Consider the following 281,617-nt stretch of genomic DNA (forward strand, 5'->3'; position numbering starts at 1 on the left):
CCCCATGCGTGGGTTGCCCAGCAATCCAGCCATGCGACTCTTGCACCCTTAGGGTGCTCTGAGAACGTGGCCAAAGCAAAGTAATTGAGAAAATGCCCCATCTTGTGTCATGGTCAGAGGTCCCCACAGGAGAGTTGCGTGGGCCCCAGGGGTGGCAGGATGATAGCTCTCTTTGTTGCACACTGTTCTTTTCTCCAGGGAGGGGCAGGGACGGGAGGAGTTCAAGTACCAGCCTCTGTGAGGTGTCCGCCATGATTGACTCTCCACCCCTCCCATCCTGGTGTGGAAGGCACTTCCACTGCCAGACTCCTCCTCCCAAGATCTGGTGTCTTTCAGGAAGCACCACCATCCTCTGTCAGGTGCTGATGAGCATGTATCGCAAACGTGAATACCGATGGAGACTTTTCTAGGCAGCAACTTATGCCCATGACCATATCATGTATTTCATGTCACATCATATTACACTCTATAACATAACATATGCAGATGCACTCGGAGAGGGGGGAGGGGGGTCTCCACCTCCCCGGTTGGCAGGTCCACATTTTTCAGCTCTTCAGCTCTAGTCTGGTTGGAAGCACATGCCTTAAAATACTAACAGTGGTTCTCTCTGAGCGGAGCGATCATGGATGGCATTCATTTTCTTTGTTCTTTTCTGAACTGTCCATTTAGATTTTTTTCTATCAATACTCATTAGGGCAAAACAGTGTGTCTGGCTCAGAGAAGCTGGGTCCCAGCACCCAGCTCAGTGTTAGGCACATAGTAGGTGCTCAGTAAAGGTGTGACCGAATAGCAGGTATTACGTTTCTGGACTCTGAGGGGCTGACTTAGCAAGAACAGGCAGCGGCTTTTGCGCCCTGGCGCCTGTCCTGCTCCACGTGGACACTGCCAGGTCCGGCGCCCACGTTTCCGCTTCTGCCCGGCGCCCCGGGACTGACGCCTGGCGGGGCGGGGTGTCTGGCGCCGGCTCGGTGCCCTGGCCCTCTGCGATCACTGCTGCCGCTGCAGCCCGGGGCCGCCCCACCCGTACCCGGGAGGGGAGGGGACCAGAGTCATCGGGAACTCGCCCAGGCGCCCCCGCCCGCCCGTCTTTTACCCGCTGCTTCCTGTGCCTCCCGCAGCCTCTCCTAGCCTCCCCCATCAGGCTCGCTTTGGGACCTCGCATGCCCGGTTCTGAGCCTCTCCCCGCGGAGCTGCTTCCCCCCGAAGTTCCCAGCAGGCTCCCCCCGCCTCCGCCCTGCAAGCAGTTGGGTCTAGAGGGTCCCACCACTTGGGTAAGACCCCCCCTGCGCCCCTCCCCTGCCTCCCTGCCTGGGAAAGACTGCACTCCCTAGGATCCCCCTGCTGCTGGCTTCTCCTCAGCCCCAGCACTCTCTCTAGGCAGATCTGCCTCTACCCCAGGACTGGGTTCCAGACAAGCCTTTTGGTGCTTGACACACTTCTTGCTTGGGCAGGCTGAGGCATGAAGCATCCTGCGATTTGAGCTGAGCTGGGCGGGCCTCTCACCAGGATGGGGGAGGCTGGCTCTGGGAAGGGCCTGTGGACTCACACTCCAGAGGGTGCAGCCGATGCTGACTCACTTAGATCTGGGGTGGGTGGGGGAGCCCTAGCCCTTGTTGTGAGTAACCTCCGGCACAAGGGTCCAGTGTGAGGCTGGGTCCAGAGCTTCAGCAGCTGGGCCCAGGAGTTCGTTCTGGCCCCAGCAGATGGAGGTGCTGAGTGGGGCAGGAAGGGCATGTTTGAGCCCACTGGTCAGGATGGAGTTTAGGATTGGCTGGACAGGTTCGGTACTCTGTTCATGCATCCCTAATCTGGCCTCCATGGCTTGTTGGCAACCCCCCTCCCCCCCCCCCTCCCGCCCATCTCTACCACCTGTGTCTTCTCTCCTCTGCACTGTTGAACTGGCTTCCCACTGCTTTCTTTGCCCAGTTTCTCCACAGAGGGCTGTAGTTCTGAGGGGCTCTGGCCTTGGAGGAATGTTGATGTCACCTCTACTTCCTGTATCACCGCCTCCTTGCTTTGTTCCTTCCTCCTGTCCCCCTTCTGTTTATCTCAAAACTTCCTTTATTCTGCCATGCCAAACCGAAGGGGCCCCCAGAAGGAACTGGAGTCTTTAGACTGGAGAGTAGGAGAGAATGACATTCCTGCACTCATTCATTCTTTCATCCATTTATTCATTCATTCATTTGATCATTCATGTACACGTGTGTTTATTCCCATTCATTCACTCACACATTCCCTTGTTCTTTCACATTCAATTATTCCTTCATTCTTGGGACACTTATACTGAGCATCTACTATGTTCGAGGCCCTGAGTGTTTGGTGGGGGCAGGATACTCTGATGAATCACCTCCATCCCTGATGTCAGCCGTTCAAGGTCAAGAAGGAGAAATTAGCACAAATCAGCCCAACTTAAGAGAAAAAGCAGTATGAGAGAGAGATAAAGGGCTGTGAAGTGTGTGCGTGTGTTTGTGTGTGTGGAGAGGGTACTGAGAAGGAAGATGGAATTTTCACTTAGGAGGAGCTCAGAAGACTTCCTGGAGGTGGTGCCATCTGAGCCAGGCTTGATGGGGGCCAGGGTTGGGATGTAGAGCTGTCAGAGGGCATCAGGGAACAGCGGGAACAAAGGAAACCCCAGGTGTGTGAGGGGACAGTTGGGAGCTCTTTTCATGGCTTGAGACTATTAGAAGAAATAAGTCTGGATGGGGAGGCCAGGGCCCGGTAGAGGACAGGACATGTGCTCCCATCTCTCTGCCCTCTGTCAGGCCAGGGGAGCAGCCGCGTTCTGGGTGACCCAGAGCCACGATCATGGGGTACTAGCAAGATCCTTGTGGCTATTAGAGTTCTTTGATTGCTCAGCAGTCTTAGCCAGAGTGAGCCCTTCAATCTTGGATGTAGGTAAGTGGAGCCTGGGGTAGTAGATGTGTGTATGGAGCAGGAGAGAGCTCTAGGTTCTAGCCCATGGAGGGGTTCAGCTAGGGCAGTTCTGAAAGTGGGAGTTGGAGTGGATGATGTCAGAGGTCCCCAGAGAGTCTGTGGTCCTATCTGGAAAGGCAGAAGAGGGAATTCCTGGGAGTTTGGTTATGTATTCACTCATTCATTCCCTCCTTTGACCCTATACCACTTCCTGACTGACTTCCTCCTTCCTTCCTTCCTTCCTTCCTTCCTTCCTTCCTTCCTTCTACCTTCCTTCTTCCTTCCTTCCTTCCTTCTTCCTTCCTTCCTTCTACCTTCTTCCTTCCTTCCTTCCTTCCTTCCTTCCTTCCTTCCTTCCTTCCTATCAGTACTAAACTCTTGTTCTGGACAGACCCTGTGCTGAGGACTCAGGTGACTCAGATCAACTCCCTGTCCATGTGAGTTCCCAGTCTCATGGGAGAGACAGACCCGTGCCAGAAAGTGACAACCCAGTAACACTGTGGCATATAAATGGAGGTGACTCCACTGTGTTTTGTCACCGAGTGGGGTGGTACAGCTGAAGAATTAATGTAGACATTTGTCTTCTAGCCAGGAAGGCCCCATCTGTGGGGCCAGATGAAGGATGTCACGTGGGAAAAGAAGCGTTTGTGGCAGAAAATACTCAGGGTTCCTGGGGCTTAAAAGGCAGGCTTTCCCAAGACATGGGACTCCCCAGAAGCACACTTAAGGACCATGCCTTTAGGCCATGGGCACCGCAAGCTCATTCCACACCAGAAATGAGCCTGTAAGATTTGAGAACCTCTAGAGAAGTCCTTGGTCAGCATAAGCTGTAGGCAGTTGTGTGGAGTGGTGGTTACACTTGTGGGCTCTAGACTTAGATCAGAGTTCAGATCCTTAGGCTAACTCTTATCAAGTGCATGCCTTGGGACAAATGACACTTTGCCTCTGGTTTTCCTCTGTAGGAGAATGATAATCATAGTACCTTCCTCCTAGGATGAGGCCTGAAGGTGGTAACCTCTATGACATGCTTGCCCAGGGTGTGTGAGGAGAGCTATGACGATGGCAGTGATGATAAGAGTGATGTACAGTCAAGAGCTGTCCCACAATCTCTGGGTCTCATTCACCCTAGCTGAAAAATGGGAGGGCTGGCCCAGCTCACTGGCTCTCAAAGTATGGTCCGTGGACCAGTAGTGTCAGTATTACTTGGGATCTTATTAGAAATGCAAATTTGGGGCATCTGGGTGGCTCAGTTGGTCAAGCATCTGACTTCGGCTCAGGTCATGATCTCACCGTTCGTGAGTTCGAGCCCCGTGTTAGGCTCTGTGCTGACAGCATGGAGCCTGGACCCTCTTCCAGTTCTGTGTCTCGCTCTCTCTGCCCCTCCCCTGCTTTTCTCTCTCTCTCTCTCAAAAATAAACATTAAGCACAATAATAAAATAAAGAAATGCAAATTCTTGGGCTCTCCTGGAGCTTTACAGGAGATGTGGCCCAGCAATCTGAATTTTATTTAAAAAAAATTTTTTTTTAACGTTTATTTATTTTTGAGACAGAGAGAGACAGAGCATGAACGGGGGAAGGTCAGAGAGAGGGAGACACAGAATCTGAAACAGGCTCCAGGCTCTGAGCTGTCAGCACAGAGCCCGACGCGGGGCTTGAACTCACGGACCGCGAGATCATGACCTGAGCCGAAGTCGGCCGTCTAACCGACTGAGCCACCCAAGCACCCCTAAAAAAATTTTTTTTTTTAATTTTTTTTTCAACGTTTTTTATTTATTTTTGAGACAGAGAGAGACAGAGCATGAACGGGGGAGGGGCAGAGAGAGAGGGAGACACAGAATCGGAAACAGGCTCCAGGCTCCGAGCCATCAGCCCAGAGCCTGACGCGGGGCTCAAACTCACGGACCGTGAGATCGTGACCTGGCTGAAGTCGGACGCTTAACCGACTGCGCCACCCAGGCGCCCCTAAAAAAATTTTTTTAATGTTTATTTATTTTAGAGAGAGAGAGTGTGCACTAGCGAATGAGCAGGGGAGGGGCAGAGAGAGAGGGAGACCCAGAATCCGAAGCAGGCTCCAGGTTCTGAGCTGTCAGCACAGAGCCCGACGTGGGGCTCGAACTCACTGACCATGAGATCACGACCTGAGCCCAAGTTGGACACTTAACCAACTGAGCCACCCGGGCGCTCCGCAGTCGGAATTTTAAAAAGCCCTTCACATGATTCTGCTGCAGGCTGAAGTTTGGGGACCACCGACCTCACTATCACTTAAGACCTCTTCTGTATCCACTTTTCCAGGACTGTGATTCATCTAGGCACGTGGCATGTTTCCTATGTTTAGGGCCCTGGTCTGGGGGCTGATGGGAGAGGGCACAGAGATGAGTAAGATATGGTGTCAGCCCTGAGGGGGCTCCCGAGTGAATTGGGAAGGGGAGGCAGATCCCTATGGAAATATTCATTGAAGTAACGGACCCGACAGAACTGCCAGAGAGATACGAGTCAGTTCCATAATAAAGAGCAGAGAGGAGAGAGACCTTTCTCTTTCTCTGCAGAGAGCTCTGGTTCTCTGTTGCTTGTTCCTGACAGTATACCGATTCAACCTTGCTGGAGTGCCGCTCATAAGTCTTACTGAAGTCTCTTGTATTTTGTGCCTTGCTGTGGGGTGGGGTGGGGTGGTCAGGGGTGGTGATTCTAGACAACTTCTCGCAGACTTTGGGTAGCTCACTTTTCATCCCCGGCTTCAGTGTATCCCTCTGTAAGGTGGGGGGACCAGACTGAGTCCAGTGAGTCTGGGACATTATGGACTGCCGGGGAGGGGGCAGGCTGGGGATCAGAACCTCTCCGGGTTTCCATTCCCTCATCTGCACAGCGGGGCCCTGAATTGCCCTGGCCCCCTGCCTGGATCCAGTGAGATGAGCTTTCCCTTCTCTGGGCTGTTTTCCTTACCAGTCGAGAGAGGTCTCATGATTCCTATCCTGTTCACTTCACGTGGCTTTTAGCATGTGGAACATGTTCTTCATTCTCAGAACTTCTTGAAGCCCCAGCCCTGTTGCCTGGCATTCAAGGTCCTCCTCGACAGATTCCCAGCTTTTTTTTTTTTTCCTGCAAGATGAGAATCCATACTTCCTATTACTGCATCCTGTTCTGTTCCTGTTAGGCCTTCTATCTCATCCCTCTTCTCAGCCTATCCAAACCCATTCAGTCTTCAGGCCAGAGAGCACCACCTCCTCCAGGAAGCCTCCTAGATTGCCCCAGCCCTCCATGCCCTCCTTGGACCATCTTGCTGTCTTTTAAGGTGTGACTTTAATTTCTCACTTGGTGACACTGGACTGCTGGGTCTGTTATTTCAGGGGAAGCCTTGAGCTCACAGGGGTGGACATTAAAGCCCTTGACTCTTAGAGCAGGGAGGCCCAGAGACAGGAGGGAACTTGTTGACAGTCACACGGCACATTAGTGAGAGAACCAGGCCCAGAACCCAGGTGTCTTAGGCCTGGGGGCAGGGGCGGGGGGGGGGGCGGTGGAGATATCATCAGGTGTGTGGGGAATGAGCTAGAGGCAGTGAAGGGCAGAGGCCTCAGATCCGGGTGACCTGTGTTCCAACGTGGCTTTGTACTCGATAGCCGTGCCACCTGGGGTGTGTCACCTACCCTCCCCAAGGGACCTTCCGGTGGGGTCGGAGTGAGGACCGGCACCAGGCCTGGCGCACAGTCGGTGCTTGGTTATTGTGAGGTGCTCGTTATTACTCCCGACCCATCCGTCCACCCCAGCTCCTCTGCCTGGCTCTCGCGTGCCTTCTTCTCTTAGCCACCGAGGACTTTATTTTATGGCCCCGTCGTGAAAAGTCCAATGTCAGCGTCAAGGCCTCCTCGTTAAGCCTCTTGCAGAAGTGAGAGGGAGAAGGGAAAAATCTGGGTGGTCTCTAAGTTGGTAGTGGCTACGGAGGGCCCCGGGGCGGGTGCCCAGGGGGGCTGAAGCCTGTGAAGCTAATGAGGTGAGATTTAGCAGATGCCACTTTAAGAAAAGTCGCATTGCTCATTGTAAGGAAACGAGGGGGTGTGCCCTGTCCCTGGCCAGTAGCTGCACTGGGCTGCACTTGGGGGCAGCACTCCCAAGGGTGAAGAGTCCTAGCAGGTGGGGCTGGTGTCTCTCCGGGAGGCTGCTGGCAGCTCCCTGGCCTCCTGCCACCTTCCAGCCTGACCCCTTGTGGACAGATGGAAACCAGGTGACCATTTGGCCAGGCTAACTGGCTGGGGACAGGAAGGTGGGAACTCCGGCCCCCTAGGAAGGACCCTGGAGCCGAGAGACCCCCTGAGAAGGATGTCAGGGGCTGGAAGTGGGCTGGAAGCGACCAAGTCTGGCTGTGGCTGGAAGCGAAGTGCAAGTCCGGCTAGGTGCCCAGTGGGCGGGCACAGGGCCCCCTGACATGGCTGGGGTCCAGTTGGCAGCCTGTCTCCTTCCTCTCCACCAGGCGGGCACAGGAGCCTTGGGAGGGGGTGCTCTGGGAGGAGGGGGGCAGAGGGCAGTGTGAGGACGGGCAGGACTCAATGATAACAGCTGGGCTCAGGAGGGGCGGGAGCTCGGGAGGAGGAGCAGGAGGAGAGGCCGACAGGCTTCATTTGGAGCCAGAGCCTGGCTGTTGCTCAGGTTACCAGTGTCTCTCTCAGAGGGTGCGACCAACGGTGTGACCAGCTGGTGGGGTCTCGCCGCAATGATCCAGAATGTCGGAAATCACCTGCGAAGGGTATGGAGGGCGGTGGGCTGGGGGCTGATTGGAGGCAAAGGAGAGGGGGCTGGAGGTTGCGGGGGTGGGGGTGGTCCCGAGAGAAGATCGAAGTTTCCAGTTTAAGTCAGAAGTTCTATGGCTTCTCTCTCATTTTCCACGGACCACTTTCTAGCTCTCTTTGAAGGAGGAATGGCAGAACTCCTGGGCTGGTTTATTAGAAGCAACAATCCCCAAACCAGCCCCAGGGGCCGTTAGCTCCCCCGAGGGCTGGCTGTGTCTGAGCTGGACGCTGTCTGCGTCTGGAATTCTATTCTGGGGGTGTGGGTTTCTCCCAGCGGAGTCCTGTGCGTGTGTCTGCTGCACATCTGAGCTCCGTGGCTGTGCGTCGCGCTGGAGTTCAGGGCTCGAAGGCCTTGACGCTGAGAGATGTTACAGGGCTGGGGAGGGGGTGTGTGAGTGGGCGAGGGTGTGGCAGGACCAAGCCCCGGATTCTCAGGGACGATAACCTCTTTCAGAGAGCAAGCTTAGGACCAGGCGTGGGCTGTTGGAAAGGCGTTCTGCAAGGTGTCCTGGCAAGACCACGTTTCCCTGGAATGTCTTAACGAGGACTTTGGAGCTGAGATTAGATACTGAGGCATGGGACAGACCCAAGTGTTCATCACCGCCTGGCGGGTTCCTTTGATCTGGTGAAATGACTGGCAGGGGTTGTGCTGAGCATAGAGTGGGTGTCCTCTGAGGATGTTTTCAGGAAAGCCTTTTGTGAAAGGGGCAGGGGTGAATACATCTCTTACTTATCCCCTCCCTCCGTCTGCATGACGGCCGCTCACCTCAGACCTCGGCACCCTCACCACCCAGGACGCCTTCTCCCTGCTTCCCCGATTCCACAGCCGGCCCCTCCAATCGCCCTCCACTGGAGGGATGCTTCTAACGGACACGTGATTATTCCCCACCTGCTCAGCCGGCTGCCTTCAGTACAACGTTCACATTCCTTACCTGCTACCAAAGGATCTTGGTAATCTGCTTCTGCCTGCCTCTCCCCCCTCATCCTTCCTTCCCGAACCCCTGTGCATTCAGCGTGGTGGCCACACTGAACTGCTTGCCACTGCCTCAGTTGACCACGTTTGTTCTCCTCTCTGTGCTGTGGTCTGTACTGTGCTTTTTGCTCGGGGGGCCCCCAGCTTCTTTCTGCCCCCTGGAAAATTCCTTCTGGGCCCTCAGATCTCAGCTTAGATGCTGTCTCCTCTAGAAAGCCTTCCTAGATTTCTCAGGGCACAGGGAGCCTTTGTGTTAGTGCCCATCTCTCCCACCAGCCAGTGAGTTCCATGAGGCTGCTCTTGGTGTGCCCGGCGGAGGGCTGAGCACGGTCAGGGTCCCGGACAATGCCTAACGAATGAATGGGCACAGGCAGCTTCTCCGTGAGGCCAAGGGTGGGATCTGAGAAGCAAGGTCCCATCTCCTGAGCACGGGGCAGAGAGCGTTTTCCAGGCGAGGCTATGTCTTGGGCGCTTCATGACTTTTTCCCCATTGATCCCCATCAATAACTGGGAAGAAGGCAGTGGAGAAGGGATGTATCATCATCACCGTTTTACAGAGATAACAGTATCGTAGTAGCAAATCTGTACATAGTGCTGGCCACACTGGGCACGATACCAAATGCTTTGTATATATTAATTCATTCCATTTTCTGCGAGGTAGGTATAGGTATCATCCCCATATCCCAGATGAGGAAACTGAGGCTCAGAGGGGTTGAGGACTTGCCCAGGCTCAGGATCACACTGGCAGGAGGTGGCAGAGCTGGGATTTGAACTCAGGCAATCTGGCTCCAGAATCTGAGCTCTTAGGGAGCCCGAGGCTCAGCCCAGCAAAAGCCCAGAGAGATTCCAGCCCACACATTCCGAGTCTGAGCCCAGGCAGCCTTTTGCTTCCCCAATACTCTCCTGCCCGCTCTCCTGAGCTGGGGAGTGGAGGTAAGTATGGGGGTGGAATTGGGCTCATAAGGTGGCATGGGGGACCTCGTGCCGGTTGAGAACACTCAAGCCTTGATTGCCACCTGTGGACCATCTCCTGCACACAGATCTGTTTTTTCCTGAATTCTCTTAGTTCCCTGGGAAATATAGGACGGTTTGGGATGATTTTCTGGGTTGTTACCAAAGCTGTTTTTAATGAAAAGCAAGCAAATCAAAAAACCCACTGGGGACATAGAAAGCCAGGTTGACTGGGAACAGAAGGGAGGCCTCAGATAACCCGTAAGCTTTGCCTCACAGGCTTTGGGGGCCCTTGTCAGTATCCTGTGACACTACAGACACGGGCGTTTTGGAGTTAGGTGGTTCTGGCTCTTACCTGCCACTGGGTACCCAGTGAGCTCTCGAAACACGTGGATGAATGAATGAATGAGGCGGTGAGTCTGCTGCCCAGCTTGGGGAGCAGGGTGTGGGGGAGGAACGCTGCTTGCCTGTCGGGTGGTGCCGGGAAGGTCCTCCTGTCCTGTGTCAGTCCTTGCCTCTCTGAGTGGAGACCCTCTCCTTCCCCATCCGAAGTGTCAGACTGTACTGGGGACTGAGTCCCGCGCTCCTGGTCTGGCAGGGATCTGCTGGAGCCCTAGTGGGAAACTGGGAACCTCTGCTCAGCCTGCATTCTAGCCTGGTCAAGGTCACCTCCCGGGAACTTTATTTACTCTGGGGAAGGTGATGGGGCTGTTTATCCCAGCTCCCCTGAGGAGCCCTGCACCCTGGTAGTGTTGCCAACAGGGTGGTGGCAGATCAGAAAGAGCCACGGGTATCTGCACACATGCTCATGTGTCCACCAACCTACACGCTGCTCCCAAGCCCTGGCAGTGATCCCACTGCTTCACCTTGAACCTGAGGACAGCTGGAGGTTCTCTTCCCCGGCCCAGCCAGCCCCCAGCCTCACTGAGGGTCTAGTTCAGGGTATGAGGAGGTTTAGGCACAATGCTTGGCCACCCCTGGATTAGAATCCTTTCTTCACCCCATGGCTCCCCATCTCTGGTTGTTCTGTGAGGTTCCCAGCCTTGACATCCTGGGGTTCAGGACTTTGGTGAAGGGCTTGTGTACCATCTTGAGGTTGGTCCTCACAGTGAAAGGCAGGGGCCTGTCTGCCTGGAGGACCCCGCTGTGTGGTGAGGAGGGGAGACCCGCAGGAATAAAATGACATGCCTATCGTATGGTATGAGGGCAGAAGCTACCGAACGGATGAGTGACTATGAAAGCTCAGAAGGGCGCTGTTGTGCCCGGAAGACTTCCTGGAAGAAGAGGCAAGACTCAGACACTTAGTCTGAGCCTGTTCAGGAGCCCCACGCGAGCCCTGGTCTCAGCCACGGACAGACACCCTTAGCGGTTGGAGTCTGGAGGGCTCTTCTTCATCCTTCAACACCCAGCTCAGCCATCATTTCCCCTTCCAATCTGCATCCTGCCTGCTTCCAGAATTAACGGCGTCTCCTCAGGATACTGTGCTGATTACAGTTGTTGCCTCCACAGGGATTAGCACGTGGCAGGTACTGAGTACTCTGTGATGAACCCAGGCTGCTGTGTGGAGACACAGTGAGCAAGTGTCGAGTCGTCTGCCTGGGGTTACACGGCTCTTAAGTGGCACTGCTGAGATTAAGCCCAGATTGTTGGAGAACTGGGAGCTGGGCAAGAATGACGAGAGAGGTTCAGGGGAGGGCTCTCTGAGCTGGCGACAACGAGGCAGAAACCTAGCAGCTGAGGAGACGGCCAGGGGAAGAGCTGGAAGAGCATTCCGGGCAGAGGGAACGGCATTCAGTTAGTTGCAGGCTCCGTGGTGTGAGGGGGCTCGGTGCGTCTGAGCTACCGAGTGGAGGCCGGTGTGGCTTGGACAGGAGTGAGCGTGGAAGGGACTGAGGTAAGGGTGTGATGTGCTGCAGGCTGGGGGTCCGGCCCTTATAGGCAGGGTTTGGGGTTTGGAGTGCTGGCAGTCGTATCGTCCTGCCCGCTAGCCTGTGTGGTCCTTGGGGACGTGCTGGTCCCAGACTTAGTGCCAAGGTACATAGTCCCTGCACACTGTGCTCAGAGAAGCTCAGAGACCTAGGGAAACACATCATCATGGCTCCTCTCTGTCTGGCCAGCGCCATGAAGGTCCTAGCCACCTTCCCATCCACACCCTGACCGCCCATAATAGGAAGGTGGCGATAGGCCCGGCACGCTGGTACAGACAAGGCGCAGAGAAGGGAGATGCTGTACCTGGGCTCGTACGGCTGGCGCGAGACTTGGCATCCCTACCTGCCAGGCTGAGACACCCCTCTTCCAGCCCCTCTCCTGGCCAGGGCGACATCTGGAAACTCTGTGCGTCCAGAAAGTGGCCTCACTGTCACACTCAGACCCACCCCATCACAGCCCAGCTTCACGCACTGGCAAATGCAGATTTGGGGCTGATCACCTGCCCCCCACCTCACACACACCAGGGTCTGGGGACCTGTGTCTGGTCCAGGCCGGGCCAAGTATCGCCAACATGTCTGGACAGCTGCTCACGAGTCTGGAGAGCTCACTTTAGGGACATTGACTGTCTTTACCCTGTAGGCCTTCACTTCCTCATCCGTGAACCAGGTCTGTTCCTGTCCATCTTGCTAGATCGTTGGCAAGATTAAAGAGTTGGGAGGAGTGCGGAGCCTGGCACACAACAGGCCGTGGTAAACGTTGGTCCTTCTCTTTTCATCTCTACTGGACTTCAGTTCCCTTAGTGTTTCAAAGCCAGGGTCAGTTGGCTGGATGAGATGGTAAAAACTAACTCGTTGTTGGGTACCTGCCACGTGTCAGACACAGTTAAACGTCTCAGTAGCTCTGCTGGGCTAGTGGTATTCGTCTGGTGTGACATATAAGAAGACCAAGGCTCTAGCCCTGAGCCACTCGGAGCTAGTTAGAGAATTCAAAGTCTTGTCTGAGCCCAAGTTACAGCTGGGCAGGGGCCCGGGTGCCATGGCTGTTCTCCTTGTCCTGGGCCGACCTGGCCGAGCGGAGAAACTGACACCTCTGCCTCGTGCCTGCCCTGTCCTGTGTCTCCAGGGACAGATGGTGCTGTCGGCTGGATGCTCTGCCAGCTCCCCTGGCCGCAGACCTGCGAGCTCCTGCCATTCTCCAGGAGCAGGCTCCTTGTGTGCGGGCGGTGGCATCAGGGCAGTGATGGGAAGGACCAGAGCCTGGCAATTTGGGGACACTGGGATGAGTCAGACTGGACCTGTCCTTAGGTGCCCGCAGGCCGATGGGGAGACAGAGGGTGGGACACACTACTGATGACAGCAGAGCGTGGCCAGGCTGTGACAGACGGAAGCCCAGAGGTGGCCCTTTACCAGCCGAGGGGGGCAGGGCAGGATCCCTGGGGGAAGTGATGGGTTAGCATGGCCTTGGGGGCCTTTTCAGGTCAGGAAGCCCGGTCCAGGCAGAGGCATCCGTGCGTGAGATGTGGGAAAGAACTTGTTCCATTAGCAATGGTGAGAGAATTTGGCAGTGAGCCCTTGAGGAGTCCCTCTCTGGCCCCCTTGCCCATGTGATACGTATATCCTGACTGGGGGCTCCTTCAGTAATAATAATTTGCCCTCAGCACATCAGACATTAATTAATTAATGTCAGTAGACATTAAGCATGAAGCATCTCTTTTGGAGAGGTGGCTTTGGTGGTAAAAAAAAGCAAAAACCCAGCTCCAGCACTGAGGGCAGAGTGCCCTTAGGCAAGTCCTTCAGACAGCCCGGGTCTCAGTTTCCTTTCTTTTTTTTTTTATTTTTTTTAAATTAAAAAAAATTTTTTTTTTAACGTTTATTTATTTTTGAGACAGAGAGAGACAGAGCATGAATGGGGGAGGGTCAGAGAGAGAGAGGGAGACACAGAATCTGAAACAGGCTCCAGGCTCTGAGCTGTCAGCACAGAGCCTGATGCGGGGCTTGAACTCATGAACCGCGTGATCATGACCTGAGCTGAAGTCGGACGCTTAACCGACTGAGCCACCCAGGCGCCCCTCTCAGTTTCCTTTCTTATACAAGAGGGATAATCGTCCCTCACAGAGTTTTGGCGAGGGTTACATGGTAGTATGGATACAAAGCCATTATATGATGTATATAAAGGCCTAGAACATGGCAGGTACTCAAAAAATTATCATCGGGGAGGGTGGGGGAGAAGGGGAGATGTTGGGCAAAAGGTCCAAACTTTTAGTTCTAAGAAGAGTAAGTTCTGGAGACCTCGTGCAGCGGCACCGGGACTACCGTTAACCATGTATCACAGACTTGAAATCTGCTGAGAGAGTAAATCTCAAGCGTCCTTATCCGCAAGGGTGACTGTGAGGTGACATGTGTTAGCTTGATTGTGGTCCTCGTTTCATGGTGTATACGTGTATCGCAGCATCACGTTGTGGGATCTAAATATATACAATTTGTATTTGTCCATCACTGGGACACCAGGGAGCCATGGGACCTGGCCCCGAGTTCAAGGAGTCTCTTATCTTCTCCTGGGTGCACCCACTTCATAGACTGGGAAGCGCCGTGCATGCCTTGTCCTGTCTGGCTATTCAGAAGCCCAGCGGGTCGGCCGCTGGCGCTGGCCGCAGCAGCTTCTCTGCTGTGGCCCCGAGAGGCCCATCCCTCCGGATGGGCTGCGCGCTGCCCGGGGTGGGGGTGGGGGGAGCGGTGGTGACGCTGAACCCCGGGCCTCTCCACTCCTTTTGGTGACCTCTAGAACAGGCTGCGATCTGCCCCCGGGGTGTGGCCCTGCCAGGTGTGGCCCATTCCCAAGCCCAGGAAGTAGTCAGAGGTCAGGAAGGGAGCGGCCCTTAGGCCTTTCTAAAGCAGCCTCAGGCTTCCAGCACTCTCCAGGGCTGAGCTGAACCAGGTGGGTCTCCCTTTCCGTTTGGTCCCTTAGGGAGGGTATGGAGAGACCTAGCTCCTGTCCTTCTCTGGGGATACTACCCGCTGTGAACTGTGGGTGGGTGGGGGTGGGGACAGATAAGTGGTCTGGAGTCCCAAGACTCTGGCTGGTTCTGGGCTAGAGGATAGCGGCTACTTCTTTCTTAGCGTTCATTTCCATGTCTATAACTTGGGACTGCGGGGTAGTCGTGGTCCCGGTCACTTGAGGCTGCTTTGTGCCAGGCAGGTTAGCACCATGCTGGCCTTGACACAGAGGAGCCGAGTTTTAAGATTGAGGCTTTGGGGGTCATGGGGGACGTGGGGGACGTGGGGGAGGGGGGCTGGAGAGAGGAAGGGGCCCAAAGACTAAGTGAGTTTGGGCCAAGGAAAGGGGCAAGCCCAGCATTGCTCCCAGCACCCCCACTCCACACCCCAGGGCCTCCTGGGACTCTGAGTTTACCTGATCCCCACCCATCTTGCTTAAGACTAAGAGAAGGTGTGTTTCATTGTGCAAACTGATTCTCAGCAAGGCAAACAGGAGACTGAGAGGGACTTCTGAGCCTGCTACGCCCTCTGGATGGGCCACTGTGAGGGTGATGATGGTGGTTGGGGTGCTGAGGTCCCTACAGCTCAGGGAGACGGACTGGTCAGAGACCACCCCACCTTCAGCTCTTTCTCCGTATCACCCAAAAGGCAATCCATGGAATATCTCCAAAGTGCCAGGCTTTGTCTCGGAAGTCCCATGGGCTGTGTGACGTAATCTGCCTCCAGGGCTGGCCACGCCCCCTGCGGCACCCCTGCTGGGCTCTGGAGTCACAAGAACCCAAGCCACTCTCCCCTCTGCCTTTAAAAGTTTTTTAAATGAAATGAAATTACGTTTATTTAAGATATTAACGTTTGGTGTCTTAAATGTTTATTTATTTTTTTTGAGACAGAGAAAGAGAGCGAGCGGGGGAGGGGCAGAGAGCGAAAGAGAGAATCCCAAGCAGGCTCTGTACTGTCAATGCCAATGTGGGGCTCGAACCCACAAACAGTGAGATCATGACCTAAGCTGAAACCAAGAGTCAGATGCTCAACCGGCTGAGCCACCCAGGTGCCCCTATTTTTTTATTTTATTGACAGCCCGCCAGTGGGAGGGAGGGGCAGAGAGAGAGAGAGAGAGAGAGAGAGAGAGAGAGAGAATCTTAAGCAGGCTCCACACTCAGTGCAGACAGAGTCTGATTCGGGGCTCCATCTCATGACCCTGGGATTATGACCTGAGCTGAAATCAAGAGTTGCTCTGTCGGTTAAGCATCTGACTCTTGGTTTCGGCTCAGGTCATGATCTCAGGGTTCATGAGTTTGAGCCCTGAGTTGGGCTCTGAGCTGGCAGCGTGAGCCTACTCGGGATTATCCCTCTCTCTCCCTCTCTCTCTCTCTCTCTCTCTCTGCCCTTCCCCTGCTTGTTCTCTCTCTCTCAAAATAAATAAATAAACTTAAAAAAAAAAAAAAAGAGTTAGATGCTCAACGGACCAAGCCACCCAGGTGCCCCTCCCCTCTGCCTTAAAAAAAATTTTTTTTAATGTTTACTTATTAGAGAGAGAGAGAGAGAGAGAGAGCAGGGAGGGGCAGATAGAGACTTGCATGTTCTACCCACAGAGCCAGCCAGGTTCCTCTCCCCTCTGCCTTTTACTGGCCATGCGTCCTTGGGTGGATCTTTCCATATTCCCCGAGTTTCCTTTTCCTCAACTATGAATGAGGACTCCTGCTTCAGAGCGGAGTGGAGATTCAAGGACCCACAAGGACTAGGCCTGGCACACAGTAGGGACACAATAGATGGCAGCCATAGATTTCTAAAATGGGATCTTCAAGCTCCTGAGAGGGCAATTCTTGGACAGCCTGTCTGTTAGCAGCTCATTGGCTCAGAGAAACCCCTCTCCTCCTGGCTGTGTCCCATCAGCATCCAGATGAGACTCTGGTACCTCCTAGCCTCTAAGCCAAACAAGATCCCTCCCCTCTACCCATGTCCCTCCCCTTCCAACTACTTTCTGGTTTCTTTGCTCCCCTGTCCTAGAAAAACCTCTGCAAGAGTTTTCTGTGGTCCCTGCTTCCACTTCTCTACCTCTCATCCTGTCCCTAGTCCGTGACTCCTGTCCTCGCCCTCCCTCTGCCCCCTTATAGCTTCTCTGCTCACCTGCTGGGACAGCTCAGCACCCCGCACCAAGAGGCACCCTCCCCCTGGAGACCCACCCTCTCCTTGTGTCTTTGCAGCTCACCCAGGGTCCCTGTGGTACCCTCTGCATGCTGCTCCCTCCCACCGACTTCTAAATAGCTCTGTCCTTGCTCTCTCCTTGGATGATGTCTGTCCTACTTACTGTGGCTGTGTGGCAAACCACCCCCACACCTAGTGGCTTCAAACAGGACCTGTTTTATTGCATCTTGAGATTTTGTGGGTCAGGAATTTGGGCAGGGCTTGGCTGGGTGTTGGTGGAGGTTACTTGGCGGTATTCAGCTGGTGGATGGGCTGGCCTTGGGAATCCAAGTATGGCATCACTGGTATCTGGTCCCGGGGTAGGAATGGCCAGAGGACTGGGCCTCGCTGAGACTGGCCACCCTGCTGTTCCTCTGGCAACCAAGCTTGTCCCTGTTCTTCCTTGGGATCTTTGCACCCTCTGTTCCCCTGCCTGGAACGCTGTGCCTCCAGAGCCTTGCATGATCGCTCCGGCTCGTCATTCATTCGGATCTGGGCCACGAAGCCTCCTTGAGTACCTAGCTCAAATTAGATCTCCTCATCCACCCCTTTCTGTCTTCATCTCATCCATTGTTTCTTTTAGCACTTTTTACTCTCTAAAATGATCATGTTCCTTTGCTTGTTTATCGTCTGTCCGTTAGAGAACATGTTTAATGTTGTATTCCCAGCATCTCGAAGGGATGAATGGGAGTTTTAAAAAAGATTGATGTTGATCCGTAGCCAGAATTGGCCTCTTTCTAACCTTGTGCACCCCTATTTGGTCTTGTGTGTGTGTGTGTGTGTGTGTGTGTGTGTGTGTGTGTTTAGATTTTATTTTTTAAGTAATCTCTATACCCAATGTGGGGCTCAAACTCATGACTCCAAGATCAAGAGTCACATGCTCTACCAGCTGAGCCAGCTGTCCCTGGTCTTAGTTTTGTATTTTACTGAGACCCTCCTGTCTTCTGACCTGGCCAGCCCTCAGATTTGTAGCCTGAAGCCCGTCACCAGGCCACATGTAATACAGCCTCCTTGCTGTCCCCCTCCTGCGGGTTGTCCTCCCATGCCACCCCTCCCCTGGACTCCCCCTCCCAGGGCTGGGTCTCACCCCGCTGGAGGCTGCCTCCTTCCTGTCACAGAATCCCCTGCCCTAAACGCATCCCCACCCTCCACCGTCACCACAGCAGAGGCCTTCAGCAGCAATTGTCACTGTTGTAGACGGATGAAATCGTGAGGACACGCTCATCAAGGTGGAGCAACCCCAGCAGCCACATAACTTAAAGAGCAACAGAAAAACTTAAATGCAGGCGGATACCACGAATCTTGTTCATTTCATCTGCTTGGTTTTATGTTTATATGTTACAGCCTTTTAGGTGGCCATGTGTGACTGGGTTTGTCTTCGTTACAGCCATTTGGTCAAATGTTGAACGGACCAGACAAATGTGACACTCCATTGGAGATACCTCCAGGTTTAATTTAACACATTTCCACATTTTTATTGAGCATTTACAATGTTCTGGGTCTGTGCAAATGCAAAATGCACAGAATGTGTCTATTCCTGTGGCTCGAAGTAAATGGCTTAAGGTTATCCAGGGAGACTGAGGAGGGGCCAGGGTTCTAACATAGCTTCTGTCCACTGGACCTTGCTCCGGCCCTCCTGCTAGCCCCCTGGCCTTCCTGTTTGTTTCCTTCTCTCTGTCCTGCTCATTGTTGCCTCAACAAACCTTTCTCGAATTCCTCTGAGACAGTATAGGGCATGTGGGGACAGGTATGAGAAGGCCATCTTGAAGCTGGAGAACTTGGGGCCGAGGGAAGGTTCTGGAGTGTGGTGAGTGCCTGGAGAGAACCATTGGTGCACCTGTTCAGCACAGCAGCCTCTGCCAGAGTCCAGGCCCAGCTCTGGGTCTCTACCCCTTCGGCCTGGTGACTCGGGGCCTTAGAAGCAGCCCCTTGAGGTTGGTGTTCCTTTGTTAGGCCTGTTCTGAGGCCTGGTTCACGCCTTGCCGGTGTAAGGAATGCGTCCATGGATAACGTCAGAGCTCTCACTCAGGCCACTCTGCTTAGGGATGGTTTCTTGAACACTTTAGGGAAGAAAACGTTGGTGTGCTGTGTGAAAGGTGGGCCCGGGGCAGGCAGGAGAACTGGGGAGCACGGGGGGGGGCCTCCTGCTGAGGGTGGGAGAAGGGGCCCCACCTGCTGGGGAGGACAGGACCCTATCCCTTGCACGAGGGGCCCGCAGGGGCTGGAGAAGGAGCTGGGGCCTCAGAGGGGCCTTGGGCTGCCAGCTTCCTGGGCTGGGAAGTCCCAGCCCGGGGCCAGAATCCCTCCAGCAGGGCTGAGAGCAGCTGAGGCCTGAGGAATGTGTGCAGCAGGGGAGTTGGGAGGGGGCGCCTTCCTGCCTCTTTACTTCTCCCTCTGCTGAGTGCCTGTATCTGTCTCCTTGCTTCTCCTTGCTGCTCTCTTCCCTCCCAGCCTCTGTGCTGTGACCCCAGGGTTTCCTATTCTCTCTCTCTCTTCCCACCTTTTCCTCCTTCTCTCTCTGTGATCTCCCTTCTCCCCACTTCTCCCTTCTGGCTCTTTCTCCCTCTCCCCTTTGCCATCCTGGAGGGTCTTGGGGTCAGGTAAAGGGGCAGGATCTTGGGTGCCTGTTGCCATGGTGACCAGAGGCAGGTCTGGTGGCAGTTTTGGCTCTCTGTCAGGGAGCACAGGCAGGGCTGTGATGAGGGGAGAGGCTGGGCTTTCTCTCATTGTCCCCACAGAGCCCACCTCACTGCCACGGGCTCTAGCATGGGGGTGTTGCCCGGGAATGTGGGTTTCTGGCTGGCTACTATCAGACTCGTCTCCCCTGAAGGGCCACACAGTGGGGGCCGATCGCGCTGGGGGTCAGATTGCCTGTTTTCAGATCCCTCCTACCTCTTTCCGGGGTTTACTGGAGGTAGGCGGAAGGGGGTAGCAAACAGCCCCAAGGCGGGGAGCGTCAGGGAAGCAGCAGTGAGTGGTGTGGGGGGCACAGAAGAGCTCCAACAGGCAGGTCCACTCCTCAGTGGAAGGGTGTATGTCAGAAAGGAGTGAGCCCCCCATCTCTGGGAGTGAGCAAGCTCATGCTGGACCCCCGCCAAGACGTGCGGTAGCTGAGACTCTTGGACCCGAGAGAGGTAGTCTAGCCGACACCAAGTGTCCTGAGATCTGAGGATTCACAGAGTACAGTGTTCAGCTCTGAGAGCTTGCGGGTTCCTCACCGGTGGCGGCCACCTCCCTCCCTCACAGGCTGCTGGGCCTTGAGCATCCGTGGGACAAGTGCCTTGACCCCAGACAGGGCAGGGGGACCGGGTAGTGATTACCATCGCTGTTGCCTGCAGTGAGGGGAGGAGAGCGTGTGTGTGTGTGTGTGTGTGTGTGTGTGTGTCCGTCCGTCCTGGAAGGGCCCTCGACTGTGGCACAAACGTGCGGGATGCAGCAGTAAGACGAGAGTGGCCCAGCAGCCTCGGCCTTTGAGTCAAACAGACTTGAGTTCCAGCCCCAACTCTGCCCTTACCGAGCCTCTATTTTCCCATCTGCAAGATGGAGAGAACAACAGTGGATAACAGAGCTGTGTGTGAAGATGAAATGAGATGGTGCATACAGCACAGTACCTGGCATATGGTAAATATTTAAAGAAGGTGGGAGGGGCTCCTGGGTGGCTCAGTCAGTTGAGCATTAGTTTTCGTCTCAGGTCGTGATCTCCTGGTTTGTGGGTTCGAGCCCCGCGTCAGGCTCCGTGCTGACAGCTCAGAGCCTGGAGTCTGCTTTGGATTCTGTGTCTCCCTCTTTCTCTGCCCCTCCCTGCTTGTGCTCTGTCTCTTTGTCTCTCAAAAATAAATAAACATTGACGGGGCGCCTGGGTGGCTCGTCGGTTGAGTGTCCGACTTCGGCTCAGGTCATGATCTCACAGTCTGTGGGTTCGAGCCCCGCGTTGGGCTCTGTGCTGACAGCTCAGAGCCTGGAGCCTGCTTCTGATTCTGTGTCTCCCTCTCTCTCTGGCCCTCCCCTGCTCATGTTCTGTCTCTCTCTGTCGCAAAAATAAATAAAAACATTTAAAAAAAAATAAATAAACATTGAAAGAAATTTTAAAAAGAGACGGTGGGAGGGTGACTGCTCTCAGTCTCCTCTGCAATTTTATAAATGAGGAAGGTGGGGCCAGAGAAATGAAAAACTGTGCTCCCAGGCCATGGGTCCTTCGTCGGGGGGCACACTGCCAGGGCAAGGCCCAGACAGTACAGGGGGGTGGGCGTGAGAGTCCGTGCAGGGGGGCCACACGCAGCCAGTGCCTCGTCCTCCAACTTCCACACAAGCTCCCTCAGTGTATCCCCTTGTTCCGTGCGACTTGCCATCTAGACCTTGGCTCCAGGAGGGCAGGGCCCACTCCGGCAGGCCCCCCTCCGACTCACAAGAAGCGAACCACCACCATTTACCAAGCACCTGCCATCTGCTCCCTCCTTTGCACCTCAGGACAGGCTGCAAAGTACTCCTTTACAGAGAGGGAGGGGTGCGTGGGGGTGCCTTGCCCTTGAACCGGGAGGAGGGGAAGCAAGTTGCCTGGGGCCCCTGTGCTTCTGAGGGCAGGTCTGGGATTCACGTGTATTCTGCCCACCTCCGGAACCCACTGTCCCACGCTGTCTCTGCTCCCCATGGTTCCGTTTCCCCAAAGTGAGAAACCAAGACCGCTGACAGCCAATTGCCCCCTCACATGTGCACAGCACTTCACAGTTAGCCGGGTGCCTTTGGTTTGGGGACCTCCCTTAATTCTCATGCTACTCTTGGATGCAGATGGGGTGGGGGTATTTGGTTTTTTTCTTCCCCCCCCAAGGAGGAAACAATTTCTCAATAGCTTACCCAAGGTCTGCCTGACTCTGAAGGCCTTTGGACAGAGAGCCGCCCATGCCTGTTTCCCTGTCCACACAAATAAGCAGTTTGTAATCCATCTCCAAAGCCCTTCCCACCCTCACAGTGGACGAAGGGGCTGTGGTATAGATGGAGGCTAGAGGTCAGCACTCTGTGCTTCAGAGCTGGGTGACCTTGGACAGGACTTGGGACTTCTCCAGGCTCGGGTCCCCTGTGTACCTTCCCAGGGACAATGCCTCAAATATGAGGTATGAATGAGAAAGCATTCAGAAAATGCCCTTCTCACCCCATCTGGCCCCTGGCAGGCTTCTCAGTGGGACAGGGGGAGTTTTCAAGATGACGTGGCTGAGGGTAGGTGTCAGATTTCAGACAAGGTTATTTTTACCCTTGGGGGTGGAGGAAGGCAGGTGGTGTTTAGGCTCTCTGTTCTAGAATGGGGTGAGGGTGCAGGAGTGGGAGTGGGGTCTCTAGTGGGGAACCTCACCTGACCTCATGGCCGGCATTCTCCCTGGGGTGAGTGTCTACATGGGGTGACACTAGTGGAGGTTGGGGACCCACTGAACAAACTCATTCACTTGGTCCACAGTGAGCCAGGTGCTGTGCTGGGCCCTGTGGACTCCAGGAGGAGAAAGACAGGGCTCCTGCCTGTTGTGTCTTCTGGTCTAGGCCACCCAAATACTCCCACGGTGCACTGAATGTTGGTGGAGTGGAGAGTATTAGAGAGGGGAGGTACGTGGTGCCAGGATCATGAGAGTGGGGAAGAGGTGATGGACACGGGGGGTGAGTAGGTTTTGCAGAGGTGAAGAGCACTCTAGAGAGAGGGACTGGCATAAGCAAAGGCCCTGTGGTGGGAGGTGTGGCAAGCCCCTCTGCGGGGCCTCATGGGCCTTGGTAAGGAGTTCTTCCTGTATGCCAAACCCTTCATGGTTAAAAAGAGTCTTGGAGACTATCTAGTTAAATATCCCACTTGACAGATGAGCAAACTGAGACCTAGACAGCTAATCATGAAACCTAACATTTTTACCATGCTAAACACTCTTGCTTCCAATATCTTTTTTAAAAAAATGCATTTGACATTTTATATTTAAGTTAAATTAGCAGACTTCCCTGTTATTTGTCTAAAATGGTTACTCTTAAGAGTTAAAAAATAATATTAATTTATCAAGGTGAAATACACATAACGTAATTAACCATTTTCTTTTTTTTTTTTTAACGTTTTATTTTTAAGATAGGGAGAGACAGAGCATGAACAGGGGAGGGTCAGAGAGAGGGAGACACAGAATCTGAAACAGGTTCCAGGTTCTGAGCTGTTAGCACAGAGCTTGACGTGGGGCTCGAACTCACGGGCCATGAGATCATGACCTGAGCCGAAGTTGGCCACTTAACCGACTGAGCCACCCAGGCGCCCCAACCATTTTCAAGTACAGTGCAGTGGAACTTAGTACACCCACTACCTCTATCTAGTTCCAACCTTTCCATCACTTCAAAGTGAAGCCCCTTAACTTTTAAGAAGTTTCTCCCCTTTCCTCCTGGGGACAGGAGGACCCTGGTGACCACCAATCTGCTTTCTGTCTCCATGGACTTATCTGTACTGGGGAGTTCATATAAATGGAACCATTCACTGTGTGACCTTTTGCATCTGGCTTGTTTCACTTAGCATGAGGCTTTGAAATTCATCCACGTTTTACGTATCGATCATTCCTTTTCATTACTGACTAATGCTGTGTTATATGGATATACCACAATTTGTCTATCCATTTATCCGTTGACGGACATTTGGATGCTTTCCACCTCTTGGCTGTTACGAATAGTGCTGCTATGAACATGTGTGTATATGTATTTGTTTGAGGCCTTGTTTTCAGTGCCTTTGGGTATATACGTAGGAATGGAATGGCAAAGTTATATGGTGTTTCTATGCTCAGCTTTTTGAGGACCTGCCAAACCGTTTTCTATAGTGGGTCAAACATTTTATATTCCCCCCAGCAATGGGCAGGGGTTCTGTTTTCTCCACATCCTTGCCAACACTTGTTATTGTCCATGATTTTGGTTATAGCCATTCTAGTGGGCTCACTGTCTTTTATAATCCTCAGTATAACTTCAGGTTCTTTTATTATGCCCATTAGGCAGATGAGGAAACTGACACGTGGAGAGGTAAAATAATTGTCCAAGGTCTTCTGGGGATGAGGAACTGATAAAAGTCCCCTTGATGTTCAGTTTTGTCCCATGTCCCATGAAGCTCTACTTCTGGAAGGATGGGGCTACCCTGAGGAAAGCTTGTCCTTAGCTCAGAGTTTCAATTGTACCCCATACCCCACCTCCCTTCCTCATCAGAGTGGGGGTGTAGGGCAGGATTAGAAGGTTGGTGGCCCTCCCATCCCCCTCTTTCATACTGGGAGAGCATAAGAGCTGGCTGTCAGAAGAAGGGGGAAGCCCAGTGCCTGATCAGCCTGTGCCAGACTCTGGGCTCTGGACGGAGACTCAGGGTCCTGGCCTCTACTCTTTTTGGTCACTGACTGGTTGCATGTTTGGAGTCATTTGCTTCCTCTCGCTGAGTGTCAGACTGGAAGAATCTCTTCCATCTTCCCCGTCTCCAAGGCCCTTGAAAAATCTGTAGAAATTCTGTAGACATGTAAGTGGACTTCGGCTTGCTCAGAAACAAGGTATCTGAGTTTGCTCACCAGTAAAATGGGTAGAACAACAATGCCTCACGGGGCAGATGTAAAAATTACTGAGATAACACATACGAAATTTCTCGGCATAGAACATGATGCACAGCAGGTGTTCAGTAAATGTTAAGCAAGGGACTGGTGTGGGAGACGCTTAACACAAAATGTTGGTCTCCTGTTCTACCTTCCCCACCCCATGATCGTGAAAAAATGTCAAGTGCCAACACAGCCTGTGGCCAGAGGCAGAATGAGGATGTTTGTAGAGGGCACTGGGGACCATTGTTTTATCCTATAGAGTGAAGATATGATCTCACGTTATATGACAATCAGAAGGCGACGGGACAGCCCCCTGGTGTCCTCCTCCCGGCCCTGAAGCTGGTTTCGTGGATGGGAGCTCTCTGCTTTTAACTCTATGAGTTTGGTACCCACTGCTACCCCTTTTCGCCTTTTTATGTCTGCTGGGAATCTCAAGGTGAAATGCAATTCTCTCTGGCCGCATCTTTGTGCAACTGGATTCCCTTATTTGGTTCCGTAGCTTTGTTTGCATTTCAGCTCTGGGTGCCTGTGGGGTCTGTGTGCTGTGCATGTGCAGGCTGCCTCAGAGCCTTTTTTGGGAGGAAGATGGGGGAATAGGCCCAAGGCGGAATTTAGGATGTTGACAAATGTTGCCGCTTTGCTAGTGGGAAACCTCCAGGAGGCCACCCTGTTTCTCTGAGAGGCTGGATTCCCGCTTTGTGCAGACAGGGCGTCTAGTTTGGATGGCTTCCTCACGCTGCTCGGAGTGGCCTGGCTCAGACCATCAGGCCTTTCATGAGGCCTGGCCGGTGGCTCCCTAGGGTGGGCCAAAGGCTGCTTCTCCCTGCCCCCCTGGGGCCTGCCTTCTGGTCCCCACCCCCTCAGGAAGTGGAGAGGGAGGAACATGGGCTTTGCAGTCTCCTACACAGGCCTGAATGTCTGTTCCGCTGTCACTGGCTTTTTGAATTCTCACCAAACCTCTCAAAGGGGCTAACAACCCCTCACAGGGTTGCCCTGATGTTCTGGTGAACTCAGATGAGAAAGTGCTATGTAAACAGTCAGTGTGAACTATGTTTGGGTCTCTCCCAGCTATATTTCTGTGGAAAGCCCCAACTCAGCTTTATAATGCTAACAGTAAGTGCTCAATAAATGTTGGTCATGGCGGGGGTGGGGGTGGGGGTGTGGTACGAGCCTTAAACACTTAATCTCGTTTCATTTCATCCCCACAATGACATACGTACCAATGAAGTGCATGTTATAATCCCATTCTTCCAGCCGAGGAAACTGAGGCCCACGGAGGTTGGGCAGCTTGCCCAAGGTCACATGAGTTAGTTGTGGAATCAGACTTGAACTCAGGCCAGACGGACCCCGGTGGCCTGTGTACAGTCTCGTGTCATGGTGGGTCGGTTGAGAAGTCACACAAGCCTGCTCTTCCCTGCCAGGATAGGTGGGTCTCCTCTGCTCTAGGCCTTTTCCAGATGGTTCCTGAAGGCACTAAGATCTCCCTCACTGGTCTTGTTTCCTGGCTCATCACTGTGAGTCACAACCTTCTCTGGGAGTTTTTCCCCGGTTTCTAGAGACTCCTTGGCCCCTCTCCCTCTGACTCCACCCACACAGGCACTAGTACTTTCCTACCTGCTTCTTTTTGCCCTCCTGGTCCCATCCCCTGAGCCACTGTTGTTCTGTTCCCCCTTCGTGTCCTTTCTGCCCCTTAAACCATCCTGTCTTCACATCTCAGCTCTGGGACCGCCCTGTCACCAGCGTTTTCCTTCCTTTTCCTCTTCTGTAGGTTTTATTCGGCACCTGCTCTGTGGTAGGACTGAGTCTGTCCCTGTCCCAAGGGAATGCCTATCTGATGAGGGGGGTGGCTGTCAAAACAGTGACTACACAGTTTGGTTGGGACTGTGATGGAGACAGATGAGGCTGTGGGGCCAGGGAGGCCCCAACTTTCTTTGCGGAAGAGGTGGTGGGGGCTTGAAGAGGGAGGAGGAAGAGCTTACCCGGCACACAGGGCAGATAAAGGGATTCTAGGCAGAAACAGCACCCACATGGTGGGGAAAGGAACTGGGTAAGAGTGGTGCTCTGAGGAATGGCATGTGGTCTAGACCTTGGGAGAGCAGCTGCTGGAGGCCCTGGCAGGAACTTTATCCTGAGAGCAGTAGGGAGCCATTGAGGAGTCTTGAGCAGGGGAGGTGTCTGGTCTGGCTTGCTCTTCAGAGAGGTCTGTGTGGTCCTAAGGGACAGAATGAAGTCCCACAGTATGTGGGGGAAGGGGGTGAGTGCATGGGTGGGTGGGGCTGTAAAGGCCAGACCTAGTGGTCCTGTAAGACAGGGTACAGAAAATTATGGTTGTCGTGTTGGTGGATTTGCTGTTTGGGAAGATCCTTCTGGTGCTTGTGGAAGCTAGAAGGAGGTGGAGAGACTGTAGGCCTGGGGACAGGCTGTGGAGACAGTCTAGTGAGCAGGCAGTGCCTAGCCAGGGCCTGAGCTGTCAGGGCAGAGGGGGAGCCTGAGAGTTTAGGGAAGGCAGGTCACTGACTTGGTACTTAGGAGAGAGAGGACATCGAGGTCGTCTGTTTGTGTGGGGTTGTTGTCAAATCGTCTAGAAGGAGCCCTGGCCGAGGGGGGCTCATCCTGGCTCCTCAGCTCTATGACCCTGGACCAGCCTGTCCCTCTGTGTGTGTCAGTCTCCTCAGCTGTGAAGGGATTGGGCAAAGTGGCCTCTCCTGCTCTGACGCAGCAGGTCTGTGACACGGGATGCCTCCTGTGGCCCGGGAGGAGGGACGCAGAGCCCATGGTGTAGCCAGCTGAGACCTAGTCTGGGATGACCAAATCTGGCCAGGTCTGCTGTGGTCTGGGCCAGCCGCAGTCACATCTGCCATCTGAGAGGGTACATCTCTGACCCCCAGGTGCCCTCTCCACCTTTGTAGCAGGCTCTGCCCTCCCTGTCAGCTGTCTTGGCTCAGCCTGCCTGGCTGCTGCAGTCCCTGACTCCATCCAGGGCCTCTGCTCTCCTGTGACTGGCCCTGGGAGGAGTGGCCTGGCTCTGGGGCCCCATTGGCCAGAGCTTGTCTGGGCTGCACACGCCCCTGTCACCCAGGCTGGCTGCCTGCCCACCTTGGGATAGGAGGAGGGCCAGCCTGGCCTGCCATGGTGTGGGCAGACTGCCTTAGAGCCAAAGAAGGAGTTGGAGTCTGAGAGGCTGTGCCTGGGCCCGCCAGTGCTACTCTGTCCCTTCTACTCGTGCTCCAGCCCAGGGGCTCTGGGCCCCTCTCTTTGAAGAGACAGGGGGACAGCCACAGCAGGTCTTGGCCCTCAGTTTGCTTGGGAGCTCAGCCCTGCTCAGAAGATCACGCTGTTTCCTGTCTGACAGGGTGACAGGACTTCTCAGCTTCCATTTCAATGGAAATGTCAGCTGGACATGCTAGAACCCTGCGGGGTTAGAGTCCAGAATCCTGAAACCAGAACTGGGGGTACCTTAGGGATTGGCAATCTTCCCCTGCCTCTGCCTGCCCAGCGAGTCACAGATGAGGTTCAGAAGGGGAGGGGACTTAATCCGGAATCACATAGCACCAGAGGGACAGGGCTAGGATTTGAACTCAAGTCTGCCTCTGATCGTCCCTCCACAAACCTTTGGTGAGGGCCTACTGTGTGCCGGGACCTTCTAAGCATAAGCACTAAGCAGGAGCTTCTCAAAGGGAATGGACCAATTTATCTTTGTTCTCTCAATGTTAGGTCCAGGGTAAAGGAGAAATGCTTGGTGAATGAATGAATGATTGAACAAGGCCAAGGTCCTGCCTCCAGGCATGTACAGTTCAATGGGAGGGCAGGGACTCTTTTTCATAGAATAGGAAATAGGAGGCTGGTGGGAGTGGAGACTGAGTAGGTGAGAAGCAGAGGGAGGACTGGACCTCAGGTGTCCGGACCGCTGGTCTAGGGCTTTTTCCGTCCTCACTTTCGTCTTTTGTAAAATGGGGTCAGCAGTCCTCACCCTCTGCCTTCCTTGGGAGGATCCAGTGAGGTGGCAGATGTGAAAACAGGTTTGTAAAGCAGAGGCGTAGTGTGTAAGGCTTCCCTGTGTGTATGCCTGGAACTGCCCAGAAACCCCCGATGGTCTGCTCCCTTTCTTCTGACCACTCACCCTCTGTGTCTTGCCTCCCCCATTTCCCTAACTTACTCTTTCACTTCTTTCTGGAATGTTCTGCCCAGAACAGAACCCCTGGTTGTGGCATGGGTTTGGGAAGAGCGTGGGTAAATGGAATCTGTCTGCCTCCTCCCTCTGCCATCTCCCACACCCAGAAAGGCAGCCACATCATGCCGCAGCCCCCCCCCCCCACCCGTGCACAACAGGCCGGAAATGCCTTGGCAGTGGTTACCATGGTGATGGGTCCTGCTGCTTGGACCACAGTGGCCTGCCAGACGCCAACAGGAGCCTGCAAGCCTGGCAGCCTGGCACCCTGCAGGCCTCTTCCCAGGCTGCTGGGGCTGGGGCTGCCCTCCTCTCTCTCCTCGGAGTCTGGCATTGTTGGTCATACCCAGGGGCCCTCGGGAACAAGATGCCTCTCTGGGAACCCAGAAGCTATTCTGGGTCAGACAGGCCTGGTTTGAATCCCACTTCTGCCCCTTGGGGGTCAGTGACCTTGAACAAGTCACCCTGGCGTGCTTTGAACGTATTGAATTAGCTACGGGAGCCTCGTGGGGGAGGTTACTCAAGGAGCATGGACTCCAGCACGAGAGCCGTCCTTGACCCCGTGTGCGTCTGTGGTAGGGTCAGCGTCGGGTCATGGCACTGGTTGCTGCTGAGTCCAGGCCCAGGGCCCTGGATTCTTCTCAGCCCCAGGAGCAGACCGTGTAGTGTGGGGGGTAGGACCTCGGGCTTTGCAGCCAGACCTTGTGCCGCAGCCAGACTTTGCCACGTACTGGGACCTCCATTTCATCACCTGTAAAGCGAGGGCACCAGTGAACCTACCTCAGGCTTTTGTTTGTTTGTTTGTTTGTTTTTGCATGAATAAAATGGAATCAGGACACGCAAAGTGCTCAGAAGAGAGTATTTGCCGCTTAGTAAGCGCTAGATCAGTATTGGCAGCGGCTGTTATCATTGCCATGAGAATCGGAACTTGTGTCACTTTTCTCACACATGCAGGTGTCCCCAGCTCTCATTCACGGCCTCTTAGGGACAGCGGGCCAGAGAGACGGGAGGCCCCCCCTTCCCCAGCCCACCCCATCCAGGCCGCTGTCGGGTGCTCGTCTACCCCTTCCGCCCAGGGAATGAGGCAAGCCGGGCCCTGGGCAGAAATTTCACCTCAGTTCAGCAGTTTGAGGATTTTCTTGGCTGCTTCGCCAGCTGCAAGCTGCTGTGGCCCTGGCCTGGTTCAGACAGCTGCTCAGGGACTGCGTGAGCGCTCCTAGTCATAAAGCCAAGTGCTCGGGACAGGGGGACACCCAACGGGGGTGCTGCCTTTGGTGTCGTCTGCAGAAAGAAGGAGCCCGAGGAAGGGCCCTTTGGGGGTGAAACAGCGGCTGCTTCTTGGACTACTTTATTGACAACAGATCCCCAGGCTTGACTACTAGAGGGCTCACCAGGCCTCCCTGCAGAGAGAGGGGGAGTCTTGCAAGAATGAAGGTCAATCTGAGGTAGACCTTGAACCAACTGGCCCACGAGCTGGAGGGAGAAGGACTGGATTCCCCTCCCCCTCCCTGAGGTCCGAGGTCCTGTGAACATGAGGTGCTGGCCAAGAGGAAACTGGGTGGAAGTGGCATCCAGCGAGCCTCCTGGGGTCTGAGGGTGGTGGCCACTCTTGGAGTTCTCTTGGAGTTGGGGTCTGGCGGGAGGTGTCCCCGGGGCGCCGTCCGCTCTCCCTGTGGCAGTCGGGTCTCAGGTCGGACGGACCCCGGAGATCCTGCAGTGAGCTGACCTCCCGTCCCCACCTCTTCCCAGGGCTTCGCCTCCGTGTTCTCAAGCCGCATGTCCCGGAAGTCAGCCTCGCACGCAGAGAAAGACGACGGTGCCATGGCGGGCGGCGAGGGGTACCGGAACCCCACCGAGGTGCAGATGAGCCAGCTCGTGCTGCCTTGCCACACCAACCAGCGCGGCGAGCTGAGCGTCGGGCAGCTGCTCAAGTGGATCGACACCACGGCCTGCCTGTCCGGTGAGCCCGTGCTTGGTGCAGCTGTCCTCCCACCGGTGGCCCCCCCACCCAGAGGGGAGGCCTCCGTTATCAGAGGCGGTCACTGGCCCTCCCTAGCGCCGTGCTCCTTCCTCGTCCTGCCCTTTGCTCGTACTGTTCCAGCCGCCTGAGATGCCCCCTTCAATTTCTCCACGCTCAGCTGGGGCCCGCCCTCGCTCCCCCAGACCTCCACAGCTCTGTCCCTGCACCTTCTGTCCCTGCACCTTCAAATGTGGCTGCTCTGAGACTGGCCCGAGAGTGCCCTGAGCAAAGGCCACTGCTGCCTGCCTTGCTGAGTTGAGTGGAGCTGAACTGAGCTCTGAGTACTCTCCCACCCGCAGGGGGCTCACCGTCCAGTAGGGGCACAGATAGGTGATCTACCTGCCCCCCAGCACTGGGAAAGAGACAGAATCGGGTCTGTGGGAGAACAGACCAGAAGCCGTGACCCAGCCCTGGGGACAGGGGAGGGATTCCAGAGGGACTAAGGTAGTGAACGCAGTCCTGCCAGTAAGAATGACTCGGGCAAGGAAACAGAGGTGGGTGAAGGTGACTGGACCGGGGTACGGCACCTGAGCGGGCCGAGAACTAGAATAGCCCAGTGTGATCTTTCATTCATTCAACAGCTGCTCATGGAGTGTCTCCTGAGCCAGGCACTGGTCCCAGGCTGGGGCACCGCAGTGAACAAGACAGGCAAAAATCCTTGCCCTCAAGAAACTTGCAGTCTGGCAGAAGGGAGAGACCCCAGATGGACAAAACCTGGATAGATAAGCAGGGTCAGGGCGCAGTAAGCGAGGTGAAGAAAACTAGAGAAGGGTGGGTGTGGGCAAGGAGGCACAACCTTAGCTCTGGCCGCCTGACATTTGATCAGAGGCCTGGTGACAGGGGGATGATGCTAACCCACGGCTTTCTTCTGATGCCAGCCGAGAGGCACGCTGGCTGCCCCTGCGTCACCGCCTCCATGGACGATATCTATTTTGAGCACACCATCAGGTAAGTGGCCCCTCCTGCTCCTTGGTCCCCCTGGTCTGCCCACCACCAACGCAGGGCTCCTCCTCCCTCTCCCCACCTGGTCAGCCTGTGAGCCGTGCAGAGCCCTGGAACCTGACTTGACAGACCGAGGGCCTTTGCAGAGCAGGTAGTGGCCCATCTGCAGGGGCTCTGGGAGAGGCACGGGCTAGGAGCTGGGCTGCTGCTGGGTGCTGCGGGGTGGGTTCCCGCGGCCAGGTTTGGAGTTGGACGTTGCTGAGGCGGCATCATGGGGTGCTGTGTGACTTTGGGGTGGTAGTCTCTTTCTCTGGGCCTCAGTTTTCTGATCTGCAGAATGGAAGGCATTAGTCTTAAACGGTGCATATCTTTTTGAACTTGGACATTCTCTATGGGTCATTGGTCACTTGTAGAATGTTTCCTAGGCAAGGTCCCTTGGAAAAGCCTGAGTCAGAAACTTGGGCCATTCAACTTCCGCTTACATGCCTCCAAGAATGAGGAGTTCACTACGTTGCAGTTTGTTTTGTTTTGTTTTGTAGTTGCTTTTTAAAATGTTTATACTGGGGCACCTAGGTGGCTCAGTCAGTTAAGTGTCCAACTTTGGCTCAGGTCATGATCTTGCGGTTCGTGGGTTCGAGCGCCATGGCAGGCTCTGTACTAACAGCTCAGAGCCTGGAGCCTGCTTTGGATTCTGTGTGTTTGTCTCTCTCTGCCCCTCTGCCGTTCATACTTGCTTCTCTCTCTCAAAAATAAATAAACATTTAAAAAAACCAATAAACTGTCTACACTGATGCAAAGCCCTCAGCCCAGCCTTGCAGGGGCTGCATATGGTGTTTTGGCCTCCACTCCTGCTCCGAAACTCACCATCATTGCCTAGGACATCAAATGCCAAGGATTGAGTCAGGGCTTTCTGGGTACCAGCACGTTGAGTTAAGGAGAAAATGTGGCCAATTCCTGTCTTCATTTATTCGGTCCTTTGTCACTACCTGCGCCTGTTCCTGATCAAGGCCCACGCTGGGTTTGGGGTATGCAAAGTCAACTGGAGCATGGTCCCTGTGCCCCAGGAGCTCCCATTTGTGTAGGTGTAGAAACAGAATTTGAATTCAAGGGGTATGTGCCATGCTAATCGTGATCTCCGACACATGGGTGCTTTGTCATACTCTAAATATCTTTTATTTTAGAGTAGTTTTTAAAAAAAGTGCTTCTTTATCTATTTTGAGAGAGAGTGGGAGTGAGTGCACAAGTGGGGGAGGAGCAGAGAGTGAGAGGGAGGGAGGGAGAGAACCCCAAGCAGGCTCCGTGCCATCAGCACAGACCCTGACACGGGGCTTGATCCCATGAACCATGAGATCATGACCTGAGCTGAAATTAAGAGTTGGTTGTTCAACTGACTGAGCCACCCAGGTGCCCCTAGAGTAGTTTTTGATTTACGAAAAAAAGTTGTAGCTCAGAAGATCATACAGAAAGTTCCTATATACCCTACAGCCAGTTCCCCTGTTATTAACATTTTAATTGGTGTTGTACCTTTGTCACTATGAATGAACTAATATTGATGCTTAATTTGTAATGCTTTTTTAATACATTAACCTATTTAATCCTCAGAACAATGTTGTGAGGTTCTGGCTATGAGTACCCTCATTTTACAGGTTAGGAAACTGAGGCACAGAGAGGCAAAATAACTTGCTTAAGGCCGGGTAGCTAGTGGAGGACCCAGGAACCCCGGAACTCTTATTCTTAACCAATGGGATGCATTTTCTGTATGTCTGGGGGTGAGTGTAATGGCATAGGGGGTAGTCAAAGGGGGCTTCCTGGAGGAGGTGTTTGACCTGGCTCAGTACCATCAATACTGTATGTAGGGACACTTGGGAGGCAAGGGGAGCTCTGTGTCTGGGCCAGTTCTAGGTCTCTGCTGCCAATGCAGGTTCTGGCACCCAGAGTAGCTAGGGAGGAGAGGGCTGGGGGTGGGGAGTGGGCATGCATGGTGGGTGGACCCGCCACAGGACTCAGAGAGTGAAGGTGAGTCTGGGTCGAGGAGGATGTGGGTGGAAGGGCAAGCCAGAGAGGATGCTGGGAAGGAGGGCAAGCTGGGGATGGGGTCAGGAGCATGGTTGGTGGTCAGGAGAGGCCTGGCTGCACCTGAGGAAAACTGGAGAAGTTGTTTTGTTTGTTTGTTTGTTTTTGTTTTTGCCATTTAAAAATATTTCAAAATGTATCTCTAAGTGGTAGGAACTGCTTTTGTTTTTTTCCATTTTTAAAATTTAGTATTCTATTAAAAAATTTTTTTTCTTTTAACATTTATTTATTGTTGAGAGATAGAGTGTGAGCAGGGAAGGAGCAGAGAGAGAGGGAGACAGAATCCAAAGCAGGCTCCCAGGCTCCGGCTGTCAGCATGGAGCCCGACGCGGGGCCTGAACTCAGGAACTGCTAGATCATGACCTGAGCTGAAGTCAGATGCTCAACCAACTGAGCCACCCAGGCACCCCTATTATTCTATTTTTTAAAGTTTTATTTATTTTGAGAGAGAGAGAGAGAGAGAGAGAGAGAGACAGAGCGAGCGAGTGCAAGGGAGCCTGGGGCAGAGACAGAGAATCCCAAGCAGGCTCCACACTGTCCGTGCAGAGCCTGACGTGGGACTTGATCTCACAAACCATGAGATCATGACCTGAGCTGAAATCAAGAGTCGAAGTCTTAACCAACTGAGCCACCCAGGCGCCGCTGTTTTCATTTTGTTTTGCTTTACGGTTATTTTTGTTGTCCAAGCCTAGATACAAATAAGGTTGCAACTGATTGCTGTGTCCCTCAAGTCTTTTTTTTATCTATAGGTGCTACGCCTCCCCCCAGCACCCTGTCCCCTCACCATCTCTCTCCTGGTCATCTGCCCTCTTAGTTCTCCATCATCCGGGTTTTGCTGTTAGCATCACTGTGGTGTCATTTAACATGCTCCTCTGTCCCTTGACAGTAAATTGGTCCTGGGGAAGGGCTTGAATGGGGCTCAGACTTGTTTGTGGGAGCTGCCTCTGTGATGTGAAGATCACCTGGAGGGAGTGTTGGGGGGCTGGAGGCTTAAGGTGGCCCCCGAGGAAGTTGGGCAGTGGCCCTGGGGAAGGAGTGACCCTGGGGAAGGAGCCGGTTTTGGCTTGAGCTGTGGGATGGAAGAGAGTCAGGAAGGAAGAAAAGCTCAGGAGTCCAAATGGGTGTCTGCTTGGCTTTGGAGATGGAGGAGGAGGGAGGAGGGGGGTAGTTGGGGGATGAGGAGGAAGGGGAGGAGAAAGAGAGGAAAGAGGAGGAGGATGAATAGGAGGGAGAGGAGGAGGAGGGGGATGAAGAAGAGACACCAATCTCTCTCTTTTTTTTTAGCACCACAGAAAATAGACTGTTATTTTTATTTCAGGGATCATGGAATTTTTTTCCCAATTTCTTATAATGAAAACTTTCAAAGTTATAGAAAAGTTGCATAGTGCAATGATCACCACCAGCGAGATTCAAGAATTAACATTTTTTGCTACATATGCGTTATCTATATATGGATAAGTAAATACACAGACTTCTCTCTGTTTTTTTCTGAACTATTTGAAAGTAAGTTGCAGATATCATGACACTCATCCCTCCATATGTCAGCACACATCTCCAAAAAACGACAGTCCCTTCCACGGGGACCAGTTAGGACCGCTAACAACATGAACAGAAATGGACAAGTCCTTGGCAAACATGAGCTCCTGTTATTCACGGAGCTCCCAGCACCGGCTCTGTCTTACCTCCTCTAGCCTGACCCTCAGTAGTCACGCCTTCTCTGTACTTTATAGACAAGTAGATAGGCTCAGAGAGGCAAAGTGACTCATCCCAGGTCACACGACTCAGTAGTGTGACAGTCATGGTAGAGCTTGGCTGGAGCCCAGGCCTTTGTGGTTCTTGCCACTGTGTCCACTGCCACCCCTTGACAGGAAGTCCCCTTGGAAGGGACCCTTCCTAGCCTTGGGGAAGAGGCTGTGCCTTTGGGAAAGAAATTAGCCCTGTGCTGTCCATGTTTGTGGCCCAGGCACAGAGAGGTGAAAGGACTTGCTCAAGGTCACTCCAGCCTCTGCCTCCTCCTCATAGGCTATCAGCTGGGCACACTCTGTGCCTCCGGTTAGACACAGAGCAGGTGAGGTGGCCCCTCTAGGGAGTCTGACTGTTTATCTGGACACGGGAATTATTCCAGAGGGACAGACTGCACCTGGAAAAGGTGGGGCCGGTGTAGTCAACAGAACAGTCTAGAACCCTGACTCCGGCACTTTTTAGCTGGGTGGCCTTGGGCAAATGGCTTATCCTCTCAGGTGTTCAATCCACTCTAATGTAAGCTTGTCAAGCTTATTTGGAGACTCTAATGAGGTAATGCTTGGGACAGCGTAAACATTCTTTAATGTTTCCATTTTCCTTCCCACCCCTTGTTTATAGTCCCTTGCACGTAGTAGGCATTCAGCAGATGTGGGATGCGTTCATTCAGTAGGCCACTGTCTATGGAGGACCTACCCTGTGAGGTGTGCTAGGCCTTGAAGTCAATGGTGAGCAAAGCAGATGTGATCCTTGCCCCAGTGGAGCTTAAGGATTGTGGGGGAGACAGAGGCCCCCTCTGTTGAAGTGTTGGGAGGATGAACCACATCGGGCTTTGGGTGGGGGCAGGTTCCCTGAAGAGGGGACTGTGGAGCCACAAGCAAAAAGAAGCTTGAGCATTCACTGGACAAGGGGGAGATGAGTGAAACCACGCCCCCTCTCTCAGCCTCCACTCTCCCACCTGTACAACGAGGTACTAACACTATCTTGCCAGCTTGCTTTGAGGACTCGGTGACATTGCCAATGTGACCATGCTCCATAAGCCATGACATTTCTCTGCCAGTTGCCTTCAGCAGAGGCCCTGCAAGTATCTGGGGCCCCTCTTCCCTCACTCTATCCCCAGTGGAAGGCTCACCTCCTGCGCTTCTCTCCCCAGTGTCGGACAAGTGGTGAATATCAAGGCCAAGGTGAACCGGGCCTTCAACTCTAGCATGGAGGTGTGTGGGGTGGGTGCTGCCTAGGGGTGGGTAGGTGGGTGGGTAGGTTTTCTACCTCTTCTCCCTACTCAGCCCCCAGCCTGGCCACACTCATACCCGCAGAGCCCTGGTCGAGGCAGTAGAGTTTTGAAACAGCTGGCAGGGCTGGGGGGATCCTAAGGATCTTCCTGTCCAACGTCCCTAGCACAGAAGTGAAACTGAGGCCCAGGGAGGGGAAGAGGCTTGTCCCAAGTCACCAGGTCACGTAGATTCTAATGTGCGACTGACTTCCAGTCTCCTTGGTCTTCACCCTTAACCTAAGACTCTCTTCAGCAGCCAGGTGGTCACGGGAAAGCAGGGAAGGCAGCTGCCATGCCTGACCCTGGAGGCAGCAGGACTGGAGTAGGGAGAGCCTGAACTGCAGTCCATTAGCTTACCTCCCATAGCCTCTGTCTCCCCATCTGTGAAATGGGAACATGAGTCCTATGCTGCAGGGTTCTTAAGTGATGCACAGGGCTCTGTGAGCTCTGTGGACGCCAGGCTCAGGCCATGTCCCTCAGCTGGGCCACTGAGGCTGGGGCAGCCAGACTGCCTCTGGATATGCCCTGGGTACCCCCCAGATGTCTGTCTTTTCAATGTAGCCTACGTTTTACCTACTTTAAGTCCTTTGCTAGGTTCAGTCTCATTTTCATTCCCTCTGTAACCCTGTCAGGGCAGGTATGCTCACTCCCATTGCATTCATTCACTCCCTCATTCATTCATTCATTCATATTTTAAGCAGGCTCCATGCCCAATGTGGGGCTTGAACTCATGACCCCAAGATTAAGAGTCACATGCTCTACCGGCTGAGCCAGCCAGGCATTCCCATGCTCACTCCCATTTTATAGATGAGGAAGCCAAGGACCAGAGAAGGGAAGTGACTTGCCCAAGGCTTTCCAGGGATCCAGGGGTAGAATCAGAACCTATCCCAGGTTTCTGGCTGTCTAGACTCAGTAAGTGATAGAAGAATATGAGGTCTGGCCTGGGGTGGGACTTCCTGTCTCGTTGAGCTGTGGAACCTCAGGTCGGGAGCTCTGTTTCTCCCCTCCTCACTCCTCCCACCCTTTCTTCCTCTCCAGGTGGGCATCCAGGTGGCCTCTGAGGACCTGTGCTCCGAGAAGCAGTGGAACGTGTGCAAGGCCTTGGCCACCTTTGTGGCCCACCGGGAACTCTCCAAGGTGGGGGCTATCCCCGGCTGCACAATGCGGCTGGACCACCCGGGTGCTTGTCAAGGCCGGCCAGGACCAGGGTGGTGAGGCTGGGGACTGACCGAGGGGTGCAGGTGGGGGTGCTTCAGGGAATCCACAGCCCCCAGAGGCGGCTCCCCCTGCCTGTGTTCAGACCCCAGGCACCTTCCGTCTCTCCTCTTCCCCACCTACTCCTGTGTGTCTCACACGGGGATTTTTCAGGCCTCATCATTCCCTCACACGTCCTATAGATGCCCCTAGTCCTGGATGCCTTTGCCCAAGAAATGGGACTGGGGCATTTGGAGGGTGAAAGTGATGTATCAGTCAACACGGAAACAGGAAGATGGGGACAAAGAGGGCACAAAGACTTGTAGCTATCCAGCCGCCCCAAGTGTGTGACGATGCTGGGGCACAGGTACTCCTGCTGTTTCAGGAAACCCGTCCTGAGCACCCCCTGTGCCAACCCCCGCCCACAGGTGAAGCTGAAGCAGACCACGCCGCAGACGGAGGAGGAGAAGACCGAGCACAGTGTGGCGGCCGAACGGCGGCGCATGCGGCTGCTCTACGCGGACACCATCAAGGACCTCCTGGCCAACTGCGTCATTCAGGATGGTGAGCGGCCGTGGGTGGGGAGGGCAGCGGGCATGCTACATGCCCCCTCTGTCCCAGGCCCCCAGTGGGCAGAGGGAGGAAGGGAGTCTCCTTGGAACGTCCACTCACTGTCCTGATGGCCCTCTTGCTTCAAAGTCTGCTTCAGGGAAGGGGCTTTTTGGGCCTCTTGCTCAGCTCCCGGGAGCCGTGAAGATGGAATTAGGACGTCAGGAAAACCCTTTGTTATCCAAAACGTGTTGGGGAAGGTACCGTTGAGTGTGGCCTTGAAGACTGTAGGTTTTTTTTTTTAAAAGCACATATATATATGAACACATAGATATACACACATAGATATATACACATATATACATAAATCATATAGATATAAATACAGAATAAAAAGCAAGACTCTCTCCCCCCCAGAACCCAGGCTCCCTCCAGTTACTCATTTTGGGAGATCTTTCCAGAAGATTCCCTGCATATTTAAGCATGCTGTGTATTATTTAGCCCTCTCTTTTTACCCAAAAGGGAACATACAGAACATACTGTTCTGTATCTTCCTTCCTTCCCCTTGAAAGTACATGTTGGAGATTGTTCTATACCAGCACACAAAGATCCCCTGTGGATGAGGAGGATTTTGACAGATGGAGAGATAGGGAAAGGTTTTCCTGACAGAGAGCACAGGCTGGGCAAAGGCCCAGAGGGGTAACCTTGGATTCACTCACCAGTCTCCAGAGCGTTAGGATGTGGAGTCTTCCTTGAAACCTAAAGGAGGCAATTAATTATAGGACAGTTCAAAGTGGTCCAGCCGCCCAGGGTGGGAGAGAGCAGGTGCAACCAGCTGCCTCAGTCAAGCAGTGAGAGGGGCTCTGAGTTCTGTGTGCCTTATGTATGCAAGGTCTGGGGGCTATGGCTTGGGCGGGGGGGGGGCTCCCAGCTCTTCCTACTGTCATTGAGATTCCCCAGGGCCACCGATCCACTGCAGCCCTCCTAAATCCCTCTTGTCCTGATAGCCCTTCCACACAAAGGTTAGTCCAGATGCCTTAGCCTGGCATCTGGGCCCTTGGCGGGCCATGCCTCTTCACCTGGTGCTGTCCTCCTACTTGCCCTCAGCTCCAACCCAGCCACGGCCTCATTGCTTCCTGGGACTGTCCTACCTGCCCGGTCTCCAGACCTTGGCTCAGGCCCCCTCAAGCTCTCCCCTCCCTGTCTGTGGCATCTCGGAGCAGCCTGCAAGCCAAGCAAAAGGCCACCTCTCTGATGGGCCCTCCCTGACAAGTCTCTCCCTGGCACCTCTTTGAGTTGGGCGGGTGGGGGTCGTATCAGTATCTGCTCCTCTGACCCGCAGGGGCCCTGCCCACTCTCTGGCCTCTCCTGCTGAGGATCTCCTGATGCCATCGCCCCAGAGGGACAGGGCCTGTCGGGGAAGAGGGAGGGAAGAACTATCCTTTTGAGAGTCTGTCTCCTGACTGCGGTGCCAAGCACTCTTGGGTCACGACCATACTCCATCTGCATGACCCTGTTGGGCTGGGTTTGACATCTGCCCCTTCACAGCTGAGGACACAGGTTCAGAGAGGCTTACTTGGCTGGCCCGGGTCACACAACCTGAACCTGAGGTTCAGACCCAGGTGTGTCTTCTCTCAAAGTGGCTGTCCTGCCCACTGCCCCGAGACAGCCTCCTCTCCCCCGTCCCGTGTCCTCCTGTTCCTCACCCAGGGCCAGCGCACGTGGTGCTGAGTCAGTAAAAGAATCTGGATGACAGAGATCGTGCTGGTGGCGGGGCCCCTGCGTTTGCCCAGTGGGAGGGTCTGCCCTTGGGAACTTCTCCCCTTCCCACCTCCCTCCCTCTGTCCTTCCCGGTCAGATCTGGAGAGTAGAGACTGCAGCTGCATGGTGCCGGCCGAGAGGACCCGTGTGGAGAGCGTGGAGCTGGTGCTGCCCCCCCATGCCAATCACCAAGGCAATACCTTTGGGGGCCAGATCATGGCCTGGATGGAGAACGTGGCCACCATCGCAGCCAGGTGAGGGGAGAGTGTGCTGCCTCTGCTTCCCTTCCTTTCTCTCCCTTCTTCCCTTGGCCAGCTCCCTCTGGGCGGGGAGGGGTGGGACCCCCAGCTTGGCATTGACATTCAAGGCTTCAGGAGCTTGGCTGTTCTGTTAGGGTAGCCCGGGGCTTTCAGACCCAGAGAACCAGAGAGGAGTGGTTTTCTGTGAGCTGGCCTTTCCTTCCTTGTCTTAAAAAAAAAAAAAACCCAGGGTCACCCGGGTGGCTCAGTCGGTTAAGCACTGACTTTGGCTCAGGTCATGATCTCATGGTTTGTGGGTTCGAGCCCCGCATCCAGCTCTGTGCTGATAGATGAGAGCCTGGAGACTGCTTCGGATTCTGCGTCTCCCTCTCTCTCTCTGCCCCTCCCCTGCTCGTGCTCTGTCTCTCGAAAATAAATAAGCATTAAAGAAAAAATTAAAAAAAAAAAAACAACCCCACAGTCCCACTGCCTACATTGGAAATGCCAAGCCCTTTGGAGCTAGGGCCTCCCCTTGACCTGGCCCTGCCTGCTGTCTTCTTGTATCTTAGGTCCCCAGGTGCACGTCAAGCCATTTGCCCTTCCCCACCCCCTCCCTGAATTCCCAGCCTCTGCCTCTGCTCCTGCCCTAACCTGCCTCCGTGCCACCTCGCTACTTTTGGTCTGCTAAAATCCAGGAAGCCTCTCTTAACGGTTCCCTTCTCCCTACGGGTGAAAATAATTCCTTCCTTCTTCTATAATCTCTGCACTTGTCTGGGGCTTGTTTTTCTCTAAATATTGGGGTCTTTTTTTATAGTTATGCTAATGGACTTTCCCTGACTGATGCCCTAGTACCTGCATGACTTTGTATTTGCGGGGAGTGTCTTCCTCAGCCAGGGGGATTACCCCTCACCTCTGAAGAGCCTGGCTCGAACGGCCCCTCCCCTGTGTTTACCCTGTGGGACACAGCGCATACGCAATGCCATTTTGGGCAGCCCTATCTCAGAATAAGTTCACAGCGCAGATAGTCACGGCAGGCTTCCTGGAGGAGAGCTCTTCAGCTGGGCCTTGAGTGACAAGTAGCTTTGGGTAACCGGGAGGGGGGTGTTAGGTAGTAGAAGCAGCAGGTGCTGGGCGTAGATGTTGAAGGAAAATGGGGAAGGGATTTGCCCCAAGCCCTGTTCTTTCTTCTGTCCCCTCAAGCTCAGCTGCTTGAGTGCACATAGACCTGACTGTTCTAAGCTATGAAAGGGGACTTTAGTTCTGTTCTTCTGGGCAGAAGTGTCCTGGGCCAGGTGGGAGTGGGGGGGCCAGAGGGCGGTACATGTGATTCTGGGCTGGGTCTGTGGATGGGGGCAGGGGGAGAGTCTGGCCCAAGCCCGTGGCTGAAGCACCAGGGGCTTTTGTCCTGTCTCCCCGCCCCCAGCCGGCTGTGCCGAGCCCACCCTACGCTGAAGACCATTGAGATGTTCCACTTCCGGGGCCCCTCCCAGGTTGGGGACCGCCTGGTGCTCAAGGCCATCGTCAACAACGCCTTCAAGCATAGGTAAGGGGAGGGACCGGGGCCCCCCCGGGGGCTGAGGGTTCTTCCTGACCCAAGAAGGGGCCCAATTGCAAAGCTGCCAGGGACGCTTCCCCTTGTAGACGAGGCCTGTGAGGTCTAAACCCTGCCCGGCTGCTGGGCCCCTTCACCATGACCGCGTTTCGGCTCTGCTGTTCCCTCCTCTGGATTCCCCAGCCCTGTGCCTCCTGTTGTCTCGGGATCGTATCCTATGCTCTCTGTCTCTGTCTCTCTTCCCAGCCCCTGCCTCTGGGCCTGCCATGCTGTGCATGCTCAGATCACAGGGCCAGTGTTCTCTCATTTGTCAAATCCGTTCCTACCTTTTCCCTAAAACAACAATTAGGTCCCAGAGCCCTTAATTTGGAATGAATCCTGCTACCTCCAAGAAAGCTTACTTTAAATATCTGTCTTTGTTGGTGATTTCAAAGATCATCGTGTAGTTGTTAAAAGTGAGGATGCCAGGCTCCTGGGGTTCGAGTTTGGCTCGCTCCTTACTGGCTGTAAAGGCTGGACTTTAGGCAAGTTTCTCACTGTCACTGAGCTTCAGTTCTTTTGTCTGTAAAATGGAGCTCACCACAACTAAATCCTAGCTGTGAGGGTTCCATGAGGCGTTACTGGTGGCGTGCCAGAGAGAATGTTCAGTGAGGGATTATTACTACTGTCATCGTCATTGTTCACAGTCTGACCAGCACACATCCTGTGGCTGTGCAGGGGAAAAAACCCTGAACCAGGAGCTGCGAGGCCCCGTTTCCAGTCCAGCTTCTCTTCCAGACTGCTGTGTGACCTTGGCCCAGTGATTGCCCTATTCTGGGCCTCGGTTCCCCCTCTGCATAATGACCACATTCTGGGATCATAGAGCCCCCTAAGTGAGGGGGTGTGGGGGCGTGGACAGGTGTGCGTGCACATGTGTGTGGGTGCATGTGTGCGTATGTGCACGTGTGTGTTGGGGAGGGGACGTGGGCTCAGGAGAGTCTGTCCAGCATGGAAGCAGCCCTCCCTCTCTCTCAGCATGGAGGTGGGCGTGTGCGTAGAGGCTTACCGCCAGGGTGCTGAGACCCAACGGCGGCACATCAACAGCGCCTTCATGACCTTCGTGGTCCTAGACGCGGACGACCAGCCTCGGACTCTGCCCTGGATTCGGCCCCAGCCCGGGGTGAGTGGCACCCTGCCCCGCCACCAGCTCCCCTCCCTCTCTGCCCAAGAGTGGGGGTGGTGCGGGAGTGATGGGCTCAGCCCTGCCCCTCTGCTGGGGCACAGCCAGCTCTGAGTGCCTTGTGGCCCCTGGAGATGCCCTTGTGCAAGGCAGGCACCTTGGCCTAGCTCATGGTTAGGTGTTGACAGGCATTCGTGAGCCTGCAGGGTTGGAAAAGCACGGGCTTTGGGGGCAGGGGTGGGTTGAAACTCTCCTCTTCCGTGTTCTACTGGGTGCCCTCTGCAAGTTTCTGGTCCCTGCCAGTAAAGTGGGTGTATCTACACCCCTGCCTCACAGGGATGTTGTGGGGGAGCTGAGGGACATTGACCCTGTGCCTGGCTGAGCCCTGTAGGCACTCCATAAATGGTGACCATTACGAGGAGGTGACAGGAGAGCAAGAAGCACAGGGACGAGAGTCAGGGGCTTGGGTTCAAAGGCCGTCTCTTAAAAAATGCGACCTTGTGCCTCCTGTGGGCCAGTCCCCGGCTTGCTTCTGGGAGGCCTGGGGTGACCTTGGAGGAGCACTCCCTCTCGCTGGGAAGGCCCCCCACCCTGCCTGCCGGCCTCACAGGGCTGAGCACTGGCTGTAAAAACCCCCCACTCCACAGCTGGGTGCTGGGCAGTTGACATTGGTGGGGTGGGGGAGGGGAGGAACCGGCACATGAGGGACCGTGCCATTTAATGCTCACGAGTGAGGGGACATTAGAGGCAGTGGGTGAGAGGGTGGGCTCCGGGTCAGGCCATCAGGGTTCTGTTCCTGGCCCCGCTTCTTACCCCTGCCGCCTTGGGCAAGCCACCAACCTTTCTGTGTCTCAGTTTCCTCCTCTGTGAAATGGGGATAACATGAGTCCCAACTTCAGAGAGCTGTTGTGAGGCTTATTTGAAATTTTGCCTGGGAAGTGCTTTAGAAGAGGCCTGGTAGCAGCAAGTGCTCGGTAAACGTGGCTTCTTCCTAGCATTGTGAGTGCCCTTGGGGATCCCCTGGTGCAGAGGAGGAAATCGAGGTCCAGCGAAGGCAGGTGGTGTTCCCAAAGTCGCTCAGAGCCTGAGACCCTCTGAGCTCAGACTGAGCTGGAGCTCAGAGACTTGGCACTTTGCTGTCCAGGTTGCCTTGACTCTGGCTGCCCCGGTGAGACCTGAACTCCATTTTAGGGCTGAAGGACCTCCTTGGGCCCGTGGGGGGACAGAGGGTAAGGGGAGCGGGGAGGAGGGTGCGAGCCGGTTGTGTTGCCCGCATTGTAGTCCGTCCCTGCGTCTCTCCCCAGGATGGCGAGCGGCGGTACCGAGAGGCTAGTGCCAGGAAGAAGATCCGACTGGACAGGCAAGTGTGGGTTGGGTGGAGGGAGGGGACACGGGTTCAAGGGCCATCCTCCTGTTCCCCAGGCCCGGGGGACTTGCATTTCTTCAGTGCCGCCCCTGTGCTGGGCACTGGGCTGGGCCCTTTATATCCACGCAGCCTCACTACACTGCGGTCTTCCTGGTCCATTGTACAGGCGAGGACACTGAGGACAGAGGGGTTAGGTGGCCATGGGCACACAGATAGGAATGATGGGCAGAGTGAGAACTTGAACCTGGCCGGGTCTGGCCAATTCTAAATCCTGTGTTCCTTCCTTTGATTCTGATGCCTGTCGGGCAGACGAAGAAAGAAAGGTTCTGGGGCACCTGGGTGGCTCAGTTAAGTGTCTGACTCTTGATTTCAGCTCAGGTCACGATCTCACGGTTCATGAGTTCAAGCCCCGCATTGTGCTCTGCACTGACAGTGCGGACTCAGCTTGGGAATCTCTCTCCCTCTCTCTCCGCCTCTCCCCCACTTGCTCTCTCTCTCTCTCTCTCTCTCAAAATAAATAAATAATATTAAAAAGAAAGGTCCTGAGAGGAGATACAGTTGCTCAAGATGCACAGCCAGGTGTGAATGACTCTGCTGTCAGAGCACTTTACCGACCTGAAAGTGCTGGAAATGTACTGGGGTTCACCATCTGCGTTAATGGGAAAAGGGTGCATCTGTGGAGCACCTACCAGTGTCCTCCTGGCGACCCTGTAAGGCAGATGTGACTCCCAGTCCCCTGTACAGAGGAGGACACAGAGGCGCAAGGGTGAAGTTGCTTTAGGCAGAGCCGACTGCTCAGTAAGGGTGGGGGCACCGAGCCTGCACCCGGCGCCCTTCCCCGCTGCCCGGTCCAGCTCCACTTGTGACCAAGTCTGGATGGTCCCAGCTGCTCTTTTCTGTTGCCCCGCTCGCTAGTCTGCCTGGCCAGATAGGAGTCCCTCCCAGCCTGCTGGGCTGAGCACAGGGAGTGAAGTCTTCTGGAAGACATGGGCTCCCAAGGGACCATGGTTGTCTTTTTCCCTCTCCCAGGAAGTACATTGTGTCCTGTAAACAGACAGAAATGCCCATCTCTGTCCCCTGGGACCCGAGCAACCAGGTAAGACTTCCTGCTCTGATTGGACAGTTCTCAGGCCCAGGGTGGGGGCGGGGGGACCCTGACTCTCCCTTCTCGTCAGAGTGGGTTTGGAAGTGGTCCAGAAGGGGACAGGATATTATGTCGTGCCTCAGGACTGGTACAGTTAGCAAAGGGCTTTCCCCTGTCCCTCTGTTTGGCTGAGGGAGCTGAGGCCCCGAGAAGACGGTCACACAGTGAGTCTGCCCAAGGCTGGGCCTCCTGTCCCGAAGCCCAGGGCCCGGCACCCACCCGCCTTCAGAGTTCGATGTGCTTTCCCTCAGTCCAGCACGGCCTCAGCACAGAGCCCCTCAAGGGGAGAGCGTGAGGCTTCTCTATGTGCTCTGTCCAGGTGTACCTGAGCTACAACAACGTCTCCTCCCTGAAGATGCTCGTGACAAAGGACAACTGGGTGCTGTCCTCGGAGATCAACCAGGTAGCCGATCCCATCCACCCAGCAGAGGCGACTGATCTCAAGCAATAGAGATTCCCTCAAAGCACTCATGTCATAAGGGGATTTCTTAAAAGGATTTGGATGGGACCATGAAACCAACCCAGTTATAGAAACACCGCTGCTCCCACAGGGCCTGGAGTGGAGAACCCACAAATCTTCCTCTCCTGCCTGCCTACCGTTTTGCCCCCAACCTCTCATCTCTGCTGCTCTCTGCCCTGCCGCTTCCTCCCTCTCTCTGCTCCTTCTTCCCTGTAGGGTTGGGGACAGGGGACAAGCATGGGTTGAGGGAAAACATGAGCTTTGCCCATGCCCTGGGGAGAGTCACTTCCCCACCTGTGACATTAGGGGGTTCAGTGGGCGCCTGACTCTAAGGATCTACTCCATTGTTGCCTCAGTCATTGTTTCTTTTTTTTTTTATAATTTTTTTTTAACGTTTATTTATTTTTGAGACCGAGAGAGACAGAGCATGAACGGGGGAGGGTCAGAGAGAGGGAGACACAGAATCTGAAACAGGCTCCAGGCTCTGAGCTGTCAGCACAGAGCCTGACGCGGGGCTCAAACTCACGGACCACGAGATCATGACCTGAGCCGAAGTCGGCTGCCCAACCGACTGAGCCACTCAGGCACCCCAGTCATTGTTTCTTGAGATACCCTCCTGTCTACCTGTCCTGAATTCTCTCAACAGCCCATTTTCATGGGGATGGGACTAAGGTTCAGAGAGGTTGAGTCACTTTTTTACAGTCACACAGCAAGTCAGTGGCAGGTTTGAGCTTCTAGCCCTGGTCTCCAGCATCGGAGTCAGCCCCCCCCCGCCCCCCGCCCCCAGCATAGGCTGGGGAGGTGGTGCAGGAACGAGGCCGCCCTCTGTCCCATGCAGGTCCGCCTGTACACCCTGGAGGACGACAAGTTCCTCTCCTTCCACATGGAGATGCTGGTGCAGGTGGAAACAATCCAGGCCTTCCTGCTGCTCTCAGACCTGCTTCGGAGGCCCGAGTGGGATAAGCACTACCGGTGAGGGCCAAGGTGCCAGTGGGGCAGGGTGCTTTTCTCAGGCCTGTTGGGAAGGTGGGCCTTCAGGGGTGTCCTTCTGTCCTTCTGTTCTGTCCTTCATAATCCCCCATTATGCTTGGCCCCTACTGGGTGTCGTCCGGGCGGGCGGGTGGGAATTACAGTTATGCGTTCAGTTCGGTGGGTGTCAGAGTCAAGGGCGTTCTGAGCCCTCAGGGAAGGGACTGAGCCTGGAATTGGAGTTGGAGGCCTGGGTTTAAATCCTATTTCTGGCCCAACTGGCTGTGTGACCTCAGGCAAGTCACTTCCTTTCTAGGTCTCAAGTTTCCCTCTTCTTAAAATGGGTACTTGAAGTGTGGGTCATGCACCTGCACTCTGGATAGATCAGTGATTTTCAAACCATGTTCTGTGGGGTCCTGTGTCCCCAAAGAAGGCTCAGGGACCACTTGGGGTGGGGGGTAGAACGCTGAGGGGGCAGGTGGGCCCCTTCCCAGACTCAGGGTAACTAAAGGAATGGCCGATTTGATGAATTCACCCAGTTTGCCAGCTCTTCTTATGGATATGTGCATGCATATGTTATTTTTGAATGTAGTGAGTTACTGACTATAAATGTTATTCCTGTGAATACATTTGTTCCCTGAATTTACTGATTCTTCAGGCGAATATTTTCTTCCTGAATTTAACCAAGGAAGAGAAATCTGTTCTTAGGAAAATAGCCAAAATTTCAGTGTTTAATATGAGAATGTTAAAGTTGAAACTGGTATTTTTTCAAATCCCTTTAAAGTCATTTTCTGTTGTGCCAACACCTTACTTTGGGGAGTTCTTTGATCATTTCTCCAATTGGCTGCTTATGAGGAGCCTGTATTCCTGAGCATCTCCATAGGGAGGGTCTGTAGGTTTGGCAAATTGATTTTTGACCAATTGCCTTCCCCTTTCTACTCCCATCTAACTCACCAGCGTGGGCCTACTTGTGGCTCTTTCTACACAGGCTTTCTGTTTAAGGTTTTGGTGCAAAAAAGGCTGTTGTTTAAAAAAAAAAAAAAAAAAGCCTTGGTCTAGGTGACCCCAGGCCTGTTGGCAGTGACATTCTACAAAGCCAGGAGGTGATTTGGTGGTGGATGTTGGGGGTGTTGGGCCTACGATAGGAAGACTTCTTGGAGGAGGCAGGCTGGCGTGGGCCTTGAAGGCCAGGTCAGATCTTGACCCTTGGTGGGATTGGTGGGGAGAGTGTCCCAAGGGGAAAGGGAACCCCTAGCTGCTTCCTCCCACCCCACCGATAGCATCCTGTTCATGAGACAGCCTCTGAAGGTGAGTGAGAGAGCAGGGCAGAGAGTGGCGGGTTTGGACATGGTCGTGTGTGTTTCTGTGTGGATGTCCTTGTGTGTGTGCACGTGTGTTGGTGTAAGCCTCTGCGTCGTACCTGGACACATATGTGCAGCATGCCCGGGCCCAAGGGGCGGAACTCTGGCACCTGCCAGTACGAGCACATCTCAGCCTGAATGGCTTTGTGGCTGTGGGCAGGTTATTTTCTGAGTCAGCCCCTCATGTGTAGGGATACTGAGAGCACCTCCTGCATGGGCCACTGTGGATTCAAGGACACAGTGCATGGAAAGCTCTTAGAGCAATGCCTGACACATGGCAGGTGCTCACAACCAGTAAACTGTCCCACATCGGTGCGGGCGTGTGCACCTGCAGACAGGTACAGACACCGTGGTGTGTGTGTGCACTGGTGGGTATCTGTATGTCTGTGCACGTGTGTACGCTCACAGGTGTGCATGTCTTTGTTCCCATGTCTGTATGTGTGTGCATTTGCCTGTGGACGCGTCTGTGTGAGCTCCTGTGCGTGTGTGTGTGTGTTCATGTGCAGCTTGGCCTGGCCTTTCTGCCCTCCTGTGGTCCCTGCTGAGCAATGTAGGTGGTAAAGTCCCCCAGACGTCTGCTCAAGAAGGCTGCGGCATGGGAAAGCCTGGGCCAGTGTGACTCCCTTGAACCCTGATCTCTGGGCCTCCCTACAGGAGCGTGGAGCTAGTGCAGCAGGTGGATGAGGATGATGCCATCTACCACGTCATCAGCCCTGCCCTTGGCGGTGACGCCAAGCCCCAGGACTTTGTGATCCTGGCCTCTCGGCGGAAGCCGTGCGACAACGGGTGGGTGTCCGCCTGCTGAGGTAGGAGGCGGGCGGGGCTCGTTAACCCCCACCCGGGAGGGGGCGTCAGCTTAGCCTCAGAGCTCTGCTTTCTGCCTGCTGCGGACTTCAGGCACCACTTGGCTTTTCTGGGCTGCCGTGGCCTTGCTGTGGGTAGAGTGGAGGACGAGGGGACACATCTCCCCTCTGGCCACTTGTGCTCTAAGGCGGGGTGGCCTGTGTCCCTGGGGTGGTGAGGCTGCCTCACCCCGGTCATGGACAGTCCCTTGCTCATGTGGCCACCTCCTTGGCCTCACCCCCTGAGGGCGCCATGTTGGCTGAAAAGTGGGAAGGCTGCCTGCCCGCTGTGTCAGGATAGTCGGCATCACTTCCGCTAGAGACAAGCACAGAAGAATGAAGCATGAAATCCCAAAGTGTGTGACTCCTTCGAGTGGCTGCAGTGGAGGGGCTTTTCCAGAAGATGTACAGTAAAGCCAGGCTGGCTCCTGGCAGATTCAGGGCTGCTGGCCCACAGGTGCCTCCTCTCTCTAGCCTGGTCCAGAGCCAGGCCTCGGGCCTTTAAGAGTTTATGGGCCTTAGACTCTGGTGAGAATGTCTGAGTGGAGGGGGCTCTGGAGCCTCAGCTGGGAAGAGCAGGCCCTCATCTCCTTGTGTGCCCCTCTCTGCCCTTTGTCGGCTCCAGGGACCCCTATGTCATCGCGCTGAGGTCCGTTACACTGCCCACGCACCCCGAGACACCAGCATACAGGCGCGGGGAGACCCTCTGCTCAGGCTTCTGCTTCTGGCGAGAGGGGGACCAGCTGACCAAGGTGAGGCCCAGTGTACCCCTCCCCCCAACAGTGCCCCCAAAGCCACATGCGTGTCCAGAGCTCTGTGCTGCAGGCTCAGTCAGTCCCATACCTGGGCCCCACCTGCCCCCCCCCCCACCCCCCCAGCAGGCTCTCTTCTAGCTTGGGGCAGCCTAAGAGTGTCAGGGGCTGAAAACAAGCCTTCATTAAGATCTAATCTGTGCAGAGACAAGACTCCAGGGTCTCGGAGAAAGCTCTGGATGCTGAGGGCAGAGGCCTGGGTTCTGATCTAAAATTCAGCTCATTATTTACTTATATACCTCTCTCGTCTGGGAAGGCTTTATACGGCTCTCAGGGCCCATAAAACTCAGCAGGGCAGCCAGTGCTAATTGAAAATGCGGGGGAGGAGGCTGAGAGCGAGCGAGGGCGGGGGTACTGCAGCTCCCCATCCTTGAGGCACCGCTGCATTAGGACCCCAAGACTCACTCCGGCAGGGACTAGGCTGGTGTTCGCTAACTTAACACCCTTAACCTGAGGAGCTTCTCAGCACGATCCCTGGGCTTATTTCTAACTTGTTTCTACGACCCTGGAGTATCACCGTTTATCCACGCTGGGCTCTGGACACCCAGTCCCTGTCCTCCGGAACCTCCTTCATCTGCCAGAGGAGGCACATGATGACAGTGTCCTGTTTGTCAGTCCCCAGAACAGAGGTCAGGGAAGCCTGCTGGAGGAAGTCACAGTGTGTCACCTTCTGTGGCCCAGGGGTGCTGGCTTGCGTTTTCTGCCTTCCCTGCCCACCTCACGCCCACCTGGCTCCCTCCGGCCCCCCGCCCAGCCTCCCTGAGTGTGGCTTCCTGTCCTGCAGGTGTCCTACTACAACCAGGCTACCCCGGGCTTTCTCAACTACGTGACCACCAACGTGGCTGGTCTCTCTTCTGAGTTCTACACCACCGTCAAGGCTTGTGAGCAGTTCCTCTTGGACAACCGGAGCGATCTGGCCCCCAGCCTCCAGACCCTCTAGGCAACCCTCAGTGGCCACCTCCTGCCCACGCCCACTCCATCCGGTCCCCAGGGACAGGACACACGTGCAGTGCATTGAGGAAGGCAGGGGCATTTATTCCTTCCCGTCCCCCCGCCCCGGGGGAAGCCTTCACCCAGGGGTCCACCTGCCCAGCACCACTGGGCGCTCAGTTCCTGCCAACGTCCGCCAGCAAGTCTTCACGGTAGCTCCGGGGCAGCCTGTAGTAGATTCGGGTCTTGTCCATAGCCCTGGCCGCCAGCAGCGCTGCCCGCACGGATGCATAGTTGCCCCTCAAAGGGCTGTGCTCCACCGTGACAGTGGCCCTGGGGGAGGCGGCCAGCAGCCTGGCCACGACTCCAGCCGTGTTCTGGCCCAGCAGTCCTGCATGCAGCTGGAAGGACACAGGCTGCCAGAGAGCCCGGCACAGCTCCAGCATATCTTCAAGCAGCTGTTCCCTGTAGCCGCTGCCCAGCGCCTCCACGGGCCAACCCGGTGCCACTGTCACATGGGGGAAGATCTCAGCCACAGCCGTAAGCAACTCCTGGCCGGCCAGGTGGCCAGGGACTGCAAAACTGCCATGGGAGACTGTGGCCCCGATCCACACAGGCCGAGGCAGGTGGCCGAGTGTGGCGAGATGGGCCAGCATGGCCAGGGCTGGCCGGAGGGCTGAGGGCTCTGCTACGTGCAGATGGACACCCCAGTGTCCAGGATGCCCAGCGAGCTGCAGCAGGCAGGACTCCAGTGTCAGGGTGGGGCCTCCCGGGGCACGCACGATGGGCACCGGCTCCTTGGCCGCAGGCTCCTGGAGGCTAACGTTCAGCAGGATCATGCCTTCTCTGTCTGGAAGAGGCAGTGCAGACAACAGTGTCAGGAGCTGGGGTTATGGTGGGGTGTCAGAGGCCCTTGTGAAAGGGGTGGTAAAGGAGAAGCTGGTGCTCCATCTACTGAGATCTGTTGATTGGTCCAGGCTCCGGGTGGAAGGGTTGCTTTATAAATGTGCCCGGGGCTCGTAAGGATGACGTGATCAGCTGCTAGCTCAGCTCTTGGCCTTTGAGCCCTGGGGCCTGTGCCTGCCTCTCCTGCAGCAGATATAGGTCAGGGCTCAAGGGCACTGAAGGCTAGGAGTCCCGTGCTCTTGATAGCCCTGTACTCCCCCACCGTGGCATCCAGCCCGTTGCCACGGTAACAGAGACCCTAGGTTCCTACCCCAAGCAAAGGAACCCCCCACAGTTTATCTAGGAGCACAAGGGCTAAAGGCAGACCTTACCTGGGAGGCTAACCATTGCTGTTCTCCCGTTGCCCTGGATGTCAGGAACCAGCCACTCCACGCTCAGACCGTCTCCCTCGGGGGGCTGGAGAAGAGGGATCAGGCTGCCTCCCGTGTAGTAAATTCGCTTCCGCGTGGCATTCGCTGTGGGACCCCAAATTGCCAAGGTGAAGCGGCCACCATTCACGGAGTGCCTTCTGTGCACTGTGTCTACGCGCATTCTCAGCCTCACAGCAACCCGCCAGGCTTGCTTGCTCCAGTGGCGTCCACTGGAGATTATAAGAGACTTACCCAAGGTCCCACAGCCTACGAGCAGAGTTGCTGGGGTGGAAACCTGATGGAGCCCCAAGCTGGAATTCCCCCTCCCCTCCCCTAGATGGCGCCTGTGCAGGAATGTTGAGAACCCGATGGGTTCCCTTTGGGATGGCTTAACTGCAGGCTCTCCTAGGTTCAGGGTCAAGGGAATGAGGGGTCTGGACAAGGGAACAGGTAGCATCTGGGCCACTGATTAGTGGGTACAGTGGAGGGGGGCAGTCTCTGAGGAACTATGCTGTAAGGGAAAAGTACATGGGGTTTGGAATTTGCTGGGTTCCAATCTAAGCTGTGCTATGTACAAGCAAATGACTGTGTAGATACTTAACTGCTCTGAACCTCAGTTTCCCTATCCGTAAACCAGAATCACAGCTTCCTGGATATGAGGCTTGCCCAGCATACCATACCGAGGTCTGGCACACGATAGGTGCTTGAAAGGATTCCTCGACCCCGTTAGACCCAGAATTTTCCCCTTCCGATGCCTCGCCCCTCCAGCTCTGCTCCAGTGTCCACCAAATGCTGCTCTATGCAGAATCCAGGCCCACCCTCCCCCTTCCTGCCCGCCCACAGCCCTCCCTACCGGCCAGCTGCTTGAACTGCGACAGGACAGGCTCGAAGAGGTCATAGTAGACTTGGTGAGAGGCACTGTTGTCTCGGACATAGAGGAGATCGTCCACTGACACGGGGTCCGAGGCGCCCTGCCACAGCGTCAGGCTGTACCTGGGGCCCAGAGAGCCAGCTCAGCACCTGCCTGGGCCCAGCAAGTTCCTCAACCCCACTCCTGTGCTCAGAACTGGACCCTAGCTAGGCAGGAATAGAGCATCTGACCTCCAGCTTCCCACCAGCCCCTCCTCCCTGAGAACTACCTCCTCCTCAGGGGCAGAAGGAGCCACAGAGCTTCACGAATGGAGAGCAAAAGCAGAGACTGAGAAGGACGGAGGGGATGGCCCACCCTGCCTCCTCACTGGGAATGTGTATTTCTGGTCCTGTCTTAGGGAAGGGACAAGGACAGAAAGGGGTGGATACAGGGCCGTGGGGGAGAAGTTAGGTGTGGAGGGGGAAGGAGACAGCCTTGGGACTCCTGTGGGAAGTGGCTGAGGAAGGTGGGGTTGGGCAGCTAGGAGCAGACTGCAGGAGTCCAGATGGGGGTCCCTCAATTCCTGCAGGATCATCCTGGGCAGAAGTTGCAGGTGCAGGCTATGCAGGGCACAGCTGGCTCCCATGGGCAGAAGACTTCATTAGGTAGATGTTATCCATCAGTGGACTGGCTGCCTCAAATGATAGTGAGCAGCCTGTCACCAGAGGTATACAAGCAAAACCAGGGCCGTAGTAGAAGATGTGAGCACCAGCGGGTATTAGACAAATGTGTTTAAGTGTCTGGAGGCATCAATGCCTGGGCGTGGGTTTGGTGGGTCAGGGGCTAAGGCAGGGGCCTGGGAGTTTTCACCTCTGAGATTGGCCCAGCAGCCAGCTGAAGTGGGGCCAGGCAGCCCGCACCATGACAGCCCGCACGGGGAAGGTGACCTTCTGTGGCAGTGCTCCCACCAGTCCCTGCATCTTTTCCACCATGGCTCTGGTGTATGTTCTGTTCGGGAACAGGGGCACATAGAGGGTGGTCCAACCCGGAGACAGGGTGGCCTCAGGATAGTTCTCCTGGACCAAGGCCAGAAACCTGCAGAGAAATCAGAGACACTGGTCTTTGAGAGTGTTGCTGTCCCCTTCCCCGTCTCCTGGGATCCCGTCACCGTGCTAGGAAGTGACAAGGCCCGGTGAATATAGAATATAAGGACAGAAGCAGAGTCCTGAAGAACATAAGGGACTTATTTAGGTCCTATAAACAAGGCACGGACTTTGGAGTCAGGGGTTCTAGGTTCCAGGTTCGGGTCCTGACTCTGTAACCTTGGGCAGCTCACTCAACCTCTTTGATTCTCAAAGATGGCGTCCCTTTTGGGAGGGCAGGGCCTCTGAAGAGTCCCCATCTGGACCGGGGAGACAAGCCAGGGCCCCCCGATGTGGGAATTTGGACTCTGCCAGCTGTAAGTCTCTGAAGCTTCAGATTTTATTTTTAAATTTCATTTAAACTTTGCCCTGATAGAAATTTTAATAGAGAAATAACATGACCCTCTCCTCCCTAAACTAGTGAGTGAAATCAACACTCCAAGAAGATGAGCCATATTTATCTTGGGGCCACTGACTGCATTGTCCCAACTGCTGCTTTCCAAATGCATCTCAGTTTGAGAATCACAATAAACACTGGATGGATGGATTGTTGGCTGGCTGGACAGATGGACAGATGGATGTTAGAAAGGCCTGGCTTTGAATCTTTGCTTTGCAATCATTAGAGTTAGGCCAGTCGCGTAACTTCAACGAGATTGTTCTTCTGTTAATAAAATGAAAATAATAGCACCTACCTCATTCTCTTGATAACTCAAGTGCCTTTTGAAACAGGGGCTGGGCACATAATAAACATTCAACAAATTGAGTCTTGATTACTGGTCAGCTTTCTCTTCTGCAAAATGGGGGGGGATACTCCTAACTTGGTGTTGCTATGTAAAGGTCAAATTGGACACACTCTCTTCTTTTGTGTGGCCCTTCACTATAAACTGTGGAGCACTGTGCAGCTGGGCTGTGTGACGGCTGCTGGTGGCAGTGCCGGGATTTCAGGGGGGCTGGGAAAGGAGTTAGCACTTTTAGACTTTTTTCTAGCAGGCCAAGCCCTGCCTTGGTCACTGGGGATACAGAGAGGACTGGGCCCTGTCTGCCCTCCAGGAGTCCACAGTGTAATAGGGGCTGTAAACCTGTCATCGGTAGTGACAGCCCAATGAAATCAGGGCTGTGTTAGGAGGGAAGTGTGGAGGAAGGCTCTCAGCAGCCTGGGATGTCAGGGTCGTTTTTGGAGGAGGTCATGACGGGGCCTAGCTTCATCAGGAAATGGGGGAAAAGTCAGAGAGAACAGCACGTGCAAAGGCTCAGAGGTCAGATGACAGGGTGTGTCTGGAGGTAAACTCAGTAAATGTGCCCTGAGCACTTTCTGTGCCAGATGTTGAAGGAAGCGGGCTGGATGCAGCTGGGGCAGAGAGGTGAACACTCACTGTGTGGCATTGACCTCGATTGAGATGGGCACATTGGGGCCCCTCAGGATGTCGGCATTGATCCACACAGGTCTTCGGACTCTCCCGTCCTCTGTGAGCCGCCGCAGGAGGGCCAGGGAGGGGCCCACAGCCTTGAGGCTCTTGAAATCCAGTTTGATGCCTGTGGGGAGGGGGCCAAGAACTTGGGAAAATGGCCTCTCGTGCTCAGGGCAGAAGGAACCGGCAGACTTGACTTCCTGGAGCAGTGAGAGCAGGTATGGTGTGTGTGTGTGTGTGTGTGTGTGTTTGGGGCTGGGAGCGGGAGGAGGAGAGAAGTCAGGCACCAGATTCCAGCTGGGTGAAAAGAGGGCTTTCAAACAGGCAGAGCTAACCCAGAGGAAGGACCTGCCTCCGGGGAATGAGCTTCTGCCCCCGCCCCTGGGGGAGAGGGGGAGGAAACAGAGGCTTGGACTTGGGCTGGTGTAGGGGTTGTCAAGCATCTGATGAAAAGAGACCATGGTTCTTGGAAAGGGCAGGCTTGGAGGGTCCTGAGCCAACTGAGTCTGTGCGGGGAGGGGGGGGGGGTCACTTAGCCTGCAGGGAGGGGTGTTTGAGTAGAAGAGGGCAATCAAGGTAGATGAAGGGCCCCTGTGAACACAGGCCTGTCCACTCAGGCAGCCAGGGGCCGGCGATGAAGAGAACTGCAGGGGCGAGGCTGGGAACTGGGAGAGGGGTGTGGAAAGCCAGGCCAAGGAGATGACGCTTTGCCCGAGGACAGTGGGGAGCCATGCAGGGCTAAAGAGGGGTGTGGCATGACAAAATGGGCATTTGGGAAATCTCACTCAGATGTGCCTGGTGGCTGTGGTGGAGGGAAGACTACAGCGGCTGAGTTTGGGGACGGCATGTGGTGAAAGGGTGAAGGACGTGGGGGGAGGTGTGAGGGGGATGCCTTGATGCCTAGATTCAGATGGCAATTGGCAAAGGGACCTGGGAGGGAAGGGCAGAGTTGGGCTCTGAACAGGCTATACCCAATTTGGAGGATTCAGGAGGGAACAACCTGAACGTGTTTGGCACTTTGCCACCCCCCACCTCACCTGGAATTCTCTGGGCCACTAGGGCAGGAAAGCTCAGACAAGGAGCCAGGGGAGGACCCGAGAGCTGGGGAGCTGGGGACGGGCTGAGAGAGTCCTCACCCTTCTGTGAAGAGGCCAGCACAGCCTCCAGCCACTGCTGCAGGGTGTTGTCGCTGTAGATGGCTGGGGGGTGTGCCATGACTGGGACTCCTGTCTCATTGACCGTGTTGAGTCCTTCTATGGTGACGTCTGCCTCCAGGACCATGGCGTTGCCTGGGCAAGAGGCACAACTTGATCAGTTCCTTTAAAAAAATTTTTTTCCCATCACCAAAGCATCATGCATTTATCAAAGAACATTTGGAAAATACAGAAAAGCAGGAAGAAAAAATTCATCCACATTCCCATCATAGTTCACGTTCGGATGTATCTTCTTCCATTTTTGCCTACATATGGTTTTTATACAATTGAGACCACACTACATTTGTAATTTTTGATCTTTTTCTTTCAGTATTATGGCATCTTCACAATCTTCTATGTCTTATTAAAAAAGAAAAATGGCTACAAAAACTCTGGTTGTGGGTGCTCACCACGATTTAGTTAACCACCTCTTATTCCTGAGACATTTTGGTAGTTTTTAATTTTTTGCTACTAACAAATGATGCCTATTTTTATCCTGACTTTTGAATTATTTCTAATCCCTACTTGTGGAATTTGAGGTAGGGCCATGAAGGGTCATTTTTAAAGTGTAAATTATTGGGGCACCTGGGTGGCTCAGTTGGTTAAGCATCCAACTTTTGATTTTGGCTCAGGTCATGACCTCGTGGTTTGTGGCATTGAGTCCTGCATCGGGCTCCGTGCTGTTGGTGAGGAGCCTGCTTGGGATTTTCTCTCTCCCTCTCTCTCTGCCCCTCCCCTACTCATGCTCTCTCTCTCTCTCTCTCTCTCTCTCTCTCTCTCTCTCTCTCTGTCTCTCAAAAAGTACATAAGTAGGGGCACCTGGGTGGCTCAGTCAGTTAAGCGTCCGACTTCAGCTCAGGTCATGATCTCACAGTCCATGAGTTCAAGCCCCGCATCGGGCTCTGTGCTGACAGCTCAGAGCCTGGAGCCTGCTTCGGATTCTGTGTCCACCCCCCCCCCCGCCCCTCCCCTGCTCATGCTCATGCTCTGTCTCAAAAATAAAAACATTAAAAAAAATTTAAAAAGTAAGTCAACATTAAAAAAAACTAAGTCCATATTATCACATCACTGTCTAGAAAAGTTGTTCTGATTCATATTCCCACCTGAGGTACGTAAGCTTGCCCATCTCCTTGCACCCTTACAGCACGGAGCATTGTTCTTTTCAGTTTTCAATTTCGATTTTTAAAACCCTGTCCTCCAGAGTTCAATCTAGGTGAGAGTTAAGGCCTTCCCAACGGAAGCAGACCGGGAAGACCCTGCCAGGGTCACTCAGCATTTGGGGTGTGCAGTGGAGGGAGGGAGGGGTCACGTTCAGCTCTGCAGCATAACAGACACTTGGCATCAGCAGGGGCCCTTTCTCCTGGTTTGCACTCACAACCTCCTGACCTCTCACCTCTAGCCTGGCTCCCCTTGAAGTGCATTCTCTACACACAGCAACTAGAGTGAGTGTTCTAAACATGTACGTACCTGATCACGTCACTTCCTATAAAAAACAACCAAACAACAGCCCCACCCGTTGCCCTTAGGATCAAATCCAAACTCCTTGCCATAGCCCTTGTGGTCCTGCATGGCCAGGCTTAGGCCAAGCTCACCTTAAGTCCCCCTCTCCCTGATCTCTAGGTTCCAGCCCCTCCAGCTTCTGCAACATTAACGTGCACACAAATCACACAGGCACTCTTAAAATTCAAATTCTGGGGGAGCCTGGGTGGCTCAGTCAGTTAGGCATCTGACCCTTGATTTCAGCTCAGATCATGGTCCCGTAGTATGTGAGATCGAGCCCCACATGGGGCTCTTCACTGACAGCGTGGAGCCTGCTTGAGATTCTCTCTCTGCCCCTCCTCTGTGCGTGTGCTCTCTCTCAGACTAAAGAAATAAACATTTAAAAAATATATTAAAAAAAATTCAAGTTCCAAGCAGTGGGATCAGGGGTGGGACTGAGATACTGCATATCTAACCAGCTCCCTAGCCATGCCCATGCCCTTGGTCCATGGACCACACTTTGAGTAGTGCTAAGGCTCGAATTTGTTGTGTGCTCCCATCTCTGGGCTCTTGCTCATGGATGTTGCCTTGGCAACACTCTTTCCTCTGCAGCTTTACTAGGCCACCTTCTGCTCATGTGTTAGTGTTGGCTTAAAATATCACTTCCTCAGGGAGGCCGTGCCTGAACCCCATGCCCAGTCTGACTTAGTCACCTGCTTCTGTGCTACTTTTTTGAGTGCTTGGCCCCATGTAATTGCTCACTTAGCATCAACCTTCCTGATTGTAGGCACCAGGGAGCAGGGTCCAGGTCTGAATTGAACATCACTTGAATTTCTGGTGCCTAGTTGGTATCAGGCCTCAAAAAAAAAAAAAAAAAAAACAAAACAAAAAAAACAAAAAAAACAAAAAACAACAACAACAAAGAGCTTCACAAATGGTTGTTGAATGATGAACAATGGAGTGAATTAATGATAGAAAAGTCAAGATCAATAAACCCAGGTCCAGAAAGGTTAAAGAAACAGCTTGGCCAAAGTCAGGATTTTTGCAGATTTCTCTAGAATCTAGGTGCCTGGATTTCCAGGAGGGGAAGGAAGGTGAGTGCCAGGCTGTCCCTGGCAGCCAGCTGGGCATTTCACATCATCGCATTTCATCCTGTTATAGATCCTACTTCTAGAGTGTGGGACTCCCTGTTGGCAAGGTGGGGATGAGCCTCCCCAGGCCATGAAAATAGGACATAGGTGTTAAAGCACGTTGTTACACTGTAAAGGGCTTTATGAAGGCGGCCTTCATTTTGATGAGCACAAATTTCTTTCTCATCTTAACTTTTGGTTAAGATGCAGAGAGGGGGGCGGGGCAGGGGGGCGCCTGGGTGGCTCAGTCGGTTAAATGTCCTACTTCAGCTCAGGTCATGATCTTGTGGTTTGTGAGCCCCGTGTTGGGCTCTGTGCTGACAGCTCAGAGCCTGGAGCCTGCTTCAGATCCTGTGTCTTCCTCTCTCTCTGCCCCTCCCCCGCTCACGCTCTGTCTGTCTCTCAAAAATAAGCATTAAAAATTTTTTAAAAAAAGACGCAGAGAGAGGGGTCCAAAAGGCTTGGGCCCCGGTGAGGCCCAGAGAAGCCAGGCCAGAACCGGATGGGGGTGCAGGTAAGAGGGTAGCTCATGAGAATGGATGCGTAGCTGTCTCCTTCCCCATCCAGTGGGGCCGGTGCCAGTCTCGGGGAGGCAGGGTGCATCAAAAGCCATCTCTGAGCCCTGGTGACCTTCTGATGGTGCCTCCCTTAAGGTGCTGTGAGCCCGTTGGAGACAAGGTCACATCTTACTCATTTCTCAACCTTCCCCTGGAGATCGACCCAGAGCAAGGGCCCAGCCGCACACTCAGTGAATTGGACTGAAGACCGGCAGAAAGTACATTCTGGACCTAACCTGCCTCCTTGGGATTGCCACCTAGACCCAGCTTCTTCCTCAAAAAAGCCTTCTGTCTTGTCTTGCCCTCGAGATGCTGAATCTGGGGGGCCGCCGTGTTCGGGCGGGGTATGAGGAAGGGACAAGTGAGGAGGGAGGGAGGGCTGTCTCCTGAGGGGACAGGAAGCTCCCGAGGCCTCCCCCCATTCCACCCCACGTGCCAGGAGGCTCTACACAGCACAGCCAGGCAGGACAGCACCCCGGCCGAGCGGGCAGGCTCTGGACCCAGATTGCGACCTACTGGTCCCAGCGCTCCTGTTTGCAGTCTGTTAACTCTGGCAGGTTACTGGACTTCTCTGGGCCTCCTTTTCCTCACTCACAAGAATTATTATTTAATGGAGATAGCCTTGGTTAGGCATTCACCGAGTGTTAATCATTATTCACATGGAGGAGCTCACGGAACTAGAGTGACCGTACCTCTCCCTTTGCCTGAGATAGCCGGATGTATTTCTGTTGTCTCCGCACAATTTTCTTTTTCGTTTTTGCTTATTTTTATTATTTATTTTGAGAGAGAGAGAGAGAGAGAGAGAGTGTGTGTGTGTGCACAAGTGGGGGGAGAGGCAGAGAGAAGGAGAGACGGAACCCCAAGCGGCTCCGTGCCATGAGTGCAGAGCCTGATGTGGGGCTCAGACTCACAAACCGTGAAATCGTGACCTGAGCTGAGATCAAGAGTCAGACGCTTAACTGGCTGTGCCACCCAGGTGCCCCATGTTGTCTCCACATAATTTTCGGTAATGATTTCTTTCACTATCGGAAGTGCCCTGGTTCGGATGACAAATGAGACGGAAATTCTACCAATCCGTATTCTGCAGAGGGAAAAAGTGAACTGCAGACAGGTGACGTCACCTGTCCCAAATCACTCTGCCAGTAGGGGGCCAAGGGAAGACTTGAACCTGGTTCCGTCTGCCTCCCAGATCTTGGCTCTGGCCCCTCCTCTCCACATGGAAGTCATGTCCAAGATGATTTCACCAGCCTAACCTTGCCCCTGGGTCCCACTCGGTCCCCACCCCAGCTGTGGCACCACCCTTCTCCTAGAAGCCTACTTCGGGGCTCTGGCAGGACCCTCCGGGAGAAAACTGGGCCTGGGGTTCTCTCCGGACCCCCGAAGCTATGCTAAGGGGTACCTCTCCCTGCTGCTTGCTATTGGGCACTGCCTGGTTGGAGTCATTGGCTTTCTTCTTGGCCAAAGTCCTGCTATAGTGGGGCCGGATCGCTTGTCTGCTACCCCAGGGCCGCTGACTGGTTGCCATAATCAGTCCGAACTGGAGACTCAGGGGCATTACACAATTTGCTCAGGTTTTCACAGCTTCTTTTTGATAGCACTGGGCCTCAAACTCACATGTCTTCTGGCTTCCACAGGCTAGGCAGGGACAGCTGTCAGCTGGCAGGTGGTGGAGGGGGCAGCCGGGACGGAGGGCAGGACACGATGACTTTGGAATCACACATCTGGTTCTCGCCATAATGCCGCCTCGTAGGTGGTGCCGTCTCATCCCCACCTCTGCTCTCCCCCCACCTCCTCCACCCCCGCCCTGGCCTGCCCCAGTCCTGGCAGCCAGACTTACTGCTTAGGGCAGCCCCCATCTCCTTCTGGCTGTTGGCAGCGTGGTACCAGGTGACCAGCAGGCCATCTCGTTGGCTGATCTGGCCGAGGCTCTGAAGGTAGTCCAGCATGTCTGCGTCCGGGCGGCAGGCTGCTTCCTGCTCACAGCCTGGCATGAAGCCCAAGGGGTCCGTTAGCATCGGTTGTCGCCTCTGCCCAAGACTCCTGTCTGTTCATCCCACTGACCCTCCCCGGGCTCCCAGGGTGTGTCCAGCTCTCCATCTGACAGCGAGACAGGGGGTCTCGGGGCCATCAGCGCTGTGTGTGAGAGCAATGTGTGGGCTCCTGGGCACAAGGGGACCCCAAACCAGCCTAGGCAGTCAGGACGTTCACAGAGGAGGGAAATTTTAAGGGGGCCTTGAGGATGGGTGCAAATGGGATAGGAAAGGGGGACTGGGTTGTTCCTGACAGAGAGAACAGTATAAGCAAAGGCTGGGCCCGAGGAAAGAGGGTGGTCACCTAGAGGAATAACCACTGGCTTGGTACAGACGGCGGTGGAGACATGGTGTGGGCAGCATTGGAAAGGGGCATTGTGATCAGGTTGTGAACGGCCATGAACGCCAGCAAAGGGGTTGGCTGTGTGCTGAGGGCAGCGAGGGGGTTGTATTTAGCAAGATCTCACGGGCTACAGAGTGAGCGCTGGCTGGAGAGAGCAGGCTGCAGACAGAGGCCGTCTGCAGGCAAGCCGAGGCAGGGGTCAAGGACCCCGGAGGCCGGGGTGCCCGGTGGGCAGGGAGGGTAGAGGGGGCGCAGGGTAGAAGCCAGGTGCTCTGGCTACAGACACGAGGCAGAAGCGAGAGTGGAGGCTGCCCCCCAGTTTCCGCGGGAAGGGAAGGGGAAACGGGCATGGGGGGAATACGAAGTGAGCTCTGTCTTCTGAGTCTGAGATGCCCACATCATCTTCAAAGGAGAAGGCCCATTCAGGGGCCCAGGAGGGAGGTCTGGGCCGGGTGGGCAACCGGAGCCTGGTGGAGGAGGAGGGGAAAGTTGATGGGGCCTTCTGCTGGGGACAGAGTCTCAGTGGGGGACGTGGGATGGGAGAGGAGGCTGTCAGAGTGGGCGACAGGGAAGCCAAGCAGGTGGCACAACAGGGAGGTCCCTACCTGGCTGGGTGCGTTGCTGCAGCACGAAGCTCAGGACCATCCCAAAGGCGAAAACCAGAACCACACTGGCACTGCCGATGAGGGCCCACTTGGTCTGCCGGCTGGAGCACCTCTTCTTACACGCCATGATGATCCTCTCTGTGGGATGCCTCCCAGCTCCTCAGGCCCAGGGTCCCCAGAGGCTCCCTGTAGCTAGGATCCCGGGGGAGGCAGGAGCCCCATGCGGCATCCACTTCTCCACGGAGACACTCCAGCTCCCGCAGGTCAGGAACGTCTAGGTGCAGAGACTGCCCCTGAGGCTCCTCCTCCCTCCCTCCCCTCCTCCTCTTTCCACACCCTCCCAGGATCTTAACGAATCCAGCAGAAAGTCCTAACACCTCCACCACAAACTTTGAGCCCTTCGAGAGGCCAGAAAAGGTTGGACCAACCCCCCGTCCCCTGCCTTTCCGTTCCTGCCTGGGAGTCGGGATACTGCCCACTCGACCTTGCTTTCCTGGAGATCGGAGCAGGAGTCTTCCCCTGTGCAAAAGGTGGCAGCTGGATCGTTCTTTTCCGTATTCTGCCCTGCCCCAGGAAGTCACCAAGGTCAGGCAAGGGTTGATGACAAGGACAAATTAGATGTGCCCGAGGCATATGAACTTTCCTTCCATCCCAGATTGTGGTTGACAGATTATCTACCTGAGATTGAAGGTGATAGGCTTGGCGTGCTGGCCTAGGTTACACAAGCCACTCCTGGGGCAGTGAGTCCACAGGGTAGGGGCTGAGTCACCACCTCACTCTGAGGGTGTCCTGGGGGCCCCTGGCGTGGGAAGTAAGTTAGAGACTGTCCCTACATCAGGGACCCTGGAATTTAAATGAGTCCAAGAATCATCTGTAAGGTACACAGGGACTTTGGTTTACAGAGGCTCGCAGAGAAATCTGTCAGGGCCACTGATTGACTGATTCAGAAGCACAGGCACGTGTGTGTGTGTGTGTGTGTGCGTGCGTGTGTGTGTGTGTGTGTGTGTGCGTGCATGTGTGCCTGTTAAGACTATCTAGAATGATGAATGATGCCCAGGTGGGACGATGGAGGGAATCTGGGTGGTGCGGAGCATGTCGGGAGGGAGTTTGGTTCAGATCTCGTGGGGTCATGGGGGTCGTGGGTCATCGCTGAGGAGCTACCAAGGAGGACCCTGGACACAGAGGCTGGGGGCTTGGGACCAAAGATGAAGGTGAGAGCATCATTTCCTGCCCTACCACAAAGGGTCTTTCCAGCCAGTACACTGTGTGTTGCTCGTCATTCTTGGGAAAGATGCCAGTGAGCTCTGAGCTTCCCTACCTCTCTTGGCTCTGAGGTTTCTGCAGGCTGCATCTCGGAGGAAGAGGGACCTTATCCAGCTGTGGCTTTCTGGTAGGCAGAACAGCTCTGAAATGGACACCAGGCTGCCAAGGACCCCCCTATGACACTTCACACGAGACAGATAACCAATTGGTTGCTGAGCCCCGCTCTGTGTGCGGCACTGTGCCAGGCTCTGGGGGCCCCCCCGTGACATATTGTAGGAGAGAAGAAACCAAGGGGTCTCAGGAGGCTCTAGCATCTCGTATGTAGAGCAGCCATTCTAGGGCTGGTGCTGAAGGAGGGGGGTTCAAGCCTGTAAGGATGTCAGAGCCGGCAAGCGCCAATGGCAGGGCCCCCAAGGGGAGCAAGATGGGTCAGGGAGGCACGGGGGGGATTCGGAGCACAGAGGAGGAAGCCAGTCTCCTGGGTGGGGCAGGTGGCCTTCAGAAGAGGCATGGCCTGAGCTGACCTGGAGAATCATGGGGACAGGAACTAGGGGAGGATGTTCCAGACAAAGGGGAGTGCGCAAAGTCGTGTGGGAGAGGCCTTGCTTGGGGACACGGGCAGTACAATGTGACTGGATCACCAGGTGGGAGTGGGGGTGTTCAGGGAGATGGGCCTGGGTCACCCTGATAAAGAGCTTGGCCCCAACCTGCACAGGGTGGGGAACCTTCACCTATGGGAAAGCAGGAGAGACTTGCTTGGCTTTGCATTTTGGAGGGTGATTCTGGAAGTTGGTATTGAGAAATGGCGGGGGGAACTTCCAACTATCCCTAACACCTGGGCTGTCTGTTTTAGCACCGCCTCCCTCAGCCGTGTGACTTCCCCCACTACACCACTCAGAAGGACAAAAGGCTCACTAAGGTGTGAATCCCAGCCTTTGTTACCTGGGTCACTTTGATACATTACTGACCCGAAACAAGAGGGTGTTAGGAAGCAGCAACATTTCAGATGGGGAGCAGGTGTCTTTTGGAAGGAGGCTCCGCCCACTGGCCCTGAGAGGCCCCTTCCAGCTTTCCCTGAGGCTGCCCCTCCTCCCCTCCTTCCCCAGGGGAGCTCATCAGAATGTGGGGAAATGCAGCCTTGAGGTTCCCCAGCTAGGAAGAATGACTGATTGTTCCTGAATCCAGCTCACGAATGTTCAACTCACACTAGCTGGGGCCCGCTGGACCTTGGGGAGAACAACACGGACGCTGCTTCTGAGGCGTTTAGAATCCAGTTGCCGTGTTAAGGACGTGGGAGCAGAGAGAAGGCCCCTGGCCAAGACAAAGCTGTCTAGAAAGCTCCCTGAGGGAGCCGGTGGTTGATCTGGACTTTGAAGGGTGGGTAGGATCTCTTAGAGACAAAATGAAAGCTTATGATCTTCCCCCTTATAGCAGTGATATAAGAAAGATATTGGAAAATTCAGAAACATCGAAAAAGGAAATTATTTGGAAATGAACAGTGAGATCCACTAACCAGCTGTAACTTGTCTTCATTTTGTTGAAGCTCCTTCCAGTCTTTTCAATGCACACTTATTATTAGTATCTTTGCTTTGTTTCGCCTTTTCTAGTGGGCGTATTAGTTTTCTATTGCTGCTGTAACAGCATGGGGCAGGGAGGGAGGCAAGAGAGGCCAGGGTAAGAATAAGACTCATTTCTGCGGCAAACACCTTCTTCTGCAAAGACCTTGGGTACCAGCTCTGGGCCAGGCTTTGGGTGCCAGGCAAGCAAAGATGAAAAGACATCATCTCTGTCCTTAAAACATCCTCGCTATAATGAGGGAAATAAGCAAGTGACTAGAAATCTACAGCATGCTGTCATAGGTGTTCTGAGCTATGCTGTAAGAGCAGAGGAGGAAGCCTTAACCCAGCTGTGGGGAGGGCATCATGGAGGGCTTCCTGGAGATGATACCGCTTGCATTTTGACAGACAGGTAGGAGTTATACAGGTGAAGTGGGGAGGAACTATCCGCAGAAAAGGGGGCCCCCAGAAAAAGAAAGACGAACACAGCTTTCTCGACAGAAGAAAAGGCACTTTGGGTCCTCAGCCATCTTGTGAAAGAATGTAAGAACAAACAGCCGCCTTCAAGTCAGGACCTAGCCTCACCATATTCAGAAGTGAGGACTGACGTGTTGCACATTCTGAGTTCTCTCCGCAGGATCTAAACCCCTCTGAACACTGAGATACCGGACCCACCGGAGCCGGAGAATCGATGATGCTGACCCTTGCAGGTTCTCGAGATTTTGACCTGGACTCAGTCACCATCAGATGACTTTTGCCCCAATGCCATGCTGTATTCCCCATTACACAAACCCTTTCATGGATTCCTTAGCTGAAGAGCTCCGCGATTTTGTTGTTTGAGGAGACACTGCTTTGGGAAAGGTCCCTGGTGTCCTCCTTCTCTTGTGGCAGGTAAAACCCTTCCTTTTCTTATTCTTTGCCTTGGCTATGTCGTTTGGCTCAACACCAAGAGGTGAACCCAGTTTGGGGCAACAGAATGGAAGAGAAAGGAGACTCCAGATGGAGGGAGCATCATGAGAAAAGGCACCGAGGCAGGGATCATTACCGTGAGTTCGGAGATACCACCGTGTTGCTAAAGCAGAAATTGTGGAGGAGGAGATGGTGGGAGATGAGACCGGGTAGCAATCCGAGCAGTGTAATGAGCTAGACACACTAGTGGACAAACCTCCCGTGAAAACAGCTTAAATGCTGGATGAAATATAATAATCTTTTAAAGTGTATCTCTAAGCTGATGAAAAATGACGCACAAACAGGAACAGGAGCTCTAAGAGGCAAGCAACTGTGAAGGCTGACTTTTGTCCCGAGGAATTTGGCCAATCCCTGGTGATGCTGAGTTTCCACTCTGGTAGCTGTACAGATGGGGTGACAAGGGATAAAGCCTAGGGCCCCCTCCAAAGCGAGGATTTTAGTAAGATACATGAAAATGGAATCCAAAGGCTGCACTCTTGGTAAGGGTGCACCAAAACTGGTGGGTTTGGCCTTTGGTGAGTTAAAAATATTCCTCTGGGGGCTCCGGGCTGGCTGAGTCAGCAGAGCGTGCGACTCTTGATCTTGGGGTCATGAGTTCAAGTCCCACACTGGGCATGGAACCTACTTAAGAAAAATAAACTCCTCTGAAAATTATTAACCACAGGCTGTCCCTCACACTGGTCCTTGGTCCAAATTCATACCACCTAAGTGGTCCAAAACCACTAAATGGTGGAATTTAGTTTAAGGTACTCAGTCGGTGGTGCCCTAAGGCAACTAGCAGAAGAAAAAACAAGTCTTCTCATGAGGAACATAGCTTCAACCAGGACTTAAGGAATTCCCAGGCAAAGAGTCAAGGAAAATGAACAGCTCAGAGTCTGCAACCCCCAAAACTCATAAGAAAACAAGGCCCCATGAGTGAAAATTGACAGAAAAGGAAACAGCAGAATCAGACCCACAAAGTCTTTAGAAGTCAAAACGACCAGACATGGGATAAAATAATGTGTTGAAAAAAATTAAAGCTGGCTTGAAAATATTAACAAACAATAGTAGATTATATAGAGTGACCAAGCAGATTCAAGAGGGAGCCAAACAGAACTTCCAGAAATGAAAAATACAAATAAAATAAAAAAGCTTAATGGGAAGACTTAACGTAACTTAGACATAGTTGATTAGAGAATTAGATAAGATCTATCCAGAAATCAGCATAGAAGAATCAAAGAGATAGGAAGTATGACGGCGAGAAGGACTAGCATGCATGTAATCAGAGTTGTAGAAGAATCGAGAAAGAACAAGGGAAAGGCTATAACAACAGCCTATAGCCAGTAGCCTATAACAATTTGTGGAAAAGTCTCCAAATGATTGAACACCAACCCCCAGATTTAGGAATCACAATGAATCCCAAGTAGGAAAAAATAAAATCAAAAGCAATCCATAACTACATACGTCATAGAAAAACTGCAGAACACCGAAGTCAAAGATCTCAGAAGCAGCCAGAGATAATAGGTCAATCACTCCAAAGCTGGCAAACTGACCTCTCAAATAGTGTACTATCATTATTACTATTGATAAAATAAAATAAAATGAAATAACAGACACGCTAGAATTCTACATGCAGTAAAAATAGTTTCAAGAAAGAGGATAAAATAAAGTTGTTTTTCTCTTAAATTTTTTTTAATGTTTATTTATTTTTGAGGGGGGCAGGGGCAGAGAGAGGGGGAGACACAGAATCCAAAGCAGGCTACAGGCTCTGAGCTATCAGCACAGAGCCCGATGTGGGGCTTGAACACATGAGCCGCGAGATCATGACCTGAGCCGAAGTCAGATGCTCAACTGACTGAGCCACCCAAGCGCCCCAAGGTGTTTTTTTTTTTTTCCAAACAAAAAATAGCTTACCACTAACAAACTCTTCCTAAGGAAATGATAAAGGCCATTCTTCAGGCAGAAGGAAATTGATCCCAGATGGTGCATCCGAGATTCGATTTAAAAAATGGTCAGCCAATGTACTGGTTAAGCCTAAACAAACACAGATCACATAAAACAATAATGTCTAATTGGTAGGATTGAAAAGACAGACCCAGACTAAAATAAAGGATGACACTAGCCTAGAAGTTGGTAGGCCGCTGGCTGGACTGAAACTTGCGGTTTTCGTTTGTTGTTTTTTCTGAAGCTGGATAACACTATTAGTTAAGTTTAGACTTTGCCAGGCAAGTATGCATGTTCACATAGCTAGCGTAACCCTGGGATAGGGAGCTTCCACGCAAGCAGAAGAGAGAAAAGCAGAGCAAGAGAAGGAAGGCAAATTCAGTAATCCTAAAATGAGTAAGAAAAAAGAAAAATAAGAAAAAAATTTAAAAGGAGAGATTCTACCTTTAGTAATGGCAAAGTGCTCCTATTGGACCAACCCTCCTGGACATAACAACTGTGAACTCTGGACAAAATATGAAAAACAGCTACCTGGGGGCACCTGGCGGGCTCAGTCAGCAGAGCATGCAACTCTTCATCTTGGGGTTGTGAGTTCAAACCCCACATTGGGTGCAGAGATTACTTAATTAGAAAGAAAGAAAGAAAGAAAGAAAAGAAAGAAAGAAAGAAAGAAAGAAAGAAAGAAAAGAAAGAAAAGAAAGAAAGAAAGAGAAAGAAAGGAAAGAAAGAAAGAAAGAAAGAAAGAAAGAAAATTGTACAAAGACAAGCAAAATACAACTACCTGAAGATTCTGGAAAAAGATAAAAAGCAGGAAGAGACAAGGGGAAACAACATTTGGAAAGAAGCTACCACATGCAAAAGTATGAAATCTCACAAATAGTATTCAACCAAAGAAGCTAGAAACAAAAGGGTATGCGCTGTATAATTCTACTTAATGGAGCACAGAAACAGGCAACTCTAAACAATGGTGTTAGAAGTTGGGACAGTGGTTGCCCTTGGTGGGGGATAGTGACTGGAAGGTCTCTGGGGTCCTGGTAATGCCCCATTTCCAGGTCAGGGTGCTGGTTACATGTGTTCACTCGCTGGACGAAAATTCATCAGAATGGGCATGATGCGTGCAGTTTCCTGTATGTATATTGTGTTCTAGCACGAATTAACAAAATCAAAAGGGAGGAGAAACACATAGGCAGGAGCAGACTGAGAAGGGGTCTCCACGCCAGAGCCAAGAGCTTGGACATGACCTTGGGGGCGGTGGGAGACACTGAAGGCGTGGGAATGAGTTGTCAGGGAGGCTGCAGGATGGTGGTGGCTGTAGCTCGTGGGAGAGCTTGCCCTATGTGACATGATTTAGAAGACTGGCCAAAATCTGGGCTTCCAATGGTGAGGACCTGAGCCAGAGCAGGAGTGTGTGGGGTTGGCTTTGGAGACAAAATTGGAAGGACCTTTGGTTAACTGAGTGCCAGAGAAGAGAGGGACTTAGAGGTGGTTCTTGGCAGAGGCTTGTCACTGCAGCTGGAGAGCGGGTGAGGGGCTACTGGGGCAAGATGAGAGTTTCTGCCGGAGGAGGATTCTGCTGAGAAAGAAAACTTGGTGATGTTGGTTGGTAGGTCACGTGGAAGAGGCGGCAAGTGGGCGGGACCTCTAGGAGGGAATTCACCGTAGAGCGCTAAGGCACCCGAGGTGGGGACTTGGGGTGATGAGGCCAGATTTAATGACCTGGGTAAATGGGAATACAGCTTAGTGGATAGTTCTATTACAGCTTTTTAAGTGGTACCCAGTGAAGTTTTTCTATGTAGTCACTGGTAATCTTAATCAGCTTAGTTTTTGCTCGGTACAAAGCTTTTCTTTAGCAAGATAATGGTTGCTCTATTTCCTTATCCTGGAATCTGGGTTTCATGGTCTGGGGCTCCTGACCCAGCCCTCATCCCTGCCCTACTCCAAACTGTTATCTGTGCCTTAGGTGAGGAGGCAGGGTGGAGTAGGGCAAAGATAAGGGACTTGCACAGTGTCTTAGCTCTTGACCTTGGGCTAGGATTTTCCCTCTGTGGGTCTCAGTGTCCTCAATGTGGACTGCCTGATTCCAAAGCCCTTTGCATACACCCCGCTACCCACAGGCTTCCCTCTCAGGTCTGCTGTGCCCCAGACCTGCAATGCTCCTCAGAACCAGGCTGTCACCCCAAGATAAACAAAGGCGTAAGATCATATGGTAAGGGGCTTTATGGGGAGGCTTGAATCCTGGGCAAGGGATTTGGCCTTCATTTGAGTGAGGTCATTTCTAGGCAGTGGTTGAAGGCCCTTCTTTGAAAGGATAGCTCCCTGCTTCTATCTACCGTGTAGCATGAGCAGGGGCCTCATTGGCTGGGAACTCCTGAGTCATGGTGACCTCACAAAGACCACAACACGGGCCTGGACTGGGGGGAGACTAGGTAAGCTGAGGGGTGGCTCTGGGAAGGTCCCAGGGGTGGGGGCATCCTCCACAGCCTGCACAAGGCAGTTACCACCTTGACCCCTCCCCCCTGGGGAAAGGTCTTTCCCTTTTGGCTGTAATTCTACAGTTAGAACTTCATATCTTTGGCTTAAGGCTGAATTTTCTGTTGCCATGTGGATGCCCCAGGTGGAGGTAACACATCGAACTTTCCATCAGCAGCTCAAGTCTCATGGAGAAAGAGTTTAGGCTTGTTCTGAGAGCATGGCTGGTGGGAGTTGGGGGAGGTGAGAGGGAAGAGGATGTGAAGATGAAGGAGGAATGCCATAGATGGGGTGGTGGGGTGGGGGGTGGCGGGGGAAGAAGGCAGAGAACCTGGAAGCCAGACTTGGTCTTTATCTCAAGGCCCCCTAGCATATCCTCACCAAAGAGATGATAAGATGAGCATTCATGGAGGTACCACTGGGGGCCAAGTGCTATGATGATCATTATGTCCATTATCCATTTTATTCCCTCCACTAATCTTGTGCACTGAGTATTTAGATTGATACAGAGCATGTTGAGGTTACCTGCCCTTGCTCACACCACTGGTGAGAGACAGAGTGGGTTTCAAATTCAGGTCTAGCTGACCACAAAGCCCTGGATTTGTGCATTATAGCTGGGCATCACTAGACTTTTATTCTAGGGTTGGGGCCTAAGTGGCAGAGGGAATGGAGAATGGAAAACAGGAAGATGTGGCTTCACTGAGTGATTCATGCCTCAAAAATCTCTGGGGTGTTGTAGAAAAAGCTGTCAGTGGAGAGGACCTGGGTTTGAATTCTGGCTGCCATTTTCTGGGGCTTTGCAAACATTACTTTGGATTCCTGAATAGTCTCACTTACCACGCCAGTAAGTGAAAATAATGATACCTATCTTGAAGAGTTGTCATCCACCCACCCATCCATCCATCCACCCATCCATCCCCTCACTCCATGAGCATTTCTAAACCTCCCCTGTGTGCTAGGTATTGTGCCACATGCTGGGGAAAAAAGAATAACAAAACAGCCAGAGATTGACCAAGCTCATTTTTTAGAGTAGAGACATATGAGTGAACAGAGGGATACACTAGAACAGAGTGATCACAGGAGGAGGGCACTTCACCCATATTTGAGCATCCCAGGAAGACTTCCTGGAGGAAGGGACACCTAAGCTGGGATCTAAAATGTTAGATGTTAGGGATGTCTGGGTGGCTCAGTCGGTTAAGTGTCTGACTTCGGCTCAGGTCATGATCTCGTGGTTTGTGAGTTCGAGCCCCACGTTGGGCTCTGTGCTGACAGCTCAGAGCCTGGAGCCTGCTTTGGATTCTGTGTCTCCCTCTCTCTCTGCCCCTCCCCACTCACACTCTCTCTCTCTCTCTCTCTCTCTCTCTCTCAAAAACAAACATTAAAAAGAATTTTTTTTAATATTAGATGTTAGCCAGGGGAAGTGATAGAGGTTTGGTTGAGTAGTCTTGGAGAAGTTTGCAGGAAGTGGAAAGAATATTTACAAAGACCCTAAGTCAAGAAGGAAGCCAACATATTTGAGGCACTGGGAGAAGTTGAGAGTGGTTCAGGTATGGGGTGGGGAAGGGAATGTACGTAGCTAGAAAGATGGAGGGGCCAGGCCTGTGGGCTGAGGGCCCTGGTAAAAGAAACACAGACCTCAGACTGTAGATGAGGATGTCTCCACCCGTGGTCTGCACACCAGCTATGTGATAATCACAGAGGTGGTAGGGGGAGAGCTCAATAAAAGTCTAATTCCCCTCAGAGGTGCAAAGCAGAGGCCCAGAAATCTATCTTATAAAAAATGTAAGTTTTACCTACACCCCATCATGTGAAAGCCCGTGAGAAGTCACAGAGGGACCCCACAGGGGAATAACATGGTTTGATTTGCATTCACTTTTCCTTTGTCTGAGAATATCTATCTCCTCTTCATTCCTGAAGGATAATTTTGCCAGATACAGAATTTGCAGTTGACAGGTTTTTTGTTTTTTGTTTTTTTCTTTTTTCTTTCAGCGCTGGAAAAATGTGTGCAACTTCTTTCTGGCCTCCCTGGTTTCAGATGAGAAATCCTCGGTCATTTGAATTGGTGTTCTCTGATAGATACTGCTTTCTGGTTGCTTTTAAGTTGCTTTTCATTGTTTTTAGTTTTCAGAAGTTTAATCATGATGTGTTTGGTGTCAATGTCTTTAGGCTTATCCTGTTTGTGGCTTTCTCAGCTCCCTAAATCGGTATGTTTATTTCTTTCACTAAGTTTGGAAAGTTTTCAGCTATTACTTCTCTGAATATTTTCAGCATCTCTGGAACTCTGATGATAACAGTGTTAGATATTTTGTTTTGTACCAGGTCTGTTCATTTTTTTCAGTCCCTTATCTCTGTTATTCAGGTTAAGCGAATTTCATTGATCTGTCCTCAAGTTCACTGATTCTATCCTTTGTCACCTCCACTCTCTTCTTGAGCTCATCCAGCAACTTAAAATGTTTTCAGTTGTGCCTTTAAAATAACATCTGTTTTAATTTCAATTATTGTATTTTCATAACTTCTATTTCTTTGCTGAGATTTTCTAGTTTTTCACTTGCTTCAGGAGGATTGGTAATTGCCTGTTGAAACATTTTTTAATGGCATTTTTATTTTTTAAAATTTATTTTTTAATAAAAATTTTAAAATGTTTATTTATTTTTGAGAAGGAGAGGGAGACAGAGCGTGAGCAGGGGAGGGGCAGAGAGAGAGGGAGACAAAGAATCTGAAGCAGGCTCTGGGCTCTGAGATGTCAGTACAGAGCCCAACGCAGGGCTTGAAACCATGAGATCATGACCTGAGCCAAAATCAGACGCTCAAACTGACTGAGCCACCCAGGCGTCCCTTTAATGGCATTTTTAAATGTTTATTTATTTTGAAAAAGAGAGAGAGAGAGAGAGAGAGAGAGACAGTAAGGGAGGGGCAGAGAGACAGGGATAGAGAGAGAATTCCAAGCAGGCTCCATGCTGTCAGCGTAGAGCCCAACGTGGGGCTCAATTTCATGAACAGTGAGATCATGACCTGAGCCAAAATCAAGAGTCGGATGCTCAACTGACTGAGCCACTCAGGTGCCCTGAAGCATTTTTATAACAACTGCTTTACAATCATGATCACAAATTCCAACATCAGATTCATCTCAGTGTTGGCATTAGTTATCTTTTTTCGAGATGAGATTTTTTAAGTTTTTGGTATGATGAGTAATTTTTGACTGTGTCCTTGACATTTTGGATGTTATGTTAAGAGACTTTTGATCCTACTTAAACCTTCCCTTTTAGCTGGCAATCAACCTGTTAGGGCTTAGAATGTAGGTTCTGGCCTGCTTTTATGGACTGTAGTTCTTTCTTTTTTTTTTTTTAATTTTTTTTAACGTTTATTTCTTTTTGAGACAGAGAGAGACAGAGCATGAATGGGGGAGGGTCAGAGAGAGGGAGACACAGAATCCGAAACAGGCTCCAGGCTCCGAGCTGTCAGCACAGAGCCCGACGCGGGGCTTGAACTCACGGACCATGAGATCATGACCTGAGCCGAAGTCGGCCACTCAACCAACTGAGCCACCCAGGCGCCCCAGTGGACTGTAGTTCTAATGATAGTTTTCAGAGCCTTGGTATACTTTTTTCTGCTGGGCCTCTTGTTCATTCCTGGTGATGCTGCCTGCAGGGGCAAGAAGGTGCTTCCCTTGATGGCCACCTGTTGCCACTGGGATGCCAGGAGCTGTGGGACCTAGTATATTCTCTGCCACTGGGTGGAGAGCCCCGAGATCCAAGGCTCTGCTAACACTCCTCCTGCAGGTGAATTGGCTTGCCACTGTCCTGGATATGGAATGGGGATTAGGGCTCCCCACTGGGGGCCCATCTCTGTTGGGCTTCCCCTTTCCTAGTCTTTTGGCCAATGGGAACAGGCTTTTCTTCCTCTGCATCTGTGTTGCAGTCCTCTCTGGTGTCCAGTTTGGGATATATGGGAGATAAAAAGAAAACCCTGGGGAACACACCCAGTGTCATCCCTCAAGTCCTGAGGTTCATAGCTAGTCCACTGCCTTCTTTCTAGCTTTAAAAGTCTTCTTATGGTTGTCAGTTGAATCATTTCCAGGATATTTAGTTGTATTTGGAAAGGAGGAACAGGGAAAAATGAGTCTATATCCTCTTGCCTGTTACATGCATTAGAAAAAATTGTGGTACAATATACATAGCATAACACTATTAGTGACATTGAGTAACTTCATAATGTTGCACAACAACCATCACTGTCTAGTTCCAGAACATTTTTGTCACTCCAAAAAGTAAGCCTGTACCCAGTAAGCAGTCACTTTCAATTCTCCTCTTTCCTTGGTCCCTGGCAACCTCTTTCTGCTTTAATCTGCTTTTAGTCTCTCTAGATATGATTATTCTAGATATTTCACATAAGTGGAATCATACAATATGTGGCCTTTTTTCACTTTGTATATTTTCAGTTTATCCTTGTTTAGCAAGTACCAGCATGAGACTCTTTTATGGCTGAGTAATAGTCCGTTGTATAGATGTACCACTTTTGTCTATCCATTCACCAGTTCATGGACAGTTGGGTTGTTTCCACCTTTGGCTCTTGTGGGTATGCTACTATGAATATTTTTGCACAAGTTTTCGTTTGAACACCCATTGTCAATTCTTTTGCGTATGTGGTAGGAGTGGAATTGCTGGATCAGATGGTAATTCTGTTTAACTTCTTGCAATACCACCAAGTTGGTTTTTACAGAGGCTACACCATTTTATATTCCTAGAAGCAGTGTTTGAGAGTGTCAATTTTCTATGTCCTTGCCAACTCTTGTTATTTTCTTTTTAAAAATTTTTAAAACTTAAAAAAAAACATAACCTCTATGCCCAACGTGAGGCTTGAACTCCCAACCCCAAGACTGAGAGTCACATGCTCCACTGACTGAGCCAGCCAGGCACCACTTCTTATTTTCCATTTAAAAAATTATAGTGGGTATAAACTGATATCTCATCATGGTTTTGATTTGCATCTTCCTAATGACTAGTGATGTTGAGCATATTTTTGTGTGTTGTTAAATATTTGTATATCTTTGGAAAAGTGTCCTATTCAAGTTATTTGCCCATTTTTAAATTGGATTGCTTGTCTCTTTGTCGTCCAGTTATGAGAGTTCTTTATGTAGTCTGGATACTTGACTCATCAGAAATAGATCTTACAAATATTTTCTCCCATTTTGTAGGTTGCCTTTTCACTTCTTGATGGTGTCTTTTAACATTTTTTTTTAAGTTTATTATATTTATTTTGAGAGAAAAAGAGCACAAGCAGGGGTAGGGCAGAGAGAGAGAGAGAGAAGGAGAGAGAGAGAGAGAGAATTCCAAGCAGGCTCCGCAATGTCGCGTGGACCCCAATGTGGGGCTTGAACTCACAAACCGAGAGATCATCCCCAAGCCAAAACCAAGAGTCAGATGCTTAACTGACTTAGTCACCCAGGTGCCCCAATACTGTCTTTTGATGCACAAGTTTTTAATTTTGTTAAGGTCTAATTTACTCTTTTCTTTTGCTGCTTGTGCTTTTGGTGTCATATCTAAGAAACCATTGCCAGATCCAAGGTCGTGAAGATTTACCCCTATGATATCTTCTAAGAACTTCATAATTTTAGCTTTTATGTTTAGGTCTTTAATCCTTTTGAATTAATTTTTGTATATGGTGTGAAGTAAGGGTCCAACTTTATTCTTTTGCATGTTGAACCTAGTTGTCCCACCACCATTTGTTGAGGAGACTATTCTACCTCTTTTGAATGGAATTGGCATCATTGTCAAAAATTAATTGGCCATTTGGGGCACCTGGGTGGCTCAGTCAGTTGAGCACCCAACTTCAGCTCAGGTCATGATCTCAAGGCTTGTGAGTTTGAACTCCGCATCAGTCTCTCTGCTGTCAGCACAGAGCCTGCTTTGGATCCTCTATCTCCCTCCCTCTGCCCCTCCCCCACTTGTTCTGTCTGTCTGTTTCTCTCTCTTTCAAAATAAATGAACAAACTTAAAAAAATTAATTGACCATAAATGCATGGATTTATTTCTGGACTCTCAATTCTATTCCATTTGTCTGTATGTCTATCCTTATGTCAGTACCACACTGTTGAATGAAGTTTTGTTTTTTGTTTTTTGTTTTTTTTACTTTTGTTTGCATTTATTTTATGCAGAATTTACTTCCGGGCCATAAGTTTTTGTTTCTTCAGTTTCTTCTGGGATATCTTTTTCTTCTGTGCAACTTCCTCTTCTGGTTTAGGAATAATCTGCTCTTTTTCAGTCAGGATCATCTCAGGGTGGCAGGGAGCGCTCATGTATGGATTAATCCAACAGTGAGCCCTGTAAGTTCTATGACACATCTTGGGGGCTTTGTTCACCTGGATGTGCTCAACGCTGAGAGAATCTGCATCTAAACCCTTAAGTTCAGCATTACTTTCTGCATTTTTAAGTGTGTGCAGTAAAAATTCAGCACCCTTTGGGCCACCGACGCTGTGTCCAGCCCCACTATTTGGCCTGGGCACACCTACTAATTCCACGACTGTAGTTACAGAATGGCACACATTGCTTCTACAAAGTGACATCTTTCAGATACCTGGTGGCTTTTTGGATATGCATACCTTGATGGTATGAGTAGTTTCATGTATGTTCTTAAAGTGAACACAATTTCAACCTCTTGATTTATATGATTTTGTTGAGTTTTCTGGACCAAGTGAATAGTGAACCATTTTCAGAGATCACCTCAGGCCACTCTTGAGTGCACTTTTAAAGACAATTTAGCTCAGTTTGGATAATGGTTTGTTGGGAGCAGTCCTTAGATACAGGAACCCTTGTTTCAAGTGCAATGTCAAGACCCAGACTTAAGCAATGGAAGCTGCACTAGGGTCTGGCAGTGGAGATGGAGATATGGGATGGTATTTGGGAACTTTTCTGGAGCCAGAATTGGCAGAACTTGGCCAAAATTGGGTACAGCAAATGAGAGAGTAGTGAAGGATGATATCATTTCTGGCTGTAGTAGTTCCAGTTCCTGGAAATGGAAGAGAATAGGAAGGTCTGATTTAGGAGAAAGATAGCAAGCTCTGTTTTGTATTCTCTAAGTGTGAGGTGTCCCAATATCAGATGTGTGTGTGTGTGTGTGCATATGTGTGTGTGTGAGTGCATACTCATGATTGCCTAACATATTCCAGGCCCAGCATCTAATAAACGTGTTCTGAATGAGGAACTGGATGATTCACTGATAGTTACACCTCCTGAGGGCTCCACCAACCCTTGTTCAAGTCCTGGAAGGGTTCAATGAGAAAGGATGGGAATCAGTCAATGATTCTCTCAGTCTTGGACAGGATTTGCTAGCTGTTTTACGGCTGTTCTCTGCACTCCCTAATTGGGGCCCAAGGCTTGGAAGCAAAGGCCCATAGGTAGCCTGTGGCTGTTGAGTCAGTAGTGAGCTCCTTTGACTCCCTGTGTCCCATCAAAGCCCCAAGAATCCCACTCTTCCCAATGCACAACGTCCCTTTGGTGGAGGGTGAGGCATGGGCTGCCCCAGTCACTGGGGCATCTGCTGTGTCAGGGAGGTAGAGGTTACTCTTTTCCACAGCCCAAACCACTCAAGCCTTTCAAAATCCTACTCACAGCCTCATAGGCTGCACTTGATGCATACTTTTCCAGCTTGAAAATGCCTGTCTTTGATAACTATGGTATGTGTGTGTGTGTGTTTGCAAGCACACGTGTGTGCATACACACACACAGCATGCACACAGGTGGGAGTGGTGACGAAGGGAAGATCTAGGGTTTTTGGAACCTGAAGATTAAAAAAAATGTTTTTTAATGTTTTCATTTATTTTTGAGACAGAGAGATACAGAACATGAGCAGGGGAGGGGCAGAGAGAGAGGGAGACACAGAATCCGAAACAGTCTCCAAGCTCTGAGCTGTCAGCACAGAGCCTGACGTGGGGCTCGAACTCACAGACTATGAGATCATGACCTGAGCTGAAGTCAGACACTTAACTGACTGAGCCGCCCAGGTGTTCCAGAACCTGAAGATTTTTTTTAAGGCTCTTCTTTAAGTAAAAGAAGACAAAAGTGTGAACACAAACTTAAGTGCAGTACCCTTAGTAAAAGACTGTACAAGCAAGGAGTTCTGGATTTTTACATTTCAGGTAGTATGTTTCAGGCCATATGTTCTGTGCCAGGCACTGAAACTATAACCACTCTAGGTGGGAGGCTTTATACTTTCCATGTTAGAGAATAGCAGGATGAGGGCCAGAGGGGGAAAGTCTCTTGCCCAAGTACACTCAGACTAGTAAGAAGATGAACCCAGAACCATCTGACTCCAAATCTCTGGTCTTTTCAAAGCCAAGCGATAGATGCACAGCAAAATTTGTAGAGTGAGTAAATGATTTCGTGAATGGGTTAGTGTATGAATGAATAAGAAATGAGTAAGTGACAAAATGAGCAAGTGAAAGAATAAATGAGCGAGTAAAGAAGAAATAACGAGATGAAGTAACAAACTTATTCATTGAACAGTGACTGTGTGCCAGGGGCTGTGTTAGACTCTTAGAGATCTTGCTGCCTAGCGGGGAAACGTGTGTGATGGGGGAAGTGGACCAGATACCATGGGAACTTACAAGTGGACCTCACCTGTCTGGGGGAACTAGAAGGCTCTTAAGCTGAAATTTGAAGGGTGAAGCCACAGGTGCTGGCCAGGGGAAGGAGTCTGGAGAAGGGTATGCCCAACCTTTGGAAGGCCCAGACCTAACCCGGGAGCCTGGCTCTTTGGAGACACACAGAAGAGTTGAAGGGTGGTGGAATGGAATGGGGAAGGGAATTTGGAGGGGCAAGAAGGGTGAAAGGGGAGTTAAGACCAGACACAGAAGGGCCTTTTAGGTCCTGCTGAGGATTGGAGATGCTGTCCTGAAGACGATGGAAAGCCATGGAGGAGTTTAGGTAGATGGGTGGCATAAGGAGATGGTCTTGGCTTCCCTGAGGGCCAGTAGGATGGGTGGCCTTCCTCTCCTTGACCTCCACTTCCTTAAGTATGTAATGGAACAATAGTATCTAACTTCCAGGACTCTGTGTGTGTGTGTGTGTTGAGGCGGGGGTGGGGGGGGCAGCATTTGGTTAGCAGGAGTCATGGCCGGCTTGTAGACTTTGCTCAGTAAGCATTGAGAAAACATATTTCACCTGACTCAGTCTTCTTCTGTCGTCTCCTCCCAGGGGCCCATTCCTGCTTAAGAACACCATGAATGCAGGTGAGCTGTCCCAGTGAGTCCCACAGGGAGAGGAGCCCAAGTGTGGAAGGGGGGTAGGGTGGGGGCACCGGGGAGCTCACCGGCAGGCTGATTGCTGGGGTGAGGCAGGCTGTGGTTTTGAGGATTGTCCTGGGTTCTCCTCCATGTGGCCTGCCTCACCCAGAACAGGCAAACTGTCAATGGCAGTGGGCAGCTCTACCAGGGCCGTTTTGGGAATCTAGTGTCACAGCCATTTGCAGAGTAGTTCTAGAAATTTAGGCTGGAAGTAGGGTAACCTGTAAGGAGGCTCCTCCTTCCCCTTTTCTACCTTTGGTGGGTAAGGCCTCATTTGTCTGGTATTTGTGGACTTCTACTCTATACCTGGCACTGTGCTAGATGCTGGGGATGTCCCAGAGACTAAGGGAGCACAGTCCTTGCCACCTCTAGCACAGGCTAGAACACTAAATGGGTCATTGGAATAAAGTAGGATGAATATTTTCCTGGGAGGAGTGCGCTTGGCAAAGCACAGTGACACGAGGTTCCGAGCCAAGGGAACTGTATTTGTTAAGGGCCCATAGCTGAGAGGAAGCAGGGTGTGGTCAGAGAAACCCAGGGGATACAGCTGGCACTGAGAGCACGAGGGGGAGAGCTGTGTAGATGTGGCTGTAAAGGTGGACTGGGCATGGTTACAAGGACCTGGGAAATCACACAAGGGCCTTCATCCTAAGGATAGTGGGGAGCCGTGGGAAGGTTTTAAGCATGGCTTAAAAGGTGAAGTGTGGCTGAATTTGCTTTTCTTCCTCTCAGGGGCATTGTAGGGAGTTCAACAGTTGGCTTTTGGAGAGAAGGGGCAGTGGCATTGAGAGACCTCCAGACCAGGCATGGCTCTGAGCCCAGGGGCTAATCTGGTCCTCTGTGAAAGCTCGAACATGACTCCCAGTCTCAGCCTGGCAGAGGCCCCAGATTCAGGCTCCAGCACTATCTCTGAGCCCCACACAGACATGGGCCTAGTTCCTCTCTTGAACCCACCCTTGAATCCTGGCTCAGATCTTGTTCCAGACCTCAATTCAACTCTGAGTCCTGTCTCAGAGGAGGCCCCTGGCCTGGTGTCTGGTAACACCCCCAGGCCTGGTGACAGCCAGACTGTGCCCCCAGTCTCCCTCCAGATCACCACTTCCCACTCTGGTGAAGCCCTGGGCCTGAATTCAAATCACGTCTCAAGGCCTGACTCACAAGGGGCCCTGGGTCCAGCCCCAAACCTTGTGCTGAGCCCCAGCTCTACTGAGGCCCAAGATCTGAGCTCAGGGAAGCACTCTGGGCTCAGTTCTGAGGAGGCTTTCAACTCTCTCTCAAGCAAGATTTTTGATGTGGGTCAGAGTAACTCCAGTCCTTCCAGGACTGATGCAAACCCATTTCTAAGGCCCTATTCAAGAGAAGCCCTGGTGGTGGGCCACTGCGTCTGTAGGTCAGGCTCAAAAGCTCTCCTTATTCCAACCTCAAATTCTTCTCTGGACTCTGACTCCAACCAGCTACACAGTGTGGGCTCAAGAAACACCTCCAAGCTGTACCTCAATGCGGGTCCAAGTTCTTGTGGGACCCTGATCCCAGATGCCAACGAGACCATCACTGTGGTTTCACATAACAGCTCTGGATCTGTCTCAAAAGGAGTTTTGGGTACAGCCTGGAACACGAGTTCCAAGGGAACCATCAATGTGGCTTCAAATAACAATCTCAGGTCTGACCTGAACATGACCATCACTCAAGCCTCATGCTTGACCCTGATTCCTGGCTCCAGCAATAGTATCAGCCTGCATTCCAGCACCCGTGGACCCAGCTCCACCCTTTCTCCACCCTCGTGTATGACTCTGCTCTTGGGCTCCAATGAGACTCTCAGCCTGGGTTCCAGCCTCATCTTCAGTGACACCTCTACCCTGACACTGAGCAGCCAGCAGGATTATTTTGAGGACAATAGCATCCATGCCATACCCTTGGACAAGAATCTGGGGAGCTGGGATGAGATGGTTGGCACTGAGACAGGCCAGTTCTCGCTGGGGTTCCCCACCTATAATACCATGGACAAGGACACCACAGCCTTCCAAAGCATCCCAGGGGGTGAGTATGGCAAGGGTGATGGCCCCAGAGAGGGCAATTCCCTGGAAGAATTTTGTATTCAGTCTTGCAGGGCAGGGAGTTGGGGGGAGGAGAGGAGAGGAGAGGGGAGAGGAAGGGAACAGCATACGATGGACAACATGCAATATATTAATTACCCACAAGAGATCCAGTGCTCAGACTCTGCTTGCTATGTGACTTGGGACAAACTACTTTCTATGAGCGTCAATTTCCTTAACTGTAATATCCCCATGTCATAATATTTTTATTATGTCCAAATTATGTGTCCAATAGCTAACAATACATTTCTTTTGAAATGTATGCCTCTTTCTTTCTAGTTAAATTTCATACCTGGCTTCTCGGGTTGCTAAGTTTGACGAGTGGAGGGGCTCCTGGGTGGCTCAGTCGGTTGAGGGTCCAACCTCAACTCAGGTCATGATCTCATGGTTTGTGAGTTTGAGCCCTGTGCTGGGCTCTGTGCTGACAGCTCGGGGGCTGGAGCCCACTTCCGATTCTGTCCCCCTCACTCTTTGCCCCTCCCACGGTCGCGCTCTCTCTCTCTCTCTTTCAAAAATAAATAACATTAAAAAAATGTTTGACCAGTGGCGCATGCAGACTCTGGGCTCAGCTCACTTCTGTTGAGTGTTTGATATTCCAACTTGAGCAACGACTTGAAATCCTGTCTGGAGCCTGTACCTCACCTGTGATATGCAGGAGTTCTATAAATTAATCCCTTATCAATTTTTTATGTAAAGATCTTTTTCCAATTATTTATATCTCCAAATATTTTTGTTTGTTCATGAGCCAATTCCATATTGTGATTTTTTTAAAAATACCACGGCTTTGTAAATATGTCTTTATAAAGATATAGTATGTATCTGGTAGGGTGGGAATTCCTCTTTGAAGTTCTTCTCAAAATTATTCTGAGGACAACAGCATCCACCCTGTGTCCTGGAGGTTATTAGTAGACCCCCTTTCTTCCATATACATTTTATTATTGTCTTTAATTATGTTATTTTTAAAAATTATTTATTTATTTATTTTTAAATTTTTATTTTCTAAATTTACATCTAAATTAGTTAGCATATAGTGCAATAATGATTTCAGGAGTAGATTCCTTAGTGCCCCTTGCCCATTTAGCCCATCCCCCTCCCACCACCCCTCCAGCAACCCTCAGTTTGTTCTCCATATTTAAGAGTTTTTATGTTTTGTCCCCCTCCCTGTTCCTATATTATTTTTCCTTCCCTTCCCTTATGTTCATCTGTTTTGTCTCTTAAAGTCCTTATATGAGTGAATTCATATGATATTTGTCTTTCTCTGACTAATTTTGCTTAGCATAATACCCTCCAGTTCCATCCACGTAGTTGCAAATGGCAAGATTTCATTCTTTTTGATTGCCGAGTAATACTCCATTGTATATATATACCACATCTTCTTTATCCATTCATCCATTGATGGATATTTGGGTTCTTTCCATACTTTAACTATTGTTGATAGTGCTGCTATGAACATTAGGGTGCATGTGTCCCTTCGAAACAGCACACCTGTATCCCTTGGATAAATACCTAGTAGTGCAATTGCTGGGTTTTATTTTAGTTTTTTAATGTTTATTTATTTTTGAGAGACAGAGACAGAGACAGAGACAGAGCGTGAGCAGGGGAGGGGCAGAGAGAAAGGGAGACACAGAATCCAAAGCAAGCTCCAGGCTCTGAGCTGTCAGCACAGAGCCCGATGCGGGGCTCAAACTGCAAACCTCAAGATCATGACCTGAGCCCAAGTCAGACACTTAACTGACTGAACTACCCAGGTGCCCTTATTTTTATTATTTTTTTAAGATTTTGTTTTTAAGTAATCTCTACACCCAACATGGGACTTCAACTCACGACCCCTGGATCAAGAGTCATATGCTCCATTGACTGAGCCAGCCAGGCTTCCCTTCCGTATGCATTTTATAGTATATTTGTCTAGGTCTTCAAAAAGCCTTTCTGGAATTTTTATTGGAATGTTATTAATTTATCCATTTATTCAAGTTCTTCTTTATGTTGGATATATCTTTTGCTAAAATTAAAAAAATTTCCATATAGATCTAATGCCTTTTTTTTTGATAGGTTAATTCTTAGGTACTTAAAATTTTTTTTTTAACATTTATTCATTTTTGAGTGGCAGACAGAGACAGAGCATGAGTGGAGAAGGGGCAGAGGGAGGGAGACACAGAATCTGAAACAGGCTCCAGGCTCTGAGCTGTCAGCATAGAGTCCGACACGGGACTTGAACTCACAAGCTGTGAGATCATGACCTGAGCTGAAGTCAGACGCTTAACCGACTGAGCCCCCCCAGTGCCCCTACATATACCACATCTTCTTAATCCATTCAACTGTTGTTGGATATTTGGGCTCTTTCCATAATTTGGCTATTGTTGATATCGCTGCTATAAACATCGGGGTGCATGTGTCCCTTCAAATCAGCATTTTTGTATCCTTTGTATAAATTCCTAGTAGGACAATAGCTAGGTTGTAGGGTACTTCTATTTTTAATTTTTTTTTTTGAGGAACCTCCATACTGTTTTCCAGAGTGGCTGTGCCAGTTTGCATTCCCACCAACAGTGCAAAAGTGTTCCCCCTTCTCCACATCCTCACTGGTGTGTCCTGAGTTATTAATTTTAGCCATTCTGACCGGTGTGAGGTGGTATCTCATTGTTGTTTTGATTTGTATTTTCCTGATGATGAGTGATGTTGAGCATCTTTTCATGTGTCTGTTTGCCATCTGGATATCTTCTTTGGAAAAGTGTCTGTTCATGTCTTCCACTCATTTCTTCACTGGGTTATTTATTCTTCAGGTGTTGAGTTTGGTAAGTTCTTTATAGATTTTGGATACTAACCCTTTATCTGATAGGTCATTTTCAAATATCTTCTCCCATTCTGTGTCAGTTGTCTTTTAGTTTTGTTGATTGTTTCCTTTGCTGTGCAGAAGCATATCTTGGTGAGGTCCCAATAGTTCATTTTTGCTTTTATTTTCCTTGCCTCTGGAGATATATCAAGTTAAGAAGTTGCTGCAGTTGAGGCCAAAGAGGTTGCTGCTTATTTTCTTCTGTAGGATTTTGATGGTTTCTTGCCTCATATTTAGGTCTTTCATTAATTTTTTAATTTATTTTTGTGTATGGTGTAAGAAAGTGTTATAGTTTCTCATTTTTCTGCATGTTGCTGTCCAGTTCTCCCTACATCATTTGCTAAAGAGACTGTCTTTTTTCCATTGGACACTCTTTCCTGCTTTATCAAAGATTAGTTGGCCATGTATTTGTGGATCCATGTCTGGGTTCTCTATTCTATTCCATTGATCTATATATCTGTTTTTGTGCCAATACCCTTACTGTCTTGATGATTACAGCTTTGTAATACAGCTTGAAGTCCCAAATTATGACGCCACCAGCTTTGGTTTTCTTTTTCAACATTACTTTGGCTATTTAGAGTCTTTTTGTGTTGATACAAAATCCATACAAATATTAGGATTGTTTTTTCTAGCTCTGTGAAGAATGCTGGTGTTATTTTGAGAGGGGTCTCATTGAATGTGTAGATTGCTTTGGGTAGTAATGATATTTTAACAATATTTGTTCTTCCAATCCATGAGCATGGAATGTTTTTCCATTTCTTTGTGTCTTCCTCAATTTCTTTCATAAACTTTCAATAGTTTTCGGCATACAGATCTTTTACATCTTTGGTTAGGTTTATTCCTAGGTATTTTATGGGTTTTGGTGCAATTGTAAATGGGACCAATTCCTTGATATCTCTTTCTGTTGCTTCATTATTGGTGTATGGAAATGCAACTAATTTCTGTACATTGATTTTATATCCTGCAACTTTGCTGAATTCATGTATCAGCTCTAGCAGTTTTTTTTTTCATCTGGTGGAGTCTTTGGGTTTTCCATGTCGAACATCATATCATCTGTGAAGAGTAAAAGTTTAACTTCTTCTTTGCCAATTTGGTTGCCTTTTTTTTCATTTTGTTTTCTGATTGCTGAGGCTAGGACTTCCAACACTATGTTAAACAACAGTGGTGACAGTGGACATCCCTGTTGTGTTCCTAATCTCAGGGGGAAATCTCTCAGTTTTTCCGCATTGAGGATGGTATTAGCTGTGGGCCCTTCATATATGACTTTTATGATGTTAAGGTATGTTCCTTCTATCCCAACTTTCTTGAGGGTTTTTTATCAAAAGCGCTGTTGTATTTTGTCAAATGGTTTTTCTACATCTATTGACAGGATGATATGGTTCTTATCCTTTCTTCTATTAATGTGATGTATTATGTTGATTGATTTGTGAATATTGAACCAGCCCTGCAGCCCAGGAAGGACCACTTGATCATGGTGAATAATTTTTTTAATGTACTGTTGAATTTGATTTGCTAGTATCTTGTTAAGAATTTTTGCATCCATATTCATCAAGGATATTGGCCTGTAATTCTCCTCTTTAGTGGAGTCTTTGTCTGGTTTTGGAATCAAAGTAATGCTGGCTTCATAGAATGAGTTTGGAAACTTTCCTTCCATTTATATTTTTTGGAACAGTTTGAGAAGAATAGATAGTAACTATACTTTAAATATCTGGTAGAATTCCTCTGGGAAGCCATCTGGCCCAGGACTCTTATTTGTTGGGAGATTTTTGATAACCAACTCAATTTCTTTGCTAGTTACAGGTCCGTTCAAATGTTCTATTTCTCTTTGTTTGAGTTTTGGTAGTGTGTGAGTGTCTAGAAATTTGTTATTTCTTCCAGATTATCCAGTTTGTTGCTATATAATTTTTCATAGTATTCTCTTATAATTGTATTTCTGTGGCGTTGGTTGTGATCTCTCCTCTTTCATTTGTGATTTTATCTATTTGAGTCCTCTCCTCTTTTCTTTTTGAGAAGTCTGTCTATGGGTTTATTGATTTTGTTTATTTCAAAAAACCAGCTCTTAGTTTAAAAACCAGTTCTACTGTTTTTTTTTTTTGTTTTTTTTTTTTTGGATTCTATATCACTTATTTCTGCTCTAATCTTTTTTATTGTTGTTGCTATTTAAAAATTTTTTTAATGTTTATTTTTGAGAGAGAGAGAGAAAGACAGAACACAAGCAGGGAAGGGACAGAGAGAGGGAGACACAGAATCTGAAGCAGGTTCCAGGCTCTGAGCTGTTAGCATAGAGCCCAACACAGGACTCGAACTCATGGGCTGTGAGATCATGACCTGAGCTGAAGTCGGACGCTTAACCAACTGAGCCACCCAGGTGCCCCAATTTCTGCTCTAATTTGTCTTACTTCCCTTCTTCTGTTGGCTTTGGGCTTTACTTGCTGTTCCTTTTCTAGCTCCTTTAGGTCTAAGGTCAGGTTGTGTATTTGGGAACTTTCTTGCCTGAATCGTCCTCTTAGGACTGCCTTTGCTGCATCCCAAAGGGTTTGCACTGTCGTATTTTCATTTTCATTTGCTTTTATGTATTTTTAAAATTTCTTCTTTAATTTCTTGATTAACCCATTCATTCTTTAGTAGGATGTTCTTTTTAAATTAGTTTTCTTTATTTTTGAGAGGCAGAGAGAAACAGAGCACATATGGGGGAGGGACAGAGAGAGAGGGAGACACAGAATCTGAAGCAGGCTCCAGGCTCTGAGCTGTCAGCACAGAGCCCGATGTGGGGCCCAAACTCATGGACCGTGAGATCATGACCTGAGCCAAAGTCGGATGCTCAACAGACTGAGCCACCCAAGCACCCCTTTAGTAGGATGTTCTTTAGCCTCAATGTACTGGGGGGCTTTTAAAAGTTTTTCTTGTGATTAATTTCAAGTTTCATAGTGTTGTGATCTTAAAATATGCATGGTATGATCTCAATCTTTTTGTACCTTTGGGGGCTGTTTTGTGACCTATTATGTGATCTATTTTGGAGACTGTTCCATGTGTACTCAAGAAGAATGTATATTCTGCTGCTTTAGAATGTTTATTTATTTATTTTTGAGAGAGAAGGAGAGAGAGAGGGGAGACAGAGGATCCGAAGCAGGTTCTGTACTGACAGCAGAGATGTATTCTGTTGCTTTAGGATGAATGTTCTGAATATATCTGTTAAGTCCATCTGGTCCAATGTGTCATTCAGAGCTGTTGTTTACTTTTTGATTTTCTGCCTAGATGATCTGTCCATTGTTGTAAGTGGAGTATTAAAGTCTCCTACAATTATGGTATTATTATCAATAGGTTTGCTTATGTTTGTGATTAACTGGTTTATATATTTGGGGCCTTTCATGTTGGGGGCATAAATATTTATAATTGTTGGCTCTTCTTGATGGATAGACCCCTTCATTATGTTATGATGCCCTTCTTCATCTCTTGTTACAGTCTTTGTCCTAAACTCTAGTTTGTCTGAAGATAGTATGGCTACTCTGGCTTTCTTTTGACATCCATTAGCATGATAGATGGTTCTCCATCTCCTTACTTTTAATCTGCATGTGTCCTCAGGTCTAAAATGAGTCTCTGGTAGGCAGCATAGAGATGGATCTTTTTTTTTTTAAATCTATTCTGATACTCTATGTCTTTTGATTGAGACATTTAGTCCATTTACATTCAGACTGGTTATTGAAAGATATGAATTTAGCGCTATTGTGTTATCTGTAGATTTCATGTTTGTTGTGATGTTCTCTGGTCCTTTGTAGTCTTGTTGCTTTCCACTCAGAGTCCCCCTTAGGATCTCTTGCAGGGCTGGTTTAGTGGTCATGAACTCCTTTAGGATTTGTCTGTCTGGGAATGTCTTTATTTCTCCTTCTATTTTGAATGATAGCCTTGCTGGATAAAAAATTCTTGGCTGTATATTTTTTTCTATTCAGCACATTGAATATTTCCTGCCACTCCCTCTGGCCAGCCAAGTTTCAGTGGACAGGTCTGCTACTTACCTTATGTGTCTACTCTTGTAGGTTAAGGCCTGTTTGTCCCTAACTGCTTTCAGAATTCTCTCTTTATCTGTATCTTGCCAGTTTCACTATGATATGTCATGGTGTTGACTCGTTTTTTGTTGATTTTGAAGGGAGTTCTCTGTCCCTCTTGGACTGGATGCCTGTTTTCTTCCCCAGTTTAGGGAAATTCTTAACTATAATTTGTTCAAATAAACCTTCTGCCCCTTTCTCTCACTCTTCTTCTTCTGGAATTCTTATGATACAGATACTGTTTTGTTTCATGGAATCACTTAGTTCTCTAATTCTCCCCTAGTGATCTCGTAATTTTGTTTCCCTCTTTTTTTCAGCTTCATTATTTTCTATAATTTTTATCTTCTACTTCACCTATTCTTTCCTCTGCTTCTTCCATCCTTGCTGTCACTGTTTCTAGTTTATTTTGCATCTCAGTTATAACATTTTTAAATTCATTCTGACTAGATCTTAGGTCTTTGATTACTGCAGGAAGAGTTTCTCTGGTGTCTTCTATGTTTTTTTCAAGCCCAGCTACTAGTGTTATGACTATTATTATAAATTCTTGTTCAGATGTATTATTTACATCTGTTTTGAGCAATTTCCTGGCTGTGATTTCTTCTTGGCTTTTGGGGAGGATTCCTCAGTTTTGTCATTTTGGCTAAGTTTCTGGTTTTTGCATGTTTTGAAGGCTTGTTATGTTTCCTGCACCTGTAAGTACTACTGTATTAAAAAGGGGTCATACACTGTCCAGGGCCTGGTGCTTCAGGAGGTGTTTTTGATATATGTGGGATGCATTCTGTTGTTGCATTTTGGCTGCTCTATCCCACTGGTCAGTCCTCTGCAGAGCTCCTCCTTGCTTGTAGTGGGGGTGGTGTGCTTTGATTTGTTCATGGAAGTAACCCTGGGGGAAAAAAAGGAAAGCAATGGGGAGCCTGATCCCACAAAAAGAGAAACATGAAAAGAGAGAAAAGAAAACCAAAAAGAGAATAAAAAAACTATAAGGCTAAATCCAGAGAAGGAGACAGGAAAATAAAGAAGAAGAAAGAGAATAGGTGGAAAAAGAAAAGAATAAAAATGGTCAAGAAATTATATATTTATAATTTGATCAAAAACAAATCAAGGGCGCCTGGGAGGCTGTCAGTTGAGAGTCCGACTTTGGCTGAGGTCGTGATCCCAGTTTGTGGGTTCTAGCCCCTTGTTGGGGTCTGTGCTGACAGCTCAGAGCCTGGAGCCTGCTTCGGACTCTGTGTCTCCCTCTCTCTCTGCTCACCCCTGCTTGCACTTTGTGTCTCTGTCTCTCAAAAATAAATAAACATTAAAAAATTAAAAAAAAAATCAGAAACTATGAGCCTGATTCCCAAAGAAAAAAAAGAAGAGTGAAGAAAGAAAAAGAAAAGAAAAGAAAGAAAGGAAGAGAAAAGAAAAGAAAAGAAACAAACAGTTGTCTGTTGGTGCCTGGGACGTGTGGTTGTGCTGGTCTGGAGGAGAGGCTGGCTGCCTTGAGTCAGTAAGTCTGGCTCCAGTAGATAAACATTTACCAGGTGCAGAGGGGCAGGGTTTGGTGTAAGCGGGTCTGCCTCCACTGGGGGCTGCTGTGCTGCTCTCTGAAGTCCCACCATATTGGTGTTGGGGGGGAAATGGCGACACCCCAATCTCTCCTCCACTGAACAGTTATCTCAAGCCATGCTATTCAGGCAGCCCTCACTGGGGCAGGCGGCTGGCCCTGCTTCACAGTTCTCCCTCACTTCCCAGGAGCTCACCTGGGATTCAAAACCCCAAGCCTTAAAGGGCCCTGCACCATGTGTCTCCTCTTCCCTGTTCCAGAGTAGAGGCGCTCCGCCCTTCTGATAAAAGGCCTTTGGGTGGCACCTGCAGAGTCTTTTATCCTTGTGGAGGCAATAAACTCTTCCCAAAGTACCTTGGAAGGGGACTGTTCTCTCCCAGTGCACCCCTGAGATCCCTACACTGTGCTCTGCACTCTAGGGCCTTCTCCCTCCTCCCCAGGAGCGTGCACCATGGCTCCAAGCTTTGCTTCGGAGAGAGTTGTGCACTTCTGAACCTCTGAGTTTCAGCTCATAAGGCTGTCTGCAAAAAAGAAAAGGGCACTCTCCATATTTCCCATTCCCCAGTCCATGGTACAGAGAGGCTTTCCTCTTGTGCTAATCCAATGCTGCACTTTCACAACCCTCTTGCTTTTTTTCCCTTTTGTCTCTCCACAGAAAGGGTTCCCTCCCCTCTGTGCCTATACCATTATATCTCTCCCAGTTCACATACACGCACCTTGATCCTGCCAGGCTCTTTCCCTCCAACTGTGGAGATCCTCCTACCGCCTTACAGATCAATTTCCTGGATGTTCCAAGTGATCTGACCTCAATACAGCTGTGTTTGAGGGATGAGGAAAATCTTGGTCCCTCTACTTCTCTGCCATCTTAACTCGCTCTATCATATGTTATTGTCCAACACAATTCCTATTTTGAATATTGATGGTGCTGATGATATAGAGCAGCTTTAGGCAGGTTGGTTTTTTCTTTAACCAGCTTTATTGAGATATAATTTACATAAAATTTATCTACTTGATGTATACAACTTAATGGTTTAAAAATATACATGGTGTTATTCAGCCATTACCACAATCAATTTTAGAACATTTTCATCATTCCAAAGAGAAACCTTAGACTCCTTACATGTCATTCCCAACCCATGACCCCCAGCCCTAGTCAACCACCAATCTACTTCCTGTCTCTATAGATTTGCCTCTTTCGAACATTTCATATAAATGGAATCATACAATATGTAGTCCTTTGTGATTGGCTTCTTCTACTTAGCCCAATGTTCTCAAGGGTCATTCATGTTGTAGCATGGATCAGGACTTCATTCCTTTTTATGACTGAATAATATTCCACTGTATGGATATACCACATTTTGTTTATCCATTCATCAGTTGATGGATATTTGGGTTGTTTCTGTCTTTTGGCTGTTTTGAATAATATTGCTCTGAACATTCATGTATAAATTTTGTATGGATATGTTTTCATTGTTCTTTGGTATACACCTAAGAGTAGGATTGCTAGCTCATATGGCAACTCTGTGTTTAAGTGTATAATTCGGCGGCATTAGTCACATTCACAATTTGTACAGCCATTACCACTATCTAGTTCCAAAACTTTTTATTACTCTAAACAGAAGCTCGTACTATAAAGCAATAGCCCCCTTGCCTCTCTCCCTAAGCTCTGGTGAACTCTAATCTATTTTCTTTCTCTGTGAATCTGCCTACTCTAGATATATCATGGAAGTGGAATCATGTAATATTTGTCCTTTTGTGTCTGGTGTATTTCACTTATCATAATGTTCATCCATGCTGTAGCATGGATCAGTACTTCATTTCCTTTTATAGTTGAATAAAATTTCAAATGTGTATTACACTTTATTTGTCCATTTTTACCCATGGGTGGGCACTTGGGTGTTTCTACTTCTAGGCTATTGTGACTCAGGCTGCTGTTATATAAACACCAGTGTGCAAATATCTGTTTGAATCATTATTTTCAATTCCTTTAGATATACCTAGGAGTGGAATTGCTGGACCACATGGTTGTTCTATGTTTAGCTTTTTGAGGAACTGCTAAACTATTTCCCAGAGTAGCTGTACTGTTTTGCATTTCCCCCAGCAACGTACAAGGGTTCCAATTTCTGCACAACTAATCTCCCCTTGCCAACACTTGTTATTTTTCAGAAACATTTTTATAATAGACATCCTAAAGGCTGTAAAGTGGTATCTCATCATGACTTTGATTTGCATTTCCCTAATGACTACTGATTTTGAGCATCTTTTCATGTGCTTATTGGACGTTTGTATATCCTCTCGAGAAAAACAGCTATTCAAATCCTTTGCCCATTTTCAAATTTGGTTGTTTTTTGTTGTTGAGTTTTAGAAGTTCTTATATATTGTGGCTATTACTTCCCTATCAGATGTGTCATTTGCAACTGTTCTCTCCCATTCTGTGAGTTGTCTTTTCTTGGTGGTGTCCTTTGATGCACAAAAACTTTAAATTTTGACGAAGTCCAATTTGTTTATTTTTCCTTTATTGTCTGTTCTTTTGGTGCCATAGTTATGAAATTATTGCCATATCCAGTGTCATAAAGTTTTCCTCCTATGCTTTCTTCAAAGCGTTTTGTAGTTTTAGCTTTTAAGCTTCGTCTTCGACTTAATTTTTGTATGTAGTGTGAGGTGGGGGTCCAACTTCATTCTTTTGCATGTGGATATCCAATTTGACCAGAACTATTTCTTGAAAAGGCCACCCTTTCCACACCGAATGGTCTTGGCACCCTTGTCAAAAATCAGTTGACCACACATATGAGGGTTTATTTCTGGGATCTCTATATAATTCCATTGGTCTATATGTCTGTCCTTATGCCCAAACCACACTGTCTGGATTCCTAGAGCTTTGTAGTAAGTTTTGAAATCAGGAAGTGTGAGTCCAGCACCTTTTTTTTTTTCAAGATTGTTTTGGTCATTTAGAGTCAATCTTTGCTGTTTAATAGTAACGTTTCGTTCATTTGCATTTTAAAAGACAATGTATTTTCAAATTGCATTAGCCTTTTAAAAACTTTTCCAATATGGGGCGCCTGGGTGGCTCAGTCAGTTAAGCGTCCGAAGTCAGCTCAGATCATGATCTCATGGTTCGCGAATTTGAGCCCCCTGTCGGGCTTTGTGCTGACAGTTCAGAGCCTGGAGCCTGCTTTGAATTCTTTGTCTCCCTGTCTCTCTGCCCCTCCCCCACTTCACATTCTGTGTCTCTCTCAAAAGTAAACATAAAAAAAAAAAAAAACTTTTCCAAGGTATATAACATGTATCAGTAAAATATGTAAAGTGTACTACGAATCTCAAGCGTACAGCTTGGTGAATATTTACATCTGTATACATCTTGGTAACTATCACACAGATCAAGACATAGCTCTTGGGGAGCCTGGGTGGCTTTGTTGGTTTGGCGTCCGACTTCGGCTCAGGTCATGATCTCGTGGTTCGGGAGTTCAAGCCCCACTTCGGGCTCTGTGCTGACAGCTCGGAGCTTGGAGCCTGTTTGGGATTCTGTGTCCCCCTCTCTCTGCTCCTCCCCCATGCACACTGTCTCTCTCAAATGAATAAACGTTTTTTTAAAAAAAGACAACCAATTTGACAATAAATTTCATATATTAAAAAAAAAAAAAAAAGACATAGATCTTTTCTGGCAGCCCAGAACCTCCCTTCTGACCTTTTCCATTCGATACCCCTTCTTCTGGGGCAGGGTTTCTCAACCCTGCTGTTATTGACGTTTTGTGTTAGAGAATTCTCTGTTGTGTGGATGTGGGTGTGGGTGTGGGAGGGCTGTTCTCTGTGTTGTAAGATATATCCCTGGACTCTACCCAGTAGATGCTATTATTATGATACTCATATTTTCCCCAGTTTGGCCAATGGGATTCCCTTTAAGCAAGCTTTTGTGTCTCTCTGACATGTCCCCATCATTCCTTAAGTAAGCTCTCTTCCTTTTTTTCGGGTACAAGATGTCTCAGCCTTGTTCTGTACTTTCTTGCCCAAGTCCCAGACTCAGCCATTTCTCCAAGGAGCCTTGTTCCTTTCAGTGGAAAATGGTACCTAGGAGACAAGATCTTGGAGGAACCTGTGTTCACTATGCTTGGTGACTCTGCTTCTCCCTATCGGCTCCTCCAGAAGCCTCTAGTGGCCAAGGTGGCCCCGAATAAAGTTCCACGCACTTAAAGGCCCTCAGCAGGAGAGAGGCCATTCTCTTTTTGGGTTTTTAAAGCTCACCATTTTTTTTTTAATGTTTATTATTTTTGAGTGAGAGAGACAGAGGGACAGAGAGCAATCAGGGGAGGGTCAGAGAGAGAGGGAGACACAGAATCTGGAGCAGGCTCCAGGCTCTGAGCTGTCAGCACAGAGCTTGATGCAGGGCTCGAACTCACAGACCGCGAGATCATGACCTGAGCCGAAGCTGGCCGCTTAACGGACTGAGCCACCCAGGTGCCCCCATCCCCCTCAGTGTTCTTAAATAAAGGGCTCTAGTGGTCCTGTTCAGCTAAAAGCCCATCCCTGGGCCAATCACCATGGCTGGCGGCATGGGATGCTTTTACTGGCCAAGCTTGGGTTCCAGGCCCACCCCTATCTGAAGAGGGGATGATGGGTGGGCTTGCATAATTCATCACCTGGCTACGTGGAAGGGGTAGCCCATGGGGGAGAAGGGCCTCTTTCACCAGAAGAACGATGAGGAAATCCAGGGCTGACAAAACAGGGCATCTACTCTCACAAATCAGAGTTTAATTACACATTGTGATAACAGCCAAAAGAAGAGAATAGGATGATGCACAAGAGGACCATAGTGAGCCCTCCTTTACCCTGCAGGTCAGGGAGACCTCTCTGAAGAGTGGCAGGCAAGCAGAGATTTGAACAAGAGCCCTAGCTGGCCAATGGGTTACGGTAGTCGAGTGGCACCGCGTGGGGTGTGGTAGTAGAGTGACTACTGGGGCAAAGGCCCTGATGGGGAAGCTTTCCCTGGTCTGGAAGGAGGATAGTATGGCGAGAGCATGGCGAGCAAGAGGAGAGCAGCAGGAGGTGGGCTGGGGAGGCGGGACAACAGCGGACACTGAGGGCTTGGAGGCACTGACAAGCATGGCCCATTCAGTGGAGTGGGTGCCCCTGAAGCCTTTTAGGGAAGGGAGCTCAGTCTGGCTGCTGGGGGAATAAAGATTGGAGGGGCCCAGTGGGGGACGGGAGACAGAACTGTGGCACCAGAACTGCAACGTATCCTTACTCTCCCTCTTACCTCCTCATTGAAACTATGACATTCAGGAGCCTTCAGTGAAGTAGTGGCCTCATGCCTGGTGGACATGCCGGGGAAGAGAGACGATGGCACCAAGATGGCTCTGGTATGCTTCCTGCCCACCCCCCCAGATGACTTTCCTGGGATGCCCCTCCCTCACTCTTTGGCCCCAGCAGACCCCATTTCTCTGCCTGGCTCTTCTTTTCTCCATGGGACTCATCACCATCTGATGTACAATATGCTTTACTAGTTCATCTTACTTTTTTGTTAGCCTATCACTCTGGAATGTATCCTCCATAAATCAGGGATTTTTGTCTCCTCGTCACAGCTCTATCCCCAAAATCTAGACCAGTGCCAGGCACATCGTAGGTGCTCAATAAATGTTTTTTGGACAACTGAACCAACTGTGAGAGGGTCTCTAAAAGGGGAAGAAAGGCTAGAAATGGCCATTTTCAGGCCACATTCCCAACCCAGGTCTGGGCTTTGGGAGGCCAGAGAAAGTCAGCATCTACAGGACTTGGTGAGGGCCAGTGGAGGCAGACTGGACAGGTTGGTGGACACGAGTGTGAACACATGCAGTGTGGGGGGAGACTGGCTGGCAGACAGAACCTGGAGGTGGGGGATCCACCCAGGCCGGGCCATGGAAGAGGGAGGCCCTGCCCTCAGGCTGCTTCAGAGGCAAGCTCCAATCCCTGGGGTGGCACAGGGTGGGGGATGGAGAGAGGGTGACAGGACTAAGAAAAGGTCTTGCATTTTGGGAGCATTGGTCTTCATCACATGGCATTCTTCCAGTTGTCTCCCTTACCGCACTGGCTCTTCTCTCTTTCTCATACTTGCCACACTCAATCCTGCCCCAGGGCCTTTGCACTTGTTTCTGCTGCCAGGAAGTTTCTTCTAACCTACAAAATGGGTGTAATAATGTTTTGTTTTTGTTTTTGTTTTTGTTTTTTGAGAGAGAGAGAGAGAGAGACAGAGCATGAGCAGGGGAGGAGGGGAAGGGGCAGAGAGAGAAAGGAAGACACAGAATCTGAAACAAGCTCCAGGCTCCGAGCTATCAGCACAGAGCCCGATGTGGGGCTCGAACCCACAAACAGTGAGATCGTGACCAGAGCTGAAGTAGGATGCTTAACCGACTGAGCCACCCAGGCGCCCCAAAACAGGCATAATAAAGTTGAAGTGAGTGCACAGCACTGAGCATGGTGTCTGCAACAAATAGGGTTGATTATTGCAGTCATTCAACAAATTGAGTCCCTACTATGTGCAAGGCATTGTTTCAGGCACTAGAGGTGCTACAGCGAAGTAACATTCTAGTTTGGGGAAACAGGTGATAAACCTAGCTACCCCCTGTCACCACACAAAGTTGTCCCAATATTATTGGCTATTGCCTATGCCGTACATTGCATCCCTGTGTCGTAATTATTTTATAATGGGAAGTTTGTGCTTTTTAATCTCCTTCTCCTATTTTGCCCATCCCCCCAGCTCCCTCCCCTCGGGCGGCCACCAGCATGTTTTCTGTATCTGTGAATCTGTTTCTGTTCTCTTTCATTGGTTCATCTGCTTTGTCTTTTAGATTCTGCATCTAAGTGAAATCATACAGTATTTTCCTTTCTCTGACTTCTTTCACTTAGCATAATGCCCCTTAGGTCCATCCATGTTGTCGCAAATGGCAAGATCTCATTCTTTTTGATGGCTGAATAATATTCCCGTGTGTGTGTGTGTGTGTGTGTGTGTGTGTGTGTGTAAATCTCACACATCTCCTTTATCCATTCATCTCTCGATGGACACTCAGGCTGCTTCCATATCTTGGCTGTTGTAAATAACGCTACAATGAACACGGTGTTGGCACATTTTTTAGAATTAGTGTTTTTGATTTCTTCAGCTAAATACCCGGAGGTGGAACTGCTGGCTTGTATGACAATTCTGAGATTGTCCGGGTTCAGTGAGGTGGCCCTTCTGCTCTGAGTGGTGTAGACTGAGGTCACTCGGGAGCAGGGGCCCTAACATCCAAGATGACCCTCATCTTCCAGGGTCTCTCTCCACACAGTGTCCTCATTCCATATCTAGCTGGGCTTGCTTATAGCATGGCAGCTGGCTTCTGGAAGGAAAAGGCTGCCAGTTCCCTTAAGGGCTAGGCCAGGAACTGGCACGTCCTCACTGCCATGGCATTCTATTGGTCCAAGCAAGCAGTAAGATGAGCCCAGATTCAAGGGCTATCTGTCCTCTTGACGGCAGTGGGAAGAACCTGTGGCATCTTTCACCCACCACACTGCCCATCACGTTCCCTTGTTTCGCTTTCTTACTACATGAAGGTAGTTTATCTTTTTCGCGTCTTTTTTTCTTCTTCTACCTGAAAAGAATGAGAACGAATAGATTAATTGGACACTGGTAAAGGTATTCCCTCTCTCAGGTGGCAGAATGCCTTGATCTGACTAGGATGTGCCCTTAAGAGTGGATACTAAAGGGGGCACCTGGGCAGCTCGATCAGTTAAGCGTCTGACTTCCGCTCAGGTCATGATCTCACGGTTTGTGAGTTCGAGCCCCGCATCAGGCTCTGTGCTGACAGCTCGGAGCCTGGAACCTGCCTCGGATTGTGTCTCCCTCTCTCTCTGCCCTTCCCCGCTCACACTCTGTCACTCTCTCTCTCTCAAAAGTAAATAAACATTAAAAAAAAAAAAGAGTGGATACTAAAAAGCCCTTAAAAGGTTTTAATAATCATGGGATTTCAGCCGGAAGGTCTCCGCACCTCTTCTGTTCCATCAACTCCTGCCTCTTCTCCCTCAGTTGACTGGAGAGGGGGAGTGCTGTGCACTGAATTCTGGTTCTCCTCCAAATGCTGCCCTTCAGGGATTATCCAACCCCCTAGTCCTCACTCTCATGGTCTTCTCAAATCTGCACCCCCACCGCGATTTCTCATTCCTCTGGAGCCCATGCTTAGGGGCTGGCGGCTGGGGCTGGGGTGGCGGTGGCTGGTGGGAGTGCACGGTGGTCCCTGAGGGCGGGGGTCAGCGTGCCTCTCACCCTGTGGCTTTGCCCTCTGCTGCCTCCGAGGTGGAGAATGTCATCGCCCTCCAGGAGAGCCAGGATGCGCTCGAAGTGGACGTAGAGAAGAGGACCTTGATGAAGAAGATGATGGTGTGGGAACCTCGTGCGGGTCTGGAGAGCTGGGTGGGGAGGAGGTGGACGTCCCCGTCCACCCACTGATGAGACATGGCTTGAGGTGGGAGGAGGACAGTGGAGGAGGCAGGACGCTTGGCCTCGAGCCTCAGTCCACCTCTAACTGCCCTCCGCCACCCTGAGGAGCTTGATGGGCCATTTCCCTTCTCTGAGCCCTGTGAGCCTTCCCACCTCATAAGTACCTGTGGTAATGCCTGCCTCACTGGCTTGTTTGTGGTGAGGACACAACCAGTAGTGAGTTCCCTGGAGAGCCTCGGGCGCCTGGGGCAGTCATTATTATTTAATACATTCTTTCCCCAGAAATTCCTCCTGGTGGGAAACTTCCAAGAGCTTCCTATCATCTTGCTAAATACAGTCCCTTCTCAATTGTCCACCAGACTGGTTTAGGCCACTGAAGTCCCTGAGATCATGTTTAGCTTTGGGTCCTTTACATAAGATCCTCGCCCTTGATAACTTCATTTAACTAACGTTAATTGAGCATCTACTGTGTGCAGATGCTAGATCCAAAGTGAGGAGTCATTAGGACGTTTTTAAAGGAATCCACTTCGATCCCCCCCCCCCCAAGAGCCATTCATGGTATTTTTTGCTTTGGGCCAGTCGGTGGCCCAAATATACCTCCTTACCACGCGGCTGCCAAAGCAGTTCTTGCTGACCTGCTGAGCGCCACGTGTGAGGTGCGGCTGATTAGGGTGCAGGGTGTTTTTGGTGGCCTTGACCTGAGAGCTCAGGACAGGGTTTGAGCAGTGAGCTGGCTCTCCCTGCCGGAGGCCCTGTGCAGCATGGAGGTGGGGAGTTCTGTCCAGGCTCAGGGGCTCCTGCGGCCTGAGCCCCGGGAGGAGTGGCGGCCTCGGTCCTGGGGGCCTGCAGTGGCCTTGCCCCCCTCATTGGCCCCTCTGTGGTCTCCTGTCCAGAGGCAGATCCAGGAGGAGCCACTGGATTCCCTCTCGAGCACCGTCCGTTGGCAGGCCATGGAGACGCTGACCCAGCTGAGGTGTCCACAGCCTTCTCCCCGACCCCCAGCCCTTTCCTCGCTTCTCTGGGCTCCGTCTGTCTCTCCCGAGGCCTGTCCTTGCTGCCTGCCCGGTCCTGTGACCTTCCCTCCCGCCTTCCCGAGGCCCTCCCCTTTCCCTCCTCCCCACCTCACAGTGCTCAGGCCAGGCCCAAGCCCCCAGCTAGGCGCCCTCCTCCCAGCCCTGCAGCCTTAGCTTCCTGCCTCCCGCCCAGGGGCCCCTCCCTCACTCCGCTCCCTGGTTTTCTGTCTCTCCCCCACCCCCCAGTCACACCCCTCCCGTTCTGGGTGTGCGAGAAAGGTCAGAGCTGGTGAACACATGCGTGAAGAGTGTGTTCTCCCTGCCCTCTGTGCAGGCCATGCAGGAGAAAGTCGAGGCCAAGGCGGAGGCCATACAGGTGAGCCCTCTGGGCTATCAGTTTCCTTTGAGTGAGGCGCATTTCAGAACTCCCAGCGGGGAGAGAAAGGGCATTCCAGAAGGCAGAGAGGACTCTTCACACTCCTGCTGAAGCTGCCTGACCTTGGGCACTGTACCTCACCTCTCCTGGCCTGAGCAGGCCCTTGATAACTGTTTGGTGAATAAGGGATCGCTCACCGGGAGCGCTCTGTCCACTTCCGGGCCCTGCCCTATGAGGGGGATGTGAGCATGTGTTGCCATGGCCAGAGGAGGTGGCCACAATTGGGAGGAGGAGGGCTGAGGACGGGGTGAGCTGGTGTGAGGTCTAGAGAAGTAGAGAACCTCGAGGGGGGCTCGTGTGAGCGTCTTCCAACCTCAGCAGGGTTGTCCCAGGAGGAGTGGGTGGAGGTGACCCTTAGGGTAGGCGATAGGGTCGGTGGGTGGGGTTCAGGGGGAGGAGTGTTAGCCCAGAGGGAGGCAGCCCATTTAGCCTTTCATTCAGCAAATATCAACAATGCCCACTCCCAAAGTACCACGGGGTGGGGGATGCAGTACGGGGGGTGGGGCGGGCGGGGGGGGGGGGGGGGGGAGATGGACCTTGTCAAAGAAGCACACGCATAAATGCATACTAGCAACAGTGGTAAGTGTTGCAAACAAGAAGTACTCAGTGCTATAAAGAGCCTGGCCTACGTGGGGGTCAGCGGTCCTGGTGTTACAGCTGAGAGGTAAAAGAGAGCTGGTTAGCTGAGAGGGATGCCAGAAGGAAGGGCCTGCCAGGCAGAGGGAACAGCCTGTGCGGTGGCCTGAGGACAGCAAGAATATGGTGACTGCAAGGATGACAAGGAAGCAATGTGGCAGGAGCCCCGAGGTCGGAGGCTAGAGCACTGGGAAGCGAGGCTACAGAGCAGTGGGGGCCAGGCCTCGCTGGCAGCATGAGGGCTCTGGGTCCTGGGAGGTGGGGCACTGAGAGAAGACCCAGAGGAGAGGTGGGGAATCCCTGTTCCCCGGGGAAGAGAGCAGGCAGCCCTCTTGCAGTACCAGGCTCAGACAGCAGAGGTCAGTGCTGCACAGGGATGGGCTGCAGATGGGAGGGAAGGAGGAGGTAGTCGGCAAGTGAGGCTGGCTTGGTAGTTGTGGTGTAACCTGGCTGTGCACAGACTGGGGAAGCCTGGACAGTGGCAACCTGGGAGGCAGATGTGAGGAGCTGGCAGAAGGAAAGGAGGCAGGGGACAGAGGGTCTTCCCAGAGTGGCTCAAACCCACTACTCAGCCTTGTGCATGTGTGATGCCTGCACCTTCCTAGGACAATCCTGGGACTGTGGCGCGGCCAAGGGAAGAGGAACCTGGGGAGAGGTGGCCCCCTGAAGGGGCAGCCTGGAAAATCTATTTGGGTCTAGGAGTAGCACAGAAAAAAAGCATCGGAGCACTTCCCAGAGACAAGAATAAAAGCAAGGCTGGCCCTCCTGGTTACCTGGCTCCTACTGTTCTAGTGCCATTTTCCTACCCAGCCTCTCATTTGCTCCTCATGACTTGAAACCACCTTGTTGTGTGACGTTGGACAAGTGTTTCGTCATTTGTAAAATGAGAAAACTGCTTTGAGGACAGAGTGATATGGTTGTTCAAATCACCGGGCACTGACTTGGCCCATGGTAGAGTCTCAGTAATGGTGGGGAGTTCTCTGCTTCCTCCTTGAAGGTAGGAGTACATGCTAATAATTATTAATTTGTTGGTAAGGAAATCGTAACCCATGCGGGGGTGGGGGGGGTAATTCCTCCCATATCGCACCTCGAGTTAGTCTCAGAGGTGGGACCAGAAAGCGGCTCTCATGGGTCCAAATGCCCCTCCACCCCTCACCCACAGGAGGGGTTGCCTGGGGCCGGGGTCTGCTCCAGAGACCCCCTAGTGACTTGGTCCTCCTCCTGTCCACAGACACTTTACCGACAGACCCTGGATGCCCTGCAGACACTGCTCAACGCCCTCTTTGTCGAGGACCCCACTCCTGCTGGGCTGAAGAGCATCTTGGAGGTGTGGGGGCAGGGAGGAGAGGAAGGACAGAGAGGAAAGGAGACCTGGCTGGGGGGCGGTGGGGAGGCTGTGCCCAGAAGGAGGGGTTTGAGTTCCGGGTGTCATCTCGTGCCAGTGTTCTGCCTCCCTGTCGCTGGTGCAGACCCTTTTCCAAACCCCTTCTCTGTCACTCTCTCCCTATCCCCCCGTGTTCCTGTTCTAGCTGCCCCTATCGCTTTGCCTTCTCTACTCTCATCCCTGTCTCTCTCTTTATCGTGACTCCCCACCGTTCATCTCTCTCCCCACTGGCCTTCGTCCTCCCTCTCGTCTTCCAGTCCTGGGCCCCGTGTCTCCCTATGCTCCAGGAGGAGGAGGAGGAGGGCTGTGGACAGTTGCCTTTATGCCCTCCCTGGAAGCTTCCTGCTGATTGGTGAAGGTCGACCTGCCCACCCAGGCAGGAGAGGCTGGCCTCCAGCCTGTAGCTCTGAGTCTCGTCCTTGTCCTCACAGCCCCTGGGGCCCTGGATGAACTCCGGGAAGACCCACGAGCGAGCACGGGCTGTGAACAGCAACGTCTCTGTGTTGAACCACGTGCTTCTGACCCTGCCTTTCTTTGTGAGTGGCCCCTGGGAGGGGAGGACACTCATAGGGAGAATCTTCCTGGCTCCAAGGGAGCCCATGCATCTGTCCAGAGATTGCCAGGTGACCCTTGTCATCCTCAGAGGACTCTGCTATCAGGGCCAGACCATCCAGCTCTGGTCACTATTTACTGTATAGTATTATTGAACCTTTAAGACCCAGTCCCTAAAGTTATGACACAAACAGATGTCCTCGGGGTTTCCGGCGCTGGGGCTTCTGCTGGGGAGGCTCATCCTTCGCATTGGAGATCCTGATGAGGAGATTGGCCGGAAGGCTCTGGACGGCATCATCATCCTCTACACCATCCTGGAGCTCCAAAAACGTAAGCCCTTCGGCGTGCCTCTGAGGCGAGGCTTCTGGGCAGGTGCTCAGCCTGGGAATCTGCTGGAGCCTCCAGTGGGGTCTGCAGAAGCTGGTATGAAGTCTCAGTCCCCACAGAACCAGAGGAGAAGGGCTACAAACAAACCTATTTTGATTTAAGCAATCCCTCTATCCGAACCCCTCCTCGCCTTCCAGTGTCATTTTTAACAATTATTTTTATTTACGAAAAAATTTTTTGAGAGAGAGAAAATGAACGAGTGGGAGAGGGGCAGAGGGAGAGAAAGAGAATCTTAAGCACGTCTCACTCTCAGCCCAGAACCCGATGCGGGGCTCCGTCCCACAGCTCTGGAATCACGACCTGAGCTGAAATCAAGAGTCAGGCATTCAAGCGACTGAGCCACCCAGACACCCAAGTGTAATTTGTGACTCCCATTTGCACAGCCCTACGATGGCACCATATGCCCACTCGGGCACGGTAGCCCTCATGTGCTGAGAGCAGGGCAAGGCTGTGTCTTAATTCACCACCGCATTCCGAAGGCCCGGCCCTGGGCCTGGGCACGGGGTGGGTGCTCGGTGAATCTTCTATTGAACGAATGAACAAAGAACAGGTCCCACGTTAGCGTCTGGAGTAGCTAAGACCTGCAGGTGGGAGAACAATGCCGGATCCAGCTTTAGGGAGCCGGTGACGTGAAATGAGCTGACACAGGCACCCAGCTGGCACTGAACCTAGGGGCACAGAGTCTCCGCTGTTACCTGCCTCCTCCCTTTCTCCACAGTCCCGACCTTGCCCAAGGGACTTCGGCATGTTGTTTCAACTTTCCTGGCTCTGGAGGCAGAGTGACCGGGCAATCTGAAATCACATTTAACTGGGTATCTTGTATTTTCTCTGGTGACCCCCAGACCCGCACTGTTAGATTCTCAAGGGTGAAGTGGTTTGTCCATGCCCACTGAGTGTAGCCAGCAGCAAAGCTTGGCTTTGAACCTGGGTCTGTCTGATTCCAGGTGTCAAGCTTCCTCCCTTTACAGACAACCCACACGTCTGGTCCATATAGTCCCTCTGCCCTCGATGGCCCTTTCTTCTGTTTATGTCTTGCATACCCTGGGGGGGATCCAGGTAGGACCCAGGCTGGGCCACAATAAGGCCTTACGAAACGAGCCTGAAATATGTCTCCTTCAGCAAAAAACATGCCAGGTCTATTCTAGACACCAAAAATACAGCAACGAAGTTAAATAATCCTCCCTATTGAACTTAGCTTCTTGTCGTCAGGAGACACCCAAATAAACAAGTAATACATAAAGTCAGATGATGATGGGCGTTAAAGGGAAAAAAGGCAGAAAAGGGAGTGTGGGAAGGCCAGGGTAGTTTAGAGGTATCACTACACACGCACCAGGACAGCAAACGGGAAACGCACAGCTCGCTTCGTGGGATGTGCAGCCACGGGGGCCCTCGTGCCCCGCCCGTGGATGCATGTCTGGTCCCCACCAGAACACCATTTGTCAGCATCCCCTGAAGCTGAGCCTAGATCCACCCTAGGGCCCAGCAGGTACACCCCTAGCTATGTACCTAACAAATGTGTGCCTGACATTCCCCCAAAGGCACGGACTAGGCATACCAGAATGTTCGAGCAGCACTACAGCTGGAGACGACCCAAATGTCAGGAGAGAGAAATAAATGCTGGTGTCTTCAGACCGTGGAAAGTGACGCGGCACCAAGACATCTAACCTGTGGGTTTAGGAGCCAGGACAGTGGTCACCCAGGGTAGGGGAGGGGACAGGGGACTGAAAGGGAGCCAAGAGGCGCTTCTAGGCGCTGACCACATTCTGTTTCTTGACCTGGGTGCCGGCTTACATGAACACATTCACTACGTAACAATGGGCCAAGCTGGTTACCTACGATTTGTGTACTTCCTACGTCTATGTTTAATAAAAAGTTAAAAAAAAAAAGTGGGGGGGGTGGTCGGGCCTTACGGAGCAGGCTTTCTTCTTGCAGGAGCCAGAGATAAGGAAGAGACCAATAAGAAGGAGCTGTATGAGAGCAACAAGCGATTCCTGGGGCCCTACAACCCTGTCTGCCCATGCCAGAATATTCTGCGTGTGATCGCGGTGACCGCCTGCTGCCCATCAGCCCCGGGGCCTTCCTGGGAACAGCCCGCCCCAGTGCCTTCTCCCCGCCTTCCCTCTTTCCAAGCTCAAGTCCCCTTTAAGGAAGCCTTTCCCAACCACATGGGCCCACCCCGAGTGCCCCGACCTCCCCTGGTCTGTGCCCAGAAGCATACCCCCTCTTCTGGGAGCAGGGGCCATGTCGCCCCTTCTTTTGTAGTTCCTCCCCAAAGGGTTGGACACCCACAGATGAACGGAGTATGCGTGGCCTGCCTGCTGACTTCTGCGTGCGTCACTAGGGGTCTGTCCATGGGTGTCAGTGCCTCTGTGCCTGTTTCAGGAATTTGGAGACTTCCTGGGACCCCAGCAGGTGAAGGACCTGCTGTTAGCAGCCCTGGAAGGCTTGAAAGGCAGCTCAGAAGCCCGGGGGAAGGACTTGGGGGAGATGATGCAGCTGGCCTCGGAGGTCACCATCAGCTCGGTGCTGGAGTGGTACCACCACAGGGTGGTGGAGGTGGTAAGGCCCCCTGCGGGCAGGGACTGGGCAGGGAGACCCCGCAGGGCCTGCTCATCCCTTGGGACCGGCCATCTGGCAGTGGCAGGATGGGGGGTGCTGGAACCCCAAGGCACCGGGGCGGGGCATGGGTGGTGGTGGTGGTGAGTTCTAGGTGCCTCGACTTGCAGGTGAGAAAGAACTCACTTGAGCCGGTGGGGGTGGGGAGGGCAGTGAGGACCCCTGACTGTCTCCCAGGGAAGGAGCAGGCGTGCCGCTCCCCCCTCTCTCCCCTCTCTCTCCTGGGGCCCTCCTCTCTCTCTCTCCTCTCCCCTGCCACACTATCCTGTCACCCCCACTTCCTTCCTTCTCTCATCTCCATGATCTCCCCACGCCTGCCTCCGGCCTTCTCCAACCGGCCACCCGCCTGCTCACGGCCATCCCCGGCTGTGCCCCAGATCCCAGAAATCATGCAGGCCATCTACATGCAGCTGAACCACATCCAGGAGCCACGGGCCCGCGAGGTGGCCCTGCTGCCCGTCTCCCTCCTGGCCAGCTCCTTCATGACCGAGGTGGTCGTGGCCCTGCTCACGTGTCCCCTCCCGCTGGACAGGTACCGACTGAGGGGTTCCCGCCACCACTCCCAGATTGGAGCAGCCCCCATCCTGGGCTAGGAACCTGTCCTTCCACCCAGAGAAGGCCCTTGCCCTCCCAGCTGGTCGCTTTTCCGTAAGATCTGTGGTGCCTCTGACAGCCATTCAGCATTTCCAAAGCACTGGATACGTCCATGCAGGGCGCTAATACCTTCTCTCCTTGGTACAACAACCCCATTCTACAGATGGGCAAACTAAGGGGAAGTCTCTTGTCCTCGGCACCCAGTGAGCAAGCAACAGGATGAGGACCTAAACTCACATTTGACCAACTCCAAGCCCAGAGCTCTAGGGGTGCCGTAGAAAGGAGGCTTGAGTGTTGGTCCTGCCCCTGCCTCCACCTGCTGTGTGCTCTTGGGTGGTTTACTTGCCCGCGCTGGGCTTCAGTTTTCCCCTAGAGGCAGAAGGAGAACTACTCCCTGCAGAATTCCCACCCCAGATGGCTGGTTGTGACAAGTAATGCAGCCAGCTGAGCTAAGTGCCTGCCCAGGGCTGGACGCTGCAAGGGACCTGATGGGCAGAGGGGACCGTGGCCAGAGAGGCCAGACTGACTGCTCCAGCCTCCCAGTCCAGGAAACACGCCCACACGTTTCTGAATGAACAGAACAAGGCAGCAAGTTGTGGGACCCACGCCTTAAGATGGTTGTTTGAGCATGAGGGCAGAATTGTGCAGGGCTGTGTGACGAGGTATGTCTAGTAGGGACAGCTGGTACCATTCACAGAGGCCAGGGAGATCAGTTAGGAAGGTGAGGGCCAGGGTGATACATCCCCCTCCTCCCACCTGGAAGAATTTAACCCTTTTTGGCCACCCCACCCCCACCCCAGAGGGTTTCTTCTTGGAATCACTAAACCTTCAGACTCATAAGACTGGTGGAGGCGGCGGGGGGGGGGGGGGGGGGGGGGGGGGGCGGGGCACACCTGACATCGGAGTCACTCAGGATATAGGACAGAGCAATGACAGGGGCTCCTCTTCCCAGGAGTCCTTGCAGCAGCCCATGCAGCAGGCCAGACAGCACTGGGACAAAATTTAAGGCGGCCTGGCTCTCAGGGGCCACACCTCCCCTTGCATGAGCCCCAGAGAGAGGGTCTCCTTACATCTTGTGCCCTGGAGGCCTCACATTCCCCACTCGGAGCTTAAGATCTGGTCTCTTGGGCCTCCCAGGTGAAAGGTATAGGAGCTGCCCTAGCTTAGATGGCTCAGACCTCCTGGGAACCACTGTCTCTCACAAAAGCTCTATAGACTTGGCTTCTGGGGTCCCCACAGGGGGCGAGCCCCGTCCCAAGAGCCACCGCACCCCGGGAAGCTCAATGCTACAGCGTCCTCATCGGTTCTTAGAGTTAATTTATAGTTCCTCCCAGCCCAGATGCAATTTACCAATTGGGTCATTTTTACTATAAGCGATGTTGCCTAGCAACATAGTTGACATACTATCTTTATCATGTTTCCAGGGGAACAGAGCTGGAAAGTTAATGGAAGGGTCACATGCTCATGCAGAAGGGGGAAAGGGTTCTGTTAACCCGTTAGTGCACTGGCCGGTCAGTGCTTTCAGCTCCCCGTGACAGGAGTGCTCACAGGCTGGCCCAGATGCTCTCCCCTGCCTGGAGTACTGACTTCTAGGGGACAGGAGCAGGCACTCCTTGAGATTGTGTGACCAATGCAAGGTCCAGGTCCTAAGGCGCCCCCTGGCATAGAGGAATGATCACAGGTTTTGAAGGCTGGACTTCCTGACTCTGTAGCTCATTAGCTGTGTAGTCTCGGACTGGTGATTTCACCTCTCTGAGCCTCAACTCCCGTCTGTAAGATGAGAATAACAACCCACCTCGAGGGTCATTTGAGAATTCAGTGACCTTGAATGTCTTGAATATCTCGTTCACAGCTATATGCCCAGAGGTTTGCTTAGTGCCTGGCGTATAGCAGGTGCTCCATATTTGCTGAATAAGTCGTGTATAAAGCACCTGATATGATACGGGAAATAGGGTTTTCAATAATTGTTAGCCCCCTGCCTCTTAGAGAGTGTTTTCTGGACCATTCCTTGCTGACTCACCCATGGGTGCCATTTCGATGGCATCTTGTCTTCTTCCCAAAACTGCTGGGAGGCTGGGTGGGGCTAGTGCCCTGGTCCCCACTAACCATCTCCCAACCCCTGACCTCCCAGCAACGGCGCAGAGATGTGGAGGCAGCTGATACTGTGCAAGCCCAGCTGTGATATCCGAGACCTCCTGGATCTGCTCTTGATGAGCCTGAAGGAGAAGCCCTTCACCAAGAAGGGCCGGGCCTCGATCGTGCCCTTAGCGGTGAGGACCCACCCCGCGTACCCCATGACTGCCTGGTCCTAGGCTCCTGCCTCCTCCCCGCCTGCTGAGCTGAGCTCAGCACACCCAGCTTCTAGTGCCCTGCTCTGCCAGGAGCTAGTTGTGCGCCTTGGGCACACTTGTCCATCTCTGGGCTCTTGTTTGTGACCCACTGGATGGCCCAGTACTGCTGCTTACAGGGACAGCAGCAGCCTGGGAGGAGGAGACCGAATGACCTGGGACACACAGACCTGAGTCTGAGATCTGGCTTCGCTGAGTTAGTATTTTGTGACCTAAGGAAGTCACTTCACCTCCCTGAGGCTCAGTCTCTGCATCTGTAAATGGAAATGATAAAGTCTGCTCCCTATGGTGGCTGAGAAGGTGGCTGCCAGACTCAGAGGTCAGCCCTGAGAACACAGGAGGCAATGCGACTGCAGGAAGGTGACTGGGTGGGAGGATAGATTTCTCTCCGCTTCTGTCATTGGGACCTTGGTCCTAGCCAGCTAGATAATACCCCTGCTCATTTCCCTGCTTCCACTCCAGCTCCTCCTACAATCTGTACCGCAGCCAAAAAATCTTTGAAAATGCACCTCTGCTCTTCTCAATACCCTCAATGCCTTCCCATTGCCCTTGAGAATAGCACGGTGTTCCTACCTGTGCTTAAGGCCGTGCACCCTTTGCCAGCCTCACCACACTCCGCGGTCCCTCTTACTTAAGCCCAGCCTTGTTGTTCTTCGTCAGAAGTTCATACACACTACGCAATCTCCGTCACAGGGCCTTTGCACATGCTGTCTCTCTCCTGAACTTCTCTCCACTAACCTAAATCCTACTCATCCCCCAGCTCTCAAGTCAAGCATCACCTCCTTGGGGAAGCCCGCCCTTATCTCCCTGACATGATCAAATCTGTGCATATTATACTTTGCTTCACATACTTTATCTTGGGAGAATTTACCCCAGTTGTGATTTGACAATAGTGTGTGGAGTCCTTTGAGTAATCTGTGAGATGCACGAATTCAGTGCCTGAACCTGTTTTGCCCACCGGGATATCCCTAATGTCTAGCCTATACCGGTACATAGTAGACAGTAAAAAAAAAATTGTTGAACTGATTCATTTAGTCAACAACAGTAATTGAGCACCTACTGTGTGCCGGGCACACATAAATTCTGGGGATTCAGCAGAGAACAAGGCATGCTGGTGGAGAGAAGCAAAGACATGGTGGGTGGAGGGGTGGGTGATGTTACCCCTTAACAGAGGAGGACAGTGTTGCTCGGTGACATCCCAGGTCTTAGCCAAGGTCACAGAGCTAGTGAGTGGTGGGGCCGGGGCTCGGACCCTGATCTCCTAGCTCTGAATCCTGCGTTTTGCCACCGTGTCCTTTTGCCCCTTTCCCCCCGCACTGAGTTCTATGAATAAGGCATGGGCACCCGCTCCTTCCCTGATTTGGTCACTCATCATTTCCTCTCTCAGTCGTTGTGTGTTAGTGTATTCTTGAGTCACTCATTTGTGCTTTTTGTTCAAGCGTAGTCTGAGCATGGATACAGTGCGGACTCATTTTTATCTTACGGTGTTGACAAACCATTTGAGCAAGACTGAGCCAAGAGCAGAGCCCTGTAGCACATCATTAGAGACTTCTCTTTATCCTGCTGACCGTGTTCTTTGGATACAAGCATTATCTTTGGTCTACTGAAAAATGTAAAGGCTCTGAGTCCCAGAAGCTTAGCTTAGCTTGCCGCTCCCTCACTATATAACTATCTCTAGCCTTGGTATTTAGATCTGTAAAATGGGCAGTAATAGCTCCTGCCTTGTCTATCTTACCTGTTTGGAAAAGTGAAATAGTGTGTGTGGAAGGGCTTCCCGAGCTGTAAAGTACAAATAACTGCCATTCGTGGTCCCCACCCAGCCCTCAATGTGTGACTTGTTTCCCTGGGAACATGCCAACTTCACAATCCAAGGCTTTTCCCTTGGGCCGGCTGCCTGGGGGCACGGATCTTGGCCATTTCTTCGTAAAGAAGGCTTCTTTCCCACCCCTCCCCTCATTCACCCTCCATCACCTGTGGGGCTGGTGAGAAGAGGACCAGAGACCCCAGTTTACAGAGGATGAATGAATCTGGGGCCCAAAGAGGGCTAGGGAGTGGTGGGACCAGAATGAGCCATCCAATCTTGTGACCTCCACCTGTCACCTCCCCTGCCCCTGCACTCTCCTCCTGCCAGTTAGGCCTTAGTGGGCCGAGTGGGAGGCGGGCCCAGGCCAGGACAGACTGGATAGCAGGTGGAGAAGTTGGAAGGTGAGCACCCGTCAGGTCCCAGGGAGCATCGTGGGTCAAATACCAACAAAACCAAGCTTCCGGGACTTTGGAGGGCTGGTGTGGGGAGTCATGGATGGAAGGGGCAGGGGCGTGATCAGTAGGCGTGGAGGGACAGTCCAGGTCTGGGCCTCCCTGGCTCCCACTCAAGGCTGGGGTTTATTTCTCTTGGTTGCTGGGCACCAGGGGATCCAGTGAGGGTGGCCTGGTTTAATGGGCCAAACCGAAGGGGCAATGGGTGCCCCCTGACGATCTCTGTGCCTGTGTTATGAATGAGGAAGAGGCAGGGCATCCTGTACCTGGTGTCTGAGTCCCAGACACCTGGGACTTGAGTCCCAGCCCTGCTCCCAAGGGCTGGGTGACCATGGGTAAGTGTCTTCTCCCTTCTGAGTTTGTCTCCCCACCTTCACAACGGGATCAAGACCCCGCCTGACAGGGGCACCTGGGCGGGGCTCAGGGGGTTAAGCATCCTAACTTCGGCTCAGCTCATGATCTCAGGGTTCATGAGTTTGAGCCCCGAGTCCGGCTCTGAGCTGACAGCTCAGAGCCTGGAGCCTACTTCTCGGGTTATGTCTCTCTCTCTCTCTCTCTCAAAGATAAACAAACATTAAAAAAAATTTTAAAAAGACTCTACCTGACAAAAGGTGGGAGGGGATCCCTCTACCATGATTGTTCCAGGGTTGTGTCAACATCAAGGAGGCAGGCTATTGTTCTCGTGTAGGGCTCACCCAGAGACCCAGGAGTTGGGGTGCAATAGGGGGCGTAGAGAGCTGGGCTCTCCCAATTAAAAAAAATTTTTTTTTAATATACTTAATTTGAGAGAGAGACAGAGCAAGCAGGGGAGGGACAGAGAGAGAGAGAGGGAGAGAGACAATCCCAAGCAGGCTCCACACTGTCAGCACAGAGCCCCATGCGGGGCTAGAACTCATGAACTGTGAGATCATGACCTGAGCCGAAACCCAGAGTTGGAGGCTTAACTGACTGAGCCACCAGGCTGGTCTCTCCCAATCTGAGCCCGAGAAGAGCAAAGGTCCAGGTCCAGCTTGCTAGCGAAGCGACCCGGGCCCCTACCGGAGCCTGCAGCCAGCCTCCCCTCCGCCCCCAGGCAGCCAGCGGGCTGTGCGAGCTCCTGTCGGTCAGCAGCTGCGTGGGCTGCGTGAGGCGCATCTACCCCCAGCTGCTCCTGGCCCTGCTCATTCAGGTCCATTACCACATCGGCCTCAACCTGTCTGGCCACGTGGCTTTGCGCAAGGACGCCAAGAAGGATGCCCAGCCCTCCGTCTTCGTACCTGTGCGGTATGTCCACTGGGGGGGAGCCACCCAGCGAGGGCCCTTTCGAGCGTCGTCAGGGCGATCGATCAATAGAAATTAGCTTTGGGACTAAAGGAGAAAACAGAAGCACACTTTTACGAGAGCCAGTACATTTCTTCAACAACTGTTTCGGAGCATCTGCTGTGATGTGTGGGCCAGGCTCTGGCTGACACTGGACAACGGCAAGCAATCAGCTCACAATTTCATTTCTCCCCCGGGCTCTCTAGAGATATTATTTGTATTAGAGTTGTATCCACGGCCCACCATTCTATTTTCTATTTTTTAATATAGTACCTTTTCAAATGTTTATTTTTGATAGAGCAAGCCCACGTGCAAGTGGGGGAGGGGCAGAGCAAGTGGGGGACAGAGGATCCCAAGCAGGCTCTGGGCTGATGGCAGAGAGCCCGATGCCGGCCTTGAACTCATGAACCGTGAAACCATGACCTGAGCTGAAGTCAGACGCTTAACCGACTGAGGCCCCCAGGAACCCCCCCCCCACCGTTTTATTTTTAATTATTAACCGGTGTAGGTAATATACTTTTACATGGGTAAAAGTCTCAAAAGACGTTGGAGGTGAGTCTCCTTTCCTCTCCTTACCCAGTGACCCTCCCCAGAAAAACCGGGTTCTTTCATACCCTTCCCCAGCTGGTTTATGCAGAGATAAGCACACATTTAGATTTCTGTTTTTATACCAACGGTAGTGGACTTTACAGTTAGACATTTTTGCTTTGAGCAGCTGCTATATCTTGGAGACCATACATGTAGAGCTGCCTCATTATTTTTAACAGCTGCATAATATCCCCGTAAGTGCAGTTTCAAGGTGCCATAGTCTATTTAACCAGGATCCTCTCGATTTAGGTACTTGCAGCCCTTGGCACTTACAGACGGTGCTGCAGTGAGCTCGTGTGTATGTCTCTAGGCGTGACTGTACATGTGGGACGAATTCTTGAAAATAGAATGGGCGTGTCCAAGGGTCCCTGCATCGAAATCTCGAGCTGGAACAGGGACGCACAGTGGAAAGTGCTGGTGAGCAGTGAGTGATGAAGGGGAACACGGCAGCACCCCCTGCAGCACCCAGTTTGCCGAAGCGCCCTCCCCCGAGGGCACGGAGTGCAGCCGTGTGTGAGAATGACGGTCCCACGCCTTTGCCGGCACCAGGGAACAGACACGTTTATCTCTGCGGATCTGAAAGTTGGAAAAAATGCTGTGATTTTCATTCGCGCCCCTGTTATTTTGAATGAGGTGGCAGGTGAAATGCCGTTTGTGTTTCCTGTTCTGTGAGCAGTGTTTGCCCCGTTTTACACGGGACTGCTGGGGATTTTTCCGGTGAGAGCGTTTTCTGTGCTAAGGACGTTAAGTCTTTGTCACTCGTGTTCCAGTTTGTCACTTAACCTGCAACATTTCATGGTCGTTTGCCATCCAGAAGGTTTACGTTTGTGTGTAGTTGAGTTTATCAGTCTTTTTTTTTTTAATTTTTTTAATGTTTATTTATTTTTGAGACAGAGACAGAGCATGAATGGGGGAGGGGCAGAGAGAGAGGGAGACACAGAATCAGAAGCAGGCTCCAGGCTCTGAGCCGTCAGCCCAGAGCCCGACACGGGGCTCGAACTCACGAACTGCGAGATCGTGACCTGAGCTGAAGTCGGACGCTCAACCGACTGAGCCACCCAGGCGCCCCAGTCTTTTTGTTTTTAATGTTCATTAAAAAAAAGTTTTGTTTTTTTTTTTGAGAGAGAGAGAGAGGATGCAAGTGAGCAAGGGGCAGAGAGAGAGAGAGAGAGAGAGAGGAAGGGGTGGGGGGTGGGGAGAGAGAGAGAGAGAGAGAGAGAGAGAGAGAGAATCCCAAGCAGGTGCCACGTTGTCACGTGGGGCTCGAGCTCATGAACCGTGAGATCATGACCTGAGTGGAAATCAAGAGTTGGACGCTTAACCTATTGAGCCACCCAAGTGCCCCTGTCAGTCTTTTCTTTTTTGGCTTCTGTTGTGTAATGCTCAGAGGGGTACACGTTGAGGGGCGGAGGGTGAGCCCTTGTGTGGTGGGGCTTGAAGTTAGAGCACCTTGGATTTGAGTGCTGGTTCCATCATTTAGGCTGTGTCCGCTGGGTAAACTGCTTTAGCCTCTTGGCGGCCTGGTGTTCTTGCCTACGAAATGGGGGCAGTCTTCCTGCCCCACAGGTGTGATGGTGGAAGGACAAACAGGACCGCATCCCAGCGCGACACCGCGTGCCAGGGCCGGGGCACCCATGCTGACTCCGCCGCACTCATGAGGCCGGTACCCCTTACTCAGAAAGCCGGCGGGCTCCGGGGCAAACAGAAGCAGAGGAAAGCAGAGGAGGCGCTGGGTGGGGGAGGGAAGGGGAGCACGTGGCGGAGAAGTTCTCGACTGTCTAGCGATGAAGAGCGTGGCCTCCCTGAGCCAGGCGTCAGGAGAGCTTCCCCCCGCCCCGCGTAATGAAGTCCACTTCTGCGCTCTGCAGCAGCCCCGCACTTGGACGCAGCTCCGCCTTGGGTCGTTGGCCACCCCCCACCCCCACCCCCACCCCGCTGCAGGGTCAGGGCAACACATGCTCCGCTTTGCTGGGAAAAGCTGAGAACCTTCCAGGGAGGTGACGCTCGCGGAGTGGGTGTTTGGGGGAGACAAAGGAGCCGCGCCACCGTCCCCAGACTTCCTCTTAGGGTCGCCTCCCCTTTTTTGCAAAGCAGCACAGACCTCACTTGGGGGCTCCTAGCGCTGTATCTTTGGGAGGGGGGTGGGGAGGAAGGAGGAAGGGTAGCGGCATTTTTGTTAAAATGTGGAGGCTGATGGAGGAAACGGTGGAAGCGTGGAGAGGCCGGACCAGGCCTGACGCGCCGCTGCGTCCGGGTCGGGGGGAGGGGTCCTTCAGTGCCTCCAGGTTGGCGAATCACTCCTTACATGCCCTGAGGGGGTGAAGGACTCGGGGCCAGCGCAGGTGACTGTACAAGTGAGCAGAGAGGACTGTCCTGCAGGGCGCTGCCCGGTCATGGGCGTGAAGGAGTGGGGACGAGTGAGGCAGGACCCTGGGGCTGGGCTGGGGAGGCCTGGCCCCCACCTCTCCCTCTAGGGAAGAGGCTCGGGAGAAACGGGAAGATAAAGCAGCATTTCTGAAAGGAAGGGAATTCTGCTTCTGTTTACTCTCTTTCTCAAAGCTAACAATCATTTTTAAAAAGCCTCTTTGTCTGGAGACACCAATTATCGCTATCTAACAATCAGCATGGCCAAGAGATGTGAGTCTGGCCAGATGGGAGCTGCTGGGAGGGAGTCCCGGCCTGTGGGGGCAGGTGGCGGGAGATCTCAGCCCCCTTGTCTTGGCAGCTGGGTGGTCAAAGTGGTGAAAACCCTGCTGCTGAGGATGGGCTGCTCATATGAGGCCACCTTTCTGGAGGACCAGGGCGGCTGGGAGCTCATGGGGCAGGCCGAGAACCACCACCGCGGAGTGTCCCTGCTGGCAAGGTGAGGCTGGGGCTCCCTGGGGCAGGGGGTGCAGGGAGGCAGAGACCCCAGCATCTTCACACACACGTGGCTTCGCGTCTGTCTCTGGGCCAGACCCTTCCCTTGGTCCATCACCTGTTTTCTGAATGGCGGGGTATCGCCTCTCTTGGTGGGTGGATGCCACACACATGAATAATGGCGCACGGTCCGTGGAGGCTGTGGCTATGACAGTGCCCGGCAGTTGTGGAGCACTTAGTATACTTACAAAGCACCTTTTCTCGCGGTCTTGGGACTTCGGTGCCCACGCTAATACAGAAATGGTGGGGTGGTCTAGTATTTCAGTGTGGGGCCTTGGCGTCGGTCTGCCTGCGTCTGAGTCCCAGCTCATCCCCTCCCCGCTGTGTGTCTCAGGGCAAGTTCCTTCCCCTCTCTGTGTGTCATGTGCCCATCAGTAGTGTGGAAATAGGAATAGGACCCATCTTCAGGGTTTGGGATGAGGGTTGAATAGAGTACTTGAACAGCCCCTGGTAATGGCAAGAGCTCAACACAGGTTAGCTTTCGCTATCATTATGCTGACCAGTGGGCAGGGATTATCAACGCACATTTTGCAGAGCAGGATGCCAGGGTGCAGAGAGGGACAGTTATGCACCAAAGGTCACACAGCTAGGAAGTGGCAACGCTGGGAGATGACCTCCTGATCCAGACCAGGCTCTTCCCTTGCAACCATACACAGCCTTGCATAAGGTTGGGAAGGCGTACCTCGATTTCGGTGACGTGGCTCCTACAGTCTGTTCTTTAACCCTGCGCCCTGAGTGCCCAGGATGGTGCGGTCCCCGGGGGTCTCATGATACAATTGCATTTATTGAGCACCTCCTGTGCTCTAGGCATCATGCAAAGGGCTGTATGCTCTGTGCTCTTGGGCGAGCTTTCTCACTCTGAGCCTCGGTTTCCCCATCTGTAAAACAAAGCAGTTAAACCAGGTGGCCTCTGAGAGCCTGTCGGGGTGGGAAATCCTGGGAACACAGGCCCCCAGGTGCCCCTGACTTGCCCAGAGTTTAGAGTGCCAGGCCAGACCCCGCCCAGCAGGCCCCCGGGGCTGGAGAGCCTGAGAGGACTGCTTGCCCCTCCTCACCCCCAGGGCCATGGTGCATTACTCCTGCCAGGAGCTCTGCCGCATCCTCTACCTGCTCATCCCACTCCTGGAGAGAGGCGACGAGAAGCACAAGATCACTGCCACCGCCTTCTTCGTGGAGGTACCGAGGGGCAGCGGGCACCAGGCGAGGCTCCTCTGGGCCTCCCGGAGCACAGACCTCAGTTCACGTGACCAGTCATTTCTCCTGTGCAAACAGTACTTAACAACTGAGAGTTTCATGAGCATGATTGCTCTAGAATACAAAGGCCTCATAGGGTTTCCCTTTGGTCCTCCTCTTTCCACCCCCCACACCCCATTCTACTCTCTCCCAGACTCCCCTCATGCCCAGGCAACCCCAGCCTTTGCTGGGCAGTGCCACGTGCTGGGCACCAGACCTGCAAGGTTGGAGGTACAAATATGAAATTGACTCTGCCTAGCCCTCAAGGAATTTTCAATGCGGTAGGGAAGCCGGAGGACACCGTAATTATAACATGGGGTGCCATGGAGTGACCTGTGCTATGATGGTGGAAGTCCAGGCTGTGGCAGAAGAAAGGAGACTGGAGGTGGTGGTGGTGGTGGTGGGAGCATCAGGGAGGACTTCCTGGAGGAAGTAACATCTAAGCTGAGTTGAATGTGTGGAGGGTACCATGGGGTGCTGGGGGAGGTGAATCAGGAGGTTGGTTAGGGTCAGATCCAGAAGAGGACACCCACCAACAATTATAGCTAACATTTGCTTACTTATTTGAGGATAGATGGTTTTATTTCTTTTCTTTTTTTTTAATAGGTAACATTTATTGAGCACTTACTATCTTCCAGGCACATTCTTAGTGTTTTACACATATATTTGATCCTCATGATAATCCTGTGGTGCAGATGTTATTTCATCCCCCAGTTTAGAAGGGGAAACTGAGGCACAGATTTAAGTAAGTTTTCCGAGGCCACACAGCTTGTAAGTGGCAGATCCAGGATTCAAACCCAGACACAAACCCACTCTCTCCCTCCCTCCCTCTCTTTAGTTTAAAAAAAAATTGCGGTAAAATATACATAACATAAAAGTTACCCTTTTAGCCATGTTTAGGTGTAGATCCCAGGGGCATTAGGTGCAGTCACATTCTTGTGCAGCTGTCAGCACCGTCCACAGAACTCGTCGTCCTTCCTAAATGCAGCCTCTGTCCCAGACTGAAACTGTATTCATTAAACACTATGCTGCCGTTCTGCCTCCCCAGCCCTTGGCAACCAGCACTCTGCTCTGTGTCTATGAACTTGCCATTGTAGGTTTCACATAAGTGGAATCATACAATGTCCTTTTGTGTCTGGCTTTTTTCACTCAACCTTATGTCTTCAAGGTTCATCCATGTTGTTAAAGGGGCTCAGAATTTCATTCTTTTTTAAGGCTGAGTAATATTCCCTTGTGTGTATATACCACCCTTTGTCTATCCATTCATCTGTCGATGGGGCTCTAGGCTTACCCTTTCCTTAACATTCCCCTGGAGCACTGAGCAGTGGCTCTCCACCCTAGGGCAAGGGTCCTCAGCCTGGTCCAGGCCTTCTCCTCCTCCCCAGAAGACGTGGGCTGCTCTCGGCCAGAGCCGGGCCCACCATGTTCACTGTGGCACCTTGATGTAGCTCACGTGTCCCTCCCCGGCTTCCCCAGCCACCTCTGCTGTGACTGTCTATGTGCGTGCTTGTTTCTTCCAACGGCAGGTGAACTCAGGGGAGCCGTGTGACCCTGGCCAGTCCCGGAACCCCCCCTGTGTCTCGGCTTCCTCGCTTATAGTATGGGGATAATAAATTGCCCACCTCATAAGGTTTTGCTGAGGATTAAATGAGTTCACGTGAAGCTCTGAGAATAGTGCTTGCACCTGGGAAGCACCGTCTGTGAGTCAGCTGTATTACTGCTGTTATTCTCATCATCACCATCATCCTCATCAATACGCTTCCCTGCATCTCTAGCGTGTAGCCCGGAACCTGGTACAGAGCAGGTCTGAGCATCAGTTGGGTGGATGGGTGGAGGGTTGGGTGGAGCCTTTCCTGCCTCCTCCCACTCTGATCCACGGCCCTGCCCCTCTCCCCAGCTCTCTCTTTTCATCATACAGACACAGGGCCTCAATAGTCACAGTGGAGGTAAGGCCAGGGAACGGATGGGAGAAGCGTTCGTGAGGCTGACCAGGCAGGGGGCTGCCGTGGGTGGGAGGGTGGTGGAGAGAAGAAGGAGATGAGGGTGATGCCCAGTTTAGGGTTGGAGAGTGGAGGGCGGTGGTGCTAACCCCTGCCATGGGAACATAGGGGAAGGGTAGTTCTAAGGAGGAAAGGAACCGAATTTCGTGTTGGACCTGAACTCATGCACCGAAAGTATGCTCTAAGCACATACTCTACCCCAGAGCTTGTGTTAGGTAACAGGGACCCAAGGAGAGGCACTCAGTTTGTGTTCCCAAGGAAGCCCCAGAGGGCAGAGGGGTGGCAGGAGGCAGACGCATAAGTAGATAGGGGCACTGGGGTTTCCCTGTTCAGGGCTCCCAGAGAAGGGGGCAGCCCACCCAGACGAGGCCTGGGCACATTGTCAACCATGGCTTCGAGGGGGAGCCGAGTTTTAGACGGAGCCGTGCAAGGTGCTCGAGTGGAAGTGGATGCCCTTGCAGAAGGGCATCCTGCCAGCACAGAAAGGACAAAAAGCCTGGGTCCTTCCACAGACAGCGGGCAGCTTAGTTAGCAGCTGGTTGGCGGTCAGAGTGTGAGGATGGTCATGGTGTGAATGAGGCCCCAGGGGCAAGTAGGGCCCGATGGTGAAAGTCAGTGGGGGGCACGGGGGCTCTGAGCTGGAGAGTGACACATTCAGCCTCTGGCAAACTGTTTTCCAAGTCAGGAGCTCTGGACGGTGCCATAGACTAGAGACGGTGCCTTGAGTGTTATATGCCTAGGGCTGGCAGTTAAAATCCTGAGCTGAGGGGCTCACTGAGGACAGTGGGCAGAGGGAAGCTAGGCAGAGAGGACAGAGTCTGGCGTCACCAACACTGATGGCTGGGTGGGGACAGGAGCCAGTGGCTGGTACTAACTAGACCAGCACTGTCCAATATGATAGCCACCAGCCACATTGGGGCCTAGTCAGCCCCTGAAATGTGTCTGTCTGAATTGAAATGTGTTGTGAGTTTGAAATTCACACCGCATCTCAGACTTGATTCAAAAAAGTCTTAGAGACTAAAATATGTCAATAATCTCTTTATTGATTACATGCCGAAATGATAAGACTTTGGATATATTGGGTCAAATAAGATGTATTACTAAAATTAACTTCATCGATTTCTCCTTTGCTTTTTTAATGCGGCTTCTAGAAAATTTAAATTTACGCACGTGGCTTGCTTTGGACAGCGCTGACCAGATAGCAATCGTTCATGCCCCACACTTAGCCCCTGGTCATCCGGCATGCACTCCCCGTGCGTGGCGAGACGGATGGCTGCACTGGCCCTCGGCCCAGGGAGTAATTACTATCACCCCTGCAGCTTCTCCAGATGGAACAGGTGCGGCGGATCCCTGAGGAGTACTCTCTGGGGAGGATGGCTGAAGGCCTGAACCACCAGGACCCCATCATGAAGGTGCTGTCCATCCGAGGCCTGATCATCCTGGCCCGCAGGACTGAGAAGGTGAGCAGAGGACAGAGGAGAGCTCGGCCAGCCAGGTCCGAGCTCAAGGAAGGGTGGAGCTTGGCCATCACGGACTCTCAGATGCTGGAACCCATTTCTGCCCCTGCCTCAGTTGCCCCATCTGTAAAGTGGGTAGATAGCCTTTAAAGATTCCCCATACATTTTATTCTTTCTGAAATAGTTTCCTTTTTAAAAAATGTTCGTTTATTTATTTATTTTTGAGAGAGAGAGAGGGCACGTGAGTAGGTGGGGGGCAGAGAGGGAGAGAGGGAGAGAGAGAATCCCAAGCAGGCTCCTTGCTGTTAGCACGGAGCCCGATGGTGGGGCTCGATCCCATGAACTTAGAGACCATGACCTGAGCTGAAATCAAGAGTCAGATTCTGAATCGACTGAGCCACTCAGGCACCCCTGAAATCGTTTCTAATCCAGATTTTTCACAATGACCCTGAAGGCAGTGTGTATAGGAGGGGTTGGGGATGGCAGTAATCATTCCCGTTTTACAAATTAGGAAACTGAGTCCCAGATTGTTGGTGCACCTTAGCATTTTTTAAAGAAATGTTGGTTCATTTTTGGCAGAGAGAGAGAGAAAGAGTGTGTTCACACATGAGCACAACTGCGGGAGGGGCAGAGAGAGAGAGAGAGAGAGAGAGAGAGAGAGGAAGAGAGGGAGACACAGAATCCAAAGCAGGCTCTGGGCTCCCAGCTGTCAGCACAGAGCCCGACACAGGGCTGGAACTCACGAACCAGAAGATCTTGACCTGAGCAGAACTCGGATGCTCAACCGACTGAGCGCCCCCCCCCCCGGGTGCCCCCATCTTAGCATTTTAAAAAGTGCTTTGTTTTCCTCTGCCTGGTGCTGTTGCAGCTCAGGGTCTAGAGGGCCGAGGGGACAGGATGTAGACTGCAAGCTAACTAGCAACACAGGTCATCTACCTAGTGCCAACAAGGGGGTGGCCACAAAGGGCCTCAGGTCTCCAGGAAGGAGTGAGTGAGGACACAGAGGACTTTGGGGATGGGAAGAGCTTGAGTGAGGGCATTCCAGGCCGGTGGGATGGCATAACCAAAAACCTGGAGGGGTATCGTCTCCACCAAGTCGATCTCAGTGAATCAGAGGCTGGGGCTCTCACCTGTCAGCCCAGGTAGGAGCCCCCATCCCAGATGGTCCTGCCCCACAGACTGCCAAGGTCCAGGCCCTCCTGCCCTCTATGGTGGAGGGCCTGAAGAGTATGGACGGGCTGCTGGTGGTGGAGGCGGCCCACAACCTCAAGACCATCTTCAGGGGGCAGGACCGGAAGCTGATGGACAGCTCGGTCTATGTGGAGATGCTTCAGGTCCTGCTCCCACACTTCAGTGATGTAAGGGATCCCACGGGGGTGGAGGGTGAGAGGGTTTGAGGGGGGCTCTTTACTACTCTGGGGGATGCAGTAGCTGCCACGGCCTTCTGGGGGCAGGGCAGACAGGAGTCACCCCAGGGGGAGGGGCCCCTCGTTCCAACTGGCACACTGTTTGTGAGTGGTTTGCATGGAGAAAGTTCCTTCTCTAATTGGTTCCCACAGAGAGAGCTCTTTTGTAATGAAGCCTCCCCAGACATGTGCCTCGTTGCAATTGGCCCACCTGGCGGGGGCGCATTTTTTAATTGGTTCCAGCAGAGGGGGACGTTTTTTTCCACTTGGCACTAAGGCACCTTTTAGGTTAGTGGGGGGCCCTGGCTGGGGAGAGAGGGCAGAACTCTGGACCTAGGCTCCAGTGAGGGGGATGCTGGCCCCAGATCAGCCCCACCAGGTGGCCTCCGCTTTTCTCTGTCCATCTCCATGCTTCTTGTGCCTGGAGGGCCCCCCCCCCCCCAGAGTGAGTGGAAGGAAGGCTGATGCCTCCGCGTGGGGCTCAGAGGCCCAAGTAGCCTCTGGGAGGAGGGAGCACGCCTGAGCCTCCGGGTCTGCCCCAGTCACGAGAGGACGTGCGCTCCTCCTGCATCAGCCTGTATGGCAAGGTGGTCCAGAAGCTGCGGTCGCCTCGCACCCCAGCCGTAGAGGAGCAGCTGATGGGCACCTTGGTGCCCCTGCTGCTGACCATGCAAGACGGCAACGCCAAGGTGAGCCAGGTGAGTGTGCGTAGGCCCCGGGCCCTGTGGCCGAGCCTCCCGTTAGGGAAACCAGGCCAGAGTCACTAACCACCTGTTGTGGACAAGCCTGTTTCCCAAAGGCACCGTGGTGGAAGTCCTCCTCAAAAGGAACAACTGCACTTGTGCATTTCAGAGTGGTTTTTTTAAATTTTTTTATTGATTAAAAGAATTTTTTTGAGTTGATTTATTTTAGAGAGAGAGAGAGAGAGACAGAGAGAGCATGAGTGGGGGAGGGGCAGAGAGGGAGACACAGCATCCGAGGCACCTTTTAGGTTAGTGGGGGGCCCTGGCTGGGGAGGGCTCTGGCTGGCTCCAGGCTCTGAGCTGTCAGCACAGATGCGGGGCTCAAACCCACAAACCACGAGGTCATGACCTGAGCCGAAGTCAGACGCTTAGCCGACGGAGCCACCCAGGGGCCTCGTGCACTTGTGCATTTCAAACAGGATTTGATTTTCCAAAAGTCAGTTTCACAAAATTGTTTCTCTGGAATATGTTCTGGCTGTCGTGGAGTTCCCTAGCATTGGCATTGTCCTCCTCTTGGTCCCCAGAAATGTGTGAAGACCCTGTTCCGCTGTTCCTGCTTCATGGCCTGGGAACTGCCAAAAAGAGCTTATAGCCGGAAGTCCTGGGACAACCAGCAGCAGACGGTGGCCAAAATTTGCAAGTACCTTGTGAGTGCTTTCGAGACTAAGTGGTTCCTGATGAGTGTGCTGGAGGGGGGCAACTCTTCCCTTTTCTCTTCCTTCTGTTCGCCCAAGCATCCTGCCTGGCAATTCCACGACCGCCCACAAGTTGTCGGCTTCTGAGCGTGCATCTGTATTTCTGGCTTCTCGCTTCTAGTGTCCTTCTCTGGTGGCTTACCAGACACCTCCCTGGTGAACCACACGCACTTCAAGCTCAGCAGGCCTCTCTGAGCTTATGGCCTTCCTTCCCATTTCAATTCTGTTCCGTCCCTCTAGATCCCCAAAGTAGACACCTAGAATTATCCTCGACTCCATATCCGTCACCTTCCACATTTGATCAATCTTTAATATCCTAAATATCTCTGCATCTGGTTTTTCCCTCCCCATCCCCACTGTCCTTGCCCTTAGTTCAAGACACAGATGTCTCCCAGCTGGGCTCTGGATCCAGCCATCGCCTGGCTCTTTCAGCCTTGAATCTCTCATCTCTTCTGATCCCATCCCCACTCGGGCCACCAGAGTGGTCTGGTTCAAACACGAGTCTGTCTGTATTATACCCCTGCTTTGAGAGCTTCAGCGACTCCCTTTTCTGCATCAGCAATTGCCAGGGTGTATTCTCTGTGACACATTCCCACGAGAAATGCCCCCGAGGGGAGAAAAGAGGTTCTAAGATGAGTAAGTTTGGGAAACACTACCTCGTCATCTTCCTCTTGGAGGGTTGTCGTGACATCAGGTCATTAAAGGCTCTGAGATGTTCGGTGCTGAGATTTTTCATGGTTGTTGAATCCGTGGATTCCCCAAGTTATTTATTTATTTATTTGTTTGTTTGTTTGTTTGTTTGTTTAAGGTTCTCTGCCCCACATGGAGCTTGAACTCACAACTCTGAGATCAAGAGTTGGCTGCTCTACTGACTGAGCCACCTAGGCACCCCTTTCCAAACTTATTTAGCCGCAGAACCCCCTTTCTAGGTAACACCTGAGGGCATCCTGAAGTAGGAGCGGGCCACAAACACCCAGTAGAAGGGTAGAACGCATCCTGCAGGATGCAGCCCTGTCCCTCCGCATAACATTTGGGAAGCTTTGCCATCTAGTCCCATCTGCCTCCCCTGTTGTCACAGGCCAGGCTCCCCAGGACGCAGACTCAGAGACAGAGATTAGCATGCAGGAGGTTTATTAGGGTGCACCCTTGGGTTCGACACCTGCGGAAGGGAGGGCAGGGGGCACGAGGAGAGGTCAAGCTGCAGCGTAGCTTTGGGGGAGATCTCAGCCAACACTGCAGTGAGATTCCCCAAACTGGGGCCAGGGCTCTACACCCCTGTGTCCGTTTGTTACTGGAAGCCAGCCACCCTGGGAAGGGACGTGACCTTGGGCCAGCAGTTCTCTTCCGCGGAGGCGTTGCTGGGGCAATAAATGCTTCACACCAATGTGGGCGGGGCAGGCCAGCACCCTCCACACCAATCTAGCAAAACGTGCAGAGTAACAGACTCCAGGATTACGAAAAGGGCTGGATACCACCCTTATCGGTCATGTTCAAAGCCTCCACGATGCAGTGCCTGATATTATTACCATCATTTCCCAGAGGGAAAAAGAGGTCTGGAGGAGGCGTTTGGCCAGGGTGCTGGTTCAGATACCTACAGCGACCAGAGAATGAGCATGCGCAGGAGTGGTGGGGGCTGGGGGCAACCCGGAGGGCCCGGGCCCTCTTGAAAGCACGAGTGGGTGCTCCACTTCACTGTGCAGGCCGTTCTTGCCAGGTCCTCCGGCTTCACGAGAAAAGCTAGAAGCCCAGATTTTTATAAGACATTAATTAGCCATCAATTTAGCTTGTTTAAAACACTGCTGGTCACTGTTCTGCCAATGACTGTGGTTTGTGGCTTGTGACCTCTGTGTTAGACCCCTCTGGATTCTGTTTTGTTTTGTTCGTAGATTTTATTTATTTATTTATTTATTTATTTAATGGCGGGGGGGGGGGGGGGTGGAGAGAGAGGGACAGAGAGAATCTTTAGCAGGCTCTGCGCTCAGTGCGGAGCCTAAAGCAGGGCTCGATCCCACGACCCTGGGATCGTGACCTGAGCTGAAATCAAGAGTCAGACGCTCAAGCAACTGAGCCACCCAGGCTCCTCTAGATTCTGTTTTTGTTCTTTCAGCATCAACAGCGTTGCTCGTGTGAAGGTCAACTTCTAGCCTTAGCTTTGAGAAAGGACCAGTAACCCATTCATTCATTCATTCATTCATCCATTCATCCGATGCTTTCTGGGATCTATGCTACACCAACCTTTGTCCAGGGTGCTGAGGACCCTGAGCTGAGTGAGCTGGCCCCTTCTCGAGGGAACTCTGGACCCACTGGGGGAGACATAGATATAAATAATTACAGCACGCTGTCATAGGTTGCAGAAGCATGAAGAGTGGCGAGAGCAGCTCCGTCTGAGGGTTGTGGAAGGCTTCAGGGAGGAGGTGGCTCCTGAGATGAGCCTCAAGGGATGAGAAAGATGCATGAGATGAAGAAGAGAGGGAAGGGCACTCCAATCAGGAGCAACTGCTAGTACCAGGCACAGATCCGGGGGTAGCGGGGCCACTGGCACTGAAGCAGAGTGTGTATAGCAAGGGGTGGGGGGCGGTGGTGGAAACTGAGGCAGAGGAGCATGATCATGAAGGCTTTGATGCCAGGCCCAGAGTAGACTGTCAACAGGAGAGTAATCATATTAGATTTTTCTTCATGTTTCTCAGCAGCCTCTTAGCAGGATGCCTGCCCCCCATGCCCCCTAGTTTCTACTTGATCGAACTCATCCTGAACACCACTCTCAGACTATTTTGCCCAAAACATTGCTTTGTCATTGCTCTATCAAGAATAGATGTTGGCTTCCTATTTTCTAATGCATAGGTAAGTCTTATTCCTGTCCGACTTTAAGACCTTCCTAACTCTCCAGTTTATTCTTCACTGCTCTGTAACTTGAATCCTTCACGCTGATCAGACCTGTCTTTTTATCTATCATGTCCCTTGCATGCCATGTCCATTCTCACTAGGCTGGACTTTTATCTTTAGAACTTTCCTTCGAGCTGTAGCAGGGGGTGGACTGGAAGAGGATATACCCAAGGCAGGAAGACCATGGAAACGATCATTGCAATCTGTTAAGAACAGATGAGGCCTGGTCTCTAGGGGTCTCAGGCAGAGGCCAGCATGGTGGCAGAGACATTTAGGAGGCAAGCTGCCAGGGCTTGGCTGCCTGATAGGGTCACCATCCCTAGCTTTGGGAGGACTGGATGGGTAATTAGTGCCTCTGAGGCCCCAGCACTCTTGGGCTTTCTCTTCATCCCAGGTGACTACCCACCAAGACAGCGCCTTCACATTCCTCAGCCAGAGCCTGGAGTATGCCAAGAATCCCCGGGCCTCCCTCCGGAAGTCCTCAGTCATGTTCATAGGTAACCTGGCAGGGCTAGACTTGCACCTGGGGCGCTGCCTGCCCTCTATTTTGCTTCCTCCCCTTGGAAGGAAGCCGCCAGCCCTCCTGGCACCTGGGAAATGCCTCTCCTTGTGTGCAAAACTTGGCCAGCGGATGGTCATGGTGCGAATTAGAAAGGTGTTTCTTCCTCTAGATCCCTGCTTGGGAAGTGGGCCACAGGGTGGATCCGGCCTGGAGTCCTTGTGCAGGTCACAACCTTGGCAACTGCACAGCGGAACTGCTGTTTCCCCCCTCCCTTCCCTAGTACAGTACGGGTCTGGGCCCAGCAGGAGCCTACCATTGACTGTGGCAAGAGAGGCAAAGCTGTGCGGTAGAAAGTGTGAAGTAGAATCTCAGCTCCATGATCCCCTTTCTGTGTGACCCCAACTGAGTCATCTACTCCCACGGAGCCTCAGTTTCCTCACCTGTAAAATGGGGATTAACTCCTGTTTCACAGATTAGATGAGAATATTTTTTAATAATGTGAAGACTGGCTAGTCACGGTGCTCCCTCAACATCAGCTCACTCTACACTTCCCCGAAACAACTCGATTCCCCTCATTCAGAATCCCCTTCAGACCCTTCGGATGGCAGGTGGGAATGTCTCCTCCCAGCCACGCCCCTCCCCTCCCTCAAATATCCACACACTCCTTCACCAGGACCAAGAGACCCTGGTGCATAGGAGCTCCGACAGGATGATGTTCCCGCACTTTGCAACATTTTTTTAAGTTCTTTTCCCCAAGTCACTTGTGGTTTTCATCCGTCCAGTCGTCCATGCACCCATTCACTGGCTCATTTAGCAAACGTTGTATGATGCTCCCCTCTGCATCAGGTACCATCCATGCTTAGTCTAGAGAAACAGAGAACCCTTCTAGAGGCAATGTGGATGGCAGTGGTGGGGGTGTGCTGTGAACCTGCTCTGTGCAGGGACAGAGGAGCCAAGCCCAGGACTGGGGGCATCCCTCAGAACGTGGGGGCCTGCTCAGAAGCAGCTTCTCACACAGAGTGACATTATTTGCTAGATGCTGACTTCCCTAACTTTTGCTCCAAATTAACCACATCTAAAAGTGTTGGTGTTCAACAGCCTCAGGGGTGTTCTCTGTGCCAGGGATCTGTGCTGGGGAACCGAAGCAGGGTAGAGGCTGCATCTGCCACAGACGACCTCTGGCCTGGTACAGGGGTCCCTAACTTCTTGCGGGTTTGGGAAACCCTGAAAAAAGTTATGAACACTTGCCCCTAGAAAAATGCATACACACATACAATTGTGCGTGTGATTTAAGATCCTCAGAGACCGCCCTTCCCACCTCCCCACCCCGAGTGGATCTAAGCTTGAGACCCCTGGTCTGGTGGGCGATATTCATGAGTCACAAAATACATCACAGTGTGTACAGATGAGAGAAACTCAGATACTCTGGGAGCCCAGAGAGGCACGTAACCTAGCGTGGGCGCAGGGTCAGGAAGGATTTCCTGGAGAAGTAACCATGTTAAGCTGAATATTCAGGGATAAATAGGAATGAGCCAGGCAGAGAAATGTGGGGCGGGCCCAACAAGAGGTGACAGGTACAGCCTGACCCATTCGAGGACCTGCAGGTACTCTGGGGACCAGGCACGTAGGCTGGGAGCCGGGGAGGGCTGAACAACGTGGCCGAGGAGCGGGGTCTCATTCCCTCCAGGACCCCACACCTGCCTGAAAGGGGCGCAAAGCGCTCCGTGTCCTTTACATTATTACCGCTCAAGCACCCCGGGGAAGGGGCCAGCTGAGGCAGCAACCTCCCTGAGTCTCAGGTGAGGACACTAAGGGCCAACCTGGGTAAGGGACCACCTAGGGCCACACTGTCAGCGTCAGCTCTAGCCCAGATCCTGTCCCTGTCCCGGTGCCATTCCTGCCCTCCGGACCTGCTGTCTCTCCCAGGACTCCTCTTGGGGAATCTGTTCCAGGGTCTCTGTTTATGTCCTCCTTTGTGGGACTCAAGGAGGGTGGGAGAGCTTCAGGAGGTCTGGTCTGAGGGCGGGGGCCCTAGTCAGTAGTTGGATGCACTCACCTCTGGGCTTACACTCAAGGGTCCCTGGTCCCCTGCATGGAGAGCATGATGACAGAAGACCGGCTGAATGAAGTTAAAGTGGGTAAGTCCTGCCCTGTGTCTTTGAGATCTCAGGGGCCAGGGAGAGAATGAGTGGGCTCGAAGTGGGTGGCAGAAAACAGAAGGACTAGGTCCCAAAGCAGGGGGCATCAGCTCAGTCCAGCTGTACTAGTCTTCATCCCTGGCGAGCAGTGTTAAGTACCACGGGGTCACCAGGACACGGAACACACAGCCCCACCCTAGGGGAATTTACAGTCTAGGAACCCTGGCTAGAAAACAAGCCCCAAACCATTTAGTACAGAGCAAGTGGTCCAGGCTCTTCATGGGGGCAGGTTAATTTTGTAACTGGGGAAACTGATGAGGTTGGGGCAATCCAGGAAGGCTTCCTGAAGGAGGCAGATTTTAATTCAGGCTTCGAAAGGCAGGCACAGTTTGAAGGGCTGGGAGGAAGATGAAATGAAGGGATGTTAAACAAAATCCTAAGCCGAGACACGGGGGTGAGAAGGGAGGATCCGCTGTGAGACCTTTGTGGGGGACCTGGTCTTAACAAGCAGCCTTTCTCCTCCCCCTGACCCAGCTCTGGAAAACCTGAGACACGACCCAGAAGCATCAGTGTGCATCTACGCGGCCCAGGCCCAGGACCACATCCTAGCCAGCTGCTGCTGGAACTCCTGGCCGCTGCCACACGGGGACTCGTGGGTGTGCGACCCAGCCACCACGCACCGCTGGAGCCCTAGCTGCAAGAGCCTGCCCGCTTCTCACCAGCGGTGCTCCTGGATCGTGCAGGCACTGGGCTCCTGGAAGATGGCCTTGAAGCAGTGATGTGCCTGAGCCCCCAGCCCTCCCCAGAGGCGGCCACGGCCACAGCCATGCCCACTATAAATGCCACGTGGCTTACCTCTCCCTCTGCATGTTTCCTCATGGAAGACGCCCGTGCCCTGGGGCAGCCATTGCTCCATGTGGCACATCTGTGAGATGAGCGTGGCCTTCATTGCAGACTCAAGGCCATGGAAAAAGTCCACCTTGTGCCTCGATGTCCCCTCCCCCACAGAGAGGGTGGAAGAACAACAGGAGATGATGATTGGGGTGCCTTTAGGGGAAGGAAAAGGACAGACTCCCCTCCCCCATGACGTCATGCACTTCTGGAACTCTGACCTCTGAGTCCCACCCTCCGGTATTTGCCCAGAGATTGGCTGGCTGTCTTTCATTTGGGTAGCATTTACTGAGCACCTAACTGGGGCCAGGCCTGCTCTGGGTGCTGGAGGAGAACAAGGGCCAGTCCCTGGCCTTAGTAACGCATAGTCTGATGCAGTGGTTCTCAAAAGGGGTGATTTTGACATGCAGGGAATATCTGACGATATCCGGAGACATTTTTGTTTGTTACAACTTGCGGAAGGGGATGCTATTGTCATCTAGCGATTAGAGCCCAGAGACGCTGCTAAACTTAATCCTACAGTGCACAGCACGGCCCACCACAGTGAAGAACTATCCATTCCAAATGGTTAAAAGTGCTGAGGTTGAGAAACTTCGGTCTAACGGAAGTATCAGAGACATGTAAAGATATCCGTGCCCAGCAGGGCGGTGCTGTGATGAAGGGGCTCATGGGAGCTTGTGAAGTTCAGGGGACGTATGTAGGCCAGCCAGGAGTAGGGGTGTCAGGGGCAACACCCCCCACTAGAAGGCTTGGAAATAGGACCACATGGTGGGCGTGAATGGAGGAGAGCAGGGCACACGGGACTGAGGACCAGCTGCTGATACGTAGGTTCAATGGATCCTAGAGTGTGTGTGTGTGTGTGTGTGTGTGTAGATCAGGGCCAGGGCCAGCTTGCCATGGTGGTGGAGGCCGTGTTAAGGGAGCAGCGGGAAGGCGTGGTGGGGTGTTAAGCAGGGGAGAGATGTGGACAGATGTCGGCTTTAGAAAGCTCCTTCCTCTAGAAGATACAGGAACCCCGCAGGCATTGCTGGTGGGAGGGCACATGGGTGCAGCCATTCCAGACACAAATCCATCACTATTCATTCATATTAAGCTTATGCATGCCATGACCTGGCAGTTTCACTCATGGGCACACATCTCAGAGCTCTTCCCAGAGGTCCACAAGAAAAGATGTATGAGGAAGTCCATTGCAGCATTATTTGTGGTACCTGGGAGAGGAAGCAGCCTGGGTATCCGTCCTCAGGGAGTGAACGGGCGCCACGGAGTCCCATGCAGCACTTAGAGGCAGTGGGGGTACGTGTAGCACCTTGGATGGGACCTAAAACCTTGTGCTGAGGGAAAGAGGACATAAAAAAATGTCTGCACAAAAGAAGTCACACTTTGCAAGAACACTTACAAGCTGAAAATACACATTAAAACACAGGCCGGTGGGAGGGAGTAAGGAGGAGGGCTCTGAGGCCTAAAAGGGAAAAAATGATAAAAGGGAGGGGAAGAAAGCTCATTCTGTGGTGGAAGGAAAGAGGGGTGGTGAACAAAAGCACAGGCAAGGAGACTTGGCTGGCAGCTCGTGGGGAGGAATGGAAGCCTGGATGGCAGGGTAGGGTGGTGAGGGACGACTGGACCCTGGGGAGACAGAGGAAGGGGAATTGTCAGAACCTGGTGGTTGACAGAATGGAGGAAGGGGAGGGAGAGCAAGGCGCTGAGGGTGGTGCCTGCATTTCTGGGTGGATGACCTGGGTCAATGGTGTCCCCCACACTGGTTGGTCCCTTAGGATCAGAGGCAGCTTCACAGAGACAGGAGTTGAGGCTGGATGTGGTGAGCTTGAGAGGCTTGGTGTCGTGACAGTAGAGACATCTGCCAGGTGGCTGGCTGGCTGCATAGTGGGGAGTTCGGCAGAAGGACTGGGATGGAAGCATGTTCGGGATTCCTCGAAGACAGGGCTGAGGTGAGATTCCCCAGGGCGAGAGTATAGAGTACATTTAAGCTGCTGCTGGGATGAGGAACCCAGGATGCTGACCACACAATCCTCTGCCAATAAATGGTAGGCTAGGGCCATCAGGATTCTGGGCCTAAGAGAGAGCAGGAAATGGGAGTGCTCCTTGTCCATAACCTCTTCCATTGCCAAGAATGCTCACAAGCATGGCCTCCTTGGAGTGTCGCAGTAGCCACATGCAGTTGTGGCGAAGGCAGGCTGGCTTCACTGCCCTCATTCTACAGATGAGGACAGGGCTCCAAGATGAGTGGGCCTTGTGCAAGGTCACCCAAGAGAATCAATAGAAGTTGGGTCCCAAACGTCTCCCAACTCCCGTGGCTCAGCCCTTTCTATCCAAAGACACTGCTGCTTTCATTGGCCAGAACCCAGGTCTGGGCTGGCCTTGACAAATGACAGCTGCCACATTCTGGTCTAGGTGGCTTCGAAGCACAACAGAGGCCGACAGGGGCTCAGTGATTGGCCAGCGCCCCCAAGTCATCTGGAGTCAGAAGGATCAGAGAGCGCTCGGCAAGTCACTTCCCTTTTCTGAGCCTCCCCCAACATCACCTGTAAAATGAATTCTCACCTCACAGAGTTTTATAGGAATCAAATAAAAAAATGGAAGCCACAGGATCTGTAGGCTCTGTACCCAAGAAGGGAAAAGATAATGAGAAGGGTGAGAATGGGAACCATTAGGGAGCAGGCTGGAGAATGAAGGTGGAAAAGGAGGTGCCGCATTGGAGGAGAGGAGGCACTTGGACCAGGTGTCCTGCCGGGCATGGGCGGCAGCTAGAAGGGAAAAGCCACAGGCCCGGTCCTGGAAGCCGCAGCCCTCCGTGCATCCACCCTTAGCCCTGCTATCTCTTTCGCCAGAGTATGAGATAATGGCTAAGCCTTCCAGCTCCACTGCTGTGCCTCCAATCTCTTCTCTTCCCTAGTCTCTCACCAGCATCTCCTCTCTTAATCCAGCCTCCTCCCATCAATTCTTCACCTGGCAACCCAGGCCTTCCTAAAACAAATCTGTCCTTAGGTCTATCCCTGGCTCACTATCCTCTGCCAGATAAAGGCCTGACTGCCCTCTGGCCCCCATCCACCTTGCTGGCCTTTCCTCCTGATTCGTGGCATGTACCCAGCATGCCAGCCTCTTACACACCTCCATGCCTCTCTGCACAGGGGCTCCCACTGCCTAAGATGCTCCCCTCCAGAGCCCATCCATCTGTGGAGACCTTCCTCTTCTGAATCCCCGAGGTAACACCCACTCTTCTAGGCCTCCACTGTGCAGACTTGTAATCGGCCCTGGTTTAGGTCTGCTGCCTGTCCATCTTTCCTTCCAGACCAGGCTGTGGGCTTCCTGAGGCTGTAGCACCCAATGCAGGGCCCAGGTAGCCATCTATTGGGTAACCCTGTGGCTGTAGGAAGGCACACCTCCCCTGGAGATCCTGTTTTCATCTCAGCTGGGGCGGGTAGGGAGGTGGTTAACCTCAGAAATAGGCATGTCTGATCACATAGCCCCTTTTCTCAAAACTCTCCAGAAGCTACCACCGCACGCTGAGGAAGACCCAAGTCAGAATCACTACTCATCATCCCTCTCACTTCACCTACTCACCCTACTTCTCATTCTGCACCAGCACCCCCTTCCCCCAACTCCCCTCCCTGCGGCTGGGCCCTGCCAATCCCCTCCATGGAGAGTGCTCTCCCCTCACCCTCACCCCCCAACAGGCCCTGGCCACTTCCAGCCTCCTCCTTTGCTTGCATGCCTGTACACCCAGTTTGAAACTTTCCCCTGATAGCTCTTGCTAGCACCTGACAACCTCTTACAAAGTATATGTTTACCGTCTGTCTCTCCGTACTACCTGATCAGCTCCTGGAGAGCAAGGGTATTATCTGCTTTTTATCTGCTTTCCCCACCACTGTATACCCAGCCACCACAATAGGCCTGAGCACACAAGGAGCTTGAGGAACACGTGCTAACTGGTGAACAAACGAGTTAATGGAGTGATAAGGGGGCACTGCGGGGCGCTGGGTTTATCCACCATCCCAAACACTGGAGGGGCGGGGCTGCGGCCAGCTGAGGGGAGGGCGGGGCGGGGGTGGTGCCGGCCGGGGAGAGGAGGAGCCGGGCCGGCCGTGTCCCGAGTAGGGCGGAACCCGAGGCGCGCCGGCGGGCGCGGGCCCGGAGGACTGAGGGAAGAGCACCCGCGCTGCCGGAAGTGGCCGCGCGTTTTTAGCCGCTGCGACCGTGGCGCAAGAGCCGAGGGGTCGCCATGGAGCAATGGGAGTCGGACGCCGACGCTGACGCCGACGATGCCATGGACGCGTTCCTGGAAAAGTTCCAGAACGAGACTTACAGTGGCGGCTTCCACGAGGACCAGTGGGAGGAGGTAGGCTGCCCGGGGCCCCGCACGTGTGTGTGTCGGGGGTGGGGGTGGGGGGGGTCGTCGCGACACCTGGGGCTCCCGGGCACGGAGACGCCTCCCTCATCCCCGGGCCTGGCGCTGCCAGCGGATAGGTGGTTTCCACTTGGGAATGATAGAAAATCGGCCTTGAGGTTTTGAGGGCCTTCTTCAGCTGTCAGTACATTTAGGCGCCAGACCCACCTGTGACTCTACCACTTACTGGCTCGGCTACTTAATGTCTCTGAGCCCGTGGCCTCGTTTGTAAAATTTCCTAAACTGTAGCCCACAGTCTCGTAGGATTGCGGCGAAGATGAAGGGATATGGTCGGTACAGTGACGGGGACGCAAGAGCGCTCAATTAGCGGTGATTACCGCGGCCCTTGTAAAAACGCGAGAACCGAAAGAATCTTTAGAGGTCGTTACCCTGCGCTGTCATTTTACAGATGGGAAACTGAGGCCTGAATAGGGAGAGAGGTAGCTAATCCTGATTTGCAAATCATGATGAGGAAGAAAACTCTGACGTAGAGATACGGAATTGGATCTGCCCAGTGGACAATCTTATTCCTACAGTTCGTTCTTGTCTTAATCTCCAGGAATTTGAAAAGGTCCCCCTATTTATGAGGAAAGCGCCATCCGAAATTGATCCCAACGAAAATCCTGACTTGGCTTGCCTCCAGTCAATTATTTTTGATGAAGAACGATCTCCAGAAGGTATCTGACATGAGTCTAATATTTGTTTTGTGTCTCCGTTGGATTCAGGTAAAGAGCGAGTCAGAAAGGTTCTGATTGATAACAAGTAGTTAACCTGGTCTAACTTGTCACTATTTATTCCACACATACCCCCCCCCTTTTTTTTTGATACGTACTAAATGCTAGGCATTGGGAAATACAGGGGTGAGTGAGATGGCCCTCGAGGGTTATGCTCCCGTGGATGGCCAGATTGTCCTACGTGTATCTGGTAAGTGCCAACACGTAGCTATATACTATGTGTTGCTGGAACACTGAAGGGGGGAGGTAGGAATGGGCTCACAATGTATTGGAAATTTGAACTGATTCTTAACGATTTTGTAGGCTCTTACTAGGGTGAGGAGGGGAATTTGCACTCCTGGGATTAAAACATAAGCAAAAACAAAAGTAGAATTTCCCCCCATTTCTTCAATAATTAAAAAAAAGTCCATTCTTCAAGAGGTAGGATAAGTATACTTTTTTTGTAAGTACCTAATCTACCTCGTAAGATATTTGGAATTGATTGTAGCATTAAGTATGCATGACTTATGTCTCTCCATGTTGATAGCCAGTTTTATAGCATTAATTTTTGAGTTTTCTTTTTCTATTGGTTTCTTCTATTTGATTTATCATATGTTACATTATTGTATGGTTTGGAATCTATTTTTGATGAGCCTTTAAAAAAACAGGAAATAGTGATTATTTATTCTCTTCTTTGCAGAACAGGCCAAGACCTACAAGAATGAGGGCAATGATTACTTTAAAGAAAAAGACTATAAAAAAGCTGTGATTTCGTACTCTGAAGGATTAAAGAAGAAATGCACAGACCCTGATTTGAATGCTGTCCTTTATACCAACCGGGCAGCAGCACAGTACTATCTTGGTAATTTATTCTATTATTTAGTGCTTTCTAAAGAATTAACTTATGGTAAAAGCCATTATGCTGGCTAGTGCAGGGTTTGAGTGTCAGAGGCAGAGCTGCTTATCTCAGAAAGCCAGGCAAGTTTAACTGAACTCCGATCTTCCAGGTGGACTTGGTGAAAAGGGAAACCAGATAGATTGTATAATTCTTACTATCTGTTTTAATTTTTTTTAAAGCTTATTCATTTTTGAGAGACAGAGAGTGAATGGGGGAGGGGCAGTGAGAGAGGGAGACAGAATCGGAAGCAAGCTCCAGGCTCTGAGCTGTCAGCACAGAGCCCGATGCATGTCTCGAACCCACAAGTAGTGAGATCGTGACCTGAGTTAAAGTCGGACACTTAATTGACTGAGCCACCCAAGCGCCCCATCTTACTATCTCAACCATACAAGTGACCTGCCTAAATAAATGAGTTGGTATGATCTTTGTTTTATTCCAAATGCTTCTCTCTCAAAAAAAAAAAAAAAATGTGTTTTTGTTTTTGGCCTTTTATCCTATTCTTAAGGATGCTAGAAGGATTCAAGAAATAGAGATTTTTTAAGTGACAGAACTATATAAATCAAAGGGAGAATTTTTCAAAGAGCATTCTGTGGGACCTTTGATGTGACAAATACTCTTTAGCCAAGGAAATTTGGAACTTGCTGCTGCTTTGTTGCAGATTTGCAGTTCACATTAGTATGTTCTTTGCAGTACCTACAGCAAAGAACCCTACCTTACGATTCTTATGTTTTTGGAAGCTCCTTTTCAAGTAATGCTTATTACCATGCAGGACTGTTGAGCAGATGTCACTTTGGGAAACACTGGTTATTCGGTAACATTGCTGGTGACTAGTCTTGGTCACGTTAGACCCATGTTTCTTATCACAGAGTTGAAAGACGACCTGGGGCCTTGGGCATTTCTGAAGGACTGGTAGAGCATAAGCCTTGCAGTCTAGCTGGGATGAGTCAGCTGGGACCATTTGAGCAGTTTCTCCCCAATCATAGTCTGCTCCAACTGTTGTCTCCTTTAGTGTGTTTCATTATACAATCCTAAATAGTAAAAGTGGTATAGAACTTAAGAGATTATTTGGGCCAACCAACCCCTCGTTTTACATAGACCCAGAGAGGGACCCTCTGGTTGGTGTCAGAACCAGGACTGGAAACCCATTTTTCTAACTTCTGGAGGAATACATTTTCTTCCTTCAGACAAACGTGAGTTCTTGTTCTGTGCTAGGCATGGGCATTGCAGAGATGGGTAAGACCTGGCCTTTCCCTGAGGAGTTTCATTCCTTAGTCAGTAAATACACATAAAGCATTTACTGTGTGCTATGCATTTCACTGTGATCAATAGCTACATAGTTCTTTGGGCAACTTTAAGACTGTCCTGTATAGGGCCAATAAGACCAGAAGAAGCACCTTACAAGAAGAAAACCGTGTGTGTGTGTGATGCCAGAGGAGTAGAGGCATGATAATCCCTGCTGTTCCTTAAATGATACCTCACTGGTACACCTCACAGAGCACTTCCACATTTGTCATCCCTCTTGACCTCATAGCAGCCATGTAACGTAGGTGAGCTTGACTGCTTTTTCCCTAGTCAGAGTAAGAAGTTGTCGTAAAATACAGTAAATGTAGTAGAATGAATTGTGTAAGGGTACACAGTGCTAGGATTAGTATGCAGAATCAGGTTTGATTCAAAGCGCACTAAATGGAAGACCCCTTTACCCACACTTCCAGAAGTACCTGGTGCTGTCAGTTCCTTAGTCCTGAGTACTTTTAGGTTCTGCAGTACCACTCACTAGCTTTGGGGCTTTCCCTTTGCTGGCTTAGAATTCAGTTTTCTTAGGCCTGATTAGTCATTTAGCCCTTGTCCCTTTGTTTTCCGGCTTTACAATGTGTTCTGTATTCTTACTCTTTTTGTCTCTGTGGGTTTATGGCATTTTTGGGGGAAAGGGGAAAAGTAGTGGAGGTTGAGTTAAATCCTTATCTACCTTATCTAAAGGTTCAATCTACCACCTTTAACCAGAAGTCTTTGGATCTCTTATATATATATATTTTTTGTGTAGTTAATATGCTGTTCTTCCAATATTGTATTCCGTTCTTTTCACTTAATTTTGTAACATATAAACAGTTTTACCTGTCATTAAAATTATTTGTGAATATTATTTTAATAGCTACATAAAGTTGCATCATTTGGACACACCAGTGTTTACACTTTTGGCTTCACTGTTTGCTATTGTTAAATATACAGCTGCTTTTAGGTGTTTTAAAATAATGCAATAATGAACACAGTGGTAAAGTTTTCCGCTAATTCTGATTCATCTTAAGGCTAAAGCAGGATTTGGCAGACTATGGCTCACATGCCACATCTGGATCCTTGGCCTCTTATGAGCTAAAAATGTTTTTTATATTTTAAAGAATTATAAAACAAGCAAAGACGAATATGTAACAGATCGTATTTGGCCTAAAATATTTACTATATCTATATGGCCCTTCAGAAGAGGGTCAGAAAAATTTTGCTGACCCCTGTGCTAGAATTTTTAGAAGTGAAAATAATAGGTAGATACCAAATTGTTAAGCAAACTAGAAAGTGAAAATCTACTTCATGCCCTCCTAGTTTGGATAACCAGTGTGTGTGTGATTGCAGACCGTTTTTTTTTTTTTTAATACATTTATAAATACATATGTGTGTGTACATATGCCTATATATTTAGATTGGTTAGTTTTACAAAGTCATATTTGCATTTTATACATTGACATTATACACATAGAACAACCACTTAAAACTACGTAGCACAGGCATCCTATCATGTGCAGATCCTTTCACGTGCAGATCTATCTTACTCTTTTTTTTAATGGCTGCATACTATATAATAATATGGATTAACCATAGTTTGTTTCCCAAATTTTTATTTAAATTCTAGTTAGTTAACATATAATGTAATATGGGTTTCAAGAGTAGAATTTATTGGTTCATCACTTAGAATACCCAGTGCTCAACACAAGTGTCCTCCTTAATGCCCATCACCCTTTTAGCCCATCCCCCCACTCACTTTCCCTCCAACAACCTTCAGTTTGTTCTCTATATATAGTTAAGAGTCTCTTATGGTTTGTTTCCATCTCTTTTTTTTTTTTTTCCCTTCCCCCATGTTCATCTGTTTTGTTTCTTAAATTCCACATGTGAATGAAATCTCATGGATTTGTCTTCCTCTGCCTGACTTATTTCCCTTAACATAATGCATTCTAGCTCCATCCACATTGTTGCAAATGGCAACATTTTATTCCTTTTTAAAAATTTTTTTTATGTTTATTTATTTTTGAAAGAGACAGAGCACAAGCAGGGGAGGGGCAGAGAGAGAGGGAGACACAGAATCTGAAGAAGGCTCCAGGCTCTAAGCTGTCAGCACAGAACCCGATGTGGGGGTCGAACCTATGAACGATAGGATCGTGACCTGAGCTGAAGTCGGACACTTAACTGACTGAGCCACCCAGGCGCCCCAACATTTTATTCTTTTCGATGGCTGAGTAATATCTGTGTGTGTGTGTGTCTTCTTTATCCATTCATTAGTCATTGGACACTTGGGCTCTTTGCATAGTCTGGCTATTATTGATAATGCTCTTATAAACATTAGGGTGCATGTGTCCCTTCACATCTGTATTTTTGTATCCTTTGGATAAATACCAAGTAGTGCAATTGCTAGGTTGTAGGGTAGTTCTATTTTTAACTTTTTGAGGAATCTCCATACTATTTTCCAGAGTGGCTGCACCAGTTTGCATTCCCACCAACAGTGCGAACCCTTTCTCCACATCCTCACCAATATCTGTTGTTTCCTGAGTTGTTAATTTTAGCCATTCTGACAGTGGTGACATGGTATCTCCTAGTGGTTTTGATTTGTGTTTCCCTGATGATGTGATGTTGAGCATCTTTTCATGTGTCTGTTAGCCATCTGGGTGTCTTCTTTGGAAAAGTGTCTATTCATGTCTTCTACTCATTTCTTAAGTGGATTATTTGTTTTTTGGCTGCTGAGTTTGATAAGTTCTTTATAGAATTTTGGATACTAACCTTGTATCTGATATATCATTTGCAAATATCTTCTCCCATTCCATAGGCTGCCTTTTAGTATTGTTGACTGTTTCTTTCGCTTTCCAGAAACTTTTTATCTTGATGAAGTCGCAATAGTTCCTATTTGCTTTTGAGACGTATCTAGTCAGAAGTTGCCCCAGCTGAAGTCAGAGAGGTTGTTGCCTGTTTTCCCCTCTAGGATTTTGATGGTTTCCTGTCTCATATTCAGATCTTTCTTCCATTTTGAGTTTGTATGTATGGTGTAAGAAAGTGGTCCAGTTTCATTCTTCTGCATGTTGCTGTCCAGTTTTCCCAACACCGTTTGTTGAAGAGACTGTCTTTTTTCCATTGGATATTCTTTCCTGCTTTGTCAAAGATTAGTTGACCATATATTTGTGGGCATAACCATAGTTTATTTAGTCATTACCATATCGAGGATAGTTAGGGTATCACCAGCATTTCACAATTAAAAGTAATACTGCAGTTAACATGCGTTTACATTTATCCTTGCACATTTGTCCAAGTATTGTTTTTTAATGTTTTTATTTTTGAGAGGGAGCGGAGGGGCAGAGACAGAATCTCAAGCAGGCTCTGTGCTGTCAGTGAAGAGCCCAGTGCTTAATCCCACAAACTGTGAGGTTGTGACCTGAGCCAGAATCAAGAGTTGATGCACACTTAACTGACTGAGCCACCCAGGTGCCCCTGCCCAAGTATTTTTAAGGATAAATTCCCAGAAGAATATTGTTGGGTGAGAGTATACACCCAAAGTACATGCTAATTTGCTCTCTAATTTATCCTTACACGAGTGCCCTTTTTCCATGTCTTCACCGATACGGGATATTATCTGTCTTTAATTTTTACCAGTTCCATGTTAATTTCAATTTCTTCAGTCATTGGTGATGTTGAGCATCTTTTCATGGGCTTGTTAGCCATTTAGTTGTTCTGTGGGCTTCCAGTGTTAGAAATATTGCTAAGACTCTTGATGAGCTCAACTATATTTTTTTCTAAAAACCATTGCTCTTTTTTATATTCCTCCAAGACTGTATAAGAATGTGTCTCTACACACAAATTTTTGCAAATATTCTGATCTCAATCTTGTTTTCTCTTTTACTAAATGGTGACTATTAGGCAATTTTCGTTCTGCTCTCAATGATGTGACAGCTGCCAAAAAGCTAAAACCCTGCCACCTCAAAGCAATAATAAGAGGTAAGTATCATAGAACCACAGTATGATTGTCATCATGGAAAAGTTGGCACTTACTGCACCAAGAGTTGAGGAATTTTAAGCTTTAATATTAAGAGTCTAATACACTAATGAAGTCACCTTATTTTTGCATTCTTGATATTAAGTTCCTGGTTATTATCAATAGCAGCATGCCATTTTTAAAAGAATTTTCCAGAGAATAATATAACCCTTTATGGTTTAAGAATTTGTAGAGAAATTGAAACTCCTCGTTTTAAATTAATAATAAAATTAATTAAAATAAAGCAGTTCCAGAAGCTGCATTCTAATTTTTTTTCCAAATTAGCTGATTGAAAGGTGAGATTTTCAAATGCCATGTTAATTAAAAGGTAAGTTATTGGACCTTTGCTGAGAACTCTTGATGCTGAGATGTTCCCAGATTATATTTTCTTTTGTGGTCTGACCTTTCTATGTAATAATAGTGCTATATTACTTTTATATTTTACCTTTTGTTTGAGAAGCTCAAAGGTGCTTTGTAAACTTTATTCATCACATATTAATCTTCCCTATATCCCCATGGACCAACTGCTTTAGCATAAGCCAAATGCTTTATCAAAGTTCTGCCTCTTTAGATATGCGTAGTTAGGGGGTGGTAGGTAGATCCGTGTTCCTCAGCTGTAGGGAAAGAAGGTACTGTTCAAAGATTAGCAAGTAAATTCACTCTAGTCCTGTGGAATTGGCTCCAAGCTGGAGTCTAATCCTTGACTGAATTCAGTTTTACCTCAGCATGTGACCGTGGCAAGACCTCCACTCTTAGTATCAGTTTGCCTATCTCTGGAAGATGAGGTTAGATTCTGTGGACATCAAAGCCCTTACAGTTCTGATATTTTGAAATTCTGTGGAAAGTCTAAAGGGGCTAACTGGAGAAGAACAAACATGGTGAGAGGAGAGGCAGCTGCCTTTGGGCACCGTTTTAGGAGAGATCAGTGTCTTCGGTCTTGCCACTGCTTTGATGAATGGCTAATGTCAATTCTGCTTTCTGTCTCCGTTTAAAATATCATCTGAGATGGGCTTTACTCTGATTTGCAGATGAGGAACCTGAAGCTCGGAGGTGCTCAGTACTTTGTCTAATGTCTAGTTGGTAAATGACAGAGCCAGATTTCTAGCCCGTATCTGTCTGATTCCAAAGTCTATGCTCTTTGCCATTAAGCTGTATCTTTCCCTACTTTAAAAGCCCTTAATACCAGGAATGCTTACAGGAGTTTTGAGCTGAATGGGCCCTAGAGATCTTTCTGATCTAAGATACACAAAATATTCTTCCTTGTCTGGAGAATGCAGTACAAGGGGCTTTAATCATGTTTTCTCTTCAGAATGCTGGCTGGTGGAGGTGGGGGTTCTTGTTTAAGGAGGCCTCTTTCCATGCATATTGTCCACGTATATTAAGGGTTCTGGGTTCTACAGGTGCCTTATGCCATTTGGAACTGAAAAATTTTGCTGAGGCTGTGAACTGGTGTGATGAAGGGTTGCAGATAGATGCCAGAGAGAAGAAGCTTCTGGAAATGAGGGCTAAAGCAGACAAACTGAAGGTAGGTGGCAGAATCAGTAGCCAGTTGGCATTTGTTACTTTGCATTAATTATTTAGTAATTCCCAGATTGTATCTTTTGGGTTGTTGTAAACTTTTTCTTATTTTTTTTTAAATGTTTATATTTTTTTTGAGAGAGAGAGAGTGTATGTGCATGCAAGTGTGCATGAGCAGGGGAGATGTAGAGAGAGACGGAAAGAGAGAATCCCAAGCAGTCTCCTTGCTGTCAGTGCAGAGCCCAACATGGGTCTTGAACTCCTGAACTTCAAGATCATGACCTGAGCTGAAATCAAGAGTTGGATGCTTAACTGACTGAGCCACCCAGGCACCTCAACTTTTCTTCTTTAAAAACAAAACCCAGGGCGCCTGGGTGGCTCAGTCGGCTAAGCATCCGACTTTGGCTCAGGTCATGAGCTCATGGTTTGTGAATTCGAGCCCCACATGGGGCTCTGTACTGAGAGTTTAGAGCCTGGAGCCTGCTTCAGATTCTGTGTCTCCGTCTCTCTCTGCCTCTCCGCTTGCGCTCTGTCTCTCTGTCAAAAATAAATAAACATACAAAAACAAAAACCAAACCAGAACTATTCCCTATCTTTGGAACTCTGGAGAACACAAATAAGTTTATTGTTTATAGTTATAATGTGTTTATAGTTATAATGTGACAGAGGCGAGCAAGAATATATGGTATATAGAGTAGTAGTATCTAACTCTGCCCTGGGTGAGAGCAGGGCAGCAATGGGGATGGCAGAGAAGACTGGCTGAAAGAGGTGATGCTTCTGTCTAATGTCTTGAAGATTGAGCAAAAGTTTACTCAGCTGGAGGGTGGGGTGTGGGGAGTGGAGAGCATTCCAGACAAGAGAGAGCATAACTACGGCAAGTTCTTGATATTTCTGAAACTCAATCCCCTCTTTGAAAATTGTGGACATAACATATGCCTTAGGTTTTTATGAGGGTTGAATGAGAATATGTGTGTGTTAGTACATTCTTGACTTACAAGGAGTTGATAAGTTTGTGGCTATTATGATTTGAATAAATAAGAAATGGCATAAGACTGCCATAATGTAGTCTGCACACTGTGTAAAGCTCTTGAAAGAGCTTTTGTTGAACATTAAACAAAACCTTAAGCTTCTGCAGCGTTGTATAACTCCCAGCTTTAAGACACCTATAACTTGCCGATGAAATGCTATTTCTGGCACATAGTAGCAACAGTGATGATAAAACAGTAATACCATCAGTATGAAAAATAATGTCCAGCATTTAGATAGCATTTACTGGGTGTATCTTCCAGGTGCTATTTAAATATTTTTACTTAAATGAATTCATTTAAACCACACAACAACCCTACAAGGTAGGAACTATTCTGATTCACCTTTCAGGAGTAGGTAAAGCATAGAGATTAGGAACCTGCCTAAGTCACGTAGCTGTGGTGAAGCTGGGTGTCAGAGTCAGGCAGTCTGGGTCTAGAGTCCACGTGCTTAGTCCCTATGCGTCACTGCCTCGCATGTCTATTAATACAAAGCCGGAACTGGACTTCAAGTCTCCTGATTACTGTTCTAGGTCTGTCTGCACTGCTTATACTATGGAGGGGGAATTCTCAGTGCTATGGGAGCCTTCAGCTAGCCCTACAAAGGGGTAGGTTTTAGTCAAAGGTCATTCTGGACATATAAAATGATAGAAAAAGTAGATATCTGTTGACTCACATGGCTCAGTGACAGAATTCTGAACCTAGGTAACTGAGAGAATGTCTCGCAGGCTACTGTGTAAGGCCATAGCCAAGCTAATCCACAAAAACCCATAGTGGACCTAAATGAAAGCTGTAGGTTCTGTAGCACAGGCACAGTTAAAGGAAGATTTCAGGGCTCCAAAGCCTGATATTGGGTATAGATAACACTGCTTGCTGAGTATCAGGATTATTCTATATCTGAGTATAAACTAATTCTGGATTCCTATGTGCTTGGTGTGTGTACGCAACAGACCTCATACGGTGATGGTAAAATCAGACAAAACAGCCATCAATACCATCTGGTATTTATTACCAGAAATAAAGTATGGAATTTTTTAAATGATAAAAGCTTATCAAGAACATTTAACAATTCTAAATATGTATGTAAAGTAAGAAGAGCACTTCAAGATGCATGAAGCAAAAAAATTGATAAAGGAGACAAATCTACAAATAGGTGTAGATGTCAACATCACTCAGTAATTGATAGAACAAGTAAATTGGCAAAGAGAAGTGACATCAGCAAAAATGGCCAAATAAAGACCTGCTAAAATTCTTTACTTGATAAAATGTATGGAAAACTGGCAAAATGGTCCGTCAACTTTTTCAGAACTCTGAAATGAGCCAAAGGCTTGCAGCAATCAGGGAGTGTTGATTCAGGAAAAGTGTCTGAACCTCCAATAAGCAGAGCAAGCTTTGTGACATTTTTACTTACCCTGTTCCCATCTCCTATTCCCTGTTTCCATTTCCCTACTACCACAGTAGCCTGGAAAGAATCATGGTGAAAATGAGCAGCCTGGCAGCCACCAGAGGAGGCAGATAGGATTAGAGCCCTTTCAAAGCCCCGTTCCTAAAGAATTGTCATTATTTGACCATCTGGGTGGTTTCCAAGAAGACCCCACTCACCAGGCTGATTTAATTTAACTCATCTTCGAGCTATCCCAGTATGAAAAGCTTTTGGGGTCGGGGGAGCTGGGTGGGAAGAAGGGGTGTGTCAGAAATAATTAGAAGGAATTAGTTAAGATTGCCACTGCCTGAGATAGTGCATAACAGGGCAAACAGTAGGCTTACCAGAATACTTAAAAGGAAAGGCTGGGAAATGAGATTCTGCAGGGGCTTTGAAAAGCTCCAACATATTCCTGAAGATCTACAAGGTCACATGTGTGTCCAGGGCTATGCATGTGCTCAGGAAAGGTCTAAGAAGGCTTTACCTCTTTCCTCTGGCTGACTTGGAGGCTCTGTGAAAGCTGTAAGGAAGGCTAAGGCTGCATTGTAAACAGTGGGTGAGTGTTGAAGGTGTGCCACAATATGCACAGAGAGCCCTCCAGCAAAGAGTGGGAGACTTTTTTGGCTTCAGGCGTTTACGGAAATCCGTCCAATCATTAGTTGACCACTAAACTAACTATTCAGGGACTTTCATGTCACATAAAACAGAATACACGCTTTATAGAATTAGTTCAGGAAAGTAATTAAAACAATAGGAGAAGCAATGTCAAAAACTGGAGGGGAAAGAGAGAGGAGAATGCAATTTCCAGAGTTGCCATATTGTATTATTTTAAATGTCTGGTTTTCAATACAAAATTACAAGACATGCAAAGAAATAAGAAAGTATGATCCATACACAGGAAAAAAATCAATAGGAAATGTCCCTGAGGAAGCCCAGACATGAGACTTATAAAGACTTTAAACCAGCTCTTTCCAGTATGTTCTAGAACAAAAGAAAGAACTAAAGAATTAAAAAAAAAAAAATGAGAACAATGTCTTACCAAATAGAGACTATCAATAAATTATAAAAAAGAATCAAATAGAAATTCTGTAGTTGAAAAGTATAACTGAAATGAAAAGTTCACTAAAGGGCTTAACAGCAGAACTGTGAAGATAGGTCAGTTGTGATTACCCAGCGTGAGGAACAGAAAGAAGAATAAAGAAACATGAAGAGAGACTGAGCGGCTTGTTGGATGCCATCAAGTATATCATCATAGACATGGGAGTCCCAGGACAGGAGAAAGAAAAAGAGACAAAAGAATACTTGAAGAGATAAAGCCAAAACTTCCCAGATTTGATAAAAACCAGTTATCTACCCTTCTAAGAAGCTTAACAAACTCCAAGTAGGATCAACTTAAAGAAATCTGTACCTGGACATATCATAATCAAACTGCTGAAAATCAAACACAAGAATGTTAAAAGCATCAAGGGAGAAGTGACTCTTCACATATAAGAGAGCCTCAATAAAAGTAACAGCTGATTTCTCATCAGAAGCCATGGAAGCCAAAGGGTTCCATGGATTGTCATTCAAAGTGCTGAAAGAAAGTCAACTAAGAACTCTATATCCAGCAAACCTATCCTTCAAAAAAGAAGGAACACTCTTGATTTACAAATGATACAATCTTATATATAAAAAATCCTAAGGAATCCACTAAAAATCTATTAGAACTAATAAATTAGTTTAGCAAGCTGTTGGTGAACATTCCAAATATGAAATTAAGAAAACAATTCCATCTACGATAGCATCAGAAAGAATAAAATATTTAGGAATAAATTTAACTAAAGTAGCATAAAACTTATCTGAAAATATAAAACATTGTTTAAAGAAATTAAATATAAGAAAATAGGAAGACATTCATAAATCAGATTTTTAAAAAGTTTTTTTATTTTTGAGAGAGAAGCGTGTGAGAGTGGGAGGGACAGAGAGAGAGGGAGACACAGAATCCGAAGCAGGCTCCAGGCTCTGAGCTGTAGGCACAGAGCCTGATGCGGAGCTCAAACTCAACTAACCGTGAGATCATGACCTAAGTGGCAGTCAGATGCTTAACCGACTGAGCCACCCAGGCGCCCCTGAATCATCTTAATATTGTTAAGACTACAGTGCTCCCCAAATTGGTGTATAGATTCAACCCAGTGTGTATCAAATTTCTAACTGGCTGCTTTGCAGAATATTGACAGACTGATTCTGATATTCATATGTAAATTCGAAGTACCCAGAATAGCCAAAAACAATCCTAAAAAGCATTAAGTTAGAGCACTGACACTTCCCAATTTCAAATCTTACTAAAATTTCAAATCTTACTACTGTGGTAATCAAGACATTGTGGTACTGGCAGAAGGACAGACCTATAGGTGTAACAGAATTGAGAGCTCAGAAGTAAACCCTCACATTCATGGACAGTTACTGTTCATCAAGGGTACCTAAACTATTCAATGGGGAAGGAACAGTCTTGTCAATAAACAATGCTGGAACAACTGTATATCCCCATGCAAAGCATGAATTTGGACTTCTACCTCATTTCATATGCAACATGGATCAAAGACCTAAATGGAAGAGCAAAGCTACAAAACTTTTTTTTTTTTTTTAGAGAGGGCATGGGGAAGGGATGGGAGGTGGGGGACGGGGAGGTGGGAGAGAATCTCAAGGAGGCTTGGAGCTGTCAGCACTGAGCCTGATGTGGGGCTCAGTCTCATGAACTGAGCGATCACAACCTAGCTGAAATCAGGAGTCAGACACTTAACCAACTGAGCCACCCAGGCACCCCAAAGCTATAGAACTCTTAAAATGTTGGCATTAATCTTCATGACCTTGGATTAGGCAATGGTTTCTTAGATATGACACAAAAAGCACAAGAAACAACAAAACAGATAAACTGGACGTCATCAAAGGTAAAAACTATTGTGCTTCAGAGGCTACCATTGAGAAAGTGAAAAGACAACCCACAGAATGGGAGAATATTTGTAAATCATGTATCTGTCAAGGGTTTTTTTTTTTTTTTTTAAGTTTTATCTGTTTTATTTTTGAGAGAGAGAGAGAGAGAGTGAGCAGGGGAAGGGCAGAGAAAGAGGGGGAGAGAGAGAATCCCAAGCAGCCTCCACACTGTCAGCACAGAGTCCGATGTGGTCTCAAACTTACGAACCATGAGATCATGACCTGAGCTGAAATGAAGATTTGGATCCTTAACCAACTGAGTCACCCAAGCGCCTCCTGTTAAGGGACATTATCTGGAATATATAAGGAACTCTTAACATCTCAACAATTAAAAGACAATCCAACTTTTTAAATGGGCAAAGGATCTGAACAGACATTTCTCCAAAGAGGGTACGTAATGGCCAAAAAGCATATGAAAGATGTTTAACATTGTTAATCATTAGGCAAATGTAAATCAAAACCACAATGAGATTCTATTTCACACTGGGATGGTTATCATTTTTTAATTAGCTAATCAATTTTGAGAGAGAGCACAAATGGGAGAGGGGAAGAGGGAGAGAGGGAGAGAATCCCAAGCAGGCTCCACACTGTCAGTGTGGAGCCCAGTGTGAGACTCAAACTCATGAACTACAAGATCATGACCTGAGCTGAAGTCAGACACTTAACTGACTAAGCCACCCAGGTACCCCTGGTTATGATTTTTTTTTTTTTTAAGGAAAATAAATGTTGAGAAGTATGAGGAGAAACTGAAACCTTTGTGTGTTGTTGGTGAGAATGTAAAATGACAGCCATTATGGAAAACCGCTTGACAGTTCCTCAGAAAATTAACCACAAAATTAACATATGAACCAGCACTTGTATTCCTAGGCATATACCCAAAGAATTTGAAACAAATGTTAAAATAAATACTTGTACATGTGCCACAACACTCCATTGTATTCCTGTAAATCAGAGTAAAAACAACAGGGGACAACATCATCCTTAATCATTCTCTGATGTGGACCAGACATTGTGATTTGGTGTAGCTCAACTGTAAAGGCACTGAATTGGACATAGTTTTTAGTGGTATCAGTGGGGTGGGGTACACTGGATAGTGTAACCAAACTTCCTAACAGCAGAAAGGAGTTTTGCAGTTCTGTTGGCAGACTGGATTGGAGAAGGAATGGACAAGAGTTACCAGCCATTGTTAGTCTTTGTGGGGCTTTTGTGGGGAGGCTGAGGTATGGTTGGTACTATATTTTAGGTCAGAGGTCAGCAAACTGGCCAAATCCAGCCTTTGGCCTGTTCTTACACATTCTGTGAACTAAGGATGTTTTCACATTTTTAAAGAATTCTAAGCACCCAGACATGTGCTTTTAAAGTTTGTTTAATTAATTAGCTAATTAATTAATTTAGAGAGGGAGAGAGAGAATCCTAAGCAGGCTCCATACTATCAGTGCAGAGCCCAGTGTGGCGCTCGAACTCATGAACTGTGAGATATGACCCGAGCTGAAATCAAGGAGTCAGATGCTTAACTGAGCCAGCCAGGCACCCCAGATGTGTGCTTGTGAAATGTTTATTGAACTGAATCAGGCCGCTGGTATTGCTTGACACAGGAGCCTGGGTTGGAGACATACCAAAGATCATAATTAAGAAGCAGGCTGGGTAACAGAAGAGGAAGCAAGCTTCCTAAGATGATGGATCTCCATTTCATTTTTAGAGAACTGAACAGAGGGATATAAGAAAAGCAAAGATGAAAGAAAAGAAGGAGCAGAACCATAATAAGGCTTTACTCCAGGCCGTCAAGGTGAGTGCTCAAACGTCAGGCCCGTATGGTCTTGCTAAATCCACTGATCCTCAAGCTTATTGGGAACCTTTCTTGCGATGCTTTATCTGAATTTGTTCGTTTTCTTTCTGCTTTGGTGAAGCAGTGTGGTGAAGGGGCTCTGGAGTCCCATCCCCCGAGGTCAGTCAGCTCTCCTGCTTGTGTACATGTGTTGATCTCAGGTAACCTACACTGAATAGTTGCTATGGGTTAAGCAGTATTTAATCTTCACAGTAGCCTTTTGAGATAGATCTTCCATCTGCTGCTTTGCTAGATGATGATGTTCTCTCAGAGAGGTGAAGAAACCTTGCACAGCTGATGTGTATCAGAGCCAGGTCCTTGCTTTGAGCCATTGCATCCTGAGAGAGTCTGAATTTTCAGGAAGCTGCTCCTTTATAACAAAAAGATTTGACCCTGTCCTTTCTTCCCTGCATTTTAAATGGATGTAGTCTGAGCCAAATCGTGTTTTCACCTGGATACCTAGCAAGGCACCTGTAGAGGTTTGGCTTGCTTGGTCTTCACAAGGGAGAGGATACCCGCCATGAGATTGTGGAGTAGGCCCTTGGTTTCATTTTTTGTTGAGTTAAATTAGGCACCATTAAAGTTACTTACTTGGGGCGCCTGGGTGGCTCAGTCTGTTGAGCGTCCCAACTTCGGCTCAGGTCATGGTCTCGTGGTTCGTGAGTTCGAGCCCCACGTCGGGCTCTGTGCTGACAGCTCAGAGCCTAGAGCCTGCTTCGAATTCTGTGTCTCCCTCTCTCTCTGCCCCTCCCCTACTCATGCTCTGTCTCTCTTTGTCTCTCAAAAATAAATAAATGTTAAAAAAAAAAAATAAAGTTACTTACTGACTTTGAGACCCTCATACTAAGATGCACTCCACTAGTCCCTCCCCCACAACAAGCAATCTGCTAATACCTGTTAACAGAATGTAATACTCTAGATTCTCCAGCTAATCATCCATAGTGAGGGATGTAGTCATATTCTAAAATAAAATGTAGAATATTGCAATGCCCAGACATTTGTATATAGACCTGATTTCGGCTCTCTCCTTTAGTCTGACCCTGCATCTTAAGCTTCAGTGTTCATAAGAATTGCTCTAACAGTTGTATACACAGAACCGTATTTTACCAATGGTTTAAAACTGGGGTCAGCAGACTGCAGCCAGTGGATCACATCCCTGCCTATTTGTTTATGTGTCACATATGGCTGTTTTCACACTACAGTGGCAGAGTTGAATAGTTAATTTCAACAGAGACCATTTGGCTCAGAAAGCCTAAAATATTTCTGTCTGATCCTTTAAGGAAAAGTTTGCCAACCCCTGATGTAGGAGATACTAAAAGTAACTTGGATCGCATGTAACTTTCCCTGCGTGTGCTAGCCTCCACACACATACATAAAGAGGCAACTCTTCTGTTCAGACCTTTGATTTATCTTTATTTCCACGAGACAGCCAAGATTAAGTCAGTGTGCATTATTTTTAGTATTCTATGTCCTAGCTAAACCAACACACTTACCATTTTTGTATATGCCCGCTCTTGATCTTTTCTGTGCCTTTACATATGCTGTTCCTTAGGGTGGAATGACCTTCTATCCTCCCCACAGCCCCTGCCCAACTTCTCTTCCTTTCATAGTCATTGCTCAGGACCCAGCATACCCCAGCCATCTCCAGCCCCCAGGCTAAATTAATTATTGATGGTCTGCATTTCTGCAACTCCACTTCTTACCTTATATTGTACTTATTTCCATAGCTCTGTGCCCACTAGACCATTAGCAGGGTCTTGAGGGCAGGAACCATATCTAGCTTGTCTCTGTGACACAGGGTCCAGCATGTGGTCCAGCACCTGGTCAAGGTGAGTTCTCCCTGCTGTGCCAAGCCTCAGGGGTAATGAAGATGAATCCTGTGTAGAGCTGGCCCTCAGGAAGCTCACAGTTTGATGGTTTCCCTGTTATTGAAATGGTCTTAGATCCTTCCACGTGATAAGGTTTGTGTGTGTGTTTTTATGTTTTTAATCCAGGCTAGGAACATCAAGCTAGTCTCTGAAGCTGCCAGTGAGGATGAAGATTCAGACTCAGAAGATCTAGGTGAGCTTTCCCTGGATCGGCTCAGCTCGGAGAACCGCTATGGAGCCAGGCTGAGTGTAGATGAGCAGGGCAGGTTAAGCTGGCCCGTGCTCTTTCTGTACCCAGAGCACACCCAGTCGGACTTCATCGCTGCTTTTCACGAGGACTCCAGGTATTTACTTGCCCAAGAGCCCTTTGTTCTTGCTTGCGTGCTCTTTCCCTGCTGTCTCGGCAGAGGAAATTTTTGGTGGAGGAGGTCCGAGTATAGTTTAGAGGGTTAACAGTCTGGTTTGTCATAATCTCTATCCTGGAGCTCATTTCTCCCTTCACTAACTATAACTAGCTTTGTAGTGACAGACACAGGTCGCACTGTTGTCTGGACTGGGCTAACAAGCAGAGCACCACAGTAGAGTCTGCCAAGCCCTAATACATATCTCTGGTGAGATAGGAAGTCATTGTAGATAGTATATGCATGGTAACTGAAGTGTGTATTAGGAAAAATATAACTAGCAGTTTTAACATGTGATTTCATAGGGTTAATGCTTAGAATGCAGCTAAATGTAAGGTATGTTGTTAAGCCTGAGTTGGTTTAAAGAAAATTACTGTCATATAATAGGATAAGTGAGGGTTGCCTGGGTGGCTTAGTTGGTTAAGTGGCCAACTCTTGATTTCGGCTCAGATCATAGTCTTACGGTTGGTTCGTGGGTTCAAGCCCCAAGTCAGGCTCCGTGCTGACAGCATGGAGTCTGCTTGGGATTCTCTCTCTCCCTCTTTCTCTTTCCCTCCTTCACGTGCTCGTTTTTTCTCAAAAATGAACGAATAAACTTGGGAAAAAAAAAAAAAGGATGAGTGATACACATACACATTTTGGCTTAAGCCAGATGGCTTTGGATCAGAATGGCTTGGGCCTGCATTTCATGTTTTATACATTTTTGATACCTCTATGTATGGGTGTCCAGGGCCTGTGATGTAGGAAAATAGATCATGAGTTACTGATACCCAGAAAGTACATGTTTATATCCTTAGGTTTATTGATCATCTGATGGTGATGTTTGGTGAAACACCCTCTTGGGACTTAGAGCAAAAATACTGCCCTAATAATTTAGAGGTAAGAGATGTTTTACCTTGTTCCTATATGGGATTTTGGGAGGGGGGGGTAGGTTTTTACTGCCTTTAGAAAAATTTGTGTCAAATTATACAGAACATAAAATTCATTATTTGAACCAGTGCATACTTTCGTAGCATGAAGTACATTTAATTTACATGGTTGTGCAACCATCCCCACCATCCATCCTCATTTCATCATCCCAAACTGAAACACTGGACCTGTTAAACAGTAACTATTTTCTCCTCCAGCCCCAGGCAACCACCATTCTACTTTCTCTTTCTATGAATGTGACTACTCTAGGAACCTTCTATAAGTAGAACCATACACTATTTGTCTTTTTGTGTCTGGCTTATTTCATTAGCATAATGTCTTCAGGGTTCATCCATATTGTACCCTGTGTCAGAATTTCTTTCCTTTTTAAGGCTGAATAATACTCCATTGTTGAGACCTTTTTATTATTTTTTGTTTTATTTTTTTATTTTTTAAGTGTGTATATGTGTATATGTGTATTTTTTAATTTATTTTTTTAATTTACATCCAAGTTAGCTAGCATATAGTGCAACAATGATTCCTGGAGTAGATTCCTTAATGCCCCTTACCCATTTAGCCCATCCCCCCTCCGACAACCCCTCCAACAACCCTCAGTTCTCCATATTTATGAGTCTCTTCTGTTTTGTCCCCCTCCCTGTTTTTATATTATTTTTGTTTCCCTTCCCTTATGTTCATCTGTTTTGTCTCTTAAAGTCCTCATATGAGTGAAGTCATATATTTGTCTTTTTCTGACTGGCTAATTTCACTTAGCATAATACCCTCTAGTTCCATCCACAGTTGCAAATGGCAAGATTTCATTCTTTTTGATTGCCGAGTAATACTGCCAGGGTACTCCATACACACACACACACACCCCCCACACTTTATCCATTCATCCATCGATGGACATTTGGGCTCTTTCCATACTTTGGCTATTGTTGATAGTGCTGCTATAAACATTGGCCAACTAATATAAATATAAAGGGTGCACATATAAAGGGGTGCTTGTGTCCCTTCAAAACAGCATACTTGTAGCCCTTGGATAAATACCTTGTAGTGCAATTGCTGGGTCGTAGCCTAGTTCTATTTTTAATTTTTTTGAGGAACCTCCATATTGTTTTCCAGAGTAGCTGCACCAGTTTGCATTCCCACCAGCAGTGCAAAAGAGATCCTCTCTCTCTGCATCCTCTCCAACATCTGTTGTTGCCTGAGTTGTTAATGTTAGCCATTCTGACAGGTGTGAGGTAGTATCTCATTGTGGTTGTGATTTGTATTTCCCTGATGATGAGTGATGTGGAGCATTTTTTCATATGTTGATTGGCCATCTGGATGTCATCTTTGGAGAAGTGTCTATTCATGTCTCTTGCCCATTTCTTCATTGGATTATTTGTTTTTTGGGTGTTGAGTTTGATAAGTTCTTTATAGATTTTGGATACTAACCCTTTATCTGATATGTCATTTGCAAATATCTTCTCCCATTCTGTCGGTTGCCTTTTAGTTTTGCTGATTGTTTGCTTCGCTGTGCAGAAGCTTTTTATTTTGATGAGGTGCCAATAGTTCATTTTTGCTTTTGTTTCCCTTGCCTCCGGAGACGAGTAAGAAGTTGCTGCGGCCAAGGTCAAAGAAGTTTTTGCCTGCTTTCTCCTTGAGGATTTTTATGGCTTCCTGTCTTATATTTAGGTCCTTGATCCATTTTGAGTTTATTTTTGTGTATGGTGTGAGAAAGTGGTCCAGTTTTCCCAGCACCACTTGCTGAAGAGACTGTCATTATTCCATTGGATTTTCTTTCCTGCTTGGTCAAAGATTAGTTGGCCATACGTTTGTGGGTCCATTTCTGGATTCTCTATTCCATTGATCTGTGTATCTGTTTTTGTAACAGTACCGTACTATCTTGATGATTACAGCTTTGTAATAATACAGCTTGAAGTCCAGAATTGTGGTGCCTCCTGCTTTAGTTTTCTTTTTCAAGATTGCTTTGGCTGTTGGGGGTATTTTCTGGTTGCACACAAATTTTAGGATTGTTTGTCCTAGCTCTGTGAAGAATGCTGGTGTTATTTTGGTAGGTATTGCATTGAATATGTAGATTGCTTTGGGTATTGACATTTTAACATATTTGTTCTTCCTATCCAGGAACATGGAATATTTTTCCATTTTTTTATGTCTTCTTCAATTTCTTTCATAAGCTTTCTATAGTTTTCAGTGTATAGATTTTTTACCTCTTTGGTGTTAGATTTATTCCTAGGTATTTTATGGGTTTTGGTGCAATTGTAAACGGGATCGATTCCTTGATTTCTCTTTCTGTTGCTTCATTGTTGGTGTATAGAAACGCAACCCATTTCTATGCATTGATTTTATAGCCTGCAACTTTGTTGAATTCATGAATCAGTTCTAGCAGTTTTTTTGGTGGAATCTTTTGGGATTTCCATATAGAGTGTCATGTCATCTGCGAAGAGTGAAAGTTTGACCTCCTCCTGGCCAATTTGGATGCCTTTTATTTCTTTGTGTTGTCTGATTGTTGAGGCTAAGACTTCTGATGCTATGTTGAATAACAGTGGCAAGATTGGATATCCCTGTCTTGTTCCTGATCTCAGGGGGAAAGCTCTCAGTTTTTCCCCACTGAGGATGATATTGGCATAGGGTCTCTCATATTATGGCTTTTATGATCTCGAGGTATGATCCTTCTATCCCTACTTTCTTGAGGGATTTTAATTAAGAAAGAATGCTGTATTTTGTCAAATGCTTTTTCTGCATCTATTAAGAGGATCATGTGGTTCTTGTCCTTTTCTTTTATTGATGTGATGAGTCACATTGATTGTTTTGCGGATATTGAACCAGCGCTACATCCCAGGTATAAATCCCACTTGGTCGTGGTGAATAATTTTCTTAATGTATTGTTGGATCCAATTGGCTAATATCTTGTTGAGGATTTTTGCATTCATGTTCATCAGGGAAACTGATTTATAGTTCTCCCTTTTAGTGGGGTCTTTGTCTGGTTTTGGAATCAAGGTGATGTTGGCTTCATAGAAAGAGTTTGGAAGTTTTCCTTCCATTTCTATTTTTTGGAGCAGCTTCAAGAGAATAGGTGTTAACTCTTCCTTAAATGTTTGGTAGAATACCCCTGGAAAGCCATCTGGCCCTGGACTCGCTTTTTGGGTGATTTTTGATTACTAATTTAATTTCTTTACTGGTTATGGGTCTGTTCAGATTTTCTATTTCTTCCTGTTTCAGTTTTGGTAGTGTATATGTTTCTGGGAATTTGTCCATTTCTTCCAGATTGCCCATTTTATTGGCATATAATTGCTTATAATATTCTCTTATTATTGTTTTTATTTCTCCTGTGTTGGTTATGATCTCTCCTCTTTCATTCTTGATTTTATTTATTTGGGGCCTTTTTCTCTTTGATCAGACTGGCTAGTGGTTTATCAGTTTTGTTAATTCAAAGAAACAGCTTCTGGTTTCATTGATCAGTTCTGTTTTTGGTTTTGATAGCATTAATTTCTGCTCTAATCTTTATTATTTCCTGTCTTCTGCTGGCTTTGGGTTTTATTTGCTGTTCTTTTTCTAGCTCTTTAAGGTGTAAGGTTAGGTTGTGTATCTGAGACCTTTCTTCCTTCTCTAGGAAGGCCTGGATTGCTATACACTTCCCTCATATGACTGCCTTTGTTGCATCCCAGAGGTTTTGGGCTGTGGTGTTTTCATTTTCATTGGTTTCCATGTACTTTTTAATTTCCTCTTTAACTTCTTGGTTAGCCCATTCATTCTTTAGTAGGATGTTCCTTAGTCTCCAAGTATTTGTTATCTTTCCAAATTTTTTCTTGTGGTTGATTTCGAGTTTCACAGTGTTGTGGTCTAAAAATGTGCATGGTATGATCTCAGTCTTTTTGTACTTGTTGAGGGCTGATTTGTGTCCCAGAATGTGATCCATTCTGGAGAATTCCATGTGCACTGGAGAAGAATGTGTAGTCCACTGCTTTAAGATAAAATATTCTGAATATTCTGTTAAGTCCATCTGGTCCAGTGTGTCATTCAATGACATCGTTTCCTTGTTGATTTTCTGTTTAGATGATCTACTGCTGTAGGTGGGGTGTTGAAGTCCCCCACTATTATGGTATTATTATCAGTGCGTTTATGTTTGTGATTGATTTATATATATTTGGGTGCTTCTGCATTTGGCACAAATGTTTACAATTGTTGGGTCTTTTGGTGGAAGAACCCTTAATTATGATAGAATGCCCTTCTTCATCTCTTGTTACAGTCTTTTTTTTAAAGTGTAGATTGTCTGATGTATGTATGGGTACTTCTTTTGTCAACCATTAGCATGATAGATGGTTCTCCATCCCTTTACTTTCAATCTGAAGGTGTCTTTAGGTCTAAAGTGGGTCTCTTGTAAACAGCATATAGATGGTTCTTGTTTTCTTATCCATTCTTTTACCCTATGTCTTTTGATTGGAGCATTTAGTCCATTGACATTTATTTTATTTTATTTTTTCCTGGTGGAGAAGGGAGACAGGTCCATTGACATTTAGAGTGAGTACTGAAAGGTATGAATTTATTGCCATTATGTTTCTTGTAGAGTTGGGAGTTTCTGGTGATGTTCTCTGGTTCCTTCTAGTCTTTGTTGCTTTTGGTCTCCCCCCCCACCCCCACCCATCTTTTCTCCCCTCAGAGAGTTCCCCTTAAAATTTCTTGCAGGGCTGGTTTAGTGGTCATAAACTCATTTAATTTTTGTTTGTCTGGGAAACTTTTAATCTCTCCTTCTATTTGGAATGACAGCCTTGGTGGATAAAGAGTTCTTGGCTGCATATTTTTCTGATTCAGCACCTTGAATATATCCTGCCACTCCTTTCTGGACTGCCAAGTTTTTCTGGATAGGTCTGTTGCAAACCTGATCTGTCTTCCCTTGTAGGTTAAGGACTGTTTTTTCCTTGCTGCTTTCATGATTCTTCTCTTGCCTGAGTATTTTGTGAATTTGACTGTGATATGCCAGTTGATGGTTGGTTTTTGTTGAATCTAATGGGAGTCCTCTGTGCTTCCTGGATTTTGATGTCTGTGTCTTTCCCCATGTTAAGGAAGTTTTGTGCTATGATTTGCTCACATAACCCTTCTACCCCTATTTCTCTCTCTTCCTCTTCTGGGAGCCCTATGATTGTGCTGTTGTTCCTTTTTAATGAGTCACTGATTTCTCTAATTCTTAAATCATGCACTTTTGCCTTAGTCTCCCACTTTTTTTCTGCTTCATTGTCCATAAATTTGTCCTCTGTATCACTAATTCACTGCTCTGCCTCATCCATCCTTGCCACCGTGGCATCGATTTGAGATTGCAGCTCAGTTACATTTTTATTTCATCCTGACTGGCTTTTACTTCTTTTATCACCCCAGAAAGGGATTCTAATCTATTTTCGACCCCTAGCATTCTTATTATCATGATTCTAAATTCTGGTTCAGACACCTTGCTTGTATCTGTGTTAAGTCCCTGGCTGTTGTTTCTTCCTCCTCTTTCTTTTGGGGTGAATTCCTTCATTTTGTCATTTTGATGGCAGAAAAGGAATTAATAAGGTCAAAAAAATTATAATTAAAAAATTAAAAACAACACACACACAAATTCAAATAAATGATGCTAGATCCTAGGTGTGTTTCAGTCTGGTTGTTGAAAGATTACAGGAAAAAGGGAAAAAGGGGAAAAAAGAAAAAAAAGGAAAACGTTTGAAAATTTGAAAAAAATGAATACAGTGAAATAGAATAAAATGAAATAAGTAAAATAGAATTTGAAAAATTTACAAAAAAGTAAAAAAATAGAAAAAAATTAAAGGAAAATATTTTCAATAAAAATTGAAAATAATAAATTTTTTCTCTTTCTGTATTCAAGAAAAAGAAACGAAAAGAGGAAAAAAGAAAATTGAATAGATGGCCCAGTGAACAGACTGAAATACTATTGAAATTACATCATTTTCCCCTAGAAGTCAAACTATGAAGCAATTTATAGTCCATAAACTAAGCAGGCAGAGACACTTGTAGTGTTCCTGAAGAGTAAGGTTGGCCCATTTGGGCGGGGCTTAGGGTAATGGTTCTGTTCCCCACTAGATGTCGCTGTTTAGCTTACTGGGGTGGATTGTTGTGGTGCTTGTAGGTATGTGCATGCGTGGGAGGAGTGAAAGTGGCATATCCCAGCTACCCTGTCTCTAGTATCAGAACTCTGTTCTCCCCAATCATCAATTGTGCACCTGACCTTTGTCATCAGCTTCCGTCCACTCCCTGCTTTTATACTGTCCATGACCAAGCCCCAGGCAACACCTCCCTCCTGAGTTTTATCTCAGATGCAGCTGTTTTCCCTGACCCCTTATTTCTGAGGGACTGCGGCTTTGACCTGTTCTGCCCCTCTGCAAGAGGGTCTCACTGAGCAAGGGCCAGGTGCCTGCCCCCAGGAATGTTCATGGGACTGTGCTGCTGCTAATGCCAAGAGACTGCGTCTGGGTGCCAGCCTGCCCCAGAAAATGTTCACGCAATCATGTAGCAGCAGCATTTCAGGGATTATGGAAAATCGCAATACATACCTGGCACTGGGCTTCACCCTTAACGACTTTGTTCCAGTACCAGCAAATGTGGTTGTTCTCCGGGGTCTGCTGGCCCAAGGACCCCCGGGCCTCACTCTGCCTCTGGGGATTTGCCCTTCCCACCAGAGCACTGTCAGGTATCAAGCTGCAGAGTTTGAGGCTCTGTGCTCCCCCTGTTTATATAGAGTCTTAGTGGAATTTAAACCCCCTCCTTTTTTCTCTTTTTAGTTCAGTCCCTGCGGCTGTTTCCACTTTCTCTCCAGCTGCTTTTTTTGGGGGTGGGGAGTGGGAGGTGCTTTTCCCATACTCTCCCGCTGTCTCCGTCCTCTTACCACAAGCAAAAATAGCTCCCTGTCCTCCGTGGCTTCTCTCTCCCCCAGTTAACCTTTCTGTGCCATGTACCTGCTGAGTTCTGTGGTTCAGGTTGTGCAGATTGTTGTGTTAATCCTAAAATCAGTTTTCTAGGTGTACAGGATGGTTTAGTGTTGATCTGGCTGTATTTCATGGATGCGAGATGCAAAAACAACTTCCATGTTCTTCTGCCGTCTTGGCTCATTATTTTTTTAAATCACAGCTTAGGGTACAAAGATTTTGTCTTCTAACCATTTGAGAGTAAGATGCCAACTGATGCCCCATTGCCCCTAAATACTTAAGCATCATTTCCCTACAGACAAGGATATTTTCCTTCATAATCCCAACCAACCACCAATATCAGGAAGTTAGTTTGATACACTAGTTCTGATTGTGACACCCCATCTCAGCTGTCCCCAAACAAGGACACCCTTCTCATCCCACATGGGCTCTGACACCTCATCTTGGACAGCTATCCTAAAAGGTAGCCCTTATCACCTGGGTTAGGCTGGCCAGTTCCCAGCAAGCTTGCCCTCCACTGGCCGGGCTCACTCCCGGCCAGCCCTCCTATGCAGACATCTTCCTCACCCTCTGTGGGCTTTGACACCTGCACAGGGCCGTCCCGTGTGGACATCCTTCTCATCCTCCTCATCCTCCTCGGGCTGTTCCCCTGCTTTGGGCTACTGTGCCTTTTTCCCCCCACATCTAAGAGGTCTAGGACTGATTGCTAGGGAAGCAAAGGCTCACAGGCCTGGCCTTGAATCTTGGTTTCTTTGTTTACTAGCTGAGTGTTGTTAATGAATCATTTTTCTCCCCTGATCCTTGGTTCTGTCTTTGGAAAAAAGTGGATCCGGTAATATCTTTCTCGGTGTTATGGGCAAAGACTGAGTGCTTTACATTCCACAACTCTATAGAAGAGCCATTCAACTAATAACAGTTGCCTTCTCTTTAGCTTTTCACTAGACTTGGCCTCAACATGTCTAGTGCTGCTGAGGCCCTCTGTGTCTGATTCCTGCACCTTTATTCTTCTTTGCAGATCTACTTTGAGGATGATGGTGGGACAGAACTCTACCGGGTGCCTCTCAAGAGCACCCTGTTGCACGTGCTGCAGCACCCCAGGTGAGCCACCTTCATGAGGCTGAGTAGACCAGGGAAGGAGCTTAGGCACCATCCCAGGGATACAGCCAGGTTCTCATTGCACTGCTGACTAATTAATTGCCTTGTACTGCTTTCCCTACTGCCCTGGACATAAAACTGAGATGGCAGCCATGGAGACTGGTTCAGGTCATTGGCCAAATAGGCTTCAGTGTGACTCTGCTCATTACACTGCAGCCAGGACACCCTCAGACTGGGAGAAGCGAATGGTGCTGGTCTGAGAAGGGACAAGCTGCCTGGCTTTTGTACCTGAAAACAGCAGGGTTGGCACTCTTTTCCTAATTGTGCCTGTGTCCCCTGATACTGTTATATGGAAAAGAACATTGGTTCTTCAAGTCAAGACACCATCATTTTCGAGCTGTGGGACTGTAAGCACATACTTCCTCCCTGAGGAGGTTTCCTTATCTTTAGATTGGGGCTGATAATTCTTGCCTACATCTGTCTCAGGTACTTGAGAGCCAGCAAGAGAGTAGGAGTCACAGTAGTTTTGTAAACTGTAAAGGGCAGTCTTGTTGTAAGTGCGTCTTTGTTAGTAGCTGTGGCAGCCAGTTGGATTTGGCTTCTGTTTGTTCAGCTTTAGGGTGTTCTGGACTATGAGGGAATCCCCTGGGTAGATTTCAGAGTTGACTCTTGGACTATTTTTCCCTAAGCTTTGAGCAAAGCAAATGTCTTGCATTTAGGCTAAAGAAGCCCACTGTGTTGGACATGAGGGTGGTTGGGTGTGCTGAGAAAGAGGCTGGAAAGCTGGGTTGGAGCCATGCACGAAGGCCTTGAATGCTCTGTTCCAGAGCATACTTTATCCTGATCGTGGTGGTGTATGGAGCCACAGGGGATGTTTAGGTAAAACAGAGTAGCGTACAGATCATATGTACTATTTGATGGTGAGGCAGGAGGTAAGGGGTGGATTGTAGAGAGATTTCAGAGGCAAACTGGATAAGAATTGGTAATGTGGTGACTAACTCAGTAGTGGGGATCTAGCTGGTCTTGATGTTTCTGCTTTGGTTTGGCAGGTGAAGATTTCTTCAGATAATGATATGACTTCTCTTGGCAAGTGGTGTTTTTGTTTTTTGTTTTTTGGTGTTAAATCCCTCTTCCAATCCATAGACAATTTTTGAGCTATTCCTTTTTTCCATTATTAGCAAATTACTACCACAAATTTCTTTAAATGGGCTTCACACTTAGCATGGAGTGCGGGGCTTGAACTCACGACCCTGAGATCAAGACCAGAGCTGAGATAGAGTTGGATGCTTAAATGACTGACCTACCCAGGTGCCCATTACCACATTTCTTTAAAGGCCTGAGGTCTGCTCTCTCCCCATCTCCAAAAAAGCTAAACAAAGCAGATCTGTAAAGGAAAGCCAATCTCATGCTTCTTAGAAAATGTAAATGCTGTTGGAAATGTTTACTTTTTAAATGATTGGCATAGGCAAGAGGCTACCCAGGATAGGTTTTGGGTAATTTCAGACGTTGAACCGGGTGAGCCAAAATATATAGACCCCTCTGTCCAGATCCAAGCACATTGGGTAATGCTAATACCCCTCAGTCTGGGAGGCCGAGGCCTTGCCCACCTCTCTAACCTGCCCCACTCTGCTTGCTTTATGCCCCAACAACAGCAAATGCTCTGGTGACCTGCACCTCCTGACGTTTGCTCCCCCATGTCCCATCACTACTACCCCTTTTCTAAATTAAAGTACACATGGACACAGCATCTTCCAGGAAGCTTTTCCTGATTCCCCTTTCCTATAGAGGGCATCATGCCCTTTGGGCTAATGCTGTATCTCACAGATGCTTCTGTGATTGTCTTGCTGTCATTAATTATTTCTCTATGTCCCTTCAGGACTTGAGCATGGGATGGTTTTGTTTTTGACTATTTCGAGACAGAGAGCATGAGGCCGGGCAGGGAGAGAGAATCCCAAGCAGGCTCTGTGCTGTTAGTGCAGAGCCTGATGCGGGGCTCAATCCCACAAACTGTGAGATGATGCCCTGAGCTGAAATCAAGAGTCAGACGCTCAACTGACTGAGCCACCTAGGTGCCCCTTGTTTTCTAATCTCATTTCAGCACAGAGCCCAACTTACCCTGGGCACACACTTGAGTGAGTGAATGAATGAAAGTTTGCTCTTATAGTCTTATTTGATGTTTAGCTACAGGCGTTCATGATGCTAGAGGACTGGTCCAAAGGTTCTGGCTAGGTTGTAAGAGGGAGAGGGTCATGCTAATTTGCCAGATATGTAAACAACCAAACGAATTAATGTGCTAAACTTGCATTTTAATGTTGACTCACACCCAAAGGTTCACCTTGAATGTTGTTGGGAAGGTGCATGGATGATTAAGATTGCAATTCAATTAACCCCTCTCTTTTGTTGTGTTCACTGCAGGTACTTTGTAAAAGCCCTGATACCAGCATTTTTGGTCTGTGTAGGAGCCTCTGGTTTTTGTAAGAATTACGTCCGGGGGAAAAAGGTGCATCAGGTAAAGTGACTGAGCCAGGCCCCTGGATCTCATCCCTCACTCTCCTCTGCCTGGAATCATCTGAACCCAACACTTCATTTCTGCCACCCTGGGGACAGTCCTTCCATGCATCATGGTGGGGGAAGAGCTGCTGACTTCCCTGAACTACATCCTCTTTGCTCAGTGCCAAGTTCCAGCTGGTCTCTACTCTCCCCTGTTGATTCAAAATTGTACCTTGGTCATGGCATCCTTGGAGTCACTGTGAGCTGTGTTACCATCAGCCTCCATTCTTACCATTACCACAGGAACTGACCTGAGGAAGTACTGACCTGTAGACACAGGCTCAGGATCTAGTGCCATGGTTCTGGACCTTAGTGGTGTTGGCAGCCTCAGAGAAGCTCTCTCTCAAGCCATGCGAGTAATTTTAAGGCATTCAAGCTTAGAGACTCCAGCCTGCAGGTATTTCATGAGCAGAGAGGCTTGCTGTATGGGGATGGTAGACCCTTGGAGTGAGATGGGGTCAGGAAAGCCAGTTCCTGTTTCTGCACCTGTAAAGACCTATAAATGGGTCCAAAACCCCTAAAAAGTTGACCAGTTTTTCTAACCTGTATGGTAGGGAGAACTGTGACAGACTTGTTCCCCTTCAGTGTTCACATTTTAGGATTTTGCACCTCTTAAAAATCTTTGCAGTTGAGTCATTGTCATAGGTTGTATGTTTGTCTATAGCCATTTGCCTCCTGCTCCCTAGAGGGTAGTACGTGGCCTCACCTGCAGCCCTGTGATGTCTTGCAGTACCTACTCCACCCACCAGGGGATGCAGAGGGATGTGGGTGGACGTGTCCAGACAGAAGGTTGGTAAGTTCATGTGCTTTTCCTTCTGTCGTGAACATATTTCCCAGGTAGGGGCTCTTCCATCAGCCTGGGTACCAGAATGGCAAGACACGTGGAGCAGAGCTGAAGCAACTGGCCTGTAGAGTCGATTGTGACGTGAACTAGAAATAAATGTTGTTGTAGTAGTAAGCAGTTTGTTACTATAGCAAAGCTAAATAATACATCATTAAACTGAAACCTGCTGCTGTCCTCAAAATCGAGTAATTTGAGGTTTTGTGCTGTGCGCTTCATCATCTTTGAAGGGCAATTTTTTACAAAGAACCATGTAGCCTTCCTTCCAGGTGCAGGTGACTGCTTGTAGCTGGGAAGCAGAAGTCCAGTCTCCACCCTAAGCCTAGCTCAGGCCACACAGAGGCCATTCTCTCCCCCACTGCCTGTCTAAGTCAGCACTGTGCAAGAGGCCTAACAGCAACCCTAGCGGGCACTGCAGGCTTCTGTGGAGCAGCAACCTCCCTGTCCTGGGGTAGAACAGGCCCCCGTGTGCCATCTCACTCATCTTCACTCATCTGTGAAACAGACTGCTTTCCCTGCTCCCTTCTGGACACTCCTGAGAAACGAAGTTCCATGACTGTCATCCCCACCACCCAGCCCTTTCTTCAGGCTCCTGGTGGGCCCAGTTATCAGCCAGCTTCTGGCTGCCTTCTCTTTAGGCCCTGCCCCTCCATCCAGCTAGGGTGAGTGGGAGAAGCAGAAAAGGGAGGAAAGCGACTTAGCTTGGCAGACAGACCACAGCTAGGGTCCTGGTGGCTGCTGACTTGCTGTGCCTGGGAGGAAGGGATTGTGCTTGGAGCCTCCATCTGTAACATGAGTCACTGTACCCACCTCACAGGCTTATCTGTGCCACCTGTGTGCAGATTGGTAGCATTAGACCAGTGATTCTCAGCAGGGGTGACCTGCACCCCAGGGGTACCTGCCAATGTCTAGAGACAGTTTTGGTTGTCACAACTTGGTGGGATACTGCTAAAAACATTCTACGGTACGTAGGACAGCCCCCACAACAAAAGTTATCTGGCCCAAACTATCAATAATGCCGAGTTTGAGAAGCACTGCACTAAAACTTTCAGAAGGCACACTCTCAATGGGCAGAGGCCAGATGGGGATTTGTCTTAGTGCCCAGGCCTGACACACAGTGAGTATGACACACCGAGAGCTCCATGTGCGTGAAGTGGATAAATAAACGAGTGAAGGAAATGATGAGCAAAAAAATAAAACCAGAGTCCTGTTCTGAGGCCCCATCTATACATATGCAAACATCGGCATTCCCAGGCTCAAGCCCATGTACACACCTTACACCCCCTCCAAGAAGGCTTCTGGCCTCCCCAGCCCGTGGGCTCTGCCCCTTCTGACCTCTGCCGTCCTCTTTGGTCTCCAGGGAGTGGATAGAGCACAAACTTAGGAATGAAGCATGGAGGCTAGGACTAGAGTTGGCTACGGTTAGGAGCAGGGGCCCCACTGGCCTGGCATGAGCCCCTGACCCCCTCCCTCCACTCACGCAGCTGGGTCCCACGGAACATGTGGCCTGGCCCTCACCCTCTGCCTCACGGCCGCTTGTCCCTACCTGGGACTCCATCCCAGTCCGAGCTCCCTCAAAGACTCAACCATGGGACCACCTTATTTTACAGATGAAGAGGCCCAGAGGGAAGGAATGGGCAAGGCCAAGGCATCAGCATTCTTCACATCCCTGATTTGAGGCAGAGCCTTTCCCACCACCCAGGGGCACCACCTCATCACAGGACCAGGGACACAGGTGGGACCGCCAGACTTCTGTGTGGTTACCTCTGTTGATTTGGGGTGGCAGCTGGAGAACCTGGGGGTGGGGCAAGGCCCCTTTAAGCCACCCCTGAAACACTGCTGGCAGGTAAACAAGGGCAGGCAGGGAATGGGGAGGAATTGTGGCTGTCAACAGCATTCTGGCGCTGTGCAAACCTGCTTTCTCTTCATTATGACAGCCACACTCTCAGGTCCCAATTTTATAAATGATATAAAATGATCCCAAGTTTATAAAGGAGGTGGGGGCACACGGTCTCACTACTAGTGACTGTCAGAGCCAGGATTTGAACCCAAGCATCTCACTCCAGAGCCCACCTGCCTCCTCTTCCTTGTTCCTTTTATTCTGTTTACAAACACTGAACCTAACTGGCACCAACCAAGGACAGGGCATCGAGGCCCAAGTGCATCAGGCAGCCTCTGCCCTCAAGATCACACTGTTGAGTAGATGTTACAAGTCTAACCCTGGACTGGAAACTGCTCCAAGGAAGAGAAATACAGCCACAACAAGCAAGTCCTCACCCCTGCTCAGAGCCCTCAGCAGCTCCCCATTCCCTCATAAACACTCTTGGTGTGGCACTCAGTGCTCTTCAGAATCTGGCCCCAACCACTTCTGTGGCTTCCTCTTTCCAACTGCCTTAGCCCAGCCATCCTGGACACAGTTAAGCTATGGGGCAGGACAGTGCCATGGCTTAAGTATTACCTCTGGACCCAGGCTGCCTGCCTGCCAATTCCAGCCCTGCAACACACTAGCTGGTGGCCTCAGGCACCTCCTTGGGCACTGTGCCTCAGTTTCCTCACGTGCAACACGTATAGCATAATAGCACCTACCTCACACAGGAGCTGTAAGGATTATGTGAATTATTCTATGTGATGCACATGAACAGAGCTTGCCTCAAACTAAGTGCTCAATCTGTGCCACTTATTTCTTTTATTCTCTAATCATGCCACGCTCTTAGCTTTGGACCTTTGCACATTCTGCTCCCTCTGCCTGGAGAATTCTTACTCTCACTTCTACCCTTGCCTCCACCCCCAATTGTTCCTTTTCTGTCTTTTCTAATCTTTACTCAGGCCTGGCTGCCACCTCCAGGATGCCCTCCTGGCCGCCTATCTCACATGTCCCACGGCACCTGTACTATTACCACACTTGTCACACTGCATTGTAATTGCCCACTTACTGGATAGTTCCTCCCACGTCTTTGTAAACTGAGTCCGGGGCCGTGAACTGTACACTTTTGTACCGCCAGCACCTAGCACAGCACACAGCAGATACACAACAAATAGTTACTGACTGATGGCACAGAGGAAGGGGTGATAAATTCTAAACAGACTGGGGGGGAAGCCACCACACAAGATGGATATGGGCCATGAGGTTGGGGAAGGGACAGGGAAGGGTGGGGAGTGGGAGTTGGAAGGACCCCTCAAGCAATCCTGGCATATTCCAGGGGGAGTGCATAAGTGGCCTGGCTCACTAGTAACAGCTGCCATCTACTGAGCACTTAGGATATGCCAGACAGTGTTCTAGGGTGCTTCGTGTGGGCTGACTTGCTCACTCCTGACACTTCCAGGAGGCAAGTAGTTTACAGAACCATTTTACTGACAAGAAAACCGGCACAGAGAGGGTAACCTGCCCAGTGTTAGCTAGCTAGCGAGAAGTAGAGCCAGAACTTGAATTCACAACTCCCCTAAGCCCTTCAGGATACATCCGCAGCAAGACTGGGCCTCTGCCTTGCAGGAGTTGGCACTAGACCCAGCAGCCCTTTGCCTGTTCACTCCAATGTTGTCACCAAGTCTTGGCATTCACTGTCCTGCAATGTCCCCAGCCTGTCTGCCTGGGCAAAAGAGTCCAGTCTCCAGAGCCAGACTGCCAGAGCCCACAGCTGACTCCCCACAACACCTGACACCCTGCCAGTAGGGCTCCGCTCAGCCATCGAGCTTTCTGAGGGAGGCTGGGCAACAAATTCTTCCTTGCAAACGGCGTGTTCTCAGTCACCATTAACAAGTGCTTCCTCCTCGCTCTCCTAGCCCTACAGAGTTCTATTTAGCCAAGGGCAATTAGGCTGTTAACTATAGAAGCTCATCACCCTTCAGAGCTGCTGGCTCAACAGGAGTGAACACCGACCATCCCTGCACCAAAGCGGTGCCTGATCAGGGGGACCCTAAAGGTGCCACCCCCCTCTGTTGGCCCACGTGCACCATCCACCCACCTACTACGTGCAGAGGGCTAACTGGCCAAGTGTAAAGGCCGCTGCCACTTACCCAGCACCTGCTGTGAGCCAGGCACTGCTGTCCCTGTTTTACTGCAGAAGCACAGGAAGCACCTTGCACAGGGTCATATAGCTATCAAGTGGCCTAGGCAGTCTGACTCCACAGTCTCTAGTGTGGGTCACTATGATGTAAGTCATTATTTTAAGAGCAATACCTTGATGTTTTTCAAGTATACCCTAAGTTTGCACTAACATCAAAAAAAAGTTTCCCATTTTCCACATTATCAAACTTCTCCTAACTCTAAAACAAAGCCTTACACGCCCTTGGATGCATAACAATCCATTCTAAAAAGCATTCTGGAATCTTGGTGTAGAAATGGATGGTGGGAACTCTGTGAAGTTCTTTGGCACTCAGGTAGTTAAAGAAATGAGTTTCAACAGATTTCTACAAAGCATCTTTATTGATAGCCCAGCAGGTGTTTCTTCCATGAAAACAGGGTATTAATGGGGCCCTTGATTTACATTCTAAGCTTGATTTACACAATGGTTTTGTTATGCACCAGCTTTTGTCCCCAAGTATTAACTCTGCTAAATATTTCCCAGCCAGTTGCTTCTAGATCTCCCCAAGGAATGAACAATGATAATACATCCTGTACCTGTTATTTTGCCAGCATCTCCATTTCACCAGTTTATGGCAAGAAGTAACATTGGCAGGTTCAGAAAAGAGACAGTAAGGTACACAGTGTGAGAATATTGGTCTTTTCTCTAAGGAGATGGAGTCATTCCACAGGCATCACTGAAGTCCTGCCCGTGGCACTCCCCAGGAAGGTTGTAAAGCATCAGATCAAGAAAACAAGATCCAGGTCTTGAGACAAGTTAACAGCAGAACTTGAGCTCCCAATGGTGGCATTTCCTAAGTTGTCTGGTGTGAAGGAAGTGCTTGCTGAGAGCACAGGGTTAAGCATTTCACGTAAGTAATACGCTCAGCCAACCGCAGGCCACCCTGAGAGGGGCATGGCCATGAGCACATCTTAGGGATGAAGAAGCTGAGAAGCAGAAAAGGCGAGTAATTTGTCTTAAGGTCACATCCCTGGTAAGTGCTGGATCTAGGATTATGTCTCTTCAAGGTTCTGATCTTCCCCCCGTATCATACCGCCCCTGGCTTCTTCCAAGACATGGTGGCTTAGTAATCAGGAGGACACCTAGGTGTCAGGTCAGCTTGCCCTTGAGCAAATCACTGTTCTCCCTGGATTCATCTCCCTTGGAAAACAGAGGACGGTACCTGTTTTGCAGCTACAAGGCTTCTATAGCTCAAACGGTGATCCAGCCAGACCATTCTTGATGCAACAAGATCGACTGGAGGTAGCCTAATTCAGGGGACACAGCACTCGGCCTGCAATCAGGTGTCCTGCTGTCAGATGGTGTGTGACAGGTGAACTCCCAGTCTGGGCCTGCTTCCCTTCTGTGAAATGAGAGGTGGACAGGCGGGCTCCAAGTCCTCCTGTTCGAAACTTCCATGATTCTGTGTCCTCCTCAAGTAACTCGGAACATTTATGAAGAATTTAAAAGTTAATTGGTTCTCTCCTCCTGGACTCTGGTTTTTAAGAGTGCTTGTATTAGGCTAGCCTTACATAAACCAGTTTATGGAGCACAAATTTAAATTAAAAAAAGGAGTGGGAGGTACAGGCTTCTAGTTGTGGAGTGAATAAGACACAGGGATGAAAGGTACGGCACAGGGAATACAGTCAGTGGTATTGTAACAGTGTTGCATGGTGACAGACGGTAGCTACACTTGTGAGCACAGCTTAATGTGTAGTTACTGAATCGCTATGCTGTTCACTTCAAACCAGTGTCACATTGTGTATCAACTCTACTTCAATAAGAAATTTTAAAAAATTAAGCACCAATTCACACAGATTCTAATTTCTCATCTATTTTAGGCTAACTGGATTAGAAAGGCATAAAGAATTCAGTTTTATTTACTGAAATCACTTTCATCTAGGCAGAGGCCATGCAGTTATAGCAGGAATGGCATAGGTTTTGGTCAATATTCAGATTCTAGCTCTGACACTTAAAAGATGAAGCTTCAGGTTCATCATCGGTAAAAGGAGAACAGCATCCACCCTGCACAGTTTTTGGTGTGCAAATGGTATATAAAAGTGCCTCACAGCATACCGGTGCATGGCAGGCCCTTAACAAATAAATGACCAGACCATTAAAAGCAGAGTCAGTCTGACAGCGCACACAGGAAATTACTCTAAGAAATGCTCAGCTGCACAGTGGCTCAGAGATGGTGGCTGCCCGTAAGTACACTGGGAACCCTGAATCGACTTCGTGCATCTATGGAGCGCATCTATGGAGCTTTCAAATGCAGGATGCCCAGGCCGTACCCCAGACTCTAACCAGAACTTTTCCGGGTGGGACCTAGGTAATTCCAAAGTGCAGCCAAGGGTAAAGTCCCCTAACTTCTAATCCAGCCTTTCTAGGTCTGCTCTCAGAATACACATCTCCTGGCCTGGGGGTCATCAGGGCTTGGCATGAATGTTAATGAGGAGACCTGATGGTGTGTGCTGGGGCGTGGGTTACTTGAGCAGTGACAGCAGCAGCAGGAACACACTGCTGGGAGCTGTTTGGCAGGTGGGACAACTGGCCAAGAAGTGTGCTACACTGGGAATCAGCCCAGGACCATGACCTTGGGGAGGTGACTGTCAACCGAGAGAGGGGGGTGCACGAACAATGAGCTGTGTGTGCTCCAAACAAGAATCAACGCTGAATGGGAGAGCGTGGGGGAGGCAGAGGGCAAAACACTTCCAGAGGTGGCGGCCCTGAGCTTGACTGTGACAGAATCTTGTTAGCTTTGGACGTGTGGAGACCATAATCTGATGAGCAGGAGAAGTGAAAGCAGGTGGCACTGCTCTGTGGCTCAAGCCTGCTCCCAGTTTCCACAGATTATGGGCAGAGACCTTAATATGCACCCCTGGTGCGGCACTAGGACCCAACTCTGGACCCAAGACAAGTTCACCATGGTACCTGAAGCCTGCTATCCCTACATTTGGGGGAGAAATGGTTTAAAACATATTCCCAGCCTTCAGAGGTGGGTTTTGTTTTGTTTTTGAGTGAACTGTAGAAATAGTAGGATAAAAAAGGAAAGAGTGTCAGGTAGGAAGCTGCTGCTGTTAAAACGGCAGGCATTACCACTGTTCCAAGTTACTATGCAAGGCTCATCCCAGTAGCTTGACTTTATTCAATCAATATAACACCAACTCCACACTAAGCCACCCCAAAAGAGCCAGGTCTCTGGAGGTGGTTTTGGGCCATTAGTTAATTCTATCAATTCTCTGTGTAGCTTAGACTACAGGGGATCAGAGAACCCAGATTTGCCCACCGTGAACCTCTTTGGAACCACCCAGTGACAGCTTAAGAATTTTACAGATCTAGTTCCATTTTCTCATGTCACAGATGGGGAAACTGAGGCCCCAGCAGGGAAGGGGACATGACCAAGTGGGGGAGGGCCAGTGGGACTGCTCTCTAGACCAAACGCGGCAAGAGGCACCAGGAGGGGTCAGACTGCTGGAGCCAGGAGGGCCTTGGCCACGGGCCAGTCGCATCCTCCACACGGGAAACTCGGCAGAGAAGGGAAGCGACTCGCCTGAGGGTCAGGATGAGCGGCTCTCTCTTGCCCCTCTGCCCCCTAACCCACAAGCCTCCACAATGGAATATAAGAGGAATGCTATGTGGCAACACTGCCAGTCCAGAGAATGGAATCACCAACTTCAAATACAAAGAGTAGGAACAAAGGACTGGATAAAAGTCGGTTTCCCTAACATGCTCCCCCTGCCACGAGCTGCCTTGTACCTGGAGAGGCTGGCCCTGGGAAGGAGTGTAGGAAAAGACCATCCGAATGAACACTAAGGCTGCGAGATGGGGTGGGGGTGGCTCGGGGGTATTCAGACGACCTGCACTTGGCTCAGAAATTCCGTGACTCCTTCTCTGGTGAGGAAGACCACCTTATCGGTGTTCTGGCACCGGACTTCAAAATGGGCAGGGTCCTCCAGGGCCCTCTTGCCGGCGATGATCACAAAGGGGTACCCAAACTTGTTGGCATCTTTCAGTCTGTTTCCGATGGTCAGATGGGTCCTGTCATCGAGCAGGACCTCACCACGAAGCTGCGGCACTGCCTCCGTGATGAGGTCGTACAGGCTGCCCGTGAGCTCGGTGGCCGCCTCCTCCCTACTGCCCTTCTTCGGGGGGATGAGGCACACGTGGTAAGGCGCGAGGAGGCTGGGCCAGCGAACAGAGTCTTCGGTGGACAGCACCTCAATGCCGGCAGCCAGTATCCGCGTCACACCCAGGCCATAGCAGCCCATCTCGGCCAGGCACGGTTTGCCGTCGGCGTTGGTAAACTGGGCACTGAAAATGGAGGAGTACTTGGTGCCCAGGTAAAACGTGTGCCCCACCTCGATGCCTCTGCTTTCGGTCAGTGGTCCCCGGCAAGCAGGGCAGCTGGTCTGCGACGAGTGCAGCATCTCCGTGTTGGCCGAGAAGCCGCAGCCGGGACAGACCGCAAACCGGTCCTCCCCGACCTCGGCCGGCAGCTGGAACTCGTGAGACGTGGTGCCCCCGATGCTGCCCACGTCCGCCTGGACCCTGACGCACTGCAGCCCCAGCCTGTGGAACAGGCTGCTGTAGGCCCCGCACACCAGGCCATAGGTCTCCAGGGCGGCCTCTGGGGAAGAGTCGAAGGTGTACATGTCCTTCATGTAAAACTCCCGGCCGCGAAGAAGACCAAAGCGGGGCCTGGGCTCGTCCCGAAACTTCCTTGTCACCTGGTACAGCAGGAACGGAAGCTGCTTGTAGGACAGTGTCTGCTGGGAGGCAACCAGGGCCGTGATGGCTTCCTCGTGAGTTGGTCCTAAGCAGTATTCCTTGCCGTGTCTGTCTCTAAGTCTTAGCAGCTCCTTGCCCATCAAGTCCCACCGCTTGGTGGCGCGCCAGAGCTCTGCTGGGCTGAGGCTGGGCATGTTGACCTTCTGTCCCCCGATGGCCTGCATCTCCTGGTCTATCACCCGCTCGAGCTTCTCTATGGCACGCACGGTATAAGGCAGGAGGTGGTAACAGCCGGGGCTTGCCGGGTGGATCAGACCCACCTGCAGCATCAGCCGCTGGCTCTTACAGCTCAGGTCGCCAGATCTGCCCTCAGGAGAGAGCACCTGGTCTTCCCGAAGGTTCTGGGGCTGGAACATGCGGGACAGCACCAAGCGCTTCCCTCTCTCTGGGCCACAGTGGTAAAACCTGTGAGGAACGTACCCAGAGAGCTGGCGGCCGCAGGTGGTCAGGGCGGGCAGTGCCCTGCATCTCGACAGCAGCCCTTCCATGGCACCCCGTGCGGGGAAGCACTTGTGCCTGGAGGAAAACGAGCCGTGCAGAAATAAGCGTTAACTGTGCTCCGACGCCACGACGGAGCCAGCTCGGTCTGGTCTCCCACAGACTTCTCAGCCAGCTACTGACTTTGCAGGTGTAAACCCTTTCACCTCTAATTTTCTAGCAGATTCAAGTCCTACTTCTCTTACCTCTACTGCTATTTTAAAAAAACACAATTATTTTCCCATTTATAAAAATACAACAGCATATTGTGGAGAGACACCACTGCGTGGGGCGTGCACAGCCGTGGAACCAGGCAGCCTGGATTCCAGGCAGGCTGCTTGCTGATGGCACCCTGTGTAGCTCGGGACATGTGACTTAACCCCTCTGTGCTCAGTTTCTTCATCTGTACGATGGGAATACAGTAAGACCTGTCTTGTAGGTTTCTTATGGGAATTTAGAAGAGTTATAAAAAGTTACTAGGACAGTATCTGGCACATTCTATGAGTGCAATCAATATTTACTATAGTTATAATAGAGAACTGGGAAAAAACAGAAACAAAAAAGAAAAGGAAATCAAGTCTAATCCCTCGGCCCAGAGACAACTGCTGCTGACAAGCCCTCGTCCCTTTTGCCAGCCTTGCTCTTTTGCCCACATCCCCACCCGGCTCCTGCCTTAGGTGTCTTGTGCCTCTCCCCGCCATAGCACTCTCTGGTCAGGCCTCACGCTCACGACTCTGAGTCAACACCTGTACCCCGTCTGTCTCTCTCACACTTCAGACCTCCCTATCCAACAGTCTCCTGGAGAAGGAGCTGCATGGATACTCTAAACTCAGCACCCCAGAGGGAACTCAGTATTCCCCCCCCCCCCGCCGCAACTGCCCTGCCGCCAAAACTGCTCCCCCTTCAGTGTGGCCTATCACTCACAATGGCACCAAAAGCCACCTTTGCCCAAACCAGAAGCCTGGGTTCATCCACTCTGTCCCCTCACCAACCTTCTCGGCCTTGTCATTCCTATCTCTTCGCTTGCTGTTCAATCTGCCCCTTCTCCCCACCTCCAGAGCCTCCGTCCAGGCCACCACCATCTCTCCCCTGGGCCCCCCACTTCCATGCCCGCCTTCCTCCAATCCATGCTCCATGCTGCAGCCACAGGGAACACGTCCCAGCACATACGGTAACAGTGTTTCTTTCCTAAAGCCCTCCAACAACTTCCTGCTACTCTCAGAATCAAGTGCAAGCTTTTGACCTTCTGGGCACACCTGTGAGCTGGCTGCTGGCCCCCTGGAGCTTAGCCTCCCCAATCGCCCTGTGTTCCAGCCGCACCACCACGCCCACTCTTAAACACATTGTGCCCTTTGCGTACCAACACCTACTCATCCTCCCAGCCTCGGGATCACCATCCTGTCCTCTGGGATGCCTTCCATGTCCCACTCCCATGTCCCAAAGGCCAGCGTCTCCCACAGCAGTCCCGACTGATCACCAATCCCTCTCAGGAGTGACTGCTGTCTTCCTCCCAGGCACTCGGTTCCATGCAGCCAAGGACCAAATCTAACTGGCCCACCACTCAGCACGGAGCAGGGCTTTACCAGACGCTGTCTACTAAATGAGCACATGTGTTCCTCTACGATGTTACAAAATACTCACATTCCTGATGGCAGTACAACATTCCACTGAGTAGATCAGAAACGATTCTCCTGCTATCAGGGAGCTGTCATCTTCTCTGTTATGTACAATCTACAATGAACAGAAGGCTTTTGTTTGTTTGTTGTACATTTGGGAGAGATTCTCAGGAAAGGAATTACTGAGTCAACACACAGAACTCTTTCAAGGTTCTTTTTTTTTTTTTTTTTTTAAATGTTTTTATTTATTTTTGAAGGAGAGAGAGAGACTGAGCATGAGCAGGGGAGGAGCAGAGAGAGAGGGAGACTAGAATGTGAAGCAGGCTCCAGGCTCCGAGCTGTCAGCACAGAGCCCGACGTGGGACTTGAACTCACAAACTGTGAGATCATGACCTGAGCTGAAGTCGGGCGCTTAGCCGACTGAGCCACCCAGGCACCCCTCAGGGTTCTCGATTTATGTTGCCAAGTCCAGGGACAGCCCTACCTTTCGGCATCTCCCGTGAAGCAGAGCTGCCCTGTGGTTTGCTGACAATGGGTTGCCGGCTCCTCTTGGCTCTGGGAGCCTGGAACCCCTGGGTGGCCCCTTCCAGGTCCTAGTGGCCTCGAGTCCTCCAGCTGGTCTCCTGCCACCTCAAGCAGCCTCATCCATGTCCCCCATGCACAGTACAAATATTATCATCTCCCACATGGCCCGTGGCCTGAGACAGGTTGGCAGGCACTGCCGCAGAGCCCTAATGCGACTGAATGGAAAAGTGTGGGCTCTGGAGGCAAGTACACATGGTTCTCATCTGGTAAACCGCGAGCCAGTGGCCCACACCAGACACTCCTTCATCCTTAACTCCTCTTAAAGCAGAGGAGTCCGTCTCTGACCTCCCTCTCAAGTCCACCCTCTCCTTTCTGGCTCTTGCTGCCTCTACCCTGGGTTGGCCTCTCAAAATCTCTTGGTCCATTACGGTAGCCAGGTGGTTGTGAAACTTAAGTCGAGCATTAGAATCACCTGGAGGGCTTGTTACAACATTGACCGTGGGGCCTCAGCCCCAGACTTTCTGATTCAGTAGGCCTGGGGTGTGCGCAGAGAAACTGCCGTTCTAACAAGTTTCCAGGTGATGCTGATGCTGTTAGACCAGGGACCACACTGGGAAAAGCACAATAAACTCCAGGCGGGCAGTGACCATGTCTGTCTTATTCCAAGTTGTATCCGCAGCATCCAGCACGGTGCCTGGACACAGTGGATACTCAATAAATGTCCACCAATGACTGAACTGAGTGACTCCTGACCCCTGTCTGTCTGGTCTCCATATTACAGCTAAAAAGATAATTGATCCAATCATGCCCCGGCTTATAACCCATTAATGGCTCCTCGTCATCATTTTCTTGGAATGGTACTTCTGTTTACATGAAGCCTCTTTGTATTTTGATCCCAACAAACCTCTTCCCAGCTTTTTACCCTATCACTCCCCCAACATGCCCCAGACTGCTCAGCATTCCTGGAATTGGCCAGCTTCACCCCAGCAACTCCATCATTCAAGGTTCACCTATTACAAGAAGCTTCCCAAACCCTCAGAGATGACCACTTCCTTCTCTGTGCTCCCACTGCACACAACGCTCTACAGTTTACTGGACTGGAATAATTTTCAAAGCTATTTCTGAGAAACTGCTGTGTGCCAGGCACTGGGAGTTGAGCAGTATTTCAGGTCCTATTCCTCCATTAAACGAGGAGTTCGTGATGTTTTCTACATTGTCAGGCTTCAGGGCCTAGCATCACACTGAAGAGTTAATTATGTGTCCTAATCAAATATATTAGTAAATGAAAAGCTAAGTGACGGACGCAATAAAACAATTATCTGGATAGTTTAAATAAGAGCCTTAAACCCTCTGCCCTCACTCCCATAGTGTGCCTGTCCTCAGACCCCTCAGCTTACGCAGACGGGAGAATAATTATCATCTCAAAATTTCAGCGTTATCTACAGACAGTACCTCTAAAGCAGTACAGTAATTAATGTATTCTGCACCTCAGACTCTAGCAAAGGGCCTCTGAGTCCTTCAGTCATTCACCAAATTTTTACAGAGGCGCGGGGCTCAATCTTTGGAGCACAGGCCTCTTTTAAGGTTAACTCACAATGGCCCCGCAATCCAATCAGGAAAGCTGGGCCTCAAGTGCTGCCGACGCTGCCTGGTATATAATAGTTTTGCCATTATTATCGTTATGTCCAACTCACAGAAGAGGTGAGCTCAGAGATGTGAGGCCACCTGACAAGCGACACAGCAGAGGAGTGCAGGGGCACACCCGGCATGCTTAGGTTCCCGCCTCCAATCTCCAGTCTCCGTCTCGGACCGTGCTGCATAAAGCAGCAATGGAACCCCAGGGACAGTCCTACGTGCTGGCTCGGCCTTCACTGGCTGGGTGACCTCGGTCAAACGACTTCACTCTCCGGGCCTCACTTTCCCCATACGTAAAATGGGAAGGTTGGCTGGGCCACCCGGTGATCCCAGAGGGTCTCTCCAGGGCTGGCACTTCTAGGAACGTCAGGGCACTCACAAGACCCCAGGCAGACAAAGGAGGAAGTCCTGCCCTCATTTTACAACCGAGGAAACACTATCCCGGAGTTCAGGTGATAGCGACCCCTCCCCAAACCAAGGACGGGATGCACGTGGAAGCACGGCCACCAAGGTCCAAAAACCGAGACTCAGCCCTCTCGCCGCCCGCCCCGCCCAACCTCTGTCACCCACACTCACCAACCGAAGTCCCAGCCGAGAGCAGAACCGCGCAGAAACAACTGAAATCCCAGCCGAGACCGCCGGCCCGACCGCCACGCCGGCCCAACGCGCCTGCGCCAGGGGCACGTCCGCCCGAAGCCCCGCCTCCTGCCTTACCTGCCAATCACAAAGCCGCTCTCACGGGGCCTGCCCCCACCCCCAACCCCCGCCCCAGACGCACGTGGAGGTTTTCCGGAAGTTTAGCCAAGGAGAAAGAGTCCGGCTCTCCTCCACATAGATTGGTTTGGGCAGCAAAGAATAAACTGCTGTTCCGGAAGTGCCCTCTAGGAGGTAGGGAGGTGTAACTCTATGATAAAAGCCTGGGTTTTGAGCTTGGTGTTCCCTCCCACTGCCAGGGGCCACCCCACTCTGAAAGGAAAGGCTAGCGAAAGTGTAACCATGACAACAGTGGGACTTGCCGTTAGGGATATACCCGAGGATTTTTACAGGCTTTCAATTTAAATACATTAAAATTTTTTAACAGAAAAAAAAAAAAACAACAAAAACAAACCTTTACCACAAAGCGCAAGACAGTCTTTAAGACACTAGATCAAAGTTTCTTTCACAAAATATTTTTTTGAGAAGCTACCATGTACCAACCACTGGGAGAAACTGGGAATAGTGAACAAAACAAATTTCCCTGCCCTCAAGGTAGCTTGCATTCCCGTGAAAAGAGTCAATAAGTCAATATGAAATTTGGAAGGGGAGCAGGCACTTAGTAACCAAAGTAGTATTTTTATGCAATTAATTAAAAAAAATAAATGCCAAAAAAAAAATCCATGGTGAACAAAACACCGAAGTTTTTAATAAAGACTGGATCCCTCGGTATCCACCCACAGAGAAAAGAATAAACTGTGAAAAGGGAATGCGTTGGAGGAAGAGCGGTTGCGATTCAAAATAGGATGATCAAGGAAACCCTCATCTAGAAAGTGACATTTTGGCAAAGACCCGAAGTTGAGAGAGTCTTGCAGATATCTGGAGGAAGAATGTTCTAGGCACAGGGAACAAATGACATATCCTGAGGAGGGGGCTGTATATCATGGAACTCCAGCTAACTAATAACAGCTATAGTTCATTGAGCGCCTAAAATGTACTAGACCCAATGCAAGACACTGGCCCCAAGAAGCCCTCAGCCCCAAGATCTGCCAGGAACGACATCATATGATCAGTGGTTTAATAGGGGCTGAAGAAAGTCCTGTGGGAGTGCAGGGGAGGAGGGCTTCATTGAGGAGGTGTGCTTTGAGCTGAGCCTGAAGAGTGAGTGGGGTTCACCAGGACAAGAATGGTGGTGGGAGCGGCCAGGCTGAGGGAGCAGGACATTCCGGCAGGGAAGCAGGAAATGATGAGCTGGTGTCAGGGAGTCACGGAATGTCATAGGGTTTCCATCTCCATCTCCCTCTTCTCCTAAAATAGTGCTTGACACACAGGTCAAAGCAGTGGTTCTCAACCTGCAGTGCACTGGACTCACCATGTGCCCCAGCCCCCCAACCCTGCAGTGCTGGGTATCACGTTCCCTGGGGTGGGCCTGAGCATCAGTTGTCCCCCTGATGATCCTAATGTACAGCCTGGGCTAGATCCGCTGGTCTAGAGGAAAGGCACTGGACACTCTGTTGGGCCATTGGCTGGACCCGCAGGCATCGGACAGTCTGTTGGGCCAGTGGAGGAAAATAAAGCGTGGGTGGACCCCACGACTGACATCTCGCCCACCCCCAGCTAGGAGGCCAGGCAGAGCTGGACTGGGGCTGAGCTCCTTTGCTCTAAGAACGTCGCTGGGCTTCTGCAGCCCAGCTCTGTAGTCCAAGCTTTCCCTAAGGAGTGCAGTCCTAAAGGTTTTCCTGAGGCAATATTCCCCACGCCTCCTCTCTGGGGACAGGAGGTGAATAATCTTCAATATCGGGATCCACAGTAGCCTTATATTCCTCCCTGCTCCCATGCATGCTATTACATCCCTCCCAATCCTGGAAAAGCCAGGAATCCGGCCTCTGCACCCTGAGGTGTTAATTATTTCTCAATTAGCAGTTCCCAGGCTGTAGAGCATAGTGGTGTGGAGAGGCCTAATGACTTGCTGTGTTTATACACCCCCACATCTTCAGAGCACTTTACCAATGGTAACTAATTAATGCTCACGACCCCCTTGGGAGGCAGGCGGAGAACTGCATTTTACTGTGAGTTTGCAGCAGGCTCTGCAGCCTGGAGCCAGCCATGGTCAGAGTAGATGTGCTTCCCATTGAGAAAGTCCAGGGGTGGTGGAGGCCCAGAATCTAGCCCTATCGCCACAGCAACTTCCAGTGTGACGGTTCAATCAATCACTTGATCGGTCATTTGCTGGGTGTCCTGATTTACGGAGTTCATTCACGATTAGAACCCTGCACGTTCCCTAAAACAGAAAAAAAAAAAAAAACCCACAGAAAAAAAGTCATTCATTCATTGTCATCAAAAAAAAAAAAAAAAAAAGCAAAAGGACCCCATACCCCACACCTGCCTTGGTGTCCCCGCAGCTCTGGGGGCACACCATGCACTTAGAACTTTGTTTCCACTGGCCATTGGTCAGACATGCTCTTTTCCATATCCTTTTTTGTTTGTTTGTTTAATGTTTATTTATTTTTAAGTGGGGGGGGAGGGGCAGAGAGAGGGGGAGACACAGAATCCAAAGCAGGCTCCAGGCTCCCAGCTGTCAGCACAGAGCCTGACACGGGGCTTGAACTCAGAACTGTGAGATCATGAGTTGAGCCGAAGTTGGATGCTTATCCGACTGAGCCACCCAGGTGCCCCTGTATCCTTAACCTTAACCTTAACCAGAGGGCCTGCCCCAGCTGGGGATTAGCAAAGTGTTTTGCTTTTTGTTTGTTATTTTAATATATGAATGAATGAATGAATGGTTTGTCTCTCCCTCAGGTTGGAGTTCTCCAAGGACACACTGAGTCATTCCCTCATCCAGAGCCCATGGCCCTGGTACGGAGGGGCTCTGAGTATGTGCTGAATGAACAAGTGAAGTCAGAGTTCATAGTAGGCTCCCTGATCTCAAGTTGCTCATAATCTCTGGGAGAGGCTGCCTCTCAAAGTGAAGTTCCCAGCATCCTGTGGGGAGAAGCTGTGAAGAGGGGAGAGCAAGACCTGTGCTGCAAGGAGTGGCGAGTGGGATCAGGGAGGGCTTCTCGGAAGAGGGGACGCAGAAATGGACCTGAAAGGATAATTAGGAGTTCCCCAAGCTGACAAGGAGGGATAGAAAGATACCGTAGTCAGAGCACAAGCAAGTGACCACTGGCTGTGAGGAAGAAGGCTAAAATAGTTGGGCGGGAGCACAGAGCACACCTGGGCACCCTGGAAGCTCCAGGCTGCGAGTTTCTATTCGTCTTTGAGGCCAGTGACATTTTTTTTTTCCTGAAGAGCGATACTCCTCTCCCCAACACACACACGTCTATTTTGAGGCTTAGCCCCGGACAACTCCTCCTCTGAGAAAATCCCTGGGCATTTTGCATTCCGCTCTACAGCGTGTATTTGTTTTGAAATAGACAAGTATGACTGTCACTCCAAGAAGATGGCTGTTTCCTCTGCGGGAGACGCGGGCCAGCGGGAGGACCCGGCCTGAGGGAAATGGCCGCCGGGCTTTACACCGGGGCAGGACATGGTCAGTTGTGTTTCCTTGCCTGAGTGGGGTGTGAACTCAGACGGGGGGAAGAGAAGGTGAGGGAGGCAGGGTGGGTGACTCCTACGGGGGCCCAGACTGGGACAGTGCGTGGGACAGACTCCAGAGACCCCCTGGAGGGACAGGCCACCTGATGGATTCCTGAGCCCGCCCCGCCCCGTTAGCCCAGCCGGACCCAGACAGACTGGACAGAGGGTAGGAGGGCAGCCTTGACTTGGAATCCTGCCAGCCACTTCCAGCCACGTGCTTCTGGGGCCTTGTGCTTCTGGGCTCTTCATCAGTAACACAGGAACCATAACATACATGTAGGGCCGTTGTGAAGATGCGATGAGAGATGTAATTGAAAGCATCTGGCTCATCCCTCCATCCTTCCCAACTCAGGAGACCCCGTGGCTCCCCTCACCCACCATAGAGAACCATCATTCTGCGGCCACCTGTTCCCTTCAGAATCCCTACTCCTGCCACCATGTGTGACACCAATTCCTTCTGTCTTCAGGGACCTCTTCTCCTTGGGCCTGGAGTGCATCACTCGTCCGCTTGTTTAGTGCCAAATCTCGGGTCATTAGAGACCAGGAGGGGGCTGGGAAGGTGGGCGTCTTTTTTTATCCAGGTTCCTCAGACTTGATGAGTGTGGTCATCATTATCGTCGTTCACGTTTATAGAGTCTTTGCTATGTGCCAGGGGCAATATTGAACACTTTACGCCATATCTGATTAAATCCTCACCATAGTCCCAACAGGTATAATCACTGTTCTATCCATACAGCGGACATCCAGTTTACCTTGGAAAGGTTGCTTAGCGTTAGCTCGTCCATGGTCAACAAAACGAGTAAAAGGGAAAGAAAGAATCATCTCCAGGTCTGTTGGATGCAAAGCCTGATCTCCATGCTCACAACCAGCAATGGCAACGTCTTTCTTTCTTTCTTTCTTTTAATTTTGAGAGAACACAAAGAGAGGGAGAGAGTCTCAAGCAGGCTCTGCACTGTCAGTGTGGAGCCGGATGCAGGGCTCAAACTCACAAACAGTGAGATCATGACCTAAGCTGAAACCAAGAGTCAGGTGCTCGACTGACTGAGCCACTCAGGCTCAGTCACTTTGCCGCCCACTTACCACATGCCTATGGGGGATACTCAACCTCCCTGAGCCTCACATGCCGCAGGCTTAAAATAGTAGTGACGTCTTCCCTGTGGAGTTGTGATGGAGATGTAACTCAGCATAGCGCCTGGCACGGAGTCAGGGTTCGGTAGTGTTTGCTTTTATTATTCTTACTGATGATGAAAGTGCCCTGGCCGGCGCGATGGCTGGCACGCAGTAGGTCAGCAGCACATCCAAAAAATCCATGTCTCCACCCAGACTAGACTGCGGGCTCCCAGAGGGGCGGGCCTGTATCCTGTTCATTTCTAGCCCTGCCACAGTAAAGCTGTTCACTGTGTAAAAAGGTGCTGCTCTTTTCTGCACATGGCAAATCTCAATACATATTCGCCGATTTAATGTCTTTCTAACTAATTCCCTCAATTCCTGGGAATGCCTTGCTAAAACTGCAACGAAAAAAAAATCACAGCAATAGTTCGTCTGTCAACCAGTCAGTCATTTTCGAGCACCTGCTTCGGGTGGGCTTGGCAGAGCACTGGGCGCAGCCTCAAGTGTGGGGCACAGAGCGGCTGCCCCAGGACAGGGCGAATCATCACAGCCCTGTGAGTGTGGGCGTGATTCCGGCACTTTATCGGGTCACCGTTGTCTGGGAGGATGAAGGAATTGGGTTCCTTCCAACGGGCCTTTACCCTTTCTCTCTGGTGCACTGTTTGGGTTAAGGGTGAGTGGGGTGAGGGGAAGTGTGTGCCTTCTGCAGCTGATGGCTTCGAGGGAGGGAGGGAGGCAGCGTCCGGATCCGGATCAGAACAGACCTGGGTTTGCTTTCTAGCTTCCTGACTTACTGGCTACGTGACCTGGGGCAGAGGACTCGACCTTTCTGGTCTTTGGCTATAATACAACGGGGTCAGTAACGTCTTCCAAGTGCTGCGTTAGCGCAAGCAAACAACGTTACAAAACAACCTTGCAAACTGAAAGCGCTGTATGAATGCTAGCAATAGAAATATATTCAGATCATTGTTTTGTAAGATTAACTGTGTAATGAGACTTTTAAGTAATCAAATGAGATTATGCATGTAAAGCACTGGAAGGCTGTCTGGTACACAGTACTCAATACAGGATTAACTATTGTTAATACCTCCGCATGGCCCTCACACCTGCTGTTCCTCCAGCCCGGCAGCTCTTTCCTGCCACATCCACGTGGCTCACCCCTCACCTCCCGAGGTCTTTGCTCCAATGTCACCCTTACAGCCAGCCAGGACTTCCTGACACCCGGGTTTTCACTGCAATCCCCACCCTTCCCCCATCACTCCTGACACCCCCTCTCCCTGCTTTTTTTTCTTCAAAGCATTTGTCACCATTTAACATAGTAAATATCTTACCAAGGTTTTTTGTTTATTTGCCTAGAGCAGTGGACACCAAACTTCTTCTGGAAAGGCCCAGACAGTAAATATTTTATGCTCTGTGGGCCATATGGTCTCTGTCACAGCTACTCGGCTCTGTCGTTGTTACATGAAAGCAGCCTTATATACTGGTGAACAAATGAACATGGCTGTGTTCCAATAAAACTTTATTTACAAAAACAGGCAGTAGGCTGAATCTGGCCTGTGGACCATATTTTGCCAAGCTCTGGCCTAGATCATTGGTAAGCACATTGCAAACGCTTAATAAATATTTGTTGAATGAATGAATTAGTGAATAAATGCATGAATGGAGGAGCACAAGACACCTGGTACGGTGATTGGTACACAGATGGCACTTCCTATTTTATGCTTAATAAACACAACAAGATGGGCCATGGTGTTATTATATTAGAGGTACAAAAAAAGTGCGCTGGGAGCATAGAGGTGGCAGGAGCTTTCCCTCGGGATGAGGCAGGACTCCGAATGTGCTTAAAGCTGGGCTCCCCAGAAGCAGACCCCGAGTCAAAGATGCCGGGGCAAGTAGTTTATTCGGGAGGTGATCCAGGAAACACTGGAAGGGAGGTGGGGAAGCGAGAGCAGGAGGGGCCGGAAGTGAATACAGGATGTGGTAACAAACTAGCAGTTTCCTGCTGTGGGCAGTGGGGCATCGATCCCAACGAGGCCACGGGGAGACTGTGGCACATGCTTCAGAAGTATCCTGTCCCCCCTCCCACGCCACCCCTGCTTCTGAGGCTGGGTATTTATCCTCCAGTTGCCACTCCCCACTGGTTGAAGGCTGCTCCCAGAGGCGTCGAGTCCCCAGTGCTTCCAGTCAGGTGGAGAGTGGCGGGTGCATGTGGTGGGATGACCTTAGCAGGTGCCTGGTGGGTGAGGGGAGAAGGGAGCCTGGGCGGGCACTGAGGTGATGTCTGAGCTAGCCTGGCAAGGTAAATATGCACCATCTTGTTTAGGATGCTGTTTTCATGCCACGGCTAAGCCTAATCCTAACGGGGACACTTGCTAATGGCTGTTCCAGCAGACAGAGAATGTCTTCTGTCCCTTGCACTGCGATGAAAAACTCTGTGGGAAGGACTCTGATTGGCCTAACTTGGGTCAAGTCAGCGTTTGTGGGCAGGGGGGCAGGATATTATGATTGGCACCCCCCTGCCACCGCTCAGAGTGGGAAAGGAGCCCAGGAAGAAGGGGTGTGAGGTCCCCAGCAGGGCAGGCTGCTGGGCAGATGAAACAATAGATCTATCTCCGCCACAGTAGGGATGTTCTTGTTTGTTTCTTTTACTTCGCGGATGACAAATAAAACCTACAGAGGAGCTGCCGTTTAATGAAACAATTTACACGCCAAAATAGAACCAGCCCCATCACAGAGCTATTGACTGTTCGGGAAACGTAAACAGGAAAAAATGCCTTCAGATCGGGTTAGTGTTCCGTTTGTAGAACAACATAAGTGATAGAGGAGAGAGTAATCCGAACCCCCAAATAATTAAAAAGCCATTCAGCTGCCATTCCAGGTGACGCAGAGGGACCTCAGGAAAGTTATTTAGCGTCACGGAGCCTCAGTTTCCTCATCTGTAAAATGGCGACACTGCTGATGGGCTCGTGTGGCTTAGATGGGGGTGAGGCGTGTGAGTTGTCCGCCAGGGCGACTGGCCTGCGGCAAGTTCTCAATAAGCAGTTTCGATGGCGATGATGACTTTCTTCGACTTCCCTGTGGGAACGTCCCCTGCTCCAAATTGTTCTCCTGTGGCCACGTAGAGGCCAGGTGGAGCCTTTCCACATCTCCACAGAAGCGTTTGCTCACCTCTGTCTCACCGAGAACATCTCCTGTCTCTCCTCCTCATCACAACCCTAGAGGGGTAGGCGAGGTGCTCCAGGTGAGTGGACGTAAGATGACCGGCAGCAGGCTCACCCCTGTGCGGCCTGGAGCGGCTCCCTGTGGGCGAGGAGCTGGGGCAGCAAGGCGCTGGCCGGACTCGCTAAGTCCACCAGCAAGCCTTGCCAGCGACGTGGCCCCACGGAGCAAAGCCGGAGCCGGAGGGGGAGGGTTTCTCCCTGGAAGCACGCCTGCAATGCTGGGGATCTGTTTCCGTCTGCTCATTTTCCTGCTGAGTTGTAAAGTGCTAAATGTCATTATCCTCCCCTTCCTTAAACAAGAAAAAAAGTTAACAGCCTGCGCAAAGGAGATATTCCTTCTGCCGTGGGTGCCACAATAGGGAGAATGGGGGCCAGGGGAAAGTCAAGTTCAGCTGCGTGACCCCTGCAGGTGAACCTGACAGAAAAGAAGATTTCAACGCAACAGCAGGACAGACTCAGAAGACTTAGGTCTGCTGAAAATTGAAATGCTTCCTTCACGGTCGTGAGCTGCCTGTCTTCCAGGGCCGTGCATACGGTTTAGACAGAACACTCACTGTTGAGAGGAGTTCTGATCTAGAAGGAGAGGCTGGAAGAGGGGATGACTAATGTTCTTTCCAACACTGAGATTCTAGGAACCTGTAACTGCAAAGGCTCACCCGTTTTCACCATCTTTAACGTGCCTGGCTCACATTGGCTAAACGGGAGTTTCTGGCTGCCTGATGCTGGCTGCTAGACCCAGAGGAAGGAGTGGGCAGGCAGCACGAGGTGTGGCTCATCTTCATTATTCCGATTATGGGGTCGTTAAGGCTTTTACTCTGCAATGCTCCCCTAAGGAACCCCTGCGGCTTCAGCTATAGGACAGTTGTCCTCCCGGCCACCCAGTGGACAGAGGTGTTCTGCAGGGTTCAAAGCTGTAATTAAATAAAGATCACCCACCCACTAGCCTCTTCCTGGGGGACTTCTTTACCTACGGCCTTAGCAGTGACTTGCTGAACAGGTGGAGCCAAGGGCCAGGTTCCAAGTCCCAGGGGCTGCCATCTTGGGGAAAGGTCACAACGGAGGCTGAGTATGACTGGTGTAGAGGGGGAGGGGTGGGCCAGCACTGCCAGCTAAAACCTTTGAGAGCTTTCCATTGGTCTTCCAAAGTCCCCAGTGTGGCCCACAAGGCCCTGCATAGCCTGCCCTGCCTGGTCTAGATTGTGAGCTCCCTGAAGGCAAAGGCAGGGTCTATTTTGGTCTCCACTGTAGCCCCAGAACTTGGCACTGTGCTTGGCATTTGGCCAGCGCTTGGTAAATATTTGTTGAGTGAATGAATGGAAGGCCTGTGGTCTTCCTGGACTTAACAGAAATAAACTTGACAGAGGAGGCAGCTAGTTCTGAAAGGGCAGATAGCACTGGCCAAAGAGTCTGGAGGTGGGGTTCGAGTGTGTACCTGCCATCAATTTGTTGCTTGACTATGGTCAAGTCCTGCTCTCTCTCTTTTTATTTTTTAAATGTTTATTTATTTTTGAGGGGGGCGGGCATGAACGGGGGAGGGGCAGAGAGAGAGGGAGGCACAGAATCCGAAGCAGGCTCCAGGCTCCAAGCCGTCAGCACAGAGCCCGACACGGGGCCCGAACCCACAAACCGTGAGATCATGACTCGAGCTGAAGTCAGACGTTTAACCAACTGAGCCACCCAGGCACCCCTCAAGTCCTGCTCTCTTGCCTTGGTTTCCCAATCGCAGAATTGGGGAATTGACAGAAGGTGGCAAGGAGGCGGCAAGAAAGTCCACGCTTTCTAGTTGAGCTCGAAGCCTCAAAGTTCTCTGGGCCGCAGACCTGGCCCTAACCTCAGCCCTCATGGACGTGGTGATGGAGGCACCTGTTTGGGGACTGAGGCAGCCATGTCACTGCTGAGACTTTACTCATTTCAGCGACTAACCTGAGCCTACCTTGTGTGCTAAGCTCAGTGCAGGGCCATGGGGTTGAATCAGAGGTGGTTACTGCTGTAAAGATTCCAGAGTTGAGTTGGGGGTGGGTGGGGGGCGACAGACATGTTGAGATACTTATGAGCCATGGAGAGAGGAAAAAAGGCAATGCAGTGGGGGGCACAACACCCCAAAAGCAATCCGTGCATAAAAGAGAGTGATTAATGAGAACTGGGAGGATTTGACAAGACCCCCTGGAGGAGGCACCTTTGAGCCAAGGACTTGGGATAGAAATTACAGGAAAAAAGCCAGCAGAGAAATAGTATATGCAAAGGCACAGAGGTGAGGCAGTTTGGGGAGGGAGACCAGGATCCGGCAGGGAGGGAGCAGGGCTGAAATGATGGGATGTGTTGATTATCACAGGCCCAACTCTAGACCACAGATGACACATCCTCCAGGAAGGGCTTTGTCCCAGGAGGCAGCACACAACAGGACAGGTCTGGTCCCAATCCTGCCTGGCTCTTCCTATTTTTATCTGTGACCTTGTTCAGTGGCTCAGTGTCCTCATCTATAAAATGAGGATTATGGTGCCTACTCTTCAGGGCTGGTGAGGACTGCATGGTCAATGAGGTTGCATGTGTGAACAGCCTTGCACATAAGGAGGCAAACCCCAGAAATGGGGTTTCCTTTCTCTTTTTGGCTTCTGGCCAGAAGGCGGATACCCTTGCAAGAAGATCTAGTGTGTGTATGTCAGTCGTTTATAGAGTTAGCTACGAATGAGAGTGACAGAAAGAAAGTTTATTGAAAAGGCTTGACAGGAGTAGGAGGCAATGGAGGGAGAAATCCACGACCCGGAGGTCAGGAAAAGTAAGGAAAGCAGCAAACTGGAAAGCCTGGGGATGCAGACAAACTTCACCAACGTCCCAATTTTGCCCACACATTGCCTTGAATTCAGTTTGTGTGTTTAGGGAAGCAGAAGAAACAGTTGGTTTTCTGTTCTAGGGAAGGTTCCAGGTCACGGTTGTGGGTGGAGAAGGGAGTGGGGGGAGAAGAGGGCAGGGCTGTGGAGTCACCTGCTGGACTCTGCTGCAGTGGAGGGGAGAGGAAGGCAGGAGGGAGAGAAGGTCACCACCCAGAGCGGGGAGCCATGAAGAGCCATGAGGTGGAATTTGGGGGCTCTGGTCATGATCTCATGGTTTGTGAGTTCAAGCCCTACGTCCAGCTCGGAGTCTGCTTGAGATTCTCTCTCCCTTGCTCTCTGCCCCTCCCCTGCTCGCATGCACTCTCTCAAAATAAATAAATAAACTTAAAAAAAAAAAGGAACATTATCCTGATGGATATCAGAGTGCCCCATGTGACAGGTGACACATAAACCCTTAACACATAAACACATAATGCTTTAGTGTTCATCAGTTTATTGGTATTTTTCCAAACCTGAACATGCTGCCAGTAGGTTTGAAGTACAGGGGTGGGAGGTTAGGAGGTGTGACTTTGGGCAAAAGCCACCTCCTTTCCAGGGCTGTCAGTATTGTCAGCTACACACGGGATTGGAGTGCGTGATCTCTAAGGACGGCCCTTCTCAGTCTGTCCTCCATCTGTCATGGGAGACCTGAGAAGCAGTGCAGGGGTGCTGGCCTATCCCTGGTGAAGTTTGAGGATCAGGGATATGAACAAAGCAATGAGTATCACTCACTCTAAAGAAAGGGAAAAATGCAAAATAAATCACAAACCATTATGGGGGTCTTGCCATTGCCGTTACGAACAGCCAGCATTCCCGGAGTCTGGAATTTTAGGTGAAATTGGCTCTTATACGTGGGACCACAAGAATCCAGCACGGCCATTCTAAGATTTACTGGCAATCAGAGCTTACATCTTTGACAATAAACTTCTGCATCTAAGATTCTGTGACTACAAGTCCAAGAGCGTAAAATTCCAAGCCTTTTTTCACTCTCTTGTGGAGGGTTCAAACCTCGGAGCAGGTGGTGCCTCCTGATGGGCGGGGACCCTAGGTTCTCCTAAGCACAGGGAAGTCAAGCAAAGATTCCATTTGATGGGCTCTATTTCAGGGAGTTTGGGGGGCCTTTCAGACCAAGTTCACCAAGGGTGAGGCCTGCTGGAAGACTGCTAGGCAGGTGGGGAAAAGCCCTGAGCAGCCGGGTGTAGACTTGCTCTTACCTGCCCGTTATCTCACTGCGCAGTTTTGCCCTCTGCTCTGACATGGCTTTTCTGGCTGCAGGACCCGAGACCCACTCAGGTGGACATTGACCCAGTCAATGTATGTACAGGGGGCTTTATTACAAGGATAGAGTGTGGCTCACGGCAACTCAAAGACAGGAACTCCGGCCTCAAGGATTGCGCACGGGGACTAAAGAGCCGCCCAAATGGGGGCAATTACCTTCGGTATCTTGCATCCATCTTACTTTTTCCGCATATTTGCACAATTCGGCCCTTCATCAGGCAGTTTCCCAGGGGCCTTACCTACCTCCCTGCGGTCCTTAATCAGCCCTCTGTGCCTCGCTGGGCATGCCAAACCACCCCGGTTTCTCAACGTCCCTCCCAATACCCGGAAGAGAATCTAATTGGCTCGGCTCAGCAGCCAGCCTATGGCAGGGCGGGCCCGTTTTGAGCGCCCAGACCCGGCCCAATCAGCTGAAGGTGGGCCTCGGCGGGGCGGGGCCTCGAGGGCCCTTAGAGGGAGAAGGCGCGGCGGCCCCGCGGCACGCCCGAGCCCTCGCCGTCCTGCTCCATGGTCTCGAAGAGCAGTCGCACCAGCGCCGGCCGTCCCTGGGCCACCAAGGCCCGGGCCAGCCCCAGCACCTCGCCCGTGTGGCCGCGCCACACGCGCTGCAGCTCCTGGCGCAGGCGCGCCGCGGGGTACTTGCCCTGGGCGCGGCGCAGCCACGCGTCCACCTCGCGGCCCAGCTCGGCGTCGCTCAGCTGCTCCTGGCTCCACTGCGCCAGCAGCGCCTCGAGCAGGCAGCCGAAGCCCTCGGTGTGGCTGGAGCCCGCGTCGTCCAGCTCCACGGCGCGCTTGAAGCAGGCCGCCGCGTTGGCATCCTCGCCCTTGATGCGCAGGCACTTGCCCCTAAGCAGCTGCAGCTCGGGCAGCGTGGCGCCCAGCTCCGACTCGCCTGCCTTGGCCAGGAAGACGAGCGCCTGGTTCAGCGCCGCCTCGTCCACCGCCAGCAGCTCCTGCACCGCGTCCACGCCCATGTAGTAGTAGACCTAGGTGGAGGTGGGAGGGCGGGGGCAGGGTGAGCCTTTCTCTCTGCCCCTTCCGGGCCCAGGCTTGCTTTTTAAAAAAGTCCATTCATGCATTCATTCCCACCCCCGACAATTCTTTGGCAAATTTCGGCCCCGCCCAGGGAAAAGGAGAGGAAGCGCTCATTCCGGTTCCAGCCCACAACTTTTGGTCATATAATCTTGAGCGAGGCAATCTCTGGGCCTCGGTTTTCTCATCTGTAAAATTATGATACTGTCACCTCTCGGAAATCGTCCGTTGTGCCCAGAAGGCACCTCTGGATAGAGTAATGGCCCGAGTGCTTTAGAAAGAGGTTGGTCCTGTTCTAAATGCCGTATGTGCATTTTCTCACACAATCCTCACCACGGCTGTAGGAGGTGGGTAGGTTATCAGGCTGGGGGATAGCTGTATTTCTCCCTGTGTCCTCAGTGCTCAGGCCTAACTTGGCAGAGAGCAAATAGATTTGCAGTAAGCCATTGGCTACTCAAGCCAAGAGGTTGCCTTACCTGGCCAATGTCCAGGTAGGTCTTGAGGCCCGGGCACACCTTGACCACTTCCTCCAGGTCGGCCTTGGCACAGGCCAGGTGGTTCCTGTCAGGCATGCCCCCGAGCCCCATCTTGGCTCGCTCCAGGTCGTGCAGGTAGGCTCTGAGGTGGATCTGTCCATAGAGAGTCAGCTCAGGGACAATGCTCTAAGCAAGGACCTCTGCCCTCCCTTCTGCCCTTTTTCTCAGCAGCAACTCAGGGAAGTTCTGTGGTGCAGTAGAAGGTCCCTGAGACTGGGACCCCAGAGTCCTACGTACTAGTTCTGTGCCAGCTGTGCTAATCACACCCTTTCTGGGCCTTAGTTTCCCTGTCTGTACAACGAGGGGGGGTTGGATGAAGCCAACAGCCCCTCATTCGTTCAACAAATACGTATTGAGTGCCCACCATATGCCAGGCCAGTGCTAGGTACTAGGGGTGCAGTGGTGACAAGTGGCTGGGGAAAAATAAACAGGGTGATAGGCTACAGGTGACTGGGGGAGGGGGCTATTTTAGATAAGATGCAGAACCAAACTTGTGAGAGTTCACATAAGCAGTTTGGAAGGAATGGCAGGTAGCCCCAACTTACAAGCATCAAATTACAATTAATTCCAGACTCTTACTTTCGTCCCCACTTCCTCCTTTCCCCCACACTTGGAACATTAAAAAAAAATCTAGAGGTTCTGAAGGGAGGCATGAGAAGGAGGAAGTAGGGAAAAGGGGTGATTGTTGTTGAAGGTATTAACGCTCTGGTTCTAGGAAAGCATCGCGAGGTGGGGGAGGAGGGAGCTCGGGCTTTGGAGCCAGTTGGACTTAGCTGAATTCCAGCCCCCCACTTATTAGCATGTGAGCTGGGGAGGATGTTGTTCAACCTCTGTGAGCCTTATTTTCCACATTCGAAAAATTAGTACACTAGTATCTTCCTTGGAGAGTTCCCATGACGGTTGAGAGAACATATTCTAGCCAAGATCTAGCATGGTCGGTGCTCAGTTCATTCATCCATTCACTCACTCATTCATTCATTCATTCATTCACAAATATTCAGCAAGAGCCTGTTATGTGCCAAGTTCTGTTCTACCAAGAGCCTGTTCTACACACCCAGGATACAGTAGAGAGCAACACAACAAACTTCCCTGTCCCCACGGAGCATGTATTTTAGTGTGAGGGAGAGAAAGACAATATACATAGTAAATAAATAGTATGTTGGGGAGTAATGAGTCCTAGGAAGAAGAAGTAAATTAAGAAAAGAGGAAACAAAATGTTGGTAAGAGGTTGGCATTTCAGTAAGATGGTGCTGGAAGCTTCCTTTTTGTCAAGACTTCCGGGAAGTGAGGAAGGAAGCCAGTCAGGGAGAAGAACATTCCAGGCAGAGGTCATTATCCATACCTTACAGTTTGGGGAATGGAGTTTTAGAGAAGTGGCTGGCCCCCAGTCCCAGAGTGATAGGTGGACAGGCCAGATTTCAACCCAGGTCAGTCAGACTATATTGAGGGCTAACCAAGAAGAGGCTGGACGTCATTGACCAGGTCATTTTGGAGAGATGCCTGCAGCGGGTAGGAGTCTCCTTCATTCTTTCACGCAACAACCTTACGGAATATAAACCTTGTGTCTTGATGACTCCTCAGCTCCTTTCTACCATGAAGGCTCTGTGACCTTTGGGCTCCGGCAACACAGCCTTAACCCCGGGCCCTTGTTCTCTGATTCCTGATGGCAGGATGAGGCGAAGCTTGCAGGCTGACTCACCTTGGCCCTTGTGCAGTATGCCTGCCAGTTGAGCTCCGGATCCCGTAGGACATCTAGAGCCATGTTGCAGGTTCCAATGGCCATATCCTGCTTCCCTAGGAAGTGGAAGATTTTGGCCAGGCGATTCAGGATGGGGGGTTGGTCCTTGGCTATCTCAATGGCCTAGGGAGGGGAGAAGGGTAAGAGCAAACTACTTGTCTGGTTATTTGCAGGAACCCCATCTCTGGGTAGAGCCATGTCACTTCAATGTTCTTGTTCCCTAAATCCACCTGCCAGTAGGTTTGGTCATATGGAACCTAACACTTCAGGGGATGACTCACTGGCACCCAACTCCCAAGAGTCAGACTTTCATGCTCCCCACCACGTTCATGTGTCCCATCTGGTGAGTCCCCCCATACCCTAGGCAAACCTCTCTTCCTCAGACACATCCAGTGCAAGCTCCCCAATTTCCCAGGGCAGATGGAAGGAGGTGCCAGAATCAGCCTCTACCTCCCCCATACTTACACAGTGCAGTGTTTCTCTCTGGGCCACAGCACTTGCCCCCTATATTGTTACTGACCGCTGCCTGTCCTGTGTGGGTCACTGTCTCTGATACAGTGGAACCTGCAGGGACTTCATCACTGTGCCCGGGCACAGAGTAGGTTCTCCAGGAGGGGTGGAGGCAGTGTGTTTGTTAAATCGGATAAAAGCTCTCAGAATCCTCATGAACCAGCCTTTATGTTCTGTTCTACCATCTCTCGTCAAGGACTTGCTCATTAATCCACCCACCAGCAAACATTAGGGATGTGCCCCGTGCAGGGCTCTGTGCTGAGTGCACAGGTTAATGAAAACTATCCTGGGGTCTTGGGACTTGCCTTAGGGTCACATGGCCCAGGGGCAGAGCTGGCACAAGACCCCAGCCAAGCCCAGCTTCTTTCCACTATGTCACTGGGTGCAGGGAGGGACAGTGAGAACCACAGCCTGACCGGGAGAAGTCTGAGGGGATATCTGAGACATGGCGAATAGCTTAGAAGACAAGGCTGGAGAAGTGGGCTTGGGGTGGACGTGGGATTCCGGAAGAGGAGGCTGGGGGGGTCAGGCTCCATCCCGGTTTGACAGGTGGGTGTGGCCAGGGGCCGTACCTTGCCAAAGCAGTCCAGGGGGTCGGTTCCCGAGTACCCGCAGTCGTGGACACCCATGGGGGTGGTGGAGAAGGTGTCCTTCCTCTCCAGCAGCATCCCGAGGTAGCACCAGGCCAGAGCTGGGGGTGAAGTGTGGGAGAGGCGTGTCTAGGAAGCAGCAGGGTGGAGACAGGGAGGAAGCCCAGGACGAGGGAGGGGGCCGGCTCCACGCAAGGTGTCAGCCCCGAGGAAGATGAAGGGAGCGTCTGTGGCCTGAAATCACCAAGCGAGGTGCAAGGTACCTGAGTTCTGTGAGATGAATGGACAAGTATATGGGACGGAGGTGGGAGAGAGAGAGAAGCAGGATCCCCAGAGGGAGATGATGCCAGAGGTGGGGACAGTGATGGTGACCGGCAGGGCTAGTGACTGCAAAAGGGAGAGCCAGGCAGAGGCTGCTCTCGCACCTGTCCCCGTGGGCCCTACCTTGGTGGTGGGGGTCCGAGGACTTGAGCACTTGCCGGAGCAGGGCCAGCGTGCGGTTGAAGGCAGGCAGCCTCTTCTGCTCCTCACTGCCCAGCTCCAGGAAGATGCCATCTAGCCTGTGGCCAAGAAGGAGATGTGGGTGGCTGGCACCCCCTCCCAGCTGTCCCTGGGGTGCTGCGAGTACTCCCCAGGCCAGTGGCAGGGAGGGGAACTTGGGGAGCCCTTGCCATGGAAATGGGCGCAGCCGCCTCTTCCCCGGGTTCCAGGCCATGCCCCCCCGCCCCCCACCATCCAGTTCCCCGCTCCCCAGCCTGACCTGATGAAGAGCGTAGCCATGGTGAAGTACCAGCCCCTTTTCTCCTCCGCTGGGATCTAGGAAAGCAGAGAATGGCCCGTGGTGCTGTTATTGAGGTACTCGAGCCATTATTGTTCATAGATTCCCACACTCACCCCGAACCCCGAAAAGCAGGAGAGGACACCTTTGATCATGGTCCTGGATCTGCCACTGGTGGCCGAGTGACCTTGGGTGAATCACTTTCCTTCTCTGACTATGGAGGGTTTGACAAGATAACCTGTGTGAATGTCCTGAGTAGGCTGTGCATCGCGGAGCAGGAGTGGAATACGTTTCTTCCCCTCCATCTTGCTTTTCAAGCTCAGCTTCCCTCCCCCTGACTCCCCTCCCTGTGCTCTGGAGTCCCCCATTCCAGGGCCCACATGCCACTGGTCACCTTCTTGTCCTCCCCCCCACCCCCGCAACGTCCACTCGCTTCTCCCCTTGGCCGCCTTCCCTCAGCTTCCCCCTTCCTGAGAAAGCCCCTTTGGGCTTGTTTTTAGAGTTCAGCTGAAGCCCAGGACCCCCCCCCCCCCGCCGAACTGTTTTCCCATTGTTATTCTTGCCAACCTTGCCATGCATTTAGACCGACTTGGGCACCGGATAAAATATTTATGCTGTTATTTATGGGAGTAGCTGCTGCTGCCTCGGGAAGGAATTTTAATGAAAACCAATAAAACCCCTAGTGCATATCAGCAGCTCCGCTTCGGGCTCTGGTCCCTCCCTCCACTTTCGTCTCCTGGTGTGGGTCTCCGGGCTGGATTCTGCGCTCACCACCCCCCACCTACCATGGCCTCCTCAGCTCAGGATCCCCATCCTCTCTCCACCCCGACTCCTAGCAGCAGTGAATGCATTCGGTCCAGCCAGCATTTCTGGGCATCTGTGTCGTGAGCCCCTGTGTTGAGTACTATAGGGATGTGGCCCTGAACCGGACCTACACCCTGGCCCAAACCGGCTCCCGATCTAGCTCAGAAAACAGACCCAGGCATCAACAACAACAGGGCTTGACTGAGCGCCTGCCATGTGCCACGATTCTGACACCCAACCTCTCAACCTCACCATAACTTATCAGGTACGTATCATCCGCCTCTTACAGAGGACCATACTGAGGCTCAGAGAGGTAAAGTGACTTGCCTGAGGTCACACAGCATGTGAGTGTCAGAGCTGGAACTTGTACTCCCTTTGTTAGGCTCCAAAGCCCAGGCTCCCCTTACACACCAGGTTGCCAGTGACACTAGTATGAGGCAGAGTTTGAACAAGGCCATGAAAATGATGTGGACAAGCGCACCAGGATGAGGAAGCTGCTCCCAGCTGAAAGACTCTGAGAAGATCTTGCAGAGGATGGACTGTAAGGTGAGTCTTGAATAGCAGTGGTGTCTCAGAGGCTGGAATGGGGAGCCTCTGGGGAGGCTGTGGATGAGCTTAGAGGGAGAAGAGAGAAAGAGGGGCCCTGGGAGTCAGATCCCACTGAGTGGAGTGATGTGATGGCCCACTGAGGCAGGGGTCTTCACCCAGAGCCCAAGCCAGATCACCTAGAGGAGGCCCCGCTAATCACACTTCTTAGCCATGATTCACCAAGTATCTTCTCTGTTCGGCCCAGGCTGGGTGACGCGGACAAGAGAGAAAAGGCAGGTCCCACCTTTAGAAGCTCCCAGTGTGGCGTGAAAGCCAGATGGTCTCACAATCAGAGTGGAAGGAACGCCAGGGGTTATGAGCAGAAGTATCCTACACGATACAGGAGTGCCCACAGAGCGAGAGGAGGGCTTGCTTGTCTCCAGGACAAGTAGGAACCACCCAAATGGACACCAGGAGAGAAGGCATCAGATGGAGGGGACATCGTGTCCCCTCAGAGGTGAGGGGCCGTGGTGTGTTGTAAGGGGCGGGGGGATGAGCCAGCAGGAGGGGCCCCTGATTGCCTGGCTCAGGACCTGGAGTTCGTGTGCAGGGCAGTGGGGAGCCATAGAAAGGGGAGTGCCAGGATCCAGTGCGTTTTTACATTCACATCACCTGGGAGGGTGATCCTGGCACTTAGGTGCGAATATGTATATGGGGCTTTAGCTGAGAATAGGGCTGTCCAGAGGGGAGAGCGCAGTTGCCAAGGGTTAAAGGGCATCCTTAAGGGCTCAGTGGGGAAACATTTGCCACAGCGGAAGGCCAGGATGGGCTTTAAGCCTTTGGCTTAGGACCGAAGGCATAAGTGCCTCAGGCGTCCTGGCTATCTAAAGTATGATCTCATGACCTCTGGCCCCATGCCCACTTGGAGGTTGGCCAAACTGAGTCACGGTGGGGAGACACAGGATCTGCCCCTTGTTCAGGCTTCTGACAAGCAGGTATGGCCCCAAGCGAGAGCAGAGGCTCGGGTGGCCGACGGGCCTGCCCATATGAGGTGGGTGACCCTGGACGGATGAGTTGCCTCTCAGACATTGTGTCCTTATGTGCAGAAGAGGATAATGACATAGGCCTCACAGGCATTGTGAGGGCAGTGGCCAGCTCAGAGTCCATGCTCCATAAACATTTGATCCCTTTTCTTCTGGCATGGGTTAGAGCTGAGCTGGGCTAGGGGTATCTAGGAGGCTGCTCTGTCCATGGGACCTATTTCAGTTCCCTGTGTGGCAACGAGGTCTCGGGCCCTGGAGTCCAGAGGTGTCCTGGCCCACCCTGCTGTCTACCACCCTGCCCCACCCCATCACAGTGCAACTAGGGCCTCAGATCCCCCGTGGGGTCCCAAGCACCTTTCTCCCCAGTGTCGGAGAGTAATGTGGTATCCTCAGGGCTCTCCCTGGTTCCTCTTGTTTGGCACTCAAGCCGCAAGAAAGTAAGTTATGTGCCCAAACCACAGTTAGTACCTGACAGAGCGGCACTTAAATTCATGCCTTCACAATCCTAGCCTGAAGCATTGTCCACAGCACTGTTACCTTGATTACTCTCCTCTCTCTGAGGATACTGAGACCACGGAAGTGAAGCAACGTAACCACGGTCACACACGAGTTAGTATCCGGACTTAAAACCCATTGGTTTCACCACCACTCTTGATATCCTGGAGTAATTCAAGAGCCTGGTTATGGTTTGCACTACGCAGGCAATACCACCACCTGGCGGCGGTATGCCTGAATTGCAGGGCTAACTCCTCATTCCCTTCAACTTGAAGGTTAAAACAGATTTTCAGAAAAGTAACTAGCTGAGCCACATCTCTACTACAAATCCCAAACATAGTCCCTCCTCAGATTCCGTCAAAGAGTGACACTTGCAGGAGAGCTTATGGGGTTGCAGATTTGGAATGGGGTTATTGACATAAACAGATCTAGTCTGAGGCCTCATCTGTCCAAGCTTTCATCTTCTATCCCTGTGATGAAGCTGGTGGACTCTGTTCACTCTGCTATGCAATCCTGGCCTGAAAATGGGCTGTCTCTTTAAAAATCCTTCTGGTTGTAACTGAAGCAGCAGCTGAGGCTGTTGCCAGGGGCAACCTGGCAAGCCACAGTGCGTTAAATTAAATTAAACAGGCCTCTGGCTGCCCCCCTCCCCTCCTGGAGAAGGGAGGGGCTGCTCCACCTCTCTCCTGGAGAATAAAATTGCTGTGAAACCTCTCAGGGCTGCAAGGCATTCATTTCCAGAGTTATAGCTCCCAGGGGCAAGGTGTTTGGAGGCAGCCCGGGAGTCCCTGAAAGGGATTCTGCCGGAGGAGGAGTGTTCACTGGGGGGTCTGCCCAGCGTGGGCTCTGGGCAGCACAACACCCTTTCTCTTGTTTAGTCCTCGTCACAGACCTGGGAGCTGGGGGTTCCAGGTCTGTAGAGGGGGCCAGCCCAGGCTTCACGCTGGAGGGGTCTCACATTAGGCTGCCCCTCGTGGCAGATCTGTGGGAGGGAACCGGGCAATGCCCAGGCACCAGCGCCAACCCTAAAGTGAAATCCTTAGATCCTGGGACCGAGTGAGGCACAGCTCTCAGGCAAGGGGTCCGCAGGACATTTCCCTACTCCCTAGAGGCTCGCACTGTTATTTCCCTCATTTTAGAGAGGCAGAAACAGAGGCTCGAAGAGGCAGAGGCTTGCCTACTTGACCCGGCTCCTCTGACTTCAAGTTCATGTTCTTCCCACAACATCTAGCTGCAAGGGTTTGCGCGGTGCTTACCGCTTACAGAGTAGACTCACACAGATTCCATTCGATCCTCAGACCCTCCCGTGTGGAATGTAAAATGTGTCACCATTACTCTCTTAGCACAGACGGGAAAACTGAGATGGGCCCATGTCCTCAAGGTCACACGCCGGCTGTGTAAAAGCCCAGACTGAAACCTGGAAACGGTGCTTTTGTTGCTATACTGATAACAGCAAATTTTTTGGAGCACTTGCTATGCGCCAGGCACATAGTTTGCGTGTTAACTCATTCCACCCCCAGGGTGACCTATGAGGTGGTGACGACGATTGGCCCAATGTTACGGAAGAGGCAACTGTGGCCCAGAGTGGCACAGCTAGAAGGCAGCAGAGCTGGGAACCCAGCAGCCCAACCCCACCACCTTTGCATCTAATGACTCCAGACGAGTGGTTCTCAAAGTGTGGTCCCCGACCAACAGCAGCAGCGGCACCTGGCAATTTGATAGAAATGAGAGTTCTCGACTCGCTGAATCAGGAACTCTGCAGGAGGGGGGTGTGTGGGGGGGACAACCTGGGTTTCAGTAGGCCCCCTGATGTACTAGGTCCTCCCATACTGCACCGCGGGGAGCCCAGTGGTTGGTGGATCTCTTTTTTAAATGGGCCAGAGGGTCAGAATTGTGATCCTCAGGGAAGCCTGAAGATCCAAGGTCCTGCAGCCGCATGGGTGAGCGACAAAGGTAGGTGATCTGGCAGAACCGACAAAGAATAGTGTCAGCACAAGCCACTTAGCATCAGGACAAGCCATTACAGAGCTGGTTTGTGTTAGCTTGGCGGGTACAAGGATGGAGCTTGGCCATGCCATTTACTTCAAAAGGTGGCCCCCGGAGAAGGAAATGTTGGGGTGGGGGGGGCTTGGCTGTTTTAAAGGATTTCAGTAGAAGATCTTTTAATATACGAAGGACCTACCAATCTATATGCGTCTGAATAGGCTCTCAGAGACCTTGTTGGTTCTTCGGGAAAATAATTGCCTTGCCATCTGAACTTGGCCCCTTTATGACATTGTACTCTACATTTCGGATTCCTTTCTGACTAGTTCTCCTTCGGGAGAGGGGGAGTGTGAAGGACCAAAAAGAAGGAGCATTTCCGAGCATCAAGTCTCCACTGGGCAATTCAGGGCCTCTGAGGGCTGGATCCTCACGGCAGCCTGCGAAGGTGGAAGGCATCCTCCTCCCCTTCTGAATGAGGAGACAGAGGCTAATAAAAAAGCCACTGCCCAGCCCCACAGCCTGGGGTGGAAGTGCCAGGATTCAAGTTCAGATCTGCTTCCCTCCAACGCCCCTGTTCTTTCCACCTCATCACGCCAACCCTGTGAAGGCTGATGCTGCAGAAATAAAAGTCACAAGGTGGCAGGCTTCAGGAATGTGTTCTTGCACAACTGGAACGTCCTCTGTGAGAACACAGAGCAGGCTCCCTGCTCTGTGCCCAGAACCCTGCCTCCACCCCAGCCCACCTGTGGGACACACTCCAGAAAGGCAAGGGCAGGGGTCCTTCTTCCCCTCACCTAGCTCCTGCTGCGGGGGGTGTGGAGAATACACAGAGGGTTGGGATTGGAGTCCCATTCCTGCCTCTGCCTCCCCCAGGGATCCTGGAAAGGCCCCCGGCCCAGCCCAGGCTTCAGCTTCTGCATCTGGATGATCCCACTTGGCCTGACCGTGTCACAGGCCTGTTGGGTGGGGTCCATGTGACGGGTGGAGGGGATTTGAAGGAGGGGTGCTATGCCATGAGAATAAGTCACCTATGCCTCCCTGGTCTGGCTTCCCTGGACGGTCTTCATGGATTTTAAGATTTGAGCAGATTGCCCTCAGCTTCCCACTATCACCCCTAGGTCTGGCACGGCACCTAGATGGGCCATCCTGGCCTCCACTGATTCCCTAGACTTGCGGGGCCGTGTTGAGCACTTCTCTGTCCCACTGTTTACAGAAAAGGGACCCTGTCTAGTCCTGAGTCCAAACCCAGCTCTAGCACCAGGAGAGACTGGGTGGGTCTGAGGAAGTCTCCTGCCTTCTGCGGTAATAACAGTGATGCCCGAATGTTCTCTGTCAGCAACTCCCATGGGTCTGTGCTGTGTGCGCCTTAGCATTGTTTTCCCCTGTAGAATAGGTAGCTGGGCCAGACGATGCTAATGGCAGGTTTGACTCTGGGATCCTGTATCAATGAGGGGGAAGCCAGTTTCCCAAACTTGCTAGGTATGAAGGGAAATAAGCCAGCAGCAAACTCAGAAGGCACTAGATAGGCAAATTTGAATGGCTCCAAGGCCAGCAGAAGGTTGGAGCTAGAGCCCAAGAAAGCTGTGCCTCAGCCTGGGCTTTAAGTCCAAGAGACCGGAGTTCAGTTCCTGCCAGTCACTCATGGCTGTGCGCCCTTGGGCAAGTCACTACATCTCTCTAGCCTCAGTTTGCTCATCTGTAGAATGGACAGATACCAGGTCTGGCTTCCCAGCATCTCTGCGAGGACCCCTGACTTAGAGTGGGGTCTTCCCCAGTGCTATTGTTCTTTTCCTAAGACCGGCTGGGGCTGGGGCGAGGGAGACCGCAGGAAGGGCACAGAGGAGTGGGGGTGCTTGCTGAGGAGAGACCTGGGGGCTCCTTTGTGTCCTGGGTCCTAGCAGCCCCGTCAGGGGATGAGGATGGGAAGCCTGTGGCCACTGATGTCGCTGGGGCTAGGCCTTCCTCTGTGAGCACAGTTACACTTCCCACAACACCGTCAGGCAGGCATCTCGGACACTCAGCGCAGTTAAGCAGCTGGCCCAGGTCACCCAGGACATGGCCGGCAGGGCAGGGACTCCCTGAAGCCTGTGGACTCTCGCGCTGACACGCTGACCATAGTCACACCAGGGCACCCCCCCCCCCCCAAGGCCCCGGGGTCTCAGCAGCTCTGATGCTGGAAGAGAAGGGGAGAGTGAGGAAGGAAGGCTGAGGGGGAGGGGGACCACGTGGGAGGCCAAAGCACTGTCAGGGGGGAAGTTCGTGACTCCTAGGTCTGCAGCCGGCCTTCCTGGTGGTGGCTGCAGAGGTAGGGGTATGTGTGTGTGTGTGTGTGTGTGTGTGCATGTGCGAGCGTGCAGGGGACCCTGGAGCTACTGACCAACTGTGCCCTCTTGGCCCTTCCTACCAGGTCCCCACCCCTCTGGGTGTGGTGACTGATTGGAATGACCACACCTTTGTTTGTGAGGCTGTGGGCCAGGCCTCTAAGCTCTGCCTCCCTCTCTGCCCGCCCGAGCCGGCAGGTGCAGTCTGGACAGCCGCAGTGCACTAGGTCACCTCGGGCGAGCCACTTCCCTCCCTGACCTTCTTGTGTCCTTGGTGTGGTGGGAAGTCACAACACTCAACTGGCAGTGTGTCGAAAGTTTGAATAAAAATCAAATGCAGTCATGGGGGTGCCCATGGGGGTGCAGTCAGGGGGGCTCAGGTGGTTGAGCGCCTGACTCTCGATTTTGGCTCAGGTCATGATCCCAGGGTTTGGGATGGAGCCCTATGTCGGGGCCCCTCCCCTGCTTGTGATCACACACCCTCTTTCTCTCTCTGTCTCTCAAAATAACTAAATAAACGTTAAAAAAAAGATTCTTTCCCTCTGCCCCTCTCCCTCGTTTGCACGAGCTCTGTTTCTGCAAAGAAATAAGAATAAAAAAATCAATCAAAGGCACTAATGAGTGTAAAATTCTTTGCTGCGGGCCTGGCACCCACGGTGGTGGAGGCCCTCATCATCACCCCGGGGCCATGAGCAGGCATAAAGGACCTGCATGTGGGGGGGTTGGGCAGGTGTGTGTTAAGCCACCATATTTGGGTAGAGGGGAAGAAAATCAAATAACTCAGCTAGCTTGGGACAGGGATATTTCTTAGAGAAAGGTTTAAGTTACCTTCTTTTAAAAAATTAGGGGTTTTGGGGCGCCTGGGTGGCTCAGTCGGTTAAGCATCTGACTTCAGATCAGGTCACGATCTCACGGTCCGTGAGTTCGAGCCCCGCGTTGGGCTCTGGGCTGATGGCTCGGAGCCTGGAGCCTGCTTCCGATTCTGTGTCTCCCTCTCTCTCTGCCCCTCCCCCGTTCATGCTCTGTCTCTCTCTGTCTCAAAAATAAATAAATGTTAAAAAAATTAAAAAAAAATTAGGGGTCTTATCCAGATGGCCAACAGACACATGAAAAAATGCTCGACATCACTCATCATCAGGCAAATACAAATCACAACCACAATGAGATACCACCTCACACCTGTCAGAATGGCTAACATGAACAACTCAGGCAACAACAGATGTTGGGGAGGATGCAGAGAGAGAGGAACACTTAGGCACTGTCGATGGGAGTGCAAACTGGTGCAGCCACTACGGAAAATACTGTGGAGATTCCTCAAAAAATTAAAAATAGATCTACCCTATGACCAGCAATAGCACTGCTAGGAATTTACCCAAGGGATACAGGAGTGCTGATGCATAGGGGCACTTGTACCCCAATGTTTACAGCAGCACTTTCAACAATAGCCAAAGTATGGAAAGAGCCCCAATGTCCATCAATGGATGAATGGATAAAGAAGATGTGGTCTATATATATATACAATGGAGTATTACTCGGCAATCAAAAAGAATGAAATCTTGCCATTTGCAACTACGTGGATGGAACTGGAGGATATTATGCTAAGTGAAATTAGTCAGAGAAAGATAAAAATCATACGACTTCACTCATATGAGGACTTTAAGAGACAAAACAGATGAAGATAAGGGAAGGGAAACAAAAATAATATAAAAACAGGGAGGGGGACAAAACAGAAAAGACTCTTAAATATGGAGAACAAACAGAGGGTTACTGGGGGGGTTGTAGGAGGGGGGATGGGCTAAATGGGTAAGGGGCATTAAGGAATCTACTCCTGAACTCATTGTTGCCCTATATGCTGACTAATTTGGATGTAAATTAAAAAAATAAAATAAAATAAAATTTAAAATTATAAGGGGTCTTTAGGTTTAAAATCCAGTTATCCAATTAAATGAAATGTCACAACAGTTACAAACACCTCTTGGATGTCCCGCTCTATGCTGGACACTGAGTGGTGGGGGTTAGAGAGGCCTGGCACACGGGCTCACTGTCCAGGTTGCAGGGCATAAATCACTTGGAGAGAAGCCAGAGGCTGGGAATGGCTCTAAGAGCAAAGGCAAGTGCTGTGCAGGGGTGGAGGGTGGGCAGGGAAAAGGGCTGGGCCCTGATGCAACGTGCACCCTGCCTGCAGCCTTTCGGGTTCTCTCACTCGATCCTCATGGCAAGCCAGGGAGATAGGCATTAGAATTCCATTTTGCAGATGAGGACACTGAGGCTCGGAGAAGTAAAGTGATTTACCTGTACCACGTGTGATGGAGACAGAATTTTAACCCAATCTGTCTACCTCTGAAGCTCTTAACACCCCTCCATTTTTAAATTTGTCACCAAGAATCCATCTGCGACCGTGTACCTGTGTGTGCACGTGTGTGTAAGAAGGGGGTGTCGGCTGGAGGGTAGAAATGACAGGTAAGAGCGTTCTGCCTCCTCACATTTTCGTAACTTAAAGAAAAACAGGAGGGAATGAAGAGCTGAGAAAGGAAGTGACAAATACCCACTCACGTACACTTTGCTCCTTTTTGGATCACGGGTCCAATGATTAACTTTATAATGTTTTCTCTTGCAATTTTAGGGAGCGCAGGAGTATTGCTTCTTCAGCCACTCTTTATCCTTTGAACCCCAGAGGCTCCTCCCTGCTGGGGACAGTCCCAGCCCCATTAGGATGGAAAAGCTCTTGCAGCCAGAGCACAGCCTGGGTCGGACCACCTCCTGTGAGCCGCGACCCTCTCAGTGGGGGGTCCCACACCTGCTGCCCTGCTGTCCCACCTCCTCCTTCCCCGGCCCCAACTCTGACTTCATCTTTGCCCCCATCCTTCCCACCCCTCCCCCCCATACACGGCAACCCACCTCCTCTCTCCTGACACTTCCTCCCATCTGGGAGGTGGCCCATGAGGAGTGTCCCTCACCCCACATCAGCCACCCGCACTCACTGCACCCTTACGTCTCTGACCTCCCCAGAAAGAGCAAAGGCTTTGAAGTCAGACAGAGTGGGGCGGATTTGACTGCCACTTACTAGTCTGTGACCTTGGGCAAGTTACTTAGCCTCAGTGTGTGCACCTCAACTCCCACATCTGTAAAATGGGATCAGAGGGTTCTTGAGAGGACTGAGATCAGGTCTGGAAGGCACTCACAGAAGACATTCGTAAATATTATTGTGTGAAGTTGCATGTGACGTGAAGGAAGGCTTCAAGGTGCAGGTGACATTTGAGTTGGGTTTTGATGGATGGAGTCTACTTTCTGTGCAGAAGGAATAGTAGCTGCCCAGGGAGGTATGAAACAGCGCGGCATGTTTGGAGGAGTAAAAGTAGTTTCGAGTTGCCAGGAAGTGAGGTTCCAGGGAAGTAAGAGGAAATGCAGCGAAAGAGGGGGGCAGGAACCAAGTTTCAGATGCCATGTTGGTAGTTCTTGGGCCACCGTGTGCTCTTCTGTGTGAGGCTTCTTCTGGCCGCCCTCTTTCTAAGCCACTCAGCTGTCACCAAAGCCCTCAGCCTCTGCAGGCCCCATCATGCAGGACCTTTGCATGCACCACGCCTCTGCTGGGAGTGCCCTCGCCTCAGTCCTGCCAGGACACTCCTGCCTCTTCCAGAACCTTCTGCCACTCACTTGTGCTGAAAGGAAGTGTTCCTTCTCTGAAAGTCAGTCACTGCCACTCTATCCCCAGGACCTGGGCTACGGACTCTGATACCTAGTGCTGAGGTCCCCTAAGGACGCTTCCATTGCCAGCCTCTGGGGTCCTGTTTTTGGTTCAGGAAGTAAAGCGCTCAGACATGGCTGTCACATGACACAGGCCACTAAATGAATGGCTGTGGCCTTGGCCAGTAGTAGGCACATCTCTGGCATGTTCTGGCTCCCGCTTCCAGGGGAGGAGCTCAGGCAAGGCTAAATAAAGGAACACATGTTTACTTCTCCCTGTGTCCACAAACTTCTTAACGACAGGGCCTGGCACATAGTAGGTGTTCAATACATGTTAAAGTGTTGAGCATCTGCTTCTCAGACAGGCCCAGAATTTACCAGTTTATGGGCACTTGTACCCCATGCTTTGATTGCACAATCACAGGAAACCTGAGGCAGAGATCACTATTGTTAATGTTCTTGAAGCAGACACGAAGGCCAGAGAGGAAAAGTGACTTGTCCAGAGCCACACAGCAAAATACAAAGAGAGTGGGATGCTTGAACCCAAACCTCTGCCTTCACGCCCACCTCCTCCAGGAAGCCTTCCCCCTGCTCTCAGGAAGGGACGTTATAGACCATCCAATCCCCCCCTTTCTGCCCCTGCTTCACAGAGGGGGAAACCACAGTCCAGAAGGGAAGGCCCAGGAGGGCCCCCTGGCTCCTAGCTCAGGGCCCTTTGGGCCCTGCCCTGCTGCTGGGACCACACTGAATACATGCTACACTAGCCATGCCTCCCACTGTGGGCAGCTGGCATTCAGGGTCTGGGGCTCAGGCTTTAAAACAGAAAACCTGGGTCCCTGTGGACCTCCCGCGATGAGCACAGCTACCCCCAACCTGGGGCAGAAGAGGCTTTTCTGGGAGGTTCTGAGGAGGCTCTCTCAGCCCAGGAAAGGCAGAGGTCATCTGCAACCTTGCATCTCTGTGCCGGCTCTATTCTAAGTGCTTTCCAGATATGAGGTCTTCATGGCGACATCAATCAAATGGGAGCGCCCTCATCTCACAGCTGAGGGAGCTTAGGACGGAAGTATCATTATTATCCGCATTTTGCAGGGAGGGAAATGGAAGTTAGGTGGCGCTAAGGATGGGCCGGAGGTGAGAGGTGTCGGGGGTTGGGATTTGAACCTGGACTATCTGACCCAGAGCCTACCGTCTTGACCTCTGCGCTGTTCTCTTTAACCCAAGTCCGTGCCCTCTACCCCGCATTCCCCGAGGTCTGGACCCCACATTTCCTCTCTGAAGCTGGAAAAGGCTTTGGGTGGAAAAGGCTCTGAGGGAGGTGTGCAGAGGCTTTGTGAATGGAGCCCCAGGTGTGTGAAGGCTTAGTGTTATTTACATGTCACAAATCTAAGCCATTATACAACATCCTCCTTATCAGCCAAACCTTGCCTTTGAGGAAAAGTCATGGTACCTCTCTGAACTCTGGTTTCTTTTTCTGTAACAGGAGGATAATGCCCTTACATCATTACACTTGCTGGGAGGAGCAAGACGAGAAGGGTGGGTCGGCCAGGCTGATTTTGCAGAGTTGCCAAAAGAGAAACCTAGGCAGGCCTTCCCGCTAGGAAGCGGGTCCACGCCCTAGCCCGGCAGGGAAAAGCTACAACAAGCCTGGTCTGGGCCCCAGGGCCTGAGGGATGCTGGAGAGGAGGGGTGCACCGAAAGCTTATTCCGGAAGCCAAATGGCCAGGGTTTGGGGGAGGGCCTGGGGTGCGGGGGCGTCCCTGTAGACGTTGGGGGCCACGACCCCAGCCCTCTGGGCCTGGGGAGGGTTCACCCACCTGCTGCCCGTAGCCCAGCGCCTTGTCGTAGAGCGCGATGCCGGCGGCCAGTACCCGCGCTCGCTCCTCCGGGCTGGCGCAGCCCACGTCGAAGCCGTGCGCGTAGCCCTGCTCGGCCAGGCAGCGCGCGGCGCGGAGCCGAGGGTCCCCGGCCGCCTGGCCCTCGGCCGCCAGGCCCATGAGGCCGGCCAGCCGCCCGGCGCACGCCTCCTCGTCTTCCTCCTGGCCCAGCCGCCCGTACACGTGCACCAGGTTGGCCCAGGCGTTGAGGTTGCCCGGGTCCTCGCGGGCCACCTCGAGGAAGCGCTCGCGGGCCTCGTCCAGCTCCTCCAGGTAGAAGGCGAAGGCGCCTAGGAGGTGGCGCACGGCGGGGCGCTGCGGGGCGGCCGCCAGCTCGAGCTCCTGCCGGAGGCCGTCCCGCTGCAGCTTCAGGTCCCGGGCGCGGAGCGAGGCCGGCGAGCGCGGCTCAAAGTTCAGCTGCATCTCCAGGTGGAAGTGGCCCGGCAGGTAGTCCAGGTCGTCGACGAGGGCGTCCAGGTCCTCGGCCGCGGCCTCCGGCTCCGCCATGGCAGCCCCCCTGCTCCCCGGGCCTCGCCCCTGCCCCCGGAGGCTGCGGTGAGGGGGGTGGGTGCGGTGGCTGGGGCGAGCCCTGCGCGGGAGGCGAGGGGCCGCGCGGGAAGGCACAGGGTTCTGCTGCCTCCGGCTCCCCGGCCGCCTCCCGCTGGTGGGAGGGTCTGAGCTTCGGCTCCGGGAGCGCCCTGTGGGTGTGTCGGCTTTCGCTGCTCAGCGGCCCTTGGACGCACGCATTGCACAACCAGGTATGCCAGAAAAACAGGTGCATTGCCAAATGCGGGGCGCGCGAACCCCGGTGCGTGGCAAAAGGCCTGGTTTTACTCTCTCCGCTCAGCAGGCGGGAAACGGGCTGGGGAGGAAAGGACTTGCCCGGGTCACAGAACCGAGCTGGGCCCAAGCATCCTGGGAACCCAGCTGGCTGAACCCCAGCCAGGCCCTTTCTCCGCGGGCGCTGCCGCACTCTCTCTGCCTGAGCTCGCTGACTAGGAGGGCCAGGACTGGCCCTTCCAGCGGCCTGTGGAAGCCGCCCTCACTCCCGCTGTCCCCACCCTCTCCCAAGTGCCTGTGTTCTCCTTCCTCAGAGGGGAGCCGGCCACTTCTCTCGACTCTTCCTTAGGCCGTTAATAAATAATGGCTTCCCCACTTAGGATTTCCCTGCCTCCTCTGCCCTGCCTTTGCCATCCCTAATAATCTGTGACCTTCATAAGTATGAGTCACTTCATAATTGCACATCTCACACTTTCCTTATCTGTGACATGAGGGTGACATTCTCTCCCCTAGAGGTAGGGCAGATATCAAGGGTAAACCTGGGAATGCCACTCTGGACAGCTGCCAGCAGCTCCCACTCCACCCCCTTGGTTCCCATTCTATCCCATATGCCCCCTGTGGCCCAGTTTTCTTGCTCTTGCTGGTCTTTTCCCAGGACGGGCACTGGTTCCCTACCGTCTAGAAGGCGGGGCTGTACTCCCTGCTGCAAGGCGGCTGGTCCTCCAATGCTTGGGCTTTGTAGCCGATCTGAGCTTCTGAGACCCTCCTGCCCCTCCTTCCACCTGGGCGGGGCTCCTGACACCCTGTGCCTCCAGCCTCTTGAAAAAGAGACCAGCGTTTTCAAAAGAGGAACTCAACCCCCTGGGGAAAAGCATGCCTTGAGCAATAAAAAGGTAAATTCAAAACATCATCCCGGTGCTACTTCTCACCTGTAATTTTAAAATATGAAACTTAATGAGTTTTCGTCAACAAGAATTGCTCTAAATCACTGGTGCCCATGAGATGACCCTTGGGCTCCGGCCTTCTTGGAGGCATCAGGGATGGATTCCCAGAGTGCTTGGCTCTCCCCCACCCCGCCTTTTTATTGTGGTAACACCTGCTTAGCCTAAAACTGACCATTTTAACCATTGTTAAATGGTTACATTTATTTTTTATTTAAAAAAAATTTTTTTTAACGTTTATTTATTTTTGAGACAGAGAGAGACAGAGCATGAATGGGGGAGGGTCAGAGAGAGGGAGACACAGAATCCGAAACAGGCTCCAGGCTCCGAGCTGTCAGCACAGAGCCCGACGCGGGGCTCGAACTCACGGACCGCGAGATCATGACCTGAGCTGAAGTCAGCCGCTTAACCGACTGAGCCACCCAGGCGCCCCTAAATGGTTACATTTAACACGTACAGTCAGTAACATCAAGCCCATCCCTTTTGTTGTGCAGCCATCCCCACCATCGTTCCCCAAAACCTTTCATCTTCCCAAAGAGAAACAGTGCCCATGAAACAATAGCCCCCTGATCCTTCGTTCCCCAAGCCCCTGGTAACCACTGTTCCACTTTCTGTCCCCCTGAATTTGAATACTTTAATTACCTCCTATAACTAGAATACTATAATATTTGTCCTTTTGTGACTGGCTCTTTTCACTCAGCCTAAGGCCTTCAAGGTTCATCCGTGTTGTCACAGGGTCAGAATTTCCTTCCTTTTTAAGGGTGACCGATATTTCATTGTATGCATGTAGAGACCACATTTTGTTTATCCATTCATCCATCGGTGGACGGGTGGGTCGTCTCCACCTTGGCCGTAGGGAACAATGCTACGACGGACATGGGTCTGCAAATACCTGTTTCTGTCCCTGCTTTCAGTTCTTTTGGCTGTATACCCAGGAGTGAGAAGACTCGGTCATACCGATGTTTAGTTTTTTTGAAGAACTATTATACTGTTTTCCATAAGAGCTACATCATTTTACGTTCCCACCGACAACGCGCAAGGGGCCCAATTTCTCTGCATCTTTGCCAGTACTTGGTATTTTCTGTGGTGTTGTTGTTGTTTTTTTTAAGTTCACCTGTTTATTTTGATAGAGGGAGCCCTCACACATGAGCAGGGGAGGGGCAGAGAGAGGGAGAGAATCCCAAGCAGGCTCCGCGCTGTCAGCGCGGAGCTCGACTTGGGGCTGGAAGTCGCCAACCGGGAGATCATAACCTGAGCTGAAACCAAGAGTCGGACACTTCACTGACTGAGCCACCCAGGCGCCCCTGTTTTGTATTGTTTTTTTATAATGGCCATCCTAATGGGTGGATTTGGATTTGATCTGATTCTGAGAAGATGAGTAAGAATTGGAATGGAAGGGGAGTTGCAGTACATTTCAGCAGCAGGAAAGCCATACGAAAGGGCCAGAGGTTCGCCGGGCAGGGTGTGCCTGGGGACAGAGCGGCCCATATGGCCGTAACTTACAGAGCGTGGGCAGGAGACGGCAGGGGATGTGGAGTGAAGGCAGCGGCCACAGCACCATGGCAGAGGCCTCACTCCTGACTGAGCATCTTGACTCCGCTGACATAACAGACGTCTCCAGAGTCTGGGTGGTTAGAACCTCCCACAGCCAGGGAGCTCCCAAGCCTAATTAGGAGTCCCGTATTCGCTGTGTGACCCTACACCTCACTAGATGTGACCAGGGCGAGTTACTCTCCCTCTCCGAGCCTTGATTTCTTCTTCCGTGTAATGGGATGGGCTGGGGGGGGGGGGCGGGGCGTGTCAAGGGTCAAGAGAGAACGAGTTGGTTGCTAGGATTAGTGAGTTGCTCTGATGGGGAGGCTTTGGGCTGACTTGGGCGGCTTCCTTGCTGCACAGCTGACTCACCTGCTCTGGACCTGCTCTGGCCTGTCTGGCTGCCAGCGTTCCCAGCCCAGCAGACCTTGGCCTATATCCTGTGGTCACTCCTCCAGGAGCCCTGGAGCCCAGGGGCTCAGGCTGGGAGAGAAGAAGGAAAGCAGCCTCAGGCCGGTTATGGGCTGTGCTGACACCTGGGCAGACCCGGGGCCAGTCACAGGTCCTTCCCAGCGCACAGGACACAACCACACTTCACTGACACCTCAAAAGAGCTCCTTCGTAAGGCTGTAGTCGGTGTTCACGTCACAGATGAGGAAATCGAACTTTGGTCAGGGTAACGTGCGCAAGGCCACCAGCGAGAAAGCAGCAGGGCCAGGACTCAAACGACCCTCTTTGAGGCTATGTACGTGACTGGGGAGTTGTTCTAGATTAATTCCTTTATTTGTTCACTCGTGATTCAACAAATATTTACTGAGCATTTACTATGTGCCAGGTTACCGTACCGGGAGCGGATGAGACCCAGTCTCTGCCTCTGGACCCTTCCAAGGGCCCTTTCCCAGGGCTGGGAATGGCCCCTCACTGATTCTGCTATGTGCCAGGAGCATACCTAAATTAGCTCATTTCATCCTCATAGCAGTCTGGAGAGACAGAGGTTGTTCGCTTCATTTTACAGGTAAGGATCGGAAGAGGATCGGAAAAGAAAATGGATTGCCCAAGGCTGTACAGGTGGGAAAGGGTAGATAGAGCCTGTGCGTAGATGACCTGGGGTGTGTGTTCTGTGTGTGCTCCCCGGGCCTGACACTTCTGATCGCCACTGGTGCAGGGTGGACACTCTTGGCCTGGGGCCTGAGAGCCCAGCTCACAGCTCTGCTAGGGGTCTGAACTTCCTATTTAAATTTTCTGTTGGCATGTCAGAAGGGTACCGGATGAAAGGAGACGCAGTGTCCCGGTCCTCCAGTTCCACCACAGACTGGGTACAGGACCCCAGGCAAGTCCTATTTCCCTCTGGCTTCCGTCCTGTCATCATCAACCGGGGTTGTTTCTGCTGAGCCTCAGCCTAAGACCACTGGGAGGATCAAAGTTAATCTTGAGAGATGATATTAGATATAGCATGACCAAAAGACACTGGTGGGGGATAAAGGAAGAGGAGGGAAGAGAGCTGACCATGCCCTGTTGGGTCAACTCCTTTCTTTACCTAGCACTTCATACACACACTTCAATAATGAGTTTGGAATTCTCCTCCTCCAGGAAGCCTTCCCTGACCTACCCACCTACGGCTGGGTCAGAGGCCTCCTTCTCTCATAGGCCTGGCCACACTGTGTGGTCATTGTTTCTCCCACTAGACTCCCAGGACCAGGACCAGGCATCCTACAGAGTGTCTGCCCCGAGTGGGTGTCTGGGGAATGGGGGACAGACGGGCCAGGCCTCCATCCTTGCGAGCCTTCCCTCCATACTCTGGCTCTCCTTGCTGGTTCCCACTTTCTCCTTCCCTCCCTGAAATGCAGAAGGAACCCGGATGCCCTCTTTGCCCAAGCCGAGCCCTGCCTGCGGGCTCCCGTGTTGCCACGAGCATCTAACAGTTAAGAGGCCTTTCGGAGCCTCGCTCTACCAGGCTCGGTGCCGCGCGCTGGGATAAAGCAAGGAATCAGAAACGGTTCCTCAACAAATGACTATAAGTCCCCATCAAAAGGAATCCATATTAACCACCATAAGGGGCCTTTAGATCTGCGGGGCTCAGCGAAGGATGCCCCTCAAGGTGGCGGAGAAACCGTACAGAGCGGAAGGAGACCGGCAGGGGGCGCCACGTGGGCGCAGCGCGCGCACACTTCTCCGGGAATCACAGGTCACAAGGCGGGGTTGCCGCGGCAGCGGTGGCCGCCAGCGTCCGCGGGAGGGGTCCCGCGGCGGGAGTCCCGGCCAGCACCTCGCCTGGGGGCGCCCGAGCCATGGGCACCAAGTGGTTCAGCGGGGCACCCTTCGGGGTGCAGAGCCACAGGTGGGGCCCTTCGGGGCGCGGCTGGAGCCTGGGGGAGGAGGGAGGGACAGGAGGAGAGACTGGCAGCGTGGGGTGGGGGTGGGGGGCGACTTTCTCTCCCCCGTCACACCTGCCGCGCTTCTCTGCCCAGAGCTCTTTTTCACCAACTTCAAGTGATTTGAAGGGGTTCCAAGAACACCTCCTATGGGCCAGGCTCAGAGAGGCCAGGCGGCCCGGCCGGGTAGGAGGTCGCTCAGCCTAAGGGTGGTGGGCAGGATTTCAGTCCAGGTGTCTTTCGTTCACACCTCCACGTGACTTCCATGTGCCACCTACTCCGTGCCTGGCACAGCTCTAGCATCTGGGGACACAACAGCGAACAAACAGCGAAACTCTGTACTCAGGAGTTCGCATTCTTGTGGGGAGGGGTGGTTGGAGTGGGTCATAAACCAAAAAAGAAACCTATATAAAATGCTGGGTCGTGGTAAGGGCTGTGGAGAAGAAGCCAGCTGGGAGGGGGAGCCGGCCAGTGCTGGAGGGTGGGGTGGGGGCTGTGACGATAAGGTGGCTTTTGAGGAAAGGCTTCCAGCAGAAAGGAGGGGACCAGGCAAGGGTGGAGAGAGAAGCAGGAAGCCCGGAGACCCCGCGGTGGCCGCAGTTCTGCTCCTGCTCCACCTGCCAGCTCCTCTGGGAAGCCAACAGCCCCCCGCCCCCCCAGAACTGGCCATACCAGGACCGGGGGCCAGGCCTTGAGCTCTCTCTCGGGGTCTCTGTCCCTCCCTCTCTCGGGGTCTCTGTCCCTCCCTAGGGTTGTTTTTTTTTTTTAAGTTTATTTTATTTATTTTGAGAGAGAGAGGGAGGGGCAGAGAGAGAAAACTCCAAGCAGGCCCCGCGCTTTCAGCCCAGAGCCCGACCCGGGGCTTTATCCCACACACGGTGAGATCATAACCTGAGTGGAAATCAAGAGTTGGCAGTTTAAGCGACTGAGCCACCCGGGCACCCCCCCTCCCTAGGTTTGATGTCTCCGCCGTCTACCCCAATCAGAAGAAACTCAGCACCTTCACCGAGGCCCCCTACTCCAGGCTTCATTCTGTGCAAATGGTGAATTTGCGTGCGTGGCTTCTCTGACACTCCCCCTGCCCCTCCAAGCCCCTCACCACGGAGGAGGAGAAGCTGAGCTGTGTCAGGGCCGTGCCTGACGCCTCTCCAAGCCCTCAGTCTGGAGCACAGAGCTTGGCTCAGAGCTGGGACCTCAGATGTGTTGATAAATGCAGGGCTGTCGTGAGAACAGCGTGGGTTGGGGTGAGGGAGACCCGGGTGCCATTTCTTCTCTGGCGCCAACCAGCTGTGAGCTCCGAAGGAGGTGCCACCCCTAAGTGTAAGGGGACCAATGACAGAGGATGTTGTGTTTGTACCTCGAGTGCCACGCCCCTCAGTGCCAGGTTTGAGATGGGGGGGGTTCGGGGGGGCGGCGGGCACAGCCAGGTCCTGCCTGTCTACTCCCCCAGTCGGTGAGGAGGACTCACTCTGTGGGTAGACTGGTATGACTGTGCTCTGACTCAGTCCCACATAGGACCTGGAACCTATGGCTACCAGGAGACCTGCTTCAGCAAGAAGAAACTCAGCAAGGAGGTGGGCACAGGCTGGGCCAGGACCCAGGAAGCCACCCGGCTGACCCAGCTGCCCCACTTCCAGTACGAGGCCATCATGAAAGAGAAGCGGTTGCAGGTGAGTCCTCCCAGGCAGCACTCCTCCTGGACGGAGTGCCGCCCTCCTCCAGACTCCCTCCTGCGTGGATGTCCCCATGGTTCAAGTTGTCACCTTCTGCCTTCTTCTCTTGGGGCAGAAGGAGAAGCTGGGGCCCGGCTCCTACAACCTCAAAGACTTCTTAGAACAGCTGCAGGAGAAACCGTGCAGCACTCGGGGGCTGCTCAGCTCGGGGGAGACCCGCTTCCGTGGCCTCGTTGGGGTAGGTGTCCTCGTGTACTGGGGACGAGCCCTCCCGCCCTCGGCTCTGGCTGCAGAGCATGTAGCCCGGATGGTGCTGGAAGCACCCCTCCTGTACCGCCTCCTTGCCAGGCTCGGCCAGGCTCTCCTCGGGGTCCCCCAAACCCCTCTGCTTTCTGCTACCACAGCCTCGAGCCCAGGGGCTGTCATATTTCCTGCGTCTGTCTCCCCCACCAGCCGAGGAGCTCCCTGCTGTCAGGGATGGGTCTGGTTCATCTCTGAGTCCCCAGGACAGAGTCCAGCATACATTGGGTGCTCCACAAACTCATCCATCTAGCCAGCAAATGATGAGTGAGAACCCACTAAGTGCCATGCACTGTTCTCGGGCCTGGGGATCAAGCGGCAAGGAAGACAAGCCCCTAACCTCCTGGAGCTGGTGCCCTAGTGGAAGAAATGACAGTACAGAGAAGCACGTCTTATGATCGGGGCCATGAGGAAAAAATGAGACAAGGAAGGGATACCGACAGAGTGATGGAAGTGTAATTTCTGGGGTGGTCCGGGAAGACCTCTGGGGGGAGGTGATATTTGAGCAAAACGCGCAGGAGGTGAGCAACAGAAACTCACAGTAGCTGCAGGAGAGTGTTCCAGGCGGCAGGAACAGCAGGCTTAGGCCAGTGTGGCTAGAGGTGGGGGGCGGGGGGTGAGGGTGGAAGGCGGAAGGTGGAGAGATGGCAGAGGAGTGAGGGCCGGAGGGCAGGACTGGGCGGCAAGGTGGGGGCTTCGGGATTGAGTCCACTGGGAGGACAGTGGAGGGTTTTGACAAGGGAAGGGCCTGATTTATGTTTTCAGAGGAGCACCCTACTCGTAGGGGTGAGGGGCGAGGCATCCAGATGGGAGGTGATGGTGGTGAGGGGTAGGGTGGCATCCGGGTGGGTCGGGATGATCGTCCTGTCGAGTGGGTTTCAAGCTCAGCAAGGGAGAAGGCAGAAGTCAGACCGTCTGGAGTGAGCACTGTGGTTGGAGTGCTCCTCCTCCCTGCCCTGGTGCTCTCCCCCGCCGGATGCTCTTGTCTTTCTTCCAGCTCCTCAAATGGGCCAAACTCTTTCAACCGGGGCTTTCCTCCTGCCATTCCCTCTGCCGGAAATGCCCTTCTTCTCCCTCTCCCCCTCCCCCAGCTGCTCCTTGGTCTAAGGGAGTCCTCCTCAGCCCTCAGCTGTCAGCTGGGAAGCCTGCCTGACCCCCACTAGGTGACAGACATCTCCCTTTCCCAGGAGTCCTGATGGTGCTTGTGTTTAGTGTTTCTTCCCCACTGGACATCTGCCGGGGTGGTTCACTGCAGGATTCCCAGTTCTTAGCAGTGCCTGGCACACAGTGGGCGCACAGTCAGTATTTGTGGACTCAATCAGGGCACGCGCGCCTACTAAGTCCTTGGTGTTCCCAAACATCCTGTTTACAGCCACTCCGGATGAGGCGCTGGAGGCTCAGAGAGGATGAGCATTTTGCCTCAAGCTGCACAGCTGGGAAGCAGGCAGTGTCCAACCCCAGAGCCCGGCCGTTTCTTCTGCACCTTAACCACAGTGAAGCCTGGAGATTCCTTTTTGCATTTTTAGGTGCAGAAGCTGTTAACTGCAGTATAGGGAGAGGGGATTCCTGGAGGCATTTAAAACTGAGTCATTACCTTCAAATCTAAAGTAATAATAGCTGACACTTAGCACCGCACTTGCGACGTGCCAGGTGCTGTCCTGAGCACTCGAGTGTACTGATTCATTTAATCCTCACCACAACCCCGCCCCCCCCCCGCCCCCCGCCGCCACCTCACCTTGTGAGGTAGGCACTAGCATTATCTCACTTTACAGATGAGAAAACTGGAGCACAGAGAGGTTAAGTAACTTCCCAAGGTCGCAGAGCTTCCCAGTGGCACAAGCAGGATTTGAATCTAAGGGGTGCACACATAACCCGTGCGGTTTACACATAGGTTGGCTCCCTTGGACTTTGTTCCTTGACTGTCCCTGGAGGACAGGGTCTAATAGCACCCAGCCTAGATGGTGGCGGAGGAACAAATCTGATGCTTCCTTCCTGTGTCCCCAGCCCCCCTGCACTGGGGCATCTGTGAGTGTTGGCTGAGCAGGAGGAAGGTTTCACGGCCTGACCCTTCCTTCCAGCTGGCTCTTCGTGCACTTTGTTCCCATTGCTGCTCCATCAGGCCCTGCAGGATTTCTCCTAGCCACTGTCCTGGGCTCAGGGCTAGACAGTGAGTTCAAGGTGTGCCACTGCCCCAGTGGGTGCAGAAGGCAATCCCGGGGCAGCTAATGTCCAAGGCCTGCTTTTTCAGCTGTCTTCTTGCTGTGAGACCTGGGCTGGGAACCTGATGGCCTCCTCTGTCCTCTGGTCCCTCTAGCTGTCCCCCCACCCCCACAGGTCTACAAACGCTACCTGTGTAGGGTGCTGACCCCTCCACTGGGGCCTTCTCCAGTGTCATTGCCAAAGCTGTGGGTACCTGCTTTGGAGGCCCCATGAATCTTTCCCCAGAAAGGATGGGGCTGTCAAGCCCCAACACAGCAAAGGCAATGCTTCCTCCTCTGGTTTCTGAATCCTGTCCACCTCTGGCACTGGGTGATGCCACCACCCCCTCCCTCAGCACACTGTCCCCTCTCTTGGCTCTGGGGACACTAGGTCTGCAGCTCTGGAGTTCCTCTGCCAGCCTCCCTCATGGCTCTTCTCCTCTCGCTGCCACCCTGATCCCCCTCTCCCCCACATCAGAATCTCCCCCAGCCCTACTCTTCTCCAGCAATGGCACCACCAGCTGCCAGAGTCAGAAACCTAGCGGATCCTTTTCCCCACAGTCACCAGGGTCTGTGCTTTTGCCTCCTGTCCTCCTCCTGTCCTCCTCCTTCCGTCCCTACTGCTTCCACCCTGGCCCAGGCCACTGTCCCTTCTCCACCCAGGAGCAGCCTCTTGACCGATTTCCTGGTCCCCTACCATTGCCAGAATGGTCTTCCGAAGGACCCTCGTGTGTCAGAACCAGGTCTGAATGCCTCCTAATGCCTTCAAGGTCCTCCCCACCTTCTTCACAGTGGCTACTGTGTCGGAACCGGCACTTCTAAGGTCACTTGTGAAGTGTACCCAGGCTCATGGCCCTCCCGCCCCTGGGAAACAACTCAGAAAAGAGCCTGGATTTTGCAGTTGGAACCCTAGCGGCTGCTTCTTTCCAGAGGTAGGACCTTGGACTCGAGGTCTGATCTCTGAAACTCTGTTTCTCCATCTGTTAGTTGCAGATGGTGCTGATTTGATCTCATTGAGTCACCTCCAGAGCCTAATGTTGAGGCTTCTGAAGCACCTAACGCACTGTGCAGGCACCCAGCTTCCTACCTTGGGGGTCTTCTGAACGCACCTGGAAACCCTGGGCCCTAGAAGAAGGACACATGTAGTGCTGTCCTCTGAGGGCAGGACAGATCTGATGCCATACCTGGCTGACTCCCCCCCGGGGTTGAACTCCCTGCCTTCTCCAGCCTGCCGGGTAGGGCTGCTTCCCCAGGGCTGGTTCCTGGCGGAGGTGGGTAGGGCTGAGCCATCTGTGGAAGCGCAGCGACCTCGTGTGGCGAAAAGATGCATGGCAGCAGCAAACGTTGTTCCAGGTCTCTATCCAAGGACCACCTCCCCCCACCAACCCACCCACCTACACTGCAGGGTGTCTCCGCTCACTCCACTTCCAGAGACCATACTTCCAACCCTGGCAGTGGAACCCCCAGATGCTCATTTCTAGCCACGGTTCTCAGCCTCTCCCCCCTCCTTCTCCGGACCCCCAAGATAGGCGTCCCACCCTGACTTATATGTCGGTGCCCACTAGGGGCTGAGCACTGTGCAAGAAGTTTTAGAGACATTTAATTTCATCCTCATTACCCTGGAAGAAAATTATTGCTATCTCCATGTTACAAATGTGCACAACGGGACTCAGAAGGTCTAAGTGGTATGCCCAAGGTCACTCAGCTATGAAGCAGCAAAGCCAGGATTCAAACCCAGGACTCCAGATCCTTCCAGGCCACAGCACTGTTCAGAGCACAGTGAGAACCCCATTCATGCAAAAGCAGGTGCGACAGCTGGCATTTCTGAGACCACCAAAGCCAGCAACTGTCTGGGGTGATAGGGAAGGAAGGCTTCATTCCCGGGAGAGATGGCATTTGAGCTGGCTTTGCAGAATTCGAACTTTCCAAGGCAAAGAGGGCAGGGAGGGCATTTTGGGTGGTGGTAACAACACCAGCAAGCAAAGACACGGAGGTCGGCAGGATGGCTTGTGTTTGGCATACAGCAAGGAGCCCGGTTCGGCTGGAGTGTGGGATGTAGGCGGGGAGCAGCATGAAATAAGTGGGACAGGCCGCCGGGGCCCTGGAGAAGAGTGTGAACTTGAAGCTGAAGGTTTGAGCAGTGCTGGAGCTGTGTTGAGACTGACCATGTTGTGTGTTGGGGGGCGGTTAACACACAAGGGCCCTGAACATCCTGTTCCCCTCCCAGGGCTTCTCTTCTTCAGACAAACTCAGCATAAGGAGTGGGATTGATGACCTTTGTGTCCCTCGCCCCACCTCTCACAGAACTACTATCCGGGCCCTGGAAATTATGGGGTGAAGGGTAACCCGTACACAAAGCTGGAGGAGAAAGCCCAGAACCGTTCTCAGGTCCTCATGTGCAGGATGACCAGCAGGCCACTCCTCTTGGCTCATCAGGTACCCCCTCCTCTGGCCAGGCCTTGCCCACCTTCCTGCATAGTCCTGGCGGAGGGGGGAGACTCCCAGGGCAGATGGGGAACTGAGACCCCGGGAGGCGGTGGGCCTGCTTCAGCAGTTCTCCCGTGGGACTGTCAGCCGGGTTCTGTTCTAGGGGAGTGGTCTGGCACCAGGCACCTACTCCTTCAAAAGTGGCATTGAGACCTACCTGGCACGATCCATGGGCACCCGCGGCCCCTACGACACTTTCTCCGGTGACCGAAGCAAGCCCCAGCCTTATGGACATTACTCTGTGCAGGTATGTACCCAGGCGGGGCACGGAGCACGGGTTCCCCTGAAGATGGCAGCCCTCGCTTATCATCCCCAGGAGCACTGCCACCCTGCGTGCCAAGTGCTGCAGGGCCCTCCCACACGCTGCTCACTTCACCCTCACGGCCTGTGTTCCATGAGGAAGCTGAGGCCAGCCACACAGCTGGTAAGGAGCAGAGCTGGGATTTGAACCCCAGCATGTCTGTCTGACTTCGCCTGCATGCACAGCAGAGGAGGAGCAGATGGTCACAACCCTCCGGGCTGCGTGGGAGACTGGCCACAAGGCCTGCAGGGACCTTGATGGCACGGGTCTGGGCGCCCTGTTATTTTGGAAGCACTTCCCAGGCATCGCAGGCCCGTCTCAGCTGGCTTTGTTAGTGGCAGCTAACAAGCCAGAGGCTGGGAAGCTGGGGAAACTGAGGTAGAATTTTAACTCGACGCCCCCCCCCTTTTCCCATCATGCTCCTGTTGTGTGACCCATAGCACACTGGGCTTTGCTTTCTTCCTGTTCATAGCAATTGGAATTGACTATTTGTCCAATTACCTGTTCATTTTCCCTCCACTGTGCATTCACCCGGTGTGTACTTTTGGGCCAGGTAATAGTCACGGGGGTGACTGCCCCCTGTGGCACTTATACTCCGGCGGAAAAGGACACACAGTCATAAGTAAAAACAACATAGAGTGTCAGCAGGTGGTGAGTGCTCAGAAGCCCTAGGATGGGGGTGGTGAAGGTAAAATGTTGACATACTTTGGGCCAATTGGCATATAGCTGCGGAATGAGCCCTGCAACCCGACTTCTCTCCAGGGCCTTCCGGACGTTCCCATGACCAGCCACTGAAGTGGTCCTGCCCAGCATAGCAGGGACCTTGGGACCCTCCACAGGCCCTACAGCCAACTCCTATTCTGATTGGCCCAGTGCCCAGGCCACATAATATTCTTTATTATCTAAAAAGTAATAGACTTTATCTTTAAGCTCATTTTTAGGTTCACAGCAAAACTGAGCAGAATGTACAGAGTTCCTGTGCACCCTCTGTTCCCCCTCCATGACAGCCTCCCACCCACTGGCAACATCCCACCCCCAGAGGGGCACATTTGGTACAATCGATGAACCTAGACCGAGGTCATTATCAGCCAAAGTCCACGTTCACGTTAGGTTTCACTCTGGGTATTGTGTCTTCCACAGGTTTGGGCAAGCGTATCCACCGTTTCGGTATCGCGCAGAGTAGTTTCGCAGCCCTGACAGTCCTCTGTGTTCCCCCATCGCGCTGGTGTTTAAATATTGGGACTGTTGCTCCCGCTGAGAACAGTGCTCGTGCAGTAAATGCCCTTGAAATGAGTGGGAATAGGCAAAAGCCCCAAGCTAAGCGGTGGGTGTGGCTTGGAGGTGAGGTTGCCAGGGACTCGTCAGCCAAGTCCACAGCCAGGGCTGCGGGAGGCAGGGTGGAGAGTAGTGCCTCCTGGTGTGACCACCCACTTTTCTCTGCTGCGGAGGGTCCAGAGAGAGGGCTCTGATTTTCCTGGCATGACGCTTCTGTTTTTTTTTTTCTTCCTCTTTTCTGTTTCTCAGAAAAAAAAGCCCAGGGAACTGATGACTTTTACGACCTTCGTGGAAGAGCTTAACTCGCGGCACAATAAGAAGCGTGGGGTTTTTTCGAAAATTTCTCGCAACCCGGAAACCCCGACGGAGAGGATTTACTGGGCGACCCTTAGCCAGTGCCCCCGAAAACTAGTCAGTGTTCCCCCCATGGCCTGCCTGCCTTCTTCTCTGGGGAGGGGACTCTCGCGTGGGCCGGGCGTGGGATGGGGCTGGCTCTTCGAGGGGAAAGCTCAGCCTGGGGTGTCGGACCCACCCGGTTGCCTGGTCGTGCACGCACCTGTCACTCTGAGTATGTCCCTCCCACTCTCCAAGGCTCAGTTTGCTTGCTTGTCCTCTGAGCATAACCAGGTGACTTGAGAGTCAGAGGTTAAGGATTGGAGCTGGCAGGGTGGAGCCTGGCACCTGCCAAGTGCTCCTCTCTCCCCTGGGGAGAGGCCAAGGGGATGCGGGGCAGGGCACAGCGTGAATAAGGGGTCCACCCTGACAGAGGACTGCATACCTGCTCCCTCTGAGGGGATGGTGGGCTCCTCTCTGGGGTGTGGCAGCCAGTGACCCGGATAGGCTCCTGCCTCCCACACGCAGGGCCGGCCCCCCCCCGCCCCCGGAGAACTGCTAGGGACTTGGGGAGGAGTGGGGTCTGGATGAACGAAACAGGGTGCTAACATTTCCTGAATGCCTGCTGTGGGCCAGGCACCTGCCAGCGCCCCAAAGTAGGAGTTATCATTTGCATTTCACAAGAGGAAACTGAGGCCCAGAGATGGGAAGGGATGTGCCCAGGCTCCCCCAGCAAGTGTGAGAAGGAAGCCAGCTCGTTTAGCTCCAAAGGCTGTGTGGCTTCCGCTTTCCAGGTTGGAAAAGCCTCTGTGGACCTGCCAGACCCTGTGCACCCTTGGGAACCTGGAAAGAGGTGTCAGGCTGAGGGGTGGGGTTAGAGTGGGTGACATCTGTTATGAGGACACCACAGGGCCCCTCCACCCCCCGAGGATGGGCTCCTGGTGAGTCGGAAGGTGGCTGGGGAACCCCCTCACTGTTTTTGGCTCAAGGCCCAGGGCTGCGGGTGGTTGGGGTGGGCTGTCGGGAGCCCTCACCTGCCCTGGTCCCAGGCTGACCACTGCCAGACCCCTCCAGCTTTCAGCCTTCATTTCTAACCCCTAGGCCACGTCTGGTCCCGGTTCGTGGCTTCCTCCAAAGAAGGAATGCAAACACGTCAACCAGCCACCGTTCCTGCTGTCTTCCAAGCGGATGGGCATAAAGGCCTACCAGACGATTCTGGGAAGCTGGGTGAGTAGGTCTGGGGTGGGGGTTCAAAGGTGATGGCCAGGGAACCCTCTGCTGCCTCTATAGGCAGCACCAAGCCCTCGCACCCCCACACCTGGGAACTGATGCTCTGCGTGAGCCCGATCCCGCCTCTTTCTCCCCAAGGGACAAACACCCATTCCTACCATCTTATTTCTCTAAGGCAGTGACTTCCAGACTTGAGTGGGCACGAGCAACCCCTTGGAGGGCTTGTCAAAGCACAGAATGCTGGGCGCCCTGCCGGAGCGTCTGAGTCTGATTCGGTAGCCTGTAGGGGAGCCTGGGTATTTGCATTTCTAACAAGTTCCCGGGTGATGCCACTGCTGGTCTGGGGACCACACTTTGAGAACCACGTCACCCCAGAGCCAGCTCACGCTCTTATTTTCCCAGGGGGATGCTCCCTCCACCCTCTTAGGGCCTCAGGGAGCAGCTAGCGGACTTGGCCCCTTTCTCATCCTTGGCTGAGCAAGGACCCCTTCTGTCGCCCTCCCCCTCCCCCGAGGCAGCCATCCCCCACGTGTGTGATAGAGCTTTCAACGTTCTTGTAAAACGGCTAATAAGTTCTTGGGTTTTGTGTGCAGGCCTTCTTAATTTATACAAATGGCAGTGGATATTGACCTCATTCTGTTTCTTACTCCTGCCCTTCCGTTTTCAAGTGCACATTTTTTTCAGGTTCTGATAAGCATACAGTAAAGTGCAGGAATCCTAAGCGGACGGCCCTGTGAATTGTCACAAAATGGGCTCGTCCTTGTAACAAGTCCCCAGAGCATTGAAGAGCGCATTTCCAGCGCCCCAGGAGCCCCCTTGACACACACCTCCCTCCCCACCAGGTGGCCCCGTCTTGACTTCCAGTAGCGAGGGTTAGTTGTGCCTGGTTTTGAACAGCTGTTTATTTTTAAGTGTCTCCTGGTTTCCCGGGGGGAACGAACGTTCTGCTTGTAACTTACCTGCCTTCCCCCTGCACCTCCTCCCGCACCCCCACACCTGAGCTCTCCCTCCTCCACCCCACCTGCTCACCTCCCAGAGTGAAGGCTTGGCCTCCACTGTGCCCACGCCCTGTCATCCTGCCCGATTCTCAGAGAAACCTGCAGGTCAGCCCTCCACAAGCTGCTTTTTCTCACCCCATGCCTGTACTTCCTGCAGGGGAGAAGTCTTCACTTGGGGACCCCGAATAAGGTGTTTAGGTAAGAGCCGGATGCTGCTAGCACAGGGCTGGCCACTGCAGAGTGGGAGGAGCTGAGGTGACATCCGTCTGGGTTTCAGGGCTTGAGCTTGCCCTGCCCTGGGACAGGAGGACCACTACCGGGAGCTTGCTCCCCCTCGAGACAGGCCTTTCCCTCGTGGGCAGCAAGTTCAGCTGCACATCCCACTGTGTGTGGCTCCTGACATCTCTCTCGAGCCACCCTTGGCACTGTTACGCCACAGGTAACTGACCAGCCATTGGAACTGACCAGGTTCCTGACCAGCCGTTCTCCTGCCCTCACTGCTCACCTCTGGGCAGGTTACCTTTCCTCTCCTCCTCTTGGAACCTCTCTGTTGCCGCTTCTCGTATCTAGGACATAGGTTTCTGGGTGGGATGGTGTGTTAGCTTCCCACGGCCGCGCCAACAACCAGGCGGCTTCAAACAACAGCAGTTTATCCTGAAACGGTTCTGGAGGCCGGAGGTCCAAAGTCCAGGTGCCGGCAGGGCCGTTCCCTCTGAAACCTGCAGGGGAGAATCCTTCCTGGCCTCTTTCTAGTTTCCGGTGCTGGCCGGCAGTTTTTGGAGTTCCTGGGCATGTGAATGCGTCACTCCCTTCCACCGCTGTCATTGACGTCACTGCCACAGGGCTGTCTTTTCCTGTGGGTCTCTTCTAGAAGGACACCGGTCTCATTGGGTTAAGGGCCCACCCTACTCACGTGGGGACCTCATCCTTACCAATGACATCAGCAGCCGTTTCCAGATAAGGTCACCCGCCGAGGTCCCGGGGGTTGGACTTCTACATGTCCCTTTGGAAGACGCAGTTCAACCCCTAACAGATGGAGTGGGGAGCAGCGTGGGGAGAGCCGGGAGGCCCGAGTTCACATGTCCCGCCATCCCTCTCCCTGCTGCAGAACCCCGTAGGTGTGGGCCGCTACCTCAACACCTGGCTGATGGAGACGAAGGACCAACGGCAGCGGTATCGGTCCCTGTACCTGGGTGGATCCAAGCGCTACCCCTCTGACCCGGCCTGGGACAGGGTCATGCAGTGAGTGCCCCTAGAGCTCCCACGGAGGGGGAAGGGCTTACTCTGGGGTGGGCTGGGATGCCCTCCTCCCCTGCCCCCCACCTTGTGCTTGCTTCCCATGGGAACACAGCTGCTGCCCCTGGTGCCAGCCAAACAGCGAGGCAGTGGAGAGAGTTCAGATCCTGACCCTGCCTGGCTGCCGGGCTGTGTGAGGCGGGGCGCATCCCTTAACCTCTCTGAGCCTTGGTTCCCTCAACTGTCAGATGAGCGGAGGGCTATGAAGCCCCAGATGAGATACTCTAACACTCCTGGTGAGGAAAAGGGACTCAATGCTAACTCCCACACTCACAACCCACACCAGCTAGGCGCTGCCTTGGGTGGCTTCACCACACGGAATCTCAGTTTCTTGGTGTTCACGACGGGCTTGGTAAAACTGGTTTGCGGAAGCCGTTGTGAAGCCGAAGGAAAACGGTGCACGAAGTGCCACAGTGCCACGGCTAACTGTAAAGCAGTGCGCGAATGCTAGCTGCTGCCTTATTTATTGACCTAAGAGGCCATCGGTTGCAGCGTGATCTCGTTTTCAGAAACGTCAAAAGGCGAACAAACACGCACTCTAGATTATTTTGTTGTCGGAAAACCCGGTGAGGGCACGAGGACCCGATTGCTCAGGGAAGACCGACTTTTAAATGCTTATTTTTAATCAACATAGTCCTGTCGTGTCTGCCTCCTTGATTTATGCTCTTGGTTTGTGTCGGGCGGGGGGCGGGGAGGGGGCTTTTTAAGAAAAGGGGATGAGCGGTAACATTTCTGATAGACCACATGCCTGAAAAAAAATCTTGCTTCCTACCTGCCCAACTGATCACCAGTTTGGCTGGAGATAAGATTTTAGGTTGGGAACAGTTTGCCCTCGGGATGTTGAAGACTTTGCTCAGTCGTCTTTGAGCTTCAGGCATGGTTGAGAATTCCTGTGCCGTTCTGGTTTTCTGCCTTTTGCATGCAATCTGCACCTGCCTCTCTGGAAGCTTTGAGGATCTTCCCTTTGTCCTTTGTGTGCTGAAACTTCATGGTGAGATTTAGTCTTAAATTGTCCTAATTGAGTCTATTTTCACCCATAGTTTTGGGTACCTACCGGGTTCTTTCCATCTGGGACAATTATCTGGGGAAAATCACTTGCATTTGTGTCTTTGGGAATTTCCTCTCTTAGGAAGGGGAGATATCCTGGTGTGATGCTCTGTTTTTGTCATGCTTTTTGTGTGTGTGTGTGTGTGTGTGTGTGTGTGTGTTTTCTCATTTTCTGTCTCTGCCTTTTCCATCCTCCTCTTTGGTAAAATTTCCTTGTCCTTATCTTTGAACCCTACTGTTGCCTTTTGAAATTTTGGCTCAATCTTTTTTAGTTTGCACGAGTTCCTGAGTATGGGGTGCCTGGGGGGCTCAACTAAGCCATCTGGCTTCGGCTCAGGTCATGATCCCGTGGTTCGTGAACTCCGGTTCCACTTCGGGTAAGCCCTGCTTCTCTCTCTTTCTCTCTCCTCTGTCTCTCTCTCTGCCCCTTGCTCACTTGCACCTTCTCTCTCTCTCTCTCTCTCTCTCTCTCTCTCTCTCTAAAAAAAAAAAAAAGAGTTCCTGAGTGTTGTGTGGATCCCTTCCTTTCCCTTCCCTTCCCTTCCCCACTTCCTTCCCCTAGCACCCAGTTCAGTGTCTCCTACGCAGTATGTTCTTTAATCAAAGTAACAATGACAGTTTACCTTTGGTTTCCTTTTGCTCCCGGGCTGACCGTGCTTCTTCCAAGTGCCTTCTTTTACTTGTCTTGCTCACATTTAAGAGGAAAGCACTGAACACTGCTGTGAGTGTGGGTGGGGCTTGTCAGTTGGTGGCTTCACCGGGAGTGATTGGATGGAGGTCTAGTCGTTCTGTTGGAGGACCCTCAATGTCATGGTTGTAGGTGTTTTCTGTGGGACCATTCAGCTTCTCTGGAAAAGCATCCTGCATCCTGCAGTGGGTGAATGCGGTTGCTTGTGTTTAGGCGGAGGAGGCAGGGGAATCTCAGACAGTGTATGGATTTCCACCTACTCCCTCTATTCTGACCAGGGTGCCTCTCTGCCCATCTTCCGCTGTGCCTGGTGGGCGAGGAGTAATGTGTGTGTGTGTGTGTGTGTGTGTGTGTGTGTGTATCTAACATTCCCTCTGTTTTCAGCCATCAGACCTGAGCCTGCTTTTTGAGATACTCCTGCCTCCAATTCCTGGGTCCCAGAAAAACACGTTATACCCCTTGTCCCCTGATATCAACCTCTCCCTTTCTTGTTTGTCTATTTTTAAGAAAAATTCTGTATAGTCCTTTTAGCAAATTGCAGAAGAGAGTAGAGAGAGTAGAGATAAATGCATGGATTCATCTGCTTTGCTTAATTGAAAATCAAATGGAACACTTTAGGGGCGCCTGGGTGGCTCAGTAGGTTGAGTATCTGACTCTTGATTTCAGCTCAGGTCATGATCTCATGATTTGGGGGTTCGAGCCCCGCATCGGGCTCTGCACTGACAGTGTGGAGCCTGCTTGGGATTTTCTCCCTCTCTCCCTTTCTCTCTGCCCCTCCTCAACTCATGCTGAGTTTCTCTCTGTCCCTCAAAATAAATGAACTTACAAAAATAAAAATAAATTAGAAAGTCAAATGGAACACTTTGTGCAAAAGCATTTTCTTCCTCTTTCTAGTCAAGGTGGTTGGGTATTTTATAGGTGTTCAACCAGGACCAGAGAGGGGAGCAACTTTCCCAAGGTCACACAGCAGGTGAGTGATAGAGCTGGGACTCACAGCCAGTCTTTGTTCCCAGGGCAGGGCCCCTCCCTTATACCAATGCCCTCGTGAGGATTTGAAGGTTCTAGGAAGAACGCCATGGGCTGGTTCTTGACACTCCTCTCCGGCCACCCTGTCAGCAAAGCCCCATTCTACATACTGTTTGCTCAGTACAGGCCTACAGGGAAGGGAAGGATGTCCCATCCCCGTTAGACTTTCTCCCCTGAACATCGGCCTTCCCCTTGTGTCCAAACTTCCCCTTGACCCCTGTAATCACGTCCAACGCTCAGGTCTGTGAGGTTGTAGGATTTCCCTTGTGATCTGGCTTCGAATTCTGTCTGCCACTTAGCTGTGTGACCTGGGACAAGTTACTTGGAGACAGACCTTCCTTTGAACAATGAGAGTGCACTAAACAATCCACCTTGCGGAGTGTGCACTGAGGACTGAAGGAGAGGATGCGTGTCTGTGGACGCTGAGGCAAGTTCCTTGTCTCATAGCAGTTGCTCTGCCTTTGCAGAATTCTGCATTTTAGTTATAGAAGGGGCAAGTCCTTTGCAGAGGCTTGGAAGGCACATCATCCAGGAAAAGGAACTACAGTAGTTTAACTCACCCCCTGCTGTCAAAAACCTAAGGAAAGGCCTCTATTTCGAAGGAAATTTGACAGGGATGGGGGAGAAAAAGGAGGGCATTTGAGTCCTGAGGGAGGGTGGGGGCTTTTAAAGAAGAGGCCAACATGAAGGCTTCTCATGAAGTCAAGAACAAGACCCTGGCCCTCTTCAGCGTTGTTGTAGAGGTTCCAGCAAATGCTGTAAGACAAGAAAAACAAATAATAAATATAAATATTGGTAAGGAAGGGCAAATTATCACAATTTATAGTGCATTTACCTAAAATAGTCCAAGGGAGTTTATTTTATTTTATTTTTTTAAATTTATTTTATTTATCTTGACAGAGAGAGCATGAGCAGAGGAGGGGCAGAGAGAGAGAATCCCAAGCAGGCTCTGAGCTGTCAGCTTGGAGGCTGACACGGGGCTCAGTCTCACCAACAGTGAGATCATGACCTGAACTGAGAGCAAGAGTTAGGCGCTCAACCCACTGAGCCACCCAGGTGCCCCCAACAGAGTTCATTTTAAAACTGTAAAGATGCAGGGTGCCTGGGTGGCTCAGTCAAGTGTCTGACTTCGGCTCATGTCATGATCTCATGGTTCTTGAGTTGGAGCCCTGCATGGGGCCCTGTGCTGACAGCTCAGAGCCTGGAGCCTGCTTCGGATTCTGTGTCTCCCTCTCTCTTCGCCCCTCCCCCACCCACGTGCAGTCTCTCTCTCAAAAATAAACATTAAAAAACCTAAAAAACAAAACTGTAAAGACGAAGAGTTTCCTCTGATACTGCAGCCACAATTAATAGAAAACATAATTGAGAGAAAGGAAAGGATCTCATTCTTAAATTTGGGGGGGCTGTTAAGGAGAACTGGATATATTTATTTTAAACTTCATCTGGAAGAGTAAATATATGTGAATATTAAAAATCGGAGAATAATCGATGGGGTTTGGGAGGGAGGGGAGGGTGGGTGATGGGCATTGAGGAGGGCACCTTTTGGGATGAGCACTGGGTGTTGTATGGAAACCAATTTGACAATAAATTTCATATATTGAAAAAATAAAATTAAAAAAATAGGAGAATAATCATCCTATTAAAAATATATTTCCAAATGCGTAGACAACACAGTCTGGAGAACTAGGCGCCATCCTGTTGCTCGTGGTTACCTGTGGAGGGTTACCAGGGTCTTTTTCACTTTGTCTGTTTTATTTCTGAGATGTTTAGGTTTTTCAAAATAAGCAGGTAACATTTTTATAATCAGGAAAAAAAAAAGGCAAACAGAAGACAAATGCTCTTGAGACAGACTACACAAATGATAGGTTCTCCATGTAGACCCACCTCCCGCCAAGGGTCACTCTTTGTTTTCCAGACCTCAGTTTTCCCATCCGTAAAAGGGTAATGGTTTATACCCTACAGGAACATGGTCAGGCTCAATTAAGGCCAATGAATGCTACCGAATGGAAGCCAACCAGCAGGTCCCTGTGGGTGTTTAATTGTGAGACTGTGCACGATTTTCCCTAGGGCTCTGGTCTGACATTGTCCATGTAAACCTGACCCGTTGGGGCTCTTTCTTGTGTCAGGAAGATTGTGTCATGGCACAGTAGGTAGGTCATAAGGTGGGAAAAAGGATTCCCTTATAAGCTCGCTCTTTTTTTCTTTTTGACAGAGAGAGAGAGGAGAAAGAGAGAGAGAGAGAGAGAGAACAATCAGGGGAGGGGCAGAGAGAGAAAGGGACAGAGAATTCGAAGTAGGCTCTGCACTGAGAGTGGGGCTCAGGGCTTGAACTCAACGAACCATGAGATCATGACCCGAGCCGAGGTTGGACACTCAACCGACTGAGCCACCCAGGCGTCCCACTTTTTTTAAATGTTTATTTATTTTTGAGAGAGAGAGAGAGAGAGCAGGGGGAGGGCCAGAGAGAGGGGAGACCCAGGATCTGAAGCAGGCTTCAGGCTCTGTGCTGGCTGTCAGCACAGAACCCAATGTGGGGCTTGAACTCATGAAAGGCAAGCTCATGACCTGAGCTGAAGTTGGGTGCTTAACCAACTGAGCCACCCAGGTGCCCCTATAAGCTCTTTCACTGATTCATTTAAAAAGTCTGCTCCATGCTTGGTTCCATACAGCAGCAACAGTCTCTCATTCATTCACCGAGTTTTTCATTTTCTGATTTCCTATTTTAATTTCTAACCATTCTTTTTTGATTTCTAAAATGTTCCTTTTAGCAACACTATTCTCTTATTTCATGGACACCATGTTTGCTCATACTTTGAAGGTATTATTGATTAAGACAGTTTGCCTGATACCGTCTCGTTTTATCAAATCCTTTTATTTTCCTGTATGTTTGTTTTGGCATCAGATTCCATACCAGAGATTTTTCTGAAATGTCTGGTATTTCTTGGCTGTGCATTCGTATCTAACCGAAAATCCTACTGAAGGCTCTGGGGCACTTGTTAATTATGGACTTCTCCATAGGCTGACCAAGCTGTGGATTTTCACTGGGGGAACTTCAGTGTCAGGGTTGTTAGATCTTTTGTCTTTTACCTTGGCTGGGAAAAAACTCTTCTGGAGGATCAAAGCCTGGCTGGCAGGGCTCTAAGTGGAAGAGCTTTGAGGTCTCGATATTTAGTGGTCCAGCTTCCACTTGATTCTGTTGTAAGGATAGTACTCGTGATCTCATCTGTGCCTGGTGGCATCTTGTATAGAGAGCCCCTCTGTCTCCAGAGAATAAATTCCCCAATCTTCATCCATGAAGGACACTCATCTGGCTGCAGAGAGTGGGGAGGGAAGCATCCTACGCGGACTCTCAATCAGTAGCCTTGTTTCTGGCCCCACCTTCGTTCCTATTCCAGAAGGACCGGGTGCTGCTAATTCTTCAGTCTCTGGAGTGAGAGAATTCCTGAATTTATCTCCTACTGGCTTACGTTTTAGCTCTCTTGGGTCTGCCAAGTTAGTTGCCGTTCTTCCACCTGTGTTTTAACTTCCAAAATATTTGTTTCTTTACTGCTGCCTCTTCCTTTGGTCCCCGCGAGTAATATGCTTTTCAATTTTTATTCCTTAACTCTTGTTTTCGTGGGATTTCAGAAGGGAGAAAAATTAATGTAGGCGTTCCGTTCGCTTAAAGTGTGGTGAAATTTCTGAGTTTCAAAGGTAAAAATAAAAATCTTGTAAGTTTCATCTCTGAAGAGACCAATAACCTACAACTTAAATAAAGGACAAACAGACATGTTGGGGGCTTCTCTTCTGAAACGTGGCTAGAAAACAGTGTTTGTAGAATTCTCTGTCTAGCCAAACGGTCATTCACGTGCAAGGCAAATAGAGACGCCTAAGGATTCAGGATGTATACCAAATGTATCTTTTCTTAAAATATTCCTGGGGGGTATACTCCAATCAAATGAAAAATGGATTAGCATGGAGAGGTCTAGAAAGGGGAAGACATAATATGGAATATATAGGAATATATATGCCTATGATATGCCAGATAAATGTAACCACCACGGCCACCACCAACAACAAAAGTGGCAATACCAATACGAAGCAAAGTAGAATTCAAGGCAGACATGTGAAATGGGACAAAGGTGAGTAATCACGATAAACAATAAAATCCATAAAGAAGTGATAATAACTTTGAACGTTTACACCCAAAATGACAGTGACGAGCTCCCACAATCATGAATAGATTTGTTTGAGAATCTGACAGTAAGTCTATATAAATAATTATTTGGAGGATTTGAATAGGTGTATTTTACTCCATGTTGTTTTGAGTTACTCGTGGAAGATTTATAAAAGTTGATCCTTGGGGCGCTTGGGTGGCTCAGTCAGTTAACCATCTGACTCTTGATTTCAGCTCAGGTCATGATCTCACAGTTCGGACTCTGCACCCTGCTTGGGATTCTCCCTCTCTCTCTCTCTGTCTCTCACTCTGCTCCTCCCCTGCTTGCATGCACCCTCTCTCTCTCAAAATAAATAAGTAAACTTAAAAAAAAAGTTGATTCTCTAAGAAAGCCTCATTAAAAAATGTCTAAATTTAAAACATCCTACATAGAAAATTTGGGGTCACGGTTTCTAAACATGGCTCAATAAGACAAAACGTTAACAATAAAAGGATAGTCCCCAAAACCAAGTACTTGGAATTAGGAAACACTCTTCTAAATAGCTCTTGGGTCTAAGAGAAAGTCACATTGGAAATTATATGCTCGTTAGAAATTATTCACAACAAACTCTATATCGAAATCTATGTAATGTTGTCAAAACACCAGTTGGAGTGGGGCGCTTGGGTGGCTCAGTCGGTTAAGCATCGGACTCTTGATTTCAGCTCAGGTCATGATCTCACGGTTCGTAGGTTCAAGCCATGCATCAGGCTCTGTGCTGACAGTGCAGAACCTGCTTGGGATTCTTTCTCTCTCTCCCTCTCTCTCTCTCTCTCTCTCTCTCTCCCTCTACCCCTCCCTGGCTCACTCTCACTCTCTCTCAAAATAAACAAAAATTTAAAAAACACCAGTTGGAGTAAAATTTCTACCTTTGGTTTTAATATTAACCAAGAAAGATCGAAACCAAAAGAAGCAATCATTGGACCCTAGAAGTTAAAAAAAAAAAATGAAAACATAAAAATAAAGCAGGAGTCAAGAATTAATGAAGACGAATGGAAACTGGGCGGGTGGGGACGCTCTCGCTGGCTCCCCACCATTCAGTGCTGATGCCCTCTTGTTAATCCCCGCCTGCGGCTTGTCATAATCCTGTGTGCCAGTGGGTGGAAACGCCCACAAAGTCCACAGACTGTGCCTGCCATAGAAGGCAAAGGATCAATGTCAGTGCCGCCTTCCCCGTCTTATACAGGAATAGGTGAGGCCTGGAGGCGTCAGGTTTTGGAGGCAAACACGATAGGTCCTCAAAGCATGTGCCAGCCAGACCAGGAAGGGCAAGTGTGGGAGAGTTGTGAAGTCTCTTTTTAGGATGCTTAGTGACAGCTAATCTGTTTCACCCTCACTCCCTAGCCTTACCTGCTTCCTCCCACCAAACCACAGGGTTCTGGGCTTCCAGCCAGGCAGCCTGGGATTTACCTCCTTTGTGGGAAAGGTAGCCTTTTGGTTTTCATTCTTTAGAGCTATGTAGGCAGTAGGTGTTTCATAAGGATGCTTGACCGACCAGTGGAACATTATTTTGCATCTAGCCACCTTTCTGGCTCTTACAACCACGTCTTCTTTTTTTTTTTTTTAACATCTGTCTGATTTTAATGTTCCTTCCTCCCCTCCTTTTTCTTTCTTTCTTTCTTTCTTTCTTTCTTTCTTTCTTTCTTAGGCTCCACACCCAATGTGGGGCTTCAACTCACCACCCTGAGGTCAAGAGTCACCCACTGTACTGACTGAGCCAACCAGGAGCCCCGCAGCCAGCTCTCGTGTCATCTGACCCACCCTCTGGCTGTGTGGACGTGAGCACTCTGTGCCCTAGTCAGGCCACACTTTGCACCACTCTCCAGGCCTTGGCCACACTGTGACCTGCTCTTGGGACCTCCTTCTGCCAGTTCCTGTCTGGAAAACTCCTATTTATCCTCCACGGCTCTACATAAACGCAAAGCCTTTCCTGATTTTTCCAGAGAGTTTCTCTTTATTCTCAATCTCTTGGGATCCCCAGGTCGAGGCACTTTTCTCCTTGTTGTAATTATTTATGCGCGGGCTGTGGTCCCTACTGGACACAACTTCTCCTGTCTGGACCTCTAGTGTCTCACTGGCATGCGTAGAGGGAGCTCGATGAGTACGTGTTCAGGGATGAGTCAGTGCATTCCCTGGTGAAAGAGTCACGTCTGGATGACTCCATGAACGGAACACGTGGGAAATTGCCAGTTTGGTTTGGCAGAAGTTGATTTTTCCTTCTAAGCTTTTTTGCCTGACATTTGTTTATTAGGAAAAAATTCAAACATACGAAAACGTTGAAAGGATTTTTACTGTGTACACCCATATATCCACCACTTAGATGATGTCATTAATGTTTTAGTCTTGCTTTATGACATCTCTTGGTACCGATCCATCCTTCTTTTGATCTGTTAATCATCTTATAATGTCATACATTTCAGGTAAATGGCAGACCTCTAGACACTACTTCCTCCTGAATGCTTCAACCTGCATATTACCTTTTTAACATTTTACTTTTCTTATTTTTATTTATTTTTAATTAAGAGCTTTTTTAATGTTTATTCATTTTTTTTAAGACACACACACACACACACACACACAGAGCATGAGTGGGGGAGGGGCATGTAGTTGACTCCAGGCTTCGAGCCCTCCAGCCCACAGCCCGACGTGGGGCTTGAACTCACGAACTGTGAGATCATGACTCGAGCTGAAGTCAGACGCTTAACCGACTGAGCCACCCAGGTGCCCTCCCATTTTAGCATTTTAAACGAAAGTCATATTCCTTATCCAGACACTTAAAATGGAAATAATAAAATATCCGTTCTTTGCAATAATGGTGACAATTAATTCTTATATTCTTGAAGCATATTTATAAGGTACAAAGTGATTTTGTGGCCATTTATTGTATACCATGACTTTAAAAGGTAGATATTAGTCTCAGTGTTTTCCACTTGAGACAACTGGAATTCGGAGAGAGAGCAGTTTCCTGAAAAGTCGCTGCCCGTCAAGAGCACACGTGTGCAGTCTTCAAAGGTTCACTGAGCAGCTGCCCCGTGCCAGGCACATCCCGACTGCTGGAACATTGCAGAAGAGAGCCAGACAGCAGTTCTGCCCCAGAATGGCTCCCAGCTTCGTGCGGAAGGCACTCACCCCTTTCTACGGTCACAGGGCAGCAGGGAAGGAGAATCAGGGCAAGTGGGACCCAGGACTTCTGTCTCTCCATCCAGAATGCTTTCTTCACTCTTTCCCCCATGGTCTCCTGGAGGATGAGGCCAGGACCTCCTGGAGGATGAGGCCAGGACCTGGCTCTTCGAGACTGGGAAGGCTAAGGCAGAGGAAATCTTCAATGTGGCTTGTCTCTCTGTTCTCACTCCACCTACCCTCCCCCGATCAGTTTTCTTTGACCTCCTGGGCCTTTGTATATGCCGCTTTGGTGGGAGATTTAGGAGTTTGGCCTGGAAGAGGGGACTCAGGAGGCCAAACTACACATTTACTGTGCGACACGGAAGTCTGGTGACTGCCATAGAGACCCTATGGCACCAGAGCAAGATAGGGCCTTCAGCTCCAAAGGAAGGCAGAGAGGAGAGGAGGCCATATTTTTACTTTTCCTTTCTCCCTTCTTTTCCTCTATCTTCCTTTATTTTTGGCAGGGGTGGGTAAGGATAGAGGCTTGAGCATATCTCGGGGCTGATGGGCCAGGTAGAAGCCGGTGATTCAGTTGTGAGGTGGTGAAACCCACAGTACAGGCTGGAGGGGTGGTCACCCTAGTGCAAAAAAAGATCGACCTAGGAGGAGGGCAGGAGGCGGGGAAGTCATAGGGATTGATGAGCCAATTACGTGTTTGCTAGGGGCCAGTGGTTTTTGCTCAGAAAGGCAAACGGGGCAGGGAGGGAGGGATTGATCTGGAATCAGGTACATGACAGAGGGCTCAGCCAGATGCTGTGGGAGCGTGGTGTGCAGAGGGAGGAGCCAGTCTGCCTGGGAAGGTGGTGCAGAGACAGAGGGCTTCCCAGGCTGCCAGCATGGGTGCGGTGGGGTGAATAAGCCTGGCCTGTTTGGAGGTGGCTGAGTGATTGGAGGGCAGGGCCCAGGAGAGGCTTTGGCAGGTGATGAAGCAAGATAAACAACTACAACAGGATTGCAGCCTCTTCATGTAGGAATTTGGCCTTTTTGCAGACAAATGCCTATAATTCAGGTCACCAGTAAGCTTTCCTCGGAGGAGGTCTTTGGAAAGGGCCACTTGGAAGGTGTAATCTGGGGGTGGGGCTTGGCTTTGCCTCCTCCGTATCTCTTCTTTGGCACATTAAAAAAAAAAAAAAAAAAGGGTGGCCTGCTTTCTTCTATTAAGTTTCGAGAGTTCTTTATATATTCTAAGCACCCATCTGTTTTCAGATGTGTGGTTTGCAAATATTTTCTCCCAGACACTCAGAAGGGTTTTAATGGGAAGTAGGTCTTGTGTTTAAAATAAAATTTTTAATGGTTATTTATTTTTGAGAGAGAGAGAGAGAGAGAGCGTGAGCCCAAGCAGCCCTTGTGTTTTAAAGATGTGTTCTGTGGCATCGTGGGGTGGGGCAGTGGGAAGCAGGTGGAGACAAGAAGGCTGTCTTAATGGTCAGGGAAGAGCTGAGGCTCTGAGCCAGGCCAGAGGCCGTGGGATGGGGAGGAGTGAAGACACACCAGATGAAAGTAAAGACCTCTTTTACCCTGGTGAGCCCTCCCTCCCACCTTTCTTCCTTTGAGAGATATTTGTGGAGCACCTATCGAGCACCAGGTAACAGTCTAAGCACAGGGGAAGTATCCGCAAAGAAATCAAAGCCCTGGAGTGCCTGGGTGGCTCAGTCAGTTAAGCATCTGACTCTTGATTTTGGCTCAGGTCACGATCTCATGGTTTGTGAGATCGAGCCCTGCATCGGGCTCTGTGCTGACAGCATAGAGCCTGCTTGGGATTCTCCCTCTCTCTCTCTGTGCCCCTCCCCTGCTTGCGTGCCCTCTCTCTCTCTTTTTCTGAAAATAAATAAATAAACTTAAAAAAGAAAAATGAAAGTCCCACCCTTGTTAAGTTTACATGTTGGTATGAAAGAGAATAAACACATAAATGTGTGTAACATAAGGGCTGATAGATGCTGTTTGAGACACAAAGTGTTCTTATTGAAATGTCATCTTCCAAATGGCTCTGGGAGTGGAACTAGAGTTCCATGAACTAGAGTCTTCAGGGGTTCCCTTCAGAGGAAAGAATCAGAACAATGCAAGGGTCACTGGACTGAAGTCAGGGGCTCTGGGCTGGAATTCTGGCCCTGACTCTGGCCACCAGTGTAACCTCAAGAAAGTTCTCTCCTCCCTCTGGCCCTCAGTCTCCCTCTCCCTCTCCCTCTCAGGGGTGGGTTAGATGACCTTTCAAATGCTAGGATTTCATATTTGGAGTTCTTACAGACCAACTTGAGGGCTTTGATGCGCCAAATTGGTTCTTAAAACCAGGTTGTTTTGTTACTAGAAGTCATCAATTTTGTTCTCCTACCCAACATAGGATCCCTTGGGAAACACAAGCGACAGGTACCTTTTCATCCCCCATGGGTGCCCCTCCCAAGGATGGGGGCTCACTTCCTTCCAAGGGACAAATTTCATTTTCTCTTTCTGTCTTTTTAAAGGGAAAGGATCACACCTTTTACTAAGGGGAAGTGCCCTCCAACAGTGGATTACAACTCAGATCCTACTCCTTAAAGCTGCATATGAAGGACATCCTGTGATGACCAGAGGGCCCAAAAAGCCTGAAGACAAATTTGGGGATGGGAGGATAGGAGTGGGAATCTGGGTTGGGGGGGGTGCGGGTCTTGGAGAAAGGACACATGGGAATGCCTGGAGGGGAAGGATATAATGGGAATGCTTTTGCTGGAGACATCTACCTGGAGGTCACATGGTCTGCTGAGACAGCTGGGGCCAGATACTTTTTGCTATGAAAGATCAGTTATGCTGAGAATTCAAACTAGCCAGTGACATGAACATGGGAGCCAGACAGCAGATGGACTAATGGGGTGGAATGTGGTTGACACTCTTGGAACCTCTTCTAAAGTCAAATTGCTTGACTCCCTGATTATTAAAATCCAAAAAGAGGTGGAAAAGTGTAGTATATGTCATAAGACAGCTCTAGGCCCCCTTCTGGTGCTCTCCATCTCCATCCCAGGATGCGTCTGGAAGCTCAGCAGGGCCTAATGCTACGTATGAGGAGGCTGCTGGCCTCCAGGCAAGGTGCAGCCATTGGGAACAATCGATTTCACCCTTAGAGTTCAGCCTTGTGAGCACACCAGTCTAGCCTAAAGATGGATCTGTGGGGCTGTTCACAATGTCATCTTCTTCCCTCACTGTTTTGTGTCAGTGAGAGATTGTATAGGATGGCAGGAGCGTGTTGTCCCTAGAAAAAAAGGAGGCTGAGACACCACTGCCTCAGCCACAAAACTCCACTCTTCAGAGTGAGTATATTATAAAAAGCAGTTACTTTCTCATTTAAGTCAAAATGACTGTTTTAGAAGAAGTAAAACTGTCTTTATGCACAGACATGTTGCCTATGTGAAAAAAAAATACTGTGAGTATTTTGATAAGCCAAAATACATGTGGATGAGATCTAATAAGTCAGCTTTGCAAGTTTTCAGGAAATAAAATCAACATATCAAAACCAAATATTTCTCTTTTAAATTTTTTTAAATGTTTTTATTTATTTTTGAAGGAGAGAGAGAGACAGAGCATGAAGAGGGGGAGGAGCAGAGAGAGAGGGAGACACAGAATTCGAAGCAGGCTCCAGGCTCTAAGCTGTCAGCACAGAGCCCGAAGCAGGGCTCGAACCCACAAACTGTGAGATCATGACCTGAGCTGAAGCAAGACGCTCAACCGACTGAGCCACCCAGGTGCCCCAAAAGCAAATATTTCTATATATTAGTGGTTACCAACAATTGAAAAGCTAAAATGCCATTTATAATGGTCTCAAAACTATGAAATATTTAGGTATAAATGTGACAAAAAACATACATATGTTTACACTGAAAACTATAAAATACTGCCAAGAGAAATTAAAGAAGACTTAAATAAAGGAGAGCTATACCATGTTCATGGATCAAAAGACTCAATATTGCTAAGATATCAGTTCCTCCCAAGTTGATCTGTAGATTCAATGCAATATCAATCAAAATCCCGGTAATTGTTTTTAAATTGACAAACTGATCCTAAAACATATGGAAATACAAAAGACATAAAATAGCCAAAACAACTTTGAAAAAGAGGAACAAATCTGGGGGAATAACATTACTTATTCCATAGTGTGAAATTGGTGTCAAGATAGACAGATGAAAGGAACAGAACAGAGAATGTAGAAACAGCCCCACACACCAATGGACAACTGACTTTCAACAAAGGTGCAAAGACAACTCAGTGGAAAAAGAATGATCTCAACAGGTGGTGCTGGAAACTGTTGATTATCAATATGCAAAAAATAAACTGTGATCAATGACTCAAATCATATACAAAAATTAACTCAAAACAAATCAAAACCCTAAATGTAAAACCTCAACTAATGAAACTTCTAGAAGAAAGCATAGGAAGAAAATCTCTGGACTTTGGGTTAGGCAGAAATTTCTTAGATGCAAATTTAACTGTTATTCTATAGAGGATACTTTGGTATGGTATGAATAAATTGTTAAATTGTGAAATTGGACCTAATTAAAATTAAAAAATTTTTGTTTTTTCAAAGACACTATTAAGATAATGGAAAGACAAGCCATAGGCTGGGAGAAAACATTTGCAAATCATAGATCTGATAAAGGACTTATATTCGGAATATATATATATATATATATATATATTAGTCATTAAGGAAATGCAAATTAAAGCCACAATGAGATACTATTACCCACGTATTAAAAAAGGTAAAATTAAAAAAGACTGACCATACCCAGTGTTGGTGAGGATGTGGGACAACTGGAACTCTCATACACTGCTGGTGGAAAATGCAAAGTCATACAATGCCTTTGGAAAACAATTTGGCAAAAAGCTAACCATACACCTACCATATAATCCAGTCCTGCGTATTTACCCAAGAGAAATGAGACCAAAAGTCCATACAGAGACTGTGACACTCCTGGCCACTTTATCTGTGGGCGCCCCGAACTGGAAGGAGCCTAAATGTCCATCAAGAGATAAATGAATAAACAACTGTGCTATATCCAAATATCAAGCCTAACCAAATTGTACACTTTAAGTCAATTTCTTGGTTTTGATAATTCTGTGGTTATGTAGATGTTAATGTTAGGGGAAGCTGGGTGAGGGGGACGTGGGAACGCTGAACTATCATTGCAACTTTTCCATAAGTAAAATTAATTCAAAATAAAAAGTTAAAAATATATGCAATTACACTTTTTTTTATTTAAAAAAATTTTTTTAATGTTTTATTTATGTTGACAGAGAGAGGGAGACAGAGCATGAGCGGGGGAGGGTAAGAGAGAGAGGGAGACACAGAATCCGAAGCAGGCTCCAGGCTCTGAGCCATCAGCACAGAGCCCGACGCGGGGCTCGAACTCACAGACTGAGAGATCATGACCTGAGCCGAAGTCAGACGCTCAACCGACTGAGCCACCCAGGCGCCCCGCAATTACACTTTTTAAAAAAAGATGAATTGGCCTTATAGAATAAGTACTTTTTTTTTTCAAGTATATTTGTTGGCTGTGATATTACTGACAGTCACTGACAGCATAGAGTAGGTCAGCGATTTTGGAATGCTTGCCTTTTTGTAAGAGAAACCTATGTAACAACTTTACATCAGGCAGTTCTTTGAAGTACTTTTCCCTTGAAATACCAAGGAACTTCTATGTGTCCCTAAAGTCACGTATGCTAAGAAGGGACATCCAGCCATAATGGAGCGAAGGGTTCTCTGGCCACCATGGAAAGCTTCCTTCCATGGAAGGGGAAGTGCCACAGGAATTAACACCCCCCCGGGAGCTGCCTTCAGATTTGACCGATGGAATTGGAATATAAGCACCCAGCTCCCTCACCCCTTGTGGGATCTAACTCTGAGGTGTAGGTTTTTATTCTGGCTGTCAGAGTTTTCCCAGCACAATTCATCTCCAGCTGCCCACAGTGGTAACCTGTTGGCAATGCACATTTTTTTGGCTGGCACCTCTTCATCCACCAACTGGTGTTTTCCTCACCTCCTAAATAAACTACTTACACTGAAATCCTTGCCTCAGGATGTGCTTCTGACCCAGACCAGAACACGCAGAAATATTTTTTCTGGCATCACATTGTGTCACCTTTCCACACTGCTGGTTTGGGCATCTCAGTTTGAGATTACTGCTTTCTTTCACAACGATAACTCTCTGCCTAGCTTCTTACACACCTCCAAGACAGTCCCTTCCAGCTCAGGCAGGCATGCTTGTGAAGAGTCCTATGGATGTTGAGCTGAAATCCGGCTCCTGTGACCTTTGACTTTTTGCCTGGGCGGGGCTGTAAGAGACCAGGAACGCTGAGGTTTGTTGACTGGGTTCTGCTGAGGCCTCCAGGGACCACTGGGGAAGGAAGGCTGGAGGGCTCCGTGAGGGCTGGGCTCTTAGCCCTGCCCTGTTTGAACCAAAGTATAAACTCTGTTATACGTTGGACTAAAGGCTTTGGAGAAAAGAGTTCCACATCAGGGAAGAGGTTTGCCTAGTTCAGTCTCTTGCAGTCGTCCACGAAAGACTGGGGTGAGTACTCTGGCACCTAAACCTTATAAAAGTCATATCAGCGTCTAGCAGCCCCCTGGTTGCTTGGGAGGCTAGCAGTTTCTTCCAGTCCAATATGAGGTCCTGCCAGGTTGTGAGAAACCCTGAGCAGGGCAAAAGCTGCCTTTCATGGGCCATGTCACCAGACCTATGTCTCTGGCACAACCTTGCCACCTGGACCACAGATAACGTAACAATGAGTGGGCATCTCACATGGGCAGGCCTGTTGCAACTAGGTAGCTGGTCATCTAATACGTCAGCACGATCAAGCACAGCTAGCTTTTAAAAGAGGAAACTGAGGGGCGCCTGGGTGGCGCAGTCGGTTAAGCGTCCGACTTCAGCCAGGTCACGATCTCGCGGTCTGTGAGTTCGAGCCCCGCGTCAGGCTCTGGGCTGATGGCTCGGAGCCTGGAGCCTGTTTCCGATTCTGCGTCTCCCTCTCTCTCTGCCTCTCCCCCGTTCATGCTCTGTCTCTCTCTGTCCCAAAAATAAATAAAAAACGTTGAAAAAAAAAAAATTTAAAAGAGGAAACTGAGGTTCAGAGAAGGAACAAGCTTACCTAGGTTGCACAGCACTTTTGCTTTAGCAAAAGCAAAAGTAAATAGGATGAGACTTTTCTTGGCTGTGTTAGTTCATCATTAGCACCTGAGAGTGATGGTTTTGGCCATCATGAACCCTACGCAGTGCCTCGTACTGTGAGCCCACAGTGACCCCAGGCATAGCAGCCAGGCCAGGTGAGAGGTGGCTCTGGGAACCCCCTTCTGTTCAGAGCTCACATCCTGAATCCTTGTAATCGTGGGCTCCTCGCTGCCTACCTTGAGCCTGAGCAAGCCTGGGTCCTGCTGTTGGCCCTGCCGTGGTCCCTTGGCCCTAAAGAGAGTTTCACCTTCTCTAACTTGACCCTCAGAACCCCATCCAGGAGCCCACCAGGAGCCCACCCAGAGTTGCCTCGTTAGGGCAAAAGACCCTCCTCTCACCCAGGAAATTCCAAGGGAATTATGAGCTCAGAGTCAGGAATCAGGATCAAAGGCCAGATATTAGAATAAACGATGTTCCTGGTGCTTTTATCGCTTAGGAAATTACAAGGATTTTTAGGAACCCTGTGCCAAGAACTGGGGATAGAGACCAATATATTTTTTTCCTATTACCTCACAGCGCCCCATTACGAACATCATTCCCTAGGTCTGCTCCCTAGGGAACCCCACGGGGAGGAGAGGTGATGGACAGGGCAGGATTCAGCTATTTCTGGGTCCCTTGGGTCAACAATCTTCACACTATTTGTCTTCAGCAGTTCAAGCTGCTATGACAGCCTACCATAGCATGGGTGGCTTAAACAGCAAACATTTATTACTCATCGTTCTGGAGGCCGACAAGTCAAAGATCAAGGTGCTGGCGGATCGGGTATCTGCTAAGAGCCCTCCTCCTGGTTTGCAGATGGACATCCTGTATCCTCAGATGGCAGCGATCAGAAGGAGGGCTAGATCTCTGAGTCTCTTTTTTTTTTTTTTAAACGTTTTTTTAATTTTTGAGACAGAGAGAGACAGAGCATGAACGGGGGAGGGGCAGAGAGAGAGGGAGACACAGAATCGGAAGCAGGCCCCAGGCTCTGAGCCATCAGCCCCGAGCCCGAAGCGGGGCTCGAACTCACGGACCGCGAGATCGTGACCTGAGCTGAAGTGGGACACCCAACCGACTGAGCCACCCAGGCGCCCCTCTGAGTCTCTTCTTATAAGGACACTAATCCCATCCTGGGGTTTCCACCCTCATCATCCAATTACTTTCAAAAGGCCCTGCCTCCCAATACCATCACATCAGGGCTTCAACATACAAATTTTGGGGGTGGGGGGGTGGGGGACACATTCAACCCCTAGCACCATCAAAATACCCCTTCCTAGACCTCAACAAAACCTATTTTCTCAACACAGCTTGTCAGAGCAGTCACTGACATTAATTACAGTAGTCATGCCAGACGAAACCTATAGGCTGTTTAATAACCAAGATAGAACTAGAAGGCATATTTAAAACTTTTTATTTATTTTTGAGAGAGAGGGAGAGACAGAGACAGAGAGACAGTGAAAGTGGGGGAGGGGCAGAGAGAGAGGGAGACACAGAACCTGAAGCAGGCTCTAGGCTCTGAGCTGTCAGCACGGAGCCCGATGTGGGGCTCAAACCCACGAACTGAGCCAAAGTCGGACACTTAACCAGCTGAGCCACCCAGGCACCCCACGAAAGCGTATTTAAAAAATACGTCTACATTTAACTTGCGTAGTCTGATTTTTCTTACGTGAGCCGAGTTTGGAAAACCGATTGCATGAATGTTAGTGCACGGACGCTGCAGGTGTGGGCTGAGGGTCTGTTAAGGCAAGAGGGGCTCCTGGTGGAAGGAACTGCCCTGGAAGGAAGCAGAACGCTCCCTGCCTCCCTTCTCAGCAGACCGTGCGGGAACCCTCACCTCCCGCCCACCCGCTATGTGTGCGGCTCAGCCACGGGGCCTCATTTCACAGCTTCGAGAGCTGTCTCACCTGGCGCTGGCTAAGGCTCTTCCCGGACTTGAGGCTGTGATTAGATGACGGGGTTGCATCCTTCTTTAATAGCTTCCCCGTGGCCTTCAGGCAAATCATTTGCCCTTTCTTGAGCTTCCCGTTCCTGGCCTGAGCAAGTATAAACGGGCCTGCTCTGGGTCCAGGATTAAGATTAAATACGATACTGTGTGTCGTGTGCTGTTCCAATGCAGGGCGACATTTAAGGCGTGAAATACGAATTCTATTTTAAGGAGCCCTAAAGATTTCTCCTCCTTTAAAGAGAATTCACAAAATCCAGATTTGTGAGACACCGAACTGGAAAAGATTTCCGAAGCGTTCTTCCCAAAGAACCTCAGGATGGGACCTTTCGTACCACACGTATTTTAGGAAGACGTCCATCGTGTATATCCACGTGTTTGCCTAAAACATTATTGTCCTGAACGCAGCTCTTACATCTCTGCTCATTTTGGCCTGACAGCCAACTAGGGTGAATCGAAGAGCTCTAGCAAACAGTCCCACGTGCAGTGACTCCGCCACAACGTTCGTTATTTCCTGCCCCCGGAACAGGCGGCGGGCAGTTCCGCACACGGCTACTCAGGGATTCGGGCTCCTTCCTGCTTGTGACTCAGCCACAGCCTATGTGCTGGCTGTCGCTGGAATCCAGCTAATGGAAGGGGAACGTGCCAGAACCTCACGTGGGAGGTCTCTCCCACTTCTCTTCGCATCCCGATGAGCCCAGACGTGAGGACACATCTGAGTGCCAGGGAGGCTGGGGAACACAGCTCCAGCAGCTGGAAGGAAGGGGTTCCAGTGGCCAAGCCAGCACTGTAGCCCAGAGCTCCCGACAACCATGTCTGACAAGCAGTCCCCTCCCTGATCTGAACTACCATCCCTGCTCACCTGGGCCCTTCTTGCTGGTCTCTGGCTTCCACCCTCCCCGCTGTGGTCAGAGGGATCCTACTGAAACCTATGCCAGGTCACGTTGTGACCGATGCCAAACTCGAAAGCGGGTTGGAAAATCGCCCGAGACAAACTTGGCACCCCCCGCCCCCACATTGTCTTTCAGCCCTCATCCCCGGGCATGCAGGTCCAGAGAGGGAAACTGCCCTGGCACTTGAGCCCCAGCCTGACTCCACGTTGTGGTCCCCAAAGCAAGAAACAACAAAGGCTAATTTCCAGGTAACGCTTTTATTTTTTACAGCAGCAGCAGCAGCAGCAGCAGCCACACAGCCACGGGGATGGGAAGTGTTCTAGACAGTGGGCACAGCGCCTGCAGCCAAGAGCCTGTTGGGGGACACCCGCGCCTTGCCCTTTGGTCCCCGTGATCACCGGACAAACAATAACCACACACCATGCACTGCCACGCGCATCCCCACCCCCTCCCTTCCCTTCCAGCAATATCTGATCTATGCATCCTTCCAGCCAAAAAACTCGGGGCTCTGGAGGGGAGAGGCCTACTCCTTCACTTTCCACACCCACCGCACCCCAAACCACCACACGGAGGGACAGTGATGGGACTGGCTGCAGGAAAGTGCCGGTAGCTAGGCTCGCCATGCTTTCCGCGTGCTTGCCCTTTCCGGGCAAGAGATCACTGGAGCAAAACATTAACCTGGGGCTGGCGTGATCCCAAGACCTTCCCCTCCAAGCTCCAGTTTCCAGGGGAGGTCTGCGAAGGGCAGGATTTTGGTTATCCTAGGACTATCTATCATCTAGCATGATACAGGCTGCTGGCATCTCTGGCCACAGTCCCAGTGGCTTAAGGATGGAGACCCCTCTGGTGAAAGGGCAGAGCCTTATTTGATGGGTTACTCTGCTCGGGCAAACCATTCCTCTACAGGAAGTAGGATCATCAGCTTAGCACCGAGTGGGAAGCACAGGGGCCCATATGAGAGCTAAAGCCAGAATTCACATGCTTTGCAGACAAGCTGGAGAATGAGGTTTCTTATTTTGTTTTCACGTTCTGCCCCCCACCCCCCACCCCACCCCCCCCGCCCACGGGCCAAATGGGTAAGGGGGGGTTCCCTTGCCTTCTGAGTGCCATGAATGCGCCCGGCACTCACAGGACCACGCTAAGACAATTTGCAGTGTGTTGAGACTGGCTCCATCAGGATTCTGGCAACTTACAGAGACGGGACAGACACTTCCCTGCAAGCCACAGGTGTGCCTCTCTGAAAGCGACATGACAGCTGGTCTCGGACCCAAGGAAGGACCTTGAGAGACAGCCCAAGTGTTCACTTGGAGGATTTATTTCTCACCTGACCTTCCAGGGGCGCTGCAAGCACACTAAGACAGGCATGTGCTCCCACAGCAGGAGGGCCCGGGGAGGTCTCGGCTGTACCGACAGGGTAAAATGAGGGGCCACAGCTCAGAGGCCTAAATGACCTGCCCACGGTAGCATGGCTTGCTGACAAGGGAGCAGGGACTTAAAGCCAGCCCCTGCCTCTCGGGCAGTGCTCTCTCTCAGAATGTCACCGCCTGGCACAGTTGGCTTAATCCCAGCTCCCCACAAGACACACTTCCTTCTCAGATTCTGGGTCCTCAGCTGAGGCCGGGCGGTTCTTCAGATGGAGTTGCATAAACAATCAAACTTTAACGAGTTGGGAAGGTCCTGGGGAGGCTCCCTTCCTTCTGGAAGGGAAGTGGAGCTGATTTTCTCTGAGCTTAGGATTTGTAAGGCACTGAAATTAACTACAGCTGTGGGTGGGGGAGAACGAAGGGGGATGAGTAGTTGGAGAAATCAAGTTGATGGTCTTTCCTTCCAGCCCCACGGTGAGAATCCTCACCAAGTCTCCATTTTCCTGCTTGGTGTGGTCCACCCCTGAACCGCCACCGCATGCCGCAGAGCAGCGTGGATGCACCCCCACCGTGACTAGGCATGCTCTGGGGACCAGATGAGGCATGGAGGGTTGAGGAGCCAAGGATGGGCCCAGGATCTCCGGACCCAGTTCAGAGCAGGAGCCACTCGCTCCACCTGGGCTAGGGCAGGAGTCCGTGCTGTCTTCTCTGAGGACAAGGTCCTCTCTGAGACGTGGGGGGTGGCTGGGATGGGCCCGCAAACCTAAGCGGGAAGGGGCAAGGGGCAGGGCATTACTAAGGGCGGCAGAGGGAACTTTGGACTGGGACCTTTGGCACAGCACATCTTGGGCCTGCCTGCCCCATCTGTTGCCCTCCCAAGAGCCCAGGGGGAGAGAGGAGCCTTCCTTGTCTCGGCGCGGAGTGCTTCTGGCTGACTGAAGCACCCGCAGTCCAGCTCTGGGGCATCCCTTCAACCCTTCCAGCCAAACCTGCGCCCAGGTGACCTCGCATGGAGACTTCCTGGACCCGGCACTGAATCCGGAGCTCGCCAGTCAGATGAGGTGCTGAATGGGAAGCCACAGTAACCGCCGCTACACGTATCCAGCACCTCCAAGGAGACAGGCGCTCGACCTGGATGACTGTGGCCTGCAGGCGGGTACTGTTGCCCCCTTTCAACGGGCCAAAAGCTAGGTTCAGAGGGGTTGGGTGACTTGCCCGGAGTCACACAGCTAATGAGTGCCGGAACTGGGAACTGGACTCAGGTTGTCTGACTCCAGAGCCCATGTCCTTTGCACTCCACTCGGCCGCCCCTGGGAGCCGCTGGCGTGGTCCGGGTGAGATCTCTGGAGGGGTTTCTTTCTGGAAGGGTGGATCTGGGAGGGCTGGCAAGCTTGTCTGAAGAGAAGATGCCTCCTGCACCTGGGGGATGGGGCCCACCCACATGTCTGTGTCTTTCCGGGCCAGCCCCTGCTCAGTGCCTGGCGGCCTTGCAGATCTTGTCGTACACCTCGGGGAAGGCGTCCTGGCACCCGAGCTGCTCCCGCAGCTTGTGATACAGGGAGCCGTCGAACATCTCCCAGAACTCCTCCCGGCTCATGTAGCAGTCGGCATACAGCATCTGGAACCTGCAGAGCAGAGGAGGGGAGGCTGCAGGGAGGGGAAAAGGACCCGCGAGACCCCAGCTGTCCCCCACGCGTCACACGCCTTGTGGCGTGGGAAGTACTCCTGGAGGACCTCTCGTTCAACCCCCCTACCGAGCTGGTGGTGGAGGGCGGCACAGGGACGCTCGCCCCCATTTTGCCGAGGGGGCCACTGGGCTGCCTTCTTTTCATTTTTTTTTTTTTTTTTTATTGACTGCCCATATGTAAAGGGTACAACTTGACTCAGTGTGACATTTGTATACAACCTTGAAACTGTCACCTCAGTCCAGCCCATGACCGCGGGCCATCACCCCCCAAACTTTCCTCATGCCCCTGTGCCGTCCGTCACCCCCACTGACCCAGGCAGAGCTGCTTTCTGTCCCCATGGATTCTGGACTTTCGTGTAAATGGAATCGTACAAGTCTCCTTTATCCTGGTTTTTGTTTTGAGTGTGTGTGTGTGTGTGTGTGTGTGTGTGTGTGTGTGTGTTTCCCAATCAGCTAATTATTTTGAGATGTGTCTGTGCTCAAGGCATCAAGCGTTTGTCCCAGGCCAGTTTCTGAGCGATGCCGTCCAGGGCCCGGCGTGGCTTTCAAGTCATGAACCCCTCCCTCCTCAGCTGTGCTCTTCCGACCCGGAGCAGCAGCCCCGAACCTATCTAAAACCACAGCGTCATCTGCTCTGGCAGGGGGAGCAGGGTGATGGTGGGGCTCTGGCCCGAGCAGCTGGGGGACGCTGGTGTGTTCATGGGAGGAGGACTGGAGGAAGAAGGGTGAGAAACCCTGCAATCCCACCTCTGTACTTTGGTGAGGTGCTTCCCGAACCAAGGCTGCTGGGGCCTCACGCTCCCTAGGCAGCCAGCCGGTCTGGCCCCGGGACTGATCACCGTGGCCCTTGCTCTACACCCCTGTGGCAGCACTCTGGGGCCGGAGGAAACGCACCACCCTCTGGGCCACTCACCCATGCACGCTTCGGACGAACTTCTCCAACTGCCGCATGCAGGACCTGGCTTCAAAGTGCTTCACCCGCGGCTCCCCATAGGCTCCAATGTCAACATAAAGCTCTGCCTCATCTCCCTTGGGGTGCACCAGGCCCGGCTGGCTGGGCAGGATGAACGGGCACAGCCAGATGGGGTAGACCTGGGTGGACCAGGGAGAGGGGCGTTGGTGCTTTTTCTCCAACAGGTGACAGGCTCACGGCTGGCCCACCCCACCCCACCCCTCCCCAGGGAACCCCCTCTCTGGCTTCACTCCCAATCCCCCAGGCCACAGCCGAGAGCACCTCCATTTCACCGCATTAGTGGACACAATGTGCTCACAGAAGTGCTCATTAGCAGCCCCCATGCCTTTGCTGAGCCATCAGGGCTCCCCATCGGGGCCATCGCTGAGCAGGCCCGTTTTACAGCTGGGAAAACGGAGGCCCAGAGGGCAAGCGTGCCCAGGATCAGTCCCTGCCCCGGCTCACGTGGATATCGTTGTGGAAGGTGTGCACAGCCTGCGACAGGCACTTCATGGGCACCAGCATGTCCTGCACCACGTGGTGCTGCTCGTATAGCTTGCGCAGGGTCTCTCCCTGGGTCAGCTTCAGGAGGGAGATCTTGGGAGGCACCATCCAGCCAAAGAGGTAGCGGAAGATGGGGTTGTTGCCGAAGGGGATGATGTCCTGAAAGACAAAGGCTGGCCATAGAGACAACAGGCCCACGAAGGCTGTGTCTCCATGCGTCAGGGCCAGGTCCTTGGTCCATGCTCGGGGAAGCATGACAGGGCACACTCCTCCAGCAGGAGGGGCACGGTGGTACCCAGGATTTGCCCAACTGGGTCTGGGTTTGATTCTCAGCTCGGACATTTACCCACTGCCGATGGTCTGGGGTGGTTACTTAACCTCTCTGAGCATTGTTTCCTTATCTGTAAAACAGGACTTGAGGGAATAATGAAATACCAACTGGAAGGCACTCAGCCCAGTGCCTGGAGCAAAATAAGGTAGTTATAATTGCTGTTTTTTTGTTGGGGTCAGAGTGGCTGGCACAGAGCAGGCATTTCATAAGTGGTTGAAAAATACATGCTGTTGAACGAGAAGAGTGATATTCAGAGAGCTTAAGCAATTTCCCTGAGGTCACACAGCCAGGGGCGGCTCTCACTGGAGTGGGCAAGGTCTGGCTCAGGGTCATCGACAAGCCCACTAGTTCACAGCATCCCCCGAGAGCCTTCTCTGACTCCCATTCAACGTGTTACCGCTCCCTACCCCTCCATGCACAAAAGCAAGTTCTTCGTCACCTTTCAAGGCCAAGCTTGAGAGCTACCTCCGACCCTAGGCAGAACTAGCCACTTCTCTTCTCGTGCCTGTGGCCCTTCACAGCCTACCCCCCCAAATCGACCACACCTGCGCTGCCCACCAGCTCCTCCAGGGCTCCCACCAGCTGGCAAGCCTGCCCAGCCCCAACAGCGGAGACCTTGGCCCCCAGCTCAGTATCTTCCCCCTCCCCTTGCTCCAAGTCTGTCTTCCCGAGTGTTCTTGTCCACCTGCTACCCCATTCTTGAAGCCAAGGACATTCCTGTCCCCATTCAACAATTAGGAGGTTCCATGCTGGTCGCTGGGGTGATCCCTGTCCCTGTCCTCAGGTGATGAAGAGACAGGCCATGGGACTACTGTGTGGGGAGAGCTGGGACTAAAAGACGCAGGGCCCACATCAGCAGAGGGGTCAGTGGTGGCTTCCCAAAGGAAGCAGGGTGCTGAGTTTGGAGGCTGAGTGACTCCTCCCTCCTCTCCCCTGGAAGCGGCTCTCCCGCTGGCAGCCTGCTCCCATGAGGGAGGGACCCGTCTGCGCTCTGCTCTGCTGTTGGGTCTCAGCACACGACATGGGAGTGCAAGGTGCAGCACGGCTTTCATTGTTCCCTCGCTTGCTTTAGGAAAAGCCACACACGCCCACAGCAGAAATCCCAGCGGTCCAAAGGTCAGGCCTCCTTTCCCGTAGTCCCTCACCCCGTTTCCCCCCTTAGTCCCGACCCCACTTCCTTCCTCCCCGACCCAACTTCTTTCCCCTCCCCAAACACAACCACCATTAGGAATCAGAGACATCTGGTGCACAGACAAGCAGATGGGCTTAAAAAACAACAGCTCACTGGGGAGCCCGGGGGGCTCAGTCAGGTGAAAGGCTGACTGATATCGGCTCAGGTCGTGATCTCAGGGTCGTGGGATCAAGCCCCGAGTTGGGGCTCAGCGCAGAGCCTGCTTGATTCTCTCACTCTGCCCCTCCCCCACTCATTCTCTTCCCCACCTCAAAATAAATAAACAAACAAATAAAGACAGCTCACAAATGGCATCTAACAGCCTCCTGCTCATCACTGTCTCCTGTGCATCAGCACACAGAGAGCCATCACACATGCTTGGTCGTGGGTGCCTAACACCGTACTCACTTGCAGGGACCCACAAACTCGGGCTCCTGGGATAAATCTGGTCCACAGATAACATTTTACTGGGATACAACCAGGCCCATTCATTTACATATTGTCTATATGGGTAGAGGGAGCCTCTAGAGTGACCTCATGGTCCACAAAACCTAACTATTATCCGGCCGTTCACAGAGAATGTTTGCGGATCATTGCTCTCCTATATGGATGTTCCCTGATTTATTTCATCCGTTCCCTACTGATGAGCACTTAGATTATTTCCAGACTATTCCACCAAACGTCCTTTGTATATGTATCTTTGCCCATCTGCATGTTCATTTATCTGTAATATAAATTCCTAGAAGTGGAAAATTCTGGTTCAAAGAGTACATGCAATTTCAATGGATACTATTTCAAGACTTGGTACCATTTTATACCCTCCCAAACAACACAAGAGAGCGCTGTTTCCCCACACTCAGGCCAAACAGTGTTCTCCCACTTCTGCCTCGCCTGTCATCCTGAGGGTGACAGATGAGACTCCTGTAGTCTTGTTCCACCCCGTCTTTAACTACGAGTGGGACCCATCACCTCTCTCACGTTTAAGCGCCTTTTGTATTTTTCCCCTAAAAACAGTCCTTTGTTGCCCGCAAGTGTCAGCTAGAACCATTCCTTTCCCCAAATCTCAACCTCAGAAAAGTTCAAGTTTTAAACAGCATGCCCCGTCCCGCCCTTCTCCTTTCCCACCTGTCCGCACCATCATTCATCTTTTCTGCCTCTGAGTGACCTCAGGTCCCGTGTCCCTGGCTTCACTCCTGGTCCCCTGCTCTTTGCCTGCCCTTGCCTTTTACCTGGGCCCAGCCTACTACTGGCCTGTTCTGCTCTGCTGGGCCCCACTACAGATCCACGGGGCCTGGCCTGAGCCAGGACCCCAAACCTCAAAGGCAGGCCCTGTGGCAATGACGTTCTAAGAAACATGAACAGCCAAGAACCCCATGTAACATTTCCTACTTGTGTTACTTCCCTGTATTAGCCAGCCACTTACGCCGGCTGGCAATGAGGACATAAGAGGGAAGGGAAAGGGGGGGGCTGCTCAGAGTCTCCTTCCTCTTCAGTCCTTCCTTACTTGTTAGTAAGCCGCCCTGGAGTGTTCGTGAAATGTGCATGTCACCGGGAGGGGAGATAAAAATAGCTGAGTTGGTTTTGTGCAGCATTTCTACTGGTCCATTAAGAATGAAATTCATATGCATGAAGAGTTAAACGCTCTTATATTTGTACTTAAAAGATGAATAGTAAAGTCATTCCAATAATTTATTAATTTTTCTTTACTTAGAACATTAAATAGCAAATATTTATGAAGAGAGAGACTGTGGGAGAAAAGAAAAGGCTTTATCATTTAGTGCCTTTGATGGTACTTTTCCCCTGCTTTCTGCACTGGGTCCGGCAGATCATGTAGCTGGCCTTGACCCCAGGTATTGCCGATTAACTGAGCTGGGTGACGGAAGGGCTGGCCCAGGTATGACAGGAACGGACTGGGCAGTTCAGCACCCAGGCCAGGTCATGTTTTGTTGATTAAAGGGTGGATTCAGCAAGGAGGAACTAGGGTATAGGGCTGCCTGGAGGAGGAGGAGTTAACCTCAGGGGAGGGGGAAAAGACTTGCTGGTGACATGGTTTATTACCCCTTCTTTCTAGAAGTCCCAGCTTCTGCAATCCCACTGTCGTGGACACTGTGGTGCTCTACCCAGATGCCCTGTGTGCAAATGTCCATTGTAAATCACCCATCATACAAGATTCTGCCTTTAACTTCAGGCCGGACAGCCACTGCTTAACAGCACAAAAATATAAGACGAACCTCATTATGAATTCGAACTCTGTAATCTTAAAAAACCCACAAATTCTGGGGTGCCTGGGTGGCTCAGTCGGTTGAGCGTCCGACTTTGGCTCAGGTCATGATCTCGCGGGCTGTGAGTTCGAGCCCCGTGTCAGGCTCTGGGCTGATGGCTCAGAGCCTGGAGCCTGCTTGCGATTCTGTGTCTCCCTCTCTCTCTGCCCCTCCCCCGTTCATGCTCTGTCTCTCTCTGTCTCAAAAATAAATAAATGTTAAAAAAAAAAAAAGAAAAGAAAAGAAGCACCCTTCTTCTTGTGGCTGTTTGAGTTACGTGCAGCCCAAAGCATCACAAGTGAGAGACTGAGTGAATGAATGAATGAATGACTCCATCCACTAGTATAAGAAAGCCAACTCCCCTACAATCCAGTTAAAGTCTTATCTTGGAGACTTGGAAAACTGCTTACTCTTCTTAAGAAAGTCAAGGTAATAAGACAATGAAATCTTGACTACCTGAAGTTAGTTTTCTGGATAAACTTTTAGGTGAAAGCGGCACTTTGCAAGGGAAAAGAACATTTTATTAGGGCTTAAATATATATTATTAACGTAATTATTTATTTAATTATTAATTTAATAAATATAATATTAAACTTATAAATATATAAGAACCTCTTATATATATATAAATATATAAGAACCTCTTATATATATATAAATATATAAGAACCTCTTATTAGGGCTTAAATATATATTATTAATTTAATTATTTATTTAATTATTAATTTAATAAATATAATATATATTTATATATTTATATATATAGGGCTTATATATATATATATATATATATATATATATATATATATAAAATAGTCTTAGAGAAGTTTCAGAGTCAAGAAACATTCAGTCCAATCTCCTAAACGTTAGCAAGCATAAGCATAACTTGAAGACCTTTTTAAAAAGCCAATTCCTGGGACTCACCTCTGAAGGTTTAGATGCAGTGGGATGTGTGAGCTCCAGGTTGGGTATAGAGACTACTCAAAAATAAAATCTCTTTAAAAAAAAAGATCGAGGGGCGCCTGGGTGGCTCAGTCGGTTAAGCGTCCGACTTCAGCCAGGTCACGATCTCGCGGTCCGTGAGTTCGAGCCCCGCGTCAGGCTCTGGGCTGATGGCTCAGAGCCTGGAGCCTGTTTCCGATTCTGTGTCTCCCTCTCTCTCTGACCCTCCCCCGTTCATGCTCTGTCTCTCTCTGTCCCAAAAATAAAATAAAAAAAATAAAAAATAAAAAAAAATAAAATAAAAAAAAATAAAAAAATTTTTTTAAATAAAAAAAACAACCCACAAATTCTTTGCTACTCTGGTTGAGCGTGGGCTGGACTTGCTCTAACAAACAGCACAGGGCGGGTGGGGGGGGACTGGCGGAGTGAGGAGACAGGTCATAACAGGCACCAAGGCCCCTGTTGCCTTGTCGTGAGGACACTTGAGCAGCCCACATGGCAAGGAACAGAGGCTTCTTGTCAACAACCGTGCGAGGGAGCCTTCTGGAAAGCAGATCTTCCATCCCTGGGCAAGCCTCCGGATGACGCTTGACTGCAACCCTAAGCCAGAGCCACCCAGATCACTCCCCAATCCCTGACCCTCAGAAAGCTGTGACAGAACCAAACATGAGAGTCATAATCTGGCAGATGTTTTAATGCTCTAAGTTTGGGGTAGTTGCTAATATACTCGATCTCTTACTGAGTTGCGTTACTTTGGAAGACCTGAGCCTCAGTCTCCCCATCTGTAAAGTGGAAAAGAAAGACCAGAGAACTCCCCCTCCCAGGGCTGTGAGGAAGATCAAGATCATGCGAGCACGGGGTCTGGCACAATGGCTAACGCGTGAGGAGCGATTACTGCACGTCACCGCTACCTCTCGGATGCCCTCCCCAGTGTCCTCTGCTGGTCCTCGTTCTCTCGTCTCTGTAATGTCCTTGCTCTTAACAAAGACACTCCCTATGGTGTCTCCCGCATTTGGCAAAACTGCCCGCCAACTGCTGGGCCTTGACACTGTCCGAGGGAGGGCTAACGGAGGTGGGGGAATCCCCGAGGCCCCCGGTCTTGATGACTCTCCATGCCTCACTCCTCCAATTTCTCGCCACGGCCCCATCACATTCGGCCCGAGAGACCTATTAGAACTGACCACCTCCTCCTAGGAGACCACCGGGCTTAATTCCTTTAGGCCTGTCACCCCTGTTTAACCCAGTCACCAGGGGCTTCCAGGTGCCCCGTTACCTGTTACCTGCTACTGCAGTGCAACACCCCCTTGTCTCACAGGCCCTCCCCTGTGCTCTCGTGGTCTGACATCAGCAAAGCCCCCCCGTTCTCAATCTCTTCTCTCAATATTGTCTTCCTCTCCCTGCTCTCAGCTGGAGCCTGGCTGGCCCCTGCAGGCCTCCTCGGCAGTATCATTTCCTCTCCCACGACCATCTGGGGTGGATGGATGTGAGGGAGGGGGCTCATACTGCTTCCTGCTGCCTCATCGGTGCTTCCCGACCGCCGTTCCTCTCCTCCAAAGGGCCTCAGCAACTTTGGTGATAGTTGCACAAGATCACGAAGGTTCTAAATACCACTGAATTCTATACATTAAAATGATTATTTTTAGGTTATATGACTTAGAAAAAAAAGAACCCACGTAGCCCATTTGAGGACCCACGCTCTGGCTCTTCCTCTGCCTGGAACGCTCTCCCCCCGAGCCCTGCCTGGCTTGTCCTCCCCTGCTCAGGTCCCTGCTCACAAGTCACCCCCTGAGAGGCCTTCCTGACACCCCTGTTTCAAATGTCACTTGCTCCTCACTCCTCCATGCACAAAAGCAAATTCTCGCTCACCTTTCAAGGCCAAGCTTGACAGCCACCTCTGACCCTAGGCAGAACTAGCTGCTTCCGCTTCCTGTTCCCGCGGCCCTTCACAGTGCCAGAGTCTGTCAGTTTGGCGAGGCTACTGACCCTCAAGGGCGGAACAGGTGTCTGTTCTGCCAGGTACCTGGCCCCGCGCCCCACTCGGTGGCAGACGGTCGATGCCAGCCTGCTATTAAGTGAGAGCGGTCTGTTCCCCCGGAGAGGAACGACCGTGTCGCCGTGCAACAGGGTGTCTGGTTCCCTGGGACAAAGCTGCTCTTTCCCCCAGGGAGACAGTGCGGTTGCAATGCCAGCCATCCTGGTTCCCTGCCCGGCCGGCCAGGGCAGGCCGGGACTCCTGGGAAACCCGATCCTCACCTGGAGCTCCCAGAAGATGCTGCGGGTGTGGCGGTGGTAGTAGTGTCTCAAGGGAATGTACTCCAGGCCCCCCTCGTTTGCCTTCAGGTAGTTCTCCACGTGCTTGAAGAACCAGGGCTTGTAGTAACTGCCAATACTATTCAGCTGCAATGACAGAGGGCATCGTGTCAGCTACAGACGGGGACCGAACGCCACCAAGGGTGTGACGGTGATACCCGGCTTCGGTTCCGCACCCCTGGCCTTTTCACAGCTTTCATGTCTGTTACCACCCTCGAGACTCCTGAAAACCCAGCGAGGCTGAGCGAAGCGGGTATCCTGTTAGCGGAGCGTGGTCACGCGGTGCGCCCAGGGCCTGACAGCCAGTTCCCGACAGCCTAGAGGGCTCAGCCACCCCTCCCCGCACCGGCTGCTGCCCCTCCTCGCTGGGAAAACGAAAGGGCAAATGTTGAACAACGCACGGCTCCAGGCAGGGAGCACTCTTCCCTCCCGCCAGGCTGACCCCTCGTCACCAGGTCCCGCGACCGACAGCACTAACTGACCGTGGCACTTTCCCTGCCGCCTAGAGCGGGCCTCATGACCCTTTGGGCGCTGCGCTCCCCCAGGCAGCCCCCATCGGTGAAGGACGCTCAGAGAATGAACCTCAAGCTTCCCTGGCACCGGGTCCCGTGGCCCTCAATGCCTGAATTTCATAGGGAGCCAGTCTGCTTCAGTCTTAAATGCTTCAGGACTTCACAAGCCGTGTGCCCTGGGATGACTTAGACTCCCTGGGCCTCACCTTCTTCTCCCAGGAAATGACATCCGGCCAGATGCTTTAGGAGAGAGGCAGGCTGGCGGCCCAGAAGGAGTGCCGGCTCCTGACCTGGGGCCAGACCCTGGCCCAGCCACCCGCCATCTGACCTTGGGCAGGTCACCCTCTCAGCCTATTTCTTCACATGTAAAATGGCAGTAAAAATATAAACTCTGTGGCAGTTTTTCCGTGCTTCTTAGGAATCACACACACACACTGCCCTCGGGCCCCGGGTCAGACCACCTTCTCTAGGGGGTGGGAGAGGCATCTGAGTTTGATGGGGCGGGTGAGGTAAGATCACACCTGGCTGGGGCACAGCAAAGGGTTAGGAGAAAGCAGAGAGTAGAGGCCAGGCAGGAGGTGCAGGATGTTGCCGGGGGACCCTCAGAGAGGTAAAGGCAGGAGCAGAGGCAAGACGAGCAAGCCCCATGGTAGCTCGTGGAGGAGAAGAATCATAACAACGTGCTCCGGGCAGGTGTCACTGGCACCTATGTGTTCGTTCTTTATCCCTTCCACAACCTTGCAAGGCAGAGCCGTCCCCGTCTCGCTGATGAGGACACTGAGAGCCATCAAGGTTGAACAGAGCATCTGAGGCCACAGGGCTGGCAAGAGGCAGAGCAAGGACTCAACCCCTTTCCTTGTTGTGCAACAAGGCGAAACCTGGGCAGCAGAGAACCTTGAATGGCGGACTCTGGGAGTGTGAGCATTGTGAAAAAAAAGAAAAAAAAATCTATTAATATTTTCTCCCAATTCCAAAAGCGACGTAAACGCCTTGTGGACACTGGAAACACTGCAGAAATATGCAACTTGGAAAGAGAAGACCCTTTAGAGCCTCACCCTCCAGAGGAACCTACAAACACCACGGGGTATTCGGTTTTCTTTTCTGCGCATACACACTGATCTGTAAAAATGGGGTCATCCTGTACACTGTTTGCCAATTTGCTTGTTCTCCTTCCAACACACTGGGCGGACGCTGGGCAGGGTTCTTAGCCTCCCCGAGCCTTGCTTTCAGCACTGTATACTTCCTCCAGCAAAATGGAGCCATTACCCGCCCTGGAGTGGTTGGGAGACGAGAAGAGACAACGTGGCAAGTGCCCGGCACGGCGCCCGCGCACAGGGCACAGCAGTCAACGTGAATGATGCTAAATTATAACACTGAACTAGGAGTCAGAGACCTGAATTTAAATTTGCCCCATGCTAGCTGGGTGGACTCAGAGAAGTCTCTTTCCCTCTCTGAGCCTCGTTTCTTTGTTTAGAGAGGGAACTGTACCAGATGATTTTCAGTCCTTTACAATTTTAAAATGTTTTAAGTATACCGGTATAGATCAGGAGGCTGAAGAGTACCTATCCTTCGTTGTACTTTCAGATATTCTTCCCTTCACAGACAAAAGATATTCATGGCTACATGAACTAAAATAAGGAAAGACTGGAAGCAACTTATTTCCAATTGTGTGGCGACGGTTTAGTAAATGACAGGGCATTAGCTCAACACAATGTTCAGCAGTCATGAAATGACCGTTTTGAAGGCAACGTAACTGCGTGGAGAAATGCATACATCACACTAAACCAGAAAATGCCGATTTGAACAGGCGACCACAGCTGAGGACAAACAAACTGAAAAACCGGACAAAGAGATGTTCTAACCTCGAACGTGACCCGAAAGCTGCAAAATAAAACGAGATGCTATTTTTAACCCTATCAGATTGGCCAAAATGAAGGCGCGATCCTATCCAGTGCTGGCAAGAAGGTGGGGGAAAGGCACTGTCACACGCCGTCACCAGAAGCGGACAGAAGCACAACTTTCCTGAAGGGCTGTTTGCTTGTAGCTGTCAGTATTTAATATGCTCAAACCCTTAAGTCAGGAATTCCAAATTTTGGACTCAATCCCACAGAACTGCTTGCACAAGAGGCCAAGGAGAGATGGCAGAGAATCTTTGATGCAATCTTATTTGTAAGAGCAAAACACCTGAAGCAGGATAAATGTTCATCGCTGAGCAATGGGTTGGGTCAAATATTTACATGCAATCGCGGGACACCATGGCATGAAAGGAGGGCACGTCCACGTGCACACGAGCACACACCTTGAAGAATGCTCAGGGATGGGGTGCCTGCGTGGCTCAGTCGGTTGAGCGTTGGACTCGTGATTTCGGCTCAGGTCGTGATCTCTTGGTTTGTGAGTTTAAGCCCCGAGTCGGGCCCTGCACCGTTAGTGCAGAGGATTCTGTCTGCTTAGGATTCTCTCTCTCCCTCTCTCTCTGCCCCTCCCCGTGCACTCTCTCTTTCTCTCAAAAAAAAAAAAAAAAGAATGCACAGTGTTACAAGTAGCTGCTCTGGGAGTGAGCCTGGGTAAAGAGACCCACTTTAACTTTTCCTTTTTCTTTATACACTTCAATATTGTTATGGGTAGAATAACATATTCTAGACAGGTTGGGTCTTTTCCTTCCTTTCACTCATTTACACTTTCCAAGTCTCTCAGGAATACAAATCCCGAAAAAGCTGCTATTAAAAATTATAGATTAGGGGCGCCTGGGTGGCGCAGTCGGTTAAGCGTCCGACTTCAGCCAGGTCACGATTTCGCGGTCTGTGAGTTCGAGCCCCGCGTCGGGCTCTGGGCTGATGGCTCAGAGCCTAGAGCCTGTTTCCGGTTCTGTGTCTCCCTCTCTCTCTGCCCCTCCCCCGCTCATGCTCTGTCTCTCTCTGTCCCAAAAAAAAAAAAAAAAAAAAAATTAAAAAAAAAAAATTATAGATTAAACTTAGGCTATCAATCCAGATTCCGAGGCATCAAATCCATCCTTCAAATCTCGGTTCTGCATTGGGGGATGTTTACGTGACTTCTCAGAGCCTCGGTTTCCTCATGTATATAGTGGGGTTGCAGTGAAGATAAAGGTTACACCTATCAAGAGACACACACGTATCTGGCAGGGGGTCAGGGCAGAGTAAATGGATGCTTCCATCCCTCAGACAGCTCTGACTTTAATTTTTTTTTTTTTTTACATTTATTTATTTTTGAGAGACAGAGACAGAATGAGCGGGGGAGGGACAGAGAGCGAGGGAGATCCAGAATGTGAAGCAGGCCCCAGGCTCTGAGCTTTCAGCACAGAACCGTGAGGTCGTGACCCGAGCTGAAGTCGGACGCTTAACTGACTGAGCCACCCAGGGGCCCCAGACAGCTCTGACTTTAGATCTCAGGGTCCAAACCCCAGGTGGGCTGACCAAGGCCACAGCCTCAAAGAATGTGCTGCCAGGGTCAGGGTGGGGGAACAGGCTCAGCCCCAGCCCACCCAGGCCTTCCTTCTCCCCGGGCCTTGGTCCTTGGTCCTTGGTCCTTGGCAGCTGACACCCTGGCCTACCTTGCTGGGCTCTGCCTCGTCTGTCATGACCCCTGTCATGATGACGGCCTCATCCAGGGAGTAGAGCAGTCCTTCCACGAAGTGGTTCTCCGGCCGCTGGGACTCACGGGTGAACTTGTCACAGATAGCCTCCAGGCCACGCACTGGCTCAAACCTCAGCTTGATGTACTTCTTGGCGGGGATGATGCGGATCTCGGCGGCCACCAGGAAGCCCAGGGTCCCACAGGACCACGGCACAGCGTAGAACAGGTCTGAGTTTTCCGACTGTGAGTCAGAGTCAACACATGCTGAGAGGCTGAATCCCCGGACCCCACGCCATGGCACACAGCCAACGGGGTGCAAAGGACCCAGGGCCTCGGCTAAGTTCCTGCTGTCACTATCTCATCGTGTGAACCCGAGTAAGGAGCCCAGAAACATCAAAATGGGCCATTCCTCAAACCTACAAGGCTTTCGCAGTCCATTAGCTGTGAAATCCAACCTCCTCCTACCCCACCCCCCAGCCCCGCCCTGGCAGCCCAGAGCACTCACATTCCCACTTGAACAGTAAGGAAAGTGAGGCTCTAAGAAGTGGCATGGCTTCCCATGTGACCCGAGGCATCCCACAAGTCAGCACAGGGATACCACGGCTCAGGCAGGGTCACCTAAGTCCCGACCCAGCGTTCTTCCCGCAAGACCTCATCTGGTTCTGCAATCCGCTTCTAACCTTATCATTTCTCGTTTCGGTATTTGTCTTGGAGACTGCTCATCTGGTCATTCTAATTCAGATTCTTTGGTTTTAACCAAGCGCTTTTTGAAAACGTCTAGCTTTGTCTGGCCCTTACCCAAGAGGACAGTCCCGTGGGGTCACTGCTCATGCTGTATGCACTTGGTGCGGGCGGGGTGGGGTGCATTGGGGCAGGGGACTGGAGCGGGGGAGCTCGGCAGCAGGCTGGCAGAAGTCTCTGCAACAGTGGACGTGGGCCATCTGGGCCCCCGCCTCGCTACACTGTCAGACAGCAGCTGTAATAACTGGGTATCTGCCGGGTACCCAGCCTCTACATTAGGAGCTTCACATCTGGCATCTACCATCAGCTCCTGATGATGCATTTGTCAGGTGAGGAAAATGGGCCTCAGAGAAGGGGAGTGATTCTCGAATGTTCGTCTCCTTTCTCTGCTGGTAATAAACAAGGTTGGAAGGCTGGGCCCAGGCAAGTGTTTCAGAAAACGTGCTGAATTGGTGTGAATCCTTGTCTGAGACCAGTGCTCTCAAGCCTGCCCCGGACTCTCTTCCGTGGGACCACCGACCCTGGTCACTCTCTGAACCATCTTCCTTTAAAGAGTCACTCTGTCCCTACCATCCAGGGGCCCCTTAGATAGGCTTGGCAATCTGAGTTTGTTTAAAGTCTCAATCCTGTCCCGCTCATTAGGGTAAAACACCTTAAATGTTTGCATCCCACTCCGGGCAGAATTATCTTTTATTTTTTCCAAACCACCCCTCTTGCCACTTTCAGTTAGACCTCACAGCATATGGCATAGAGCTTTGTGGCTCAGGCCTGACTTCCCTGAGAGAGGCAGAACGGAGTGATAAATTGTTAAGGGCATTGATCTGGGCGCCTGATATTCTGGGTTTGAATCCCAGCTGTGTGGGATTTCCTCGCTGTGTGTCCCAGGAAGGTTTATCAACCTCTTTGTGTTTTAGTTTCCTATCTATAAGATGTGACTAATAATGTTACCTCAGGAAGTTATCGAAGGATTAGATGGCTTAATACATATGAAGCATTTATAATAGTATTTGAGCACGTGTAAGGGGCTATATCAATCTTTGTGATTATTATGAATACAGACCCAGACCGAAAAGGTGTGTTTGAAGTGAAGCATCCCCAGGGTCCCTCCCTCCCCAACCCCTGGACCCTTGATGCCCAGGGCAGGCTGGTGGGATGTCCCCCGTCTCTGAACTCACCGGTGTGCATCGCACAAAGCTGCCGTCAGCCAGGACCAGCTCGTAGGCGGTGCAGATGTGTTGGAACAGACCGTACTTGTGCGATGATGACTCAATGCCCGTGCCCATGATCAAGCCCCCTGCAGAGACACGTGTGTTAGCCAGGCAGAGCTGCGGGGTGTAGGTTCAAGGGGGATTGGGTAAAGGGCACTTCATGGGAGCTGGAGTTGCTCACAGCACAAGGGAGACGTGACAGGGCTGGCTGCTTGGGATAGATTTCCCATCTCTTTGGATCTGGAGAGGAGAGGGAAGGAGGAGCTAGGACAGGACCTGAGGGCTTTCCCAGCGTAGGGGAACGGATGTGAGAGCCTGTGAAAGGCGTTCACACCCTCACCTCTGGCCAGACCCAGCTTAGAAAACCATGTTCATTCATCTTAAGAGGGACCTTGATGAAAAGGGGGGTTGTCTGGGTGGCAGGATGCCGTGCTCTGTGGGAATAGTTACAGGAGCTAAAGGTGTTTGCCCTGGAAAGGAAAAGCTTTGGGGATCATGAATCCTGAGGAAGAAGAGAGAGACTAGACTTATTGTGTTCACTCTACAAGGCAGAACTGGAATAACAGACATGAGTCACAGGGACGCAGATTTGCACCAGAGAGGAGAAGGTGCTGCCTAATAACCTGAGCTGCTCAGAGATGGAAAGGTAGGCAGCGAACGCCCTGCCTTTGGGGCTAGGTGGAAAGAGATGGTGGTTTCTGTCACGGATGGAATAGTGGCGGCCCCTGAACCAACACGGTGCCTCAGCTCTGACCCTATAGTCCTCACCCACTGTGAGGTCATCCAGCTCGGGCAACACAGGCAGGGTCCAGCCAATGGAGGTCAGCAGGGAAGTCACCTGACCCATGGTCACCAAGGGTTCCACACGGACAATCTGTTGATACAAGAAGAGAGACCCTGGGTCACAAGGAGGCTGCAAGGGCCACTGGGGGCTTCTCCACACAGAAGGTATCATCCCAAATCTTCTCACACAATCACACAAGATTTCTACATGCCGCTTATGGCCTCCTTCTAGAATATGACACTAGCTTTCGTTACAGTGAATGGGGTTTCTGGTGCTGGGTTTGCTAGTGTTTAATCTCGTCCTTTCAAATATCGTTACACTTAATACTTAGATTATTTTTCTTTGAGATTATAGAAGAAGTGCTCATTTATTTGAAAGAAACAGCATATATGATGCAGACAAAAATCATCCATCCTACTTCTTCGTGTCATCCTAGCTATCAGTGTTAATACTGGAGTGTGTTTACTTTCAGTCTTTTTCCACAGCATGTATGGCTATTTTGCATGTCGTAATGTAACGCACACATAACACACAAATTCAGGCACGCATACACATATTTTTCTGCTTTGCTTTTTAAAATTTAACACTATGACCATCATCCCTTGCCATTAAATATTCTTGGAAAACACAATTTTTAATAGACACATTAACATGCCAACGTGTACTTCTGCTTCTAGTCCAGATGGAGCAACAGGGACCAGATTTACCCTGCTGCCTGAAAGCAGGAAGCAGACAAAATAAGCAAAACGAGAGTTTCAACATCGTGGACATTGGGCAATGATGTTAATGACCCTGGGAGGCAGGAAACAAAGGGAGCTCTGTGAACGCCCAGCCTAATTCCCTGGAATCAGGCAGTGCAGGGAGGGGAAAGGCAGTGGAGCCCAGTGAACTCTGTGTTGAGAGCCGCAGAAGACCAAGGTGAATCGAGTTTGCAGGACAGAGCACTGGAGGGGAGAACGGCACAGAGAAAACTTCGAAGAACCGCAAAGGATCCCTACCGAGCGTTCAATGAAGTATGATCAGTGCATACACGTAAGGAAGTTACCTGAGGCTGAGGCTCGGGAAAGTGGCAACAATGCCAAGGGCTTGCCCAGGGAAGGAAAGAATATCTGTTCTCACAAGGCAGACTGGAGAACCTCAGGGTTCATAAGGCAATGGGGAGAGTATGACCTTGCCTCAGCAATGGGGAAGAACTATCCTTAGATTACCCGCTGCTTTGACCCCACCTGAAAAATCCAGACTCAAGAGGATCAAACTATTTCCCAGTAACATAGCTGTGTCCCAGAACAAAGCTCAAGAAGAGTTACAGGAACACAAAAATATTCAGCACCCAACAAGGTAAAATTCACAATGTCTAGAACCCAGTCGAAGTTTACCAGGTATGCAAAGAGGCAGGAGGATTTGACTCATAAAAGGAGGAAAATCAATCAATCTGTTTTGATAAAATAGGCCCAGATTTGGCAGAGATATTAAAATTAGCAAACAAGAACATTACCATAATTGTTATAAACCAGTAATTATATTACTATATTCCCTATATTCAAAAAATTAAGTAGAGATGTTAAAAAGACAGTAAAAAGATCCTAATCAAACTTCTAGAAATGAAAACAACATTGGAGATGAAAGATACACTGGCTGGGATCAACAGCAAAGTAGACACTGCAGGAAAAAAGAGCAGTGCACTCAAGGACACAGCAATTCGAACTCTCCTAAAGGAAACACCCAAAGAAAAATTTTTTTACAATGTTTACAGTGTATCAGTGAGCTGAGCCCTGGAACAACTTTAAGAGGTCTCATAGATGTGTGACAGTCCTCAAAGGAGAGCAGGAGACAGAAAAAAACACTTGAAGAAATAATGACCCCCACATTTTCCAAATTTGGTGAAAATTATAATGGATCCCAAGCATAAGAGTTAGGAAAAAAAACTATACCAAGGGGCATCATAATAAAATTGCTCAAAACTAATGATAAAATCTTAGAAGCAGCCCGAAATAAAAAAGACATGTTCCACGTAGAGGAACAAAGATCAGAATGAGAGGTTGCTTTGTTGGAAACAATGCAGGAAAGAAGACAGTGAAGCATCTTTAACTTACAGCGAAAAAAAACCCTATCAGTCTAGAATTTCATACCCAGTGAAAACAACTTTCAAAAATGAAGGCAACCTAAAATGTGTTAGGATGGATTATCAAAAAACAAAACAAACAAAAACCTGGAAAATAACACGTGATGGTGAAGATGTGGAGAAATTAAAACCCTGGTGTACTGTTGGTGGGAATGTAAAATGGTATAGCTGCTGTGGAAAACAGTATGGCAGGTCCTCAAAAAAGATTAACCATAGAATTACCATACGATCCAGCAATCCCACTTTTGGCTATATACCCGAAAGAATTGAATGCGGGACTTGAAAAGGTATTGGTACATCCACATTCCTAGTGGCAGTATTCACAATAGCTAAAACATGGGAACAACCCAATGTCCATCAACACATTAATGGATAAGCAAAATGTGGTGTCTGTATACACACACACACAATGAAATATTGTTCACCCTTTAAAAGGAAGAAAATTCTGCAATATGCTATAAGATGAATGAACCTTAAGGACATTACACTAAGCAAAATAGATAGGCACAAAAAAACAAATACTGTATGATTCCACTTATGAGGTACACTGAGTAGCCAAAATCACAAAGATAGAATTTGTTCAGTGTATGCTGAGAAACAGTTAAGATGACTGTGGCGCCTGGTGGGCTCAGTCTGTGGAGCATGTGGCTCTTGATCTCAGGGTCGTGAGTTCAAGACCCATATTGGGCATGGAGCCTACTTAAAAAATATGGTTTGGCAACTGGGTGTGTCTGCTGGTTAAGCGTCTGCCTTGATTTCAGCTCAGGGTCGTGAGACCAAGCCCTGCATTGGGCTCCACGTTGGGCATGGAACCTGCTTAAGATTCTCTCCCTCCCTCTCTCTCTCTGCCCCTCTCCCCACCGACAACAAAATAGGTTAAGATGAGAAATTTTATGTTATATGTAGTTCCCCAAAATAAAAAAGAAATGTAAAGGAAATGAAGGCAAAAACAAGAAAAATATTTTCAGACATTACAATAGCTAAAAGCTTCATCACCAGCAAAATCACCACACAAGAAATGTTGAAGGAATTCCTTCAGGCAGAAAGAAAATGAAACCAGATGGAAACACAAGGGAATGAAGAAATGGTAACTACATCGGTAAGTATATAAGATTTTTTCTTATTATTTATATTTCTTCGAAAGATAACAGACTTTTAAATAATAATGTACTCTGGGGTTTTCAACATATAAAAGTATGACAACGATAGCACAAAGGTGGAAAGAAGAGAACCGGAAGTACTTTAATGCAAGACTCTTACAATATACATGACATAGGATGCTATCATTTGAAGGTAGACTGGGCTAAGTAAAGTGCAAACTATAAATCCTAAAACAACCGCCAAAAGAACAAAACATAAAGTTACAGGTAAGCCAACCAAAGAGTTAAAACAGGATTACAAAAATGATTCCATAATCCAAAAGAAGACAAAAAAAAAAAAAAAAAAATAGAAAATAGGAACAAAGAACAAAGGGACAAATAGAAGACAAAGAACAAGGTGACAGATTTAAATCAAACCTTATTGATAATGGCATTAAATAAAAATGGCTTTAACGTCTCAATTAAAAGGCAGAGATTGTCAGATCAGATTAAAAAGCAATATCTAACTATATGTTGCCTGTAAGGAGCACGCTTTAAATATAAGTGGACACCATGCTACCACTAGTCAAGAGAGAGATGAAATGACTTTATTAATCATATCAGATAAAGTAGATCTCAAAGAAGATAACTAGGAATAAAATCAGTCATTTCATAATGATAAAGGGATTCATCAAGAGGACATAAATCATTCAATCAAGAGGACATAAAAATCCTAAACATTTATATACCTATTAGCAGAGCTTCAAAATACATGAAGCAAAACCTGACGGAGCTCTAAGAGAACTAAATCCACAATCACAGGCAGAGATTTCAATATCTCTCTTTCAATAATTGATAGCACAGAGAGAAGATTTGTAAGAATATAGAAAGCTTGGAACAACAAACTTGAATCAACAAACTTGACCTAACTGACATGCCACCCTAAAGAGCAGAGTATGTGTTAAAAAAAATGCACATGGAACATTTTCTGGGCATAGCCCATATTCTGGGCAATAAAGTAAGTCTCAGTAAGCTGAAAAGGATTCTAATCATATAAAGTATGTTTTCTAACCATAACCGAATTAAATTAGAAATCGGTAATAGAAAGATCTCTGGGAAATTCCCAAATATTTGGAAACTGAATAACATGCTTCTAAATAACCCATGAGTGAAAGCAATATCAAAAGGAAAACCAGGGATGCCTGGGTGGCTCAGTCGGTTGAGTGTCTGGCCCTTGATCTCAGCTCAGGTCATAATCCCAGGGTCGTGGGATTGAGCCCCACGTCAGACTCTGCACTGAGCGTGGAGCCTGCTTAACATTCTCTTTCCCTCTCTCTCTGCTTCTCGCCTGTGCACACGCTCACTCCCTCTCTTAAAAAAAAGAAAAAAGAGAAACCAGAAAGTATTTTGAACTAAATGAATGTGAAAAGATTCAAAATTTGTGGGATTGTTTTAAAACTGTGCTTAGGGGGAAAATTTATAGCACTAAACATCTATATTAGAAAAAAAGGCCTAAATCAATTACCTCAGCTTTCAACTTAAAAAAAACTAGACCAAATTAAGTGTAAAATTAAATGCAAAGTAAGTAAAAGAAAGGAATTAACAAAGATCAAAGCAGAAGTCAATGAAATAGAAAACAAACAAACCAAAAGTAGAGAAAAATCAATGAAACCGAAGCCACTTCTGTGAGATCAGTATAGTTGACTAACCTCTAGCTAGACTGGTACGGAAGAAGAGTCACAAATGACCAATATCAGGAATGAAACATGTGGCATCACTACAGATTCTACAGGTGTTCAAAAGACAGTAGGGGAGTATTATGAATAACCTAGTGTCAATTCATTATACAACTTGAAATAGACAAACAGCTTTAGAGACACAAACTACCAAGCTCACCAAGAAGAAACAAACTGAAGAGCCATAGTGCTATTATAAATTTTTATTTTGTAGATAAAAACTTGCTCACAAAGAAAAATCCAGGCCCAGATGGTTTCACTGTTAATTCTACTAATTACTGCATGAAGAAATAATACCAATTTTATACAAACTCCTCCAGAAAAATGAAAAGGAAGGAATACTTCCCAACTCATTCTTAGGGACTTATTATAAGGCGACAGCAATCGAGACAGTATGGTATTGGCATACAGATGGGCAAACAGATCAACAGAACAGAAGATTCTAGAAACAGATCTACGTATATGGACAATGATTTTCAACAAAGGAGCAAAGCCAATTCAGTGGAGAAAAGATTATCTCTTCAACAAAAGGGGCTAGAACAACAGGAAATCCACATACAAAAAAATATTTTTTCACCCACATTTGATACCATATGCAAAAATTAACTCCAAATGGATCAAGGTCTTAAATGTAAAACAGAAAACTATAATACTTCTAGAAGAAAACATAGGACTAGGGCAAGACTTCTTAAATAAGACATCACAAATACAACCTATGAAAGAAATTAATATACTGAACTCCAAAGTTAACTCTGGTTTTCAAAAGAAGTCAAAAACTGGAGAAAATATTTGCAAATTGTGTATCTGAAGAAGGACTTGTTTCTAGAATATATAATAGGAAAGCAACCCAATAAAAAGACTCAGCCTAAGATTTGAACAGGCACTTCACCAAAAAAGATACACAAATGGCAAGTATGCACATGGAAAGATGCCCATCATCAGTCATTAGGAAAATGGAAGTTAAACCACAATGAGCTACCACTACACACCCATTAGGATTAAGACCAACCACACCAAGTTTATGATGATGTGGAGCCACTGGAACGCTCGTGGGAATGTGAAATGCGACAACCGCTTTAGAAAACAATTTAACCATTTCTTAAAAAGTTAACCATACTCCCATCATAGGATCCAGCTATCCCACTTCCAGGTATTTACCCAAAAGAAAGTTTAGGTCCATACAGAGACGGTACACAAATGCTCCTAGCCACTCGGTAATTGCCCCAAACTGGAAACAACCCAAATGTCCATCGATAAGTGAATGGGTAAAGAAACTGTGATCTATATAAACAATGGAATACTACTCATCAGTAAAACAGAACGCACTTCTGATACTTGCTTCAACATGGATGTATCTCAAAATTACTATGCTGAGTGAGGGGCACCTGAGTGCTCAGTTGGTTGAGTGTCTGACTTCGGCTCAGGTCATGATCTCCTGGTTTGTGGGTTTGAGCCCCGAGTCAGGCTCTGTGCTGACAGCTTAGAGCCTGGAGCCTGCTTCAGACTCTGTGTCTCCCTCTCTCTGCCCCTCCCCCCCCTCAAAAATAAATAATCATTAAAAAAAAATTATGCTGAGTGAAAGTTGTCAGACAAAATAAAAAAGAGTACCTAATGCCTGATGCCATTTATATAAAACTCGAAATACAAACTAGTGATACAAAGCAGGCCATTATTTGCCTAGGAATGTGGGGGGAAAGGGCAGGTAGGGGGCTAAACAAGGGATTCCCAAGGGGCACAAGGAAACTTCTGGGGGCAATGGGTATGTTCATTGTCTTGATTGTGCATACATATGCCACAATTTATTGTCATTGGACACCTGTGCACTATTTCATATCAAGTATATATCAATAAAGCTGCTTACGAAAAAAGAAAAGACACAGGGACATTAAGCAACATGGCCAAGGCCTCACAACAAAATGCCATAGTGTGGATATACCATATCTAATAACTCCCTACTACTAGGGTATTGTGTGATCTTCCATTAGAAATAAAATTGTGACAGAAAGAGAAGAAGGGAGGGAGGGAAAGAGAGAGAAAGAAAGAGAGAGAAAGGAAAGAAGGAAGGAAGTAAAGAAAAAAGGAAAGGAAAGAAAAGAGAGAGGGAGAAAGGGAAGAAGCGAAGGAAGGAAGGAAGGAAGGTAGGAAGGAAGGAAGAAGTGATACAATCCCCCTGTGCTGTCTTTGATTTAGACTTATTTCCTTTTTCCTTATGCCAGTTTTCAAGAAAAACCATTGGACAGGACAAAGATTAAGCACATGTCTAAGTCTATTAGCAAGTGGGTCACGCTTCCTCCTTGCCGCCTCCAAAGCCCATTTTTTACCAGAATGCTTCCTTACTGGGAAGGGATAATAGGTTGCATTTTCTCTCTCCTCTTTGCCCACGATTACCCCATCCTTTCTTCCCATGGAACTGCTGACAATCAACAGGTCTCCCTGAGCTCAATTTGCCCCACCTGGGGAACAAGGCTATGACTGATCTCTTCCAAAGCTATGAGGTTTTGAAGGATGGCAGAGCCTTCTGTGATGACCAGGGGTCTTGGTCCCGTCCCCGCCGGGGTCTTCTTGGTTGAAGTTGTCTCCCTGTGAGTCACTTGCACCAGGGGTAGTGCCCTACCTGCTCCCCGAGCCAGGGAACTGTGGCACCCTCACCTGTTTCTTGGTGTCCACCTCCAGAATGTCCATCAGGTTGATCATGATGTTTTTGTGTGTCTTCTTGTACTTCCCGACCCGCAGCGAGACAGTGAGCCAGCCGGGGCGTCCCGTGCACATGAAAGTCTTGCTGCCCTGCTCCTTCCATTCCCGCACCTGCAACAGTGGGACAGAGACTGAGCTGGCCCCACCAGGGGTCCCCAGAGCAGCTCGCGGCCCTGTTTTCACGAGAGGGCGCCTGGAGTGACGCCTTCCCGTGTGAGCAAATATTTACTGAGCCTCTGCATCCTGCCAGGCCCTGGCAGGCCCACAGGCCTTTCCCTCTGAAACCTCCCCGGCTAGTGTGGCCAACAGAAAAGCCGAGGTGTTACCACACCCCCAAAGCAGGATGAAGAAAGGGCTAAAAAACAGGATCAAAGTGCTATGGAAACAACTCTAACTGGGAAGCTCGGGAAAGGTTTTGTAGCCGTCATAACACAACCTGACAAGGGAAAACCATCTACTGGGTGCCCCCACTGTGCCAGGCACCCACTGTACACTGTGGGTACTTTACTTCTCCCAGCAACCCCAGCAGGGCGGGATGACCAGCCCTCTTTTGTAGGTGAGAAAACCGAGAAGCAGAATAATTTGGTCAATCAACCAGTGAAGGGCAGAGCCCAGATTCACAGGCAGAACTGTCCAACTTCAGACCTGGAAAGATAGATGGGCTTGTGTTAACGGTCAAGAACAGAATAACAGTTAACACTCATTACTGAGGCTCATTATGTGCCAAGCCCTGTTCTAAGCATGTGTGTGTGTGTGTGTGTGTGTGTGTGTGTGTGTGTGTGTTAACCCCTGTCACTTGAAGGGCGAGAGTAGGGGCAGGGAAGGACCACCAATCCGATGGAAGGAAGAGCTTTGCAAAACCTCTACTCTAAGTGACCAGAACACAAAACACCGAGAGCAAACGGTGAGGTGCCATGCCTATCAGGAACACGGGAGGAAGTGTCCCCTTCCTACTGAGAAGGACATCTGTCGCTGTGAGCTTCAACCACCCGTTTCCTCATCATATGCTTCTAATATTCCCATCTTCCTTTGGTCCAGGTGATGCTGAGTCTAGCCCTGCCCCAGAAGGTGGGCACAGGACTGAGGTCTGATTCCATCCTTCGGGCCATAGTGACAGGTTCAGGGATGGGCCCAGGATCCCAGTCAAGACAGTAAGACCTGTTCTAGGAGAGGCGCTCCCATTTTACTGGGGTTGCTGAGCTGGCTGGATGAAACTGCTGGGGTTTCCACAGGGAAACGGGTCTCCCTGAGAATGAGGTCAACCGGGAGGAAAGCAGAGCCAAAAGATGGCAGAGGGATGGAGAGTTGGGAGATTAGGGACAGGCGATCCTGGATCCAGTCATACCTGAGCCAGTTTTACTCCTGGACTTTTCAGGACCTGGGCCAATAAAATCCCTTTTTGTTCAGGCCAATCTGAGTTTGGATCCTATCACATGCAACCAAGTTGTGGAGGACGTTGCATTGAAGCAAGAGCTGTTTGTGAGGCAAACCGCTCAATATGGGGGAGAACTTTCCTACCATCAGAGGCCAGAGCACCCTGTGAAACAGAGGTGTTCGAGCAGAGGGGGGTTACTGAGGAAGAGATTTCTGTGAAGGGGTGAGAGGTGGGATTCCACCATCAAGCAGGCCTTGCCCCTGCCTGACTCTGCAGTCCCAGGACTTCAAACTCAGCGATGCAGGAAATGAATTGTGGGTGCGTCGGATGGGCCACAGGAAGTGAGTCTGAGGTTTTAAAGCCTGAACCACCGGTTGGACTGGATCCTGATGCGAACCAAACAAGAATCTGGGCAGGGAGGCAATGTTCTTGTGACCACGTGCCAGAGAGAGGTGGGGACGGCCAAGATAAGGGGCAACTACTTAAGTGGCTGGGCAGATGGCTGTTACCACGAGCTAGGTGTGAGGCAACAGAACCAGACCTTCTGGGTGGAATGGAAAGGGCTGGGAAAGAAGATAGGTCAGAGTTCAGGCTCTAAAACCAGGCTGACCTGGGGTCCAGCCCCACTTACTAGCTATATCCACTTGGACACATCACTACGGCTTCAGCTTCAATTTTTCCACCTGTAAAACAGGCATAAGACCTACCAGGGGTGCTGTGAGATTAGAAACGATGGACATCAGGGGCATAGGCGGTGGCACATGGCAGGTCCAAGGCAGTGGGCTGGTTTGGGCAAGCCCCTTGTCTTCCTGTCCAGTGAACCCTATGGCTTCGTTCAGGTGAACAAGCGCTCACTGGGCTGCTCTGGGCCAGACCCCATGGGCCCGATGTGAGTTGGACAACGGTCCTTGCCTTCAAGGAGCTCACACTCTGATTGGTGGGGAGGAGGGGTGGACGGTGACAAATACATGGAGAATCTGAACAAGTGGAAAGAGCTAGGAAAGAGGGTGCAGCTGGGAAGGGAGGGTAGGCAGGGCTCTGGAGCTGTGACTGATCAACTGAGGCCAGGGCAGCCCACGCAAAGCAGTTCCAGACGCTGCATCCTGCCACCCAGTCCAAGGTCTTATCCTTCATGGGAGTGGCCCTCAGCATCCATCTTCCCACTCTTGCTTGCAGCACCCAGCCCTGCGCCAACAGAACATGGAGGCTGCTACACCTGCGGTGAGGGTGGTGGCAGGAAACAGAAGCTCCTTGCAACCTAACACCCCTAAGAGAGGAACATAAGCAGGGGCAGAGGGAGCCAAGAAAATGCCCAGACCCGATGCTCATGCCAACGCTGGGCACGGAGAAGGAGGCTCCACTGTGAGCAGCGGCTGGGGCACAGGCTCTGGGGGCGCAGACACGGAGGAGGACTTCCAGAGTTACTGGAGATGCCTCCCCAAGGAGTGAACGCCAGGCCCAGAGCCGCGCCGCGAGGCTCCTCGCCCTGGCTGGGTGCTACTTTCTCACTTTAGTCCTTCAGTCTACAGGAGTCCACAGCTCCCGGCTGCTACAGAGTAAACTCCAAACTCAAGGCCCCGCCCCAACCTAGCTCGGAACTGACTTCCAACCTCCCGCTCTGGACCTTGGCTCAAATCCGACCCTCCCCCTGACACCTCTTCCTCCCTACTTCCCAGTCTCTAGTGCCAGCTCCACCTCCCAGAGGGCCTCCCCGCTCTGAGACCGCTTGGGACTGGTGGCAGCCACCTGTGCACGGCTCACCTTCCCCTATCTCGTGATCCTTTATACCCCTCTGGGGACCCGCACGTGCTCCGCACATAGTAGGCACTCCACAGACACTGAGCGACGTTCTGTCCCCCGAAGGCCTTTGCTCACTCCGTTCCCTCTCCGGGAAGCACCCCCCCCCCATCACATTTTGAGTTCAAACCCCCTCCAAAACCGGCGCACCGCCTGCCACCTCGTACCCGGCGTGGCGCTCTCAGCGCGCACGACCGAGTGCCGCGGACCGGCTCCGGTGCGCCCCGCCCGGCGTCGCTCACCTGCTTCTGGATGTCCCGCACACGCTGCCCGTGCAGCCGCGGCGCGCTGCTCAGCTTGAACACCACCCAGGCGCGCACGTAGTAGTAGATGTCGAAGATGAGCGAGAGCGGCAGGAGGAAGAGGCACACGAACACCCAGCGCTGGTGGATGAGCACGAACTCCAGCCCCTTCACGCGGACCCAGAGCAGGAAGAGTAGCGCGCATACGGCCAGCGACACGGCGGGCTCCATGGTGGGGCCAGCGGCGCGCCGCGCGGGGGAGGGGGTGCCAGCTCGCGCCGCCTGTCACCGCCACCCGCTCCTCGCCCGCCTGCGCCCGCGCCGCCCGCAGCCCGCTCCCGGGGAGTCTTGAGGTCGCGTCGCCGCCTCGCGATTGGCTGGGGTCGCAAAGGTTCGGTGGGCCGAGACCCGGCTGGCGACCAATGGTGAGCCGCGCCGGAGATCGGACCAGGAAACCGCTGCTTTTATTGGCTGCGGGAGTCAGGCCGCTCCACCCTCTTCTCTCCGACGCGTGGGGAGGGGTGGTCGGGGACACGCGCGTTGGTGGGGTCAACTGCGCCCTGCGGTGCTGGAGGCTGTGCGGACGCGGGCGGCGGCGGTCGAGGGATGCGGCTGCTGCCCCTGCTCCTTAAGTGGTGCCTCCTCGAGGGTCGCGTTAAGCGGTCATGGGTTGGGTTACTTCCGACGGGTGCGGTGGGGGCTCCCCACCGCCCTGGGTCAGCCACCCTGCAGCTTGGCCCAGGATTCCTGTCCCGGCCGGCCGGAGAGGATGCAAACCTGGCCTTGACCCCGGCAGGTCAGGTCACTCCGTGCCCGCAAGACCACATAATGCACCTTTTATTTAGTCTTGAGGCGCTTTCTGTAGATTCATTTGAGTTACACAGCAGTTCTTTTTGGGCGGGGGGTAGTAGTGTGAGCCCCATTTTATCCACGGGGAAACATTCCAGAAGCGTGAAGACCTGTCCCTGAACTCCAAAAGGCTTTTGAGGGACAGGCTGTCGTCAGCACCCTTCCCCGTTTTCCACTTGCCTGAGGCAGATAGGACTGGAGGGGGAAGAAGGAAGGAAGGAGTCCCAGCCATTGCAAACGCAGTAGCGGCCACTGTGCCCTGCAGTGTCGCAAGCCCCAGGGGTGGGGTGCTCTGGGGCAGTCAGTACAGAGGAGTCATGACTGTTACCGGCGTTTCACCTCAATTCTGTAGAAAGCAGGTGTTTTTTTTTCTAATATTTTGGAAAGTGTAAGAGATTTTTATTTTAGAAGCTAAACATGACTGATCAGGTCCTACACTGGTCCTGCTTACCTATCCACTTCCCTCTCTTTCATCTTTGCAGAAACATGCACTCTTAGGTGGTTCCCTGGGCCCCATTACCCCTCATTTTTTCATTGCCTCTGCTCACGCTGGTACCTCTGGAATGCTCTTACCCAGGTCCTTAGTAGAGCTAACCTTAAACACATCCTTGAAGCCAGCTCAGGGCCACCTCTAAAACTACATTTATGGCACTTCCTTCCCCTTTCAGGTGCTCAAAAAATAGAGTGCATCTGTCACGATTCTTTCACGTTATTTTTAAAGTATCTATGTGTCTTTCACCCCCACAGACAGCTTTAGGGCACATGATGTCTCGTTCACTTTTGTATTTCCAGTTTCTAGCATAATGCTTGATGTTAGACACTCCGGCTTTTGTTGACCAATGAATGAATGAAGAATGTGGGCTGAGGCTCAAATATTCATTGGGCTTTAAAAATGAATAGTCTAGGGGCGCCTGGGTGGCTCAGTGAGTCAGGCGTCTGACTCTTGATTTCTGTTCAGGTCATGATCTCACAGTTCATGGTTTTGAGGCCCGCGCTGGGCTCTGTGCTGACAGTGCGGAGCCTGCTTCGAATTCTCTCTGCCCCTCCTCTGCTCGTGCTCTTCTCTTTCTCTCAAAACCAATAAACTTACAAAAAAAAAAAAAAATAGACCTGTTTTGTCTTATACAACAGCTCCTAGCTATTGGCTTGTGGCCAATCCAAGCTGAGATGTACTTTAAGTGTAAAACACACTGGATTTCAAAGGCAGTACAAAAAAGAGAATGCAAAATATTTCATTAATAATTTTTATATTGATTACACATTGAAATGATGTTTTGATGCCCTGGGCTAAATAAAATATTAAAGTTGATCTCACTTGCCGCGTTTGCTTTTTAAAGGTGGCTACTAAAAATTGTTAAATGACAGATTTGTCTCAAGTTCTATCTCTCTGAAGCTCCAGTCAAGAGGGGGCAATTGAAATGCAAACTTCATACACAAAGTTACCCTGCAGCCACTATGGAAAAGGCCTTTCCTCTGCTTCCTCTGCCTGAACTCAAACATTGGAACTGTTAGAGAGGGCTTTGCTTTAAAAGCTTAACCATCCTAGGGGCACCTGGGTGGCTTGGTCAGTTAAGCATCCGACTTCGGCTCAGGTCATGATCTCACGGTCCGTGAGTTCGAGCCCCGCGTTGGGCTCTGTGCTGACAGCTCAGAGCCTGGAGCCTGTTTCAGATTCTGTGTCTCCCTCTCTCTCTACCCCTCCCCTGTTCATGCTCTGTCTCTCTCTGTGTCAAAAATAAATAAACGTTAAAAAAAAAATTAAAAGCTTAACCATTCTAAAACAACAACAATAACAAAAAAGCAAAAAAAAAAAAAAGGAAAACACACACACACAAAAACCTTAACCATTCTGAGCGTCGTTGGACTATTAGGTAATTGGGAAAGTTAAGTTCCACCTAAACATCACCGTTAGACTGAAGTGTGTTTGCTTTGTAGGAGAAACCTCGAAATGACTGCTGATCAGAATAGTTTACACTTGGGAAGAGGAGGAAGAAGCCTCAATAAGACTGAGAACTCTCAAAGAAGGAAAGGAACAAAAACATACTCAGAACAGTTGTTTACCCAGCCCGCATGTTCTCATTCTCTCTTCCTGCCTACCCGCCTGTGTCTTTGATTCTTCTTTTCTGTCTCCGTAAACCTCAATCTTTGGGGCTGCTATTGTCGAGGTGAGAAAAATAGTAACCTCCAGTTGGGCCAATTAATTAATTTTACCTTTTAAATGAACATGTCGCAAAAGGGCTTATGATTGTGTACAGTTTATGAATGTTAGCACATGGAGGGGTTCTTGTAACCACCAACACAATCATCACCCCCAAAAACTCCCTCCTTTGAGGTCATGTCCTTCTCCCACCTTTAGCCTCTGGTGACCACAGCTCTGTTCTCAGTTGTATAGTTTTGTCTTTTCCAGAGGTAAAGTTCGTATGAACAGAATCAAATCATACAGTTTATTACCTTGGGTCCGTTAATTGTTTGTAGAGGATTATTTATAGTGGTAAAACACATACAACAATGATCATTTTAGCTATTTTTAAGTGGGACAATTCAGTGGTATTAAATACATTCACATTGTAGTGCATCTATCACCACCATTCAGCCCCATAATTCCTTTCATCTGAAACTTTGTGCTTTTTACACAATAACTCCCCGTTCTCCCCTCCCCCAACCCCACCATCTCATTCAGAGCGAAGAACCACCATTCTTGACTTGAGTTTGACTACTCAAAGTTTCTCATAGAAGTAGCTTACTTCATTTAGCATCATGTCCTCAAGGTTCATCCTCGTAGCATACTACCGAATTTCCTTCCTTTTTAAGGTCGAAATATCCCATTGTATGTACCGCTTTTGACTTATCCATTCATCCATTGATGAACACTTGGGTTGGCTCTGTGCGTTAGCCATGTCCACAATGCTGCTATCAACATGGGCAGACAAATATCCTTTCGAGATCTTGCTTTCAATTCTTTTGGGTATGTACCCAGAAGTGGGCTTGCCGGATCCAATGATAATTTTATGCTTAACAGGAAACTGTTTTCCACAGCAGCTGCACCATTTTCTGTCTTCACCAACAATACACAAGGGTTTCCATTTTCCCCACATCCTTGTCAACACTTGTTTTCTGGGTTTTGGTTTACATTTTCTTTTTCATAGTGGCTGTACTAGTGGGTGCGAGGTGGTGACTTGTTGTGGTTGTGATTTGCATTTCCCAAATGATGAATGATGTTGAGCATCTTTTCATGGGCTTATTAGCCATTCGTATACCTTCTTTGGAGAAATGTCTGCTGAAATCTTTTGCCCATTTTTGAATCGGGTTTGTGGTTTTTGGGTGTTTTTTTTTTTTGTCATTGTTGAGTTTTAGGAGTGCTCTATGTATTCTATATATTAATCCCGTACCAGGTGTATGATTTGCAAATATTTTCCCCATCCCGTGGGTATTGGGCCATTAATTTGTGCCCAAGTCAAGGAAGCTCCCTTTGGTGGGGAGTCTCTTCATGAATGCACATTGTTGTTAATAACTGTACATTATTTACATGAAAGCCCAGTCAGAATGCTTAGGAATAGGATGTTCTGGTGAACAAGCTCTCAGATTAACCGGAGAGTCAGCAAAATCACTTTTATAGTCTGACAACGTAGCAGACTTCCTATAATGTGCGTCCCTGTTTCTTTCATAATGAATATAACCTAATCAATACAAATTGTTGTGTTTTTTTTTGTTTTTTGTTTTTTTTAAGAGGAAGAGAGAGTGGTGGGAGGGGAGAGAGAGAGAATCTCAAGCAGGCTCCACACTCAGGCGGAGCCTGACACGGAACTTGATCCCACTACCCTGGGATCATGACCTGAGCCAAAATTAAGACTTGGACACTCAACCGACTGAGCCACCTGAGCACCACAATAATTTTTTTTGTGAAGGAGCTCAATAAACACCAGAGTCCTAACAAAGAGCATCTCCTTATATGCATACAATACATCTACTGAGATTGTTTGGTCCTTGTGATTAGTCTGAGGGGTAGCAATGCAGCAGACTATTGATCTATATTGTTTTTATTAAAAAAAATTTTCTTTTAATGTTTTTATTTATTTTTGAGACAGAGAGAGACAGAGCAGGAGCAGGGGAGGGGCAAAGAGAGAGGGAGACACAGAATCTGAAGCAGGCTCCAGGCTCTGAGCGGTCAGCACAGAGCCTGACGTGGGGTTCGAACTCACAGACTGTTAGATCATGACCTGAGCTGAAGTCGGACGCTTAACCGACTGAGCCACCCAGGTGCCCCGATCCATATTGTTTTTAATAAATAGGGACATCAGACTTGGGGGGCCTAAACCTGCCTGATCAGTGTCTTAATCTGGTGAGTAGATAAGCCAAAATATGGCTCTCATCTTCTGGATTTTTCCATCACTTGAATATGCTCCCTTGATTACTGGGGGAAGTGCCGTTTCCTGTGGTTCAGTTCCATGACATAAAGTGGAAATTTCAGAATAGGGTTTCTTAAAATGTAGTCTACAGACAATCCACCTCAGAACGCTGGCCAAAATGCCAGTTCCTGGACTCACATATCCCACTGCATCTAAACCTTCAGAGGTGAGTCCCAGGAATTGGCTTTTTAAAAAGGTCTTCAAGTTATGCTTATGCTTGCTAACGTTTAGGAGATTGGACTGAATGTTTCTTGACTCTGAAACTTCTCTAAGACTATTTTATATATATATATATATATATATATATATATATATATATATATATAAAAGCCCTATATATATAAATATATAAATATATATTATATTTATTAAATTAATAATTAAATAAATAATTAAATTAATAATATATATTTAAGCCCTAATAAGAGGTTC

General features: G+C 50.5%; 8 protein-coding genes and 1 pseudogene across 19 annotated transcripts; 4 read left to right on the forward strand and 5 right to left on the reverse strand.

Moving 5' to 3' along the window:
- Positions 1-1,160: 1,160 nt before the first annotated feature.
- Positions 1,161-54,913, forward strand: ACOT11 (acyl-CoA thioesterase 11). The gene is made up of 16 exons (XM_042993847.1): positions 1,161-1,271; positions 30,201-30,411; positions 31,350-31,419; positions 36,380-36,440; positions 37,538-37,636; positions 38,122-38,257; positions 40,101-40,257; positions 41,666-41,785; positions 42,809-42,953; positions 44,258-44,313; positions 45,349-45,415; positions 45,783-45,866; positions 46,762-46,895; positions 48,908-49,039; positions 49,721-49,847; positions 50,692-54,913. Exons 1-16 carry the CDS (start codon positions 1,161-1,163, stop codon positions 50,845-50,847), a joined length of 1,866 nt encoding a protein of 621 aa, XP_042849781.1. The 3' UTR covers positions 50,848-54,913.
- On the reverse strand, positions 51,014-63,253 carry FAM151A (family with sequence similarity 151 member A). The gene is made up of 8 exons (XM_042997293.1): positions 62,892-63,253; positions 61,751-61,897; positions 56,691-56,843; positions 55,519-55,678; positions 53,874-54,098; positions 53,007-53,146; positions 52,115-52,258; positions 51,014-51,687 (listed from the first exon to the last, which is right to left on the reverse strand). Exons 1-8 carry the CDS (start codon positions 63,016-63,018, stop codon positions 51,014-51,016), a joined length of 1,770 nt encoding a protein of 589 aa, XP_042853227.1. The 5' UTR covers positions 63,019-63,253.
- A 7,725-nt stretch (positions 63,254-70,978) lies between these two features.
- On the forward strand, positions 70,979-130,245 carry MROH7 (maestro heat like repeat family member 7). Of its 9 annotated transcripts, none has more exons than XM_042997296.1 (24): positions 70,979-71,028; positions 80,263-80,297; positions 81,084-82,388; positions 96,138-96,214; positions 99,157-99,240; positions 100,194-100,273; positions 100,560-100,689; positions 102,617-102,712; positions 103,201-103,305; positions 103,516-103,651; positions 105,641-105,753; positions 106,091-106,267; positions 106,702-106,856; positions 109,050-109,188; positions 112,595-112,785; positions 116,135-116,272; positions 117,390-117,504; positions 120,881-121,021; positions 122,197-122,376; positions 122,967-123,122; positions 123,692-123,814; positions 127,140-127,242; positions 129,323-129,385; positions 129,920-130,245. In XM_042997296.1, the coding sequence occupies exons 3-24, from the start codon at positions 81,158-81,160 to the stop codon at positions 130,162-130,164; spliced, it is 3,978 nt and encodes a 1,325-aa protein (XP_042853230.1). In that variant the 5' UTR covers positions 70,979-71,028; positions 80,263-80,297; positions 81,084-81,157; the 3' UTR covers positions 130,165-130,245. The 9 variants fall into 9 exon arrangements, 8 of the variants coding, with proteins under 8 accessions (XP_042853230.1, XP_007089949.2, XP_042853232.1 ...); XM_007089887.3 differs by lacking the exon at positions 70,979-71,028 and adding an exon at positions 71,051-71,222; XM_042997298.1 differs by lacking the exon at positions 70,979-71,028 and adding an exon at positions 71,051-71,222 and having other exon boundaries at positions 112,691-112,785.
- On the reverse strand, positions 77,229-77,777 carry LOC102949728 (annotated as a pseudogene).
- A 4,187-nt stretch (positions 130,246-134,432) lies between the features above and the next one.
- Positions 134,433-165,101, forward strand: TTC4 (tetratricopeptide repeat domain 4). Of its 2 annotated transcripts, XM_042997305.1 has the most exons (11): positions 134,433-134,630; positions 135,238-135,355; positions 136,092-136,253; positions 141,456-141,533; positions 142,971-143,095; positions 150,206-150,292; positions 152,326-152,543; positions 153,398-153,479; positions 161,448-161,530; positions 163,943-164,036; positions 164,915-165,101. In XM_042997305.1, exons 1-11 carry the CDS (start codon positions 134,514-134,516, stop codon positions 164,987-164,989), a joined length of 1,239 nt encoding a protein of 412 aa, XP_042853239.1. In that variant the 5' UTR covers positions 134,433-134,513; the 3' UTR covers positions 164,990-165,101. The 2 variants fall into 2 exon arrangements, with proteins under 2 accessions (XP_042853239.1, XP_007089948.1); XM_007089886.3 differs by lacking the exon at positions 164,915-165,101 and having other exon boundaries at positions 134,434-134,630; positions 163,943-164,262.
- PARS2 (prolyl-tRNA synthetase 2, mitochondrial) lies at positions 163,813-178,682 on the reverse strand. Of its 3 annotated transcripts, none has more exons than XM_042997304.1 (4): positions 178,597-178,682; positions 175,886-175,975; positions 168,933-174,172; positions 163,813-165,007 (listed from the first exon to the last, which is right to left on the reverse strand). In XM_042997304.1, coding segments are annotated over exons 2-3 (1,347 nt in total). In that variant the 5' UTR covers positions 175,888-175,975; positions 178,597-178,682; the 3' UTR covers positions 163,813-165,007; positions 168,933-172,827. The 3 variants fall into 3 exon arrangements, 2 of the variants coding, with proteins under 2 accessions (XP_042853238.1, XP_042853237.1); XM_042997303.1 differs by having other exon boundaries at positions 168,933-174,283; XR_006221470.1 differs by lacking the exon at positions 168,933-174,172.
- Positions 178,683-189,940: 11,258 nt separating this feature from the next.
- TTC22 (tetratricopeptide repeat domain 22) lies at positions 189,941-209,663 on the reverse strand. Its single transcript, XM_042996103.1, has 7 exons — positions 208,628-209,663; positions 195,938-195,993; positions 195,622-195,737; positions 195,160-195,278; positions 194,039-194,200; positions 192,280-192,432; positions 189,941-191,757 (listed from the first exon to the last, which is right to left on the reverse strand). The coding sequence occupies exons 1-7, from the start codon at positions 209,192-209,194 to the stop codon at positions 191,221-191,223; spliced, it is 1,710 nt and encodes a 569-aa protein (XP_042852037.1). The 5' UTR covers positions 209,195-209,663; the 3' UTR covers positions 189,941-191,220.
- Positions 209,664-214,129: 4,466 nt separating this feature from the next.
- LEXM (lymphocyte expansion molecule) lies at positions 214,130-240,009 on the forward strand. The gene is made up of 10 exons (XM_042997361.1): positions 214,130-214,279; positions 215,269-215,356; positions 215,819-215,983; positions 216,102-216,224; positions 220,789-220,920; positions 221,075-221,218; positions 222,797-222,958; positions 223,982-224,107; positions 226,217-226,350; positions 238,983-240,009. Exons 1-10 carry the CDS (start codon positions 214,230-214,232, stop codon positions 239,053-239,055), a joined length of 1,197 nt encoding a protein of 398 aa, XP_042853295.1. The 5' UTR covers positions 214,130-214,229; the 3' UTR covers positions 239,056-240,009.
- Positions 240,010-247,821: 7,812 nt separating this feature from the next.
- Positions 247,822-276,243, reverse strand: DHCR24 (24-dehydrocholesterol reductase). Its single transcript, XM_042997307.1, has 9 exons — positions 275,931-276,243; positions 272,472-272,627; positions 264,870-264,975; positions 264,069-264,187; positions 262,130-262,393; positions 257,993-258,136; positions 250,996-251,193; positions 250,492-250,670; positions 247,822-249,516 (listed from the first exon to the last, which is right to left on the reverse strand). The coding sequence occupies exons 1-9, from the start codon at positions 276,159-276,161 to the stop codon at positions 249,363-249,365; spliced, it is 1,551 nt and encodes a 516-aa protein (XP_042853241.1). The 5' UTR covers positions 276,162-276,243; the 3' UTR covers positions 247,822-249,362.
- Positions 276,244-281,617: the final 5,374 nt, after the last annotated feature.

This window comes from Panthera tigris, chromosome C1 (assembly GCF_018350195.1).
Source record: "Panthera tigris isolate Pti1 chromosome C1, P.tigris_Pti1_mat1.1, whole genome shotgun sequence".
Lineage (NCBI taxonomy): Eukaryota > Metazoa > Chordata > Mammalia > Carnivora > Felidae > Panthera > Panthera tigris.

Bases quoted from the DNA above. Each gene is read 5' to 3' on its own strand.
- ACOT11 (XM_042993847.1), top strand. From the start codon at position 1,161: ATGCCCGGTTCTGAGCCTCTCCCCGCGGAGCTGCTTCCCCCCGAAGTT. The intron at 49,040-49,720 runs GTGGGTGTCCGC...TGTCGGCTCCAG, and splicing joins CGGAAGCCGTGCGACAACGG to GGACCCCTATGTCATCGCGC. The intron at 49,848-50,691 runs GTGAGGCCCAGT...CCTGTCCTGCAG, and splicing joins AGGGGGACCAGCTGACCAAG to GTGTCCTACTACAACCAGGC.
- FAM151A (XM_042997293.1), bottom strand. From the start codon at position 63,018: ATGGCGTGTAAGAAGAGGTGCTCCAGCCGGCAGACCAAGTGGGCCCTC. The intron at 61,898-62,891 runs GTAGGGACCTCC...GCTTCATGCCAG, and splicing joins GCAGCAACGCACCCAGCCAG to GCTGTGAGCAGGAAGCAGCC. The intron at 54,099-55,518 runs GTGAGTGTTCAC...ATTTCTCTGCAG, and splicing joins ATCGAGGTCAATGCCACACA to GTTTCTGGCCTTGGTCCAGG.
- MROH7 (XM_042997296.1), top strand. From the start codon at position 81,158: ATGGCTCTGAGCCCAGGGGCTAATCTGGTCCTCTGTGAAAGCTCGAAC. The intron at 96,215-99,156 runs GTATGCTTCCTG...GCTGCCTCCGAG, and splicing joins ATGGCACCAAGATGGCTCTG to GTGGAGAATGTCATCGCCCT. The intron at 100,274-100,559 runs GTGTCCACAGCC...CCCACCCCCCAG, and splicing joins GAGACGCTGACCCAGCTGAG to TCACACCCCTCCCGTTCTGG.
- TTC4 (XM_042997305.1), top strand. From the start codon at position 134,514: ATGGAGCAATGGGAGTCGGACGCCGACGCTGACGCCGACGATGCCATG. The intron at 136,254-141,455 runs GTAATTTATTCT...GGTGACTATTAG, and splicing joins AGCAGCACAGTACTATCTTG to GCAATTTTCGTTCTGCTCTC. The intron at 161,531-163,942 runs GTGAGCCACCTT...TGTTCACTGCAG, and splicing joins CACGTGCTGCAGCACCCCAG to GTACTTTGTAAAAGCCCTGA.
- TTC22 (XM_042996103.1), bottom strand. From the start codon at position 209,194: ATGGCGGAGCCGGAGGCCGCGGCCGAGGACCTGGACGCCCTCGTCGAC. The intron at 195,279-195,621 runs GTAGGGCCCACG...CTTCACCCCCAG, and splicing joins CTCGGACCCCCACCACCAAG to CTCTGGCCTGGTGCTACCTC. The intron at 194,201-195,159 runs GTACGGCCCCTG...TCCCCTCCCTAG, and splicing joins CCCTGGACTGCTTTGGCAAG to GCCATTGAGATAGCCAAGGA.
- LEXM (XM_042997361.1), top strand. From the start codon at position 214,230: ATGGGCACCAAGTGGTTCAGCGGGGCACCCTTCGGGGTGCAGAGCCAC. The intron at 221,219-222,796 runs GTATGTACCCAG...TCTGTTTCTCAG, and splicing joins ATGGACATTACTCTGTGCAG to AAAAAAAAGCCCAGGGAACT. The intron at 222,959-223,981 runs GTCAGTGTTCCC...TCTAACCCCTAG, and splicing joins GCCAGTGCCCCCGAAAACTA to GCCACGTCTGGTCCCGGTTC.
- DHCR24 (XM_042997307.1), bottom strand. From the start codon at position 276,161: ATGGAGCCCGCCGTGTCGCTGGCCGTATGCGCGCTACTCTTCCTGCTC. The intron at 258,137-262,129 runs GTAGGCCAGGGT...CTGTCATTGCAG, and splicing joins ACGAGGCAGAGCCCAGCAAG to CTGAATAGTATTGGCAGTTA. The intron at 249,517-250,491 runs GTGAGTGGCCCA...TCTGCTCTGCAG, and splicing joins TTCGTCCGAAGCGTGCATGG to GTTCCAGATGCTGTATGCCG.